Source organism: Lynx rufus, unplaced genomic scaffold (genome assembly GCF_022079265.1).
Source record: "Lynx rufus isolate CCGP_SWC_20201006 ecotype Redwood Valley unplaced genomic scaffold, mLynRuf1.p SCAF_5, whole genome shotgun sequence".
Classification (NCBI taxonomy): domain Eukaryota; kingdom Metazoa; phylum Chordata; class Mammalia; order Carnivora; family Felidae; genus Lynx; species Lynx rufus.
The window spans coordinates 78,108,698-78,397,055 of record NW_025814867.1 but is presented as its reverse complement, the minus strand read 5'-3'; the positions used below and the strand labels follow the sequence as shown (position 1 = coordinate 78,397,055).

General features: G+C 45.1%; 2 protein-coding genes and 1 long non-coding RNA gene across 8 annotated transcripts; 1 reads left to right on the top strand and 2 right to left on the bottom strand.

The window, feature by feature from the left end:
* The first annotated feature begins 83,752 nt into the window (after positions 1-83,752).
* LOC124526520 (uncharacterized) lies at positions 83,753-85,341 on the top strand. The gene is made up of 2 exons (XR_006965686.1): positions 83,753-84,253; positions 84,771-85,341. It is a non-coding gene; the product is annotated as an uncharacterized LOC124526520 (long non-coding RNA).
* On the bottom strand, positions 85,030-205,946 carry ST6GAL1 (ST6 beta-galactoside alpha-2,6-sialyltransferase 1). Of its 6 annotated transcripts, XM_047099531.1 has the most exons (10): positions 205,871-205,944; positions 177,559-177,689; positions 174,931-175,135; positions 136,547-136,704; positions 119,470-119,605; positions 113,496-114,131; positions 105,690-105,787; positions 91,659-91,757; positions 90,199-90,373; positions 85,030-87,932 (listed from the first exon to the last, which is right to left on the bottom strand). In XM_047099531.1, the coding sequence occupies exons 6-10, from the start codon at positions 114,079-114,081 to the stop codon at positions 87,691-87,693; spliced, it is 1,200 nt and encodes a 399-aa protein (XP_046955487.1). In that variant the 5' UTR covers positions 114,082-114,131; positions 119,470-119,605; positions 136,547-136,704; positions 174,931-175,135; positions 177,559-177,689; positions 205,871-205,944; the 3' UTR covers positions 85,030-87,690. The 6 variants fall into 6 exon arrangements, with proteins under 6 accessions (XP_046955487.1, XP_046955488.1, XP_046955489.1 ...); XM_047099532.1 differs by lacking the exon at positions 174,931-175,135; XM_047099533.1 differs by lacking the exons at positions 174,931-175,135; positions 177,559-177,689 and having other exon boundaries at positions 205,871-205,946.
* Positions 205,947-261,695: 55,749 nt separating this feature from the next.
* ADIPOQ (adiponectin, C1Q and collagen domain containing) lies at positions 261,696-263,598 on the bottom strand. The gene is made up of 2 exons (XM_047100203.1): positions 263,370-263,598; positions 261,696-262,487 (listed from the first exon to the last, which is right to left on the bottom strand). Exons 1-2 carry the CDS (start codon positions 263,581-263,583, stop codon positions 261,967-261,969), a joined length of 735 nt encoding a protein of 244 aa, XP_046956159.1. The 5' UTR covers positions 263,584-263,598; the 3' UTR covers positions 261,696-261,966.
* Between the last annotated feature and the right edge of the window lie 24,760 nt (positions 263,599-288,358).

The window sequence follows — 288,358 nt, the reverse complement described above, 5'->3', positions numbered from 1 at the left end:
AGATCATGATCTCGGGGTTCGTAAGTTCGAGCCCCGCATCAGGTTCTGTGCCAACAGCTTGGAGCCTGGAGCCTGCTTCGGATTCTGTGTCTCCCTCTCTCTCTGCCCCTACCCCACTTGCGCTCCCTCTGTCTCTCTCTCAAAAGTAAATAAAACGTTAAAAAAAATTAGAAAAAAACGGAGACACAATAAAAAGAAGCACAGTCCAAAAAGGCATTGAAAATTAATTTACATTTTTATTGACATCTTTCCGAGAGATGCCAGATGGGGAATTACATAGTGTAACACAAAACAGAGTAGCCTAAACTTCCTTGCCACCATCCACTTCTGACTTACCGTAGCAGATATTCCTCTAAAACTTTTTCTTTTTCTCTCTGCAAAACCACACAGAAACCCATCTCCTGCAGGCTTTCCTAAGTATCTCCCCAATAAAACCTATTGACTTACTAGTTCCCCCTATCTTTTACTTCTGTTGGCACAACGAAGGTAAATGGTAAGAGGGAGGGGCTGGGCAGAGCTGTCTCAGGAAACCAAGCCCTTGCGTGCACTGTCCCCAGGCTCTGATTTTCTGCCTGGCTGATTTTATATCTTGCACCAGGAAGAAACTAACACAGACTCTTCCTCTATTTTCCTCCCCCACAAGGAATTGCATAGCCATGGCTGTGGTGACTTGGAGATGGGGAGTTTGCATGGCCTGGAGAAAGGAATTGGGGTGAGGAGTGTCAAATTTGCTCTCTGGTATCACTATGACTGCCTCACTACTGTGTCACAGGTCAAAGTGAAAAGTTTGTCATGTTAAGCCCCTCCACATCTCACTTAGTGGGAAATTTCCCAGACATTGGCAAATGGTGCATCACCATCCTGAATTCCCGGTGCTATGGCAGTTGTGTCCTTTGTATGTCTCTGCACATTTCGGTAGGAAGTAGGGAGATGGCATATATCAGGGATGGTCAGACTGATGCTCTTAGACAGCCATATTTTGCGAGGGGCAGTCAGCTGGCAGCATGAAGGGCAGACTGAAATGCAAAACAGCCAAGTGGCCATCTCAAGGCCATGGCCATAGTCCACTCCAGTTAGGACACAACAGGAAGCACAGTGGTTAAGAACATGCACTTTGGAATCAAAGATTCAAGGCTGAACTCAAGGCTTGAGTAACTTTGGAGAACTTTGTATTCTTGAAAGCCTTGTTTCCTCATTTGGCTGATCTGGGGTGGGGGCAAGGGGAATAATGGTTCCTACCTCATAGGGTATCGGTGAGGGTAAATGAGATGAGTGCATCTGACTCTTGAACAATGTGGGGGTTAGAAGCACCAAGGCCTATGCAGTCAAAAATCCACACATACAACGTTTGACTCTGCAAAGGCTTAACTACTAATAGCCTACTATCAATTGAAAGTCTTAGTGATAACATAAACAGTCAATTAACACATAGTTGATATGTTACTGTATTATATACTGTATCCTGACAATAAAGTAAGGTAGAAAAAAGAAAATCATAAGGTAGAGAAAATACATCTACAGTACTATACTGTATTTTTTAAAAATCTGTGTATAAGTGGACCGACCATGCAGTTCAAATCCATGTTACTCAAGGGTCCACTGTATATGGAAGTTTTACATTTACTTTGAAAATGTTGAGCTGAGGGGCATCCGGGTGTCTCAGTCTGTTAAGCGTCTGACTCTTAAATTTGGCTTAGGTCATGATTCCAGGATCATGGGATCAAGTCCTGAGTCAGGAGGGAAGGAAGGGTGGAAGGGAGGAAGGAAAAGAAATAAAGTGTTGAGCCGAAACCAGTAGTGGATAGAAAAAGGGAGAGTTGTCTTCAGGGTAAATGTCAAAATCAGTACAATAATAATCCGGTTCTAAACTTTGGGCAGAGAGAAAGCAGAATCGACCCAGATTCCCAGATTAAGGCTGAGCAAACAACTGTGTGTCTGTTACTTCCCCCAGACTCCTGCAAATGGAAGTCTCGATCCTCTCTGGAAGAAAGAACCGTGAATTCAAGCCCCAGTTTTCCACAGATGGAGATGGACTGAAGAGAGGATTGCCAAGCACTGCCCTCAGGGAACGGGTTCCCAGTTTAGCCCTCAAGGCCATCAGGGACCAGGCCAGAAGGCTGCTCTCCTACGAAAGAATCCTGTGAAGGGCATATGTAGCTGCTCCCCGGGCTCTGATCATGGGCAACTGACCTCAGTTTCTCCTTAGATGGCAGCCACACCCACCAACATTTTGACAACCTGGCCTATTCTGTGCAGCTAATGCATTGGCAGTGCTTGGAGTCACGGTTTATTTTCTGTTGCCGTGTTTTTTCTTCTCTTTTGGAGATGTTGCCAGTGATTCATATAGTTTCATTTCAGAAGATCTGGATTCAAGCATTAGGATGTAAGCGGACGTCTGGGATGACTCAGCCTTGCCTTTAGGTCTGCTTATAATTAGAAAAAGATATACCTACATGGTGGGTACGTGGATGGGCTTCCAATGCTACCTAGGTTGGTTCACATATATTAATCCTCACATAAGGGATTTCACACTGACAGCCAACTTAAATCTCAACCCAGTATTCTCTGCAAACGCATTAGGCGTTTGTATCACGAAGACTCAACGCTATGGTCCACACAGGTCCATCTCTACACGGCATTATGTTCAAGATGCATGCTGCAAGAGCCAAATAAGTAACTATAGAAGAATCGTATTCACTTACTTTTCCAAAAGGAGACAAAAGTGATCAAGGTCACAAGCTACAGCAGATTTCTTACATTCCTATGTTTCTTCCCCCCACTTCCCCCCTTCCAAGTCCCCTGGCACCCCTCACTTGCTACCTCTACCTTCCCACCACATTGCCCACCTCCAGCCTCTGTGGCCTCAGCTTGCTCACCTCCCATCCCTCTACCTTTCTCCCTGGGTAGCTTCTTCACTGCCCTAAAATCCTTCTTGACCCATTCTCACAAAAGGCTAGACACTGGCCCAGCAGTGACAAGTTTAGAGTGTGAAGGGTGGAAAAAGCATGGGGGGAGAGGAGGGAAAGGTTGATCTGGCAATGACAGCGTTTGCTGTCATGGGGCAAGAGGGAAGTATATGGATAATCCCTGATTAATATTCATTTTCACAATAGAGACTCATGCCTGTAAATGATAGATATACAATCAAATGTATTTTATTCAGTGCTTCTAAAGCATTATTATAATAATGAAAATAACAATTAATTCATGCCCAACTTTCTTGAAAAAGAGTTCAGAGTAGCTTTCAGATATACACAAAATACAGTATGTTCTACATTTTAACATAACCAAAAATACGTGACAAAATAATATATGCATTTCTCTTTGACTCAGCAATTCCATGTTTAGAAATCTATGCCTTACATATACTGGCAAAATTCAAAAATGATGTGCACAAAAACCATTTATTGCAATGTCATTTGTAGCAGCCAAAGACTGAAAACAACCTAAATCCTTATTCATACGATAGATGAATAAAATATGGAACATTACCCAATGGTAGATGTTGAACAAAGGAAGGAAGATTATCTCCATACGTTTTGCAATCATCTCCAGTATATACTCTTATCTTTAAAAGCAGCAAGGAGGGGCACCTAGGTGGCTCAGTTGTTAAGTGTCCAACTTTGGCTCGGACAGTGGCTCATGGTTCATGGGTTCGAGCCCCATGTCGGGCTCTGTGCTGACAGCTCAGAGCCTGGAACCTGCTTCAGATTCTGTGTCTCCCTCTCTCTCGCTGCCCCTCCCCTGCCATGCTTGCCCTCTCTTTCTCTCTCTCTCTCTCTCTCTCTCAAAAGAAAAATTTTTTTAATTAAGAAAAAAACAGGAAGAAATTAAAAACAAGGTCAGGTGCATATAGAGATTGCTGTTTTTGACCTAAGTGTGAGAAGTAAATATTTGCATATATTAAAATAAATGGAAGGATAAATAAAAAACCAAAGAGATTTCCTGCCTATCAGAGAAGGAGGGAACAGGATGGATCAATCATGAAAAGAAAAGCAACAGGACACTACATGCCTCCTGATGGAACGTTACAGGAATTGCACAACACTAACCATAGAATATTCATGTCAAAAAAATTAATCTGAGGGGCGCCTGGGTGGCGCAGTCGGTTGAGCGTCCGACTTCAGCCAGGTCACGATCTCGCGGTCCGTGAGTTCGAGCCCCGCGTCGGGCTCTGGGCTGATGGCTCGGAGCCTGGAGCCTGTTTCCGATTCTGTGTCTCCCTCTCTCTCTCTGCCCCTCCCCCATTCATGCTCTGTCTCTCTCTGTCCCAAAAATAAATAAACGTTGAAAAAAAAATTAAAAAAAAAAATTAATCTGAATCTGCTCAGGCTTCAAGATCGTCTAGAGGAAACACAGGATAAGGAGGGGATATCACGAACGGCACCTCAAGAATGCTATCAGCAAAGTCCAAAACATGGACATTTTGAAAATGCAAACCACAAGACACATGGTTTTGTGGCACGGCACAAATAATAAATAAATGGCAAAGGAAAAATAAGAGAGGGGGGAACTATTATAAATTAAAAGAGAATTGAGATCTACAACCAAATGTGATAGATGGACCTTCTTTGGATACTGAATGAATCAAACAGAAAGACATATTTAGGATGACTTGAGAAATCTGATTACAGACTGAGTTAGCTAATTCTGAGGAATTGTTAATAATTTCATTGGGTGTGACAATGTCATTATGGATTTTTAAGAATTTGTCCAACCAGAGGGGAGGTGGGTGGGAGGATGGGTAAAATAGGCGATGGGGATTAAAGAGCACACTTATCACGACGAGCACTGGGTAATGTATAGAATTGCTGAATCACTGTATTGTGTGCCTGAAACTAATTTAACTGGTGACTATCCCGGAATTAAAATTAAAAATGCAATAAATAAATAAATAAATAAATAACCTGTCCAAACTTTTTACACATGCTGAATGAAGTACATAAGGATAAAATGGCATTGGTATTTAAGACTTGTTTCAAAATTCCCCAGCCATGAGCAAAAACATAAAAGGAATCAATCAATGATGCCAATGTGGCACATCTCGATAACTTTAGTCCGGAGGCTAGATCCACGGAGGCTAATTGTACTATTCTCTCTGCTTTTAAGTATGTTAGAAATTTCATCCAAAACATTGTAAATCAGTAAAAACAAAAGCAGAGGGTAAACAAGAATAGAACTGTAAATAAGATGGATCCAGAACCGGAGTCCGTGCACAAATGAGTTCCAGGGACTCCTATACACGTGTTACAGGAATGGCCACAAAATTGGTAGCTGCCAATGTGAAAAAGGAAACAGGAGTCGTGAGAAGGCATTCAGCGTCTATACGGCAGAAGCAAACAAGACTTTCAGGTACAGCACTGTTCCCAATGCTGAGTCCTAAGCAAAACCTCTCCTATGGGTCTTCATTAGAGAGCCACTGAGAGGTGCCCTGAAAGGCACCGTCCTCAACAACACATTCAAAACAAACCCGGGAAGGCTTCCCTGGGGTTGTGACTGACCTCCCGGGCCTGAACTTCACCATCTAGCTCTCTTAGTTGTGTGAGACTATGACCCTCAGAAATGCAGATAGGTCAGAGGAGGGAAGCAGTGTAGACATGTCACCCGCTCAGTGTAGACATAACACCCCCTCATTTCCTTCCATTTTCTCTGAAATGCTCTGGACCGAGGACTGCTCTCTGCTCTTTCCCACTGGGGAGTCTTTGCCGAGCCTGTGGTTGGTCCTCTGCGATACTCTCTGAAAGAATGTCTGAGGATTGCATTGCTAAGGAGCCTCTATAAGGCAGAACTGGGATTCAGACCCCGGTCCCCCCACCTCTAAGCACAACACTCTGCGTGTAGCCAAGACAGAGCTGGAAAGAGAGGGCGTGAGAAGAAATAAAAGTCAGGAGGGGAAGAAACGCTATATAAGGCAGAAGAGGCTGAAGGGCATCCCATACTTTGCCAAGTCCCAAGCTATGAAAAAGCCTCAGCAGCATTCCCTGTGGATCAGGGTCAGGGATGCTTCCTGAGGGGGTCAGAAAAGGACCGGAGAGAAGAGTAGCACAAGGCTACTCCAACTCCCTAAGTTAGATCTAATGATGTCACCTACTTTGTCCACTTTTTCCCATATCAGTCCCTGAGTCCACCTGTCACTGGCATTCTGCTGGAATAGGCTGATGCAGCTGAGGGTTTGACACTTGGGTGTATCTGCCACCATAGAATCCATCCACAGCATTCCCATCCTCTATAGTAGACTGAAGATTCCAGATGGTGTATATTAGGAGGGAGAGTGTCAGGGGATAATCAGCAGTCTCTGCCAGAGTCCCTGCATGAGATCCCAGGCCATCCTCACTCTGATCAGATTTTAGATGCTATTTCACAGGTGTAATTCAAGCATGCACTTAGAAATCCCTACCTGTTGTATTTACTTAGGGAACTGGATACCATTAGAGTCAAAAGACTCCAATATTACAAGGAGCTACTCATATATTATGACCTTACGTCAATTAAATACTGTTTGGTCATCCTCAACCTCAACACCTAAAAATAAAACAGTATCTATTTATGTGACAATTAATTTTTTGTTAATTACTTGAGTGAAAATTACCTTACCCCAATGGTTAACTGAATATCCCAGTATTTGTTCAAACATTATTCTGGTGGTTTCTGTGAAGGTGCTTTTGGATGAGACCGACATTTAAATCAGTAGACTGAGTAAAGCAAATTGCTCTCCCTAATGTTGGTGGGCCTCGTCCAACTAGTTGAAGGTCTGAAAGAAACAAAAGGACTGACCCTCCCCTGAGTAACAGAAAATTCTTCCTGCCAAATAGCCTTCTAAGGCAGGCCAAACTAAGATAGGCCTTTTCATGCCTCCAGACTCCAGTGGAAACATCAACCCTTCCTGAATCTTGGGCCTACTGGCCTCCAGGCTAGAACTAAACCAGCGGCTTTCCTGGGTCTCCAGCTTTCTGACTCACCCTAAAGATCTTGGGATTTGCTGGCCTCCATAACTATATGATCCAATTCATTGTAATTAATTAATTAATATTTCTATATGTAGATATAGATATATAGTTTCTGTTCCTCTGGAGTATTTGACTAACATAGTCTATAACTAAAGAATATGTATTCATAGCTTTATAATATGAAGCTATAAGCATCCATATAAGTATGAAGCTTATGTATAATGCTGGAATCCATAAGGATGTGGAATAACATTTTATATATATCAGGTATCTATGAAAGGCCATTTGGATGAAAACCTACAAATATTTAAATAACTACACTGGTCAGCTAAGATATTATTACTTGTCTTATTCCAAAAAAACATTAAAGCTGTGTTTAAGAATAAATAATTCAATGATCAAATGGTAAAAAATTTACATCAAATAGGTGAGAAAATGTGGTCAAAGAGAAATCAAGAATAAAAAAAAGTAAGGTGAAACAGATCTGTAAGGTTATTCAATTTGTACTTAAAAAAGGAGATCATTTGGGTGCTGGGTGGCTCAGTTGGTTGGGTGTCCGACTTGGGCTCAGGTCATGATCCCGTGGTTCATGAGTTTGAGCCCCTCAGCGGGTTCTGTGCTGACAGCTCAGAGCCTGGAGCCTGCTTTGGATTCTGTGTCTCCCTCTCTCTCTCTCTACCCCTTCCCCACTGGTGCTCTGTTTCTCTCTCTCTCTCAAAAATAAATAAACATAAAAAAATTTTTTTAAGAGGAAATTGTCCACACAATTGCAGCCATCTGACTCTCCTGAGCCAAGCCAGCACTTTGGATGCAATTGCAAAAGCTTGGTTAGTACTCTGCCTTCTAATGGTGCATAACCGGGGGCGGGGGAGTGGGGGGGTTCTCCTTAAGTTTTAAGCCATTTAGATGCAAAAATAAGTTTCTTTAAAATTTTTCAATGATTTTCTTCCCAGCACACCAGAGAGGCATTTTTTAAACTTTTTCTTTTTTGGCCTGCCTTTCATGTTGGCAGATATAAATTCAAAAGCCACAGAAGCCATCTGAAATATTGATCAATCTTTAATGAGCTCAATTACCTGTGAGTGTGGATTACATTTCTTGAAAACTTCCTGATTGTCTTTAGTCATGATTTCTGCATCTCCCTGTAGAGAATGAATTTAAAATTTTGTATGTCTTGCCTATTGTTCCATGTGAGCACCGTTAAATTTTTCTAGACTTGTTTGCTATACCCTAAGATTACGGAAATACTTACTAACCAGCATTTTCTCGCTTCTGTAATCTTGCTTGCTTAACACATTCTTCCCCTTCCCCCTTCCCCCTTTTTCTCCCACCACAAGTAACGGACAAAGCCTTCCTGCCAAAGGACAGACAAAGGACGCCCAATCAGAGAACAACAAATGTCCTTACTTTAAAATCAACCAATCAGGCCCCTCATAACCTGAAACCTCCCCTATGCTATTTGTCTCTGTCTATAAAAACGCTGTACCAACCCTGATCCGGGCCTCTTAGCGTCACTGGCAACGAGTACGCGGAGGTCCAGGTTCGAACCTGCAATAAACGACCCTTGCCTCTTGGCTTTGACTTACGACTCTGGTGGTCTCTTGTGGGGGGTTTCGCGACCTCAGGCATTACATCCCCTCCCTGGTCTTAAGGCAATCTTTCCCAACCAAACTTCCAGCCCATCCTCTCCTACTAAGATCAGTCTTGCCAAGGTCATCAATGACTTCCATCCTGGAAAAATGCAGTGGTCAATTCTCAATTCTCATCTTACTTGACTTCTCAATAGCATTTTTTTGGCAGTTTATTGCTTTCCTTCTTTAACTATTTTTAAAAATAGTCTTCTGAGGGGTGCCTGGGTGGCTCAGTCGGTTAAGCATCTGACTCTTGATTTCGGCTCAGGTCATGATCTCACAGTTCATGGAATTGAGCCCGGCAGCAGGCTCCATGCTTAGGATTCTCTCTCTCTCTCTCTCTCTCTCTCTCTCTCTCTGCCCCCTGTCCTTCCTGACTTGCAAGCATGTGCACACACATGCTCTCTCAATCAATCAATCAATAAATAAATAAATAAATAAACAAACAAACATTAAAAAATAAAAGTATTCTGAGATGCTAAACTCTCTTGGCTTGCCTTCCATCACACAGGCCATTCCTGCTGCTTCCTTTGCTGGCCCCACCTCCTCTTCCGGCTGTCTAAATGTTGAGTGTCCCAGAATCCAGTCCTCAGCCCTCTCTTCTCCTACTCACTCCTTAGGCAATCTCATTCAGTTCCATTTCTTCCATGATGACTCCTACATGGATACCTACAGCCCCAATCTCACTCCCAGACTTACATACCACTGTCCACTGGATGTGTCCACTTGGATGTGCAATAAGCATCTCAAGGTCAATGCACCCCAGTAGAACTTGAGATGGGCCCCTTCCCTGCCTACTCTGACCTCCACCCCTCCACTACCAGCTAAGCCCAAACCGGGTGTCGTCCAGGACTCCTGTTTCCCCCATTCCCCATCTGCCTGTCCTGGAGGCTCTGTCATCAAAATACAGCCTGAATATGACCACTTCCTACAATCTCCACCATTTCATCCAGTCCAAAGCTACCCCATTCCGAGGAAAGTGTGATTTTCTTACCACAGCTACAGTGTCCTCCCTTATCTCTCCATCCCTCTTCCTGCTGCTCTGTCTCTTCTGCTCTTAACCACACCCACCTCCTCACTGTGCTTCAAACACACCAAGATCTTTCCCACCTCAACAATTCTTCCCTTACTGTTTCTTTTACCTGTGCTCTTCCCAGGGACCTTCACATGGCTTGCTCCATTATTTCATGCATATTTTTGCCTGTCGCCAGCTCTGAGTGGCTTTCCGTGGACCAGCCCATTACCCTCTATTTCCTTACCATCTTCTTTTTAGTACTTATCATGAACTGGCAGATGATTATAATAGTTCTTTCACTCTTTGTGTATTAGATTTGCTTAGTTGTGTCATCTAGTGCCTCGAACAATCTCGGACTCAGTAAACATCAGGTGGATAAAAGAAATACGCACTGAAATGAATTACTCCAGCCTGCTTTTACAGGAGGACTTGATGTCTGAATAATAATATTGTAAAAGATATTCTTTTTAAAAACAGTCTTTTAGGCTTCTGAGACCCTCCCAACTCTATCCTGACGAATCTATTCACACAGAATTCCTTTCTGTCCTGGTGACTCAAACCTCAAGTCAGAGCTCACCCTGGTGCAGGTAAGAAAACCCTCTCCCTCTTCAGAGCCCTTTGCAGCTGAGAGGTGTGGTCTCCTCGGCCGCCAGGTGTAATTTGAGCAAACTGGACTGATGAAACTCCAGCTGGTTTTTGGAGCCCTTCTTTGGCTTGTAAGGAGTAAGAAAAGATACACCCAGTGATGTTGTTATGGTGACAGTAAGACACCAGGGGGCAGCAAAACCAGCTATTTTTAAAGGTGGAACAGGTGTTCTGAAAACCGCAACTTGTTTAACTGATAGGATAAATGGTTAAGTACGTCCATGGTTAAGTACGTCCGTATGATGAGTACTACGAAGCATTGGCAATGAATGAACTATAACTACAAGTAGTAACACGGGGGAATCTGACACACGTGATACTCAGTGAAAGAAGCAAGACTCAGAGAAATATATATGGTGTGATTCCATGTACTTAACGTTCAAAAATAGGCAAAACTACACTATGTTGTTTCAGAAGAGTACATGGGTGGTCCAGCTATAAATAAAACAAGGAAATGATAGTCACAAAAGTGAGACTCCAAGGACATGCGTGCCTGTGGTCAGAACAGCACATAACAGAGGCCATGGATCCTAGAGATGATCTATTTTCACCTTTGCAGGAGTTACATGGTGTCCAGTTCATAATTATTTGCTAAGCTTTATATTCATGTTTTGTGCCTTCCTCATATGTATGCTTATATTTTACATTAAAGGTATTTTCAGGGGCGCCTGGGTGGCTCAGTCGGTTGGGCGTCCGACTTTGGCTCAGGTCATGATCTCAGGGTCTGTGAGTTCGAGCCCTGTGTCGGGCTCTGTGCTGACAGCTTGGAGCCTGGAGCCTGCTTCAGATTCTGCCTCTCTCTCTCTCTCTCTCTCTCTCTCTCTCTCTCTCACCTTTCCCTGTTCATGCTCTGTCTCTCTCTGTCTCAAAAATAAAATAAAACATTAAAAAAAATTTTTTTAAAAAGGTATTTTCAGGAAAAGGAAAGGGAAGGAAAGTGAGGGAGAACAGACAGATGCACAGAGATGGGTCAGGGATATAAAGAGATAAAGTAGCAAAGAGTTACTTGGTTAGATAAGAAGAGAAGAGATATGCTGAGAAGGGAGTAAAAGAGAGAGAGGGGGACAGGTGAGAAAAAAGAGAAAGGACCAAGAGAGCCCAGAAAGAAATGTTTAAAGGAAAACAGTGTGAGGGAGAGTAACAAAAATCAGGAGGAGAGAGAAAAATAAAGAAAAAGAAGAGATCAAAGATGAGAGAACAACAGAGATGGTGAAGAGGGTTACAGACAGAAAAAAAAAGGGAAAGATGCAGAAACAGCTATCGGGAGGATAATTCAAACAGAAAATCCAGAAGGATAGGGGACACGCAATATGGCAAGGTCAGGGCTTGGCAGTCAACCCAGGACCTCAGGGAGGCTCCATCTTGCAGTAGACAGCAACTAGGATAGGATGAAGGCCAAGAAAGATGCCAGGAGACCCTAACACGGAGGGTCTCAGGAAGGGTTTTCATCTGTCCGATACAGGGCTGTGAAAGGTGGGACCGGGGCCCAAGCAGGGATGATGATCCCCAACAGCCATCAAAAGTACAGACTCAAGACTTCACAAGTGCCCTTCTTGCCGGGGACTTTCTGCTGGTACTCTAACATGTTGAAGATATTCTGGATACCCTAGAGACACCCATGGCCTCCATGTTGGGGAAACAGGTGGGACAGGTCAGGCCACATTCCATCCTACGGCTCAGAGAAAGATGTGCACTCAAAATTATACCATGAGTAGGTAAATCGATGAGTTATACAGGAGCTTCAGCTCCCCTGCTCAGCACCTTATCACGACTTGCTTTCTCAGCAACAAAGACGTCTATGGTTTGAAAAAAATTCCAAGTGTTTTCAGGAATTGGAGTCTAAAAATGCCACTTGTACTTGTTATCTAGCCCTGCCTCCTCCTCTTAGCCAAACCGTGCCTTCCCCACACAGGGAATTTGTCTAGAGGCACAACTCTGGGGACCCAAATCCCAACTCTGACTTGTGCTGAGAGGCCTTTCTCCTGGAGGAATCTAGTCATAAATTTAGCTTAAATTCAAACCCTGGCTTCAGTCATGAAAGAACAGATTGGCCAAGGAGTGAGAGCCTAAGTGCTCCCAGAAGGAGACAGCCGACGTGCTCTCCGGGGCCATCTGAAGCTTTGTGAGGTGCCACAGGAGGATGTGCTGTCCTGAGCACGAAGTGGGGCTTCTGCTGGGAACAGGATTGTGAGAAACTTGAACCCTACTTGAACCCGCTGGGGGCTGCACCTGGCTGAGATGCTCCTTGGAGTCCACACTTGTAGCACCCTTTCCAATCAGACTTCATAGAAACACAGAAAGGTGTGTGTGTGTGTGTGTGTGTGTACACACAGAGAGAGTGAGAGAGAGAGAGAGAGAGAGAGAGAGAGAGAGAGTCTTCATCTGTAACAGCCCTGGGCCACAAGGAATGGTGTCATTAGTGGAGCAGAAATTTGAAGACAGTTTTTCAGGGAATGACATGGATAGGATGAAGTTGAAAAACATCCTGACCAACTAGTCATTTGTGAAAAGAGGGCTTGTATGTAAACACCAGAGACAAGTGAGTGAGTAGGAGCCCTGCCTGCACCTGCAAGGCCATCAAGTGGAGCGGAACAGCTGGGGGCAAGGGCAGGCCCCGGACAGCTGGGGGTCTGGCAAGAAAAGACGAAATAGAAAGGAAGTCCGTGGCAAGCAACAAACTACTCACTGCAGATGCAGTTATTACACACTGTAAGATTCTACAATAATTCTTGAGAGACACGCTACACAATGCAAAAAAAAAAATGGGGGCACCTAAATGGCTCAGTGAGTTAAATGTCTGACTCTTGGTTTCCGCTTGCGTCACAATCTCACGGTTTCCAGAGTTGGAGTCCCGTGTCGGGCTCTGGGCTGGGAGCACGGAGCCTGCTTGGGATTCTCTCCCTCTCTCTCTCTCTGCCCCTTCCCCACTAGAGCTGTCTCTGTCTCTCTCAGCATGAATAAACTTTAAAAAAGTTTAATAACCCATATAACTTAACGGTGCTAGATGAGCTTTAGTGAGTAGCCATGTTCAGACTCTACACCAGGTGTAGTATGTGAATCATCTCATTCAATCCTGATATAATTCCAATATAGCAGATCCCATACTTCTATCCATTTAAAAGATTAAAAAAAAAAAAAACAAAAACAAAAAACAAGGCTCAAAGAGAACTTGACTAAAACTAGACGGCACCAAAATGTTACTCGGGCTGGTCTGACCCTGAAGCCCCGGCTGTAAGTAACTACAGAATGTTTCTTCTCATGCAATCCCAACAAAACTCAAGAGCACATGACATGGGCAGAGCTACATGCTGTGAAACCTGTGTTTTATAAACTGCCCTGACTCAAACGCACCGCGTGATGTTCTTGGTTTTCCCACATGAAAATGTAGTGTGGTTAGAGCACACGTTCTTTAAAATCCCTTCCAGCTCAAACGATTTGTGAAGCTGAGCCCCCTGGAGACGCTTTCAGGAGTGATATTGCGGGGTTTTGTTTTGCTTGGTTGCTTTTTTAAAAGTTCGCGTTTGATGGATGACGGCGAATGAGAAAGTGCCGTGAGGTGCTGGCCACAGATAATTCTCGCTTCAGTGTTTTCCATTCTGGGCCTTTCAGGGCACATTTACTCTCATATTTGACAGTTCCAGATAAAGGTCCAGCCCTGTGGTGTTATCTCCCTGGTGTCTCAGTCAAAGGGAAGAGGCAGGGATATGATGAGAGTCAGGTGACAAGTCAGGTGATTGGCTGCTCTCCACCCCAGGACTGGCACGGTCCTCAGAGTGCCCCAGGCCAGCCCCATCACTCACACGTCAGTCCCAGGGCTGTGTGCTCGAGGCTAGGAGGCAGCCGGCGGCTCAGAGGCTTATGGACAAGACACAGCCTCACCAGTGAGCCCCAAGCCCTACAAACTGCTCAAGCCAAGTCACAGGTAAGCCCTGAGAACCCGCTGGTACTTCATTCCCACCTCATTCTGCACACCTGCTTCATCTCAGGGATCGGGATTCTTCTACTCATGGAGACACTTGATTCCAAAGCCTAGAGTCTCCTGAGGAGCTTTAAAGTTATCTCTGAAAGAACTGCTACTTTGTCTATCTTCATCTTCCAAAACAAATCCATCTCGCAGGGCCTACCTCCAAATGCCACCTTCTCTGGAAGCTTTCCTTGATTCTCCCAGTCACAATTTCTCTCTCCTGTGACCCCAACGGTCACTTCACGCTTTTCTCCTGTAGCCCTCATTGATAGTGAGAGGCACAGCATCCCATGATACCAGCAGCATGCACAGAGCCTACTGGGGAAAGCTGGATCGAGGTACAGGCTCAGCCCTTGGTGTGTCAATTCCTCTGGCCCAGACCTCGCCGCTGTGCCCACCCTAATGGGCTCACATTAATTATCATGACACATGTTCCCTGGCTCGTTGTGTGCACCTGACCCAAGAAGCAGATATCCCAGGGAGACCTCTCAGCTGAGACATGGGCCACGTGGGACGCACAGAAGAGGACCCACCCAGCGCAGAGCCTCTGCTCAGCCTCAGCTGAGGGTGCATTCTGAATGTGGGACACCCACTGGCCACGTGCGTAGTCCATTCTCCAGATGGAGGTGCAAACAAGGGTATTCGGGGACCACTGCAGGCTGGCAGGCAGGCTCAAATCTTGTTGCCTTCATAAAACCAGACTACAGGGTGCTTAGAGGCTGCCCTATCTATGCCAGTCCCAGGTAACCCAAAGTTCCAGAGCCCTCAAAGGACACGACCAGGGCAGCTGCCCCTCAAAGGACATGCCCCAGGATGTCACTGCTCATGAGGGTCCTGAACACATGGACAGGACAAGGGGGGAGCGGTCAAGGAAAAGTGGCTTTCTGCTCCATGCTAACACTGTGAGCTCACACAGCATGCAGGCCCTACTCTAGATGCTCAAAAAAACAACTGATCTCCCCAGGGATGGCATTCTGACTTCTTTGGCCTCTCTTAGCATTGTGTATGCGGTGGCCAAGGTCACGCCTCTGCTGGCCAGGGACCTCTCAACACTGCCCAGAGGGAGCAGCAGGAATGAGAGGCTCCAGGGCAGGAAGAAGACCCAGATTCACCAACCCACAGCCAGAGAGAGGGAGGGATCAGCCACAGAGCTTCCCTCTCCTCCTGGGCTACGACGACTGGGGGAGAAAAGGGGCCATAGCAGGGGAGAGAGTAAGAAAAGAAAATGAAGAGCCAAGAGTGGACAGAGAGGAAGAAAAAATGTAGTGGGGATAAATGGGCAGCAGGGAGGAAGGAGGAGGGATGGATGAGGGAGAGCAGAGAGAGGGAGGACAAAGAAAGTAGGGGAGAAAAAAGAATCTTTGGAAAGAGTTAAGCAGAGACTAGAGGGAGAGATAGAAGATGGGATAGCAATAAACATAGAAGATGAGGAAGAGAAGCAAAGGAACAGAGTCAGACACAAGAACAACAGGAGAAATCACAGGAGGGAGAACAAAAAGAACACAGAGACGAGGCAAGAAAGACGAAGAGGCAGAACAGCAAGGAGAAGGAAACTAGGGTAGCAGAGGTAAAAAAAGCACACAGAGACAGAGACTGACAGACAGGGAGGCAAGAGGAAGGGGGAGGGCCTGAGATGCTGAGATGAGATGAAGGAAGCCTAGAGTGAGGGAGACTGCATCAGAATGGCCAGAGAGCAGACAGGGAGAAAGGGAGAAGGGCGGGAGATTAGAGCATAAACTGGGAAGAGGGGAATTGGACCAGGAAGAGAAAAGGCTGAGGAAGAGCAATAGCACAGAGAGAAAGAGTTGGGGAGGGAGGCAAAGTACAGCTAAGAGGGCGAGAAGCAGAAGAAGGAAGTGAATGGGGTAACATAAATAGAAGAAAGATGCAAAAAGAAAAGGTTGGGTCAGAAACAGGACAGAAACTGTCCCAGTTTTCTCAACTGTAAAATGGAATGCTTACTTCACTAATTTTTATGAGAATTAAATACAGTGATGTGGGTAAAGCGCCTGAAATACTGTAGTCACTTAATGATTTTCTTTTGTTTTGTGGATCACAGTTCCGATGCTGACAATGAACTAAGTGTCAGAAAAACTCGCCTTCTTTTATTCACCTTTATACCTTTGTCACCTAACACATGCCCTAGCACATAACACACTTGTCATGTGTGTTCGAATGAACTGAACAAACGGTTAGAGAAAGGAAGATATGGAATTAATTCTTTGAAGCAAAGAAGACAGACATAGGAAAACAGAAATGGAGACAAGAAAGAAACAAAAGTAAGGAAATGAAACTACAAAGAAAAAATGGAGGGGTGCCTGGGGGGCTCAGTCTGTTGAGCGTCCAACTTCGTCTCAGGCCATGATCTCACGGTTCATGAGTTCCAGCCCCGCGTCGGGCTCTGTGCTGACAGCTCAGAGCCTGGAGCCTGCTTCGGATTCTGTGTCTCCCTCTCTCTCTGCCCCTCCTCCATTCATTCTCTCTCTCTCTCTTTCTCTCTCTCTCTCTCTCTCTCTCTCTCTCAAAAATAAACATTAAATTTTTTTTTTGAAAAAATGGACGAAGAAGATCAATGTGGAGGAAGGAGAAAGAGAAAGCAAACTTACACTGGTGACAACCAGGCAGCTCAGGCCAGAAGCTGCCACTCAGCAGTGGGCCCAGCAGTTCCACGGACCTCAGAAGGCGTAAGCTGCCAGGCAGGTGCTCCTGGCTGAGACATGGCGCTACAGTGAGTGATGGGGCAGGAGCCAACTTTGTGATCTGAAGAGCTCGTGACCATCGATCACCTTTGGGGACTTAATAGAAACCCTCCAGAGCCCAGCCTAACTCCTTTGAGCTTTATCTAATTTCAGCATCTTATTCCTGGGCAATAAACTCTGCTGCCACCACCACACCATCATACTGCTAGGGCACCAGAGATCTCAGCCCCTGGTTCCCTTCAGCAGATTATGAAATACAAGGTTAGTGAAGGCTCAGTAACCATCCCACTGGATAAAGAAGTTCGCCTCAAGGTACAGTGTAAGCAGGTAGGATGGATTAATTGATATATCAACCAACCAGTCCCTTTCACACCCTGCCTGCTACACACCTGGCCACACCAAGGGAACCCTTGGGAGCCCACTGCCTTGATGAACAACTAAACATGAGGCTTGATGTCAGAACCTATACCTTGGATTAGAAGGTATTCGGGCACATGATGGATTGACTAAACTAGCCCATTAAAAGCAGTGAGCATGGAAAACAACTTGATGACCCAGTGACAGGAGATGGGGAGCGACTCAACAGTTGCTGAGTACAACTGCTCGTCATGTGTCCTGGGGTATAGGGTAGAGAGAAAGGTGGCATGAAAATAAGAACATGCCTTCACTAATCGTCATGTGCAACACTGAGGCACGGCACCACAGTCATGGTGGCAAATGACCAAATATAAGAAAGAGGGGGGGACGTTCTTCCCCATGGAACGCCACAGAGCTTTGGCACCTGAGACCTCCACTGCATCCTAATCACCAGTCCCAGTGGGAGTTATGGTACCCAGGAGAACAGCAGCAATGCCCAGTGGGTCAAAGTGGTACCTAATGGGAGATGATGGTTCCTGAGAGAAGGTAGTAGAATTCAGAAGAAAGTAAGTAGCAAAGGTATCCAGAAATGAGGATAGTGTGCAGCCAAAAAGTGGCAATGCGGAATCACAAATTTAATGAAATGAACACAACTAGAGTGAGTGTCAGCAGAGCTTGCGGTCAGCAGACAGAGCAACGTCCCGCAGTAGAAAACCAGGACGGAAGTAGGAAAACACAGCTGCCCTGACAACTCCTAGAGATGGTTGTCGGGAAGTGGTTCCTTTATTAAGACACTGCTGTGATCCCCAAAACTGCCACGGGTGGGAAGGGACTCTGCTAGTTGGGAGACATAGCAGACTCTATCTATGGTTCTCCACCCACTGTGTTGACCAGGAACTGGCAGGCAACTTGCAACCATGAGGGAAAGGCTGCTTCCCCTGACGTGACTGAGTCATGGCTTCCTTCCAGACTTACGTGAGAGAATTAACTCTGGTTTCTTTAAGCCAGTGCCGGACTAGTTAATGTCACAATTAAAAGCATGCGATTCGCACCCCTGAAAATAACTGGTTTATAGTTTGGAACATATAACTACTATATGTACCCCCTCTCAGAGCCCACACACCCCAACCCATTTCCATGCTTCTTTTTTTTTTTTAATTTATTTGTATTTATTTTGAGAGAGATAGGAAGCAAGCAAGGGAGGGGCACAGAGAGAGGGAGAGAATCCCAAGCAGGCTCCACAATGTCAGCATAGAGCCCCACGTGGGGCTCCAACTCACAAACCCTGACATCATGACCTGAGCCGAAATCAAGAGTCAGACACTTAACTCACTGAGCCACCCAGGTGGTCCCCCCATGCTTCTTTTTACTGGGTCCTCTGTCAGCTACTGAAATTATTGGTGCCAGTAGCCATCTATTACCCATTACCCCCAAAATACCTTAAGCATAAGACTCCTTAGCATTTAGACCTGTGAGAGAAAGAGCTAAAATAAAAGAAAAGTAGACCTACATTCCAGGGACCATTTGCTTGGGGTAGGAGAGGGGGATAGTAGGTTTTTAATTTACCTTATGAATTTTTTAATGTTTATTTTACATTTATTTTTGAGAGAGAGGGAGACAGAGCGTGAATGGGAGAGGGGCAGGGAAAGAGGGAAACAAAATCCGAAGCAGGCTCCAAGCTCTGAGCTGTCAGCACAGAGCCCAACACGGGGCTTGAACTCATGAACTGTGAGATCATGACCTGAGCCAAAGTCAGATGCGTAACCGATGGAGCCAGCCAGGCGCCCCAGGATTTTTTAATTTATTTGAGAGACATGCACAAATTTTCACCACCCATAGAGAGGGAGCAGTTGAAAATACAGAATTCCAAGACAGTGAATGATGGTGTAAGATAAAGGGATTTTTTTTTTTCTTTTTGAACAGGAGAACAAGTTCTTTTTCCCAGAAAAAAAGGAAGGTGATCACTAAATAGTTTCAGATATGCGGGCAGGACATTAAAGAGGTCAAGTGGAAGCGAAGGTTCTACTGGGTGGGACTTGTATACAAAAAGGTAGGACGGAGATTTGGGGTGAAGTAATGATGTTTGGAAAGACCTTTGTCGGGAAGGGAGGAGTAGCTGTTTGAAAGGGTGAGGAGGCCACCAACAGGATTTGCCCCAAGCTTACGGATAATCAAATTAGACTTCTGGTTAGAAATGGCAGCAGTCTGAATACTTGCTTTTATTTCCAGTCCCTTCCCACACCACATAAAGACAAGACAAAACAACTTTTTGAAATATGTAAATCCATAAAGACGGACGGAACGGGAAGTGAGACTGCGGATGTCAGGAGAATTTAATACAATCTTGGGAAATGGAATTAGTGGGATAAATCTTAAAAGAAATTAAATTGTCACTAGTCAGAAAACCTGAGGTAAAATGCCTGCAGGTAAAAGAATGAGTCACTCACCTGCGGCATCAATGCCACCTGGAAGTGTTCAGAAACGCAGATACTTTGGCCCCACCTAAGAGTCTCTGGAGGTGGGACCCAGATCTCTGGGATTCACCAAGTTTTTCAGGTAATTTGTATACACACTGAGTCTGAAAAGCACTGCAGTACGTCGGGCATTAAGACCCAGAGCCTGAGGAACTGTAAGCGTCTGCTCTCTCTGAGGATAAGGGTTGAGAGGCTAACCCTCAACAGAACTACCTCAAAATTTGTTTGAAGAAAGGTGAGAACCCCAGATTTCTTCTTTTCAGTTCGAGCAGCCAGATGACTGTACGAACAAGAGGTGTGCTTTCCGAAGACGATGTGGCGGGTAGACTCGAAGCAGATGGACCAGAAATGGCGGGGAGTAAGAAAGAGTCCATATACTCAAAACAGAGAGGTTGTAGCAAAACCTACTTGTGACTTCTTCAGCCTCTTGGCTTCCAAACTGTTGGGCATCAAGATTATCATGATCTCCCTGCCCACGCAGGAAATGGGAGAATTCCTATGTAGGTGGACGGAGTAGCCTACAGACAGTGACATGACGGGGTAACCCCCTCCCCTTAAAAATGGCTGTGTCTCTTGCTGCCCATCTACCCTGCAGTGAAGCCCACCACCCTACAAGCCCCACAGATGCACTTACAATTGCTATTGTAGTGCTCTCTTAAATGTGAAGAGGCAGCCAAAGACCACAGGACACCCGGAGAAAGAATATAATGATAATGTAACATTGTATGTCAACTATGCTTCAATTTAAAAAAAGGGGGGGGGGCGGGCACCTAAATCACTCAGTAGGTTAAGCGTCCAACTTCGGCTCGGGTCATGATCTCACGATTCGTGAGTTCAAGCCCCGCGTCAGGCTCTCTGCTGACAGCTCAGAGCCTGGAGCCCGCTTCGGATTCTGTGTCTCCCTCTGTCTGTCCTTGTACCGCTTGCGCTCTGTCTCTTGCATTGTCTCAAAACCAAATAAAAACATTAAAAAAAGGTGGAGGGACATAATGCAAAAGACACAAAAGCAGACCAAAAAAAAAAAAAAAAGGAACTCTAAGGAAAGAGAGATTATGCAGGAAGCAGAAAACTATAATTAATGTACAAGCCCCTTTTAGGCAACAGGCTTGAGCAATGGAAACCTGAAGAAGACAAAAGGGCCCATAGTGACCACCGACCTGAATGCCAACAGGCTCATTAGGCCACCCACCTCGAAATAGCCAGCCTTAGCTGATCAATGGGCTACTTACATCCGGGCACAGGTACCAAAAAAGGAAAATGCCATACATCCCCATACCTCCTCACTCCCTCACTTAACCATAGCAGCACCCCCCGCCCCCCCCCCACCACCTCGTGGTAGACAGTCTCTCCTTTGCTGTCCTGCCCACTGCCCCCTTGCAGTGTATTCAACAAACTTCTCTCTCCTTTGTCCTGCCTTGGGTGAATTCTTTCACCTCCCATGCCACCGGCTTCCACCCCACAGTCAATGCTCTCTGAAAGCTAAGAGCATACATGTAACAAGAAAACTGTAGAAAAGAGTACCCAGTAGAAAGAGAAGAGGTCTTAGAAATTGTAAGAGTCCTTAGGGGAAATTAAAATTGCGAGAAAAGAATTGAATGGTAAAGTTGAGGAGATTGCTATGAAATCACAACAACAACAAAAAGGCAAAGAGAACATAGAAGAGAAAAGACAAAGAAATCAGAGGACAAATCCAAAAGATTCAATTTCTTTTTTTTAATATATATTCTTTAACATTTACCAATTTTTGAGAGAGAGAGAGAGAGAGAGAACAAGTGAGGGAGGGGCAGAGAGAGAGAGAGGGAGATACAGAATCTGAAGCAGGCTCCAGGCTCTGAGCTGTCCACCCCAAGGCTGGGCTGGAACCCACAGACCACAAGATCATGACCTGAGCCAAAGCCGGATACTTAACTGACTGAGCCACCCAGGTGCCCCACAAAGATTCAATTTCTTGAGGAACCTCAACACTGCTTTTCACACTGGCTCTACCATTTTGCATTTCCACCAACAGTATGCAAGGGCTCTAATTTCTCACCAATGTTTATTGCCTTTTGTGTTTTGCTTTTAATAACAGCCATCGTGACAGGTTTAAGATGATATCACACTGTAATTTTAATTTGCATTTCCCTGGAGATTAATGATGTTAAGTTTTTTTTTAAAAAAGTGTATTTGTTGGCCAACTTATGTCTTCCTTGGCAAAATATCTGTTCAAGCCCTCAGTCTATTTTTAATCAGATTATTAGGGGCATTATGCTAACTGGGCTATAGGCGTTCCTTATATATTTTGAATATTAACCTCTTTTTTTTTTCATCGTTTATTTATTTTTTGGGGGACAGAGAGAGACAGAGCATGAACGGGGGAGGGGCAGAGAAAGAGGGAGACACAGAATCGGAAACAGGCTCCAGGCTCCGAGCCATCAGCCCAGAGCCTGACGCGGGGCTCGAACTCACGGACTGCGAGATCGTGACCTGGCTGAAGTCGGCCGCTTAACCGACTGTGCCACCCAGGTGCCCCTGAATATTAACCTCTTAACCACCATATGATCCACCAGTCCCACTGCTGAGTATTTACCCAAAAGAATTGAAATCAGGATCTCAAAGGCATATTAGCACCCCTACGTTCACTGCCACACTACTCGCAATAGCCAAGAAGTGAAAACAACCTTACGGTCCACTGATGGATGAATGAGTAAAGAAAATGTGGTATACACGCACAATGAAATACCACTTGGGCTTAAAAAGATGGAAAATATGCAATATGGGACAACATGGATGAACCTTGAGAACATTGTGCCGAGTGAAATAAACCAGTTACAGAAAAACAAATAGTGCATGGTTCTACTTACCTGAGGTATCTCAAGTAGTTAAATTCATGGAATCAAAGACTGCAATGGTGTTTACCAGGAACTGGGGAGGAGGAAGTAGGGAGTTACTAATCAACAGGCATAAAGTTTCAGTTAAGCAAGATGAATAATCTCTAGTGTTCTGATGTTAAGTGTTCTTACCACAGTAAAATAAATTCAATCTAAGATATTAAATATTCAATTAGTAGCTGTTCCAGAAAGAGAAAGCTATAAAAAGAGTTTCCCAGAACTGAAAAACATGAATTTCTTAATTTAAGCGACCCACCAAATTGTGGCTCGTTTATTTATAAAAGGAACCACAATAGACATTATTGTGAAATTTCGGAAAAGCCATAATAAATAAAAGGTAATAAAACTTCCCAGCCGTGGGGAAAGGAAGGTTATGGATGCAAGTTCGAGAATCAGATAGGCATCAAATTTCTCGAAGCTAGCACATGGAGTAAGACCGTCAATATTCTGAGATCACGTGATTTCCAACCTAGAAGTCTATACTCAGCCAATATTCTGATTAAAATGAGGGATGAACAGAGATGTTTTCAGACATAAGATGTCTCAAAATATTTTCCTCTTCTGCACACATTCTTAGCAAGCCACTAGAGGAGGTGGGGTTACCCCGAAAGAAGAGAATAAATCAAGAAGAAATAAATAAGAAATCAAAGAGGAAGGTCTGTGCATATAGTAAACAGAGGACCTGACACAGGAGAAAGAGGAAGAGAATTCTTAGTTTGATGATGCAGGGAAATCTGTTGCCCTAAAAAAGCAGCTGAGGATGGATGCTGAAGAGGAGACATCTCTTCACGACAAGCACATTGCTGGGCTTTGCTTCCCCTGCCACGATCTAAAGTGTCTTTGTGTCATTTCATTTCAGGTGTTTCAGGAGGTAGGAAATGTTGAAGTCCATTATTGGAAGGAGATTTGGGGTGCATCAAGTTCATTTCTGAAAACGAGGAATATTTAGGGGGCTCACAAAGGAGATGGGAACTAGGGAGACAACAAAGGTTGGGATAACATGTATCACACAGGAAACGGGAACCTGGGAAAACATCATCCTTTATCTATTTAGGCTACAAACTGGGACCATTTATCTGGCTAGAAGGGCTCATTACTAGGACAAAGGTCAAGGAAGAGTTACCATACTAAATATTCAAAAGGAGTGAGATAAATAAATCCACCACTGGAAATTCTCACTGGCCACATTTCTCCCACATACTCCTGTCTCTACATGCATCAAAAAGAGGCTCCAGCAAGTTCTCATGGTGGGAAGTTGGAAACTGCAATTGACAAAACTCCAGTGAGGTCAGAATTCAGTTACAGGATCTCTCGTTTGAAGATGGTGCTTGAGGGGCACCTGGGTGGTTCAGTCGGTTAAGCGCCGGACTCTTGATTTCTGCTCAGGTCATGATCTCATGGTTTCATGAGTTCGAGCCCCACATCGGGCTCTGTGCTGACAGTGCAGCAGAGCCTGCTTGGGATTCCCTCTCTCTCTCTCTCTTTTTCTCTCCCTCTCTTTCTTTCTCTGCCCCTCCCCAGCTCACGCTATCTCAGTCTCTCTAAATAAATAAATAAATAAATAAATAAATAAATAAATAAATAAATAAAATGAAGGTGAGGCTCGAGGTTTCCATTTCTTCCTTTTCTTGGCAATCATCCTAAAGCCACCAGCAGAATGAGAAGCAGAAGTGCGAAGTCTTCCTTCAAAGAAACAAGATTGCTGGGGCACCTGGGTGGCTCAGTCGTTAAGCGTCCAACTTCGGCTCAGGTCATGATCTCGCGGTCTGTGAGTTCGAGCCCCGCGTCGGGCTCTGTGCTGACAGCTCAGAGCCTGGAGCCTGCTTCAGATTCTGTGTCTCCCTCTCTCTCTGACCCTCCCCTGTTCATGCTCTGTCTCTCCCTGTCTCAAAAATAAATAAAACGTCAAAAAAAAAAAAAAAAGAAACAAGATTGCTGAAACCTCTAGGCACAAAACTGGAAGAAGCACGAAGGAGTAGGACAGGTGCTGGAAGTGCATGAAGAGTATGGAAGGAAGTGGAAAGGAGACTACAGAGCTCAGAAAGAGATCATAGAATACATTGTCTAAGGACAGGAGCACACTCTGAGTGCAATACCAAAATCTTTTGTTTGTGACTGAGGGATATAGCGGTCACAAAATGGCAGGTTCCCTGGCCTTGGCTTTGATGTGAAAAGTGGAGCAGGCAAGGTTGAATTACACAACAAGACATAATTTCAGGCAAGAGTCTACCCATGTGGTTGGGGGAGAAGAGACACTTGCAAAGCAAAAAGCACCGTAGCAGCCTTTTTCCATCACTGAGATGAATGACAGGCTGTCAAAACCCATATCTAAAACTCAGATTCAAGGGGTACCTGGCTGGCTCAGTCATTGGGGCATTCAACTCTTACAGTAGTGAGTTTGAGCTCCACATTGGGTGTATAGGTCACTTAAAACTAAAATCTTAGGGGCTCCTGGGTGGCTCAGTCAGTTAAGCGTCCAAACTCTTGATTTCGGCTAAGGTCTTGATCTCAAAGTTGTGGGATCGAGCCCCAAGTGGGGCTCTGTGCTGAGCATGGAGCCTGCCTGGGGTTCTCTCTCTTTCCCTCTCTCTCCCTCCTGCTATGCCGCTCCCCCACTCACACTCGCTCTCTTTCTATCTAAAAAGAAAATCTTTAACAAGTAATTAAAAATAAAAATAAAACTCAGATTCAAAAGAAAATTTCTGCACACTTAAAACACAGGTGTGGCCCCACCTCCATGTGAACCTTCTGCAAATATCTGACACAGGAAAAACTCCCCACTGACTCAAAAATGAGGTCACAAATAGGAACTGCAAAAGATCTGTGCAAAGTTCCCATAAAAACAAATGAGGAAAAGAAAAATAAACAGAATATAAAAAACAATTTTCAAGAAAAAAAGTTGCTTTGAACAACTTGAAAATTATGTAATTTTTAAAAATAAAAGAAGATTTGATTTGCAAAATTGGAAGGACACACAGTGACCCAGGACAAAGTAACACAAAGACATACTGTCACAAAGCTACTAAACTTCAAAGACAAAGAGTCCTTTGGGGACCCATGCAAAAATATTAATTCATTTACAGCGGAAAAAAAATAAGGCTGACCTCCGATTCCCCCAGAGCAAATTCCCATAGCAGGAAATAGTAGACCAATGTTTATAATCTCCTCAACAAGATAAGACCAAGGACTATTTTACTCACTCAAAATTTCATTCAAGTATAAAGGCAAGAAATGAACATTTTGAATATCTGATGAGCCCTTCTTGTAGAAAACACTAGAAGATGAAGTTCACTCAGCCAAGAGATAAATGAAAAAACCACAGGCTTGGCATTGAGATTGAATCTACTTTGCTGTAAAATAAAGATTAAAGCAAATGTAGGGATTATGGTAACAATGCAGAAAGAAAACATAGTAATATCGAAAGCTGACCTCTGTTCTCTGGAGCTAAAACACATAATGTAAAGACAGAGTCTGGGTATAAAAAGGAAGATCATTTATTGCTTTGCCAGGCAAAGGAGACTGCAGCAGGCCACCAAGACTGCAAGGCAACCTGGGGTAAAAACCTGTGGGGTTTTAAAGGAAAATGCAGGATCTGAGTAGTTTCCATTGGAATCTGGTACATGCTGCCAGCCGAGTCCCTCCTGTCTTCAAGGTGGTCTCATGACTAGCACTGGTGTCCCTTCACCAAGTATGCACTGAGGTCAGTGAGATCAATATCCATACCGAGTCCCTGGACAAAAGATTCTACAGAAAAACAAGTGAAGGGGAAGGGGAGACCTCAAGAATGAGGAAGATAAAAATGTATTCAGTTGGAAGTCAAGCCTTGCTGAAGCACTAATGCGTCCCTCTAAATTTCCATCCAATAATTCTTACCATATGGAACAGACATATCTAACAGATTTGAGAAAGAATTTGGAGAGTAAGTAGCTAGTAGTGAATACTGAATTCACTCATCCTCTATAATACGGGGCCAAAAGATATCATTGGAAGCTGAGAAATCAAGTGGAAATAATGGAGATTTATTTAGCAATACAAAGATAAATGCTAAGAACAATAGCAATTAAAATTGAATGGAGGGGTGAAAGGAAAGAAAAAGGAAATATATTAATTTGTGGCTGCTCACAGTGGGGAGTTAATAGATTCCGAATAAACAGCAGATTAAAGGTTTTATCCTAAATTATGTTTATAACAGTAATCTCTAGATCAAAGAAATACTTTACAAAGTATTAGAATAAATACGCAAGCTCAAAAAAAGTGCAAAACATATTGCATAATAGATACTAAAACACAAAAATGCAAGATAAAACAGTATGACAGAATTAAGCTAAACATATCACTGATAGCCAGTGGTGTGCTAGCAAATGTTTAACAACTGTCCTTGGGAAAACATAACAAAACACGTTAACTTGTAGCTTTTGCTGATTTCTGTGTTGCGCATACCCCTACTCTTACCAGTGGGAGAGTCTGGCTTGTGTGAATGGAGGTCTCCTTCCTTGGATTCCTCTCATGAGGAGACTTACTGGGGATCCACACTCAAATAAAGACAGACAGAAGGAGAGTAGCAAGCAAAGTTTATTATAGTGAAAAGTACACTCTCAAGGTGGGAGAGCAGGCAGGTTCCCAGAGGTAGAATGGTCCCTAGGTTGTTTTGGGATTGGGTATTTGTTGCTTCTCTCTGGGCTGAGAGGAGCTGTGACATTCACTGGGGTGGTCTCTAATGGAGGTTGCTTCCAATCATGTGGGGGACTCTTCCCACAGGTTCAGAGGGAGAGTTTTTGACTCTACAAGGTTTGTTACCAGAACCATCATGGCAGTCTTTCTCCATGGAGGGAGGGGGTGTACCACACCTGCAGGGCAAATACAGTGTAATGAATCTAGGGGTTACCCTGGGGCAGAGGTGGAGGAGGAAAGTGCAGGCTCAACACCTGTGGCTCTGGAGCTGTTGTCCCCAGAGTTTTGGAAGCCACAAGGTCAGGATGTTGTGCCCTGGGCTTCTATTGTGTAACCTATTTAACACTGCCCTTGCCTCCAGCTCAAGTCTCTATCATTCCCCTTCAAGGACTTGGGACTCTGCCTCAGGGCGGTCCTTCCACTGCACTGCTCACTTCTAGATTCTACCTAACTCTACCTTGGCCAATTTCAAGCTACAGATCTGATATCACTAAATGGGGGCTGAGAACTTATGAGAGGCTCCAGTACACCGTGGCTGACAGTGATAAATTTAAATCAGCTAAGGAGAAAACTTTCATTTTGGATTACAAAGCAGCACCAACTTAATACTGTATATAAGACATCTTAAAAACAAAGGGGTTTAAAACTGAAAATAAAATAATGGGAACTGTATTCTAGGCAGAGACAAAAAAAGAAATGATGAGAGAGATCCCGATCTTATATAAAATAAATTTAAAGAAAACAGTATCAGGATGCCTGGGTGGCATCCAACTCTTGATTTTAGCTCAGGCGATGATCACACAGTTTGGGAGATCCAGCCCTGCATCGAGCTCTGCACTGACAGCACGGAGCCTGTTTGGGTTTCTCTCTCTCCCTCTGTCTCTCTCTCTGCCCCTACCCCACTCAAAATAAATAAACAAACATTTTTTAAATAAAGAAAATAGTATCAAATGATGTCTCAAAGAGTGATTTATAATGACAAGGCATACAGATAACAATGAAAAGATAATAACTATAAACATTGGCACTAGCTAACATTACATCAATATCAATAAATAAAAACTACAGGAATTATGTGAAGAAACAGATTTAAAAATGCATTAGTAAAAAGACATATTATTATTCCCAGCCTAGGAATTCCAAGTGAATAAAAAGAAGGATGCAGAAGACTTATTAGCATAATAATGTATTGGTATATTTTTTATCAAATTCAAGTTCTTGGAAAAAAATACACCTCACCTTCTTTCCAAGAAACCACAAAAGGAGTCATTAAAATTGATTACATATTAGGCCACAAGAAAACATCAAGAAAAATTTTTAAATTTTTTTTTTTCAACGTTTATTTATTTTTGGGACAGAGAGAGACAGAGCATGAACGGGCGAGGGGCAGAGAGAGAGGGAGACACAGAATCGGAAACAGGCTCCAGGCTCCGAGCCATCAGCCCAGAGCCCGACGCGGGGCTCGAACTCACAGACCGCAAGATCGTGACCTGGCTGAAGTCGGACGCTTAACCGACTGCACCACCCAGGCGCCCCAAGAAAAGTTTTTAATACTGCAGACAAGTTCTTTGATGACAAAGTTTAAAACCCATATATTTATAACCAAATTTAAAAACAAAATTCTCTTATATCTGGGAATATTATTTTTATAATTTTTAAACAATTCTTGAGTCAAGCAGGAACTCAAAACTGAACTTGCAGAATGTATTAAAACAAATAATAATTATCACATTTCATATTCAGAATCCACTGTAAATAACTATGGCAGTGTTCAGAAGAAATTGTACACACTATATTATTACATTAACAAACAAAAAAGAATTAAAATAGTTGAAGTAACCATCCAACTTCAGAAGCTAGAAAAAGAACAATAAAAGTAAATAGAAGGAAGGTAGAGGAAGGAAATAATAAAAGACATAATAAATAATAAAAGAAAAGGTAAATATTTTGAATCATGAATTATAAATTCAAGATCAGAAAAAAAAAAGTCACCTGGGTGACTCAGTTGGTTAAGCATTTGACTTCGGCTCAGGTCATGATCTCACTGCTACTGAGTTCAAGCCCCACATCGGACTCCATGCTGACAGCTCAGAGCCTAGAGCCTGTTTCCGATTCTGTGTCTTCCTCTCTCTCTCTCTGCCCCACCCCCACTCGCACTCTGTCTCTGTCTCCCTCTCTTTCTCAAAAATAAACAAACATTTAAATAAATAAATAAATAAATAAATAAATAAATAAACTAACATAAAAAAAATTTTTTTTAAGTCATAATATTTTTTAAAGGTACCACCAGAGCTGGTTTCTGCAGGGCAAATAGGAAGCAATAAAATACCACATTTCATTCATATGTGGAATTAAAAAAAAAAATGAATAAGCAAAGGGAAAACAATAAAAGAGAGAGGAAGCAAGAAACAGACCTTTTTTTAAAGTTAATTTGTGTATTTTGAGAGAGAGGAGAATGCATGAGCTATGGAGGGGCAGAGACAGGTAGAGAATCCCAAGCAGGCTCTGCACTGCCAATGCAGAGCCCAATGAGGGGCTGGAACCCAGCTCATGAACCATGAGATCATGGCCTGAGCCAAAGTCGGACGCTTACCTGACTGGGTGCCCTCAGACTCTTAACTATAGAGAACACACTCATGGTTATCAGAGCGAGGGGGGGGAGGTGGGTGATGGGGATTTAGGAAGGCACCTGTTGTGATGAGCACCAGGTGATGTATGGAAGTGTTGAATTACTATATTGTACACCTGAAACTAATATAACACTGTATGTTAATTAACTGGAATTAAAATGAAAACTTTTAAAAAAGGAAAAATGCAATCATATGAGATATAAAAGAGGAAATCATTGCAGACATTGTGAACCTGACACATAAGAGACTACTTTGATAAATTGTAGGCAACTAAATTTGAAAACCTGGATGAAATCGATAATGTTCTAATAAAATTAATTTTATTAAAACATAACTCACCAAAATTGGTCTTAAATAGATCAGTTACTATATGCTTAAAATTTGTCAAAGACCTCTATTCCCAAAAACACTATGTCCAGACAGTTTCACATAGGACTCTATAACTTGAAAAAGCAGGTGATCCCAATGTTATTTGTACTGTTCTAGAGTATTAAAAAAAAAAAAAAGAGGGGGTTTCCATTTTGGAACTATTCCCCCCCCCCCAAAAAAAAACACCATAGAGAAAAAAAACTATAGAATAATCTCACGCATGAATACAGACATAAATTCTAAATAAAATGGTAGAAAACAAAGTAGCATATTAAGAGGCTAATACAACATGACCAAACGTGGTTTATTCTAAGAATAAAAGACTGGTTCATTTAAATAAATTGCCATATCAGAAAATTCGTTAAAATAAATTGCCATGTCAGATTTCAATATATAAATACATGATCATTCCCTTAGACACTAAGAAGTGTTAGATTAAATTCAATACCTGTTCTGGACAAAAATATTTAAACTGTAAGCAGAAAGTACATCCTTAATATGATAAAACGTATTTATCTGTCTCCAAACCAATATTTATGCTAAAAGAAGATAGATCAAGATCATCACCAGTAAAATCAATAATAAGATATAAATGTAAATCCCATAGTACCGGATGAAACTTCATCTTACAAACTGTACAACAGTATATTAGAATAACAATGGAAAGAAATACAGGTATTTTATTGTATTGTCTTGAGTAATTCTATTTTTTGAAAAGAACCAATGACAGGGTGAGAGATGTCCGAAAATAAACTGTAGTCAAACTAATTTTCATTACTATGCATGAATGCATCCTGAATGACAATGCACGATAATGAAGCTTTGCTGTTCACCTATTTAAGCATTTAAGGGGTTAAAAGATGATAGATTATCTGACTCATGTTGCTATAATAATTCCATATACATCCCTTTTTGATTACTGCATAAAATAGCATTCAGAGAAGATACCTAAAATGTTACACTTTGGGGATAAGAATAAGAATATATAGATTCATTAGTATAAATAATGCTATAAAGAACATTCTCCTCCTTTTGGATTATTTACATAGGATACTTTGTAAGTGGCTCAAAAGATATCTTGATTTTTATTGAAGAAAATACCTCTTTTTCTATGGTCATACTTAATGCAAAAGGAGTATTGCTTCTTCCAGAGCTAACATACTGTATTCTTAATAAAATTTAATTTCCAAATTTTCGACTAATGTTGTAGTTTTTCCAAACTTACAGTTTTTCATTTTAAACAAGTTTTTTAAAAAAGATGATAGAAGTTTAATTGCTGCTGGAGTAATCGCACATCCATAAACAAACAAACAAAAATGAATCCTGGCCTAAGTCTCACACCTTAAATAAAAAATAAAACTCAAACGGGTCAAAAACTTAAATGAAACCGTAAGACTTTTAGAAAAAAATAGGAGAAAATCTTCAAGATCTAGGCTGGGCAAAAAGTTCTTAGACTTAAGACAAAACATCACCATAAAAGGAAAAATTGATAAATTGGACATTAACAAAGTTAAAAACCTTTGCTCTCTGGAAGACTGTTAAGAAGAGGAAAAGACAAGCTACAGAATGGGAGAAAATATTTACAAAACACATACCTGGCAAAGAGCTAGTATTTAGAATGTATAAACAAACACCAACACAGTAAAACAGGGAGAGTTCGGTAAAAGGATACAAACTACAAGTACATATAAGGTCTGAGAATCTCATGTATAACATGTATCTCTAGTTGATAACACTGTGTTGTATGTTGTATCATTGACATTTGCTAAGAGAGCAGAACTTAGATGTTCTCACACACACAAAAGGTAAGTATGTGATGAATGTGCTAACTGGAGGGGGGGGGAGTCTTTCACAGTGTAAACATATATTAAATCATCACACTGTACACTTTATCTTACAATTTTATTTGTCAATTATAACACAGTAAAGCAGGGTGTGGCGGTACAAAACAGTAAAAAACCCCACACAATCCAATAGTTACCAGCTGGGAGGTAAGTAAATTGGGAGCCCGGAAAAAACGGAGCTCAATGAAGAGACATTTCACTGAAGCGGAGGATATGTAGATTGAAAATCAGCACATGAAAAGATGTTCAACATCATCAATCAACTGGGAAATGCAAATTAGAACCACAATGAGATATCAGTACATACCTATCAGAATCACTAAAATAAAAAATAGTGACAACACCAAATGCTGATGAGGATTTGGAGAGATCGGTTCACTCCTTACTTGCTGATGGGCATATAAAGTGGTACGGCCACTAGGAACCAGTTGAGCAGTTCCTGAAAAACTGAACATGCAACTGCCATGCAATCCAGCAAATTACATCTCTGGGCATTTATCCCAGCGAAATGAAGATTTGTGATCACACATGAACTTACTCACAAAAGTCTACAGCAGTTTCATTCATAAAAGCCAAAAACTGGAATCTGCCCAGATTCCTTCAGTGGGTGAATAGTTAAAAGGTGGCATATCCATCATGAAATACTACTGAGCAACAAAAAGACACAAGCTACTGATGTAGGAAACAACTGGAATGAATCTTCAGAGAATTACGCAGAGTAGAAAAATGCCAGTTTTAAAGGTTACTTACTGAGTGCTTCCACTTATGTTACAAACCTGAAATGAGACTTTCAAGATGATAGAAATAGAGAACAGATGAATAGTTATCATGGATTAAGGATGGGGTGGGGAAAGGTAGAAAGTGGGTATATACTAAGGGGCAACGTGAGGTTCTTCTGGCAATAGAATGTTCTGTAATCTTGACTGTATCAATCTCACTATCCATGTCTTAATATTGTAGTATAGTTTTGTAAAATGTTACCTTTGGGAAAAACTGGGTAAAGGGCACAGATCTCTCTGTATTATTTCTTATAAATGCTTGTGAATGTACAATTATCTCAAAATCCAAAACTTAATTTTTAAAAATCTGATAGAGTGTTTTTCCCCTTGATAACTACTGACAATGGATATAGTGGGGTTGTTCATGTTTGATGCACACATTATTTCAAGAAAACAATTTTAAAAACCCTATTCCGATACCATTATTGGAGTGTGAGCTGCTCTGGGGTAGTAATGTGTACCATCAATCGGTTGCATTATTCTTCAACAACACTAAGTAACCAAGACTTGAAAAATCATAACTAATGAGCCTCATAGAATCCAGTAATATGAATTTCCTTAAATGATATTTGTAAATCTTACATTAACAACAAGTAAAGTTTGGATGTTTTAGCCTGCACACAGAAATCATATAGGTCTATAAAGAAAAATGTTTTTTAAAATATTCACTATTTGAATATGCTCACTATTTGAAATGACTAGGGAATGCTTTGTTTCCATCAAGGAAGTAAAAAATGTAACTACTGTGAAATTGACATATATTTCAAATACCTTTGAAAGTTTAAGTCCTCCTTAAACTGCAAGAAAATAAAATCAATCTCCCTAAAATGAAGGAAATTACGATGCTATTTATCAACAAATTTATGTTGTTAACCCCATTTACCAACACCTTTCAAAATGTCCATCTTTGCATAAGTTAAATAACATAGGCTTAAAGATAGATTTGAATATATACTGACATTGATTATGATGATTATATTTAAAGATCTGTGTGATTGTGTAAAATAGCATCAGGAAAACAGGTAGGTAAGATATTCACAGGATAATGTAGGTAGGTAAGATGCACGTTTCACTGTTGCATGATTTAATCGGTGTAAATAGGAAAAGTTTTAGATCTAATTCAAACTTTTATAGCCACTTATTTGGAAAGAAGATACTTTTATAATAGTATCTCCAACTACATGCTTGTTTTGAAACAGGTTTCAATCGCAGTTACTGCAAAGGTGAACAAGAGGTAAACTGCATGGGAGATTTGACTTTCCTTTCAATTTAGAACTAATTAGCACAGATGTTGCATTAACAGGAATCTTATAGTTTGTTAATATTATTTTTAAATAAAGTAAGTTATTTGACGTTTAGTTGCGTAAGAAATCTGCGATATGAGATATGAGATCTTCACTAGGCTGGGAGGTTAAGTAAATTGGGAGCCCGGAAAAAACAGCTCAAGAGAGTTGCCAAGCTCCCGGAGAGCCCGGCGGTTGTTCGTGGAGAGGGCGCCCCCTGGAGGCCTTGGCCGTTCCTCGCTCGTTGGCCCACTGGAGCCCAAGCTATGGGTGTTGGCCCGCAAGCCGCCAGAGCTAGCAAATCTTTTTCTTGTTTATCCAAAATGAGGATGACACCACGCCGTGTGCCCAGCGCCAGATCACGCACTGCAGCAAGACGGAGAACGAAGGATGGACGGGGACCCCAAAGCGGGCCCAGGCACAAGCCACCCTGGAATCCGCCAGCCGGCCTGCCGCACCCACAGTGGCTTGGCCGGGCGCGCGGCAGGGGCGGGGCCTGTCTCCCAGGAAACCACCCTCGGGCCAAAGCGCGACGCCAGCCCCGGGTTTCGGTTGAGCGGCTGCTGTTAGACGCCCTGAACCGTTGCCACCGCCTGCCGCCAGTTGCGGGTAGAGGGGCCTCTGAGACTGGGGTACCGAGGCCCCTGCGACTCGGCGGCCGCGGCCAGACGGGGGGCAGTGGCCGCCCCTTGCGACAGTAGACAGGGTTCCGGTTCGCGATCCGCCCTGGTGGGTCTCGGGTGCGGGTGTCCGGCCGGCCGTTGCCCGCCCCAGTCTCCTGCAGCTGGAGGCGTGCGTCCCCCAGTTGGGGAGCGGCGGGAGTGCGGGCGCGGGAGGGGCCGCTGCTAGGCGAGGGTGAGCCAAGTCCGCTCCCCGAGCCGTGACCCGGTCGCCTCATGCAGGCTCAGCGGCCGCAGCTCGCACCCGCTCCCCCCGCCGGAGCTCCAGGAGGTCCCTCGCCGGCAGCGCCTGTGTGTGGCTTGGAGGAGGAAAGTTGACTATGAAGTAGCCTCGGAGTCACTCCTGCCCAGGCCTGCAAGTCACCGTTGCGGGTGTCAGTCTGTCGTTACCCAACTTGGGGCCACAGAAGCTTGACCCTATGAATACCCGGGATAATCCGTGGTCTCATCAGCAAAGGCAAGTGCCTTACCCACCTGCTTCATCCCCTCACTGCTTTCCTCCCAAATGGTTCTCACTGGCTTCAAAACCTCTTCCTCAGTGAATTCTAGTAGACTTGATTTTGGAGCGTCCTTTAAGGTTCCATTCCTCAAGGATCGTCCAGGTAATCTCACCACTTCCTTCCTCCCTTCCTTCCAGAGACCTACGCCCCACCTAGCCCCAGCTTCACGGAGGTCCAACCTGTGCAGTGGCGCAGGGCTCCACGCTCAGAAAGAGGGCCTCCTGCTTGTTTTAATGCTCTGCCATCAACAATGAAAAATTCTTAATTTCTGAACAAAGGGCTCCATATTTTCCCTTTTCCACTGGACCCAGCAAATTATGAACCTGTTACTGGTCCCAACTCTCATCTTTTCCTGAAGGCCTTCTTTGATAAAATTCAATTATATAAAAATAGTTACAAGGGAGTCTTCTCTAGACCTCTCAGTAGCTACTAAGGGCATCAAGAGACGGGGGGGGGGGGGGGATGATTCTATTGCCTGAACTCACGGTTGTTGGAATCATGAGATCTTTCTGATCCAGTGCTCACCCCCACCCCTCATTATATTTCAGGGCCTTCGGAGAATATGCAGAATGTGTAAGTGCCACACTTTTGAAGGCAACAATGTTTGGTTCCTTGCCTAAGGATAGAGGCAGGTGAGAAATCAGCTCTATTAATGGGTGTTCTGGGACTACTTTCACAGATGCCCCAGAAGTGCTGGTGCAGGTGTAGGGGGCAGGGAGGGCAGAGAGAGGAGGCTGCCTTGTTTGACACCATGTGGAAGAACTAAGAGGCTTCCAGAAGGAAGCTGAGAGGCTAGACAGCTGTGCTGTCCAATACTGTAGCCACAACCTGCAAGTGGTTATCGTGCACTCAAAATGAGGCGTCTACAGCAAGATGCGCTTTATTCATCATCAGGGAAATGCACATCAAAACTACAATGAGGTATCACCTCACACCTGTCAGAATGGCTAAAATCAACAACACACAAGAAACAACAGGTGTTGGCGAGGATGTGGGGAGGGGGAAGCAAACTGGTGCAGCCACTCTGGAAAACAGTATGGAGGTTCCTTACAAAGTTAAAAATAGAATTTCCCTATGATCCAGCAATTGCACTAGTAGGTATTTACCCAAAGAATACAAAAATATTAATTCAGAGGGATACCTGCATCCCGATGTTTACAGCAGCATTATCTACAGTAGCTAAATTATGGAAACAGCCCAGGTGTCCATCGACTGATGAATGGATAAAGAAGATATGGCATATATATATAATGGAACATTAACCATAAAAAAGAATGAAATTTTGCCATTTGCAGCAACATGGATGGAGCTAGACAGTGTTATGTTAAACCAAAGTCAGAGAAAGACAAAATCATGATTTCACTTACATGTGAAATTTAAAAAACAAAACAAATGAGCAAAGGGGGAAAAAAGAGAGGCAAAACAAGAAACAGACTCTTAACTCTAGACTTAGAGAACAAGGTGATGGTCACCAGAGGGGATGTGGGTGGGCAGATGGGTGACATAGATGAAGGAGAGTAAGGAGTGCACTTATGATGAGTACTAGGTGATGTATGGAGTGTGGAATCACGAGATTGTACACCCGAAACTAATACTACACTGTATATTAACTAACTGGAATTTAAATAAAAACTTTAAAAATAGATGTTAGTAGGCATCTTAAAAAGAAAAGAAAATAGGGGCACCAGGGTGGCTCAGTTTGTTAAGCATCCAACTCTTGATTTTGGCTCAGGTCATGATCTCACAGTTTGTGGGTTTGTGCTCCACATAGGGCTCTGCACTGACAGCATGGAGCTTGCTTGGGATTCTCTCTCTCTCTCTCTCTCTCTCTCTCTCTCTCTCTCTCTCTCCCCCTCCCTCCCTCCCTCTCCCTCTCCCTCTCCCCCTCCCCCCCTCCCTCTCCCTCCCCTGCTCACACTCTCCCTCTCAAAATAAATAAACTTAAAAAAATAAATAAAAATAAGATGTGCTATAAGTGTAAAATGCACACCAGATTTCAATGTCTCACTTTTTAATATAAAATTTTCTATTTTTATTATGACAGCATATTGAAATGATATTTTGGATATATTGGGTTAAATAAAATACATTAAAATTCACCTATTTTTACTCTTTAATATAACTACTAGAAAATTTTGAACTACATGTTCACATATTTCTTTTGGAGAGCACTGTTCTAAAGATTTCAGAGTACTGCAAACTTTATGAAACTTATGAACTTAAACTGTTCAGAAAAACTGCCTCTCCCCAAAAAACTCACATTGCCCTTCCTCTTCCAGAAAGTACCCCTGTGTGGTCTAGAACTGCAGAATTACCATCACTTGTACAGGAGAGTCTCAAACTTGTGTCAGCTCTTGCCCCTGGAACCAATTCAGATGCTGGCAGCTGTTTCTACTGATTTGGCTGTTTGCCTAGTTTTGCAAAATAAATGATAGAGTATGCAAAGAAGGGAAGGAAGAAATAAGGGAAGCTCACCTCACCAATCTTTGCTCTAAATTATTATATTGCTACAAATTATGGGATTACAGCAGCACCTGACTCCTTTTTGTCAGCCATGCTACCTTAAAAAGTAATTAGCTTTAGTGATGAAATTGCCTGATGCATTGATCTGAAATATAAAAAGGAGCAGAAAATTATCTGCATATGCAGGCTCTCACTTGGGCATCCTCCTTTAGTTACGGAAAGTACAATGGGTGGACTCCAATATCTTAATCCAGTGTTTTGAATGTCTCTTAAAAGCAATGTGGTAAGTGAAGAGGTTAGTTCTAACTCAGTGTGTGTTGGATACTAGTCCTGACCCAGTGCTCCTAGAGCCTCTAGTTTTCTGAAAAGTGGTCCTAGTGTGGGAGTTGGTGGGAGAGGGGAGGACTGGTTTCTTGGAGGGAATAACTTGGAATTCTGGACTTTCTGCAGTTTCCAGTAGGTTGAAGCGCAAGTGTTTCTCCTGACACCTAACAAGACATATGTCCAATAGATGTACACCGAGAGCTAGCTTGGTCTTGTCCCGATCTTCACTTTTGGCAGAGGGGCATCTTGGCCTGTAGGCTTCCCTGGTGGAAGTGTTTTAACTACAAATTCAATATCTTTCATAGACATAGGACTATTCAGACGATGTACTTAAGTGAGTCTTAGTCATTTGTGTCTTATAAAGAATTTGTCTATTTCAGCCAAGTTTGGGGGCATATGGTTGTTTGTGATATTGTAGTATTCTTTTAATGTTCAAGACCTGTAGTGATGGCCCCTTTTTCATTTCACGCACTGGTACTTTATGTCTTTTTATCAGTCAGGCTACAGCAATCTCTCAGTCTGGTACTGTTGACATTTTGAGGACACCTTTTAAGGATGTAGGATGTCTAGCAACATTCCTGGCCTCTATACCCCCTAGATGCCAGTAGTAGCACTACACCCCCGTCCCTACCCCCACCCCCATTGTAACAATCAAAAATGTCTTGGGCGCCTGGGTGGCTCAGTCGGTTAAGCGTCTGACTTCGGCTCAGGTCATGATCTCGCGGTCTGTGAGTTTGAGCCCCACGTCGGGCTCTGTGCCGACAGCTCAGAGCCTGGAGCCTGCTTCGGATTCTGTGTCTCCCTCTCTCTCTGGCCCTCCCCCGTTCATGCTCTGTCTCTCTCCGTCTCAAAAATAAATAAACATTAAAAAAAATTTATATAAAAAAAAATGTCTCAGCATTGCCAAATGTCTCCTGAGAGGCAAAATTGCCTGAGGTTGAGAACCACTGCTTTAGGCTGCCAATTATCTTTTGGAACAATTAAAAATATGATAAAATGTATTTTGTATATTTTACTTTAATTTTAACTATTTCTGGAGATCTTCATCTGTGTAGATGCAAGTTCTGTTTGGTATCATATTCTTTCTGTTGGAGGTTTTTTTTTTTTTGTTTTATTTTTTTTTTTAAGTTTATTTTGAGAGAGCTTAGAAGCAGGGGAGGGGTGTGGGGAAGGGACAGAGAGAGAGGAGAGAGAATCCCAAGCAGGCTCTCCACTGTGATGAGAGGCTTAAACCCATGAACTATGAGATCATGACCTGAGCCAAAATCAAGAGTTGGAGGCTTAACAGACTGAGCCATCCAGGTGCCCCTGGAGAAGGTTGTTTTGACCTTTATTTTAGTGCAGGTCTATTGATAATAAATTTTCTTGTTGTTTTTTTGTTTGTTTTGTTGTTCTGTCTGTCTTTTAAAGTCTATTTTTCCATCATATCTGAAAGATATTTTCCCTGGGCACAGTATTCTGGACTAACAGTATTTTTCATTAATGTTTTACAGGTATTAACTCCACTATATTCTGAGTTGCATACTTTCTAAGCCAGCTGTAATTCTTTGTTTCTCTGTAATGTGTCTTTTTCTCTGGCTTCCTTCAAGATTTTCTCTTGACTTTTCAGCAGTTTGAAAAAAATGTATTGGGGTGTGTATTTTTTGGTATTTATCCTACTTGGGACTCAGTGAGCTTTTTGTATCTGTGGTTTGGTGTATTTTATTATTTTTGGAAGATTCAGCCATTCTTTCTTCAAATGTTTCTTCTGCTCTCTCTCTCTCCTGGAATTCCAAATACACTTTTATTAGACTGTTTGGTATTACCCTACAACACTTGAACACTCTTTTGTGTTTTCTTCACACTTTTTTCTCTTTGTATTTTAGTTTGGGTAATTTCTATTACACAGCTTCAAGTTCATGCTTTCCAAGTTCATGTTGTATCAAGTGTACTGATGGGCTTTTGAAGGTATTTTTCATCTCTGTTACTGTGTTTTCTATTAGCATTTCCATTTGACATACATAGTTTTTATCTCTACTGAAATTTTCTGTATGATCATTCCTGTTATCTACTTTATCCACTAGACTCTTCAATATATATGATTAATTATATTAAAGTTATGTCAAATCCCTCTCATAGTTCCAACACTTAGGTTATCTCTGAGCCTCATTCTGTTGACTCTTCTCTCTTGACAATGGGTTGTTTTCCTTATGTGTCTCATAATTTTCTATCCAATGGTAGGCATCTTGTATAGAACAGTAGAAATTAAGATAGTGATGACTCAAGTAAGTATGTTTCTTCTTCTGCTCAATCAGTCATGTGGGGTGTTGAATCAGTCAGTGGTTGACCTGGGTTTGGGTTTTCTTGTTGTACCTTCAGTGCACCATTGGTTTCAATTTCCTCTAGTGTTACCTTATACTTAAGATGTGGGATGGAAGGCTAAAGGGAGTTTCTCAACATTCCTTTTCCACTCTCAGCTTCTAGCCTTCCTTTTAACCTGCAAAAAAAAAAAAAAAAAAAAAAGGCCTGCCTCCATGCTTTTGCCTTTCTGCCTTCTTGTAACCTGCTGCCTGATAGCTTGGTAGTGGGAGCCAGAGGACCAATCATCCTGGTCCAGCCTCTCTTAGGCAAGTCTTATATGTTTAGGCCTTGCAGGTGGGGCTTCCTCAACTCCTCAGTCTCCCCATGGCAGACAGAATTCTACTTTGCATCTTTGATGAGTCTTTTTTTTTTTTTTACATTTATTCATTTTTGAGAGACAGAGAGAGACAGAGCACAAGCAGGGGAGGGGCAGAGAGAGAGGGAGACACAGAATCTGAAGCAGGCTCCAGGCTCCGAGTTGTCAGCACAGAGCCCGACGCAGGGTTTGAACCCACAAACTGCGAGATCATGACCTGAGCCCAAGTCGGACGCACAACCAACTGAGCCACCCAGGCACCCCTACATCTTTTATGAGTCTTAAGATAAGAGTCTCCTGATTCCTGTAATTGTACTGGCATGAGATCTTGAGCCCAAGACCATTTCCTATCCCTCCTTATCCAGGTATAGAAGCTCTTTGTTTGTCTTCTCTTACTCTTGCCCTTACCCAATATCAAGGGTCCTCTACCTGAGCCCTGGAGACAACAGTTGGCTTCCCCTTTCCCAGCAGCTTGAAGCTATCATTCATAGGAAGGGTATGGCAGGACTTTTGTCCTTCCCATAGTGGGAGCTTACTCTGCTCCAGCAAGGCCTTCACCTCCAAGGGAGGCTGTATATGGTCTCCTGCCTTGTCCCCAGTTTTTCTCATCAGCATCCAGTGAGAAGAGGCTGTAAGTGGAAATGGAAACAAGCTCCTTTTTGTCTGAGGGGTTTCTAAACATTATTGCTTGTCCTCACTTGGCCTTTAGCAATGTGTTAACAATTTTAGCTGAATTCTTACCACCCTGTATAGTAGTTGATATCTCTTCTTCAGTGCTCACATCCTATCTCTCTTTGGTGAGGCCAGTCTTTTCTTGGCTCTCAGGCTACTTGCTCAGCCTGCAACACTTGCTAGGGTGTCAAGTCATCCCAATTTGTGTGGTACTGAGAGTTTTCCAAGAATAGGACTTACAGTACTAAAACCAGGAAAAGTCCAGTTGGTCACCCTAACTTCAGCTTCCCAACAGGTTCAAGAAAAGCTTTTCTGTAGTTCTTCTAGGTGTTTAGGTAAGAATGATGTTCTTTCTGGATTTATTTTAGAGAGAATGTGCATGCCTATGCATGAGAGTTGTGGGAAGGGCAGAGAGAGAGAGCGAGAGAATCTTAAGCAGGCTCCACACTCAGCATGGATCCCATTAATCCCATGACCCTAAGATCATGACCTGAGCCAAATTCAAGAGTTGGATGCTTAACTCACTAACCCACCCAAGCGCCCCCTTCTTTCTAGATTTCTACATCCTAGGTAGAAGACGAATTAGTGAAATGCTTATGCATGTTGAATCTGAACAAAAATGGTTCTTGAGATAGTAAAAAGCCATATGGGTAAACATCTGTTTCTTACTAAGGCAGAAGGGTTTTTGTGAAATCTTCCCTAAAATAGAGAATAAACAAAATTGGTTTAGTCTCTGTCATTATTTTGTCTGTTGACAACAAATTTATCTGATAACCTAAATAAACTCTAGCTGAAGAGGTAGATTCACACATACTATTTTTCTTTATAACTCTACTCAACATTCAGCTAGCACCAGATTTGAACTTTACTTCCAGCAGGTGAGTATCTCCCATAGATTTTTTAGTAACAGTATAAAAAAAAAAATCTTTATGCCCTTTTGTGGAGGAGCAGGAAGAAGGCTGAATAGGCTTTTATCAAGAATGTTGACCACCTCTGGGTAAATGTGTATGTATATGTATACATGTGTGTATAATCTTGCTATCAACTGTCTGGGAACATACCTGATTTACGTTGCCATTGGTGGTACATCTCGTCTTGTGGTTTTTATTTCAGATATCATGGGAGCCCAGGAGTGTGTGTGACCCCTACAGCCAGCACTAATGAGTATGGTAGGGAACCTCAAAGCCATGCTCTGTATTTTGTGTGATGGTGAAGACTCTGTCATTTGCTCCGTTACTCCTTTGAGTATCCAAGAGAAATACTTATGGCCGCTAGATAAACTTGTAGGCTGTATATAGGATATCTTAATATGTCAATAGTTTGATTAGTATAATAAAAACAGCACAGAAACCATAAGACATAATAAACACAGCACAGAACTCGTAAGACTAGGAGCATGTGTAACCTCAACAGCTGTGGGGTTTATATGGCTGTAGATATGATAATAGCTGAGATGTACAGTGTTTATCATGTGTCAAGCGTTGTCATAGAGGTTTACATCTATAAACATATTGCGTCATCACATGTAGAAACTTCATAACAATCCTATGACTTTAGGTATTATTATCCACATGTTACATATTAGGAAAAGAGGAACAAAGAGGTTTGGTAATGTGTTCAAGATCACAATGAACAAATGATGACTTAAGCCCATGTGGTCTGTTTCCAGAGTTCTTTTAACCACTGAAAATGATCAAAGACAAAGAAGAGGTAAAGATTTCAACTTTCAGGAGGGTATATAGTAGTGGGAGCTGTGTATCTGTGGGGAAAAGAAAAAGACTTTCAAATAACACTGATTTTAGGTTGTATACCAAATAGAGATGTACAGAAAGCTAGACAAAGACATGCTAAGGAAGAAGATTCAAAAAATGATCAAGTTATGTTTTGTACTCACTGCAAGTAAACAAAGTGTGAATTACACTGATGAGTATGGTCAGATATTTCATGTAAACTTCATGTAATACAGATAACCCGGTAATGGCACAAATGCTGCAAAACCAACTTGCAGGAAGACCTCCACTTCTCTACATGAAATACTTGAATACTTTCAGTTTCAAAATGGAAAATTACTTAGATACTACTTGCCACATAGAAGAAATAGAGGCTGAAAAGTTTTATCAGTTCCATTTATTATTAACCAATTGAGAATAAAACCAACGAATGGTATGTAAAAGAACTTTGGTTTAAAGGTGACAACATGAACATTATTAACTCACATGAAGCACAGTGAGATTTACAAATGACTGGAAGATTCCACAATCTTCCAGACCAATCCTTGTAATCCAGAGGACTCATAGGGGAGTAGGACAATCAATAGGTGTACCCACAACTTGGGTTGAGTGTGTTGTTGGCAGGGATTCTGGCTTTCTTGAAAGAGTGGGACGCTTTGTGGGCTTGTGATTGGTTTTTCAAGTCAAGTGGTTGTAAGAGAGTATTGTATATAACTGTAGATGGGGTGAAATCTTTAACCTAACCTGAGAGTAATCACTGAAGTCCTCTCTGCACCTACTGGATGAGCTGCATGACTTCATACAGCTCATAAGTGGCGCTCATCTGCATATGAATCTGATATTCTCACAAAGGCTACAACAAACTGTGAGCAAGGAGAGAGAGTACTCAGATTGTGCTGAAAGGTATAATAATGCAGAAGCTCTGTAGATGTTTTCTTGACGTTAATTTTGACCATGGTCTAAAATGTCCGGAGTGTTGGTAATCTAGTATAGCTTGTAGCCCATAATAAATGGATGCTATATTTGCATTACTATAATACTTATACTCAAGATAAGTGAAAGAATTTAATATAACCAGCTCAGCTACATTATGATAATCTGGAGTTTTCTACTCAAAAGAATTGAATGAGGATGTACTTTTGAAGGGCCAGTTCAGTATTTAAGGCATTGTCAACAATGAGTAGGAAAGGGAGCATTCCTCTGCTAGGATCAGCTCTACTCCGAAACTATGGCTATGCCTTTTTTTTTTTTTTTTAAGTAAGTATTACTTTCTAAATTGAAATGATCTCACAAAAGACTTGGCTTGAAGCTTGGTGAGGAATAACCTTGTACATAATGGACACAGAGGGCATTGGATTGGAGTGTTTGATGAATGTGGCTTCTCAGGTCTCTCCAACTCCTCCTAAGACAGGTGTTTAGGCTGGTGATACTCAGGTTCTGCCTGCCCAGGATGGAGGAGCTTTATAAGGCTCTTATATCCCCAACTACATTAGTCTGAAATTCCAGACAAAAACTGCCTTTCACAAGCCAGGTCGTCTGGATCTAACCTTCAGGATCCAGGAATGATCCTTGCTAAACGACCAACACTGTCTTGCTACATTGCCTATAGTTGATACAATAATGATCAGGCATCTTACACAGTCATATTGTGATGTTGTAAAGAAAGAAGAAGCTGTGAGGGGCATAAGAATTCAGGTCTGCAATGGTCAAAGGTATAGTGGGAGCTAAGCAAAGCACTCTAGTCAGTTCCTACCACATATATGGGAAGGTATGTCTGGGTGTTGAAGGTGTTTGTGACCACACTCATGGTGCTTATGGGCATAACAAAACCCAACCGCATATGTTTTTGCCAAAGATAAATTATTACGCCCAGACCTGGCTGTGGAAACCATTTGGTTGTTCAGATATCTGTCTGGGACATCACAAGGCATAGGCGGCTACTGACTAGCTGCCAGAGTCAGAACCAGTGGTAACTGTTACAATGGTTTCCTCACAGAGTAATAGCCAGCGTTTGTGTCATAGGATGTGTTGGTTTAGAAGCAGACAGGGCAAATATTAACTCTTTGTTGATGTTTACAGAAGAATGTGGCCTCCAGAAAAAGTGTTTTGTGTAAATATAAGAAACTTGTGTCCCCATCCCAGATTTCACTAACGCTGTTTGAGGGTTTATGAGTGGGAACTTAAAAGTACAATCTGCACTGATCAATTTAATATGGTGCTTTTCAGCCTTTTTTTGTTGTTCCCCTTCCCACAAAGAGACTTTCTAAATTTTCTCTTAAAGTGTTCACAGATTTATGGCCAGTTGATGAATATTGCTTTTCCCCATAGGTAAGGATTAGTGAAGAGTGTAGGATTTTACTGTTACTGCAGCCAGTACTAGGTATTTTATTTTCATTTTGCAGTTGGGAGAGAAGCAAGCAACTTTGTCTCTTTGGAGTAGAAAGTTCAGACTGGTAAAAGTTAGGATTTCCCCTCCTTTCTTTTAACTTGGGAGAAAAAATTAAAGTACCTTTTTACATTGGGAATGTTTTCTTGGTAAAATTTTAAGATAGCTGTTGCTTATTTTTGCAGGTATTTTTACGCTGGGGACAAAGAGTTAAGACTATAAACAGTATCCTATCTCTGGGTTTTAAGCAACTTTTTAACAGGGTTTTTAGAAACTTAGACTAAACTTTTCTTGTCTTGAGTTTTAAAGCTATTTTGCGAGCTAATTACATTAGGAACTAACGCAAAGGAAATTATGTCTTGGAACTTCGCAACCTTTTACACTTTCTACTTTGGTAGTTGGTTATAAATGAGTGTGGTGGATGATGGTGGGCAGGACCAGTGCAGTAATATTTGACTTATATGACCGAATGGAAAAGGGACAACCACTGATCTCATTATGCATTAAAATATAAGCATATAATTTAATGATGGCACTGTGTAACCACCACTGAGGTCAAGAAAGAAAAGACTGCCAGCCTTCCACATGTTGGTTCCAAGTTACGGCCCTTATCCCCACAGGTAACCACTATTGTGACCTGCAGAGTAATTCCTTTTTTTATACCCATGTTCCTCAAAGCATGGTCTGGCATGAGCATCATCTGGGAACTTGTTAGAAATGCAAATTCTTGGGCCCTCCCCTCGACCTAACACATGTACACATTTTTGTGTGTAGGATGCATATTTATGTGAATTAAAGTATAAAGCAGTAATTCTTAAGCTTTAGCATGTATCAGAATGACTTGGATGGCCCATTAAAACAGAGATGCTGGGGCCTACACCGACAGTTTTTGATGATCTCTTTATGGTGGTTTTATTCCCTGATTCTAATTTTCTTATGTGCTGGGTATCTTTGACTCTGTGCTAGTCATTGCACTTGACATGTTATTTTGCAGGAATAACTAACTGTGAGGCCTATAAAGAAGGTACTTTACCCCAAAGAGTATTTGCATTTGCTTCTGCCAGGCACCTGGGGGCGCCATCAGTCTGGGATCGCCTGTTGAGAGTTTGATATATCCTGGACAATGCAAGGGATTTTTACCATGTTTTAATTCTCTTTAGATTATTCCAATTTTTGCTCCCTTCATTCTGAGACCCTGGAACCCAGGTTGTTGTAGGGGAAGGCCTCCTGTCAGGTCCCCCAACTTGTATGGATCTAGAGTTAGTCCTCTTCTTTACCCTGAAAGGCCATAAAACGGGAGGTTCTAGTTTTCTGGGATTAGCTAGTGCTATCAGGACAAAAGTGGCTTCAGGCTTGTTCCCCTCTCTATATCCTTGACTTCTCTTTACTTTCAACCTGATGATTCCTTGCTATTTTATAATCTCTTTGATGCCTTTGAAAATATTATTTAAATATATTTTATCCAGCCTTTTTAGTTGTATTCAGCTGTAGGACTGAAGTGAACAACCTGAACCAAACCTTTACCAGAAGGAAAATCTGGAAAATACATTATTAATACACAGTATTTTTTCAAAATACTGTGGTTTTTTCAAAACATTAAGAATCTATGGGTACTTATATCCTTAAAAAAAAAAACTTTTATCTTTAGCTGACAACTTCACCCAGACATGGGGCACACAAGATGGTTTGGGTACAAAACTTTCAATATGAAAACTTGCATATTTACAACTTTTAACCACTCCTAAAGGCTCTGATATTTCTGGTGGGTTCCGAGGAATGCTTCCCACAAATGCAGAGCCTTCCAAAATGCAGAGATATGCCTAGTGCAGGCTCCATTTTGCAGTTTATGGCACTTTCTATGAGGTTTAATTTTACCCTTAGCTTTAACCAGTCTGGACACACCAAATTTAGGAAACATAGATGGCTTACACATTTATCCCTAGGACAGTTTCTGTCTGGGATAGCATGTGGAATGCCCCAAATTTTTATCGGCAACTTCTAAGCACTTGATGAATTTTAACCACCTCTCTCTCCCCCACAAAAAGTAGGTTATATCATCATTTTCCCCCCTGATTGACTCCAATGTCATGTTGATCCCTTAAGATAGGCAAGATTCTCATGGAGAAATTACCCCATCTCAACCCATTGCTGATGAATCAGAATACATTCTTTCTGGGTAGAGCTGAATCTTTTGTAGTTTGAAGGGGATTGGAGATGGAAATACACTAATTTGGGAAGGAAACTGGCAGGCTTTCCAGATGTCAAGAGATTGTTGGGAATTTGGTGAGATACTTTATTTTGAACACTCTCACTGGGGTTGACAATTAGGATGTGTAGCAATCTGTGTAGGCTAGGCTTGAGGTAGGAATCAACAAACTCTGAGAGCTATTTGTAGAGTCCTTGAGCTTAAGAGTCCTTAAAGCTCCTTGACGGTCATTTGATGAGCGTCAGGATCCCCTGAAGGTGGTAAGGCTTGCTTGCAGTGGAGCCCATGACCCCTGTAAGTTGTGGGTCAGGATAAATGCCAGATTTTAATCTTCATGGTAGCAAGCATTAGCTCATCTCAGATAAAGGCTATAACCCAACTAGTTAGAGCAGAGAATGCCTTAAGGCAGTAGAGCACATGCTGCTCCCCAGTGCCTTTCTTTTCCTTCCCTAAGATGTGCCCAAAATCTATGGGCTTATGGCACGAGTGCAGGATGGGCGTCCCACCAGGTCAGAGGGACACTGAGTCTCCTGAGTCTGTGTTTTTCTTTATCAGTTCTTAGAAGATGATGTTCTAGCTACCTTGTTGCTGAACCTAAAGTTCATGTTTTGAGTACAGACTTTCAAACTATACCATAGGATGCAGGAACTTTATAGTTCAGAGGTACAAATAATGGTTGGGGAAAGGGTGCTTTGTATATAACACGGGGCTTTCCAACCAGGGGATTTCTTAAGTTACAATACTTAAAAAAAGTCATGACCCGCCACAATCCACCCCTTAGCTCATGACTTTTGTGTGGACCAGCACATTGATCTCCAGACCAACATGATGCCATCATTCATTATTTTCACATAACTCGTCCCTTAAAATAGAAATATTGCTTTCACAAATAATAAACTTCCTTATTATAAATTCCTACTTTACTAAATGGTATGGAGAACTAGGACCACATGGAAGTCCGCTCAGTTTAACCATTTACTTATGGATGTATTTTATTGAATCCCAAGTGTTTGGGCAGTGGTCTGGGATGTAGGCATTTTCCCTGTTTAATAATACATGCCCCTTATCCCTCCCCAGCTAAAATATAATCTTAAGGACATGTGGGTATAGACCACCATTTCTCTACCATTTCTTCAGCATTACTGTTGCATAGCTGGTCATCTATAGCTCTATCACTGATCTCTGAAGTAGCCCTATCAATCTGAACTTTGGAAATTATATAGTAAGTTCTGTTCCTGAGCCCAGCAGGGATTTGGGGGAACCATTTAGTGGCTCCCAGTGCTGGTCTACTTAGTTCCAAATAGCATCTCCCTCTATATTCCTCAGGCAGTCATGAGTATACCTGGGGTCCTCATATCCAGTAAGTGGGAGAATTGGGAGTAGACCTACAGTTATTGACAAAACCCAGAGTCCCAATTTTTGGTACTTAATATGGATGTTATAATATAGGACTTTTATGAGCATCCTTGATGTTACAAATGCTGGTGCCTAGTCCCTTTATCTCAGACTCAGAGAAAGCATATTTATATAGGGTTGGGACTATGCCTTAGGATGGCAGGAGCCGGGAATGTCAGGGGTTGGGGAATGGATCTTCCCTCTCATGGGTCCAGTTAAATGACTAGGTACAATCAGCCCTGTTCCAGCTGATAGAGATTTGGTAAGTCTAATATGCCCTATCCCCACATATATTTTCTCTCTTAACTGCAGGAGAGCCTTCCATTTATCATCCCTTTTAAACGTAGCCTTTGTGTAGGCTATCCAGCTTCTGGACTTTGCCTGGTTTTTTATTCAGTACCATGATTTACCATCCCTCAATTGTTATAGAATAAAGTATGTATCTCCAGCAGTTGGGCTATGTATTATTCTGTATCTGCAGCCTCTAGGCTAATTAGATAACTTGGTATATAGCCAAACAAGCGATTTAGTATCTTCTTGAGGAAATTCAATTACTACAGGTGCTCTGAATCACCTGAGATGTCTAGGGCAATGACTGTGATCATTCAAGGTAAAACTCATATAATCAGTGTTTTTTTTTTAAATGTACACACACACACACACACACACACACACACACACACTAGAATGAGGACTATTGCTTGCTGGCTGTAACCTTATTTAAATTGGTATTATAGCTAGCCCTTCCATAATTAATCTTCACTGTCTTCAGTGCAGGTAGCAGAATCCTCTTTGTGTTTCTTTCAGAAAGTTTCCATGCAGAGTTAGCTCCAGCTACAGCAATATGTCATAGGCATTGAACTTTGGGGCAATGACTGGTCAGAGCTCCAAGCCAAGGAGTCCCCCAAAGAGATCACTCTACTCACCTTCCTCACTGGGAACTAATACCTGGAATAGTACCATACACATCTTTGTCGTACTGAACTTCTTTGTCTTATAAAATAAAGTTTTCTTTAAGAAGACTCTTCAGTGAGGATGACTTTAAGAACATGGCCAGGACAACCAGTGTTCTCAAGGGAGGAGATGGCAGACTCATTGGTTTGGCAGCAGCCCAGGCCAGTTTTTCCCCTGCAACTTTCCAAGCTTGTTTCTGTAGTGGTTGGAGCCAAATAACCACTCGTAGACTTTGTTATAGAAGGAATGGTGAAGTCATATACAAAGAGCAGAATGGGGTCAGCTAGATGCTTTCTATAGGTAGCTAAACTCATCATTTAGTCAAACTAGGATGAACTGTGATAGGCAGCTAAAAAGGTTCTTTTCTGTGTGGGGAGAAAAGGAGAGGATGGGGCAGAGATAGTATTGTATCTTCCCTATTTGTATTACCTATTCAGTGTTTTCAGGCCTGTTCTCTCTGTTAGCCTGTAGACTCCTGCAAGGGTACTTGTGACTTGCTGTTCCTGAAACATTTGTGTCTCAACCACACCCCACACTAGACCCCACCTTCCATAGCCGCGTGTCTGTTACTTGCACATAAAGCCTCTGTTCCCAAATGTTCCCAGTGGAGGAGGTGGCCTAATTTAGGGTCACTGGCTTCCCTCTAGGGGCAGTTGTCTTGGAACTGTCTGAAGTTTGAACACAGGGTTGAAGGGCAGACAGTATGGTTAACAATCTTATTATTTCTCTTGGTATTTCCTTACCATGACAGTAAAGGTTGCCCATCAATTTGGGCCTCTTTTGGCCTTTTAACAGCCAGACCAACCGGTCTTTCCACTGAGAACCTCTTTTTTTCTTTTTTATATCCCCCCACCCATTTTCTTTTGGTTATTTGGGGAGCTGAAATTCCCAGAAGTCTTCCTAAGCCATCTTTTCCAAAATTATGCATAGAGACTGCTAGTTACCTACCACTCTAGTCATTCTTCTTATGAACAGAAAAAAAAAAAAAAAAAAACTACATTGTCTGTCCTCCACTACCAGTAAGGATGACGCAGTGTGACACAGTCTTGTCAATGAGGGGTAACTAAATGTGCTAAGAGAAGTTTCTAGTAAAGCTCCTTAAAAAGGGGTAACTTCAGAGCACACACACTTTTGCTCTAATTTCTGCCCCTTCTTCCTGTCTGTATCTTAGGGGAGATGCTAGACATGGAACAGGCATCTTGCAACAATACAACCATGTGAGAAAAGCCAAGTGAAAAGCTTGGGTCACATCTGAAAAGACTGGGTGAACAGGACACATAGGCACTGTGTGTGAACTCAAAACTGCATAATTTTTGCACACTGCCACCATCCCTGCTGCCTTAGGTTGTAAAGAAAACAAATCCCTTTGTGTACAACAGATCTGTACTGCTCTTATATCTCTAACACTGTTTGCAGGAGGACTGTGCTGCCATAATTTACTCTTACCATCTGCGACTTAGACATTTTTTTACACCTAAACTCTTTAAAAAATAGCCATGTGTACCTCTTTGCTGTAAGTTCAAAACTTGACATTTCTTATCAATGGAAGGTCTAAGATCCTCCAGTGGAGTACAGGTATACAATTCGAAAACAATTCGGTTGACAATAATTTCGTTAATTTTGACAATTAGACTTTAAAAATTAGTACCACAGATATTTTAGAATAGTAGAATAGTAAATGTACCATGAAATGGTTTTGTAACACATTACCAATTTTAAATGTGTAGATCCATATTTTAAGTTTTGTGGAGATGAATTACTCTCTTTTTAGATCCCTATTTATTTTCAGCCAGTCATTCCAGCTTTGTATTATTTGTAATAGTGAAACACCGAAACAGGTTCAGACCTAAAAATATAAAGGGTTATTGCAACAGCTTACGGAGTTACACAAAAGTTATGTATTACTGAATTGTGGCCACAAAATAAAATCTACAACTCCCTCAGTTTACAGAAAGATCACTTCTGTATGCACATATATATTATCAAGCCGTTACTGTTATTTTCCTAGATAAATGGGCTAATAGAAACTTTTAGTGTCCTATTTAATTTTTCTGTAACGAACTGTTATTAACTTTTCATAAGAACGATTTTTAAAAATGAAAAGACTTCCTCTTGATGGACATTTAACAAGAGAAACAAAAAGTGTTGCTGAGAAATGAAGAGCATTCCGGAACAGCAGGAACCAGTGGACGCTCACTTGTGCTGCTGAGATACCATCACCGATGACCCAGACTGCTCCAGGCTCATGAACTGCTCCTGAGCTGCTTGTAGGACCTGCGTGGCCACGAGCCCTGGCTGCAATGCCAGAGATGCCCTCTCATGTCTGCCTTTACTTCCACATGTTGCCTTGTCCCATCCCATGCTCACGTGCGTCTCTGATGCTTAAAAAGTGTGCTTTCGTGTATTCAATAAACGCTAGAATTTGAGTTATATGCCAAACCCCTGACTAATGCTGAGAATATACCAGTGAGCCAAACAGACCTTCATGGAACCAGTCCATCATGTTGGGATAGATGCTAATCACCTCATACAGACGTATAGAATGGGACAGAATGAGATACGGACTATGACAGAATGGGCTGCTAGGAGGCTGAGTTACTGGGCAGGTGGGGAGACCCTCGTTACATCATGCATTCAGAAATCCATTTAAGCCGAGAACTGAAGGAAGGGAAGGAGCAAGTGTGTGACAGTTACGGTAAGGGGAACACGTATTTTGCGCAGAGGAGACAGCATGCATGAAGGCCCTGAGCTGCTCCGGCATGAAGGGAGTGAGAGGGCATTGGCTAGAGAAGAGAAGGGAGAGAGAACAGATAGGTGAGCTTGCAGAGGTAAGGAGAGGCCAAATCACACAGGGCTTTGTAAGTTATGGCAGGATTTTGTCTTTTTCCCTACACAGTTAAACCAGTGAAAAGTTTTGAGCTAAAAAAAATACCTGAATCAGGTTGGTTTTCACACTGACTCTTGGTACAAGAAAAAGAGTGGAGGAAGAGAGAAGAGAGGGATTGGAAAGAACAATGATAAGGAAAGGTCCAGTCATTTCCATAGCTACTCTATTTAAAGGAGATGGTTTCCAGAAGCAGTTGTGGACTCTGGCCCAGAATTTGTAACCATGGCTATTATACTCAGCATTCTGATTTTGACATGACTGCCCATCTTCTTCACTCTTCTCTATAAGGGGTCCCATGTTTGCCACAGAGAAACTTTTGGACCGTGGTCAGGTCTGAGTTATGAGGTAAACTCTTTGCTCTTCCCAAAGTATTGAAGACACAGTTACGAAGAGGACTGCACAGGGGTGCCTGGGTGACTCAGTCAGTTAAGCATCCAACTTTTGATCTTGGCTCAGGTCATGATCTCAGTTTGTGAGATCAAGCCCCATATTGGGCTCTGCGCTGACAGTGTGGAGCCTGCTTGGGATTCTCTCCTTCCCTCCCTCCATGTGTCTGTCTCTCTCAAATAAAACTTTAAAAGAAAAAAGAACTGAACAAATATTGAGTGCTTACTACATGCCAGGCACTGTAATAGGCACTAACATATGGTGTGAGTTTTAAAAATAGAGTCCCTACTCTCATTGGAACTTAACTGGATTGGAAGCAAATATTAAATCCTGCAAATGTGATTACACACGATGAAATGATCACATCTTCTTGTCAGCCGCTAATAATCTTTTTAAAACTTTTTAAAGAGTTTATCTGAGAAAGAGAGAGAGAGAGAAAGCATGGGTGGAGGAGGGGCAGAGAGAGAGAGGGAAAGAGAGAGAATACCAGGCAGGCCTCCACACTGTCAGCACAGAGCCCAACATGAAGCTCAAACCCATGAACCGTGAGATCATGACCTTAGCTGAAATCAAGAGTTGGACACTGACAGAGACACCCAGGCACCCTCAGCCACTAACAAGAATCTTAAGATAATGTTCTTCATGGCTCCCAGACCCAGGGCTATCTGGTATAATTGTGCAATTTGAGTGTTGCACAAAGATGCCTGGCCAAGGGAGAAAATGGAGACTAAAACTCTGCCAGAATTCCCCTTGTCAACCCCTCCCCTTGTGCAAAGCTACAACTGCCCAGAGGAAAGGTACATTTTTCTTTTGTACCAAAGTGTCCATCTACAGGTCAGCCCATCTCTTCATCTCATATTAGTAGGGAATTCCTTATTCTCAGGATGGAATGGCAGGCTCTAACTTGTAAATGTGTAGCTGCCCTAAGCACAAAAATCTGAGGTGAATGTCATAAGCATGAGTGGGTGTTCTTGTAGGCTGAGAAAGAATTGGGAGGATAAAGAAGGCCTAGGACACAGGTATCTTTTAGGACATAATTTTTCAAAACATCCTGCATCTGCAGGAATTAGAGCAACGCTATAGAGAGCTAAGATGAAGTGGAGAAAGAAAACTTAGTGGCGGCACAGTGGAGGAAATACCTGGCTGTACATTAGAAGGGTGGTTGTTTGGGGTGGTAGAACTTGTGGGGAAAGCTGTGGTGGAGGAAAGGAGATCTGTCACAGACTAGGAGTCTGGAGTTCTCACTTGTCCAGCAAGAGAGCGGACGCAGAATTGAATATGAGAGAGGCTAAGGTCTGGGAGGAGACAAGAGCCCCGAACAGGGGTTTCATCTCCGCATTTATTGAGCTCACAAGATATTACTCACGTGGTGAATGTGAAGAAAATAAGATCTTACACGCGTGAAGGTGGGGAAAACAATCAGACAGTAGTTGTGTAAGAAGCAAAGGGTCTAGGGGGCAGGTGGAGTTTGTGATCAAGGTACATTGGTGCCAAATGGAAAGTAATTTCCTACAGGTGATATAACAAGACACTCGTGATTCCATTACACTATCTTGCTACCTAGCCTCGGGCGTTTTCACCCCATGGTGGCTGCTCTTCGCCCTAAGCTTTTTTCTAACCCATTTATGTAAGTAGAACCTATTTCCCCACAGAGATCCACCTATAAAATCATGTATTGGTTTCTGTACCCTGAGCCTGGCTGATTGAACAAAGCTTTGCTCCCATAATACTAACCTTTCTGTCTCAGTTTTGAAATCATAGACTCTCGGCTTATGGGAGTGGTTCTGTTTCTGGGGAGAATCCTGCCAGAATAAAGCCAGAGACAAAAAGCAAAGGACCAGGAACCAGATAGCGTGACATCCTGGCTCTCCCCAGTAGCCGTATGATCTTGGAGTAGACCTCTCTGAGTCTTCATTGTTTCATCTGAAAATAGGAAGCTGCCTTCCTCACTGGGTTACAAGTCTCAAAAGATGTCAAGAAAAAACTTTGTAAACTGCAAGGCCATAAAAAGCATACAGTTTTTTCATGAAATGACAAGTTTCAGAGGTCTGACTCTGAGCTGGGTTAAGCTGCCTGCCTGGGTTGCCTGAAGCTCTGCTTGGAGTGGCCTGGTTCTGAGGATGTTTCTCCTACATCTTCTGTTTCTCATCTGTCTTCTGGCTGTGCCAAGGGTTTTAACTACCCTCTGGCATTGATGGTTCAAAAACTTTTAATTTGTCATACAGACACGAGACAGGTTATGTTCTGACCACAGGACATCTGTCTTCTAATGGAATCTGTGGTCAGTTAAGATCCTTTGCCCTTTAATGGGGGCCAGAAATGGAGGTAACCTTCAGGTACCAGCACCCCCCTTAACAGATGCATTAGACAGTTTCCCTCCCCTTGGCTGCTAGTTTGTTGAGCATCAGAGCCCACGCAGCTTCCTCAGGCTCAGTCCCTCACTTGCCCTCTTTCTCTGACAGATATTTTGAGCAAGTGAGGCTCACAGAACACAGTAGCAAAGATAAGTAAAAGCATCTATGTCAGCCTGTATTTTTAATGTTTATTTTTATTTTTGAGAGACAGAGAGAGAGAGACAGCATGAATGGGAGAGGGGCAGAGAAGGTGAGAGACCCAGAATATGAAGCAGGCTCCAGGCTCTGAGCTGTCAGCACAGAGCCGACGCAGGGCTCGAACTCACGAACCGCGGGATCATGACCTGAGCCGAAGTCGGACGCTCAACCGACTGAGCCACCCAGGTGCCCCATCAGCCTGTTTTAATCTCTTGTGATCATTACTGAAACAATAGCAGCCAAAGTGAAGTTTAATCCCTCTGTAGCTTCTGACTAGAGCAAGAACCCTACAAGGTGTTTCAGTGCACCTTCCCATGTGCACAGGAAGATTGCCTTCCCCTCTTTCCAAGTTGCTAAGATAGAAGTACAACATTCAATCCATACCCATCCAAAAGGATGTCGAGTTCACTTTGTGTGAGGACACCACAAAGGTCAGCCAATAGGCAAGGCGGTCCAGGTGAGAGGAAACCGGTCATCCACAATGAACAGGCACAGCGGAAGGCTAATGACACCACTGTGCATGTCAGCATTCGTGTAGCAAGGTGGTTATCACCAAGTCAAAACTGGACCAAAACTACTAAAAGATGTCTTTTTAATTTTTTTTAATGTTTATTTTTTTTGAGAGATAGAGCATGAGTGAGGGAGGGACAGAGAGAGAGGGAGACACAGAATCAGAAGCAGGATCCAGGCTCTGAGCCATCAGCCCAGAGCCCGACGTGGGGCTCGAACTCACAGACCATGAGATCATGACCTGAGCTGAAGTCGGACGCTTAACCGACTGAGCCACCCAGGCATCCCACTAAAAGATTCTTGAAAGCAAAGCCAACTGGAAGGAATATATATCTCAATGGCTTTATGAAGACCCCTAGAAGGTTGCCTTGTCTCCACACCAAAAATGATTTTGATTCCCATGAATGGCAGCTTTCTCTATTTCATGGAAACCTTGATCTTCTAACATGATCCAGTTCCTTATTTTCAGAGACTGCTGTGATGCCCAGAGCACACATATGGCAGAAAAATATGCAAAAGATGAACAGATCACACACACAAAAGTTCTAAAGATAGCCCCTAAACATAGGAAAAGATATCCAGCCTTACTCAGAAAAATGCACATTAAAATCGCAATGAAATACCACTTCTCACTTTTCAGATTGGGAAACATTGCATCGTATAATATTCCAATGCAAAGTTATAAGGAAACAGCTCATCATAGGTTGTGCGTAAAAATGCAAACCAATAAAAGCATTTCAGAGGAAACTTAATAGTATTTAACACAATGAAATAATTGTTTACCTTTTGATACAGCAACTCTATTTCTGGGAATTTACCCGCTTGGAAAAACCTGTACCTCCAGCAATATGACAGTATGTGTCATGAGAATATTCACTGTGGCATTGTTTGCAATTGCCATGCTGAAAACAGCCTCAATGTCCATTTATGGAAATATTTTCCACAGAAATAAAAAATTTAGGATAGAAGGACTTATGCACAAGAATGTAGCAGTGTTTGTAGTGAAATAAAATAAAACAAGCTAGAAACAAAGTGAATATAGGGGTTTGGTTGCATTGCCAAACCACGGCATACTGTGTGGCCATTCAAAAGCCTAAGTTAGATTATACGAGTTGACTTGGAAAATATTTTTCTTTTAACAGGCAAGCTAAGCCATTTATACTTATTTGTCTGATATATTTGGTCTCAACTCTGTCATATTATTTGATCATTATAATGTATATTATGTTTGCTATGTTTCTCTATGCAATGCACTATTTTTTTTTTAATTTTTCATTTAGGAAGGTTTGTATTTTTTCTAGTAGTTACCTTTGTACCTATGTTTCTTAATGCCCTGAGCCCCAGTTTTCTTATTTAACCTTTAACAATCCAGTTTTTCTTTTCAGTGGTTCACCTGCATTCTTATCATTGCCTGCACAACAATATGCAAATTCTGCTTCCATCTCTCCCTCTCCCTCAGGCCTCCCATTTCTAATTGCATTATTTCCAAATTATCAGAACATATAACAGTTGTGTGTTATTCTCTTTTAAAAGATGTTTTAATGTTTATTTATTTTTGAGAGAGAGACAGAGAGCAAGCAAGGGAAGGGCAGAGAGAGGGAGACACAGAATCTGAAGCAGGCTCCAGGCTCTGAGCTGTCAGCACAGAGCCCGATGCGGGGCTTGAACTCACGGACCGCGAGATCATGACCTGAGCTGAAGCTGGACACTGAGCCAACTGAGCCACCCAGGTGCCCCGAGTTGTATGTTATTCTCAACGCAAACATTGTCTAGAATAAAACATATTAACTTATAGACTTCCAGTTTTCTGTTCTGCATATAAGGAGCTTGGAAGTTAGCATTTTTGTCTTAACAATAAGTAAAACGCTGAACAGACTCAAAGATCCATAAGAGAAGGGAGGACACAGGGCAAACTGTTGCCCCCAAGACTGGAGAGAGTCACAGCTTACCTGATTAGAGACACGTAAGCAGAAAACACCATGGGAACCAGTGGCAGGGTAGGAAAACCTAAACTGTAATTGACAAATTTACTAGAGGCTTTAGTGTGGACAACTCAGAATTTAAAATTCCAGAGGGACCCAGTCATGGGGAAAGGGAATAATTTTGTGAGATTCACCTCACAAACTTGTCCAAATTCTCACAGAAATTTGGAAAAGAAGCTCCTCACACTTTCTTCAGGGCAACGGGAAAACAAACCATTTAAAAATAGAGCACCCCATTCTTCTTAACAAGGCCTGCCCTCAGGAAAACCTGGTTAGCCATAGCCTAACTGTCATGGGAGAAGGGAATTACACTATTTCAGCCCATTCTAACCTTTCTGCCTCACCTAACAGGGGAGAAGAACTGAGAAACCCTTGTGAAGTTCACAGTGCAGATAGGCCCACGAAAAGACTGAGACCCAATCATAGGACTATAGAATAGTTCCTCTCCCCCACCTCACCACATTTCTAAAGGCCCATTTACACCAGTTCCTTTTAACTGGTATAGCATGTCCAGCCATCAAAGATTTACAAGGCACGCTGAAGGAACATAATCTACAGAGACAGGACACATATCAGAACCAGTCATGGCAGGAATGTTGGAATCCCATCAGCCCAGGAAATTTAAAACAACTATCAGTAATATGCTAAGGGCTCTAAGGCATAAAATCGTAAGAAGAGATGGGCAAGGTAAGCAGAGAGATGGAAATCCTAGCAAAGAACCAAAAAGAAACACTTGCAATCAAAAACACTATAATAGAAATGAAAAAAAAAAAAATGCCATTGATGGGTTTATTGGTAGACTGCACAGACGAAGAAGAATCTCTGAGCTTGAAGATATACCAACAGAAATCTCCAGAACTGCAAAGCAAAGAGAACAAAAACTGAAAAAAGCAGAATAGAATATCCAAGGATTGTGGGATAGTACAAAAGCCATAACATTCATGTAATGGACATGCCAGAAGGAGAAAATAGAAACAGAAGGAATATATGAAACAACAGTGATGGAGAATTGCCCCCAAATTAATGTTAGGGACTAAACACAGAACCACAAAGCCTACAGAATACTAAGAAGGATAAATTTTTAACAATGCTATACCCAGGCATATCATTTTCAAATGATAGAAAATCAGGGGAGGAGCCAAGATGGCAGAACAGCATGGAAGGTTTTGTGTGTCCCACGTCTGTGAAATGCAGCCAGACCGTGGGGCGCCTGGGTGGCTCAGTCAGTTAAGCATCTGACTTTGGCTCAGGTCATGATCTCACAGTCCGTGAGTTCTAGCCCCACGTCGGGCTCTGTGCTGACAGCTTGGAGCCTGGAACCTGCTTTGGATTCTGTGTGTTTATCTCTCTGACCCTCCCCCGTTCATGCTCTGTCTCTCTCTCAAAAATAAATAAATATTTTTTAAAAAAGAAAAGAAATACAGCCAGACCAACACTAAACCATCCTGCACACCTAGAAAACTGATTGGAGGATTAACACAACAATCTGCACAACCTGAACCACAGAATTCAGCAGGTACGCGGCACAGAGAGGTGAACTTGGGGAGCAAGAAGCTGCAGAGGACAGGGAGGTGCTTTTGCGGGTGGAGAGAGGATGGAGACGGCGCCGGGGGAGAATACAAGAAAAGTACCCCTCCCCAAAAGCAGCTGGAGAGAAAGTGGAAAATCGGAAACAGCCGCAGGGACTAAACTAAAAAGGGAGAAAGGAGAAAGGAAAGGGTTTAAATTCCACTAAGACTAAGCAAGGGGCGCGCAAAGTCTGCAACTCTGCAGCTCCATACCTGGAGGTGCTCTGGTGGGAAGGGCGAATCCCCAGGAACAGAGTGGGGTCCAGGAGGTTCTCGGGCCACGCAGGGAAAAGCAGTTCCACTGCTGGAAGGACATTTGGTAGAGACTATTGAAGCCACCTGGTCCCAGCAGACCCCAGAAGGCGGCCACATTCACTGGTGCTGGAACAATGTCATTAACGGTGAAGCCTGGTGCCAGATGTGTGTTGTGATTTTCCACAGTCCCTGAAAAGCTGCTGCTACACTATCTCGCGAACTTTTTCTGGGGCGGGCTGGTACCTGGCTGCAGTCTCGGGGCACCGGCGGCAGCAGGGTCCAGCAGGCGTTCCTGGGTGCAGCCGGCATTCGGCCATTGCTCGGTGAGACCCTGCCGCAGAGGGGCGGAACGGGTCAAAGCCGCAGTCCTTCAGAAGTAAGGGGCCAGGGAAAACAGCCGCATCTGAGACAAAACTTGGGAGAGAGGTACTGCCTGGGGCTTTGTCACGGACAGTGAAGAAGCAGGGAGTGGATGAAAGCTGAAGACAGGACAGGTGCGCAATTGCTGATCAGAGAGAACAGAGTTCCCATACTAGAGACTGACGCCATTTTCACCGCTCCTGCGCATGCGCATATGCACCTACGAGATCTGCAACAATCCACCCCAGTAGGCTAGCAGCGCCATCTAGTGGAGAGCGGAGCCCTTACACTGAGCCCCACCCAACTGGGCCCACCTCGCTCTTCAAGAACACAAGTCTCACCGCCTGCTTAGTTTATGGACTATAAAGCGCTTCATAGTCTGACTTCTAGGGGAAAACGAAGTAATTTCAGTCCTATTCAATCTTTTAGCAGGTCCATCTATTCAATTTTCTTTCTTTTTTTTTTCTTTTTCACTTCTTTTCTTTTTCTTGAATACAGAAAGAGAAAAAAATTCATTTTTATTTTCAATTTTTATGAAAAATATTTAATTTTTTACTATATTTTTTACTTTTGTGTATACTTTTTCAAATTTTATTTTACTTCCATCATTTTATTTTAGTCTACTTCAGTGTATTCACTTTTTCAAATTTTCAAATTTTTCTCTTTTTCTTGAATGCAGAAAGAAAAATTCATTTTTAATTCCAATTTTTATTAAAAATATTTTTCTTTAATTTTTTTACTATATTCTTTACTTTTGTGTAAACTTTTTCAAATTCTATTTTACTCCCATCATCTCATTTTAGTCTGCTTCAGTGTATTCATTTTTTCAAATTCTCAAACGATTTCCTCCCCCCACCCCCACTTCTTTTCTCTAATCTGTCAAACTACTTTCAACACCCAGACCAAACCTACCTAGGATCTGGCATCATTTATTGGATTTTGTGTGTGTGTGTGTGTGTGTGTGTGTGTGTGTTTAATTTTTTAATTTTAATGTTTTTTTTAATTTTAATTTTTTTAATTTTAATTTTTCTACCTCAGTAATTCCTTTTCTTCCTTCAAAATGACAAAATGAAGGAATTCACACCAAAAGAAAGAGCACAAAGAAACAACAGCCAGGGATTTAACCAACACAGCAAGATGTCTGAACCAGAATTTAGAATCACAATAATAAGAATACTAGCTGGAGTCAAAAGTAGATTAGAATCCCTTTCTGCAGAGATAAAAGAAGTAAAAACTAGAATGAAATTAAAAATGCTATAACTGAGCTGCAATCATGGATGGATGCCTCAGCGGCAAGGTTGGATGAGGCAGAACAGAGAATCCGCGATATAGAGGACAAACTTATAGAGAATAATAAGGCAAAAAAGAAGAGGGAGATGAAGCCAAAAGAGCACGATTTAAGAATTCGAGAAATCAGTGACTCATTAAAAAGGAACAACATCAGAATCATAGGGGTCCCAGAAGAGGAAGAGAGAGAAATAGGGGTAAAAGGGTTATGTGAACAAATCATAGGGGAAAACTTTCCTAACTTGGGGAAAGACACAGACATCAAAATCCAGGAAGCACAGAGGACACCCATTAGATTTAACAAAAACCGACCATCAACAAGACATATCATAATCAAATTCACAAAATACTCAGGCAAGGAGAGAATCATGAAAGCAGCAAGGGAAAAAAAAAGTCCCTAACCTACAAAGGAAGACAGATCAGGTTTTCAGCAGACCTATCCACAGAAACTTGGCAGGTCAAAAAGGAGTAGCAGGATATATTCAATGTGCTGAATCAGAAAAATATGCAGCCAAGAATTCTTTATCCAGCAAGGCTGTCATTCAAAATAGAAGGAGAGATAAAAAGTTTCCCAGACAAACAAAAATTAAAGGAGTTTGTGACCACTAAACCAGCCCTGAAAGAAATTTTAAGGGGAACTCTGAGAGGAGAAAAGATGAAAATATAAATAAATACTTACATACATACATACATAAATACCAAAAGCAACAAAGATTAGAAAGGACCAGAGAACACCACCAGAAACTCCAACTCTACAAGCATCATAATGGCAATAAATTCTTATCTTTCAGTACTCACTCTAAACGCCAATGGACTCAATGTTCCATTCAAATGATAGAAAATCAAAGATAAAAAATCCTGAAAGAAACCAGAGGACAATCTACAAAATTGCAACTTTTCATGAACTCATTAGCTAGTTAAGGTTATGGATAGCTGGTTATCCTAACTCTGGTGAAATACAGGAGTCTCTAAAAAGAGACAAGACAAGAGACACTGACTCACTTGAAAATCACAGGAAGAATATGGGGTCCGATCATAAGTAGGGAAGAAGAATTCAGCTAACATTTTTGATCCAGTTGCTAAAGTCTGAGTGTGAATGTGGGATAATCTGAGAGAACAGGATCTCTGGGAGCCACAGAAATAGGGGATTTATTTCATACCCACTGGCAGGCTTTTGTCTATGGACCCCCGCAAGGTATTCATTCCCAAAGAAGTCTGGTTAACAGAGCAGGAGACTAGAAGAGAAGGCATCCCTGAGGTAGAGGCCTGGATGAGGGTATCTTTCAGAGCAGAAGCATAGCTGGTGGGCCAAGGACAGCAATCCCTATTCTTCCCAGGGCGTATGGCTGGGAGGAGCAGAAAGGAAAAAAGTCATCATGGGCTCAGAGCAACAGATGTCTCCTACTGCTGGGGAAGGACAGGATCCCTGAGAAGGTCTCACCCCCAAAATTCAGGGATGTAGGGCTTGCCTAAGATTGAGATGGGACCAAGGCATCCTGCCCCAACCAGGTAACCAAGCACTGCTAGTAACAAGCACCTGAAATCTACCTCTATGGGAGGAGTGAGAGAGTGAAGAAGAAACCTTTCTGAAATGCAAGCAAAGGCATATAGTAAAGGCCTAAAGATAAGAGTGGAGCAGGATCATTAAGAAAAAGGTAAACTGGTCCCACCGTAAGTACAAGGTGGCACTAGAATTGGAAGCCAGTGGTGAACTGACAGCAAATATAGAACAAAACTCAGACCCAGCTCAGTTCTGACTACAATCACTCAACCTCCCACATGCTTATGGCCCAGCAGAGGACTGCCCAATTCCAGATTAAATACTACATGCCTCAGTTGTTACTGTCCTAGACAATGTCTGCCTTTCAACCAAAATACAAAATACACACGCACACACGCACACACGCACACACACACACACACACACACACACACAAAGGAAGAAATAAAAATGTAATCCATTGATAGCCAAAGTAAGCAGCAGAACCAGAACCAGACTCATCCATGATTTTCATGTTGGAACTATCTTCCCTACTTATGATCGGACCCCATATTCTTCCTATGATTCTCAAGTGAATCAGTGTTTCTTGTCTCATCTCTTTTTAGAGAACTATCACTTAAATAACTATAATATGCTAAAGGCTCTAGTGGAGAAGGTGGACAACATGTGTGAACAGGGGGGAATTTTTGCAGAGAGATGGAAACTCTAAAAAAAGTGTCAAATAGAAATAATAGAAATAAACAATATGATAACAAAGTGCTACATGCATTTATGGTAAAAAAAAATATTTAGCAAACTAGGAATAGAAGAAAACTATTTCTTCTGTGATAGAGATATCTACAAAAAATCTACCTTGACTGCTTTGCTGGTAAGTCAGAAACAAAGTAAGGGGGTGTTTACTCCCGAAACGCTATTCGACATCAAACTGAGGTCACTAAGGCAAGAAAAGGAGATTTTATACATATTGGAAAGGAAGCAATGAAACTGTTTCTATTCATAGATGAAATGTTTTCTCCATAGAAAATCCTCCAAATTCTACAAAACAGAAACTGGAACTCATAAGCTATCATGCCACAGTATGCATGGTCAATGTAAAAAATCTGTTGAGTTTCTATATTGTAAAGGTGAGTGATTGGAAATTTAATTGTTTTAAATAGTACCATCTACAAAACACTAAAAACCATGAAATACTTCAGCATAAATCTAACAAAATATGTCTAGGATTGTATGCTGGAAACTACAAAACACAGATGAAAGAAGGCAAAGCCCTAAGCAAATGGAGACATACACTGTGTTTATAGATCGGAAAACTCAATGTTGCTAAAATGTCGTTTCTCTCCAAATTGATCTATATGTTCAACACAATTCTGATCAGAAACATCATAGGCTTTATAGTAGAAGTAGCCAAGTGGGTTATAAAATTTATATGGAAATGCACAACCTTGAAAAAGAACAATGATGGCGAAGGACTCATACTACCTAGTTTTGATACTTACTGTGAAACTGCAGTAATTGAGCTAGTGTGGGTTCAGTGAAAGAACAGACATGTAGAGGACAGGAAGGAGATAGCTTTATTAGCTGATTTTTTAGCTTTATTAGCTGAGTTGATTGTTTCAGATTAGTCTTTTCAGCTATGTAGTAGATCCTTTCAGTTTGTAGATTGGTATTTTATTTCTTACAGTTACTAATTATAGTTTTAAATAATTGTTCCATGTTTCATATTTCTTCAAGGACTCCAAGTTTTCCCATGTTGCTTTGTTTGTCCTCTGTGTCAACCATGTCATCCTGACCATTTTTTTCTTTTCGATCTCATTTAATTTCTTTGCCTTTAGTGCTACTTCCTGAATTTACATTTGAGCCTGTTCTCCCTTGGGTGCTACAGTGGGTCGAATGGCCACCCGCCAAAAGTTAGGTCCACTCAAAAATTTTGAATGTGGCTATTTTTGGAAAAGGAGTTTGGGCAGATGTAATTATGGTGCGGATATTGACATGAGATCGTCCCAGATTACCTGGGTGGGCCCGAATTCCAATGGCAAGTGTCCTTAGAAGAGAAGGGGAGCAGACATAGGAAAGAAGGGAAGGTGAAGACAGAGGCAAAGATTACAGTGATGCATGTACAGAACCAAAGAGCCAAGGATTGCTGGAAGCCACCAGAAGCAAGGGGAGAGCCTCAGGAGGAACCAGCCCTGGTGACTCCTTGCTGGCGGACTTCCAGCCTTTAGAACTGCCAGAGAATCCATTTCAGCCACCCGGTTTGTGGTGATTTGTTAAGGCAGCCCTATGAAACTAACACACTTAACCTCTTAAAATTTTCTCTTCAAGTCTGAATTTCTTTTGGTCTCTTTATTTCTTGCGTTTGAGCAACTCTCTTTTAATTTCTTCCTGTTCCTTTTCCAAACTCATTTATGTTGTTGATTTCTGATTCTAGGCAATTTTTCATATTTCCAAATGCTTGTTCGAGGCTATTTAGTTCAATCTAGAATGTCACCGTGCAGATTTCTTCTGCTTCACAGTTGCTTTATGTTGTTCGGATTTGTTTGTCCTGTTTTGTTTGTTTGTTATCTCCCTTGGAATGTTGGAGGATTTTATCACTTGAGATGTATTGATTCTCTCTTTTTTTACCTTTAAGTAAATTTTGCACAGAATTATTTCATTTTCTTCCATTCTTTTTGTGGATTTGGGATGGTTTACAAGATTCTTAGTTTACTGGTGCCCTCTTCTGTCAGTGTGTCCAAGTACAGATTTTTAAGTGTATTTTTGGCGGTTGGGGAGGGATTGTATGTCCTCTGTGTGAAATCCAAGCCTATAATGTGCGCTGAAGAATATAAAGTTTTACCTGAAGGCCCTCGCCTTTCCAGTTCTGTATGGGTGAAACATACTGCCTTCTCAGGAAGAACCCCCAAAAGCACACAGCATTCTCGCATTACCCCCAAGTGCTCCTTCACATTCCCTCATTTGGGATGCTGTCTTGGAGTCATCCCCACCTGTGCTCCCTGCTTCTCTCTCTCTTTCTTTGGGGCCTCTCTTTCTGGAAGTCACTGTTGGTATTTGCCAGGGAAACAAGGAAATGTAAACCAAGAAGGAACCAGTCATGTGGGGAGGGGAAGGAACAGAATTCAAAGAGGAGAGAGGGGCAAAGGGAGTTCCTCAGAGAATGGCAAAATGAAGATCCAGGACAATGTTGTTTCGTGTAGGCTTAGAGAAAGCCAATTCTGGAGGGATTGTTCCCCCACCGCCCCCCTCAAAACAGGAAGGCAATATCTAATATTTATGAGTAAATATATGAGAAAAGTTTTATAGCTCTGTCAGAATTTGGGGATCGAACAGGGATATTACACAAGAACACTAAGCAAGAACACACACGCGAAAGTAATCATTAACTCTGCGGTGGGAAGAATTTAAAAGAAAGAAAATGTAACCACGGACTATGGCTCACCTAATAACACTTATATAATAAAAAATGCAATTTTTGAATATTGATTTAACCAAACATGACACTAGTAGGATTATACTAGGAGTGGGGTATAGGAGAAGAGTGTACGGCTGAGGGGTGAGTTGGAAGACAGCTAAGTTTTCATCTTCCATTGTAGCAATTTCTAAAACTGAAAAACAAAAAAGCAATCTTAGGATCGAGCTCAGGAGGCGCTGATGTCGCATTCTCCTTCCTCTGGCCTCCATACTAGGTATCTTCACTCACATACCTCAGCTCCCTTGAAGGCAATTCCCCTCTACCCTCTCTACATTTTACCATACGCTAAGATTCAGATCAGGTCCCATACTCTTCTGAAAGTCCCCCCTGTTCGCTTGAACAAAATTGATCCCTGGGCTCTCATATTCCTAATATATTCCACTTTTCTGACATCTCACATTTTATTAGATTGCAAGGATTTGGAACTTGCAGAAAACGCTGATCCCTCCAAGGAGGCAGGGGAATAATAAACGTTCAGTAGATACAGAGGCCAAGAAAGGACACGGAGTCTTGCTTTGTGACCAGTACACATGCAGGGAGGGATGGGAAAGAAAAGGGGCTCGTGAGGGCTAGGGAGCAGGCCGAGGTGTTTGGCATTACCCCCTCAAAAGGATTCTTTCCGGGGCACCTGGGTGGCTCAGTCGGTTGAGCGTCCGACTTCGGCTCAGGTCATGATCTCGCGGTCTGTGAGTTCGAGCCCCACGTCAGGCTCTGTGATGACCACTCAGAGCCTGAAGCCTGCTTCAGATTCTGTGTCTCCCTCTCTCTCTGACCCTCCCCCGTTCATGCTCTGTCTCTCTCTGTCTCAAAAATAAACGTTAAAAAAAAATTAAAAAAAAAGATTCTTTCCTAGAAGAGGCCTTGAAGCATACACGAAGAGAGGAGTGAGCAAGAGGAGATTTTGAGACATCTGTGTGTGTGCTGTCTTGTTGTCTCCGGCCTAACAAGGGTTCTAGAGAAATTACTAAAGAATCTCCACAGCAGCTGCTGTGTTAATCTAACTCGTTACCTCAGGCCCTTCTGTGTGCCAGGGCACTGCGGACAGCCCCCCCAAATGTAGCTGTGATGCCCTGGTAAACACAATAACTGGAGTCACAAGTGTGCTTCCTCTCCATAAACCTACTCGAAGGCCGACCTTGTCCAGGGAGGCTCCTCCAGCCACTGCATCTCACTCATGATGTCCTGATCTTCTGAACTCAGAACATTTCTCTCTGGATCCCTTAGGAGTAGGGAGAGGGTGCCCTGCCCAGATCCCGTCAGTGAGAGCCCTTCTACCACAGTGTGTCTTCACCGCCCCCCCCCCCCACTTCTGCAGGCTTTGCAGGTAACGGCCAACACCTATGACCTTCACGGGCTTTCTCTCCTAGGCAATGGGCCTGTGCATTCTCACCGAGCACAGGAGGTACCTGGGTGTTTTACATCTACCTTCCACGCCCACACATAGCTCCTCGGTTGTGAAAAGAACGGGCAAAACAAACTTTGAGGAGCCAGTTACTCCCTGGAGGTCTCTACAATTCAGGCTGGACCTGCACTCCACCAGAAATTGCAGCCTTGCTTAGCCTCGTCTCTTCCCCTATCCTGCTTCTGCCGCTTCCTCACTCGCGTCTTTCTTAATAAATCACTAGCACCTGAGTCCCTGACTCAGGCTGTGATTCTGGGAGAAACCAGTTTAAGACCGTTAGTACCAGAATCGGTCCCAGGAAGCGCACTCTAAGGGTGAGATTCTGGAGCTGGATCATACACTGGCCAGATGGAAATGACTCCGTGCTAGTGTTGATAGGCCCTGACATGCTGTAGCATTGCAACTACTAAAACTCTCACCTGTGGTTAACTGGGGCACTACCCAGGTAGAAGGCAATGCATTCACTTATTCAGTATCTTCGGCATTTGGGAAATACAAAGGAAATCAAAATTATGACGACCGTAGAACTTGGTAGTACCACTGGATGTCCTTGACATATCAAAGAGAGGAAGGCCTGCCATCTGCATCATGGAATTATAGACCTTTGAAACAAAGACAAAACAAAAAGTAGCATGGTACCGAGCCCTGATAGAGACAAACCATCCGATCTTAGGAAATCAAGGAATTCTGGGAGCAGGGCTGCCCACCTTGAGCTGAGAGCTGTCAGAATTACCAAGTCATAATGTTGGGCAGGCCCAGCAACAAGCCATTCTGTGAAAAGAAGTGGTATATTCTGGACGTGGCTGGAACCGGTACGTGCACAGACAGCTCAGTTTTCACTCATTACTCACCACCAATGCACCAGTAACTTCTCTGCTAACAACCGTGGTCTCATGGGGGAGTTCCTTTGATCACCTGAGAAAGGGGGAAAATAACTAGGTCTGATTCATGGGTGGAGTATGTTGGTATAAGCCAAAAATCAACCATGAATTATATATACCTACACTCAGGGGTGGCCCTGAAAGACAGTGGTGAGAAGAAATTCCCCAACTGGGCAGAGTTTGGGCATTGCATCTGGTCATCCACCTTGTATGGACAGAGAGGTAGTCCATGACTACCTTCAGGGACAGTCATGAATGGCTTGGCTGATTGGTTAGGGGCCTAGAGGGAGAAAGATCGGAAAATCAGGACTAAAGCAGTCTACAGGCAAACCTATGAGTGTGGGCTCAAAAGGCGAGCATCTGTGTACCACATGTCTCACGCCCACCAGTGAGAATCTATCCCTGCAGAAGAGGCATACCACAAGCTGGACAGAGTGACTCTTCCAATGGATGTCAGTCTGCCTGTGTTCCTGGCCATATCAATGTTTGTATAATAGGCCCATGAACAGAGCAGCCATGAAGGCAGAGATGAAGACACACTGTTTATGGGCCCATGGATGGCTCCGTTTTGCCCAGGTGGACCTCACTGCTGGCCTTGCTGAATGTCTGACCTATCAGAAACAGAAACCCACACTGAATCCAAATACAGTGTTAGCCCTCAAGAACAATGAGTCACTCAGTGAAAAGTTGATTACATTGGATCCTGTCCACTCTGAAAAGGGAAGCATTTTTCCTGATTGGGTTCGATGTATATTCCAGGAATGGGTTTCCCTTTCTCGCTCACAGGTCTCAGTTCACTAACCAAGGGCCCCCAGAGTATCTGATTTACCAGCATGAAATACTGCATAATGATGCTTTGGATGCGTGTCCATGGGCACAAAACTGTAGGAGCCACTAGTCCTACCACATACTGCATCATCCGGAGGCTGCTGGCCTAATAGAGTGTTGAATCAGCCTCTTAAAGGCACAGCTGAAATGCCAGCTTGGAGGGGATACCCTGTGAGGGTTGGGTTCTTGTGTAATCAAATTAGGTAGAACATATGAGTCTGGCAATCAGCTGGTAGAATCAGGAAATGACCTCAATTACCACCACTCCCACTTGAAGAATTTGTACTTCTTGTTCCTGCAAACTTGGGCCCTGTGGGTCTAAAAGTCCTGGTTTCCTGGGGAGGTATGCTTCCACCAAAGGATGTATTAAGAATCCCATTAGAGGGGTGCCTGGGTGGCTCAGTCAGTGAAGTGTCTGACTCTTGATTTTGGCTCAGGTCATGATCTCATGGTTCATGTGTCCGAGCCCCATGGAGCCCGCTTGGGATTCTCTCTCTCCCACTCTGTCTGCCCCTCCCTTGTTTGTGCTCTGCCTCTCTCTCTCAAAATAAATAAACATGAAAAAATATTTTTAAAAAAATAATCCCATTAAATTTAAAGCAATGGCTCCCAACTGGTTCCTGCCAGGAGACCAAAAGATACAGAAATGAATCGCCAGACCATTGGGGGAATTGTCTCTGGGGTGACAGAACTGTGCTTTATGATGCAGGTGGAAGGAATACATTTGGTGCTCAGGTGGCTCCCTGGGATATTCCTTGGTACTCTCATGGCCAGTATTCAGTGTGAATGGGTAGTTACAGAGCCATGGCCTAATAAAGGCATGGTAACCAGGAGGTCAGAACCCTGAGGCTGAAGGTCTGGGTCATCTCACCAGGCTAGCCACCTAGACTGCCAGAAATGGTAGCCAAGGGCAAGGTGGGGGACCTAGAATAGGTAGTAGCAAAGAAAAATGACAAGTAATACTTACAGTCTCAGGACTAAGTGCAGCAGTAAGAGACGTGGCTTATCCCATTGACATACCTCTTGTAAGCTTTCCCCCAGAAACTTTGACCAAGGGTTCCTTTTTCTCCACATCCTTGCCAACACTTGTTAGCTCTTGTCTTTTTGATGATAGTCTTTCTAACAAGTGTGAGGTGATAACTTTTGTGACTTTGATTTGCATTCCCCTGATGATTAGTGATGTTGAGCACTTCTTTATGTACTTGTTGGGTCATTTGTATGTTTTCTTTGGGAAAATGCCTATTTAGTTCCTTCTCTCTGACAGTTTTTTGATTGGATTGTTTTTGCTACTGAAATTTGTTGTATGAGTTGTATGAGTTCTTTATAAATTTTGTATTTTTCTTAATTTTTAAATGTTTATTTACTTTTGAGAGAGACAGAGAGAGCACAAGCAGGGGAGGGGCAGAGAGGAAGGGAAACACAGAATCTGAAGCAGGCTCCAGGCTTTGAGCTGACAGCACAGAGCCTGACATGGGGCTCGAACCCACAAACTATGAGATCATGACCTGAGCCAAAGTCGGACGCCTAAGCAACTGAGCCACCCAGCCACCCCTATAAATTTTGAATTTTTAACTCTTTATCAGATACAGGATTTGCAAATGATTTCTCCATTCTGTAAGTTGTCTTTTCATTTTGTTGATTGTTTCTTTGCTGTGCAGAAGCTTTTTAGTTCAATGTAGTCCTGCTTGTTTATTTTTGTTTTTGTTACCTTTGTTTTTGGTGTCTATCTAAAAATCATTGCCAAGTCCAATGTTAAAACAGTTTTTTCATGTGATTTTTTTCTATGAGTTTTGTGGTCTCAGTTCTTATGTTTAATTTAAATCTGTGGTCCCTTTTGAGTTAATTTTTGTGAGTGGTGTAAGGTAGGGGTCCAATTTCATTCTTCCACATGTGGTTATCCAGTCTTCCCTGCTCCATTTATTGAAGAGACCATCTTTTCCCCATTGGATATCTTCTAGGCAGCATATATTTGGTTCTTGTTCTTTATCCATCCACCACTTGATGTCTTTGAAGAATTCAATCCATTTACCTTTAGGGTAATTATTGATAGGTAAGGACTTACTAATGTCATCATAGTCTTTTTTGGCTGTTTTATACTTCCTTTGACCCTTTCCTCATCTCTTGCTGCCTTCTTTTGTGAATTAATGATTTTCCTTAGTGGTATGCTCTGATTTTCTTCTCTTTATCTTTTGTGATTCTATTCTAGGTATTGTTTTGTGGTTCCTGTGAGGCGTTTATAAAACATTTTATATGAATAATGCTCTATTTTATGCTGATAAGGGTTTAACTTCAATTGCATACAAAAACTCTACCCATTTACTCCCCGCTTTTATGTTTTTGATGTCATAGTTTACATCTTTTTGTATCGTGTGTCCAGTAACAAATTGTTATAGCTATAGTTATTTTTAATACTTTTGTCTTTTAACCCTCATGCTCGAGTTGAATAGCGCCACATTAGTCTTTGAGTATTTGGAATCTATGTTTATATTTACCAGTGTTGTATATTTTCACGTTATTAAGTAGCATCCTTTTGTTTCAGTTTGAAAAACTTCTTTCATCATTTCTTGCAAAGAAGATTCAACAGTGATGAATTCCTTCAGCTTTTTTTTTTTTTTTTTTTTAGGGAAGGTCTTTATTTCACCTTCATTTCTGAAGGAAAGTTCTACTGGGTAGAATATTCTTGGTTGGCAGTTTCTTTCTTTCAGTACTTTGAATATGTCATCTTATTCTCTCCTGGCCTGCAAGACCTCTACTGAAAAATCCACCAATAGTGTTATGGGGTTTCCTTGTTGCAAGAATGTTTTTTCTCTTAGTTCTTTTAAAATTCCTTGTCTTTTAGACTATTTCATTATACTGTGTCTTGGATAAGACCTCCTTGGTTTAACACTTTGTGGTGACCTATTAATTTCATGAATTTGCATATTTAAATTTAAATCTCTCCTCAGATTTGGGAAATTCTCAGCCATTACCTCTTTTTAAAAATTTTTTTAACATTTATTTATTTTTGACAGAGAGAGGAAGAAAGAGAGCAGGGGAGGGTCAGAGAGATGGAGACACAGAATCTGAAGCAAGCTCCATGCTCTGAACTGTCAGCACAGAACCCGACGTGGGGCTCCAACTCACGGACTGTGAGATCATGACCTGAGCTGAAGTCGGACACTTCACTGACTGAGCCACCCAGACACCTCTTCATTACTTCTTTAAATAAGCTTTTTATCCCTTTTCCCTCTCTTCTGGGACTCCAATGATATGTACCTTATTTCTCTTGGTGTCCCATAAGTCCTGTGGGCTCTTTTCATTCTTTTTTCCTTTTGCTCCTCTGATTGATACTTTTAATTGGTCTGTCTTCTAGCACACTGATTCTTTCTTCTGCTTGGTCAAGTTTGTTGTTGAAGCTCTCTATTGAAGTCTTCAGTAGAATTCTTTAGTTATTGTATTCTTCAAATCCATGTTTGGTTCTTTTTCATGTTTTCTCTTTGTCAAACTTATTTTGTTTTTGTATTGGTTTCCTGATATCATTAATTTGTTTATCTCTGTTCTCTTTCAGCTTCTCTCTGAGTGTTTTTAGAGCAATTATTTTGAATTCTTTGTCAGACAATTCTTAGATCTCCATTCTTTGGGGCCAATTACTAGTTGGCTTACTGTATTCCTTTAGTGAAGTCATGTTTCCCTTAATCTTTTAAAAGTTTACTTATTTATTTTGAGATAGAGAGAGACAGCACAAACAGGTAAAGGGCAGAGAGAAGGAGAGAAAGATCCCAAGGAGGCTCCACACCATTGGCACAGAGCCTGATACGGGGCTCAAACCCATGAATTGCGAGATCATGACCTAAGCCAAGGTCAAGAGTTGGACACTTAACCAACTGAGCCACCCAGGCACCTTATTCTCAATGATTCCTGTAGCCCTGTGTAGGTGGCTGTGCATTGGAAGAAGCAGTCACTTCTTCTAGTTTTAGGGGCTGATTTTGGTAAGGGAAGACTTTCACTTGCAGGTGGGGGCATGCTGGAGTGTGCTGTGATCCCAGGTCTAGTGGTGCAGGGCTCCATGTGTGAGCATGTGGCAATACCAGGTCAGGGGGAGGCATATTTCTTCATCTCAAGCCACCAGAGTCCCCAGTATCAACACCTATGTGTCCTTGGGGAGGACTTGTTGGATGGGGAAATGAGTAATAGCTGCAAGAACTATTGTGATCTTCAGTGGCACCCCCATGGCCAGGGTACAGGCAGTGGTAGTGGCCAGAGCTGGTGGTATGCCACTCAGCAGTGGGAGCCAGCTGCAAGTGCCTATGTGGTGGCAGGAGCCAGTTGCAGACACACACATCCAGGACAGACAGAAAGGGCCAGGGACAACTACAGACTCCATGGCAGCTATGAATGCCCTGGATATCAGCATGATCTCCCCTTGTTGTACGATCTCCCACTACATGTGTATACTTCAGTGGAGGCTGGTGACAGGGGTCGGGGCAAGGGGTGCGACTACACAGATGGAGGGGCTGGCTACAGGTTAGTACAGTGGTGCAGGCCAGTGACAGAAGACAGGGCCTGATCTGGGCCCACAAGCAGCTGTGGGGCACCCTGGCTGGCATCATGCCTTCCCACAGCTGCACGGTAGTATCGCTGGGTGCGTGCACTGCAGTAAAGGCTGGTGATGGACGTCAGGTCAACAGCATGCGAGGGAGCAGCTGGCGGGTCTCGCCCTGAGTGCACACATGGCAGCGGGGTCAGCCGTGAAGATCCAGGCCGGTGGTTTGCTCTGATGCAGCCACAGAGGCCTGAGTTGGCTGCCAGTGTGATTCCCAGGCTCTGGCGGGGATAGGGAGGGGGTGGTGATGGAGCAGGAGGGACTCAAGTGGCTGGCATCAGTGAACACAAATACCTGTAGGGTGAAAGCTGGTAAAATATGCAGGGATCTGGGAGCTGTGCTGGCCACTGGTTCTTTCTTCAGGAGTGAAAGCTGCCTGGTTTATCTGTGAAGCAGGCCCACTGAACCACAACTGTTCCTGCTGCATGGCTGCTATTGGTAGGCCCTGCTTTCCTTTTCGTTCCTCGCCATCTGTATTACATCTCGGGTTTGCCTGTCTGGGTTGGGTGAGACTGAAGCAGGCCTTTTCTGTGATGCCATGAAAAGCTGGAGAAGCTGGCTGCTCAGCCTGTTTCTCCTTTCCTGACAAGGGGAGCTCTTTCTAGCTTGGAAATCCCTGCTTGACACTGGGCAACACCAGTTTGCGAGGTGGGGTGATTCAGGCAAAATGCAGCCGCCCTTCTTCTCGTGTGGTTACGCTCGGGTTCTGTTGTTCCACTGTGTTGCTAAAACTTCTTAGGTGGATCCCAGAGCGGTTTTTGTTCACAGCTAGCTGTCTAATGATTGATCTGTATGTGGGGACGGGAGCTGGGGTCTTCTACGCCACCGTTTCGGTGGTCATTATCATTGTCATTACAGTCTTTGTAACTTCATCTCGTGGCACCATTGCGGGGCATAATTTATATACATCAGCATTGATCAGTTGGATAAACAGGTGGATGGGTGGGTGGATGGACAAACAAATTGTATAGTTTTTAAAAGTTCTAAAATAAGAGGGTGCAAAGAGATAGCCGGCAGGATTAGTGGGCACTAGACTCAAAGAGTTCTAAGTGAACTTTGGGTCTGAACTAGAGAGTCTGTCCTAAGTGAAGATTGCTGAGTTGGGCAACAGTAGAAACTCCGGTGTAAAATTAAACTTCGAAAGTGTTCCCACGCTTGAGTAGTGGGCTGGCAGTGTTGGGGTCCTCCCAGCTGGTAAACGGGGAATACTGCAACGTGGCTTCTGATGGAATTTACCAGGGCCTGATAGGAAATAACTCCCATGAGTGAAACTGAAGGGGAAAAAGCTGAGATTACTAACTGCTGGCCAAGTATATAGCAGACAGTGAGATCAGCATGGTCCCCACCGGCCAAACCACTAACTCCCTTCTTTTGGTAAGTAAGCATGGCCTGGAGCAATAGAATCAACTGCGGTTGCATTATTTTATTATAAAAGTAGCTACTCAGGGTTTCTCTGTGTTTTCACTTTCATCTAGAACTCTCCGTTGAATACTACTTTATTACTCAGTACCCAGGGCCACACACTTCCCCTGTGCAATATGTTCCGAGAACGGGTGGTTTGCTGTTTGGAAAAGAGGTATTCGTGTAAAGACCTATCAGATATTTCTCTTTTGATCTCTTTCCATAGAGACTCACAAAGGCTCACAGCCTTTGTCTCAACCTGAGCTGCAGAGTTTAAGACTTTCAGCCATTTTCACGTCTGGGCCTAAGACTGGTTCTTTCCCTTCATCTAATCACGCCTCCAATAGACTTTTGGCGGGTGGGTTTCAGAGTGTCCTGCTCAATCTTTCTTTGGAAAGAGGTAAAAATAAATATCTGAGGAAGCACAGGGAGAGCTTTGGGGGATGCCAGGATCTGAGGCGGCAGTCCTGGCTGGGCTGGCCCAGCTAGACAGGCCCACCTGTAGGTTGCCCCAGAGCAGAGGTGTCATTAGAGACAAACACAGACCTCATTACCACAGAAGGACAGACCAGATCTCACCGGTCTTCCCACTGGGAAGAGTGGGTCACTTTCATAGCTAAAGGCAAAAAATTCAGTTGCTCAAAGCAACCACACCAGTCTGTAGCTTCCACTCTCGCTGCCCCTGCCCCCACTTCCTGGCTGACCGAGGTGCGTACATGCACCCCCTCCATAAGGGACTTCTCTGTCAGAGGTCATTCTTGCTTCCCCAAATCTTGCTTCATGCTTTGACCTTGGCCCTTTCATTGAAGCTCCAGCCCCTTCAAATCTCAACCCAAATAGTGGACCTGTCTTCATGACAGCCATCACTTTCCTCCCTTCTTTTTTCTTCTATGAACACCAGCGCCAGGCACCCGCCATTCTTGCCACCTCTCCTCACTACTATATTCCGTGTTGTTGGAGCTACAGACTGCTCGCACCACACTGAGTTTTCAATTTCCCGGATATTTCAGGGAATCTGAACTTCTAGAGTTTTTGCCTGCTTTCACCACAGTCCTCTCTTCCTAATTCCACAACAGAGCTATGGGACAATCAGCGTCCCCTTCCCCTCCTGTTGTGACCCTTTGAACCTGAGCCAAGCTTGATGAGCCTAGAAAGAGAGACTCCTCCCCCACCCCACCCCTCCACCCCCTGCCCCAGGACTGGGCTTTTGGGAGCAATCTGTATAACCACATAAAATAATTCATGATTTGCCTAGCAAGAGTCCACTTTCAAAATTATGTTGGGCTAGCAGATGTTGGGCTTTCACTGCTTTAGGGAGAGGAGAAACATCTAGAAGATCATCTTGGGCTTTTGAGTTTTCGAGGGTCCAGATCTGGGGTTAGGGCACTTGAAGGAATTTTTCGGGAGAAATTTTGACTATGTGTGCTTTTTGCCTTCTATACTAACTTTTGAACCTTACAACCAGATAGGAATATGATTCCATTGTGCAGTTTTTGAAAGAAAACATTTTTATTCCTAGGATTTTATACCCAGGCAAATTGTTTCTCATGAAAACAGAAAGAAATTTTCAGATATGTAAGTACCTGTGTATCCTTGAAACAATTTTTTGAAGATGTACACCAGAATGATAAATGGAACAAATTAAGAGCATTAAGATTGGGGATGTTACAGGGGAGCCCGGGTGGCTCAGCCAGTTGAGCGTCCGACTTCAGCTCAGGTCATGATCTCACGGCTTGTGAGTTTGAGCCCCGCGTCAGGCTGTGTGCTGACAGCTTGGAGCCTGGAGCCTGCTCCAGAGTCTGTGTGTCCCTCTCTCTCTGCCCCTCCCTTGCACATGCTCTGTCTCTCTCTGTCTCAAAAATAAACATTAAAAAAAATTTGGGGGATGTCGCAGCATATAAAATGATTGTTGCTGAGTAAGTAATCAATTTAAAATAGAAATCTTCCTTGAAATACACTGTAACTCTGGTTATAAAACTGAATGATATCATCAAAAATAATTCTCCAAACCACAGTCATATTCTGAATCTAAAATCTTAATATTAACAAAGATTAAGGATAAGGAATAGAGAATAATCTTATCTTGTTCATACAGAAATATAAGATATCATTTCATTTCTGACTCTGACAAGGAGTGAAATATGAATTAAAGTGCTTTGGTAGAACTTTAAGTTAGAATGAAATATAAGATATATAGTACACTATATAGAGTGTATATTATACAAAGCTCTGAAAATGACAAAATGAGAAGCCCATATAATAAAAGGAGAAAATAAAAGAAACAGTAAGTAACGAAGTATAAAACCAGAATGAAAGAAGGCGACAGTTAAAGATAACAATTATGGGGGTGCCTGGGTGGCTCAGTCGACTCTTGGTTTTGGCTCAGGTAATGATCCCAGGGTCGTGGGACTGAGCTCCAAAGACTCTCTGTCTTTCTCCCTCTACCCTTCTCCCTTGCTTACACTCTCTCTCAATGAAAATAAAAATAAAATTAAAATAAAAAGATAACAATTATGATGGTTCATTAAGATGAATTTAAATTAAGTTAAAATATTCCTGTTAAAGGCTAACTAACATTCTGAGTTGGAAAACAAAATCTAGTAATATGTTGTTTTTAAGAAACACACCTAAAACCAAATGAGACCCAAAAAAGCTTATAAGCAAAAGGATGGTCGTGAGTATATCAGATCTTTTTAACAAACAGCATTGGGGTAACTGAATATCTACATACCAAAAAAAAAAAAAAAAAAAAAAAAAGATGAAGTTGGACTCCTTGCCTTATAGCTAGCCCAAAACTAATTCAAAATAGATCATAGACCTAAATATGAGAGCTAAAGGCATAAAACTCTTAGAAGAAAAGAGAAATAAATCTTAATGACCTTGGGTTAGGCAAAGTTTTATTAGATACAATGCCAAAAACACAAGCAACAAAAGAAAAATAAACTTCATAGAAACATGCTTTAATGCTTTAAATGCTTTAAATGATACCATTAAGGAAGTGAAAGGTAGCCCACAGAATGGGAGAAATACTGGCAAATCATATATCTGACAACTGACTTATAAAGAACTCTAAAAAAATCCAAAAATAAAAAGACAAATTATGGGGTGCCTGGGTGGCCCAGTCACCCAGGTTAAGACTTAGGAGTCTGATCCTGGATTTCAGTTCAGGTCATAATCTCATGGTTCATGAGATGGAGCCCTGCACTGGGCTCTGTGCTGACAGCTCAGAGCCTGCTTGGGATTCTCTCTGTCTCTCCCTCTCTCTGCCTCTCCCCTGCTCACTTGTGCGGGCACATGTGCTCTCTCTTTCTCAAAATAAATAAATAAACGTTGAAAAACTCTAAAAAAATTAAAAGACAAATTAACCCATTTTTTTTTAAATGAGCAAAAGATCTGAATAGGTATGTCTCCAAAAAGATACACAAATATCTGGTAAATACTTGAAAAGATACATGGGGTGATGTCATCAAAATGGGGGCACAGGTCATTCCTTACTTCAGCTCCCCTCACAAGAAGACGAACTAGAACTATCCGTAGACAAAACACTATTGTGAAAATCCCACAACCCAGAGGGGAGGCTGAAGCACTCCCTGGGGCCACAGAGACCAAAAAGGACCACAAGAAGAGCCTTACCCTTCACTGTAAATGCATTGCCCTTTCCCCCACTTAGACAGTGCTACAGAGTGGGTGCCCCTGAGACTCTGGTTTCTCCAGTGGGAAAAGAGAGCCCAAGGTAGACATCCAGCTCCCCCAGCACTGTGGGATGCTTCCTGGGGCGGGGGGGGGGGGGGGGCGGAAGGAGGGGCATTTGGGTTTCACTTCAAGGGGATCACTGGGGGAATCTGCTGGGCTGAAGAAGGGGACAGAGCCTACCACAACCAGTGCTCAGATCTTGGTGGATCTCATTTCTGCATGCAGCAGCACTCAAACAGAGATTCCAGCCGGTGGCTCTGCCCATCTATCTGCAGAACCGAGCTGGTGGCCCTGTTTGGCCAGGGAGCTCCGTTGGCACTTCTGCCCAATTTGAGTCCCAGTCAAGGGGCCATGTAGACTGGGGAGCCTGTTCTGCTCTGCTGGAGCAGGAAAACAAATGTGCAGCCCCACCCACCTGCTGAGCACAGGCTCCAGTCCCACCTGTCCAGGAGACCTTGCCAACAAACTAGGGCAACTGTGGAGCTCATCCTTCAACCCTGATTGGGCCGGGAGCCGAGCCAGCCACCCTGTCCAACGGTTAAGCATAGCTTCTGACTCTGCATAACCAGGGAGCCTGAACAGTGACCCTAGTCAGGCTCAGAGCTCAGCCTGTGGTCCTGCCAAACCGTGGAGCCCAGCCTATAACCACGCCCAGCAGAAGACCCCAGCCTGTGGCCCTGCCTGACTGCTGAGCACAACCTGTGGCCTGGCGCAGGCAGGAAGCCCAGAGGGTGACTGGACTCAGTCGCAAAGCATAGCCTGCAGCCCAACCTGATGAAGGAACCCAGACAGGAGCTCTGCCTGACCGCAGAACAGCCTCTAGCTCCACCCAACTGCAGAATACAGCTGGAGGCCTCTTCCGACCACAGAACCTGGCCAGAAACCTTGCTTCTACACCGCTGGCAAGTTTCTGTTGGCTGTTGACAAGAAGCCTCAGTTCTCAGGACTTTTCCACAGGACTGCCGGGGTGTCCTCATGATTTGGTGGTTGGCTTCACCTAGAGCAAGTGATCCAAATGAGAGCAAGGTGGAAGCTGCAATGTCTTTGTGCCCTAACCCCAGAGGCAACACACTGTCATTTCCTCAGTATCCTATTGGTAACACAGATTGGCACTATTCAGTGGGGGAAGGTATGTCCTTACCTAAGGACATGAATACCAGGCAGTGAGGGTCATTGGGGGTCATTTTGAAGCCTGGCTACTACAGTCTGCCTTACTGACCTTAACCCTACCACATGCAAAATACACTCAAAGCTTCCAAATCCTAATTGCTCCCCACCAGCCATATTTCCTCCCTTCACAGTACCAGTGGAGCACAGCCAGCAGCCTGCCAGAGCATAAAAATCAGCCTACAGCCCTGACTGATCACAAAGCACAAGCTGAGGCCCTCTCCAGAGTCTTCCTGAACACAGAGTAAGGCCAGCGGAACCGTCTGAGAGCACAGCCTGATATGGCAACCAACCAGGAGAGATTGTGGAGTCCAGCCTATAGCCCTGCCCAATCACAGAGTCCAGTGACACCAGCCCGCCGGGGAACACGGCCTGAGACCTTACCCAACCAGAAGTGATTGCAGAGCCCAGCTAGTGGCTCCCTCTGACCACAGAGCCCAGCCAGTGGCACCACCCCGGACCTCAGAGCCATGTAAGAGAACCGTCTTGGGAGGAGACCAACCAGCTCCCAGTGAAGCCCTCAGATGCCTGCAGCCCCGGCTGCCATCTTGACCACAATCTGTGAGAGATCCCAAGCCAGAAGCACCTAGCTAACCTACTCCCCAACTGACTCACAGACGCTGTGTGAATACGTTTACTGTGGTTTGAGCGGCTGGCCATTTGTTAGGTAAACTAATGTAACTAATACGCACTCTTCCGTTTCCAGGCTTTCACTAATTTCTATGGAGAAGACAAAAAGGAATAACAAAATAATAAACCAGAAAATGTCACAAAGTTTCTGGCAATCTTAGAGTGCTTCCTTTGGTTTGTTCCCTTTTCTGATTTTCTAAGACTATTCCGGCACTTTCCTCTAAGATTCTTCCAGCCACAATTCCTGAGAGGAAAAGACTACCTATCCTACCCACCTGCCACCTCCAAATGCAGTCAGAGATGATGACATATGCTTATATGTGCAGGTATTTGGGGTGGGGGGGAACAAGTGCAAAGAAACTACATGTCCAATTCTAAAGAAAATTGTATAAATTATAACACATTTTTATAATAGCATATCATGCAACCATTACAAGGCATAATTACAAAGAGATCCTTACTGATTTGGAGACACTTTTATGATGTCTTTTTAAATTAAAAAAAAAAAGTGAGGGGTGTGTGTGTGTGTGTGTGGTATTTTGTATGTGTGTACATATATAGTATTTTAAAACACAACTGGGAATTACTAGCAGGGATTATCTTTGGATGAAAGAATGCAGATGACTTTTTCCCTTTATGGTTTTGTGCTTTTGACAGCGAATATGTACTTTTATTTATTTATTTTTTATTTTTTTGATCTTTATTATTTATTTTTGAGAGAGAGAGAGAGAGATACAGAGTATGCACGGGGAGGGGCACAGAGAGAGGGAGACACAGAATCCAAAGCAGGCTCCAGACTCTGAACCGTCAGCACAGAGCCCGACGTGGGGCTCGAACCCACGAACTGTGAGATCATGACCTGAGCCAAAATCAAGATTCAGACACTTAACTGACTAAGCCACCCAGGCACCCCTGTACTACTTTTATACTCAGAAAAAGCATTTAAAGTAAAAAGAGAATCTTGTCCATCCCTTAAGACTGTCACCCATTAAGACTACCTAAATCCGGGATGCCTGGTGGCTTAGCTGGCTAAACGTCCAACTCTTGGTTTTGGCTTGGGTCATGATCTCACAGTTCGTGAGTTCAAGCCTTGCATCAGGTTCTGTGCTGATAGCACGGAGCCTGTTTGGGATTCTCTCTCTCTCTCTCTGTCCATCCCCCCACCTCTCTCAAAATAAATAAACTTTAACATTTTTTTAGAGATAAAGACTACCCCAATTCCTGTCAAAATCAATCTTATTTTCTATAACTTCATTATTGTACTTCTCCTTGTATGATCCTACTTCCCCATTTTGGCATTTGCATGGTGTTTTCCTTCTATGCCGTCACAAATGCGTGCCGAACAACATAAGTGTACTACCTAGGTTTAGTTCTCCAGGAAATGGCACCACTCGTCTCTCACGTGACCATGACACTGCTCACAGGCGGGGCCGGCCCATTCTCCCAGGCCTCAAATTCTTGGAGGACAGGCGCTGTGACTATTCATCACTGTCTCCCAGTGCCATTCACAGTAGGTGTTTCCTGGGGACTCACTGGGCTGAACAGAATTCCTCTTCCCATTATCAGCTTGTTTCCTAGTCAATCCTGAGGAGGGACTGGATGGTGGCATAAATGCATGAGGTGGTGGGATTCTGTAGGCACCAGGAAGGTCTTTTCCTCTCTCTTGCAGCTGATGCCATGATCCCAGCTCACAGGGATGAATTTTATGGGTTGAAAAAGTGGAAAGTGACCCTGGAGCATTAGTGCACTCCCTGTCACATCACATCACAGCCAGGAAGGCTGCCCCGAGGGTCACAGGAGAAGAGGAAACCAAGGCCACACAGGAGGCCTGGGAGCTAGGAATAGGTGTGGGGGGTGAGGGAGGCAGCCTGAGGTATTGCAGAAGTTCCCTTCCAGGCCCAGATAGCGGGTCCCCGCCCTCCCAGCTCACCAGCTAAGAGGACCTTACAGAGAATGAGGGCCACTGTAAAATGCGGCAAGCACAAATCTCCGTTCCCAAACTGACTGTCACTTCTATTTTGAGCTCCCTTTCTACTGGGATCCAGACAGAAACCCAATCTTTGTTGATAGGGCATTACATCGGAGTTCCAGGGAACGTACAACACGAAGGCATTGGGTGCTGGGGTCCGAAGTACATACGGGCATCGCTTGTTTTGTTGTACTTTGCTTTACTGCACTGCGTGGACACTGCATTAAAAAACAATTTTTTTTTTTTGAAGGTCTGTGGCAACCCTGCGTCAGGCAAGTCTGTCGGTGCTATTTTTCCAACAGCATTTGCTCACTTCCTGTTTCTGTGTCACATTTTGGCAATTCTCGCAATATTTCAAACTTGTTCACTATTATTACATTTGAACTGCTGCAATCTCATGATAACACTTGAATGGATGAAGAGTTGCTTCTCATGCACGAGCAAAGAAAGCGGTTTCTTGAGATGGACTCTACTCCCGGTGAAGACGCTGGGAAGACCGTCGAAATGACAACAAAGGATTGACAACCTCATACGCTTCGGTGATAAAGCAGCGGCAAGGTTTGAGAGGACTGACCCCAAATCTGAAAGAAGTTCTACTGTGGGTAAAAGGTGTCAAACAGGATTGCATGCTACAGAGGAATCGTCTGTGAAAGGAAGAGTCAATCGGTGTGGCAAACTTCACAGCTGTCGTATTTTCAGAAACGGGCACAGCCACCCCAGCCTTTAGCCACCAGCACCCCGAGCAGGCAGAAGCCAGCAACACCCAGGCAAGACCCTCCACTTAGGACTCCCTGAAAGGTCAGAGGATGCCTCACATTTTTTAGCAATAACATATATTTTTTAATGTTTATTTTTGAGAGAGTGCAAATGGTGGTGGGGGGGGCGGTGGCAGAGGAAGGGAGACAGAGGGTCCAGTGGGGGCTCTGCGCTGACAGCAGGGAGTCTAATATGGGGCTCGAACTCAGGAACCTAGAGATCATGAGCTGAGCCAAAGTGGTACGCTCAACTGACTGAGCCACCCAGGTGTCCCACAATAAAATATTTTTTGATCAAACAGTTTTTGCAGACACAGTGCTGCTGCACCCTTAATAGACTACAGTATAGTGTCGTGTGGTTTAGGGGGGACATATTCAATCCCTAACGGGAGGGGCACAGTTCACAGAGAAAAGGAATTCTCCTCTCTCCTTATTCCTGCTTCTGAGATTTTTTGTCCAAACATTTTGGCTATCCTCTTGGGACCTCAGTCCCTTAAGGGTTTTAGGATTTTGGAAACCAAGGTAAAGACCTTCCTTCCATCCTGCTTCCTGTCCTACAGCATCCTTTCCCTGAGGTGCTGGACAAACGACTTAGTCACATGAACCCAAGCAAGAGCAAAAGGAAAACAACAACAACAATCGGTCAATATCTCAAAGATGCTGTTTGCTACGTAGGTGAGCATCCTTCTTCCCGGGGGAGTGGAGAGGAGCTAGTGGGAAAGGATTCAGGGCTCCGAGACTCCAGCTGTGTCTTCCTTGGAGATAAAAGTTGACCACCAGCAGTTCGTTCCCTTAGCAAGTAAGGAGAGAGGGATAAACTTTTTGAAAAACACGTTTATTTTAAAATTTTACATCATCTTTGGATAATTCATGATCGGATCAGGCACGGTGCAGACACTTCTGAGATCGAGGTCTCCAGACCAACGTGAACAGTTTCTGCGATTGAAGAGCCAGGGGACCTCAGGATATAAGATGGAGCGATGGCTACTGACGAAGACGCGACCCCCTCAAGACGGGGACTTTCCAAACGCAGCGTGCAGTCACCATTTCTAAATTATCTGTCGCAAACATTAAACATCTCACCAGACCAACAATAATACCCCTATCTTATCTGCAGTTTACTAGTTTCCATAGACAACACAGAATTAAATTAATTTGATCCCTTAGATGAATAATAACAATTAAAGCTAGCATCTACCCAGTGTAGTCTCATTGTCCACACCAACACCTACCTCCTGCTGATGGAATGCCACCTGCCTCTCACTGTTTGTGATTCAGAGATTGCAGCAAGCACGTCAAATCGGAACATAAAGCAATGTTTTATGGGCCTGGGCCCGGGGGCCCGGAGAGGGGAAAGACTCCCCACACAGCAAGAAGCGGCCCAAGTGCGCTGCCTATCCCCAAGCAGAGAGGTCAGAACTGCAAGCAGGGAGGAAGAGGAGGGGGAGGAGGAGAAGGAGGCGGGGGGGGGGGGCGGGGGGGGACACCCTCTGCACGTTCCACTGCCTCAGATGGTTTCCTGGGCATTCCAGGCAGATGTCCCAATAAGAGAGTTAATTCCCTGATGATAGGACCCCTCTCCGGCCTCCCTCAAAGTAAGGTCTTGCCCAGGTGTGAGCACACAGCAGGTCCTTAGAAAAGGAAGGAAGGGAGGGAGGGAGGAAGCCACCATGCGCGGGGAACCTCCTAGGACAGAACCAGGATAGGTGTTTCATGTAACCCTTAGAACAGCCCTGTGAGGTAGGCTCATCACCCCCCCATTTTAAAGACGTGGAAACAGAGTCTCAGAGAGAATTCACCAATGGTGGTATGGCTGGTAAACGGGGCGGGGGGAGCATCAATTTGAAAACCCGGGGCTTCTTCCTCTGGGGTCCTTCTACTCTTCTATCAACCAAGGGTTTGGCAGCAAGTGAGCCAGCTCCAGCTCCCAGACAGCTGATCTAGAGCTCAAGCTTGAGGGGCCCTTGAGCACATGAGGCCAGGAGTCCAAACGCCCGGGTCTAGGAACCCTGGCTCTACAGCATTACTTTGTGACCCTGAGCGAGCGCTCTGCCTTCTCCACACGGCAGGGCTGGCCTAGCCCAGTATGCTTCTCCACCAGGGAATGGGGTAGCACAACTACCCAGGAAGCCTGTTGGCAGACCAGGGTGCGAGGGCCTCTGTCTGGAGACTCTGACGCTGCACCGTTGCTGGAGGGCCAGAGGGCATGGCTGTCTGATAAACCTTGTGAGAATCGGTTATGATCTCTAAGGTTCTGACTTCCGAGAGCAACTTTAAATGCTAGGGAACCACATCCCCACTCCCTGAGAGACATCCCGCAAAAGGCCCGGGAAGGTCAAAGAAATCATCAGATCAGGATACTGTTGTAAAGCAGAAAATGTTGAAAAATAATTTGAGCGAGAGAGAAAAAAAAAAACCCACTGCTTTAAAGGGGAAAACAAGATGGCAGTCAGGGGTGGGGCGGGGTGGGCGTTAAGGAAGCAGTGGGCGCGGTGTGCAAATCCCACTGCAGGGTAGGGTCAGGCCAGGCTGAGCATGGACAAATCAGGTTTTTGGCATCTGGCTTGCCTGGTGTCTGCCAGGGGGCTGCACTCCCTGCCTCAGACGGGTTGTGGGGGGGTTCCTCAAAAAATCATCTGAGCCCCTAAGTTCAGGCAGACCTTAGAGAATAAATGTGGGCAATAAAGGCAGAAAGGAAAACGCAACTCAAATGAGTCAAGCGCCTGCTTGGCCTGTTTCTCCTCTTCCTCTAAAATCTCCTCCACAGCCCAGCTCAGAGAAGCCCTCTCCGACCGGCAGACAGAGCAAGTGTGCGGCCCCTCCCGAGCTCGCAAGCAGCTGGAGGATGGAGCCTGTGCCCTTCTGTGCCTCTCATCGCCCTGTGGAGAGGATGTGCGTTCGGCAAGACCCTTTGCCCACAAGCACCCAGGTTAAGGACCCGCCAAACCAGCTAGAGCGACAGGAATGCCACCTCTCCCGAGGGCATGGAGCTTGGCAGCAGCTTTGTTCTAGAGGAATCGAGGATGTCTCCTACGCTCCCTACCACCTACTGGTCCCCAGAGCCACCTTATTTATACCAGGGAAAATCATCATTTAGGAGAATTGCTTTAAAACACGAAATGAGTATCTAGGAGCAGATTTCAAGCAACAGAGAGTGCTGGTTTGTGAGAATAACGCCACTCCCGTGGGGAAAACAGCCCAGCTTTGGCAGCCCTGGGGAGAAAGGTGGATCCCGCATTTGCCTGTGGTGGGAAGAACGCTAGGTGTGTGTGCACATGTGTGTGGCAGGAGGCTCTGGGGGTCACACACACACCTCTGCAGCTACGGGGCAGGCTGGACCTGGATGCTTGCTCTTGGGACTCCTGCAGCCCGAGGCTCTTGCTGACAGAAGGCCCACGGTGCAGGCTGTGATTGTTCGGGAATGTGATCTGCCCACGCTCGGTGGAGAAGGGTGAGGGGACCTGACCAGGAAGACCACGCTCAGCAGCGAATTCTCCGGAAGCCAGGCAGCGTAGCTTTCCCAAGCAGGTAAATGTCCTCGTCTGTGCCCTGGTTGAGGTGTTTCACCAGATTCTTCTCAAAGAGTAGGGGGTGGTAGGCGCCCATCGTGCAGGCGCTGTCAAAGAACTTCTGGTAGTAGTAACACACATCAGTCTTGCGCTTGGACGGGAGGAACTCATAAATATCCACCTGGTCACACAGCGTCATCATGATGATGATGCCTGAAAAGGGGAGCGGAGGTAAGTCCTGCCCAGCGACCCACCCCAGCATCCTGAGCTCGTGCCCCATGAGCCCGGCAGCTCAGGGACCCAAATCTGGGGAGATGTCTATCCAGGGTTTCTGTTTATTGCTGTGATTCCCAACCTGAGCTCTGCCAGTAGGCCAATCCCGCAAGCTGTTCCTCGGGATGTTGTGTCCTGTGTGCCTTTGTATCCCTGGCACCTAGGTCAGAGGCTGGTATGTGACAGGTTCCCCCCCTAAGCATTAGAGGACTGAAGCACTCCACCGGTCACCGAACTTACCGGGGCGAATGAGCTATATGCAGAGAGAGGACAAGATGACTGAGGTGACGGGACCATCACACATAGATAGTACTTTCTAGCACTTTTACATCCCACAGGAGCCTGGTGGATGGTGCTGATTAGGAGAAGTTGCTTCTTACAGTGCTTAGGGAGACGGACCTTCCCCCGGGCCGGGAGGAGGGCAGTGGGAACAGGAGCACACACGGTCTGTATCGCTGGGCTCTGCTCCTTTGGGCAGGAGATGCAGCCGAAGCGGTGTGGCCAGGCCGGTGCTTCCAGAACACTGTGCCAACAAGAGGCTGGAGACTCCTGCTACCACCCTCCTGTCCCCACCTGGCTCAGGCATCGCCTGCAGGACACGTCCCTCGCCATCTGCCCCAAGGGGTGATCCGCCCACTCCTCCTACCACACAGGCTGTTGCTAGGATACAATAAGATGGTGGCTCTCAGACCCCTCTGTCAGCCATAAATATAGGGAGCGTTTGTGATGAAGCAGTTCTCACTGATAGCAAAACTGTAAACTGCTTAGCAGCAACTTTGTTCCAGAGGAATCAGCTATGGGGAAAGCCCTCTCTGGCTGCCTCTGGTCTAATGCGGGGGAAAAAGACAGCTCTGCAACGAACTGATGAAGGCACAACGAAAGTGCTTCCAGAAATTACGGGAGGAAGCACTTCCTATGGGAGAGGTCTTCCACAAACTTCCTGGAAGCACAGGTGTGGGGCCCGGCAGGGGCCACTAGGGATGGGCACGAAGGGGGATTGGTGGTACAGGGGACTGCGTGGGCAAAGGCAGGGCAGTGGCAACGGGAAAGTGCTTTTCCAACCATTCCTGCTCCAAAGGGCTCCTGGAAGAGCCCCAAATGCACACACACATCTAAACGTTGAAGAAAAAAGTACGAAGAAGGTGTGATACTGAAATGGCCCCCATCCCTTTCTATAAGGAGTGCCTCTGACATTCAATGCTGACTTGTTCATTAACTTAGGGTACAGTTACCACAGGGCTATCCTATGCCAGACCCAGAAGAATGCATCAAACTCAGTCCCCACCCTGAGGTGGTTTGCATTCCAGAAGGAGAGCAGGCAAATCATGCAATGGGGGGTGGCAGGGGCCAGCCATCCAACCATCCATCCATCTTTCTGTCCATCCATCCCCAGGGAAAGGGGTCCCCTGCGGGGGCTCAGAGGAGAGTTTCCCTTCCATGCATCCGAGAAGAAAGTATGAAGCCAGCATTCAGGACCGTCTGGACTCAGACCTCAGCCCACCCTCACCAGCTCCCTCAGCTCCATTCATGACGCCTAAACCCAATAAAGCTTCACAGCTCATTCCTCTTTCAGGAACATAACTGGGGCAACTCACTGGATTAAACAAATTTTTGAAATCCAGAATAAAGTATTACTGAGTCTCGATTTTTCCTCGGATGCCAATATGGCTCAGCAGAACATTATTACTGATCCTGTTTTTATTTAAAATGTTTGATATTTCACTCAGCATCAAATCTTGCATTCGTTGTGGTTTTGAAGAGAGTCTGTATTGATGTTATTTGTTACTGAAATTTTTTGGTGCTCCCTTAAACTGTATACCTGAGGCAAGTGCCTTCCTCGCCTCATCTTCCAAATCCCAGCCCTGCTCTTCTGCTTTCCTGCCCAGCCCCCACCACCAAATCTGCCCCTTGCCCAGGCCTGGGCTGACGCCACCCCTCCACAAAGCTCCCTCCTGGCACAACCGGGCAGCTGCTCCCTCCTGGCCTTGGACACCTGACTGAACTCCACCACCAAAGACCCTAATGGAGAAGGATTCTATCTTCCGATCTCTGGATCTTAGCTAGAACTTGGCACAGTATACAACTACAACAAAAACCTAGCAGTTGTTTGGTGAGCAAAGAAACGAATGAACGAATGAGATCCCAGAAGAGCGCTAACGGCTTCTAGAAACAAACATGAGAGGTCCTTCCCCAGATGCGGACTCACCAAGCATTCCAGAGGATGGGGGGTTGGGCTGAATCTCCTCCGGGGAGACTTCTTGAATGATGTCCCACAGCTCCCAAGGCATCTGGGGCCTGAGGATGTAAAAGGGCTGATCGGGATGAAGCTTGCGATAACTCTTATAGTTCTCAAAGAAGCTGTAGTCAGGGCTCTGGTACCACTGAAAGAGAAGGAAATGGTCTTCTCAAGGAGAGGGATGTGCCTTGGCTCAGAGCAGATTCCAGACTCCTCCACATCACAGCACTCACTTGATAGCACAGGGGACCCAGCACATAGACTATGCTCACAGGGGATTCTGAGCCTGGTGACCCTGGAACAGCCTCAGACTTCAGGATCATAATCTCTGGGAAAGCTGCCAGAGCTCAAAGGGGTCCTTGGCACCGTCTAACCCCACCTCTAAGGGGGCGAAAACTGGGGCACAGCTTGCCACATCTGGGGGTTCAAAGTCCCTGTCCTGACCCTGGCCAAATTCTGTTTTCAGGGAGATCAGTGCCACACTGCAGAGGCTGAGGTGGTGAGGGTACCAGGGGTCACCAGAGCCTGTCGGCAACTGCCGGGTCTGACTCCAGAATCAAGTGTCCCCAGAGGGTCCCCAAGCACCCCGTCCTTCTGCCCTAAAGCCATTCTCCTGTGGCACTGAAGCCACATCAGGGAGAGGCCAACCGACGTGCATGACAAACAGCAAGAGCGCCAATCTGGAGAGGCTGAGGAGCCAGCAGGCCCGAGACTTCTGTCGCCTTTCTGAAAGAGTGCCCCCTGCTTAGTAAACCAAGCCCTGGGACAGGCGACTTCCCCTCTCCACAGTCCAGTCTCCTCACCTGCAAAAGGGAAATAACCACGCTTCTACCTACTTCCCTGTGTTGTTACGAGAGTGAAATGGAAGAATTCTGGAGACCGGAAGTAGGTCAAGCATGGTGATTCTGTCATAGGAGTAAGAGTAACCATTGTCTATTCCTGCTGATCTGCATCAGAAATAACTGAATTAGGGGCACCTGGGTGGCTCAGTCAGTTGGGCATCCGACTTTGGCTCAGCTCAGAGCCTGCCTGCTTCGGATTCTGTGTCTCCCTCTCTCTCTGCCTCTCCCCTGCTCATGCTCTGTCTCTCTCTATCTCAAAAATAAATAAAAAACATTAAACAAATTAAAACATTTTTGAATTAGATGAACACAACCCCACTCCAGTGAGAAATTCGGGCCCTGTTACTCCTGATCCATACCATAATTAAGAGATGAAAACACGGCACCATGGGGCAGGGCACGGAGGGCACTGGTCTAGGACGGGAATACTTCTGTGCTGCTATTCTGGGTGAAGTGTGTTGTCCTCAAACTGAAAGAGCCAGTCCTCAGGGATGGCCCAGGTCAGCCATGACTCTCAAACCCAGGAACTCAGGGACATCTACAGGCAAACAGAAGACTCATCCCTACGTCCCATGGATACCCACTTACCTTTGGGATATCTGAATGGTAAACAGATGGGTCCCACACAATTAGGATTCCCTCGTTGTACAAACTGTCTTTGAGGAAGCGCCCTTCAGTGGTGACCAACTGCAAGAAGAAGCAGCAAACTGTCACCTGGATGTCGACATGTAAACATTCTGCTTGTGGTAGTAACTGACAGGTCACAAGTACCACCTGAGGCCCCAGGGCCCATGAGGCTTCTAAGTTTCGGTGCAGCACTTAAATTTCAATGACATATGAGATCAGCTGTCAACACTCACCCTTTAGGGCACATGTTGTCCAGGTGGAAACTGAGACGAACAAATGGCGGAAATCAAATCAAGAATTGTTTGACAATAAAAGCCAGAATCACAATAATCCCTCCCCACCTCGACCACTCACCATCACGAGGGGGAGACTAATCAGTGTCACTGCAGTGTCTCAAGAGTGACTATGGGAAGGTGGGTGGTCTGTGTACAACCCAGGGAACACCAACTTGTCATTGGCCTTGGAGGTCATTCAGCCATCTCGTCGCCCCCAAACCTCCCCCAAAGGTAGGAAGGCCCTGGAAGCCTGAAGAATATAACCCCACTTCCTCAACATATCTTTGAGACAAGAAATATTAGTGGTGGGGATTATGTAGTTGCACTGGGTGTCAAGGAGTCCCCAGACAGTCACAGGGGGCCAGGGTGAGTATGGCCATGAGGTGAGTGAGTGGTTAAGGGACAAATAATAGCAGGCCAAGCCAGGGAAGGGGGGTGTAGGGAGAGGGAAGGTGTCCCAGACAGAAAAAGCAATGTGTGCAAATCCCCAAATGTGAGATTATGTGAAAGAGACTGCTGGGCATCACCCAATATTCATCCCTTCTTTCTTCCTTGGAAACAAACATTTCTGCTTGCCTCAATACAGGGCTATCTAAAATAAAGACTACCTGAAATAAAAATGTCCCAGCTTCTCTTACAGCTAAGCATGGCCACGTGATAAAATTCTGGCCGAGGGTGTGGGAGCAAGTGTGACTTGCAGGAAGTGTCCTTAGAGGCAAAGGCATGCCTTTCCTTGTTCATTCCTCTTTCCTGCTGGCCCAAAGTAGATGTGATGGCTGGAGCTTCAGCAGTCATCTTGGACTGTGGAGTTGAAGCCACAGGACTGAAGGGCAAATACACAAGGTAGCAGGAGCCTGGGTTCCTGACACACTGGAACATCATAGCAGCCCTGAAATGTCTACCCTTGGACTTCTTTTACATGAGACAGAAATACATTTTTATCTTGTTAACCTAGTGTTGAGGGGTGGGAAGAGTGTTCCTGGCACTTATAGACAAACTTAGTTCTACTTGGTACAGTGAGGAGCTTGTCTGGGAATTGCAGGTTGTCCAGTGCAGCTAGGATACAAAGGGAGAGCTGGAAGGTACTAGAAAAACGTAAGCAGGGGTCCTGCCAGGGAGCTTAGGGTTTCTTCAGTAGATTATGGGACCCGTGAAGTCTTTTAAGTGAGAAGGATCTCAACAGACTAGTGTTCTGGAGTCTCTGGAGTTTCAGAGAAAGGAGACCAGGCAGAAGCTGCTGCTGTGGCCTAAGAAATGATGGAGAAGGAATGACGACAAAGAGTTACAACTGTCAGCTGTAGACCTGCAGACTCGTTGGGTGTTGAAAGTGAAGGAAAGGGGGCTAAGGGTGACTTCCAGACCTCGGGTCATTTCCTAAAATGGTAACATGGAAAGAAAAGCAATGGGCATGTGCCACTGGGGGCGAGGCAGGGATGTGAAGTTCAAGGATGAGACAACTGGCCTTGAGTTCCACAGCTGAGGACCACAGGAACTAGGAACCGAACCCACATCTTCTGACTTTAAGGGCAGTCCTCGGTCTGTGAGGAACATTGTTAAGTCCCGGCACAGATATTTAGTGCTGTGGTCCAAAGGCAGAGCAGGTGTCCCGACAAGCTGGTGGCAGGAAGGCCCAGAGAGCAGCGGCCAACCTCCCGCTGTTTTATACTTGTCTTCAGAATTCTACTGCTTCACTCCCTATTCCCATCCTTCTCCACCTCAAAGCAGCAGGTATATTGAGAGCATAAGTCTTTTCCTGAGCCATGCTTCTTTCTATGCAGAGTACTGACACCAGGTGATGTATGGGTACTCAGGAGGATTAGAGAGAACTGGAATTTTTAAGATGTCTCCAGCCCCTCTCCAGTAATCTTCTTAGTATATGAAGCAGGATGCAGGTGGAGCCAAGTTCTGGCACCCTAAGACTTTGCCACCATCTGTGACTTCACTGTCCTCAGAAATCCCAAGCGAGCTGCTCAAAAGTCTTCTCCTTTACGATAAAGGAGAACAACAACGATAGCAGCGGATGCCCTTTAATGATGTTTTACTACAAGCCAGGTACTTTTCATACAGTATCTCAGTTCATCTTCGCAAGAACCCCAGGAGGTAATTATTAATATGCTCATCTTATAAATAAGGAAATAGACACAGAGATGCTAAGAAACTCACCCAAGCCATCTTGCTAGTAAGCAAGGGGTCTGAACTAGAGCCCTTTTGTCTGGCTCCAGAGCCCATACTTCTGACCTACATACTACACTGCCTCCCACAAAGAGGGCAGGGGTGGGTCACCCTTGGGTCTTGGGAGGAGATGTCAAAGAAAGCATTTGATGAGGGACATAGACATGTCAATGGGAATGTTGCTTCTTGTGTGAGTTGTAGCAAGTCACAGCGGGAAGATCCTTGAGGGACGAGATCCAAATCTGTCATTTTCAGAGGGGTAAACTGAGTTCCGTAGAGAAAAGAGACTTGTCCAAGGCTACCAAGTGAGCTTGGGACAGAGCCAGAACCAGAGTCTAGAGGCTGGCTCCTCCCCGAGTGTCTGTTTTTCCCCCCACAAGGCTATATTCATAAACCACGAGGCCCTGAAATAAGTGAGCACACCAACAGGGGCCAGGCCACCCTCAGTTCTCACCACACATGGTAGGGAAATGGCCATTCACCCAAGCCACTTGATGAGGCAAATGACAAAGCAGGACAGTAAATGCTAGTTTATCCAGAGGAGGAACAGAAAGTGAACACAGCCAGGATCCATGCAGGGAGAGGGAAGAAACTAGCAAAGCACTCCTCAACCTTACATGGACCGGGCTCTGTACTTACCACACTAATTCTGCTGTGAGATTTAAAGATGTCCTCAAAGACAAGAGAGCCTCAAAACTGCTTGGGCAAGTGGGGCAATGCTTCATGTCTAACCCACTCTGTGGTCTTAGGAGGGCAGCTGCCCCTCTCCAGGCTAAGGTAGCTTATTTATAGGACATTATCACCCTGTAAGGCCCTGCATGACCAGCCATGCCTGGACAGCATCTCAGTCTGTCATGTTTTCAGCTGCAGCAGAAGGCACACGGGAGAGAATCAAAGTCTTTCCAAATGCTCCTGTACTTAACCTTGTGCAGAGTCTGACCTGAGTTCAAGGGATCCCAGGAGCCTCATGATGAGGAAAATAAGTCACTGCCATAGCAACGGAGCCCCAAGGAACACCTGCCAGGAAAAGGTTACACCAGGGAGATGGAAACCTGTTTAAAATACCCTCTCCAGTCACAGAGTAAGAAATGGTCACTGCGGAAAGTTAGAAAAGACAAGAATATACACATATATCTATATATGGAAGAATAAAAAAAATAACCCCAATCATTGCATTCTGCAGATCTTACCTGAATGGTTTTTATTCTTCCCAAATCTTTCTTCCCTCAGTTATGGACTGAACTTTGTATGTTGAAACCCTGACCCCCAACTGGACTATATTGGAGATAGGGCCTTCAGGGCAGTAATTAAGGTTAAATGAGGTCACAAGGATAGATCCCTAATCTGAGAAGATTGATATTCTTTTTTTTTTTAATTTTTTTTAACGTTTATTTATTTTTGAGACAGAGAGAGACAGAGCATGAACGGGGGAGGGTCAGAGAGAGGGAGACACAGAATCCGAAACAGGCTCCAGGCTCTGAGCTGTCAGCACAGAGCCCAACGCGGGGCTTGAACTCACGGACCGTGAGATCATGACCTGAGCCGAAGTCGGCCGCTCAACCGACTGAGCCACCCAGGCGCCCCGAAGATTGATATTCTTACAAGAAAAGGAAAAGATGCCAAAGATCTCTTTCTCTCCACATGCGCATAGGGGAAAGACCACATGAAGACATAGAGAGATGGTGGCCATTCACAGACCAGGAAGAGAGCCTTCATCAGAAACCAACCTTGATGGCACCTTGATCTTGTAGCTCTGGCCTCCAGAATTGTGAAAAAACAAATCTCTGTAGTTTAAGCCACCCTACCTGGTGGCTTGTTACCTGGTACTTTGTTATGCAGGCCTAGGAAACTAATATACTCTGTGTGTGTGTGTGTGTGTGTGTGTGTGTAGATACTGATATCTTAACTATAGAGTCTAGACTTAGTCGTTTTGTTAAACTCACACAGCAATTAAAGTCAATGTCTTCTTATTTATCCCTCACAGTATTTCCCAGACCCAGAGTATGAAAAGGAAGCTCTAAGGTTCCATAACTAGCCCAAGACCACACAGCCAGGAATGGATGGAGCTTGGATGCAAATCAAGGCCTGTCTGATCTTTTCCCACTGCACTAAACAACCTTCATTCAAAATAATAAGGGATAACAGAAGAAAGAGTGTGTTCTAGCTGATTTGCGAATTTGCCAGAGTCACAAAGGGGGTTAGTGCTATAGGGAGACAAACAAAGGGTGGTCAGAGTCTTGAGTAGATATGAGAAATGAAGTCTTGACCATGGTAAACTGGACCTGGACAGGAGGTGCCCAGGGCACCTCAAATGGAAAGCCACCAAGTCAGAGGGGCCTGAATTCTACCAGGCATCCCAGGAAGTCATCAAAAGAACCATAAGTATGGGGCGCCTGGGTGGCTCAGTCAGTTAAGTGGCCAAATCTTGATTTCAGCTCAGGTCATGATCTCAGGGTCATGAGATTGAGCTTCAAGTCGGGCTCTGCATTGGGCATGGAGCCTGTGTAAGAGTCTCTCTCTCTTCCTCTGTCCCTCTTCCCTGCTCGCTCTGTCTCTATGGAAAAAAAAAAAAAGCCCCTTTCTGGAAGGGTAGATGACAACCACTTCCTGCGTTTTATAAGTGGAGTATGAGGGGATCACTTATTTTTTGTCCTTTGCCTATGGGGTATCTGGCTAGTCACGCAAGAAAATTGATCTGGCTCTCGCTGCACTGCCCCAGAAGTAGGAGCTTGGGCAAAGATGGATCAATGCATTCATTATGTACTATGAAGTATTTAAATAAGAAAGCTGTCTCTAATCCAGAACACCGTGTATGCATATATTCAGGATAAAACGAATAATGATCAAACATTTAAAATGCAACAGATAAGTCTAGAATGAACTGGAATATCTTGTTATGCCAGAAGATACAGAGTGATAAGAAAAATGATAAGAGCATGTATGTCATGGGGAAACAAGAGCTAGCTTGAAGGAACTCCCACTGGCCAAATCTGAAACCATGTGAATGCGAAGGTAATTCGGAACACTGATGAATTACAAACCATTGAAAAAAAAAAATAAGGAATCCATGAGTTCTTACCAATAAAACATAGAGAAAGAAAGGAGAGGCGGGAGGGAGGAAATAAATGCGAGGAGGAGAAGTGAGGGTTACACTTACAGTAGAATTCTGAGTGCCAACCCAGTGATGCGGGGCAGGGAGAGCTATAGTTAGGAAGTACCATTTTGCAACCATCACAGTAAAGACTGGTTCAGGCAAAAGTGAGCCATGAATGTGAAATATAGGAGGAAATTTTGATGAGGAGTGGGACAGTGGCACAATATTCAAGTGTTCATCCACAGACCATAAAGGAAAAAGAATAAATGTTATGTGTATGTGTATCCCGATCCTGGACTGGCTCTTGTACTAAAAGAAAAAAAAAATGCCATAAAAGACATTATTAGGTCAATTAGGAAACAGATCTGTCTGAAATGCAGACAGATTAAAGTATGTTATCAGTGTAAATGTATGAAGTTCATAACTGTACTTTGGTTGAGTAAGACAATATTCTCATTCTTAGGAAATACAGACTGAAGTGTGTATTAACTTAGTCTGCTCAGGCTACTATAGCAAAATACCAGAAACTGGATGCCTTGAACAGCAGACATTTATTTCTCACAGTTCTGGAGGCTGGGTAGCCCAAGATTGAGGTACCAGCACATTTGGTTTCGCAGTGAGAACCCACATTGTGGCTTGCAAATGGCTGCTTTTCTCCATGTCCTCACCTGGTGGAATGAAAGTGAGCTCTGGTCTCTCTCTCTCTCCCTCCCTCTCTTTGTTCTTATCAGGACACTAATCCCATCATAGAGCCCCTACCCTCAAGACTTCATCTACATCCAGTCATCTCCCAAAAGCCCCACTGCCAAACACCATTGCACTGGAAGTCAGGGCTTCGACATATGAATTCAGGAGACACACATTCAGTTCATAACATTCTGTCCCTGGATCCTCCAAAATCACATCCTTCCAACATGCAAAATACATTAATTCCACCCAACATCCCGGATGCCTCAACTCACGCCAACATCAACTCTAAAGTCTAAAGTCCTGCGTCTCATGTAAATATCTAAATCACATAAGGGTGAGGTAGTTCATCCTGAAGCAAAACTCTTCCAGCTGTGAACCCATGAAAAGTTATGTCCTTCCAAAATACAATGGTGGGACAGCATAGGATGGACATTCCCATTCCCAAAGGGGGAAATCCGAAGGAAGGAAGAAAGAGGTAACAGGTCCCAAGGAAGGCCAAAACCTAGCAAAGTAAATCCCACTAGATGCAGAGGTTTGAGAAGAATCTTCTTTGGGGCTGGGCCTGGGTGGTTCAGTGGGTTAAGTGTCCGTATCTTGGTTTCAGCTCAGGTCATGATCTCACAGTTCATGGGTTTGAGTCCTGCATTGGGCTCTGTGCTCACAGTGCAGAGCCTGCTTGGTATTCTGTCTCCCCCTCTATCTCTGCCCCTCCCTGCTCTCTCTCTCAAAAATAATTAAATAAACATTTTAAAAAATCCTCTTTGGTTCAATGTCATGCCTCATGGACCCACTGGGGCCAGTCAGCAGTCATACCCCCAAGGCTCTGAGTAGCTGCCATCTGGCCTAATAAAACCACAGCAATGCCCCCCTCCCACCTTTGAAACCAAGGACGCAGCCCTGATGATTTCTGAATCACATTTGGGATCATACTTTTCCTGCTGCGAGGCACAATGACAGTTTGCAGCCAAAGAGCTCTGTGGTCTGGTCCTGTAGTATCTAAGAAGCCCAGGAGCCTTCCTCCACTTAGTCCTGTATCCGTTTCCTTCAGCTCAAGCTGGCAGTGTTTCTGCTGAGGTGGCTGATTAGGTCTGTGGTTCACACCCTTGCTGATCTCTTTATCAAATGGTCTTGGGCCACCCCTTAGTTTCCTCTTCAGAACAAGCTTTCTCATTTTTTTGCAGTATAGATAAGCCAAGAATTTTCCAAATCTTTAAGCTCTGTTTCCTTTTTGCTAAACAATTCCTTTTTAAATTCATTTTTCTCTACTCCTATCTCACTGAAAGCAGTCAGGAGAAACCAAGCTACTCCTTCAACATTTTGCTTAGAAATTACCTTAGATAAATATCCAATTTCTTTGCTCAAAAGTTCTACCTTCCACAAAACATTAGTACTCAGTCAAAATCTCTGCCACTTTATAATAAGGATCACTTTTTCTCCACTGTTCAATAACATGTTCCTCATTTCCACCCGAGATCTCACCAGAATGGCCTTTATCATACATATACCTGCCAGCATTCTGTTCACGATTATTTCCATATTCTCTAGAAAGATAGAAGCTATCTCTCCAGCTCCCATCTTTTTTAACTTTTAATGTTTATTTTTGAGAGAGAGAGAGAGAGAGAGAGAGCGCGCACATGTGCACAAGCAGGGGAGGGGCAGAGAGCGAAGGAGACAGAGGATCCGAAGCAGGCTCTTCACTGACGGCAGTGAGCCTGATGTGAGTCTCAAACTCAGGAACCATGAGATCACAACCTGAGCCAAAATCAGATGCTCAACCAACTGAGCCACCCAGGCACCCTGGCTCTCCTCTTTTCGAGTCCTCACCAGAATGTCCCTTAGCATCTTTAGTTCTAGCATGCCCTCCAGATCTCCTCCAGCTTCTGTCAATTGCCCAGTTCTAAAGCCACTACACATTGTTAGGTTTTTCTTATAGCTGCACCCCACTTCTCAGTACCAACAAATCTTAGCTCAGGCTGCTACGACACAATACCATAGACTGGATGGCTTAAGCGACAGGCATTTACTTCTCATGGTTCTAGAGGCTGGGGAAGTCCAAGGTCAAGGCGCCAGAAGATTTGGTTCCTGGTAGAGCTGCCCATCCTGGCTTGTAGACAGCCACCTTCCTCACATGGCAGATATATCACGGGGACCCACACTCAAGACCTCATCGAAATAAATTTATCTCTGAAAGACCCCATCCCAAATACAATCACATTGAAGGTTAGAGCTTCAACAAATGAGTTGATATAGTGGGGGGGAGGGGCATAAACTTTCTGTCCTTAGGGATTAATGTCTATAATATATACAACTTACTCTCAAATGAAAACCTATTCTGAAGAATGAAAAGAGCAGATGATACAGCAATGGGGTAAAATGAAAAAGTAATAGGGTCTGGATAAAGGCTATACAGGCAATCTTGGTTTTGGTCATATTATTGCAACTTTGCTGAAAGTTTCAAGTATTTGCAAATACAAAGCTCAAAAAAAATTTTTAAAGGAATTTGGAGAAGTTTGGAGGCAGTCCACTGAAGGAGCAGAAGGTTCTCTGGACTATACTTTACCCAACAAATATTTATTGCACACTGACTATATAATGGGCACTGGTCCAGGCATTTGGGTTTAAGAGTGAACCAAACAGACAAACAAACACGCCTCCTCTTGGAGCCCATACGCCATGGTGGGAGAGCCAGGCAATAAATGAGATGGATAACCAGGATGATGGTAGAGATAGGCGTGGACTGGGAAGGTACCAGCAGGGAGCCAGGGAAGAGCCTGACCCAGCTGTGACGAGGCCTTCATCCTGCACGGGTCTGCCATTACCCTATGTGGGTTGTGTGGACCACCTTTTCTTCCTGGGCCTCAGTCATCCTGTTTGGAAAATGAAATGACCCCACAAGATCGTGGGCTCCACAAACACAGGGAACACGTCTGTCTCTGTTTTACTGCTGTTGCGGGCTGCTGAATTCCAGCTCCCTTCACAGAGGCTGGCACAGAGCAGGTAATCAATGAGAATTTGTGGCATGAATTCATGGCTAGTTGATCTCCAAAGTCCTTTTACGCCCTGTGAATTCCAATATGAAGGATGTCCTATCACATCAGACATCACACCGGATTCTGTAGACATTAAAAGGATAATGAGGGAATATTATGAACAACTTTAGGCCAATAAATTCAATAACTCAGAAGAAATGAACAAATGCCTTGAAAGACACAAACTACCAAAGCTCAGTCAAGAAGGAACAAGTAACACGATTAGCCCTAAGTCTATTAAAGAAATTGAATTTGTAGCTAAAAAAAACTTCCCACATGGTAAATTATAGGTCCAGATGGCTTTATTGGCAAAACCTACCAAAATTCAAAAAGAAAAAAAAAAAGAAAAAGAAGAATACTAGTTCTACACAAACTCTTCCAGAAAATTGGCAAACGAACCTCGATCCAAATCCCACCTGTAACGTTTCCTTTCTGCTCTCCCCTGAGCAACTCACTGAGACTCTTTGAGCCTTGGTGTCCCCACTGAAATGGCCTCACTGAAATGGTGCTCATACCAACCTGGGCCTGAAACAAGTATTGAACAAGTGGCCCAGGCTATGGTCTCAGGATAAGCCCCTGTATGTGATCAGAGAATGTCCCAGTTGAAATCCAATCAGCACACATTCTGGCCATGCACGTGATGTCGCCTTTCTCTCCCCAGCCTGGAAGAACTTCGTAGGCAAACCTACCATAGCCTTAAATTAAAATATTTCCAGGATGGGGTTTACCTCTTCACTAATCATCTGGAAGAGATGCCTAAGAAGGGGGCAGCCTCCCAGATCCAAGAGACTTTGCAGGGCTCCTCCGTGTTCTCTCTTCTCGATCGCTGCCGCCTACCAGTCTGGAGATCATACTTATTCTCTCCGAGGTCATACTCTCCAACCCCAAAGTGGCCAGCATGGCCTGGAAATCCTGCTCTGTTCCTCTAGCTGGCCCCTTCCTCTGCTCTCCTCTTTGCTTTCTTTGCTTAAACCTCCTCTACGGAAATCCCTCTTCCCCTCAGCCTCCCTACAAAAAGCCTCCTTTTCTTTACATCCTCCTTTGCAGAGAAAAAAGAAGCCCTTTCGTCCTTCCACTATAAACCACCTCCAGCTACACTTTTCCTAGGCTTCTTCCCTTCTGACTCCGTCCTATGGGGCTTGATCCTCAACTGGGCTTTGGATCAACTCCCTCCTCCCCATGATTTACTTACTATCGCCTCTTTTTACTATATTCACTTCCTCCATTAACTGGTTTCTCCTCACTGACTTCAAAACACTTTTTATTGTGGTAAAATACAACATAAAATGATCCATTTTAACCATTTTTAAGCGTACAGCACAGTGACATGAAGTCAATTCATGCTGTTACACAACCATCGCCACCCTCCATCTACACAACTTCCCAAACTGAAACTCTACACCCATTAAACAATAATTCCTCCTCCCCGCCCCAGGATCCAGAAACCACTGTTCTACTTTCTGTCTCTATGAATTTGACTCCTCTAGGAACCTCATGTAAGCGTAACCACATAGCATGTGCCCTCTTGTGACCCTCTTCCCACTGTCTTTTAAACGTACTCCATTCTCTCCACTCTAAAGAATGAGAAGAACAGAAACTGGTCCTGGAGCCTTCGACCCTCTACAGCTATCGTCCTACTTCACTTCTGCCCTTCAGAGCCAGCCTTCTTGAAAGAACTATCCACATTTGCCTTTCCCACTCACCCTTGACCCTATGCTCCAATGTGGTTTCTGGCTTCACCACTCTCCCCGACAGCTGCTGTTGAAGGTGCTGGGTGGCCTCGCTTTTGCCAACGAGAGAAGAGGGCTTTTCAATCTTTACCTCTGTTGGCCTCAGCAGAGACAGTGCTGATTACCTCCTCTTTCTATTTTTGTTACCCAAAGCCCTGCGTAGAACTTCTGCCTACACCCTGTCCCTCATGCTCTCATCCGGCCCCGCTGTTGCATCGCCTCACAGATAAAGATGACTCGCAAATTCCCACGTCCGGCCCAGAGCCCTCCACTGAACTCCAGCCCCCTCTGTACAGCTGCCTGCTTGACATCTCTTCACAGGTATCTACCAGGCAGCTCCGATCAACCCTATCCAGAGCCACGGTTTCTATCCTACCCTCCTCTCTGACCCTAGCCCTCACAACCCAAAACATCTTCAAGTTACTTACAATCCCTGTGACTTCTGGCCGGCCAGCCACACAAGCCCGGTACCACCTGCTGCCCCTCTCCCTTCACCCCTCACTAACACCTGTGGACCACAGATGCCAAATAGCTCTTGAACCTGTTCTGTTCCCACCCTCCCCCTCATTTCTATTCTGCGGCAACTACCGGCATTTCATTAACTGTGGCGAACTGTGCCTCCTAACTGTGCCTCTCTCCACGCGCTGCAGGGCCTCTGCTCAGATGGATGCCGGCGACATTTGCCAAGTGCAAGTCTGGTCATGCCGCCGAGGATACTCCTGACCACAGCGCCTTGGCTCGGAGCACCCTTACCTTCAGCCTCAGCGCCCACCATACCCCCATGCGCATTACTCCCTCCCCGGGCCCTCGCCTTCCCCTGCCCCCTTCCACACATGGCCTTACCCAGGCTGTTGCCTCTTCGTGAGAGGCCCCAGCCCTTCTCATCCTCTACACCTACACAGCTGTGTCACCTCCTCGCAACTCCTGATATCCCTGATCAGGGAAAATTTCCCTGTGTGAGCCCTGGTAGCACTTTGATCCTGTCCTCTGCAGTTCTCTGTAGCAACTTTCTATGTCCCTGCATGACGATTGTATCTGTAGGCAGCACATGAAAGGGCCCACTGTATCCCCCAAGCCCATCTCAGTGTCTGCCCACGTAAACGTAAGAGTGGCCATCATCCATCGATGTATGTGCCGGGTACGAGGCGCTCGGTATGGTCTTCTGGCTTATTCCCCATAACGACCTTGTGCTGTGAGGAAGGTACTATTATCCTCCCCTCTCCACAGAGGAACAGACGGAGGAGGCTTAAGTAACTTCCACATGATCATTTAGTCACTACGAAGCAGAGCGGGTTTCAACCCTAGGCAGCTCTACATACCGCCTCCTACCTTCCACTCAGTACTGCCCATAGTTGTGAAAGGGGACGATGGGAGGGAGAGAAGGAAGCAGAATAAACATCTCTCCTGGATATTCAGGAACCATCTTACATAGAAGAACAGGTTAAGCCTTAGCACTTCCTGAGGTGCCCTCCAGCTCCAGGATTTCTTGGACAGGGTTACAAGAAGGAAAAGGAGAAAGAAGGAAAATCTCGTCCCAACTCCTCTGCCTGATTTCCTAGATTTGGCAGGGTCCAAGCAGCCAGGAAGTTATAGCCTCATCTCCCTCTACAGGGCAACACAAATCCATACCCCACCCCCACGATAGCCAGATCTGTCTGAATGTCTCCTTCATTTCCTATCGGCATCTCTGTCCTGCCGATACCACTTTTTAGAATGCCTCCTTATCACTATTTCTCCAAATCCTGCCCATCTTTCAAAGTCTAGCTCTGATGCCATGTGCTTCAGGAAGCCCCTGCTGACCATTCTATTTTTTTTTAATCTGCCCTCTTATAGTTTATAACAAAAGTAGACTCGAACCCAAAGTATAAGGTTAAATAATAAATAGGAACTGAAAGCACTTAGAGTCTACTGAGGATAGAACAGTGACAGAAAGTGACATCATCATCAAGGGATTTGAGTAAGAATGGAAAACAAGATGGCACCCACTTGCAAAGAAGTTCAGTTCATCAATCCTAGTTCCCTCATAAAAAGGTTCCTAGGAGTGTGGGCCTCAAATGGAAAGTGGGCCGTGTAGGAGGCAGCTTCTGCCCAGCTGGGGAGTTCCTCAAGGGCAGGCAGTGAAGAGATCACTGTCTGAGAAAAACAGAAGTGGAGCCCTGGCAGAGGAGTGGAGAAATGCAGACCTCCTGCAACACTGCAGAAAGGGCATGATGATCACCCCAGAATGCACTCCATGCCCACGGAGTCCCAGGCAACGGACAGAGTCTAAACACTGACGTAAAACAGCCAAAGTCTTTGTGTTTACTCAGAGAACAGAAAACACTGACGGTCATGAGTGAGGTGAATGGGTGTCCAGATGTCTCATGCTAGTTTTGATACTCATGTCTTCCAGTTTTTTGGGGTTTTTTGAAACCACTAATTAAAATCTATTAACAGAACTCTGTGGCAAGAGTATGTCTCCAGTTTCTATTCGTTTTGAGAAATCAGCATATGCTACCTGGAAATACTTCAGGAAGCCAATTATCTAGGGGAATGCATGAGGTAATACATGAATTCTAACGCCATATAACACATAATCATGTGGTGATGGTGTCTTTCAATATTTGGAGACTATTTCACAGCTTACGAAACACGTCCACATTCTTGCTTCACTTACTTTTCACAGCAGCCCTCACTGTCTGATATTCTCTGCTACGTTGTCCCTCATGCAATACTCCGGATATAACCTGGCAGCTACGGGGACTGCATAACTCTGTTTTCTCTGGGCACTGGACACCTCCGTTAATACAAACTAATGCCCCGGGAGCTTTTCACGAACACATCACCAGGTTGGGTCTTGGGATCACTGTCTTCTCCTTCTCCAGTGAGGAATCCAGGACTCAGGAAGGTCATGGGACTTAATTCATTTGGCATCTTGGATGTGCTCGTAGCAGATGGGTTCTACGTTAGAGCCCATCCTGTGGTCCTTCCCTCACTCCAGAGCCGCACAGAAGAAATTTTACCTGAGAATTCATCAGGCGAATAGTGGTTTTCGTGCCCACATCTTGTTGGAAATTGGCTGTGGGCGCCCCATTAAATCTCAGGACTGCGTCATGATCATCTATAAACCACAAGGAAACAGAAAAGAGGCGATGAGCACCAGCAACATGAAGAAACAGAGAATGGTCTGGAGGGAGAGAGGGCAGGAGGAAGGGGAGGGGTGAGAGAATAACACTTCCCAATCTTTATCCCATCAGGACACACAGGTGGAAAGGGTCACATGCGTATGGGGCAATCAGGTACAGTTTGCAGACGGAGAGGACCACCTGTCCGCCCGGCCACGGAGAAAGCTAAGGAGGCTCATATTGCGGCATCCCTGAAATCCACTCAATGGTTCCAGTGTGCCTGGGCGCAACAGAAAAGTGAACGGGGCCAGTGTGCTACCGAAAGCGCAATCACTGTTCCAGCTACCAAAGGAGCAAACCAAATAATCTTTTGGTATTACCAGTAGGTCATACTTCTCAATCCCTGTCAGAAAAACAAAGACTCTACCGTAATCTCAGGGTAACCCACGAGTGCAAAGTCCCCGTAGCACTCTGAAAAGCTTGCAGTGCTCAGGGAATTGGAAGCATTTATTATGGCACCCAAGACACCTCCCTAAGTGTTCCATTAGGAACCTGAGGCCCAAAGAAGGGTCACAAACCTGGGTGGTGGCAGAGACGGAACAGCAGGTCGTAGATCTAAACTGAACCCCACATTTCTTATTTAAAAAGAAAACCTCTTTGGGGTACCTGGGTGGCTCAGTCGGTTGAGCATCCAACTCTTAGTTTCGACACAGGTCATGATCTCACGGTTCATGAGATCAAGCCTCGTGTCTGAGATCGAGCTCTGTGTCATCGGGCTCTGTGCGAACAGCACAGAACCTGTTTGGGATTCTCTCTCTCCCTCTCTCTGCCCCTCCCCCATGCTCGCACATGCATTTGCTGTCTGTCTCTCTCAAAATAAACAAATAAACTTTAAAAATACTAAAATAAATGAAAAAAAAAAGCCTCTTTGTCAGAAGCAATGTCTTAAACCCAGGCAAGATCAAACAGGACATGTTTTTAAAAATCCATTCACTCCCTGTCTCTAGTTCCCCGTCCTTGTAGCTGTTTCAGCAGAGCTTGGAAGACCTGGAGAAGTTTCTCTATGTGGCACTGACCAATCTCATGGAGGAGAGAACTAATGACGTTTAAGATCTATCCCAACCCTGAGCCAACCTCCTATGAGCTCATCCCATTTTACTTGATCAAGCAAGTTTGGGGTTCACCCGTAAAATCTGCACAGGGTTTGGAGGTCAGCCCGATTCTCTGCTGTTGTATTTCCCTCCTTGTGGGAAATTTATTTGGGGTGGTTCGTCATCCACAGAGGTGGCATCAAAAGGTGGAGGGGGCGGGACAATACAAGACGATCCGAAAGAAGAATACCCATAGAGTAAAGGGATGAAATCCTCCCTCTTTATTTCAATTCTAATTTAGGTCTTAAGCCTCAGGAGTCTAGACATCTCAGCCACAAAAACAACCTGATCTTAATCCTAGGACAAATTTTATCCAAATGGGCTTGGAAGTTACATGACATGTCCATAGTCCGCACTTTATCAGCTTACAGGGCAGTCATACTGAACTGCAAATAGGGCAGAAGGCGTATCTTTACACAACTCAGATTGCAACACATTTGGCAGAACTGGTCACTGGCTTCAAAAGTGACTGGCGGTAATCACACCAGAAACGTAGATGCATCAGGAACTTGACTTAGTCAGCTCCCCCATTTCACAGGCGAGCAAACGACTAATCTGAGCACCCCAGTACCAAAAAAATGACAAACTCAGATGGAGTAACTGAGAATTGAATAAAAGGACTATTTCCAAAGTTCTGGGTAGAATTTACTTTTTTTTTTAAGTTTCGTTATTTATTTTTGAGAGAGACAGAGACAGCACGAGTGGGGGAGGAGCAGAGAAAGAGAGGGAGACTGAGAATTCCGAGCAGGCTCCGCGCTGTCCGCACAGAGTCCGACAGGGGGCTCGAACTCACCAACCCGTGAGATCATGACCGGAGCCAAAACCAAGAGTCAGATGCTTAACTGACTGAGCCACCCAGGCACCCGGCAGGTAGAAGTTAAAGAAATCAACAAGGAATGGGCGAAACCCCAGGGATGGCCACAGTGGGAGCCATTCCTACCCTTGCACCTAACGTGGCAAGCAGAGCAGAGGCCCTGAACTGAAGAAGGCCACCTGTCGGGACTGGTGGCTGTTAGGAGAATACAGCTACTGCTAATGTCTAGGCAGTGAGAAGGGAATCGATTCCTCAACCTCTCTCTCCTCCTTGCCTCTGATTTCTCGGCCTGAGGGTAAAGAGAGAGAGCAGGGCTCAGAGACAGAGAGGGCTGCTTGAAAGGAGCTGAACTTTTAGTCGGGGAGAGAAGCAGTCTGTGGTTATTCTGCACGGATAGAGCTGGGGGCGGGGGGGCAGGGGGGACAGGCACTCCGACTTCACTCTCTCCCTTCTCAGTTTTACAGCAGCACTTGTATTGTCCAGTCCCAAATAAAAGCCAGAGGAGAAGGAAGCCCAGCTGACACGGTCCCAAATGTAAATTCCCAGGGCACAGAGTCAGACAGGAAAAGGAAGAGAGTGGGTCTGGAGGGCTAAATGGAGAACACCCAGCACCAGAGGCTTAGGATACATCCTTGGTATTGACCATCAGGAAACAACATGTTTTTGTTCATTCAACAAATACTGACTAAGCACCTACTTCTGTCGGGCACAGTTCTAGGTGTTAGAGACAATGGCCGTGAGCAAGAAAGATAATAAGGTCCTTGCCCTTAGACCTTAGATCTTGTAATCTACTGCAAGGAGGAAACCAATAAATGAGCCCAGCAACCTCTACTCAAGATAATTACAGACTGTGATTAATACTATGGCACAGATAAAGTGAGCTGTGTAACAGGGGCCCTGAAGGGATCTCCTTTGTATGGTGTGATGATTTGGGACATGCTGCTGCCATCCAAAGGGAGGCCAGGCACAAGAAGGGTTTAGGGGAGTATATTTCAGCCAGAGGGTGCAGCACTGTGGGGACCCTAAGGAGAGTAAGGACTTGTCTGGAGACGAGTGAGGTGAGAGAAAGAAAAGATGCGTTAAAGAAGCTGGCAGGAACCCGGCCACACAGGCTGTGGAGGCCACAGGTATGAAGTCTGGATTTTATTCTAAGGAAGAAAAAAAAAAAATCAATCAAAGAAGAAAACTTTAAAACAGGCCACTAAATTGGGCTCATAAAGAAAGAGGACAGCATCCTCATTTGCCAAAACAGTGCTTTGCTGGTGAAGGCGAAGAAGTTCTGAAATCAAATAGGCCTCCAGGAAGTCGCCAGGAAAAATCCACAGCTACTGGGAGCCCAGCAAATGAGCCCTGCAAGGGGAAGGCTGCAGAAAACAGGGGCCACCACTTCTGTTTAACTTAGAATGAGAGAAAGAGAGGGACCCAAATTAGAAAATGAAGAAATAAATGCACCACCATATGCTCAGGATATAACTGCATGCCAAGAATATTCAACAGAATCAGCTCATTAGTAAATTCATCAATACACCAAAATCTACTGCCTCCAGGTATAGTAACTCTAAATAGCTGGAAATAATAATGAAAGAAATTTTATCATAGTTTAGACCAACCTCTTTGTGTATTTTCAAATGAACTTAATAAATCATGTAAGCATATTTGGAAGGCTGAATTCTGGTTCTGGTCAGGAAAACTAGATATAATACACATCAGGGCGAGGAAATTATGGCCTGAAGGCCAAAACTGGCCCATTCTCTGTTTTGCAAATAAAGTTTTATTGGAACATAATGAGGTTCATTCATTTACTACTGTCTAGTTTGCTTTTCCACTACAACCGCAGAGTTGAGTAGCTGTGAGAGACACTCTATGGCCTCAAAACCAAAAATATTTGCTGTCCAGCCCTTCATGGGAAATGTCTGCCGATCCCCGATACAAACAATCATACCTTCTGAGCTACACAATCCAGGGATGTCTTCTCAGTCCTCACTCTGCACAAGAACTCCATCTGCCCAGAATCTGCCCAAACTCCACTCCCCTCGCCTTGCATATGACACACACCCAGTTCTCCCTGTTCCTTCTCACTGGCCTTCTGAATGTCTCTGCCTTCCCTGTTCTTTCTCCACCTCTTAATGTTTATTTATTTTTGAGAGCGAGAGAGACAGAGTGTGAGCAGGGGAGGGGCAGAGAGAGAGGGAGACACAGAATCTGAAGCGGGCTCCAGGCTCTGAGCTGTCAGCACAGAGCCCGATGCAGGGCTCGAACTCACAAACCACGAGATCATGACCTGAGCTGAAGTCGGACGCTCAACCGACTGAGCCACCCAGGCGCCCCTCTCCATCTCTTGAATGTATACTTTCTCTAGGTTTTCTCCTCAGCCCTCTCCTGGACTAAACTATCACCTCAGCACAAAGGACTCCTCAATCTGATCTCCCACCCTGACCCTTCCCCCGAATCAAATACCGAATCACATAGGTATCTACCCAGGGAATTGACAAACACATCAGACTCAGCATTTCCAAGACAGTACCTGTCTTCCTCTAGAAGCAGGCTCCCCTGTGATAGGAGACAGCCCGCTCCCAGGCTAGAAACTCTGGCTCCTGCTGATCACTCAAGGTCATTTCTAGTTAGACACCAGTTTCTGCCTCTTCTCAAGTCAGACCCACCACCACGATCACCACTCAGACAATCCTGGCACTTCTCCCCCGGAAGTTCTCAACTAGAATGCCCTTCTATGGGAGAGCAAGTAAGTGAGAATATGAAGGGATTTTTTTTTAAGCTGATAAGGGATTCATCACATCAAAATTTTTATTTTATGTTTTATTTGAGAGAGAGAGAGAGAGAGTGAGTGAGCGGGAGAGGGGCAGAGAGAGAGAATCTCAAGCAGGTTCCATGTTGAGCATGGAGCCCGAGGTGGGGCTCAATCCCACGACCCTGGAACCTGAGAGTTGGACACTCAACCGACTGAGCTATCCAGGCACCCTGTTGTCTCTGTTTTAAATATTGCTATTCTGCAGAAGATCTTGTTAGAAAAGTGAGTCCTGTCACTACCAATAAGCACAACACTATAATGGAGATTTAAAAATAATAGAAGCACTGATTCCTACTGTATCTTCAGGTCCTGAGATTCTGTAATTTTACTGATTACATGAGGACTAATTGTCTCTTTTGGCCTCACCTACCTGAATAATTTTCAGCCTTTCTGTTTGAAAACCATTACTGGAGTAGGAATTCTTAACCTGGGGACTATGGACCAACTTCAGGGGATTCATGAATCCCTAAAATCATGTGCAAAATACCTGTGGGTTAGGTGTGTGTGTGTGTGTGTGTGTGTGTGTGTGTGTGTGTGTATTAAATCAGTCTACGCGTTTTTTCAGAGAGAAAGTCCATAGCTTCCAGCCAATTATTCTTAGAGGTCTCTGTGACCCCACAAGGTTAAAAGTCAGAATCTATCAATTTGCTTTTTTAAGAAATCCTTCACAGTTAATAAAGATGGAAAGCATGTCCATATTTATAAACATGTGTGCAACACAAAGAAATGCAGTTGCTTTAGGCTCCTTAGTTCCCTTATTTGGAGAGAATGTGTTTTCCATCCTTGTGAAATGAATCAGGCTAAAGAAAGCAAAGCACAGGAAGCCTTCCTCTTCTGTCAGGCTCTGGAAGGTCCTGGAGCAGGTGAGGTCATATGTCTCCTTTTTTATTCCCTGCACATAACTGCCAGGAAAAATGGTCTGAAAGGCTCTCAAAGGAAGAAAAGTATACCCAAATGGGATTCTCTGCAGCAGAAAGAAGTGGTGAGATCACATTTTGTGCTTCCCCAAATAGTCAGTACTTCCTAATAAAAGCTGCCAAGGTGACTGGCCCCACCCCCACTTCTGCTTTTGCCTTTCTGGTTTCTTTGGGGCTGTGTTTTCTAAAAACTTGGTGTGGAGGTTTTTTGTTCATCCATAATGGATCCTTTCCTTCATCCTTTCTTTCTTCCTGATTTTTGCTCTGTAGTGGTCATGTTTAGAATATCCCAGGTGCTAGCTGATGCTCTTTTTCACGTGAAATCATCACTGTCTGCCGGGGCAGAATTGTGTTGCGGTTTCAGGGAGAGCCCGATACTTCTATGAACTGGAACTGCCTGTATTTTTATGTACTCCATACAAGTTTGGAGTGATTTGCATAAACGTGAGAATAACCTTTTTCTATAGACTAGAGTTATAGTTTCAAGTGTGTATTTCCCTGGAAAAACTTTGATCTTGAGACGTAACAAAAATTGCACGTTGGACTTCAAATGTTCTGCTTTTTAATAGGGCATCTCCTCTGGGCATTTAGCCTAACAAATGTTTTAAGGAATTCATTCATTCTTTACAAACTTTTTTTTAAGTTTATTTTTTTTATCTTGAGAGAGAGAGCAGGAAGGCTGACAGGGAGAGAGAGAGAATCCCAGGCAGGCTCAGCACTGTCAGCACCGACCCCGATGCGGGGCTCGATCTCAAGAACTGTGAGATCATGACCTGAGCCGAAATCAAGAGTCAGACGCTTGACTGAGCCACCCGGGCGTCCCTCATTCATTCTTTTATTCCTTCACGGATCTATCAACAACACAGAGCAGGAGCTTAGAATACAGAGGGGAAAGAGAGGGGGTAGGCCTTTTGCTGAAGGCCTGGGAGCATCAGGCAGCATGCCTCGCCCATAGCCTTCCCACTCTACCTGGAATCTGTCCAGCTATTTCTCCACTATTGAACATATTGGATGGTTTCAAATGGTTTGCTCTTACACACTGCACCACTAACAGGGGTTTTGAGCGGATAACTTAAGTGACTAGAGGGGAAATATCCACAGCAGTGGGTCCAGAAGACCAAACAAAGTAAGGTAAGTTTCATGGCTCCTTTTGCGTCCTTGTAAAACTGTTTGCCCGAGGGATTGTGATAATGTGCCGTGTCTCCAGCCTCAAACCTCAAACCAGCCAATGGTGGGCACAGTAATTCTCAAATAATTTTGATACACATATATGTAAGGTCTCTTAGAGTTGTTTGCATTTTCATTTGAAGCAATAGCATACTTCTAAAACATCATAACCAACAGGGATAACGCTTACTGGGCACCTGCTGTGTGCCCAGCGTGCCTTGCTTTTTAATCCTCCCAGTAATCCCGTGACATCGGGACAATTACTGTTCCCATTCAACTGATGAGCTAAGTATTGGGGCTCAGAGATTACACAACTGATAAACAAACCGGGTCCTTTGACTCAAAGGCCTGGAAACTCATCCTCTCTGCTCTTGCACCTATAGTGGTCATAGCTTTATAATAAAATTTGGCAGGGGCACCTGGGTGCCTCAGTAGGTTGCGTGTTCAGCTCAGGTCATGATCCCAGGGTTGTGGGAGCGAGCCCTGCGTTGGGCTCAGCACTGAGCGCAGAGACTGGCAGAGACTGCTTAAGATTTTCTCTCTTTCCCTCAGCCCCTCCCTCCCCCCTGCTCATGCTCTCTCTCTAAAATGAAATTAATCCATTAATCAGTAAAAAAGAGACAAGCAAAGCTGCTCTCGTTGATAAAGATGCTGGCAGCCTGGATCCCCACCCTTTCAGCTGCCCTGCGGTACCTCTGACTCATACAAGAAGGCCGAAAAAACACTGTTGTGGGCCCACTCTGCCAGTCCACGGAGCCACACGTGGGCCCCTCCTCTCCAGTCCCGCCCACATGCCCAGCTCCACGGGGGCACTGGCTGCTCAGCTCACCTTAACACCCCAGAACCCACCTATTTCTCGGCCGAGCTGGGAGGACTTCAGAGATCCTGCCGATGAGACCACAGCGCACGTGCCCCATGGCCCAGCCTTGGTCCTAATGTTCTCCTTGGGCAGGAAGCCTTCCCACTCGGAGGTGTTGAAGGGAAAATCTGTGACCTCTACCATGGAGACGTTCACACGTTCCCGGAGGTGGCAGTGCAGGGCCTCGGCACTCAACTTGACCCCCGGCCCTGGCCCCTTATAGGACACTTTATACTTGTTCATATTCAGGTAGTTCCTCCAGATCTTCTGCAGCCTGGGGATGAGGTTTTTGGAAGAGCTGTCCTTGTTCCACACCTGGAAGGAGGCCTCCGGCTTGGCCTTGGCTGGGCCCCGGGGGCTGCTGAGGGCCTGGCTGCCCCTGTGGGGGTCCTGGGTGCTGCTTGAAGTCTCAGCCTGTTTCTCCAGACCTCTCAACACCTGGAAATCCTTGCTTTGCAACTTAAGGGCATCATAGTAAGTCCCTTTCTTCTTCTCCTTCCACACACAGATGATTGCAAACAGCAGAAAGGCCAGCACACAGCAGCTGAACTTTTTCTTCAAGTTGGCGTGAATCATAATGAAAGATGTGCTCAAGGTAGCCACTCTGTTCTGAGCAGGAAACAGGCCTAAAAGAGGTAAGACGAGGCAAAAATTTTGTTTAGGTACACAAACCTTTGTTTAGGTAAAACGAAACCTAAAAGTAGTGACAGGTAAGAGGTGGGACGATGAGCCAGGCAGCGGATTCAGGGTGAGGAGATTCACTTCCAACCTTGGTCCACTTCCCACCAGGCCTGCGGCCCACAGCAGCTTGAAGTCTGCATTCGGCCTCGGTTTGGGCTCTGAACGTAGACAAGCAGTCCTCAGACACCGCTTGTTGTTCTCTGAACCATAAACACGTCCTGTATTCTCCGACCACTCCTTCGTACGCCCTAAGTCTTGGTCTTGCGTTGTCTTAGTCTAGCTCCCTGACTATACTCTTGAGCTAGGTGAGGTCAGGAACCATATCTTACACATCGTTGGGTTCCTAGGGACTTACGTGGTCTGTCAGGGGGAGGCACGCATGCTTGAAAAACTAGCAGAAAGAAGGAAGAGCAGGATAACTGGTCTACATCACAAGAGTCCGAACTCCCTGAAATCCTAAGGGGCCCAGCATCCTTTTTAAAATTGCCAGAAAGAGGGGTGCCTGGGTGGCTCAGTCAGTTAAGTGTCTGACTCCTCATTCGGGCTTAGGTCATGATCTCACGGTTTGTGAGTTCGAGCCCCAGGGCGGGCTCTGCACTGATGGTGCGGAGCCTGCTTGGGATTCTCCCTCTCTTTCTCTTTCTCCCTCTGCCTCTCTCTCTCTCAAAATAAATAAATAAACTTTAAAAACCAATTGCCAGAAAGAGACCTCGGTCCACAGACAGGGGCTGTGACAGACAGACCTGGGTGTGGCGCATCTCTCTAAGGGCTTGGGTGTTGGACTCCTACATGAGAAGACCACCGACGGTTAGCTTGCAACATGACATCCAGTTTCGTGGCGTGCCCCGCAAGAGTACTATCAGGTGGCAGGATGCTGACCCCCCTCATGGTAAAGCAGAGGAAATCTTGGTAAGACAGCACACACGTGACCAACTCGGGAGATAAAAACAAAGACGCAGGAAGCACCTAAGACGGTATTTCATCTAATTTCACCATAAACCAGGGCCCCTGTGATGCACAACCCTAGCCAGTACCACGTGCACAAGTGTCCAATGGGAAAGGCGTCCCCTGAGCCGTGCAGAGACGCCCTGACCATCATTAGCCATGAAGGTGTTAGAGTCTCCATATTCATAGGTTAGCAACCCGAAGCTCTGAGAGGTTAAGAGAAGTGCCTAGGGTCACAAAGCTGAGTGAATGGTAGCATCGAAGTTCAAATCCAAGTGCACCGGGGTCCATAATCCACTTCTCTTTCACTATAAACCTGCACTAAACTGTTGCAAGTTCTGGAACGTGGATTTTATTACACGCATAGAGCCTAATATGCCCCCTTACATCTGGGTAAAGACCTACTTGGCTTTCCCGGAATTAATTGTGTAACTAGATGGCAAATGGAAGTACTTTGAACTCAAACAATGATCTGTATATTTTGGAAAACATTAAATTCTCTCCTAAACAACTGGGTTTATTTACCATAATGAGTCTAAGCAATCACCTCTGGGGTTCTGCTAACCCACTAGAGATCCATAGTTCCTTCCCATGGAACCCACAGCTAAGGATATCTGGCCCAAGACATAGGAGTACTGGACTAGGTATTCACAAAACCTGGCTTCTCTCTCCGTTCTTGATGACTTTGGGCAAGTCACTAAACCTGTCGGCACCTAGATTTACGTTGAGTAATCCCTCTCTCATGCACAGACTACTAGGAGGACCAGAAAAAAAATGGTGTTTGAACCAAGTCATTGTAAAGGCATAGGAAGTGTTCTGAACAGACCAGAGAGCAGCCCCTTGGCTCAGGGCCATGCGGACGCCATGTGTGACAGGGAGAAATGGCAGAGTGGAACACCTGACTTTCAGGTCCTCATCTGAGACTCTTCAATGTTAAGTGGCTTCCAGACCGTTCCTGGAACCCATGGGAAGTACCGTAGGAATCAGTGGCTCTGGGGAGAATGGGCTCTCGCCTTGGGCTGCAGAAGTTTTGGAAGTAACGAAATGTACAAAGGGAGAAAAATTCAAACCTACGATCGTGAAATCGGGGAGGGGCCTTGTTACATGTCAGAAAATTAAGGAATTCAATTTCCTCAGACACTCAGCCCAGCTAATCGCATGACTACAATAGCTAAAGAACTCAGAAGAAGGGAAAAGAGCATTCAAAAAGCACCTCCAGTATGGTATGGTAGGCACTTTAGCTGCAATGACTAATTTATTTCTTTTAATGTTTATTTATTTTTGAGAGAGAGAGAAAGAGAGAGAGAAAGAGAGAGAGAGAGAGAAAGCGGGGAAGGGGCAGAGAGAGAGGGGGACAGAGGATCCGACATGGGTTCTGCACTGACAGCAGTGAGCCCAATGCGGGGCTCAAACTCAAGAACCTTAAGATCATTACCTGAGCCAAAGTCAGACACTTAACTGATGGAGCCACCCAGGCACCCCTGCAATGTCTAATTTTATCTTTACTATAACACCATGAGATAGATATTCACAGCCCCATCTGAGAAAATGAAAACACTGATGCTTAGCAAAGTTACGGGGCTTCTCCAAAGTCAACCAGTAGTCAGTGCCTGAACCAGGATTCCAACCTAGGTCTATCTGACTCTAAAAGTTTATGGTCTTTGCACTAAAAGACAGACATCTGTGTTGAAAAACAATGAAATGTCAGTGTTGACCAAACTCAGAAATCAGGGTCTCAGAAATCAGAACTCAGAAATCAGGGTCCCTACAGGGACAACTTAACCCATAGACAATCACAGGAAAAAACCACCTTTGCCATCTGCAATGTCCCAGCCCTGACCAGTGTGCACTGTTTTACCCTCAGGCAGCCCCTTCACAAAAATTAGGCTTATAAGATCCACAATAACCCTGTCAGGTAAGCACAGGAAATCATATTAGCTCCATTTATAATTGAAAGAACTGATGTTATAGGAAGGAAGGGAGGGAGGGAGGGAAAAGGAAGGAAAGGGAAAGGGAAAGGGAAGGGGAAGGGGAAGGGGAAGGGAAGGAGGAAGGAAGGAAGGAAGGAAGGAAGGAAGGAAGGAAGGAAGAAGGGAGGGAGGGAAAGGGGAGGGAGGCAAAGGGAAGGGAAAGGGAAAGGGAAAGGGAAAGGGAAAGGGAAAGGAAAAGGGAAAGGGAAAAGGGAAGGGGAAGGGGAAGGGGAAAGAAGGGAAGGGGAAGGGGAAAGAAGGGAACGGAAGGAGGAAGGAAGGAAGGAAGGAAGGAAGGAAGGAAGGAAGGAAGGAAAGGGGAGGGAGGCAAAGGGAAGGGAAAGGGAAAAGGAAAGGGAAAGGGAAAGGGAAAGGGAAGGGGAAAGGGGAAGGGGAAGGGGAAGGGAAAGGGGAAGGGAAGGGAAGGGAAGGGAAGGGAAGGGAAGGGAAGGGAAGGGAAGGGAAGGGAAGGAAGGAGGGAAAGAGGAGGGAGGCAAAGGAAAGGGAAAGGGAAAGGGAAAAAAGGGGAAGGGGAAGAGGAAGGGGAGACAAGGGAAGGGAAGAAGGAAGGAAGGAAGGAAGGAAGGAAGGAAGGAAGGAAGGAAGGAAGAAGGGAGGGAGGGAAAGGGGAGGGAGGCAAAGGGAAGGGAAAGGGAAAAGTAAAAGGAAAGGGAAAGGGAAGGGGAAAGGGAAAGGGGAAGGGAAGGGAAGGAGGAAGGAAGGAAGCAAGGAGGGAGGGAGGGAATGGGAAGGGAAAGGGGAAGGAAGGAAGGAAGGAAGGAAGGAAGGAAGGAAGGAAGGAAGGAAGGAGGGAGGGAGGGGAAGGGGAGGGGAGGGCAGGGGAGGGAAGGAAGAATTTCCAAAGTTGCATGTGTGACTAGAAAGCAGTGCAGTAAGTTGGGACTTAACTCTTCTATGTATGAGTGAAATGAAACAGGAGGTAGGGAGGTAGGACCCGATTCACTATCTAGGAGCTGAGGCTTGGAAGGAGCTGGTGGTCACCTTCTGGCCATCACCTACTGTCCCAAGGTTGAGGGTCTCAAGGGTCTCAAAAAAGAAGACCTCCTCCAAAAAGCCCAGCACAACAGTCCTGCCACTTTAAGACAGCCTCAGCCTTTAGGGTCATGGCCCCAGTGCACTCATCGGAAAGCTTACCTCAGGGCTCCCCAGGTCTCCTAACACCACCCTCTGTTCAGGCTCCAAGTCCAAAAACTGGCTGGAGTTTCTGGTCATGAACACAGAGTATTTCAAGACCCTTTTTCCTCTCTCCTGCTGTTCTGAACAGACAGGGACTAAAGCAGTTCCATCTAAGCAGCCCAAACTGAAGGAAAGGAGTAGTAAAATTTTCTCCCCTGTTTCTCTGGGGAAACACACCAAGCTTTGGATTTTCCAGAGGTCTTAGCCCCTGGGCCTTTGCACTGCCATAGTCTCTCGCTTGTCCACTTGCCTGTCAACCAGACAGAGTTACCTTTCTGCTTCTGCCCTCCCATGGAACCCCCTCAGGTTTATATCAGGTGCTAAGCAATGCTTGCTTTTCCTGCTGACCCCCTGCTAGAGGGGAACCCCTCCTGGCTCATTCCTGAAACCCCAGTGTCCCGCACAGGACCTGAAACTGACTGGGTACTCAATAAAGGCTTACTGAACTGATGGGACTAGGTCAATAAATCTTTTCTACCCCCACCAGGCTTCTAGAAGAACAAGAACAACCCACATTATCACCTACAAAGAACAAGCCAGGGGCCTCTGGGTGGCTCAGTTAGTTAAGCAGCCGACTTCTGCTCAGGTCATGATCTCGTGGTTCATGAGTTCGAGCCCCGCGTCGGGCTCTGTGCTGACAGCTCAGAACCTGGAGCCTGTTTCGGATTCTGTGTCTACCTCTCTCTGCCTCTCCTCCACTTGTTCTCTCGTTCTCTCTCTCTCTCTCTCTCTCTCTCTCTCTCTCTCATACACACACACACACACACACATAAATACATAAAACATTAAAAATTATTTTTCAATAATAAATAAAAAGAACAAGCCAACACTAAACCAACAGTAAGAAAACCCCAAAGTAAGGTTCCTGCCCTGGTTTGCTCATCACTATATGCCCGGTACCAAAGGCAGGACTTGGCACAAAGAAGGTGCTCAAAAAAGGTGGACTGAATCACAGAATAACTTCAAGTCTCCCACTTCCTATTTATAAAAACAGGCAAACCACCTATTCTCACCACTCAACGAATCGTAACACATAATACATGAGGAAAACAGCGAAGCCTGTGAGACATCGAGACCCTGTGACTCCCGGCCCCATATTCTACCACCCCATTTCTTAATTAGGAATGTACCCCTTTGCTGCTCCATAGTCCAAGCTTCCAGGTCTCCTTACCTGCTCCCGGCTAATCCCCCTGGGGCTGCAGGCCCAGCAGGTCCTCAGGAACCAGCACTATTCTCCATAGGAGGAAGGTTGGCTTTATGGGGTCTGGAGGCCAAGGCTCATTTTTCTCAGGATGATCAAAACACATCTGCAAAGGCCAAAAAAGAAAAAGAAGCAAAAAAAAAAAAAAAAAAAGAGGAGGTTCAGAGCTGGTTTCCAGGAGGGGCAGGGTTAAAGATTAACAAGGTGGTCAAGCACCTCTGAGAGTCTTTTGGCTCAATCCAGGAAGCCCGGAGGGCTCAAAAAAAGAAACACAAAGAGACAAGAGCCCATTACAGGTGCTGAGCTCAGGGTTGGGAACAGCAGAGAAGTCCTGGAAACAGACCTATATTAGATAAGAACATGCTAGAAGGATAAAGCAGGCACCACAGAGCAACCTGGGAAAGAAAAGGATTGTTTAGTCACTGGTTTAGGGGTAAATAGCAATTTGGGGAGAGAAGATTCAGCTCATCCCTAAAGACACTCTAGACAGATTTTTCAAAGTTATTTCTTATCGGGGCACCTGGGTGGCTCAGTCGGTTAAGTGTCAGACTTCAGCTCCGGTCATGATCTTACAGTTTGTGAGTTCGAGCCCCACATCAGGTTCTGTGCTAACAATTCGGAGCCTGGAGCCTGCTTCAGATTCTGTGTCTCCCTCTCTCTCTGCCCCTCCCCTGCTCATGCCCTGTCTCTCTCTGTCTCAAAAATAAATAAAAACATTAAAAAAATATTTTTAAGTTATTTCTTATCAAAGAACACTTAGTGATATGTGAAATTTCTACCAGTATAATGCTAACTGGAAAAAATAGGTTGTAAAACTATATATAATATTCTAGTCAAATCCAAAAAAATAAAAATTTTAATGTACATGTGAGAGAAAGGACTAGAAAAAAACAAAACAACACTGGATGGTAGAATAATGTTTTCAGCTTTTACAATTTTTTGTATATTCCAAAATTTCTAAAATGTATATGCATTACTCTTAGAGTTGGAACAATATTACAAAAATAAATAAAATTTTAAAAAGCTACAAACAGAATTCGATATTCGAGCGTCTGACTCTTGACTTCAGCTCAGGTCATGATCTCACGGCTCATGAGTTTTTGAGCCCTGCAGCCCCACGTCAGGTTCTGTGCTGACCGGGCAGAGCCTGCTTGGGATTCTCTCTCCCACTCCCCTCTGCCCCTTCCTCGCTCACTCTCTCTCTCTCTCTCTCTCTCTCTCTCCCAAAATAAATATATAAACTTTAAAAAAAAAAAGGAAATATACATATATAACACAATATTAATTAACTTAAAATATACAAGGTAATACGTAATAATATACAAAATGTATAGATAATTGTGTATGAATTTATGTAGCAACAGGGGGAAAATTCTTCAAACACTGTAACAAAAAAAAAAGTGAAACAGAGAATGTTATCTGTGCATCCATCGTTGTGACTAAAAGTTACTCGCGTCCAAATATCTAGGAAAAAATGTACCTGACTGAGACCTGGTGAGCAACTGGTGAGCAGAGAGAAGTTCTCATCTTTCAGTCTGACTTCCTTTATTACGCTTCTTATGTTACTGGCAAAACTGTTAGGGACAACACTTGAAAATACATTTCAACCTTGTGTATCAACCCCACGCACACTATTGGGCTGGCCTTGAAGCCTGTCCTGGAAGATGCAGCGTTAACAGAACTCAGAGGAAGCCAGAGTGGCCATAACTCCCTCCCTCCCTTGACCCAGGAGGAGACACCCGCCCGCCTTGCAGGCCTGGGGTTCATACCGGCAGGAGGGCAGCTGTGGGCGGGCCCTGGGTTATGTCACACAGGGCAAAAGCGAGAGGTGCCTTGTGGTGTTCCTTGTCAAAAACTCAGGGGGCTCCTTATCAGATCAAAGAACTGGCGCCCAGGCACTCCTGGTCAAGTCCTAAAATAGCTCTGAGACCTCTTCCTCTTTTCATGTCATGTATGCTTCCTTTGTGGCATAAGAGTTTGTAATTACGCATGCGTTCGTATGATTATCTGATTACCAGCTGCCTCCTCTGCTAACAATGTAAACTCCTTAAGTAGGAGCCTTCTCAGACTTCTTCACTACGATCTTCAGTGCCTGGATGAGTGTCTGGCACCTGGTAAGCACTCGATAATTATTTGTTGAATGAGTGAAAGATTACCAGGCCTTCGGAGGCCTATGCTTCCCTCAGGCCACACTGATGGAAAAGGTTCTTTCTCAGCACCCTCATGAGGAACACTGAGGGTAGCCCCCTGCCCTCTAGGTGATGCCTCTTGCCTATGAGTGCTGATTCGCTGCCAACCCCCCCCCCAAGCTGCTAGACCATGTGACTTGTTTGAATTCAGGGCGCAAATAGTTAATGCAAATCTTCCTGTCCCTATCAATTGCACCTGTTCAGAACAACTCGCCCTCCTAGGATGTAACAACCACTCCCTGCCCGATTTCCAAAAACCAAGTAGCTGAAACAAAAGTGGCCCAATTGTTGATGTCCATCTACCATAGGCGAGGAGAGTCTTCCGGAAGTAGTCACTGCTGCTCGTAAGGCTGCAGTGGTGGTGAACTTCACCCAGCTGCAGGAATTAGAATCCTCAATTCTCTGGGTGAGAAACTTTGGCCATCAGCTACCATTTATTTGGTACTAGCTGTGTGCTCAGCACGCAGGGGTTGAGGTTAAGAGCTCTGGGATTACACAGATTGGGGGCAAGAGTCCAAACTCTCTCACCAGTTACATGACCTCTGGCAAGCTACTCAACCCTCTAAGACTCAGCTTCTTTATCTGTAAAATGGGAGTAATAATAAAAGACCCTATCTCATAGGATTGTTTAAATAATCAAGTAAGGTGATACACCCATAGGGATTACGATAGGCTTGTGACAAAGACCATAGGCATCACTTCATTTACTCCTCACCATCCCCTCCGGTGCACCCCATGGTTGTCCCAGATTACACATGGGTAAGCTGAAATAGGGAAGAGGAGTAATTTTCTCAGAGTAACCCAATTATTGCATTCCAAATGCCCTATGTTCTTGCACCCTTTGTTGCCCTGCAAGTAAATTTCCTTCTGATGAAATGTCTTTTCCTCCCCTGTTCACACGGGGCCACACCCACTCAGTCCCCCACCATCCCCTGCACCAGTTTATGTGTCCCTGGACTCTGAAGACCTTTTTGACTTCCCCCCCCCCCCCCCAGAGATCCATACAACTCCACTGTGCCTGTTCTGGCTCTCATCAGACTACGTGACATTTAGCTGTTTGCAGGTCTGTCCCACCCAGACGGAGAATTCCTTCATCTAGCCAGGTTCGGAACCGTAAGTGGGACGTGCTCAGTTGTGTCTGAATGAAAGAGCGAAGCTAGCTCTGACACCACCCTTCCCCATTCCCCATGCCCTTCAACAATCAGATCCACATTCATCCTCGCACCCGTCCGTCACCTTCAGTTGCTAGAACCCCCTTTGCAGCACTGTCGCTGCAGAAGCTTATTTTGTCTGTGGGATACACAGAGTGAGAGGGAATTTACCACCTCTCAAAGTATATAGCTTTGTGAACAGCTCTGCCCCTTAGAAGGTCTTAAAATGAAGAGAAATCAGCTCCCCCATAAAAATAAACTAGGGGGTTAAGCTCTGCTTTTTGGAACCACATAGATTCAGAATGAGAACCACGATGACATGTGGAGCCTGTGCTCAGTGCTGAGAACTTCACGTGCACCAGCTCATTTCATCCTCACACAACTCCATGCAGACCACACCACCTGCTACCAGCATCGGTGAAGTCATTTCCCCTCCACCGGGACACTCTTCTTCACCCCTTGAATATTTTTGCAGCTGGCTCACTGTAATTCTCCCCACGCTGTTTCTGTCCTGACTCGTGGTGATATCAACATCCACCTACAGAACGGTTCTAGTCCCTGGTCTCTCAGTGAATCTCTTCTATTCCAGTGATTGTGCCTTTAGCCACTCACCCCCAAGGTCATATCTCCGATCTTATCATTTTCATAAAAGACTCCACAGTCTTGATTTTCAGGACCACCACCCCCACACACCATTCCTATCTTCGTAGCTTTGTCCAACCAGTTCTGACCTCCAACTGTCTTCTGTGGTTCCTCCTACGACCTTCTCATGGTCTCACACTTCCTTCACAGTCCCACTTCCCTTCCTTCCCAGATTAAACTCCACAGTCACTCATTAAATTGAGCTCCCCCATCACACAATATTGGATAAACCCCAATCCTGGTTAAAGCCAACTCTCTGTGCCCCTCCACACCTGCGAGCATACAGCTGCATACGTAAAGAAAATCAAAAAACGATACTTAGTGGAGTTTGCCTCAAGTTCATGATCATAAACTGCCGGTAGCTGCTTTATGCTTCCTAGTAATCACATGCTACTTTTCTAGTCAATTCACCTGCCACTCGCCTAGAGGACTATGTGACTTCATCCCCATGAAAAGTCCCCTCATCTTCCCCTTTCCTTGGTGAACGTGCTACTTACTCATAGAGAGAAAGGAAGCTACCAGAATCGAATCACCACATGTGCACCTCTGTACCACAGCTATTCACCTTACCTGCATTTATGTCCAAATGATGTCTTGTTACTATGGATGCACCCAACACTTGCCGTACCCAACATTTGCTCCACTAGAACTCATATTTATTTTTTAAAATATTTTTTAACGTTGATTCATTTTTGAGAGAGAGAGACAGAGCACAAGGGGTGGGCGGGAGGGGTGGGGGAGTGGCGAGAGCAGAGAGAGAGGGTGACATAGAATCCAAAGCAGGCTCTGGGCTCTGAGCCATCAGCATAGAGCCCGATGCGGGGCTCGAACCCATGAACCACGAGATCATGACCTGAGCCAAAGTCAGACACTTAACCAACTGAGCCACCCAGGCGCCCCAATGTGCCACTAGAACTTACATACTCTTCTCTGCTTAAGGATATTCTTCTATAAAATCTCCCCTTTTTCTTCTGCGTCATATGTATCCCTCTCTCAAAGATGATGCTTATCAGCACATAGACAGGCTATTGTTTCTCCTATCTTAAACAAACATACAAACCCCTTTTGGTTGATGTGAGGCGACATGAAACACACAGCACCACCTACGAAAAACTCTCATCCAAAATGTTTCACCTGTATATAATCAAGCCTTTACATGTAATTCCAGTTTTGAGAAAACACGGGCGAAAGAACAAGTTAAATGACACCACAGACAGAAGCCAGAAAGCAGGGCATTCTACAGAACTGAACTAGTTCCATCAACAGGTCAATGGGCATGAAAAGCAAACGCCTTAAAAGGCAAAAATGTCATATGCAATATGCAGACTTTGCTTGAATTTTGATTTGAACAAAATACCACCAGGGACAAATGGGATCCCACTATCAAATGGGGATATCTGAATATAGATCTGGTATTAAATGATATTAAGAAATCATTGTTGGGGTGCCTGGGTGGCTGAGCCAGTTAAGCGTCTGACTTCAGCTCAGGTCGTGATCTCATGGTTCGGTTCATGAGTTTGCGCCCTGCATCGGGCTCCCTGCTGTCCATGCAGAACCTACCTCAGATCCTCTGTCTCCCTCTCTCTCTGTCCCTTCCCCCCTCGTACTCTTACACTGTCTCTCTCAAAAATAAATTTAAAAAATTTTTTTTAAAAAAAGAAATCATTGTTAATTCTGTTAGGTATGATTATATATGTGGTTTTTTTAAAACAGTCAGTCCTATGCATGTGAAGTAGAGATGAAATCTACAACACTTCAGCCACAAAACAGATGAAGCAAATATGAAAAACACGTAATGTCATTTTTTCAAGTGTGTTCAAACTAGGCTAGGTCATAAATAAGAGAGACTTGCAGACTCTTCTTGGACAATATCGTTGGGTGGGAGTGGGCAGAGTTTAAGCTCGAACAAAAAAAAGGACGGGAGACAATTTTTTTCTGTTTTACTGAAGGAATTCACTGAAAAAGACACATGACTTTACAACGGTCACACATTTCGCCGTGGCGTACGTTCTACATTATAATCGCCATTTCCCTGTCCCTCCTGCGTAACTTCTTGACCTCATTTCACCTTCCAGCTGCTGCCCTCTTTCCTTCGCAGTAAAATTCCTTGAAAGAACATTGTACAGTCACGGTTTCTAATTTTCCTCTTCCCATCCTCACTTGAACCCACCCCAGCAGGCCTCCGCCATCTCCAGGAAACGGCTCTTGTCTACGTCACCAAAGACCTCCGTGACCTCCATGCTGCTAAGTCAATGGCCAGTGCTCAGTTTGCACCGTGTCTGGCTCCTCAGCGGTATTTTGAGAAGTTGGTCATTTCCTGCTTCTGGCTTCCAAAACCTACACGCTCTCCTGGTTTTTCTCCACCTTACTGGTCATTCCTCCGTAAATCTCCATTGCTAGTTCCTCCTCATCTCCCCCATCTCTGCACACGGAAGTGCCCCTGGGTTCTGCACTTGGCGTTGGCAACACTCGTTGTCTGCTTGTTGTGAGCACCTTGTGGTTGGGTCTATCCCTCCTCTACCCATTTTGCACTCAATCCATGCTTGCTGACATTCACCAGAATGAGATCAGAAAACAGGTTATGTCAGTGAGTTTCTGTGAAAAGGAAGTCCTTAAGAATTGAAAAAACACCAACAAAACAGCAGGGTCAGGATGGGGGTGTAGAATAAAATACTATACTCACTTGACCACTTCCCTATCACCTATTACCAGTGAGGGGAGGCAGCAATGCCCAGAGCACTGATGGTCAGACTTTGAGCATATCAGAATTATCAATAACTGGGGCGCCTGGGTGGCTCAGTCAGTTAAGCGTCTGACTTCAGCTCAGGTCATGATCTCACATCCCGTGAGTTCGAGCCCCGCATCAGGCTCTGTGCTGACAGCGCAGAGCCTGGAGCCTGCTTCGGATTCTGTGTCTCCCTCTTTCTCTGCCCCTTCCCTGCTCACGCTCTATCTCTGTCTCTCTGTTTCTCTGTCACTCAAAAATGAATAAACATTAAAAAAAAAAAAGAACTATCAAATTACTTATTGAAATGCAGATTCCTGAGTTCTCCCTCAGTCATTCTGATCCAAGTGGTCTGGGATGGGGCTCAGAGATGGGCATTTAGCAAGCACCCGTGTGATTCTGACACAAGTGGTCCCACCCACACATCATGCTCTGAGAAAAGGGCAGCTGAGGGCACCATGACTCAAAGTGAGATCCGCAGTTAAGGCTAGTCTGAGAACGCTTTCTCAAGATCCGGGATGGATTCTAGGATAGGAATCTAATGTAATCAACTTTTATACTAATTCGAAGGAGTAATTTTATGCCTATTGATCCTAACAATAACTTTAAGAGTATTCCAAAAATTCCTCTTCATTGCATTTTAGAAGCTATTGATGTGGGAGAGGTTGGCGGGAAAGAAAAGGAGTCTTCACAGATGGTGCGAGAAGCCCTGGCTTGGGAGAAAGGGTTCACGCTCTGTCATCTCAAAAGCCCAGATTCAAATCCTGACCTTTCTACCTGTCAGTTATATGAGGTTAGACCAGTCCATCAGCTTCTAATAAGCCTGTGTCTTCATCTGTAGAGGATGGATAATAATACTTTAAAAATTCACCCCTGCAGGGTTATAGCGACAACTTAATGATAGACTTCATCGCTTTGTTCCAGCTAATAATTGTTGAGCTTTTTTACCACGTGCTGAGTACTCTACACAAGGGCCAAGCTCCTGTAATTCAGCAAGCTCATTTAATTCCTGAAGAACAGTCCCTGAGGCAGGTACCGCTCTCAGCAGCTTCCACAGTCCCCGGAGAGGTGGTCCAGGCTGCTGACTCATTCCCAGCCCCTGGCCACCAAGCTCTATTAGTGGGAGCCAGCAGAGGTCAACAAGTTAATAGTTGTGTCAAAATATTTCTGACAAGTCACAAATCTGCTCAAGCTAGAAACATATTAAGCCACAGGAAACCAACTTGCAGTTAGTAAATCTGCGAAGCGAGTGAAAGGAAGCCTCCAGAAAGATTCACAGGGGGGTCTGAGTAGCTGTGCTTTTGCAAGTGTTTACCTGAGGGCCAGAGCAGCTGCGGAGGAGGAGGGTGGAGGAGGAGGGTGGAGGAGGAGGGTGGTGGGGAGGGGGAAATCCTGCCCGGATCAAAGCCCCGGAGATAAAGGGGCTTTCACTCCTGCTTGCCCCAAATGTTCCAGACCCAGGCTGCAAAAAGTGTGTCTTCATGGAGATAAGATCTTTTCCCAGCCAGGCAGGCACTAATGGAGAAGGAACACCTGAGGACATTTCCCTGAGGTTTTTCCAAAAGCATGAGAACAGAGCTTTGTGGGCGGGTATTGAGTCCCCACCACAGACAGGTTGCCCTGTGGTTTCTGACCAGAGCCAGTCACCCTGAACGGATAAGGAGAGCTCTGAACTCAGGAATCATGGAGCCACGGCAAAGGGAAATCACTGGCCTTTTGCTACTGTCTTCGACCTTGCGCCTTTCAACGGTGGATGTATATTTGTAGAAATGTTTGCGTTCCTATTTGACAGGTGCCAGGCTGAAAGGGGGCACGTCACACCCCTTCAGCTCCCTCTCCCTATGATGCCCACTGCCCAAGACAAGCAATCAAAGCCCCAACCCCAGCAGGCATCTTGCCCCACCTTACCACACTGAGAACCACCGTGCACTCCACTCCATCCGAACTGAGCCAAGGAAGGAGCAAAAGGGCCTATAAGGAGGGTTAAATAAATACTGCACGCCTCCTAAGCGACAGGTCCACCCCTTTTTCCTCCACACTTCAACCCACACCCAACAGAGAAGCAGAGAGAAAAGAAAATGGGCCTACCTCCTCCTCAGGAAATGGAACTGTTTCATCTCCCCTTAATAGTTAAAAAAGAAGTAAGTTTATATCACAGAAGTCTCTACACCTACAAAAAAGTATAGGGAGTAACACAATGAACCTGTTTTCAGAGCCCAGCTCCAAGGATTACCAACATTTTGCCAACTTCGTGTTCTCTCTTTCCCCCTTTTTTTCCTCTGGAGAAATTTAAAGCAAATGCCAGCTCCCCTATCTTCTCCACTGGGGTTCCATAAGAAAATTAAGCCCTGATGTCCTACATATGACATCCATTTACGTAATGAGTTAACTTACCTCCCTGGCATCCAGGATGGTGTCAGCTATGTGCCATCCTTGGGAGAAGTGGGACCACAGGCCCTCGAATAATTTTCCATGGAGCTTAATTCTCTATAACTCACACACACACACACACATCCACGCACACACACACACTGGGTCTGTGAGAGGATATGTGAGGATATATATATAAAACCCCGATACCATTATCACTTAATATCCAATCCACTTTCAAATGTTTCCCAGTTCTCTCAAAAGTGTCTTTTACACTAAATTCCTTAAATGAGGATCCGGGGGCGCCTGGGTGGCTCAGTCGGTTGGGCATCCGGCTCCGGCTCAGGTCACGATCTGACGGTCCGTGAGTTCGAGCCCCGCGTCAGGCTCTGGGCTGATGGCTCAGAGCCTGGAGCCTGCTTCCGATTCTGTGTCTCCCTCTCTCTCTGCCCCTCCCCCGTTCATGCTCTGTCTCTCTCTGTCTCAAAAATAAATGAAAACGTTAAAAAATAATAATAATAAATGAGGATCCAAAGGAGGTGGGCACATTTTGTTTGGATGATCTACCACTCTCAACTCCTTTTAATGTGAAATCGCTCCCCACTCCCTGATTTTTCCTTTTCAGGACATATATTTGTGGAAGAAACTAAGTCATTTGTCCCAGGAATGTGCCTAGAACGGAATCCTGCGGAGGACCTCCTTGCGGTATTGTTTAACTTACTCCTCTTTGTTCTGTGTTTCCTTCCTGTAAGCGGAGTGTTGGATTTCAAGGCCTGTTGGAATTCAGTGGTTTCAAGTTGAATGGTTCTCCCAAGTTGTTTACATGTAGGAGGGCCTAAGTCCTGGTTGCCTGGGGGAGTGCAGGGTGAGGGACACGGGGAGAGGCCTGAGCTCCCCCACTTTGCAGAAGTTCCAGAGTTAGTGAGAACATCATACACAAATGTTTACAGTTATACTGTGATCCAGCCAGCGACACGGCAACGCAGACACCAGCCAGAAACCCCCCGCTCCCCAGAATGTGCCTTCCAGTGAGGGGATAAGTGAAGAGTAAAACAAAACAAATACGTATGTCATGTTTTGGAAGTGGATAACCACTGTGCAGAAAGTTAACGCAGGGGAGACGGATAGGGACCACAGGGTGTATGGGAGAAGGATGGAGATCACTGTTCAACTGGATTGGTCCAGTGTTCAACTGGATGGTGAGAAAGCCTCACTGAGAACACGGCACTGGTGCAGACAGACTGGAGGGAGGTGAAAGGAGGGGGTCATGCAGATGTCTGAAGGAAGGGGATTTCAGGTGGACGGAACAGCAAAAATCCCTGGGCAGGGGCAGGCCTGACCTGTTTCAAGAACAACACGGAGGCCAGAAACAGAGCAGAGCGAGAAGGGGAGCAGAAGATGAGGTCGGGAGCATAGGAGCCAGATCACCTAGGGCCTTAGACAGGTGTAGGATTCCAGCTTACATTCTGAGTAAGACGTGACCGACCTATGTTTGCAAGGGATCATTTGGGCTGCTGAACTGAGAAGCAAATGTGGTAGGCAGCAGCCTGAAGGAGGTTAAAAAAAAAAAGAAGAAGAAGAAGAAGAAGAAGAAGAAGAAGAAGAAGAAGAAGACTTTTCAAGAGTCCATTGCAACAACCCAGGTGCAAACGGCCCATGAACCACTTACTCTTTACTGGGTGCTAGCAATTTAGAGATATAACCAAATGTGATCCTCTTTTAGAAACCAAAAGGAAGTTCTGAGAGAGTTTAAGCCCTTTGCTCAAGATGCCATTGTCAGTGGTCAAACTAGATTATTCTAACTGCCCAAACTGCTCTGCTGTCCAACAGATGTCTCTCAGGACCCTTTAAAGAGCTCCTAAGAGCCTGGCTGCTTTACCAGGTCAACTACTGGTGCTGGTCACCATCCTGGACCCTCTGGTGACACCTCTTTACTCTGCCCTGATCTCCACTCCTTAACCCCTCAGTGTGCAAACCTCACCCTCATCTGTACCTTAGAACCTGAACTTTCTGTCCCTAGAGACCTTGACCCCCTACAACCCCCAGAGGGTACTTCAGCCAGCCACAATACCTCCAAGAAGCAGTCCATGTGTCCCGGCTTCCAGAAACCTTCACCACAATGGGTGCCCCCACACCACTTTTTTTTTTTTTTTGAGAGAGAGAGAGAGAGAGAACGAGTTGGGGAGGGGCAGAGAGAGTGGGAGAAAGGGGATCCAAAGCAAGCTCCGTGCTGACAGCAGTGAAGCAGGCTCCGTGCTGAGGGCAGAGAGCCCGATGCGGGGCTCAAACTCACAACCATGAGTTCATTACCTGAGCCGGAGTCGGACGTTCAACCAACTGAGCCACCCAGGCGCCCCGAGGGCTCTCCTTTCTTGCTTTGTGCCAACTGTGCTGCCACTTAATCCTGTAATGACTCCTCTCCCTGCTTCTCATGTCAGGGATGGCTGGCTGCCCCACCGACATCGGGATCCTGCTGCCATTCAGAGTTGTTGAAAGTGGCGGCCCACCCAGGGGTTCCATTTTCCAGCAAGCGCACACGCACACACATACACACTCTGTCCCGAGGTGGGACAGGTGGCCTACGAAATGGGATCAAAAATAACAGGTGCCTCTGCTAGGCCAAGATGACTAGGAAGTGTAGCTAGCATCACCCTAACCGAGCTTCTTGGTAGAGACCTCCCGCATCCTTATTCCTACTCCTCTGGGAGCATCAGCAGATTCTCTGCAGTAGATTCTTCCATCATCCTAGGACTTCCCCGAGCACAGTGGATTAACAGAAGCTCTCCTCAATGTATTAAAAGCCAGAGGTTCCTGAGTCCTCCATACCAAGTACCTTTCCGATTTGTTTCCCCCTGCTGTGATTCCCTGATGTGAAGGACAAAGGCAAAAGAAATGCAGACACAATTAAATTTCCTTATAACCTGCAGCCCACTGACAACTACTTGAGGCAGGCAGAGGATGCTTTCCTCCAGGAACTCCCGACTGTTTTAATGTTAATGCTCTCGTAGAGGCAAAAAACAACCTTAGCGACAGTACCTAGGCCCCCAGGATCCTATAAGTCTTCTGTAACATAGGAAAATCCTTCTGGAAACTTCCTTGGTTTCTACTGGCCCCCAACTTAAAAGTACATAATCACTTGCTCCTCAAAATCCCACTGCAGCTCTTTCTACCCAAGGGTCCTATCCCCATGCTTTAATTAAACCACCAAAAAAAACGTCTCAAGATTTCTTTCTTGACCGTCCGCTCCCGGTCATCAAATCACATCAATCCCCAGGTTTTAAAAGGTGCTATCAGCCACATTTAATTAAGAATGTGAGCTCTTACTTGTCAAATGAACAAAGATATTGGTGCCGGTAAGAGGTTCTGTTCAGCATGAGATTACCATTGTCATCACAATCAGTTGGTAAAATTTCAGCGTGATACAAAGAAATGGATGATGTCTTTGCCCTGGACAGGTTTGTTTTGTTTTGTTTTGTTTTGAATAAATGTGCTTCTGCCATCTGGCTTTTTGAAATCCTCCAAGAGTCTCATGGGCAAGGAATGCTGGTTTGTGTGGCCTGAAACTTACCCCAATAAACTCATGACTTTCTGATCCCAGCTGGCCTCCTGAAAAACAGGTTTTATTGGTTGGCTAGATATGTAGGGTACTTAAAAAAAACTACCCACAACTGCCCTCAACTAGGCAGAATCAAGTCATTCTATGCTTATCTGGAAGAATCTGGCCCCCAAGTGCTTAAAAGTCAGGAGCCCAGCAATGTAAAACCAGATTCTTATTGACTGCCAGATCAGATACAGGTCTCTCACCCATCATCTCAGTGCTCAGCAGCTGAAGGCAGGCAGCCATTACATCAGAAAGACACCCTGCTCTGGGACAGAACAGAACCGTCACAGCTGAGCACAGTAACTAGGTGGCCCAGAACTCTCACTGAAGAGCAAAGGGGGACCAGATGGCAACAACGCACGAGGGAAAGAGTTCTACTGAAAGACCAAAGATGAAGAATTTTCTCTCAAATCCTGATACCGAGGGTCTGATGACCCACATCTGTCTCTTCGAGCCCCAGTTTAAATGTCTTTAGTGAGGGGCGCCTGGGTGGCGCAGTCGGTTGGGCGTCCAACTTCAGCCAGATCACGATCTCGCGGTCCGTGAGTTCGAGCCCCGCGTCGGGCTCTGGGCTGATGGCTCAGAGCCTGGAGCCTGTTTCCGATTCTGTGTCTCCCTCTCTCTCTGCCCCTCGCCCGTTCATGCTCTGTCTCTCTCTGTCCCAAAAATAAATAAACGTTGAAAAAAAAAAAATTAAAAAAAAAATAAATGTCTTTAGTGAGAACAACGATGTCTGCTAATGTTGTCTTAAACATGACGGTCACCAGGAACTCCTCGGCTGGAGATCGTGCCAGGGGCTGTTTATTCTTCCCTTCCATTTTGGCTTTACCCAACCAGACAGGAGAATGGCAGGGCCAGAGTTGCTGACATTCCCCGGAGCCCAGAGTCACTGAAGGGAGCTGCTGTTCTTAGAGGCGGCCACCAAGGTGATGAAATGTTTACCTCTCTCACCTTGGCAAATTGATCTCTTTCCTAGGACCAGCCCAAGGCCAACTGGGCCACCATACAAAGAGAAAAGGGAAGAGAATGTAGAGGAACGAGGGTTTGATCAAGTCTGTCCTCAGGGTATACCCTACCCCTAGTCCCACAGCCATAAGGGTCAGTGTAGGTGAAAGGAACCACTCAGGTACTACTTTTCCATATCACCTGGGCATTAACATCACCTAGGATGCATCTAAAAATATGGATGGCAGGGGTGCCTGGGTGGCTCAGTCGGTTGAGCATCCAACTTCAGCTCAGGTCATGATCTCATGGCTCGTGAGTTTGAGCCCCACATCAGGGTCTGTGCTGACAGCTCAGAGCCTGGAGCCTACTTTGGATTCTGTGTCTCCTTCCCTCCCTGCCCCTCCCCCGCTCACACACTTGCGCATGCATGGGCACGTGCTCTCTCTCTCTCAAAAATAAATAAACAAAAAAATTAATAAAAATACAGATGTCCAATACTGTCCTCAGTAGATTCTGATCTAATTGGTCTAGACCAATAGAGGCCTGGAAGAATATGAACGTTCACAGGAGGGTGGGCTCAGGCAGAGTGGGAGGAAGCCATGCTAGTTCCGGCTAAGCGTGAAGGTGGGGGATGAGCCAAAACCATGGCCTCAAGTGTGTGCAGTCCCTGCTTAGCAGAGGCTCCTCCACAACCCGAGGAGTCTGCTGTCCCTTCATGGCCCAGAGTTACTGAGAAGGGGGCGGGGCTTCAGTCCAGAGTTTTGGGAATCTCGGGCCAATCTGTTGTCACTTCTGGGCTCCCCACCCCAACGGGAAATGTGAACAATTCAGGTCTGTCCTGAGGTCAGAGGCGGGGAGTCACGACTACCAGAGAGAGTGCTAATTGCCCTGGCATCAAGGTGTGTGTTTTTTTCACCTTCTCTCCTCCCAGCTGTGAACCTGACTTAGGTTACCAGATCACACAGGTAGCAATGTGGCTAAAGTATAATCTAATGGGCAAAGGAGTGTGCTCCATTCTGGGCAATCACAGACAAGGGCTCACACTCAACTTCTACTCCTCGTGAATGGTCATTTTCTCCTAGAGGGGAAGGGCTGGTATTCTGGAGTTTTCTACATTCACTTCCCTCCCCACCACACATACACAGAGACCACTTTATAGCTGCACCTATTTGGTGCTTAATGGAGCAAGCAGACGGTGGACAGTTTGGATATTTTTCTTTCGGAGCCAGATCCACAAATCTCAGCCCTAATTAATCTCACCCCCAAACCTCCCTACTTGGTCATTCCCTCCCCTTCATTTCCGGGATCCAAGAGCATGCCCATAACCAGCCCATCTCCATAGAGGAAGCTTCCCAGACTCTCCAGGCTGGAGCCCTCGCCGTGTAGACTCCCACCACACTCCCGACCTAGGTGAATGCTCTCTTACAGGCATTCCAGGTGCTGAGAGTGAGGGGTGGGTGGGGGGGAGCTGCTAATCTTATTCTCCTTCCAATCAGAGATAGGGCTCTATAGGGATTCTGCTGCTTCAGTACCGCTAAGCACAAGGCATACAAACAGTACTCAGTACCCGGACCAGGGCTCACCGCCCAGGCTTGTAAATGTGTTATGTTGAGGGTGGAAGGTGGTTAATTTTTACATAAGAAAATGATTTCAGACTTGAACCAAAATCACCAGTGAACACGAAGCAACTACTGGGCGTGCATCCCTATACAGAGAGAGAGGAAGACAGAGAAGTCACCATGACTGCTTTTGGTGGCTCCCTATGTGCCAGGCACTGTGCTAAACCTGCACGTAGAACCGTTCATTCAGCCCCAACGGCCACCCTCCGAGGTTGGCGCGGTTATCGTTTCCATTTCGCAGAGAAGGAAGCTGATTTTTCAAGAAGCGGAAAGGCTTTGACTGATAAATGGCACTGCCAAAACGACAATCCAGGACTGTCTGAATGCAAAGGCTATGCTCTCAGTACCTCTTCGCCAGTGACCATCTCCTTGGACCTGTGATTCTCTCAGCCACAGCCGTGCCCGCCTAACCCCAGAAGCAAATGGTTTCAGTTAATAAGGAAACCAGCAGTATTGAGTTCTAAGCCCAGGGCACGCTTAGGATGCTACACACTTTATCTGTCGAACTGGGTCTTTCAGCAGCCCTGGATGGCTGCTGTTCTCACAGTTGACCTTTGGCATTTACAGGGTCAACATTTGAAATTTTGACTATTAGAGAACAACCCCATGGTCCTAGACATAAAGCAGGCTGATTTTGCTCATGAACGAATATGAAGTATGTGCAGCAGAAAGTTGGCAGGGGCCAGTCCCTTAGTATGTGAAAGGGCTCATCCTCGGGCCATGACCCAGTGCACAGGGGGCTCTCTGCCCTCCATGCACTAGGAAGTGATGCAGATAACTGCCTGTGAACTACAGATCCCACAGAAATAAGATTGCTAGTCCGTGTTAAGCAAAGTTTATACTCGATGATGAATTTCTGCTAACAGATTTATAAATGCCCACAGCTCTATATTCACGAAATCAATCAGAGACAAAAATCACTTAAATGGTTCAGTTATGCACGACCGCATGTATGGGGGAGCCTCTGTGCCCTGGTAGCACGTGCACGAGTCCTTATCTTAAAATTCTCAAAGATCAAGGGTACCTGGGTGGCTCACTCAGTCAGTTAAGCGTCCAACTTCAGCTCAGGTCATGATTTCGCAGTTTGTGAGTTCAAGCCCCGCGTCGGGCTCTGTGCTGACAGCTCAGAGCCTGGATCCTACTTCAGATTCAGTGTCTCCCTCTCTCTCTGCCCCTCCCCTGCTCATACTCTGTCTCTCTCTCTCCCTCAAAAATAAATAAATATTAAAAAAAAAAAAAAGAATTCTCAAAGGTCTCAAGAGAACACTCTCATGAATGTTGAGCCTCCTGATCCAACTTTTTATAGACAAGGAACATGAGACTTGGGGGAGTCCTGTAACCTGCCTGGGAAAGTCTGGCCCTGAAGCCAGTGAGCTTTCCCCCCTAAAGCCCAATAGCAACTCAGCAAAAGGTTGTCAAATCCTGCATGCTGACCCAACCAAGGAATGTGACTTAAGAGGATGGAAAAGAAAGAAGCACCATGGAAGGAAGACAGCTGCCCCCCCCCGGGGCCACCACAGTCCCTCCCGCCCCCAACCAGTGCTGGCCTAGGAATGGCTGTGAACTTACCTTGTGACCACATCCATTCGGACCAATCAGTTCAACCAAGATGGAGGTAACTCTGGGCTCAGGCCCGATAACAGTAGGCCCAGAGGTAACGGCCATGCCGCTGCTCTCAAGATGCTAACAGTCTCAAGTACCGTGAGAAATCAGACAAGCACCCAAATACCTAATGCACTATTTACTCTGTCTGTTTCCACACCCCTCCCCAGCCCAGAACGTGAGCACCTGAAACAGCGAGTTACCTCGATGCTCCCAGAGACAAGGTCAGGGCCTGTGGCTCGGCTTCATGTGCCAAATAAGTGAGCGTTTTCTTCTTGCAAACAAGGTGTTCAAGAATCTTAGCCCAGGAGTAGGAGCCCACATCCAGCCCGGGATCAAAACCTTCATGGACGGGGAAGACCTGGAGGACAGGAGAGAAACAGCACGGAGGTGGGCAAAGGGCAGGGCACCAGGGCACAGAGAGAGGTTCAGGTCAGCCCAAGCAGGGGCCCAAAGCTGAGCAGCGGCAGGTGACACTGAAAGGGAGTCTCGGGCCTCACCCCGCGGCACCATGAGTAGCCTGGGTCTGGAGATGATCGGACATGTAGTGGAGAGCAGATAAAAAGCTTCAGAGGAAAGCAAAGAGCCAGCGGGAACTGCGCAAGGTCAGCAGGAGTGGGGGGTGGCGGGGTGGGTGCCATGGCTTACAACACCCCCTCCACTCCCTGAAGGTAAGCAGCCAACAAACGAGTACCAGCAGCTGCTCCTCCACCATCTACTTCGTGCCACGTGTGGGGCCAAGCAGCTGCCGAATCTTCACCATAACCCCACCATCAGGCAAGTAATTGCTGAACCCGTGAACTGAGGCTCAGAGAGGTTACAGGACTTGCCCACAATCAACCTACTGTTAAGAGGCACAGCCAGGATCTCAACGAAGATTTGACTCAAGGCCCAGAGGCCAGGAAAACCCTGGGTGCAGCTTCCTGCGTGGGGCAGAACGAGGAGCAAGCCTGAGGCAAGGAAGACGTTCAGACTAGGCCCAGTCTGCAAGGGTGGTGCGAAACTTCACGGGAACCCAGCTTTGCAGCCAGACGAATCCAGACTTGGATCCCCGCTTCATTACTCATCCCTGTGATCCCAGGCAAATGAGATACAAGTACTCAGGGTCTCAGTTTCCTCCTTTGCAAAATGTGTGCAGAACCACCTACGTGACGGGACTGCTGTGAGGGTTAGAAGTAAGGAGACTGCAGTGCCTGGCATGGGGCAGGTGCTTACGACACGGTGACTGGTAAACTTGGACCTGGCTTAGCTGTTATGGGTGGGGGAAGTCCTCATTTCTGAGAGGAGATGAATTTTCTGGGAGTGTCATGAGTCAATATTTCTCTTTGGCTACGTACAGGACCTTGATGTTCATCTCAACAAAACTGATGTCTGCTGCTTTCGGTGTTAACCCTTTCAGACACTGCTCCCCAGTCAAGAGAATCAGAATTTGGGACCCTCGATGAAGTGAGAGCCCAGGGGATGGGAGAGGGAAGGCTGGACTCCTGGAAAAGTCTGAAACCGGGTCCCAGTCGAGAGGTCCCTAGCTGTCCACCCAAATCACCGTGTGTCCTTGCAAGTCACTTATCCCCTGGGGCCTCTGTTTCCTCACAAGAAAAGGAGCTTCCAAGCTATGCAAAGTGACACTATTGTCATTTTCAATTTCTCCAAGACAGTGGTGTAACTTCATCACCTCTGCAACGCCATGGAAGTACAGCTCGTGGGTAGAGGACCTTCCCATTTCAGAGAGAAAAAAAGAAACACTGTTGAAGGAACACCTACTTAAGACACTGAAGATTTCTTCTATTCAAGGGTCATTCTTATGAATTGAGGTGACTTGTGTTAGAAGAATCATGTCTCTGTGATTATCAGCATGAAAGCGTAAACCTGTTCAATTCCCTCAAGAGCTGGTACCCCCAGAGCCCCTGCAGACGCAGGGGCAGGGGAGGGCTCTCTTCTCACCTCCAAGGAGCGGAGGGAGGGCTCACAGCCTGCACAGAAAAGTCCGGTACACCCAAATTCTCACAAGAAAGCCTACTACTGCCTTTTCTCTGGATTTTCCCTCAATTTAGAGAATAGTCCAAACTCACTCCCCTTCCCAGTCTCACCCTTAGGTCTCTTGCCGCTACAACGTGACCTGAGAAGAAAACAGGAAGTCAGTGAAGTGGTCCCGGGACAAAAAAACAGGGTAGGCAGAGAGCTCTGAGGTCCAGGCACCCGATGTTGATTTCTTTGCTCAGTCAACTGCACCTGTGCTCTGAGCTACATGTTGTAGGGTTTTCTGGCCTTCTTGCTTGGTGTTGAAATAACCTCAAGGGTACTCGTCACCCCCATCTCCCACCAATCAAAAGCAGTAAAAAGAGAAAAAATACTTTGGGTTCTCTCTTGGTCTGTGAACAAACAGGTTATTTAGGGCCACAGCCCTCTTTTTAAAAAAATATTTATTTTGAGAGAGAGAGAGAGAGAGCATGCACATGCATGGGCACAAGCAGGGGAGGGGCAGAGAGAGAGGGAGAGAAAATCCCAAGCAGGCTCCACACTCAGTGTGGAGCCCAACGCAGGGTTCAATCCCATGAACCGTGAGACCGTGACCTGAGCCAAAATCAAGAGTTGGACGCTCAACCAACTGAGCCACCCGGGCACTCCCTGTCCCTTTTTATATTGAGTAAATTTGGAGTGTATCCTGGACTTTTGAATAATATATTATGAGACGCTGAATCCTGCTAAAATTCTCTGGGGAAGAAAAAACGTTGATATTTTTCTTTATTTATTTAACAGACAACTAACCCACTTAGGTTCAGATTGAAAGTTCTGTCTCATCTCTTGCGACTGATCACTTCAATGCCAGTTTGGTTTTCAAAGCCTTCACTGGGCTAATTGGGTCTGCCTGTCACGTAGGCAACTCTGGGTTTATCTGGGACCTGGTTGGTGTTACTGTTATAGTTAAGCTCTCAAAACCTTTGCTGTGCCTCTTTGGGTCTATTCCATGCACACACACCTTGCAGCATGCCCATGACTTAGATCAGTCCATGCGCAGAGTGAGTGGGGGCCCTTTTTCCAGTTCTCTCCTCTCAGGGATTTCCTCACACCCTCTGGTGGCTCCATTGCTGGGATCCTCTGGCTGGAAAGATGGGGCTATCCCAGAGTGGTAGCTTCCCACACCATCATGCAATTCCATGTGACAAAGGCCATGATGGGTCATCATCCAAGTTTCAGGTCCAGTATCCTACACCTGTCTCTCAGGGCTCCCATGTTGTTTTTGCATTCTGTCCAGTTTTTTAGTTGTAAACAGAGGGAGGTTATAGTTGGATTCCTTCATCTTGGCTGCCTTTTCTTCTCAGCAATTTTTACTTCTTAAAATTCCACTCATTTCTCAAAGCTCCATTAAAATACCACTTCCTGGGACACCTAGGTTGCTCAGTTGGTTAAGTGTCTGACTACCTGATTTCAGGTCAGTTCATGATCTCGTGGTCATAAGATCAAGCCCTGTGTCAGGCTCCACACTGAGCAGGGAGTCTGTTTACGATTCTCTCTCTCCTTCTGTCCCTCCTGCATTGCACACACATTCTCTCCCTGTCTCTCTCGCTCTCTCTCTCTCTCTCTCTCACGCACTCTATCTCTCTTAAAAAAAAAAAAAAAAAAAGCACTTCCTTCCAAGAAGCCATCCTTCTTCTCCCAGCTAGAAAAACTTTCTTCTTCCTCCGTATTAGGGAAGATTCAGATTTGGCAATATCGAGAGTCAAAGTCAAATCTTTTCATGATTATCTTTGTTCAAAGATCTAGGTTCAAGGACATGGCTGGAATGAAATCAAATGCAACCAAGAATCATCACGGTGGTTAGGAGAACAGATTTTGCCTAAACCCCAGCTTTGCTAATTGCTGGATGGGTGACTTTAGGTGAGCCGCTTACATCCATGTACCTCAGTTTCCTCATCTATAAAATGGAAATAATAATACTACAGACAATTGTGAAGATGAAACGAGTTAATAGTTATAAAGCGCCTAGAATAATGCCATGTTGTTGGTGTTAAGAGATTCGCCATCTCTCACTGGTTACCTCAACTCTGCTCTACAGATGAGGAAACCCCACAGAGAGAAGAAGAAAGAACAGACAGAATGAACTCTATCTCCGCCTTTTACTAAGCGCTAAAAGGGACTATAATTTTTATTTTGACAAACACTTAAAAGAGCACAATTTGGGTGTCTGCGGGGACCCTCTGAGAAGCCACGTGGCAGATGGAAGGCTCATGGTATAAGGTGGGTTAGATCTGCCTTCCACAACTGGGTCTCCTCTGCGTCTGGCTTTCCTGTTCTAAATCATGACTCGACGTGGTAGACTGGTCTACCTGCACATTGCTCACAGAGTGAACCTCTGTGGAAAGCAAACGGAATTGGGCCCTTTCTCAGTTTACCCTCCAATGCCTTCCTGATACACACATAATAAAATCCAAATTTTTTTAGGCTATTACATCAGAGTTCTTGTGATTTTTTTTTCCTGCTGTCATTGCTATCCGTAACCTCATCTTCTGCCACTCCCTCACAGCCCTCACATTCCAGCTGGACTGAGCTAACTGAAGTTCACCCATCCCACCTCATCATTTCCCAAGAGCACCACTGCCCTCGTCCTTGAGCTCAAATACCCCTCCCTGCCCTCCTGTCAAATGTGTAAATGCCTCCTCTCCTATGCCAACTCTTCAAGGACTTCCGAGAGGCTTTCCCAGACTCCCCGGGACCCATTTGGTTTGGCCCTCACTCCCTCCCTTGTTCCCAGAGCTCTCTGCATTAGACACCCTGGTAGCACTTTCTGGTAGATGGTCATCACTTATTTTATAGGTTCCTCTCTCCTTCACTGCACCGGTGTTTTTCAAAATATGTATCTTATGTTAGTTGGTCTCCAAATCAATGCAGAGCAACACTACCAGCTTTTCAAAAACAGAATAAACTCTGTGTGAGGGAGGGGAAAGGAAGGGAGAGAGGGAAAGAGAAAATAAGTTATGTTTCTCTGGAGAACTCTAACACATGGATGCATTCTTAGCCAAAATCCCCAGTGTGATGCTGGAGACATTGACAAGCTAACTCTAAAATTTATAAGGAAATACAAAGGACCTAGAATAGCAAAAGCAACCTTAAAAGAACAAAGGTAAAGGACTTGCATTCACAAACGTGCTATAAAACCTCAGTAATGAAGACAATTTGTTGTTGGTGTTAGTTAGGACAGACAACTAGATCGGGGGGGGGGGGGGACCAAAATCCCTAAAGAGGCCCACACATACACAGTAACAATTCTTTACAGTGGTACCAATGAAATTCAACGGAGAAAGGAAAGTCTTCTTAATGAATTATTTTGAAATAGCTAGAGATCCATGCAGGGAAGAAATACGACTTTTGACCTCTACTTCACTTTATCCATACAATTAATTTCAGATGGATCTTAGAGCTGTATGTGAAAGTGGAAACAATAACACTTCTGAAGTAAATACAGAAGAGTTTCTTCGTGAACTTGGAGCAGACAAAGATGTCTTAGGACACAAAAGGTACTAATCACAAAAGGGAAAAAATAAACGGTTTAAGTAGAAGTTCATCACATTTAAAGTCCGATTTATGTGAAAGTGGCCCTGATAATCTCAGTTCTTAATGTGAGAAAGACTGAAGATCGAGGCCCAGAAACAACCATCTCAGGACAACTTGTACCCAAGATGTTTCAGGGCCCCACACCAGGGTAACTGACTCATATTTCACCAACGTGTAGGCCCGGAGTTAAGAAGCGTTTAAGAGAACAAGATAAGGTCTTTGTCACTGGAAGATCAGAGAATTGCTGGGAGATAAGACTCACTCAGAACTTACAGTGCTACTAAACTATGTAATTCTGACCTGCGGTCCAAAATAACTCAGGCAAAGAAGAGAGCAGGTTGCGTTGGAGTGAACACATTGAGGATATGAAACAGAAGGGAAGTGAGAAAGCATCTAAGTGTACCCCCCCTCCCCCATCCCATTTGTATAGATGAGAAAACAGGCCCAGTGGCATAGAGAAGGCCACGTCACTGGTTTGCGACAGAGCCAGACTGGAACCCTGATTTCTTGGCTCCCTGTCAAATTTTCCTTCCAACCCTGTCATGCTGCTGACTTTACAGTAGATGTAGGGGATTCGCGTTGGTCCTTAAACGTATTGGAGACGATACTTGTGAGGTTCCCAGTATACTGTCCAGCATACAACAGGTGTTTGGCAGAGAATATGACTGTTACGCTAGACTGGACTTCCCAGATGAGCAGCGACAAAGCAGAAGGCCCCAACGCCAGCATTTCTATGGCAAAGCTCATGCCACACCAGGATTATTCCTACACCTGTCCGGCGCCCCATTCTACCAGCTACTACCGTTCAAGGAAAGCCACAGAAGCTCACTGTGGCTCTTCCCTAACTCACAAGGCATGAGGATTGAAGAAGGAAATGCCCATCCTTTCCGTGATGGGCCCAGAGTTCAGATTTTGCCCCGGAAACAGGAAGGCTCGCAAGTTGGACGTGAACACACCACAGAACTCTCCTCACCCGAAATCCTTGGCTGTGCTGTCCAGGCCCAGCGGTAGGTAATAAGGATACGGGGGTGCCTAAGGCAGGTCTCTGCCTCGGGAGGAAGACAGGTAAGAGAGAATCACAGCCGCCCAGTACGCCACCATGAGGAGGGTCCAGTCAACCAGTCTGGATGGTTCAGGGAGGCGAGCTGGAGGAGACATCTCAAATAGGAAGATGAGAAGGAGTTGGACAGATAGAAGTAGGGGATGGGCGGGCTGTGTTCAACTGCGTCTCCAATCATTTCTTTGCATTTCCTAAGGAATGCGCCTTATACCTTTCCATTCAGACAAATTTCATCTGTGTCACTGGGCACCATCAAACACTCGATACCTTCCATTCCTTGTGACACCAACTGTAGGGGGAAAGCCGCTGAATTAATGAGCATACGAAGTATCACCCTCTCTCTGCGAAATTGTACACTTGCTAACCTTAAAACCAAGATTTCGTTAAAACCCGTTCAAAGCTTCAGGGACACGAGAATGTCGCTTTGCTCCCCCTTTGTTTCAGGATGGCCCCAAACCTACAACGTAGACATAGAAATGCACCGTAACAACAAATACAGTCAAAATCTGGGAGCTCATTACAACAGAAGTTAGACCAATGCAAGAGGGCAAAGCTCTCCCTTCTGCAGGGTACAGAATAAAAATTAAAACACAGTGCTTTTCTTTTGGCTCCATTTACACAGGGGCTTTGATGTGTAAGGCTCTGTGCTATATATCACCTCACTAACACCCCCTAACACATCTGTGAGGCAGGTGCCATATTCCCGCTTTACAGATGAGGAGACTCAAGAACAGAAGGGTTAAGTGAATTGACCAAAGAAGGCATCTAAACTCAAACCCACATTTACAAGCTTCGTTGAGTCCTAATTACGTGCCAGGCACCACTTAGTACTTTGCAAGAGTTAATACACTTCACCCTCCTGGCAACCTTATAGGGATAATGCCACTGTCCCCATTTTAGATGAAAAACGAGTCAACAAGAGATTAAATAACATGCCCAACACCACACATCTCTCGGACTCCAAAGCCTGTGACAGATCCATGTGCAATAGTAGGTGTGGAAGGAAACAGGAAGGTCATTCCTCTTCCTCAGGCCACAGCCAGTTCTGGAGGAAGCTCCATTGTGCTTTTGTGCTGCTGTGGGGAACAGAGGCTGAATGTGGGGGAGTGCCATGTCCTGACTTGGAGGCTGTGGGTATTTGGGCTTGGCCCTCCCCATCAGTCTGCAAAGGAAACTGTTTAACCAACCCGCCTCGAGGAAGGCGTCCCAACACTGATGGTGGCCTCACCTGTCCCTCAGTGACATCAGTGGTGCGCTAAAAGCGAAGTACAGGGGCGCCTGGGTGGCGCAGTCGGTTAAGCGTCCGACTTCAGCCAGGTCACGATCTTGCGGTCCGTGGGTTCAAGCCCCGCGTCAGGCTCTGGGCTGATGGCTCAGAGCCTGGAGTCTGTTTCCGATTCTGTGTGTCTCTCTCTCTCTGCCCCTCCCCCGTTCATGCTCTGTCTCTCTCTGTCCCAAAAAATAAATAAACATTGAAAAAAAAAATTAAAAAAAAATAAATAAATAAAATAAAAGCGAAGTACAAACAAACACTTGGCATATTTTTACCTTTGTTAATTTAGCAAAACTCTGAGTATCACACCCAGTATCACACCTAAATCTGGTGATTTAGGGGCAAGAATGGTGAACTTACATAATCCCTTGTTACTGGGAGACTAGAATCGTATGCTGTCCACCTTAAACTTACACCAGGCTGTTATGTCAATTCTATCTCAGTAAAACTGGCAGAGAAAGAAAACCCAGAAGCAACACCTCGAGAAAACAGAAGCAATAATCTCAAACCACCAACACATTTTAAAATGTTTGTCGCCTTCCGGCCTAGAATTCAAAGGCTGGGGTGTTTATTATAAAGAAATCGCTTTAAATTTATAATTATATATTATTTATAAATACAATTATATTTAATTATATTACATTTAAATGTAATTAAATTATGCTTAAACATAATTAATTTATATATGTATAAATCTCAGTGGTCTAATTTTATCATCTAATTATAAAAGATAGAAAAGAGACGTACGCATGAGGCTACAGGCTGGAGCATTAAATATGTCAATTTTGAAACAATCTAAATACCCAGCCATAGAAACAAGCAAATTTTATATAGAATTCAGTGTTATCCTCTGAGGCCATTAACACACCACATGCACTATAAAGATAGAAAAATGTTTATGGTACAGGAAGAAACAAACTCCATCCACACTAAAATTATAATTATAGTAAAAACCTTTTTTTTTTCCCGCAAATGGATGATGATTGTACGAGAACACTGTACGATGAACACTAATGTGTCGGAACGCCAGGAGTTAAAAAGCGTATCTTTCCTACTACTGCAATGTTTGTGAATGAAACAGACTTAGAACTCGCTCGGTTGCCCACAGGCAGGCACGTGGCCCTCCTAATCCCGTTTCCCCTCCATCAGGATATCTTCGTCTTCCAGGAAAGGGATAAAACTCAGATGAAACACAGGACCTCCAGCCTTAGCACAGGGAGGGCAAACACATCTAACTTGGCGCTTCACAAGCCGGCCTTGGCCAAGCACTCTCTGCGTGTTAGAACCTGAATCTTCACACAACTTCTAAAAGGAAAGTATTGTCCGTGTGTGACAGGCTCACCCCATAGTGAAAGGGCTCCCTTAACTTCCACTCTTGCATTTGAAGACAACGGTTCCCCTTTACTCGCCTGTGACCCCTCAGCTACCTCCTTATTAGAAGCAGGTCTAACAATGGTTTGGAAATTACCTACACCTACTCTGCCCCCGGCCCCCCTTGCCCACTGCACACAACACTGTCAACACCAGCAGCAAATCAAACACTCAGAGGTAATACCACCACATCAGGGCCACTGCTCCTTTCCACCTATTCAATTCCACCATCCTTCCAGGCCCAGATCAAGCCCCCGGGAAGAGGAAGGACAGACTTGGGTCACAACCCAGCTCTTACGTTCCAGCTTCACGACCCCCGGCAAGTTATATGACCCCCCTGGGCTCCGTTTCCTCAGCTATTAGGCGGTACTGTAATAAATGCTTCATGTGACTGTGGCAATACATGAAATACGTAAAACACACCTTCGCCCAATACAGGAGTCACTAGCCACATGTGGCTATGGAGCCTTAGCAGTGTGGCTAATCCATATGGAGATGTGTTGCAAATGGAAAATATACACTGGAGTTGGAAAATTTCATATGGAAGAAAAGAATGTAAGAATGTTGGATTCATAACTTTTATGCTGATGACGTGATAAAGTACATACTATTTACATGTGTTGGGCTAAATTAAATATATTAAAGTTAATTTCATCTTTTATTTTTACTTGTTTAATGTGACTATTATAAAATTTAGAATTCCATATGTGGCCCACATTTGCGGCTTGCTTTCTATTTCCACTGAACATGGTCACCGTTCGACGTTCGTCCTTTCTCTGTTTTGCCCTCCCCATTCACTGGCCGCATAGAAGCTCATGCTCAGTATTGTCTGAAGTCTTTAATCGCATCTGTGGTTCCTTCCAGGTGCGTCCTTTCTCCGTCCCAGGCCCCAGGTTACCAACCTGAGCCAGGTGACAAAAAGTAGAAAGGAAACTAGCTTCTTAGAATCAGGAAACCGAGCTGCCGTCCTGGCTCTACCATTACTAATCAAGTAGCCCCTTAGCATGCCGTTTCACTCCCCTGAGACACGGTTTTGTCACTTACAAAACAGGGTTAATGATATCATGTCCATGGCGTGAGAGAAGGCAGGTGAAGGTGCTTGGTAAACTGTCAAGGACTGCAGAGGTCAGGATTAAGTAGTATAATTTGCACGGCGAGGAGGTGGGGCACTCTTGCCTGCCTCCTCTGAGACACTCTGCCTTCCATTTTGTACCGTTACAACTACTTTCCACGTCTCGTGTCTCTAAAACCAAGTCTCCCAGAGAACACGCCTCCTCCCTCTCACAAGCCCCCAACGAAAGCAGAGTGCTACGGGCAGACCCCCTCAAACCACCACACAAACGCAGTGTGTCCTGTGCCCCAGGCATTAGGCTCGGTGATGGGGATGGCTTTGCAGGAAACCTGGCAACACAACATAGAACACAGTTGTAAGGGAGGAATCAAGTGAGTGTAAGCGCGCCAGGGACCAAGAGTAAGGTGCTCCTCACCTGGGAGAAGCAGAGAAGCATGGTGGTGGGGAGATGTAGGAAATGGCCAACGGGAAGGACCCGTTTTGATACGTGCAGAACAGAAGGGTATAAAAGCATGAATGAGCCAGAAATGCTATACCAGTCCATCGAAAGTAAACATCGGCATTATGATGCCCAATGGGCCGCCTAACAATAAATATGTATCTTATCATGAGAGGCCCCTGATTAAGAGGTCCTTCCTGCGGACGGAGCACTACTGCCTTTCTGCCTTGGCTTCTTCGCGGTCCACTCAGGGATGTGTGCAATACGCTGTTAGGAGCTGAAATAACACCTGTGGCGACAGCATCAACTTCAGCTTTGTGCACGGAGCCTTATGAAAGCAAAAGCCCCTGTCTCAAAACATCCTGTTCCTATTTTTAGCCAGCATATACCTCCTTACCATCTACATTCTACCGCCTCCCAAGCCAACAGGCATGCAAAGCACAAACCTACACCACCATGTGGGTGGCAGGGTGGGCTTCACCACGTCATAATGTTTCTTCCTAGTTCCTGAATAAGAGCCAGATTATTTCTAGTACAGCTGAGCTGCAACCTCTACCAAAACCACAATGTTCTAACTGCATGGCCCAGTTAAAGCAAACACATAAAGCTTCCGGGTTGAAGATCCGGGGCTGAAATTTCTGAAGCTGAACTTGTCCTTCAGACTGGTGTTCAAATACTTAAAGGAGTAAAGAATCTCAAAAGATCGTATTTTCATTTAAGAACAAAAAGACAAAAAATCAGGAAGTGGGTGATTCTAAGAGGGACAGCTGAGCAATAAAAGTAGATAAGCATCATGCGGAGGTGGCCTCGGTGGCATCAGTGTCCATCCCTGTGGACAGTGGGACCATGAGCCACACCTTACCGATGGCCAGATACAAAATCTGTGCCTGGACCCCAAATCCCCCTCTTTGGGGAAACTACTGATTACAAGCATTTTAAGAATGTTAAGTCCTATCAACCTATTGCAATGTAAGGACTGTATTTAGATCCTGATCTGAATGTTAAAAATGCTTTAAGCATTTACTAAGTAAGCTTTACTCCCAACATGGGGCTCAAACTCGTGATCCTGAGATCAAGAGTCGCATGTTCCACAAACTGGGCCAGCCAGGAGCCCCAAACAAACTGCTTTTAAAATTACATACACACAGGGGTGCCTGGGTGGCTCAGTCGGTTAAGTGTCTGACTTTGGCTCCTGTCACGATCTCACGGTTTGTGAGTTCGAGCCCCGCGTCGGGCTCCGTGCTGACAGCTCAGAGCCTGGATCCTGCTTCGGATTCTGTGTCTCCTCCTCTCTCTGCCCCTCCCCTGCTCATGCTTGTCTCTCTCTGTCTCTCAATAATAAATAAACGTTAAAATTTAAATAAAATAAAATAAAATAAAATAAAATAAAATAAAATAAAATAAAATAAAATAAAATAAAATTACATACACACATAGCCACATGCACATAACAATTGGTGATATTTGACTATTAACTCCCTATCTGATGGTATGAAGGAACTGTTCATTATTTAAACATAGTGGTATATTGTGGTTTTATTTTTAAAGGGTCCCCATCTTTTACTTTTTTAAAGATTTTATAATTGTGTTGGCGGCCACTGCCGCACGGCCTCTAGCTCGCCAAGCTCGGCAGAAGGAGAAGGGGGGTAAGTGAGGAGGTCTCAGTACCATGGCTCGTACAAAGCAGGCTGCCCGCGAATCGACGGCGCCGGGCGGGGTAAAGCACCGAGGAAGCAACTGGCTACCAAAAGCCACTCGCGAGAGTGCGCCCTCTACTGGAGGGGTGAAGAAACCTCATCGTTACAGGCCTGGTACCGCGGCACTCGGCGAAATTAGACAAACTTCTGATCCGCAAACTTCCTTTCCAGCGTCTGGCGTGAGAAATTGCTCAGGACTTCAAAACAGACCTGCGTTTCCAGAGCGTGGCTATCGGTGCTTGGCAGGAGACAAGCGAGGCCTACCTGGTGGGCCTCATTGGAGACACCAACCTATGCGCTATCCATGCCAAACGTGTAACAATTATGCCAAAAGACGTCCAGCTAGCGTGCCGCATACGTGGAGAATGTGCTTCAGAATCCGCTCTGATGGAAAACATTTCATTCTATTAAAAAAAAAAAATTTTTTTTTCTCTTCTTTCTGTTATTGGTAGTTCTGAACGTCACATATTTTTTTCCCAGGGGGGTCAAAAGGTACCGAAGTATATGATTGCAAACGGAAAACTCGGGGACAGAAATCAGGTATTGGCAGTTTTTCCATTTTCATTTGTGTGTGAATGTTTACTATAAATGAGGGGACATACAGCATTAATGCAAGTCAAAATGTTTCAGTGAACACGTTTCAGCAGTTCACCTTTATAACAATTATAAATAAATTTGTTAAATTTTTCTGGACAATGCCAGCATTTGGATTTTTTTAAAACAAGTAAACTTCTTATTGACTGCAACAATGGTGTTTGTAGCATTTTAATTATACAGTAGATTCCATCCATTCACTATACTTTTCTAACTGAGTTGTCCTACATGCAAGTACGTTTTTAATGTTGTCTGTCTTCTGTGCTGTTCCCGTAAGTTTGCTATTAAAACACATTAAACTATAAAAATAAAGAAATAAAGATTTTCGTTTTTTAAGTAATCTCTGCATGCAATGTGGGGCTTGAACTCACAACCCAAGATTAAGAGTCACATGCTCTACTGACTAAGCTAGCCAGGCACCCCTAAACAGTCCCTGTCTTTTAAACATACACCAAAATATTTATTTATACAGACAAAATGAAAAAATAAAGAGCTGAATTAGAAGTCAGTTAAAATAAGATCTTATTTTGTATAGATAATCACATGCAGTAAACGAAAGCTAAATGAAAAGTCCTCCTACCTTAAATCACCCATAAAATAGAACACACAGTCTGTTTATACAACCCTGAATGCTCGCACAGAAGTTCATCCAGTGAACCTAACACAGCTGGGTTATCATCCTACCCTGGAGCAAATTACAACTTTTTTCTCTGGGTAACAGAAGAAGTAATTAATTATATTGAGTTTAGTTCCACGTAGCACGAAAAAGACAAACATTGGGATCACACCCTGCACAAAAATGTTCATCCTACTGAGAGTGAGGGAAACTCAGATTCATTGCTCCCAACCTGCTCTTGTGCAGGCCTTTGATTAATTTGGCTGAGTGGCTATCAGAACAGTGGACACTATCTCAATTATTCTTTCTTTTTGAATCTCTCCCCTTTTAAAAATGTGCTGAGTGGATACAGTTACATTGACATGCCAGTCTGTATGCTCATATGTTGCTTCTAGCGTTAGAGTTGCTATTTAAGAAAAAAGATAACCACATCTGAACCCGTAGAAATACATGGACAATAAGGAGCATGCAGTGTTCAGGTGACAAAGATAATCCTTGGTAAGGAAGCATCGCCGTGTTTTCCCATATTGCAGCAACACGGCAAGCACAGGACCTCGCGTTCAATGATTATCATTCTCGTGTCAATATCATCATTGTAAGTATCACTGAAGCCTTATTCTGTGCTAGATGCTTTCTATTTTATCTTAAATCTTCCGAATAACTCTGTGGGTTGATTATTTTACAGGTGAGGAAGCTGAAGATCAGAGTCAGTGAGCGATTTCCCGAAGGCCATACAGTTAGAGGGGGACACAACCAAGATTCAAGTCCTGCTCCCAAGCCTAGCCCTTTCTAGCACAGTGCTACCCTGCACACACATGAGGCCTGAGCACAGTTACTTAACCAGACCCCTTTATTTTCTAAAACATTCTAAAACATTTCTAAAAGAACAAAAACAAAAACAAAACCCTATTGAGTTGTCAACTGAAAAGCAGAGAAAACCCCACTCTGTGATCCATGGGAGGACTTCTACATGTTTACGGCCCTGTTTAGTCTCACTTCCAGTTTCTCTGGCCGCCATTATGTCTGCCCTTACATCCATCTGACACACTTAAGAGAACAAGAAATGATTCTTTGGTTTGGAATGATAGAAACTCAGATGATCCCAGGATACCCCGACCCCAAAAAAGAGGTCCCTTATAACATTTTTTTCTTTAAACTTCAAATCCATTGGGTTGTCATGGCAACTTAATAATTGGGTCAGAGTGGCCATTTATGAAAGTGAACTGACAAAGGACACGCTCTGTCCAAAGGCCAGCCAAGCAGTGACTCAGGCACCCCACAGGAAGTTTGACCCTGAAATAGATCCCTTCATGAACTTGCTACTGCAATTCCTCATGCAGGGGATTATCGAGTGCTTGCAAAGGGAGGTGCCCATCCCAGGCTAAGGATTGTGGGGTAAAAGTGAAGTCAGAGTCTCAGCCCATAGGTAGCTCGAGGCATCATGGGGAGTGGGTGTGGGGTAAAACAGCCATCTGCTGTCACAGGAAACTATCCTTTGCCATCTCCAGGAGATTAGAGGAGATGGACAGTTTTGGAGGGATTAGCAAAGGATTTGTCTCACAAGTGCTGACCAGCAGTGGAACCATCTGACAGAGAAAAATAGTGGACTGCGGGTTGTGGACAAGGACCATGTCTAATTTGCCTTTGAATACTGAAACTGTTCTCAGGTGCCACAACAGAAATCTGAAGGGCTCAGCTTGAGGAACTAGGTGTCTGCCCTCAGAATCGATTTGGCCATATCAGGGATTGACTGGAGATGAGGGAGATGATAGGATGATACCCACAAGGCCTCTCAAAGGCTGGGAACCACTGATATCCTAAAAGATCATGGGCAGACTACCCTCTGTCCTCAGAAAGGAGGGGAGGTGGCCGGGAATGGAAGCCCCCTCTGGCTTCTGTTGTGAGCAGTGGCCAAACTCGGTGACTCGGGAGAATTCATTTCTGCCCATAAGCTCAATGCCCCCCAACCGTGGAAGCAGTGGAATCATGGGAGCAAAGGCAGCAAGATGAATATGGGTCATCTCAGAAGGCACCAGGGCAGCTCATACACCTTCCCAGTAGGGATGAGGCATTCAGGCAAGTGACCCATGGTTCCAAAGGACCCAGGTCACAAGAACACACGTCTTCAGAGGTGAGACCTGGGGAGGCCAGAGGAGGTAATCCTCGGTCTCTAGCAGGCCACCCAGGGAGGAGTCACAAGTGTTCTTTGACTTAATGTGTGGGAAAAAAACCAGTGCGTCTGATGTAAAGAACATATTGAGTATGAGGCAATTTAGTACAGGAACCAAAGTCTCTCTGACCCCAAGTCTGAGTTAGGAGTCCTCCCCTTCTGTCCCACAGCATCCCTCTTACAGTTTCCGTGTCCATCTCCTCTGCTAGGGTGTGACCTTCCAGAACACAGGAACCATTCGAGACCTTTCTGAGGCCCAGGCACCTACCACACCACTAGGTCCAGACCGGATCCTAGGCAATGACTCCTGCATACCCCGAATGCACACACCGTGAATGAGGTACTATTCCACATTCCACACTCTACCCAAGAGAAAATAAAGGCCTGGCCCAATTGAAAAGCCAAATCAAAGCAAGTCCAGGAGAGGGCAACTGACTAGATCCTACCTGCGTCTCCCATATTATAAACTGTAAGTTTCAATGGAAAGGTCTAAAGTCACCTGAGAAAAAAAAGAGAATTAGTCAGTTACCAACAGGTGCACAGGGTAGAAGCCTGGGGTGGAGATTCTTGCCAACACTGTGCAACCCTGACCAGCTATTTGTAGATGACCTAAAAGCAGGGGCGGAAAAGGTGGGAAGTCAGGCAACCATGACAGGTAGTGATGGAGAACTCACTGTGTCAAGTACATGAGCCAGCTGGTTCCAGATAAAGCCAGGACCTGGTTTGTATTCTTAATTGGAATTTTTACAGGAAATCAAGAAAGACCGAGCCGTGGGAAAGGACAGCAATGGTTTAAGAGAGAGGGACTTGGTTCTTCATTCCAGGTAGCCACTCACAGGGTAGTTAAATACAGTGGTCAGTCCTGATGGCTATCAATACATCATCTTAAATGTCAATACCCCTGACTGAACATGAACTATGTATGTATCAAGTGCTGTGCTAGGCAGTTTCTCTCTCGCCAATTATCATAACGACCCTGCAAGGTAAATGCACGTCACCTGCATTTTATAGATGAGCATCTTTTTTTTTTTAATTTTGTTTTTTTTTTTAATTTTTTTTTCCAACGTTTTTTATTTATTTTTGGGACAGAGAGAGACAGAGCATGAACGGGGGAGGGGCAGAGAGAGAGGGAGACACAGAATCGGAAACAGGCTCCAGGCTCCGAGCCATCAGCCCAGAGCCTGACGCGGGGCTCGAACTCATGGACCGTGAGATCGTGACCTGGCTGAAGTCGGACGCTTAACCGACTGCGCCACCCAGGCGCCCCTAGATGAGCATCTTTATGGGAAGAGCTAAGCCCCTTGCCCAAGGTCACGCATGCAGGTAGAACAAGGCTAGAATTCAAACCCAACTCCAAAGCCCATGTTTATAGCACACAGAGGAAAGACTACCCCTACAAGTAAGGGCAGGGAAGGGAAGGCTTCCTGTGAAGAAATAAGGTCAGAGCTGGAAGGATGTGTAGGATGTGGACAGCTGTTCCAGCTAGAAAGATATCCAGGAGGTCCTGATGGTCCCTGAGATCCTGTGACAGAAGACACTCAAATTCAAGTGCCTTGCAGTTATACCATTTTTCAAATAGTAAATGCCACCTGATGGGCATTTTAGGATTCTAATTTTTTATTCATCTCCTCCCCACACCTCTTAGTGTCCACCTGCTGGTTCTAATTCTACTCTCTAGAGGAAAACACATGTCTCTTCTTTTGCCCAGAGGGCAATCCTCCAGGACTATTACACTCCCCTGAACCTTCTCTTCTTCAGGCTAAAGATTCTCCTTCTTTGAACCATTCCTTCAATGGCATGGCCTCTGAACCCCTAACAGTTCTCCTCACTCAACTCTGGGCCCGCTCTCATTTGTTCACATCACCCTGAATAGAACTAAACAGTTTCCAGATGTGGCCCAACTAGTATGGAACAGGAAACTGACTACACCTCTACAATGCAAATATAAAGAGTTTCTAGGTAGTTTTTAGCAGTCTCATGTGAGTGACTCTCTCAGTTGAGCGACCACTGAAGTAGAGTTCATTAGCCTTTTTTCCAAGTCCTCCTCTATCTAGTCCCATCCCCAGGTGGGCTGCCTTACTTATGCCACTGGTATTCGGACCTCACATTTCATCTTCCACTTAGCCCGGTGCATTCTTTCTTTCTACACTTAGCCCCTCTCCTAGCCTGTGAAGCTTATACCGAACCTTGACCCTGGCACATACCACATTTGCTAGCACAAATGATAGTTGTGCATCATCCATAAATCAGCAAGTCCTCCCGATGTATTCCTCTAAATCACGGACGGACAGGCACTAGCCTCCCGACACAAAAGCATTCTTCGGTGACAGCCACAGAAACAGTATGTGTGAGCCAATGGAAACACCATCCATGCCACATTTTCCACAGTGTTCCCGAGAATAGAAACCCCCAGTTATTGAGGAGACAAAGATGCTCAGTGTCTGACACGAGAGTTTTAAGTTACTCTATCATCATAACCGACACGTATTTTGATGCGACATCACATGTCTGCCCTCAAGGGAACACCTGGGATGGTCTTTAAAATATAGGTTATGGGACCATACACAAGTCTCACGGTGCAGACACCACAAAGAGCAACTCAACTAGGCTACAAGGGGCTGGGCTGGACTGCCAACTCGGAGAGAGATTATCTTTCGTAAAAAAATATTATGGATAGAGAGAGGCTATGGTGCTTTCCCATATGAGCCCCAAATTGAAAAGTCTCAAGTCATGGAATTCTATGCCTCACGTCCCAGGGTGAGGAGAAGCAATAGGATGGACTTATATAATATATATAATAAATAGTTCCCTTAGTATCATAGTTATCACTTACTAAATATTGCCACATGCTATGCATTTTACACAGGACATTTCAGTTATTGCCTCATACTCATGGTTTGTAATTATGCCTCTTGAAAATTTAAATTATATTTCTCCCTCCCTTGGGTTTCCCCATTCTCTAGAAGACAATGAAGACCTCCCAACAGCATTTCAACAAAAATATTTACAAGTTTTCTCCGGACCCTGGCAATTCATTTGGCCAACTAACCACCTCTTTCGTAAGTATTTCTCAAGATTTTCCTGAGAATAAGACACTGGGCTGGGCACTAGGGATATTTCTTTTTTTTATGTTTATTTATTTGAGAGAGAGAGAGAGAGAGAGAGAGAGAGCGTGAGAAGGAGAGAAGCAGAGACAGAGGGAGACACAGAATCGGAAGCAGGCTCCAGGCTCCGAGCTGTCAGCACAGAGCTCGACACGGGGCTCGAACTCACAAGCCATGAAATCATGACCTAAGCCGAAGTTGGACGCTTAACCGACTGAGCCGTCCAGGTGCTCCCAGGCAGCTACATTTCTTACATTGATCTCTCTTTAGCCACAGTCTTCAATTTTCTCTCCCCAGGGCTTGTTCTAGGCTCTCTCCCCTTTGTCGGCTGTGAGCCCGCAGGTAGGTTATGGAAAATACTGATACAATGCCCTTCACCTAAAGAGGACGGATGTAACATGCACACAGGAGCTAGCTTATCTCCAGGCACATAGGATACTTAATAAATATTAGGGATTTTTCTTTCTTTCATTTTTTCCTATGCAGCCAGCCAATCTGTGTCTTTTCAGAGAAGATGGGAGTAAAAAAGGAGTCAAATGATTCTGTTCTCTCCCAGGACATCTCTAAACTTTATGTCATTTGCCAGCACCAGAGAATTAAGCCTGCCTGCTCTGCATATCACATTTAAAAAAATGTTTTTAATGTTTATTTACTTGAGAGAGAGAGAGAGAGAGAGAGAGAGAGAGAGAGAGAGAATGCAAGTGGGGGAGGGGCAGAGAGAGAGGGAGACAGAATCCAAATCAGGGTCCAGGCTCTGAGCTGTCAGCACAGAGCCCGATGTGGGGCTCAAACCCATGAACCGTGAGTTCATGACCTGAGCCGAAGTCAGACACTCAACCGACCGAGACACCCAGGCGCCCCTGCATATCACATTTTTAAAAAGGGGGAAAAAAAAAAGACTTTAGTTCTGGATATATTTCAAATCATGGTTCCTTTTATATTTTTCCTTTCCCAACACTATTCTTTTTATAAAATCCAAAGAAAGCAAACTGAGATCATTGAAATCCAACTCCCAGAAAGTCGGGGTGAGATGAAGCTGGTTCAATGCCAGGCTCTGACCAACAGTTCAGAGATCTGTCTGCCACCCTTGGCCAACTCTTTTCTTCCTCTGGTTTCCTGGGACTTATCATCAGCTTGGGTCTGGAAGTTTGTGTCCACCTCCCCCCAGCACTCAAATTCATATGTTGAAATCCTAACCCCCAGAGGTGAAAGTATTGGGACATGATTAGGTCATGAGGGTGGAACCTTCATGAATGGGATTAGTGCTCTTAGAAAAGAGGCCCCACTGCCCGTTCAACTCTATGAGGGTACAGTGAGAAGGCACCAGCTATGAACCAGGAAACGAGGTCTGATTTCAGACTTCCAGCCTCCAGAACTGTGAAAAATAATTTCTCCTGTTTAAGCCACCCAAACTGGTCTTTTGTTATAGCAGCCTGAATGGACGAAGACACCAATCACATCCTTTACATCCATGTGGAACTGTTTACTAACTTGTCACTGAAATGAGTCATCTGAAGATATACCTCTTAAACACATAACCACTGTGCAGTAAAGAAAGCCAAAGTGTAACCACATACAGCTGCTCAAAGTGCTAAGAAATATATAGCTTAGGGGAGAGAAATGCCACTAACCAACAGTCAGTGCGTCGAAGAGCAATCTCTCTACATTAGACATTCTTGTCGTCTTGTTGTTGCTGCTGATACAATGACTGATCACTAAGGTCCACAGGATTTTATTGGATTCAGTAAATGCTAACTGTGGACCCACTATGTGCCAGGCATGGTGCTAGGGGGCTGGACTGGGCAAGGACAAGATATACTTTGCACTAGGTTCCGTCTGTCAATCTGGATGTTATTAGCTTACTGTCGGTCACTTCCCCGCTCACTCACCCACCCACACCCAAAAGACGGTTTTTCAATAGCTAAAAACAAATCCTTCAAACAAATCACTTCCTCAAGCCACCGCCTGATCTCTCCTTCCTCATAGCAGAGCTTCTCGAGTCACTTCCCCACTTTCCACTTGTTCCTCAAATAATTGAAGTCAGCCCCCATCATTCCACTGAAATTGCATTTCTAATTGCAAAATCTGAAGAGCCCTCTCCAGTACTTTCTTTGTGAGTCCTCCCCAGGTCTCTGTCTTCAAACTCCCTCCTTCTAAAGTCTGACAGGCATACTTTGGGGTTTCCCTCCTCCCTCCCCATTTTAGCCTCCTCTGGGGACCAGCTTCCAGAGCAGCCCAGAAATGCCCACGTCCCCAGGGGCCCAGCCTCAGCAGGACCTCTGTTAACACACAGACAACACCTGCCTCCGTGTGGCCAGCCCCCTCTGGCATCTCCCTCAGACTCTACACCACATCTTTTAAGAAACATTTTTAAACTCAACATCTGTACAGAAACTTTGCACTCCACATTTACTCGTTTTCTTAAGTGCATGAGCCACCACATGCTCGACAAGAATCTTAGTGCTTGGGATGCAACAGGGAATAAACCAGATGAAGATCACTGCCCTTAAAAAGGGCAGAGTGAAACACAAAAGCCCTATAAATGTAATAAATTATGCAGGATCTTAGAGGATACTAAGTGCTATGGGAAACAGAGCAGAGCGGAATGTGGAAAGGGAAGGATCAGAAGTGCCGGGGTGAGGCAAGTTTCCATTTTAAAAAGGTCAGAGAAGGGCTTATTGGGAAGGGAACATTCGAGCAAAGAAGTACAGGTAGTGAAGAGTGAGCCCCAGCGATATCTCAGGAAGAGCGCGGGCAGGAGTACACAGGTGAGCACTGGCCCGGATGCAAGGCACAAAGGGAAGGGGACAGAGGGAGGGGATCCCCGAGGAACAGAGACAGCCAGGTGGGAGGTGGAAGAGATCAGGTAGCACCTTACAGGTCATGGTGAGGACTCTGGCTGTCGTTCTAACTAAAAGTGAGAGCCACTCCAAGGGTTTGGCAAAAAAGATCAACTTTGACCTGACTCAGAGTTGCCAGGACAGCTCAGGCTGCAGTGTGTGGGGAGAGGGGTCAAGGGTAAAAGCAAGCAGACCACTGGAGAGATCCGAGTGTGAAAGCAGGAGGCTGCAGTGGAGGTGGTGAGAAGGAATATATTTCAGGGTGCTTTGAAACTCAAGTTTGATGGATTTGATTTGGGTGTGAGAGAAAGGTCAAGGGTGATTCCAAGGCTTGGGTCCCAAGCAGCTGGAAGGATGGTGCTGCTCTGAGTGGAAAAGGGGAGATGAGAGGGAAGAGCAGAAGTCCAGTGTGGGGCAGTCCTGAGTTTGAGGTCAGACTGTCAAGTGGAGTGTAATAGGCCAGCCGACAGGAAACCAGAGGTCAGGAGAAAGGTCCAGGCTGGAGGTATAAATGCATCCTGTGGTCGAGTTGTTCTAGTGCAGCTGCATGGGTGTTTGCTCGCCAGCAAGAGTTCCTGGGTTTAAGCCGGCCTCTGGCACTGTTCAGCTGCGTGATCTCAAACAAGCTACCCAACTGCTCTGAGCGTGCCTCCTCACCTGTACAGTGGAGGAAACCAAAGTACCTACCCCTTTGGGGTTCATGGGGCGGGGAGGGGGGTCGGAGAAGAGGCAATTCACGTTAACTACCCTGCACACAGAAATCAGCCTTCAGTGTATGTTAGCAATTATAACCCTCTCCCTCCCTCTCTCCCTTTCTTACTATCTTGCTAAGCCTGGTATCTTTGACTTTTCCTTCTTTCTTACCCCAAATTCAACGCATTCCACTCCCCAAGTGCTCCTGGATCACTTGTTCGTCCTGGTACCTCACTGTCCCCATGACAAGCCAATCAAACTAAATAGGAAACAAAGTTCCATTTCTACTCTCAAAACATGTCCTAAATCTGTCGCCATCTCTCTTTTCTCATTATTTCTCCTCTGAGCTCCCAATAAATGTTATGAACCCTCAACCTCAATGACTGCTCAAAGCAAATTAAAATACAATTTTAATTTGCTTGCATGTCCCTCTTCCCTTAAAACCGCAGGAATTTCAACCACCAAGTAATAATTAGCTCCATAGCCCTGGAGCCTTGTGTTCAGTGCCCAGACCATGATAGGTATCCAACCAACATGTTGACCAAAAGAAAAAACAATTTTATTGGCTACTGTTACCCGCTAGACACTGAAATTAAGACACAATCACCACTACCTCCACATAAACTACAGTCCCTGCCTTTCAGGAGTTTTGAGAAACAAACTAAGTACACCCAAGGCAGAAAATAAGCCAGCTGAATAAATGTAATGAGACCATTATAATGAAAGGGCAAGCTGTAGAATATTGACTTGATTTACATAAGGAACGCCAAGAAAAAGATACCATCTGGGCTAGATTAGAAATGAAGACAGATGGGCCGCCTGGGTGGCTCAGTCGGGTGAGCGTCCAACTTCGGCTCAGGTCACGATCTCACAGTTTGTGGGTTCGAGCCCCCCATCCAGCTCTGTGCTGACAGCTCGGAGCCTGAGAGCCTGCTTCAGATTCTGTGTCTTCCTCTCTCTCCACCCCTCCCTCGCTCACACCCTGTCTCTGTCTCTCAAAAAGGAAACAAAGAAAAAAGAAACGAAGACAGAGACTATTATTGGAATGGCTGGCTATAACCAGAAGCCTTCAGGACAGAAAGATGGGATCAGGGCTTTCAAATAGAAGGTGGGGAAGTGAGACAGGCCACTGGGGCCTTCGCCAGTGGTCAGGGAGAGACAGGACAGTAAAGTGGAGAGTGCCCACTTCTAGACGGAGGCCAAAAAAGCTGCTGCAGGGAAAGATGGCTGATAGGTAGTCAAAAAGGGGAGTGTGACAGAGGACCCTCCATCTTGCCATGAGTGTGCGCATAACGTAGAGCCAAAAAGTAAAATCTGTTCAAGGAAAACAGGGCTTGAGCTGGAGAAAGCCCCCAGGTTCCTTCACCTCTCCTGGGGGATTTTTATTTCTCTAACATGGCAGATCTATCCACTAGAAGATGCGATCTCCTTGTGTTCGGCACACAGAGGTGGGGGCTCAGACAGTCTCCTTATCCAAGTGAATACACACAGGTATCCCGTGGTCTCAAGCCCCAGGTTGATGAAATGACGCACAGCTCACACTCCCTTCTTCTCATTTCATCTTCCCAGCTGTCATCACTCAAGGACAGTCAGATTCCTAGACCTCAACATCCTTGCCCCAGAGCCCAGCAGTGTGCACACATTTTTCAACATTCTTAGCCAGGATAGAGCCTCCCCGAGAGTCATGAGTGACAGGAAATCTCTCTCTGCTGCAATCACCAAGACATGACTTGAGGAAGGTCATGGTTATCCACATTCATAAACGTTAGGGATGACTTCAAACATGAATACAGGGATCAGCCATCCCTTTGAAGCACTCTGAACAAAGCTTTGCGCTCTGTCACCAGTCAGGGTAACCAATCCCTAACTTTCCTCCTCATCGAGAGAAGCAAAACTTCATATTATCCCAATGAGACACAGTAGCGTAGGCATAAGTTCTAATGTGTGATTCACAGACACAGGTCTGAAGTCCAAGTCCGTTGCTTACTAGCTCTGTCACCAAGGGCAACTTAGCTGAATTCCCTGAGCCTCAGTTTATTCATCTGTAAAACAAGGATAGTGTTCCCTATATCGCACGGCTGCTGAAAGGATTAAATGAGAAAGACACATAAAGCACCAACACACAATCAGTGTTCAGAGTGGCAGCTATTATCATGGATCTTAGAAATCAAAGTATCCAAGGCAGTTATTCGGTAGGCTTCCATCAGTTTTAGCAGGGTCTTAGAGATGCTCTTGGTCTCTAGGAAAGCCGGTGCTGAGTTTTGTCATCAATGCTGCGGTTAAGAACAGGACAGGGGTCAAGCTTTCCTCCAGGCTCTGATGAGACAACGTTCCCTATGGTCTATGATTTATATGCCCCCAAGATGGGCCTTAAGAACTTCAAAACAAAGGCACGACCCAGACATATAGAGAAGAGACAGACAACTGCCCACCATCAGTCCCCAAGGAAAATGAAGTATTCTGTGCCCTCATGGTAGGACCGAGAGTCTGGAGACTCAGCTACAGAGGAAACTGCAGAAGTTTCCCAGGGCCCAAAGCAGGGAGTGATGGCCCAGAGACAGCTTCTCACTTTGGCCTCTGCCATCCCTTCCTTCCTGCGTTCCCTCCCAGAGTCGGGATCCTTCCTGACTTTTGCACAGCTGCTCCACTCCACCTCCGCTGGTATATTAACATGAAGGACTCCTGGTGCGTGCATGCCCGGGGCAGATGCTGAGCGGCCACCGGGTCCTCGAGGAACTGACCAGCCCACCCGACACATGGTGTCACCGACCACTGGATCACAAACAACAGGGACCTCTGAAGGCAGCTCATTCCGTGTGCAGATCGTTCTCCAAGTCTAGAGTTTTAGAATGTAGACTCACTGATCCAGAATCTACTTCCCTTAACTTCTATCTTCAAGAGCTAGCTGTAGGACTAATGAGCTTTTAAAAGATGAAAACCTTTTCACGGTAAGCTACCCTCTGAGTCAGTTCATGTCACAATACTCACAGCCACCATTTATAGGGGGCCAATTTCTAGGGGGCCAACCGTGAGCCACACCTAACAGGCAGGAGAGCACAACACCGTTTCCTAAACTTGCCAGATCCTGGGTACCTGTTTCATCCTCTGCTCCTGGTATCATCCTGGGTACCTGTTTCATCCTCTGCTCCCGGAGCCCCACGCTAAGCAAGCTCAATCAACAGCTGACACAGAGCCTGGGAACTGCTCCTTCACCAAGAGCCCCAGGTGGTTCTTAGGATCACGCAGATTGGAGACGGGTGACCTAGTGGACCCAGCTGTGCCACCACTATCGTTGACTCGCTACGGGAGCTTGGGCAGCTTGTAGAACCTCTCTGAACCCCAGTTAAGGATCTGTGATTTCAGAATGATAACAGCACGTGCATGCAGGGTATTCCGAGGAATAAACTAGATGTCTCAGTCCACAGCCTCTCAGCAGTGATGCCATTCCTGGTCCTAATGACCCTATGAAATTGCAACCCTAATGGAGCTTGAGTGTATTACGCTAAGCCAAAGAAGTCGGTCAGAGAAAGACAAATACCATACGACTTCACCCATATGCACATGAAACAAAACAAATGAACGAGGGAAAAAGAGACAAACCAAGAAACGGGCTCTTTACGGTAGAGAACTGATGGTTACCAGAGGGAGGTGGGTGGGGGGATTGGGTGAAATAGGTGAAGGGGGGGGGACGCCTGGGTGGCTCAGTCGGTTGAGCGTCCGACTTCGGCCCAGGTCATGATCTTGCGGTCCGTGGGTTCGAGCCCCGCATCGGGCTGGGTGCTGACAGCCCGGAGCCTGTTTCAGATTCTGTGTCTCCCTCTCTCTCTGACCCTTCCCTGTTCATGCTTTGTCTCTCTCTGTCTCAAAAATAAATAAACATTAAAAAAAATTTAAAAAAAAATAGGCGAAGGGGATTAAGAGGGGGCACCTGGGTGTCTCAGTCAGTTAAGCAGCGGACTTCAGCTCAGGTCATGATCTCACGGTCTGTGGGTTCGAGCCCCACGTCGGGCTCTGTGCTGACAGAACCTGGAGCCTGCTTGCGATTCTGTGTCTCCCTCTCTCTCTGCCCCTCCCCTGATTGCTCTCTCTCTCTCTCTCTCTCTCTCTCCCTCTCAAAAATAATAAACACTGAAGGGGATTAAGAGTACACCTGTCATGATGAGCACCAGGTAATGTACGGAATTGTTAATTCACTATACTGTACACCCGAAACTAATATAACCCTGTTAACGATACCTAAAGTAAAATTTTTAAAAAGGGAAAAGTAAAAAATTAAATAAATACAAAAAAATAGCCACCCTAGTAGTTTTACTCAGTGCTACACAAGTCGCAGTTCAAGTGTCTGAGACCAGGATCTGAACTCAGATCTTACTGTCTTTAAAGCCTACGTGCCTACACCCAGCAGTAGGGGGAGGAGGAATTAAACAGGCAGGGGCACAAAAGGACCTGCATATCCAGGTCTGGCTCCAAATTCTTGCCTGGCCCCAGCTCATATTTCAGCCTCCGCAGCGGCCGGCAGGAGCTCTGGCCAGCAAGATGCCCCCAGTATCACAGTAAGGAAAGAAAAGTTTGCCTCGTACTTCCTGCTGCCCCGGCTTCTACTCCTCTTCTGAGTACCACCCCGTCCCCTTCCTTTTGGGACCATCCAGAATCTGTACTCTTTCTCCAGGTCTGCACCCAGCCTTAAGGAGCTCCCCTCTTGGGAGGCAGGCTGGGTGGAGAGTTTGAGAAGCTGGCCTGGGGACCAGGGCACGCTGTGCCTCACGCTACAATTTCGAAGCTTTTGCAATGTTACTTCACCCCCGTGCCACCCCCTCTCGGCTGCAGGCCTCGCCTGCACTAATGTCCTTGGCACAGTACCTGGCTCAATTAATCAATAGCACCACAGACTCGGCCTATCACCTCTCACTGAAGTCCTTGGACTTTGTACTTAATTAAAGTGGAGCCCACCTATGACTCACACATTAGCAAATAATTCATTCATGAGCCCCCATTCATTTTGTTCAAGTACAGGTGATACAGAAATAAACAGGGCCCAGCCCCTGCCCCTGAGGCCTCAGAGGAAGAGAAAGACCCATAAAATGATGGGTGTAAGCGCATGGAAGGCATTCAGAACTAAAGGCTGGGGTACCACCAACTCCACTAGAAGAAGTCAGGAATGGTAATGTTCCTCCTGGGCTCTGAAGGATGAATAGGAGTTTGCCAGGCAGAAAAAGGCATATCCAGAGAGAATGGCAGTCCAAAGGCTTAGCTATGAAAGAAGGCCCGTAGTAGTCACAGAATGGTGAGAAGCTATGAGGGGTGAGGGTATGAGGGCTGCAGTGATGGAAATGGGGTTCAGAATTATCTGCTCCAGACAGAAGTGTTTCTCGTCCCAATTTACCCAAGAAACTGGGACTGGCAGAGGTTTTCTAAGCAAGCAAGTGACATTATTATTTTCTCTAAGCTCAGTGTTGAGTTCCTGACACCAAAAAGGGGCTCTGATGGGGCAGGAGAGGTGAAGAGAAGCCATTTCAGTTGATAGAGGAGAAGGTGCCAGAGACTACCTTTCCTCACCCCTGGTCTGACCTGCAGCCCCACCAACCACCGACCTGGCAGATCCTGAACTTGAGTCAAGTCCCCACCGGAATAAGAAGCTCCAGAAATGGGATATCCGTGTTCACAGAGTGATGGCAAGAGAGGAAGGTGAGAGCCACAGCTGGCACCGGCTGCAGAGGTAACCTACAGGCGAGTTGGGAAAATGTCCTTTTGTGTCTGGTGGCTCACGGCATCCCGAAAGGAGGAGGACAGACCTCGGGTACTTCGCTGTTCTCTCCAAGGCTACTTTCTCATCCATTAAATGGAGATAAACCCCACATCAAAAACTCATTCCAAGGGTCTGTTTGTTTCTAGTGGCTAAGGGTCCATTTGTTTAATCTTGTGGAGGAGGGAGACGTCAGACTAAAAGACCTCAAATATGATGGGGCCCCTGGGGCACATGGGTGGCTCAGTTGGTTGAGCGTCCGACTCTTGATTTCGGCTCAGGCCATGATCCCAGGGTTGTGGGATCAAGCCCTGAGTCGGGTTCCACACAGAGCGTGGAGCCTGCTTAAGATTCTTTCTCTCCCTTTCCACCTCCGCTCCCCTTCCCCACTCGTGTGCACTCTCTGTCTCTAAAACAAAGAAAATAAAACTGTCAAATACGATGGGCTCCACTAAAGCACAGGATGGAATCAGCCCCACCGAGACACACGCTGGGCTGTGGTCGATTCCTAGGAGAGGAATCTGATCAGTCCCTTCCAAGTTGCTTTCTGCCCTGCTGGGCTGTTTGCAGTTTCTGTCAGATCGGATCACATTTCCCACCTGAGCCAGGGGGCCCAGGAGAGCTGTGGGCCTTGCAGCCGGGAGTCTCAGAGGGCTCACATGACAGGCTGGCAGGGCGCAGCTGTTCCTGGCAAGGGCATCAATAATACAGGCCTTTTTCCGCAAACTCTGGCAAACAGTCTAACGTGACAAGTGAAAACACTGTGTCCAAATTCTCACTGGGGCTGAGGGCAGCAGAGGCCAAAATAACTCGCCTTTATCAGGGCTAAATCACCAAGTGAATCAGAGCTCTGCTGGGCTGGGGTGGCAGCCGGAGGAAGCTGCTGGTGATAAGTGCCAAGAAATGTAGGGGGAACGGTAGAGGAGGGAGCAGCAGGCAAGGTCCTTGCAGAGAACAAAATGCCTGTATTGCATGAGTGCCTGCCCATGGAATGTTGCAGAAACCCAGGGGCACCCAGAAAGGAACCCGTGTGACTTGTTGGCTGGGGAGTGAACTGGGCCATGGATTGCATCTCAGCAACAGCCAAAAATCACTGCGACCACCACAGGCAGCCCAGAGACGACTGCAACAGGAGGCCTTATGAAGAGCGGGCCAACCGCCCTTCGTGAGCAGAGGGACTAGTGGGGTAGGGTTCAGCAGGATTTTGTCTCCTTTGTGCTGTATCAGCACCAAAAACGGGGCCTGGCATCAGCGCACTCCGTATGAATGACTGAGGAAAGGCGTGGTGTGGAGAAAGAACACGGGCTTTGGGCACAGGAGCACCGTCAGTAACCGAAAATTTAAGCAAGCCACTTGTTCTCTCTGAGCCTCAGTCTCCTCATCCGGTAAATGGGATAATGCGCCTGGAAAGATGCCTATAAGAATTAAAATAATGAATGTAAAAGCCCCTAAAATGATGCCTGGTAGGTAGCAGGCACTCAATAAACGGACTTCTCAGAATTAGACCGCAGCCTTCAAATACTTGGAGACCTGCAGTATCAGCTGTTTCCAATCCTTTTGGGGGGCGGGGGAGATTAGAAGAGATAATAAAAAGAATATAAAACAACAGAAGATGATGAATCAAAGGGAAGTACAGGGAGACCTCTAAGGTCACGCCGCCTGGGTGGCCTTGGTAAGTCAAATTTTCCGTGGGTCTCAGGACTCCCTATGGTTAGATGGGGATTGGGGTTGATCGGTATTCTTCAAACCATGCTCCAGGAACCACAGAGTCCGTGGAGACCCTGAGGGGCCATCTTGGGGTAAGGAGGTGGGAGACAGTGGGCCCTAACACAGCTTCAGGAAGCTCCCCACTGAAGGCTTCCTTCTGAAGAAACTTCCACACTCTGTCCTGAGTCCTTTAAAAGTCAGTGCTTTGGGGGTTCCTGGGTGGCTCAGTTGGTTAAGCGTCCAGCTCTTGGCGTTGGCTCAGGTCATGATCTCATGATTCGTGGGATCGGGGCCCCTCTTCCGGCTCTGTGCTGGCAGTGTGGAGCCTGCTTGAGAGTCTCTCTCTCTCTGCCCCTGCCCACCCTCCCCCGACTGTCTCTCTCTCTCTCTCTAAGTGAACTTAAAAAAAAAAAAATTAAAAGTCAGTGCTTTGTCCAAAGTCACCAGGGTCCTCCCAAAGACCAGTTCTCTCTAGGAACCTAGTCCAGCACTAGAGGAAGGCGAGGAAGGCACCTGGAGTGCAAAATCTCAGGGGCATGTGAGTCCAGGGTTGGCATCTGAGCATGAGTGCCTCTTTAAATCTTGCACCTGAAGCATCTGGCTTGCCTGGCTACTACCAGCCCTAAGTCCCCAGCCCTTCTTCAGCTCCCCTGTTCGGCATTGGGCATTTCCCACTCTGGAAATCTCTCACCACTACCTTCCACGGCACTGCCTTCCGTGGTAGCGTTTTGCTTTCTGGCTCCCCTCCTTCCTCCTGGGCGAGAAGAGTGGAGTAGAGAACTGGAGGGGAGGAGAGCATGGCAGGCGAGGGGAGGGCATGCTGTGGGGAGGGGCCGGTGAAGCTGGTATTGAACACGCGGAGCGTGAGGGATTGGCTGAAGTGCATGAGGCAGGTCTGGACCCCAGGAGAAGAAGCTGGAACGGGGAGATTTTCTCCCCGCACTTGAGAGAATCTTCTCTCGCATCCACTTCTTCCTTCCTCGCCCTACTGGCGCAGCTAAAGTCAGGTCCACATCACCTAATATCAGGGCCCTCGCAATAGCCTCCCAAACCATGCCTGCCTCCCACCTCTCTCCACATACAAGACTGTGCTCCACATCCGGCTCTGGACAATTACGCCCCTCCTTAGAGACAAAATGGCGTCTTCCAAGTTTGCTCCACTAAGTCCAAATTCCTCACCCCCACCTCACCCGCAAGCCTCCGAGCCACACCCCACCACATGCAAATGCGCCCCTAAGCTGTAGGTGACCCAAGGCACCACTACTCCCTGAACTCCCCCAAGCCCCCTGCTCTGACTGCTCGTGCTTTCTTCCCCCAGCGCATCCTCACCGCGCACCCCGATCCCACCCTATGGAATCTTTGCACTGTGAACAACACACCCACTCTCCTCTCTTCCCAGAGCCTGCATCCAGGCCTGTGAAAGTCTAGAGCCGTTTGCAGATGTTGGAGAGTACGCTTCCCTCTCTCTGCTCGGCCAGTATTTTCAGTACGTCACTATTGCACAAGCAAGGCCCTTGCCTTGTCCTCAGCAAAGAGCTACAGGGTGAAAAGCAAGCACCTTGCCCTGTAACCGCCATGAGACCCACACCTGCAGACAGGAGACACTGAACAGTGAAGCTTCAGTGGGAACATTGTGAGCCACAGAGAAACTGCCCTCTCCACAGTTTCTCTCTTTATTCCCCTTTGCACCTAGCCCAGCTGTGGCTCCAGCGGGCACTCGATAAATGCTAATTGAATTCATTAATTAGATCCTCCTGCTGGGAGAACGGAACTAACCCCAGAATGATTATGGAACATTTCCATAAAAAATAATTTTCTTGGGGCACCTGGGTGGCTCAGTCGGTTGAGTGTCTGACTTCGGCTCAGGTCATGATCTCACAGTTTGTGAGTTCAAGCCCCACATCGGGCTCTGTGCTGACAGCTCAGAGCCTGGAGCCTGCTTCGGATTCTGTGTCTCCCTCTCTCTCTGCTCCTCCCCTGTTCACACTCTGTCTCTCTCTCAAAAATAAGTAAAGATTAAAAAAACATTTAAAAAAATAATAATTTTCTTGGGGCGCCTGGGTGGCTCAGTCAGTTGGGCATCCGACTTCGGCTCAGGTCATATTCTCATGGCACACGGGTTCGAGCCCTGCATCAGGCTCTGTGCTGACAGCTCAGAGCCTGGAGCCTGCTTCAGATTCTGGGTCTCCCTCGCTCTCTCTCTGCCCCTGCCCCACTTGTGCTCTGTCTCTCGAAAATAAATACACATTAAAAATAATAATAATTTTCTTGCCTTTTCCATGTAAAGATGAACGACCCCTCCAATGATGAACATGTTCTAAAACTGGATGGTTGCACAACTCGGTACATTTACTAGAAGTCATCGAATTTACACTTAAAGGAAGTTAATTTCATGGAACATAAATTACACCTCAGTAAAAGTGTTTTTAAAATATCTGTGTGATGATCAAAACCACTGCATTCAGATAAGTAATAAGCTGAGTAATGAGCACACTTAAAAACAAACAACAACAAAAACATAACCAGGCCCTCCCTGTAAGGTGTGGCTCTGAGCTCAGCCTTGGCCCCCGTGGGCCAGCAGCAGCTGTCAGTGGTTGGGTCCGGGGAACCTCCCAGGACAGTGTGGCTTGTTGGGGTGGGGAGAACACCAGGACGGCCAGGCATCAGGTCAGCCTACAGTCAGGACAAGTGAACTGATCCTACAGAACATTCCACATGGGCCTCTTCGGTGGATCAAGGCTAAAGAATCAGACCCAGGTCAGAAGCAGCGCCCTGAGGAAGTGTCTTCCGGCCTCAGACCGTGGCTCACTTACACGGCACCAGTGAACTTCCTCCAGAGCAATTCCACAATCCACGATGTCACGCTCAGTTGTGTTATTATCTAATTAATATCTGTCTCTCTCTGTAGACCCTACGCTACGTGAGGTCAAGGATGTGGCTCTTGTGCTCACAGGGCCTATTAGAGAAGCAGGCACATGGTAGAGGGTCATTAAAAAGTTGCTTGAGTGCTAAGTAAGCGAATGGACACTCTTCACTGATGGAATCAGGACAAGGTACACACACACACACACACACACACACACACACACACACCCATTTTCTTTCAGCACAGCCCTGCCATTCAGCTGGATGGTTGGAAAGGGCCCCACGAAGAGGAGAGAGAACCAACGTGCTCTAGGGTAATTCACTACACCTGCCCCCACTGAGCCTCACAACGATCTAGATACTAGATATCGTTATTGCCTTATTGATAGCAGAAACTGGGGTTTTGCAATCAAAACCCAGATCTGTCAGGCCAGAAAGCCCCAGCTCTTTCCCAGTCATCTCTGAGGAGGGAGTGGGGGCAGGCAAGCTCAAGGTTATGACTGCACAGGCAGGTGGTTGAGAGTCTGAAGACCAGTGAGGACGGGTGTTTTCCCCAGGGTCAGGGCCTCCCACATCCTACCCGCCAGCCTCTTCCCACAGTGTGTGTGAGCCAGTCCTGAGTGCACAGCAGGCTCGTAGAACAGACTCATGTCTCCACAAGACTGTGGCTCCAAGCCTGAGCCTCACTCACACCCGGACAGCAGCCCATGGCCAGTGCAGGCCTCCAAGAAACTCTCCTTTCCGCCTAGGAAAGCACTTCCCCCGCTATTCCATTTCCCACCGCAGCATCACAAAGTGCTGACGCCCCAGAGAACACCCACAGCATGCCCCCCTCCTCCCAAATGCTCCCAAAAGCACGGCCTGAGGTACACAGTTTCACACAGTAAGGTGTGCATCACACAAGGTGCCGCCCACCCTTACTCCCAGATAGCAGAGCGCGAGGACTAGAAGGACGGACTTGTGCACTGTACGTTCACGAACTATAATTGAAATAAACATTTGAAAACAAGAAGACTTGGGTGTCAGGCCATCTGGGTTCAAGTCCCAACTGAGTCACCACTTACTAGCTATGAGACCTCCCATGCCTTCGTTTCCTCATGTGTCAAATACGGTATTAACAGCACCAAACTCTTAGGGTTGTTGGGATGAATGAGGTAATGCATAGAAAGCACTTAGAACCTGGTACATAATAAATGCTATAGGATTGTTAGCTGCCATTATTATTTTTCCCAGCATAGTAACGCTGCCTGTCCGTCTAGAAGTGAAAGAACAACATCAGGAGATGCTGAGCACAGGGAAGGCCTGAGGCCATGCAAGATTCCCTTGGCATTTCAGACCTCCAAACACTGAGAAAATAGCCATGCTGGCCTAACTCCAGACGCTTCTTTATCTCAGCTGCCAGTAAGTACAGATGTTGGCATACCAGCACCGGGGAGGAACAGGGTGGAGGGAGAGAGCTTACCCCACAGCACAGTAAAAAAAATCAACACTTACAGGCTGTCTGCTCATCTGCGGAAGGGGGCGGGGGGAACTTCCCTGGAAAAATATGCAGCTCTAGAAAATACCACTTTCCTGGAGCCACCCAGAATGATGAAGAAGGATCTCCGATAACTGGCTAACTAGGTCAAAAGACAAAGAAGTCAGGCTTCGGGGCAACTCCAGAAATGTGGGAGGGGGCTTATCAGCACTAGGTCCTCTTGCTTCTCACATTTAAAGTTTATTTATTTATTTTGAAGGGAGTGGCAGAGAGAGAGAGAGAGAGAGAGAGAGAGAGAGAGAGAGAATCCCAAGCAGGCACCATGCTGTCAGCACAGAGCCCAGTGCGGGCTCGATCTCACTAACCATGAGACCATGACCTAGGTGGAAATCAAGAGTCCGACACTTAACTGACTGAGCCACCCAGGCGCCCCTCCTTCCTACATTTAAAAACTATAGCCTGGGGTCTAAATTCACACAGCCAGACCTAAGGAGCAGAAAGGGTAAGAGACACACAACTAGCCATCAGAGAAATGCAAATTAAGACCATAATGAGACACGGTCCCCCATCTATCAGAAGAGCTAAAATAAAAATATGACCAAACACCGGCAAGGAGGTGGAGAAAGTGGAATCCTCCCACACTGCTGGTGGGAATGTTAAATGGTACAGTCACAGTTTGGCAGTTTCTTAAATAAATAAATAAATAAATAAATAAATAAATAAATAAATAAATACACTTACCATACAACTCAGCAATTGCACTGCTGGGCACTTATCCCAGAAAAACAAAAATTTATGTCTACATGAAAACCTACACAAAATTGTTCACAGCAGCTTTATTTGTAATAGTCAAAAACTGGGAACAACCAAACAAAGGTCGATAGTGAAACTGGTACATCCATACCATGGAATACCAGTCAGAAAAAAAAAAAAAAAAAAGAGCAAATTACTGATACATTCGACTACCTGGATGGGCCTGAAATGTATTATGATGACTGAAAACAAGCCAGTCTCAGAAGTTTGCATACTGTCCATCTCTGTTTACAGAACATTCTCAGAATGACAAAATTATAGAGAGGAAACACAGAGGGGAGGGGGCCACGGGAGTGGGACAGTGAAAGGGTGGCATGAGGGAGATCTTTCTGGTGAGAGAACAGCCCATCTCTTGATCGTAATAGTGGCTCTGCTAATCCACCCATGCGAGAAAATGACACACATTGTCCCAATCTCACGTTCCTGGTTTTGATATCGTGCTATAAGCATGTAAGATGAAGCCACTGGAATAAACTAAATGAAGGATGCACTGGGCCTCTCTGTACTATCTTTGCAACTCCTAGTGAATCTACAATTGTTTCAAAACAAAACATTAAAAAAAAAAAAATAGAAGCGCGCAGGCCATAAGCCCCGGCAACTGGGAGTCCAGCCCACATCCTTCTCCAAAATCCCAGTCGTCCAATCAAATTACTTACAATTTTGCATGCAGCATGACATTCAATACGGCCATGCCTTTGCATGTACAAACTTCCACCCAGACTGCCCTCCCTCCACCTAACTTTTAATTTCCTTTACAAACCAATTCACATACATTCACCTTCTAGAAGCTTCCCTGACTTCCTGTCCTAAGATTGCTCATCTTCCTTTGCACTTCCCTGTATGTACTCAACTGAATTGTAATTATTAGTTTACGTGTCATAGTCTCTCACGACATGCAAGCTTGGGAATTGGAAAATACATTTCCAAACATCTCCAATAAAGGATTTGTTTGTAGAGCGGACAAAGGGCTCGATTCAATCGTAAGAAGACAAAGAAACAAATTCTATTTTTTTTAAGTGAACAAAAGATTCTGCACAGACATTGCACCAAAGGAAACAGGCAGATGGCAAATAAGCACACGACAAGATGATCAGCAGCATTGATCTTTAAGGAAATGCGAATAAAATGACAAGATATCACCGCAAACCTAGCAGGATAGCTAAAATTAAAAAGGCTGCCCATACCAAGTGTTGGCAAGGAAATGGAGCACCTTGCCAAAGATAGTACAGAGAGGGTCCAGTGCCTCCTTCATTTAGTTTATTCCAGGTATTCTCAGGTAGTGCTGGGGGGGGGAGGCAATGTAAGATGGCACTGCCACTCTAGGAAACAATTTGGCAGCTTCTTAAAAAGCTCAACATACACCCGCCATCTGGCCCAGCCATTGCACTCTTAGGTACTGATGAAAGAAAAAGAATCCATAGGTCCCTACAACATTTTTTCACAAATGCTTATAGGGGCTTTATTTTAATGGCCCCAAATTGGCAACAACCCAAATGTCTGTTAATAGATAAAAGGATAAACCGAGAGTGGTATTTCCGTACAGCAGGACCCTATTCGGCAATAAAGGCATGAACCACTTCCGCACACGACGCGGACAAATGTCAGAATGATTAAGGAGGGCACTGACTGTGATGAGCACCGGGTGGCGTATGGAGGTCAGGAATCACTATATTGTACACCTGAAACTAACATTACACTGTATGTTTACTAACTGGAGTTGAGATAAAACTTAAATTAAAACTTAAAAGCGATCATGCTGAGTGTAAGAAGAACACGTGCTGTATGATGCTATTTACTTAAAGTTCTAGAAAACGCACGCGAATCTGCAGTGATAGAATGCAGATTAGGGGCTGCGTGGGGCTGGGAGACAGGACAGAGAGAGGGGGAAGAGGGAAGGATAAGGTCAAGGAGGAAACTTTGAGTGCTAATGATTATGCTCATTAACTTGACTGTGCAGAGAATTTCATGAGTGTAAACATGCGTCAAAACTCATCAAGTTGTGCAGTTTATTTTTTTTTAATTTTTTTTTTATGTTTTATTTATTTTTGAGAGAGAGACAGAGCACGAACGGGGGAGGGTCAGAGAGAGAGGGAGACACAGAATCTGAAACAGGCTCCAGGCTCTGAGCTGTCAGCACAGAGCCCGATGCGGGGCTCGAACTCACAGACTGCGAGATCACGACCTGAGCCGAAGTCGGTCGCCCAACCGACTGAGCCACCCAGGTGCCCCCAAGTTGTGCAGTTTAAATAAGTGCAGGTTGTTGTTAGGATTCAATAGAGCTGCAGGGAGAAAATCACAGGTACCATTTAACAGGCATCTACTTTGTGGGAAGAGCAGGACATAAATAATTATTAATCTTCACTCGTTTTACAGATGAGGAAACTGAGTCAGAAAAGCCAGGTAGTCGTGCAGCTATGGTCAAGCGAGGTTTACACCCAGTTCAAATGGCCTCAAAGCTGGGGCACTTTTCTGCGTATGGTGAGTTGTTCCGACAGTGGGGGAGCTTCCAGCAAGAAGCTAGAAATGATACACCTCGGCCTCAACAAGACCTCTAGGAAGGTTGACAACAGAGGAGGATGAAGAGCTGGCATCACAGAGATGCCAGGGGATCTTTGACATCATTGAGAGGACACCCTCTGCCTTCTGGGTGGCCACTGCCACAAATTCCTCCACTAGCCAAACCCCGCCCATCACAGGTTTGGGGCCAGACAAGCCAAGGCAGGAAATGGGCTGTACCTGCCTCTGGGAACATTCTTCCCCGTGCAGCCAGAGTGGTTTGGTGTGAAAGACCCTGGCCAGACATTCAGCACAGACTCCAGCTCCACCTGTGTCACCGACAAGGCTCTTCCCCTTTCTGGGCCTCCGTTTCCTCAAATGGAAGATGTGAAGGCCCACCGACCAGCTTTCCAAGGACCTCTTTCAGCCCTGACTCGTGTTCTGAGCGCCCTGCTGAAGTGAGTTTTTCCTGCCTCTGGAACTGATCAGGTGCCACAAAGGAAAAGGATTCCTGATTATCTACAGAACTGTACACGCCACACCTCCCTCAACCCCAGTCCCACAAAGACGCCTGTCCCACTCAGCAGTGCCTTCCCAGATCTCCCCCTCTGGCCACTCTGCCTCCTCCCCTCAGCGCTACCCTTCTGCAGGAATCTTCCCAAGACTCTGGCCCACCATTTGCTGCTTTGCTCCGCAGTTAGCAGGGGGAGCACCGAAGACTCAATTTTGGGGGGGGTCTGGGAGCCCTGGGACACACAGACCCTTGAGACAATTTCTCCCTTTAGAATTCTTGGAAATGGTGTATGGCTGTGGGCTAACAGACGTCGGGTACCGTGTCGATGTAGGAGGGCTCCTCCCCCAGTCCCCTGCCATACCAGTGCGCTCAAGGCCCAGCCAGGATCTCCCGACCGAACGGGCCACGAGATGTGGCTAGGCACCCAATCGGCTTTCGGTAACTACCTATGACACTGAAGTAAATCCCTCTTGCCAGAGGAATAATCACTTACCCAAACATGGAGGAAAACCGAGCACATCCACCTCAGTATGTTCGCCTGGCAAAAGCGCATGGAGCCCAGAGGCTGAGAGGGCCTCTGCTTCCAAATGACTCAGAGACCTGGGGCCACCACATGAGTGAGGGGACGATGCTAAAGAATTCTATGGATGCTCCCAGCTCTGATGCTATCTTGCTGTAGAATGAAGAGTCCATGGTATCTGAAAGGAACAGTGTGGCCTTTTGTCAAGCCCCAAGCATGCAGCTGCAGCTGCTCACATAGCCTCAGAGATGGAATGATGTACCCCGAGGGAAGGGACCCTGCCTGTTGGAACCGCATCAGCATCATCCGGAAACGCCCTCTCCTGGAGGCGAGCACTTGCCGTGAAAAGCATCCGCTAGAGCTGTGGAGTCACAGCAGGCTGAGTTTACATCTCTGTTGCCTGTGGGCTGTGAAATCTTGGGCAAGTCTCTTTACCTCCACGAGAGACTCCATTTCCACATCTGCCTCGTGGGGATGGAAAACCCTATTATCCTGTTAGGCCACTGCAGAACTAAATGAGATTCCGCAGACAAGAGTACAAGCACAGTGCCTAGAGCCGTCACCGACCCTCTCCTGCCCTCCCTCGTACACACAGGTAAGTCCCCAGACTAGCATCTGCCCAGGTGGTTTCAGTGGAAAACCAAACCCCTGATGAGGAAGGGGACTTAACTGCAAGCACACCGGAGAAGCCCCACATGCACGAAGGCTATGGCAGCAGACGCACGGGAAGGGGTCTGAGAAAGGTGGAGGCAGGGACGGCCCCTGAGACCATCCACCACGTCCCCTTAGCCATGGCACACAAGGGCTCAGTGATCAGGAGGTCTCCAGAGCCGTGCCCCATCCCACCAGCCTGGTTCCCTGCCTCCCCAGGAGGAGCACGTACCTTCCCATCGGCCACCCACCGCCAGTCACCAGCTGTGCGACCTGGCTTCTTAAAATGAGGGCTTTGGACCAAATGGCCTCTCCAGTCCTTCCCACCTTTCTAATTCTCTGAACTACGATTCTACAAAGTGAACTGGTGCCTAATTGATGCCCCACCTTCTCCCTATCCCCTTCCCCGGAATACATGGGGCACGGGTGGGGAGGCAGGGAGCCCAAAGGTTCCAGGAAAGTAGAGGGAGAAGGGCAGAGGCTGGGGCTCCATTATGCTAATTTAATTAGCTCTAATCTGCCCACAGCAGGGCCTTGAAGAAAGAGGCTTTTGTTTCAATTTTTACATTTGGCAGGAAGTGCTCCTCCTCCTCCTCCTCCCCCCTCATACCCTCCTGTAGAATTTAAGAGTCAAAAGCTCTAATTTCAGTCCTGGCTCTCACATGTAGCCGTGCTGGGCCTTCCTTTTCACACTTCTTTGACCGACTCCTTGATTTTTCCAGGAAGGAAATATGCCCCAGATGTCCATGAGTAAATGGAGAGTTTTTATCTGCCCTTACAAAAGGGTGTCAGTAATTCACAGATTTCCCAAGAAGCGAGAGCCAAGGCGTGGGGAAAGGCCAGCAGACTTCTCTCCACTGAGAAACCAAAGGTTTACCAATCACCTAAGCCCCCTCTCACGGGCAGGGAGCCTCACGACCGCCTCATGGGATGATTAGAACAGAAATCTCATCCGTTCATCCATTCTGCTAATGCTCATTGAGCAGTACTCTCCACAGGAGAGGAAGGACAAGGAAGATGCACAGGACAGTGACTTGCTTCATGCCTCCCAGCCTGTCGGTGGTAGAACGAGCAAGTAAGCTGAATCTCCAAAACCAAAAAGCCCTGGCTTATAAAACTGGCTAACTTCGGCAGTGTAAACTTCCCCACCGTGGCCAATCTCTAGCTGTCAACAGTTTTTAACAAGCAGTTTGCAAAACTCCTGAATATTTAAAAATCGGCTCTCTGAGAGTGCCCAGACTAGCAGCAAATTCTCCGGGCTCCTAATTAAGGGTTCTTTCGGCCTCACCTCTCTACTTCTGCGCAGGGGGCGGCAACATGCCGTGGGGGCTGAAGGACTGAAGGAGTAACCTTAATGAAAATTATCTGAAGGACTGTCAGCAGGGGTAGGATTTCAGGCCTGTTTTATTCTCTTCCATGTCAGTATTTCTCCAGGTGTCCTATGAGCACATATTACCTTTACAATCAGAACATATTTAGGTAATTAGTCATTTTTTAGTGAGCTTAGCGGAATGCTTTGTAATAACCTCCTCACATCATTTTGGTCATTCTGTCTCCCTTGGGTGTGAGACAGAGAGAAAGAGAAAGTATCCTAAGAGCTCAAGCTCCCTCGCAGAACAGAGCAGGTGCCCCCTAAGTTAAGCCATTCACGTGAATCCCATGCAGTCTTACCTGGAGGATAAATTCATCCCCTCTGGAGTTCAAATTTCACCAGCAACTGAGAAAAACACAACTCCCCGTTAAGATTCCAAAAGCCCTGCTCGGAAAAATCAAAGCCTCTGCAGCCACCAAGTGACCTTGCCCCTCAACGGGCTGAGGTAGAAGCAGGTGGTTTATACTAGAAACAACTGCTCCTTCTCCCTTGAGCTTTAGAGGGAGAGGTTTCCAGCACCTCCAAAGAGGAGGCGTTCTGCCCTCTCTGTCCCCAAGCTGGGATTCAAGGGGTCTTACCTCACTGCTGGGACAGAGGTTGGGCACCAGGGCGTGGGCACGCTCAAGGAGGCCAATTCATTTCAGCTGGGGCTCACTGCTTCTCTGTGGGCTGCTGGCCGCAGAGCTCTGCACAATCGGCTCTACCTCACCTACAGAGGAAACACACACACACACGCACACACGCACACACAGAAAAGTTGCTGACAAAGCACCAGAAGCACATTATGTTAACACATGCAGGAGGGCTAGCCCCCTTCCTCCTCCCACTCCTGGCCCTGGTCACTCGTGACACCTCAGAGCCCCTTCCAGAACTACAGCCCCACCTGAAACAGCCAGGCACCTTTCCAGGACCCAAACTGCCCATCTATTCACCCAGACCTACCCCTTCGGGGGCTGTGCAATTTCACTGAGCTCTAGATGAAGCAAAGCAAATTCTACCACAGTCACTTAATCCTGTGCTACTTGCTATTATTAGTAAGAAAAGCAAGAAAAAGAAAAGTACAGTTCTGGCCCCAAGTCTCGTGTTTAGATAAGGCTTATGGATACCTGATTTCAATCAACGAACACATCCAACTTGCTCACAGTCTCCCTTTGACCCACAGTATGTTGTTTGGAATGTTACGAATGTGAATTCAATTCCCGATTTATTTTGAGAGCATTTTTAACGGAAACTAAATTTTCAGTCCATATATTATTGTAGCTGTCTGGGTGAACAGCATGTTTTTCAAGCAATTGTTTTTTTTCCCAGGATCAAAGAAATTTGTGTTTAATCTAGAGACTTCAGAAAATATAATTAAGTCAACAGAAGGAAAAAAATTACCTATTCCTCTCCACCCAAGATAACTACAGATAACACACTCTTCCTGGTTTTATTTGGTTATCCAGATCTTTCACAAAGCTGCAATAAAGCTAGGCATGACTTGGTTCTGTGTCATCAGCGTTCTCCTGCAGCCCCATTGTAACAGTGATATAACTTGCACCTACGTGGCTATAAATGTTACCCCACCCCCAAAGGCTGGCCATCTCCAATGTTTTTATGGTAATTACAAAGAGTGCTTAAAAGTAAATCTTTGGGGAAATCCAAGGTTATTTCCTTAAGGCCCGGTCAAAGAGTTTCCAAATGTCTCATCTTGGAATGCTGCCTCCAGGACTTCTGTGCCATATAAGCCGCTCTCAGCCATGGAGAAGGGTGCCCATTCCTCCCCTGCTCCTTCCCCAGGGCCGCCTGGCCCCTCCCTCACCCACATCCTGGCTCACCACGGGTAACACTGGCAGTGGAAATGAGAGTGGAGTGCCAGCCGTGTGGATTCTCACTTTTCATGTTCACATTCAGCTTAGCCCAAATAGAAGATAAGACCTACTGATTAAATGCACTCCCCTAATCAAGCCTGGGGAGGGGGTACCTGAGTGAGAACGGTAAGGAGCAAAAGGTGGGAAACCCCCTGAGGGACAGAGACGAGTGGTAACACACAAGCATGGTGTCCAGGGGGAAGAGACCCTGAGATGCCATGAGAAACAACAGTCATCCCCATGAGACTTCAGACACTGATAGAAGTTTCATCATCAGATGAAAGTGAAGATGAAATGAGCCATTGAGGGGGTGGAAATGTCAAGGTCCCACAAAGGCTCAGGGCAGAGCAGAGCAAAGGACAAAGGCATCAGCTGACATGGAAAAATAAAAAGTCACTTGCAGCATATGGGCACTTCGCTGCTGTCTGTAATTAATGCTGACAAAACAGCAGGAGCCAAAGTCTCCGTGGGGAGACTGGGTCAGGCTGGGACGAGATCTCTACCTGCAAACCGCAGCTGAGCTGGTGGCCACCTGGGAGCCTGCTGGTAATGAGCCTTCCCCAGGGAACAAAAGCAAGGGGCTCCCAGGGCTGGTGGACTCTGGGGCTGCTGACTCACCTGCCCTCTTCCCAGGAGGGAGGCCCCCCCTCCCCATCTCTAGCTAGACTCTCTTACCCCGCCTTTTGCTCCAGGCCAAACCTTCACCGAGACAGGGATAGTTCGCCCCATCATCTGTCCAAACAGACTTCCTGGATTTCTGCGGCCCTGTGACCTAGGCAAAGACCCTGAGAAGCCTAGTCTCGTGCCCCTTCCCAGCTGATCAGCACCCCCTGCCTCTCCACCCCATGCACCTGCACCCCAGTCACGGCAATCTGCCGACTGATGAGGGAATGTGGGGGCTCCACTAATGCTACTTAAATCCTTTGTCAGATGGCTTGCAGATCTCCAGTACTGTTCAAATGCTCAAGTCATTCTGCCAGGTCTTCCTGCTACCCAACCCACACTCATACCTGGGCAGTCCCCGGATGGACACAGGGTAGAACTTTGACTCAAAAGCAACTCACCCAAAAGGGTGCTGGACCAATCAGTACTTTCAAAGTTGCAACGGTGACCAAAGACTACAGTCAGCTCACGGGGAATCGTAGGGCTAGAAGAAGTGAATGCCATGCACAAGACCAAGTGATGGGGCCGTGGGGCCCTGCAGAAGGAGAGGAAGCTGGCCCACAAAGAGAGGGCAGAGGCCCAGAGAGAGGCAGACAGGAAACTGTGCAGGTCCAGAGAGAGCAGACGCTTGGTGACGTTCAAGAGACTGCAAAGCTCATCTATACTTCCTACTTTTTCTTCCTATAAGCATCCCCCCGAATCCCCTCCATAAAGAGCTAGGTTTAGATAGGCTCTGGGGTCCCAGCTGACTCCGGCTCACTGAAGTCTTTCAGGGCCATGACTGAGAGCAGAGGGGCACTCCCAGCATCACCCAGTGCATGGCTTTGTAGTCGGGCTTTGGCCATCCATTGTGGCTACTCAAAGCCTTTTTTTTCCCCAGCTTCCTTCCCAAGTTTACGACTAGGTTTCTGATAGATGAGGCAACTAGATGGACCAGTCTTAGACTGCAAGTACAACTTGTTCTTAGCAGAAACATGAGAAATAAACAATTACAACAGTAATAACAAGAGCTTTTTCTATTTGAAGGCTTTTCTATTAAGTGGCTCATACTAACTCTTATCACCCTACCAGTGTGATCCATTCAGCTGGCCACAGAGTCCCCATGTCCCTCGAGCCACCTGTATACGCCTGTGCTTCCTCACAGTGTTAATACATTGAATTCATGCCCCACTGTAATCTGTGTGTCTTCCGCTCCCTGCTCCCTGCTCAAATCCCACATGAATCACTGGCTTAATATCTGGATTTGGTTTCACTGCTTTTGTCCCTCGGCCTAACCAGCCAAAGTTTGCCTCCAAAACTTCCTCGTGCTAGAGGCCTCTACTCTGCTCTATCGCTCCCTGCCCTCACTCCTGCCTGCACTGTTCCCCGACCTTACAGCCCCTGGCACCTCCTCAGCCAAGGCCCTCGGTCAGCCCGGAAGCCTCAGAAGATGATTCTAAGGAAGAAAGCAGAGAAATGAGACGCTGCTTTGGCCTCACTGACTCCCTCATGCTGCACGCAGGTGTTTCCTTTCAGACGTACAACGTGTGGGCGCTGACCACAGACCATAAACCAGGATTTAGAGAGCCCACCAAGAACCAAAGAAGTTCATAAAATGAGCCAAGAACATACACCTTAAGAATTTCATGGCCCAGCATCCTCCAGGCAAGGATCGTTACTAATGGGCTTGGTTCTGAGTCAGAGAATGGGTCAGCCTATCCCAGGGGTAGGCTGGGCCCAAGTCCCTGGCTTAAATGCATGATCATCATAAGGCACACAGGAGCCCTGGAGTAAAAGATAACCCTGTGAACCCTCCATCCATTATTCCACATTATCTGGAAAGCGAGCGACCGAGCGACCGTTCCAATTGTTTGGATATAGAAGCTAAATTAGCTAAGAGCTTTGATTGATCCACACACATAAAACTTTCCAGGATCTGGGTCTCGACCCATTTGCTGAGCTCTGCGGTCAGATCAGAAGACACAGCACCCAAAACGCAAGAAGAATTTCTGCTAAAATCAAAAGACTTCCTGGTGTATTTCTGCCTTCTCCTTCCCTCCCGAGCTCTTGTTTCTTCTGGATGGTTCATCTGTGGGGCCCGGACCTGACATTACAGGGCTCCTGTACTAGACCAAGGGTTAACCACAATAGTCCTCTATTTTTTTTTTTTTTACTTAAATGTTTTTAGCAACTACTACGTGCCAAGCACTTAATATACTAATTTATTCATTTATTCCTCGCACAACCCTATGAGGCAAGGAGTGTTTTCTCCATTTTATTTTTTTTTAATGTTCTTATTTATTTTGGAGAGAGAGAAGGAGAGAGAGAGACAGAGGGTGAGTGGGGGAGGGGCAGAGAGAGAGGGAGACAGAGAAACCGAAGCAGGCTCCAGGCTACGAGCTGTCAGCACAGAGCCCGACTCGGGGGCTTGAACTCGTGAGCCACGAGATCATGACCTGAACTGAAGTCGGATGCTCAACCGACGGAGTGCCCCAGATGCCCGTTTTTTCCATTTTGAGAGGAGGAAAAGGGCTGAAGGAACTAGGCCGGGCCCAAAGCTGGTAAGTGACCAAGACAGAATTCCACACGCCGGCCTGCCTCCCCAAGCTCTCTCATCAAAAGCTGAAATTAAACATGAGTTGAGCACTGAATACACGGGTTCTGACAAGAAAAGAAAATGCGTAAAGAATTCCTTTTCAAAGAATCAGAAAAAGGAAGGTCCTCTGCCACTGCCACGTGCAAAACACCCATTCATTCTTGTTGTTAACACGTCGACAGCAAACAATCCTTCAGTTCTGACTGTGCCTATTTGAGCTGCCGGTGTGGATATACATGGAGAGGCTTGAGCCTATTTTAGTGTCAGAGCGATACCCATACATGATTTCAGGCCCTCCCCCAGCCCCCCAGCCCCGTAATCTTTGCCACCCAAACGCTATGACTTTCAGCTCTTTTACCTAATTCTAGAGTGAGCTCAGTATATATCTAAATAGCATGCTTATATGGCATTTTCTGTCAATGCTAGATATTATTCATTACTTCCGACTACAAAAAATGAGAATTTAGCTCACTTTTATCCCATGTACCTCGTCTACTTCTTCTAATACAGTTATACCATTTTTTATTAAGTCAACACTAGAAGATATATTATCATGACCAGATAAATGACTGTTCACAGCCAGGCTCTGTGGTGTGTTATGATTCATTTCTTTCGTGTACATTCCTCAGCTGTCATTTCTGGAGGCCATTATTGTCTGTTTATTTGTTTAATCTTCTGTGTACCTATCACTAATTCAATCCTCAACTTTCCAACTTCTTTGTTTTTTTTTCTTGATGCTCTCCGTTCTGGAATCTTCTGTCCTCCTACTCCAACTTGAACCGGTTGCTCTCTGAGCTTAAAGGAAGACTCCATTTCTCCTGTCTTAAATACCCCCTAATCTTGAAGGAACACATCTAGAGGAGCTTCCTCAGAAAGGATGTATGGGAGGTAAAAGAATTGAGTTTTCTCACATCTGAAATGCCATTATTCCTCCCTCACGTTTGATTAATAATTTGCCTGACTATAAATGCTCAGTAGGATATAAATCCCTCTCAGAACCTTAAAGGTACAGCTCCATTCATTGCCTTCCAGCTTCTAGTGTTGCCGTAGAATCTATTTCTTATATGTATTCTTATTCTTATTTTTATTCTATTTCTTATTCTTATTTGTAAGATTTCTATTCTTATATGTAATTACTTTGGGATTTTTTTTTTTTGCTTGTGTCTTCAAGCTTTGCTTCTGGTTTATGTGGGTTTTTTTTTTCCACAATGACGTGCTTTGATGCATGTCTTTTTTCATTCACAGCACTAGGCTCTCAAGCGAGTTTTTTCATCTAGAAGCCTATGTTCCTCAGTTCTCAGAGTTTTCCTTGTATTATTTCTTCGATAACTCTTTCTCTCTGTTGTCTCTATTCTTCTTTTGTATGTCCTCCTATTCAGATGTTGAACTTCTCCGAATGATCCTTTATTTTTCATTCCATAGCCCTTTTTAATTTTTTTTTTTGGTTTCTAGCCTTTCTCCAAGATCTCTTCAACTTTGTATTCCAAATAGTCTACTGACTCATTGATTTCTGTCATACTTTTAATTTCCAAGAGTTCTTTGTTAGTCTCTGAATATTCCTTTTGTTGCACACCCATCTTTATGTTATCACTGTGCTATCTTCACGGACACCAGTACTTAACGGTTTTGGTAAAATCTGCTTCTCTCCCTGCTCTGTCTCTATGTCTTGCGAGTTTCTTTTTATGTGGTCGTTGTTCGTCTCTTTTGGTTTCTGTGATTTAGGTTTTGAGCTTTTCTCAACGTCTGGTGATCCTCAGTGGTCTTTTTAAATTTACAAGTGAGACACTAAAGGGACCGGAAGCTCCACTTACATAGACAGAACTCTTACCACCGGAGGGCTGAGAGTAAGAATGCTAAATATCAATATCTATAGGCCTTTTCTCTTGGGCTGTTAAGTTTACGCAGAGAGGTCTCGTGACCAAGGAAAAGGAGGTCTACTCCTAGCTTGCCAGCACTGTGAGAACCAGCAACAACAAAAATGTTGGGGAGGGGTGGTCTCACTCTTCAGTAGGTAGACTTTTATTCATTCCCTCTGTTTCAGGAAGGCATCTCATGCATGCCCAACTCGGCTTGGCCTGCTGTGCCTGATCTTAATTAGGTCTTAAAACTGAGCTTGTTCTTGGAAAGATCCTTAAAAGAAATTTTAGTTACCAGGGAAAGAAAGAAAAAAACAACAACAAACTTGTTTTCCACAGAGTTTCCAAGGCCAGACATTTAGGAAAGCATTAACTACGGTTCACAATCACTTATCAGGAATCTTTGGAGGCCAGATAAGTGTTGGAATTCGGAATGCTTCATATTTTGGAAAAGTGCTGCGTTCCCTAAACTATATACTGCGTAACACCCACAGCAAGGGCAGGGCAGCTCCTCATAATAATGCGGATTCATGTTTCTGCAGCAAAACAAATGGATGCTTATTCTAAGTAGGTTAAATAAAGATTTATAAATAGCTGCACATTAGTCCAGACAGGTTTCACCACCAAATGGGTTAAAAATAAAACTTGGTTTTCCCAGACGTTTGGATTTGGAAATCGCAGATAAGAGACTGTATGTGCATTTCCTATGCACCTCCCACACCTCCAGTCACACATAGGGTATTTTCACAGGGATTTTGTCAGGCTGTGGGGCTGCCCTCTTGCAATGAGATATGAAAAAAATGAGGCAAGGTGGAATGTGAGGTGGGGGGAGGCCAGGTTCAACAGGGAGAGCATCTAAGGGCACAGTCACTTAGAAAGCATGAGTCCCAGTTCTGTGCTAGCAAGCTCTGTTACTTTAAAAATGTTACTTAACCGCTCTGAGCCTCAATTTCCTCATCTCTAAATTGTGGGTTATTCCAACTAATTTTGAAGTGGTGTTGTGAAGATGAAGTTAAATTCACCTAACACCTATGTATTGTGCCCATTATTCCTGAGGCATTGCTCTGGGTTCTAGAAAAATAATTATGAACAAAAGAGACAAAGTCCCTGCCCTCGTAGAAACAACTTCTTAGTGAGAAGAGACACGGTAAACAAATCATATGGCCATATGTGCCACTACAGAACAGCAAGGCAGGATAAAGGGGAGGGAACCAGGGGGGGAGGAGAGAGGAGGCTGGTACCAGATTAATTTATATACGGTGGTCAGAGTGGCCTTTCAAATAAGGTGACATCTAATTAGAAACCTGAAGGAAAAGAAGGGGAACTCAATGACAGTGTATGAAGGAAGGGTGTTCCAACTGAGCAGAAGAGCAGTGCAAAGGCTCTGAGGAAAAAAAGGGGCTTTCTGTTTAAGGGACATGAAGTAAGACAGAATGGAGGGGCAGAAAATTATAGGAGCTGAAGTCTGTGAGGACCTGAGGACCAGATCATGCAGAACCCTGTTGACCCTTCTAAGAACTCTGGCTCTGAGTGAAACGAGAAGCCCTTGTTGGTTTCTGAGCAGAAAATGACATGATGCCTTTTAACATCATCACTCTAGTTGATGTTTGGAGGAGACCACAGAAGCAAAAATGGAAGAAAGAGGCCCAGTTGGGAAGCTCTTTGAATAATTAGAGATTGATGGGGCGCCTGGGTGGCTCAGTCGGTGGAGCGTCCGACTTCGGCTCAGGTCATGATCTCACAGTTTGTGGGTTCAAGCCCCGCGTCGGGCTCTGTGCTGACTGCTTGCTCAGAGCCTGGAGCCTGCTTCAGATTCTGTGTCTCCTTCTCTCTCTGTCCCTCCCCCACTCACACTTTGTCTCACTGTTTCTCAAAAATAAATAAAATGTAAACAAAAAAAAATTTTTTTTTAAATTAGAGATTGATCGGTCTTGGACCAGGGTGAATTTAGTGGCTCAAGCAAGGAGTTGGTTTCTTGATTTACTTTGCAAGGGCAGCTGACGTGGTTTGCTGATAGCCTGGATCCAGCATGAGAAAATCAGAATCAAGAGTGACTCCACAGTTTGAAACCCTAGCAACTGGAAGATGAAGCTGTCACCCCCTGAAGTGGGGATGGCTGCGTTGGAGGGAAAAGTTCAGTCTTGAACTTGTCATCATTGAGATGTCTATTAGACATCCCAGGAAATGTGGTGAATAGGTGACTGAAGACAGGAGTACAGTGTTTGGGGGTCAAGGTCTGAGATGGAGCTACAAAGAGGGTCGCTGACATATGGATGGTAGGAGAGCACCAGGGAGTAAGGAGACAGAGAAGAAGTCAAGTCCAAGGGCTGCTCCCTGACACGCTCCAAAGCGAACAAGTGAAGATGAGCCAACAAAAGAGACTGAGCAGAAGCCAGTGACAGAAGAGGAGAACCAAAGGGTGTGGTGTTCCAGAAGCCCAGAGAAAGTACTTTTTTAAGGGAAATGGAATAACCAACTGTACCAAATGCTGCTGATAAATCAAGGTAAGGGCTGAGACTTGACCACTGGAATGGACAATGTGGAGGTCACCGGTGAACCTGACAGGTGTGGTTTTTGTGGAGTGATGGAGGCAAAACATGGATTTGACTGGGCTTAAATCATGAGAGCAGAGGAACTACAGGGAGCAAGCGCAGATGATTCCTTCAAGGAACAAAAAACGAGACAGCAACGGGAGGAGTAGATGAGGTTAAGGGAAGAAGCACGTGCGCAATATGCACGTGAGTGGGTTTCAGTGGGAGGAACAACAGCCAGGGATAGACAGATGGGGTGGGCAGATGGGAATGGTCCAGCAGAAAGAGAGAAAAACATTGGGAAGAGAAGGGAATATTGCTGGAGTCATGTCCTTAATTAAGTAAAGGGAACAGGATGCAGCACACAAGTGGAGGGGTTGGTCTTATGTAGGAGCAGAAACAAGTCATTCTCCAAGGTAACGGGCAGAAAGAAGAATTTGGTGGTGGGAAGGTGTGAAAGTTCTCTGATTGCCATTAGTTTCTCAGGTAAGTGGAAACCGAGGTTCTGACTAAGAGTAAGGATGGGAGAAGAGGTGTTAAAGGTTTGAAGACAGAGAAAAAGCTGTGAACAGTCACCTAGAGAATCGCAGTGGTTCTCAGCCAAGGCTGCCCATTGGAATCAACAACAGAGCTTTTAAAAAAAAATTTTAATGTTTATTTATTTCTGAGACAGAGCACGAGTGGGGAAGGGGCAGAGAAAGAGAGGGAGACACAGAATCTGAAACAGATTCCAGGCTCTGAGCTGTCAGCCCAGAGCCCGACACAGGGCTCGAACTCACAAACTGTGAGATCATGACCTGAGCCGAAGTCGGTCGCTCCACCGACTGAGCCATCCAGGGACCCCAACCACAGAGCTTTTAAAAAGGATACTGATGCCCAGGTCATCTCCATAAAGACTTGGATTTCATTCTTTCTGGGTGGAATTACCCAGGAAAATAAAAGCAATACCTTTTATGATCTCCCCCAGGTAATGCTAATGGAAGCCAGAGTTGAGAATCACTCGACGAAGGGAACGGAGAAAGATGACCTGACAACGCCCAAGTCCACTGAAGGATCATGGTCACGAATGAGAGAGGGACCAGTCAGGACAGTGGTCTGCTTCTCCAGTGTCATATTCAGCTGGGGGGGGGGGGAGGGGGCGCAGGCATGCTGGGGAGAATGAGCTGGAGTTAACGAGGGTTCCATGTGATACCTGTTAAGTATTGCATACCTGTAAAAGTACACGTGGGAAGAGTCCAGTGAATGAAAGCTGCTGTGTTTATTTTATCACCAGCTAGGTGGCATATACTATCCTTGTAGCAAATATAATTTTCCTTTTATGTCATCCTATGATTCACCCAATTTGTATGTGTCATAGCGTTTTCAAGTCATTTGCAAAAAAACTAAAATCACAAATGTGTATCCTTAAATACTAAGGAGGTGTCCTGTGGTTCTTTTTTTGTCACATTTAGCACTACACATGGGATCACTGGAATTCACAGGTCACCTCTCCCACCCAACCTCCCTGGGTTCCGATTTGATAACAACAGTTCTCTGCCAAAGTTTTGTGAAGCCCCCTCCAGCCCACACCCCCTCGGAGCCTGCATGTTAGGGGTTCCATATTTGCAATTCCCGTCTGGTGATCCGTCCTTCTCCCTCTGGGAAGGTCCCCCCTTGATCCTGGCCCTGAGTCTGGAGAGATCTCTGTAGCGATAAGAGCCATCTCAACACTCCCTCCCTGAGCCAAGCCTGGCTAGGTCCCCGTCCATGTCCACCAACTGCTGGAGAAAGACTGCAGACTTCATCCTGAGCCTCAACTGTGTGCACTTGAATGCCAGCGGAAGGCAGAAGCCCTGTGAGCTCCCCTGCTCATCCCCCAGTGTCCCTTACTATCAGCTCCTGACCTCCCTTATCAATGGATACCATGCCAATTCTTGGTTGTGAACTTCCTTCTACTCCACCCTAAGTGCCCAGGCAAACCGCTCCCCGGGGGTCTCACCTCTTCTTCTCTGACCCCGCCCCTCCCTGTCTCTTGCTCCCGTTCATCTGTGCCCTGAATCCACATGCCTGCCTCTTCTCCTAGACAGAAGCTCCTCCAGGGAGACGCTGGAACACACGTAGCCTCATATCCACAGTGCCTAGCAGAGTGTCAGGCCGTCGGGTGGCCAATAACTGAAAATAACTATCACATTAAATAGCTACCAATTTTTTTTTTATCACTAATCGTGAGCCAGCGCTAGGTTAAGCACTACACAGGACTCGCACCCATGCTACGAGGTAGCACTGATTAATACCCACTGCAGATAAGGGGCACCTGGGTGGCTCAGCCGGTTGAGCACCTGGCTTTGGCTCAGGTCATGATCTTGTGGTTTGTGAGTTCAAGCCCTGCGTCGGGCTCTGTGCTGACAGTTCAGAGCCTGGAACCCGTTTTGAATTGTGTCTCTCTTCTCCTCCCCCGCTCGTGCGTGCTCTCTCTCTCTGTCTCTCTCTCTCTCTCTCAAAAATAAGTAAACATTAAAAAAAAATTTTTTTTAAATACCCACTGCAGATGAGAAACTGAGGGTCAGAGGGGCACCTGGGTGGCTCAGTCGGTTAAACAGGTCATGATCTCGAGGTCTGTGAGTTCGAGCCCCACATCGGATTCCGTGCTGACAGCTCGGAGCCTGGAGCCTGCTTCGGATTCTGTGTCTCCCTCTCTCTCTGCCCCTCTCCTGCTTGCACTGTCTCTCTCTCTCACTCTCTCTCTCAAAACAAAAAAAAATTTTTTTAATTTAAAAACAAAACAAAACAAAACTGAGGGTCAGAGAAGTTGAGTTCTCAAGTTTGCGCAACGAAGACGTGGCACATCTGGAATTAAACCCGTGTCCATCTGCCTGCAAAACATGCGGGTTTTTTTTCTCCCCGCAGTATGATAAGGGCTTTCTGAGAAAGGTGACACTGCAGATGGTAGTGGGGAAGCCAGTGAGTTGCCTTCCAGCACGCCCCCATCCCCCACCCCGGGGCGTTACCTGGACTGTCTGGGAGACAAGGGTAGGACTTTCCCAAGTGCAGAAGCATGTCCCTGGGAGGTGCCTTTCATCTGTCTCCTGCCTACCTGATCTTTCCTCTCCTCTTGATTTATAAGCCAGAATAAAATGTTCATTGTCTAGAGCAAAAAAGGAACCGCCACAAGCCCTCTGGCAGGAAGCATCTTCTGGGGATTTATTCCCAACGCTGTCATTAACCACCCCCAGCTCAGGCCCGGGGCCAGCATCCTCCCATTGACAAAGGCTGTGTGGACAGTCTGTTTGGATAAATGGAGGTCCGGCCCAGCTGCTTTTGTCAGAGCTCCCTCACTGCCTGCTCTCCCTCTCACCTGGGACAAACTCCTGGGACCCTGGTTCTCCGAGAGATAAGAGAAGAGCGAGGTCCTAAACCTGACTCCCCTCCCCACCGCCAGGGCTCGGCTCCCACAGGTCAGCCCAGAGAACATTCCCTGTTTCATCTTGCGGCTTGTGTCTCACGTCTAAGGCCAGAAGTGAGGGGGAAAGGACCGTCCAGTGGAGCAGGAGGGTCCACCAGAGCCCGGAGTGCTCCCCACCCTGGGCTCCTGAATCTCCCACTGTGCTCCACACTGTGACCTGACCTAGGGGCCACCTGCTCACGCTCACTGGTGGCTGAGCGCATCTGTATCCTGGTCTCGGAGGGCAGACGGTGAGCGTGGGGAGGGGCTGGGTGCTGGGCTGGGCCCGGGGCTGTGCCACGAAGCCAGTCAGCCTGCTGCCATCCAGGGGTCCACTGTCTAACCCAGCTAACTCCACAGAACACAGGACAGCATACGAGATGAAATGTGGGTGCCAGCAGTCTGAGGGGCCCATCCTGAGCTAATGCTGAGCTCAAAGGCCTGTCTCGGCTCAGCAGAGAGACCAGCAGGAAAAGGAAGGAACTGGTTTCTTCAACAGTAAGAAGCTTAGCTCTCTCTAAAACCACCCATCACCCCCACACACAACACACAAGACGGGGCTTTCAGATGCCCGGTGAGTGGCAAGCCAGGCCCCACCCCAGACCCCGGAACAACCGCAACACTTCCTGGGGCAGATGTAAGTCACCTCAGGCCACCCTAGGTCGGTGCTCAGGCACTTCCTCCTGGGTAGTGTGACAGACCAATTTCCCCAAGGCCTTGTCCTCATCAGCACTCCCGAAAAGAAAAGACTGCTCCCTCCAGAGGCCCCTGATGTCTCTGTCCCTCCGGTCCATTTTCCAGACCACAAGCCTCTACCAGACGGACATGGCAGCGGCCTGCTCGCCTGGCCACTCCAACACTCCTTCCGGTAGCCTGGCGCGCCTGGAACACCCTCCTGGGCCCTGTGTAACTCACCAAGCTGTTCGCAGCTGTCCCGACTCCACTCTGGCCCAGACTTTGCCAGCAAGCAGGAAGGCAGGCAGGAGCCTCCCCTCACCCGGCAGTGGGAGAGACCCAGACAGAGGACCGGCCTGCCCCCCTCTCCACTACCTCCCATCAGAGTCCCCAGCCGGTAGTCTGAGTCAGGAGAGCACAGCTTCTCGCCTGTTGACCAAGTTGTTGCAAGTCTGCAGGGAGGCACGGCCATGACTGGGGGAGTTTTTATGAACACCTGTGGGTGCCCTAACAGACGTCTGTACGTTCTCACAGGGGCAAGGGGTGTGCCAGCAGTAACAAACCCTTCTGTGTGGCTCTTTCACACTTTGTCGTCTTTTCACATCTATGATCTAATCTGAACATAAAGACCAATCTGGGGACAGGCAGCCCCACAATTTTATTACCCCCTTTTATGGATTAGGTAGCCTGAGGCTACACAGCTGCCAGATGGCAGAGTCTGGACCACAGTTTAGGCTTTTATCGTTACCTGTTTTACCTGTGAGATAGATTTGTATTTCATAAGTCTAGATGTATGCAAATACATGAAGTATAGTCACCTGGCGAGTCTTGACCTATCAAAATATTGTTCCCATTTGCTTGTCTTTTTCTAATTTATGTCTCACAACGGTGGCCACTCGGGTCTTCTGTGCACTACAAATCCCAGCACAGTGGAAAAATCGTGGGCTCTGGAGCCCAGGCAGCACGGGGGTGGTCCAAGCCACCGTCTCGCTCTGTGCAACTTTCGGCCAATAAATCTCTCAACCTCAGTTTCCTCATCCATACGGTAGGGGTAATTGTAACCATCCTATAGGGTTGCTGGGAAACCGGGAGATGCTGTGTGTCGCACATGGCACGCCGTGCACGCTTCATGAACAGCGGCTACTCTTCCGTCCATCCTTTGTTCCCCAACCACCACAAATGCCTCACAGCTACCCAGACATGGCCTGCCTTCACTCCTCCAAGCCTGTGCCCCCGCCCCTGCTAGGCATGCCCTTCGCCCATCCTTGACCCATCAGAACGCTTGTCATTCTTCCACCGTCCAGTTCAAACTCCGTCTCCTTCGTGAAACCTTCCCCTTCGTCCTCTGGGCCCCACCGCCCCGTGGGCCATCCGGTTTACAGTGTCTCATTCTGCTCAGAGTTCAGCATTCATGCAACTGACTCACCAGCTTCCCCATGAAAAGACAATGTCTGATTCACCTATTGTGTCTCCCACCTGCTCTCCACACCCTGAGCATCAGCATCTAACAATACCTTTTTGAGGGGTACCTGGGTGGCTTAGTTGGTTAGACATCTGACTCTCGATTTCGGCTCAGGTCATGATCTCATGGTTCATGACATAAAGCCCTGCACCTGGCTCTGCACTGACAAAAATAAATAAATAAACTTAAGGGGCGCCTGGGTGGCTCAACTGGTTGAGTGTCCGACTTTGGCTCAGGTCATGATCTGACAGCTGACAGCTCAGAGCCTGAAGCCTGCTTCGGATTCTGTGTCTCCCTCTCTCTCTGTCCCTACCCGCTCTCACTCTGTCTCTCTCTCTCTCTTAAAAATAAACATTAAAGGGGTGCCTGGGTGGCTTGGTCGGTTGAGTGTCTGACTTCGGCTCAGGTCATGATCTCACGGTCCGTGGGTTCGAGCCCCGCGTCAGGCTCTGTGCTGACAGCTCAGAGCCTGGAGCCTGTTTCCGATTCTGTGTCTCCCTCTCTCTCTGCCCCTCCCCTGTTCATGCTCTGTTTCTCTCTGTCTCAAAAATAAACGTTAAAAAAAAAATTTTTTTAAATAAATAAACATTAAAAAAAATTTTTAAGAAACTTAAAAAAAATACCTTTTAATAGCCTAACACAAAATTATAAAGAGCTAAAAGTCACCCAAGATCTCTCCATCCAGAAAAAAAAAAAAAAAAAGATTAATATCATTCTTCACCTGTCTCTACCTTTACATGTAGATGGACGTGTGGAGGATGAAAGAAGGCATGAAACAAGGATGGGTGGAACTACTTAATAAAGTAGCTGTTTTTTATTTTTAAATTTTCTTTTCTTTCCATTCCACGGAAAAGTAAAATTTCCTAAATGCCAGACTTTTAATAAATGTTTCTCCCCCCCAAATAGATATTATTTCCCCCAAAGATTCCTCCAAGTTTGGGGCGCCTGGGTGGCTCTGTCGGTTGCGTGTCTGACCCCTGATTTCAGCTCAGGTCACGATCTCAGGGTCAGGGGTTGGAGTGCTCTGTCCGGCTCTGTGCTGACAGCAAGAAGCCTGCTTGGGATTCTCTCTCCATCACCCTCGCAAAGTGGCCTCCCTCACTCGCTTGCTGTCCCTTCTCTCTCTCTCTCTCTCAGAATAAATAAATAAACAAACAAAAAAAAGATCCCTCCAAGTTTAAGAAAACAATGAGTTGACTGGTTAGAGCCATGACTTTTTTTATTATTATTATTATTTTAGAGAGAGAGAGAGAGAGAGCGGGGAGGGGCAGAGAGGGAGAGAGGTGGGGGCGGGAGAATTGCAACCTTCTCAGCCTGGAGCCTGACAAGGGGCTCAATCCCACAACCCTGGGATCATGACCTGAGCCAAAATCAAGAGTCAGCCGCTCAACTGGCTAAGCCATCCAGGCATCCCACCCATGACTTTTTCTCTTTAGACAGTATGAGAGCGGGAAAGCTAGCACATACACTTTCCTCTTCACTTACATTCTTGTTACTTCTCACATTCTTGCTTAGCTTCTATTTGAGTAGGTTAAGAGTTCACCAAATGACCCTTAACCATGCCTACCTAAGCCCACTTTTGATTCATCCTTCTCATGATCAGGTAGGTTTTCCCGAGAAGGCCCTATTCCCTTTGTTCTAGCATGCATGAAAATGGCTACCTGCCTTATCCTTGTAGAGTGATATACGTCAGTGCAAAAGTCTTCAGTCATGCTGCCTTTCCCTCAGAACCCTGTAAATATTTCTTCTTCTCCATGTTCTCTTCTTCCGCTGCTGATCGAGCCTGAGGCCAACAGGACTTTTGCTCTGTGTCATAGGCGAATTGCTCCCAATATCCATTTTCCTCCTCTTCCTGAGTTTTTGGGTTTTTTCTTTTTTTTTTTTTTAAGTAGGCTCTATGTCCAACATGGGGCTTGAACACAGCCCTGAGATCAAGAGTCACATGCTCTACTGACTGAGCCAGCCAAGCACCCCCCCGACCTGGGTTTTAAGAGGGTGCCCAGCTCCCCCACTGGAGATGTTCTTCCAGCCTCCTTTGCAGCCAGGCATGTCCACGTTTTGGTCAATGGAACGTGAACAGAAGTGACGTGTATCTCTCAGATGCCTCAGTCACCATTCTGAGGGATCGCCTCTGTGTGACCTTTAGAGCTCTGACTTTTGTCTGATTAATTTCCTTATCGTTTTTCTCGGCATGTACTGTGATCCTCCTTCAGCCTTCCCTCTCTAACAATTCAGTTTTCCATGTATACTACTTTGTTCCTTTATTAACTTTCCCACAATGATGTCTGCATCCTCGTGTTTCCTTAGCTCTGGAACAGCCCCCTTTTAATTCATTCTTGTCTCTGAGCTCTCCGTTGATTACTTTTCAATGAACTTTATTTGAATGCTTGAATGGATACTGCCTTCAACCCAAGAGCCAAGCCCAAGCCAGAAACTAATTAGCTTGGGAGATGGGAAGAATAGGACAAAGGTGTCCCTTTTTTCATGGGGAGAGACAGAATAATCTTAGAGGTCATCTATGAGTCATCCACCTTCCTGATCATACTCATTCTTAAAGGAACAGCTCAAGACTCACCTGTTCCAGATTCTTCCAGCCCAGATTGATTTTGCTCCCTCTCCAGTACCCAAGGGTTTCTCCAGACTAAACATTCACAGGTAATGCTTAGGCTGCTAAGTGAACCTGGAACTTGTGAGAAAGGGCATGAAGGTTCTTCACCTCCCTTGCCACAAAGTTCGGCACATAAAGGTTTCCTTTGAAGATTTCTGGACTACTGAGTCTCTGAATGAAAAGAAGGGCAAAAACCAGAACAACCCTTAGAAGAGGCCTTCAACACAGACCTACATGATGCAGGTAGAAGGAAGAAGATTCAACAGGGTATTACCCTTGAAAGATCAATGGAGAAGGAACAAGCCCCTTAGCCAGCAAGCCAGGCCTTCCCAACCTGCCCCTGCAGGCACCGTTGTGGGAGCTGATTAGGCCTACATTCAAGTACAAAAGCACCTTAAGTCACTCTCTGGCTGACTGTGAGCAAGTCACCCAACCTTCTTCAGCCTCTGTTTCCTCACCTACTAAACAGAGATAACAGAATATGCCACAGAGGGAAGTTGTGAAAATTATAGACAATGCATGCGACGGTTCCAGCCTCATCCCCACTCCTGCCTTGTCGTGCTCCCCTGCAGGAACACCAATCTCCTAGTGGCTCTCCCGTACATGCAAACGGGCCATTCTTCACCCCACACCTTTCCTCCTGCAGCCCCTTCTCCTGCAAATACCTTTTCCCTGGAGGGCTAACTGCCCTCTAAAACCCAGCTTAGGCATCACCTGCTCCAGAAAGCTTTCCCAAACTCGCTACACCTTCTTCCCGGCTTCATAAGGTTTATCACACAAGATCGTAATTAACATCTAAGTGTCTACCTCCAACTAAGAACAAAACTATGGGAGTATCTGGGTGTCTAGTCTAAAATGCACACTGTGCATCGGCTATAACGGGCATTCGATGTTTGTTGAATGAATGAACAAAGCAAGGACTCTGAAAAGAAGAGGGTGACACAAGAAGTCTGTCTGCCACTAACTCCCAAGGCCTTGCTAGTTACACTGAATATGTGTATATATTACCTACAACATGTGTAAATATTCCCAATGCCTAGCGCAATGACTAGCACATAATAGGTCCTCAATAAATACTTGATGAATCAATTAACGTTGAATAAACTTTACAAGAGAAGAAACTGTTTAAGAGCCTAAAACCACAGGTGCAAGATAAGCCCATAACAATGCCTATATTGAGTTCTATTTACAAGCCAAAGGCATTTAAGGTAGCCAAGCAGCGGTACCTACTAATCTGTGGCCATACTCACCACTGGTATGTGTGTTCCTAGTCATAACCAGATAATGAGTCAGGTGGATATCCTAGCGTTAAAGGGCAAGCAAAAAAACAAAAACCAGGGGCGCCTGGGTGGCTCAGTCGGTTAAGCATCCGACTTCGGCTCAGGTCATGATCTCGCGGTCCGTGAGTTCGAGCCCCGCGTGGGGCTCTGTCCTGGCAGCTCAGAGCCTGGAGCCTGTTTCGGATTCTGTATCTCCCTCTCTCTCTGCCCCTCCCCCGTTCATGCTCTGTCTCTCTCTGTCTCAAAGATAAATAAACGTTAAAAAAAAAAAATTAAAAAACAAAAACCAAAAAACCCAAACCAGGCTTGATGCAAACAACTCGTAACCAAAACGAATGACAGCAAATGCTATCCACACATGAATGTCCCATGAATTCTTCCTTTCATATGTTCTCAGGGGAATGACAGAAAATTTCCATCAGCCCCTGTACGGAGAAATTGAGCCAAGGCCCCTGTGAAACTAAGGACAAAGCCCTTCTCAGACTCAAAGGACTTGGAATGATTAGCAGTGGATAAACCTGTAACATAACATAGAGAAAGAGCTTTGCCCCCAGGCCAGCTTCAGTAGTCAGCAGCAGTGAATCTTCGGGGGAGTCTCTACCCCTCTCTGAAGCTCAGTTTTCTCATCTGCAAAACGGAGCTAATGACTCCAAGACACAGTGTCGCTATGAGGACTGAATGAGAGAACATACATAGTGCTTCATCAGGGCCAACATACATAGTGCTTCATCAGGGCCAGGGGCACAGCAAAAGCCCAGAACCTGGTAAGCTTGCCATGCTGCCCTCACCAAGACGCAACTAACCCTTAGGTCCAAGAGGCTCCTCTTAAACCACAGAAAAGAAAGGCACAAGCATTAAATATGGTGGGTGCTATCGGAGGACATTCAAGAGGTTGCAAAGGGTACAGTGTTGCTAAAATTAAAGTTGACTGACATCTCAGCACTGGGCTAGGGAAACCAGGAGATGGATGCAAATTTAGAAAGACCGTAATCAAAAAAAAATTTAGAATCATCCTCCTGGGACACGTAGTTCTTTTCTGGTTGCCAGATTTCCTGGTCATCTAAAGTGTATGTGATATATTTATTACTATGGAAATAATTTATGAATAAAAAGTCAAGTAGAGCTGAAGCCAAGGACAGAACAGGAGGAAGGTTGCCAAGATCCAGGGGAAACAATGTTTCAGCCTCCTTTGAAGGCTTCCATTTTATTCCACCTTTACAAAGCTCCAGTTACGCCCTCCATAACCTGTCCTGACCCTGCAGTCCTAGTTTGCCTCTTTCTACTTCTGGTCCCACAGGCTCTTGTCCCATAGGCTCCCAAGGCCGGAAGGGGCCTTAGCAGGCACTTCGGTCAACCACTCCACAACCAAACTGCAAAGTTCACACGCAACGTCGGCTTGAATACTCCCCCCAGGGAGTTCGCGGCCCCGTGACACAGTTTGTTCCACAGTCGGGAAGTTCTGCTGAATAAGTTCTTCCTTATCTCCCATCCTCCTGTGCTTTTCTTCCAACCTGTGCTGGTTCTCCCCTCCACAGCAGCCACTCAGTGCTCCTCCCATCCTTCTTCCACATGAAGCAGGTGCCACTTATGATCCCCTGCAGGCTGGAAAGTCCAATGCCCACACTTATCCCACCTCCAACACGGTGTCCTAAACTTCTGTCTTCCAAGGAGCCCATCTCTGGATTCGCTTCCTTTTCCCATGATCTGTATCAGAGCCAGGGAAACAAAACACTCCAGATGGGTCTGATCAACCAGACAGAGCAGAGTGGCACGGGTGCACTCCCTCCTCCAAGCCTGAGATCAAATACTCCTCTTCTTCCCTCTCTCCCTTCCGTCCCTGTTCCAGGCCTCCCACTGGGTCCCCTCAGGTCCTGGGAACAGAAACAAACCTGACGGTGCCAGGGAACGTGCGAGGAGGAGGAGAAGAAGGTGATGACGCAGCTCAGTGCCTTGCACTTGCAGCCAAGGGCACCCAAGCCGGCAGGCTATCTCCAAAAATAACCCTGTCCAAACAGTCAGCCTCTTAGTAATTCCCCAGGAGCCCTTCGTTCCAGCTTTCCAGGGTGTGGTCCTCAGCGTCCCTGTGCCTGGTCCCTCGCCACCCTTTCCAGAGCCTAATGGACTGGCTCCAGTTAACCACTGACATTTACAGCCATTGTTCCTTATGTCCAAGGTCTAAATATACTTAGAAATATATTTTTATGGAAAATTTTTACAGTTAAGCAAACATCATAATATAGACTGTAATGCAACTACAAAAAAAGCATCTGCATGCACGGAGAGGGAAAGATCTCTAACACATATAGTCAGGTGGAAAAGGCAGTCTTGTAAAGTGGCAGTTGTTATGGGATCCATTTACTGAGTTCTAAAAATGTATCTGTGAAGGGGCACCTGGGTGGCTCAGTCGGTTAAGTGTCCGACTTCAGCTTAGGTCATGACCTCACAATCTGTGGTTCAAGCCCCACATCAGGCTCTGAGCTGACAGCTCGGAGCCTGGAGTCTGCTTCGGATTCTGTGTCTCTCTCTCTCTCTCTCTGCTCCTCCCCTGCTCATGCTGTCTCTCAAAAATAAATGAACTTAAAAAAAAATTTTTTTAACATATCTGTGTAGAACCATGAATACACAAGTCAATGTATACAAAAGGGGCAGAAAGACCCACAAAAGTGCAAACAGTAGTCACTTTGGAGAGAAGTGGGATTGGGGAAAATGGCAAAAGGTGAGGGGGTTAATTTTTTACTCTGAATATCATAAAGGGAAACAGATTTCACTTACTACTTGTATGAAGAAGCCACCTGGCCTTAGGTGTACCTTTCCCCCTTTGTCATCGATCATCTCAGAGCTGGAAGGGGCCCGGGGGACTAAGACACAGGTCCTTGAGGTAGGGTACCCATGGTGGCATGCCTTTTGCCTAAGGTCACACAGCCAGCTAGCAAAAGCCAGAGACCACAAGTCATAGTACAGGCCCTGACATCGTGGAACCCCCAGAGGATTAAAAAGAAGGCTTTGACTTAATTACTAAATCAAATCAACTTTATTCTTTGAGTCAGAAATACCTACTTTGGTGAACAGCCAGATGGAAGAGACCAAGGTCATCAAACCTGGAGGGAAAGGGGTCTCAGGCAGGACCTAACACTCAGGCATGGCTGGCAGGCCCTACCTTCTCTGGGCTTCCTGGCCCTCATCCATAAATCAGAGGGACGGGCTAAAGGACAAGGACAGATTGGCGGGCACGGAGTGCTGTGGGTGCCAGGTGTTCGTCTGAGCGACCTCCGTATCCTCAGAATGAGACTGGCAGGAGCACTCCCTGAGAGCATCCTGGGCCGAGGGGCCGGCAGTCCGTGACCTTAATTCCATATGGAAGCCCTGCCTCTCAGGAGGGGAAGGCTGGGTTCAAGTCTGACTCAGCTCCCCACCCCCACCCCAGCACCAAGCTGCTTGGGCTGCTGCATGGATTACCTCATTCGATATTCGCCAAACTTTCAAATGCGCTCAAAGAAATTCAGAAGTCACTTGCCAAAAGCATACAACTGGGAAAGGGTGGGGACCTTCTGCAAAATTAGGTCTCCTGACTCTACATTCAGTGCTCCTTCTATCCTGCCAGTTTGGCATGCAGTGGGGCCTCCTCACTTGAGCGATAAAACTTAAGTTCTTGGGTTGGCTCCCCACCAACCCCTGTCTCTCTCTCTCTCTCTCTCTCTCTCTCTCTCTCTCTCTCTCACACACACACACACACACACACACACACACACACATGCACGCACAGTCCCCTAACAGTGACAGCAGAGACAGGCTCCAGGAGCAGCACGACTCAGATATGCATCATGCTGATAAGATGTCTGGGATGTGCTTCAAAGTCATCTGGGGTGGCCTGTGGGGATATACGTCAGCTATGAGTTGTGATAATTGTTAAAGATAAGTGATTGTTTACAGGGGTTCATTACACCATTCTTTCTACTTTTGTACATTTGAAATTGCCCAAGATCAGACTTTTTTTATACTGCATCACGCAAGTGATCAATTTGTCACCTGGTAGGTGGTTCCATTGTGATCAACTTGCTGCTTCCCTCGGCACACAAAGCCACACGATGGCCTGCTGTCATGTTAAGAAAAAATATCAGGGCCAAAGTTTCTGCAGGGTGTGAAAATCCCAATTATAGCAATAATAGCCATCGCTTACTGAGTGCTTCCTGTTTACCTGTCACTGCAGTGGACCGTTTAGCTATGATTTCATTTAATCCTCACAGTGGCCCGGTAAAGTTGGAGCTGTTAAGCCCATTTTATAGAGAAGGAAATTGAAGTTCAGAGAGCTTAACTAGCTTGTCCAGGTCTCCACCTGTGATGAATGATGAGCAAGAATTCAAATCCTTCATCATAAGAAAAAAAAAAGTCTGTAACTACACGTGGTGATGGATTTTAACTAGATCTATCGTGGTGATCATTTCACAGTACATACAAATATCAAATCACTAAGTTCTACACCTAAAACTAACGCAATGTTGCATGTCAATTATACCTCAGTAAAAAAAAAAAAATCAAATACTGAATTACATGTGCTTTTAACTCCTACTGCTCCCACAATATGTAATACTTTGGTACGTTAGGACTTTCTATGTAATTGGGACTAAATCTATGAAATTTTTCAAATGATCATATCCTTCACAGTGTAACCCAGTCATTTTAACCTTAGGATTCTACACGATGCAAACTATCTTGGAATGTAGACGGGGATTAATTCACAAACACACTATTCACAGTGTCAATTACCATAGGGCAAATGAGAAGCGCCTGGGCTATCCCACAGTGGCCTTCATCCCAGAAGCCTTACTCATGGATGCTCCAGTCTTGGGTGCTTGCCCCTCCTCTGTGGTCCCACAGCACCCTGTACCAGTCTCTTGTTTCCTGGTCCCCTCCACCGGACCATGAGCTTCTTTAAAGCTAAGCTCTTCTCACACATCTTTGGTTTAGAGTGGGCACTCGAATACGTGAGGACTGAATTAGTAAATGACGGTTGAGTTGATGATTTAACATCTACAGAAACTGCTTAAGCTGCTGGAGGACAAAGGATAGTACCAGAACCCAAGGTCACATGCAGTGCCCTTCCCCCTCCACCTTAGACTTTAAACTTTTTCTGAAATAAAAAGTAACAAAAATGACTGGAGTTTGAATGCTTGAGGCAGGGTGGGAGAGGGGGAGGAAGCTGGAGGCGCCTTCCTCTCTAGGCCCTCATTGAAATACCACTGAAGTGACCAGATCCCATGGGCCATGTGACCTTGGAGGTGCTGAGCAGCTGATATGGGTCATGAATGAAAGACGCAGCTTTAATGTGGACTTAAACTATGTCAAGTACATCTGAGAAGGTTAAGCAAGAAAGGCAAGAGATGACTGCACATACAGCATGTTCTCAACCATTTAAAGAAAATACATCCATTTGGAAAAAAAAAAAAAAAAAGACCAGAGGGAAAACTGCCAAATGTTAATAGTGGTTACCTTTGAATAACGTAATCTTTTTCTGTGTCTCTATACTTTTTTATACTTTCCAAATTGTTCCCAGTGGGCATACTTGATTTTTATAATCAGAACAATAAATAAAATTTAAATCACGAAATTGATTCTGAAGGCTAGTAATGATTTCGAAAACCTCTCCAGTATTTTAATGCGGTGAAACTGCATTGCTTACTATGTTACTGTTACAGAAGAGACTATAAAAAGTACATCTACTGGAATCAGAATGCCATCATGTAGTTTCAGTACACACGCACACAAGCAAGAAAATGTATTTGTCCCCAATTCAGTTTTTAGTGAATAAATCACTGATACCAGGTCTGAGCAAATTCTCAGTATTCTAATGTTCCATAAGGTACTGTGAATTTCATTAATGAACTATTCCTGTCATTTTTTAACGTTTATTTATTTTTGAGAAATAGAGACACAGAGCAGGAGCAGGGGAGGGGCAGAGAGAGAGAGAGAGACAGAATCTGAAGCAGGCTCCAGGCTCTGAGCTGTCAGCACAGAGCCCAACACGGGGCTTGAACCACAAACCGCAAGATCATGACCTGAGCCAAAGTTGGATGCTTAACTGACTGAGCCACCCAGGCGCCCCTCCTGTCATTTTTTTAATGCAACCACATCCTCACAACTTTAGAGAGCTACATTCTCTTTGAAGCCTTCCTCTTCCACTCACTCGTTTACCATCATTGGTTTGATTCCCGGAGAAAAAGGGAATACCCCTCTCCATGCCCCCTCCCCAGTCAATATTGAGATAAATTAGATCTACTTTCTGTGGGTTCCTGAGGACAATTTCTTATTGCAGTGATTTTTTAAGTGTATTTATTTATTTTTGAGAGAGAGAGAGAGAGAACAAGAGCATGTGCCTGGGAGCATGACCAGGGCAAGGGGAGAGAGAGAGGGAGAGAGAGAATCCCAAGCAGGCTCAGCACTGTCAGCACACAGAGCACAACACAGGGCTTGATCCCAGGAACCCTGAGATCATGACCTGAGCCGAAATCAAGAGTCGGACGCTTAACCAACTGAGCCACCCAGGTGCCCCTCTGAAGACAGCTTCTGAGGGGAGATCCAAATGTGTTCTGCATCCATTTAAAAAAAAGGGTGGGAGGGCTTCTCTGTAACTCCAGGTCAACACCAAACCCCAGCCCTAGCCTGCCTGTTTGTCAGTAACACAGAATGAATGAATGCCATCACTTTAGACTGCACAGCTTTGTTTTTTATTTGTTTCTTACTAGGTTTAATTACCTTAGAATCACACAAACTTTACAACTCTCCAAAGGCCCCCTTTACAATGTGGCAGGCATTCACCCCTCTTTGTTAACTAGGTAGGGTCTCCTAATTTGAGTAGAGGGCTTACTCTATGGGGTTATTCTCCCACCAACATCCTCTGCCACTTAAAAAGCCGGTGAGCACCGGAGCCTGCCAAGAGGTCTGAGCAGGCATAAGCATGTGTCACATCGCTGGATACCCACAACAACGCCAGGATATACATACCCATCCTTCCCTTCACATTAAACAATCATATTCTCAAGGAACACAGGACACACAGAAGAGCTGACCCAAACTCCTCTGATCCTAAGGCCTAAGCATCTTCCACTCCCCTGGAACAGCCTGTGCAGAGACTGGGCAGGAAGGACTTTCACTGTCCAAGGAAGTGAGGAACTGGAGCCCAGGAGGTTAACAGCTCAGAAAGCTAAGTGGGGTCTCTGTCTTCTGGCTTCTTGCTGCCTTGTGCTTTACGATTAAGTTCAAAGCAGGTCCCCACTGGGGAAGCAAGCAATAGCAGGGGAACATGTAGGAGGCCAGGGCAAGGGTGGAGTGAACCACTTAGTAAACACTACAGAAAAGTGATCCCCAATGATAACTGCAATACTCCTCACCATATCTACCATAGGGATCCATGGCTCTGTACCATAACCAACACCTATTTAATTCCTTAAGGAATTCATTCTCAGACTTAAAGAGTGTCGTTATAACAACCATCATAACTTTGACTTTACTCTGGGGTACCAACAACAACTCATTTGATGCAACGGTTTTCCTTTTACGCACAAAGAGAAATTAAAAGCAGACACCTTGCTGCATGTCCTTAGGCAAGTGACTTCTCCTCTCTGGGCCTCAGTTTTCCCATCTGGAAAATAAAAGGGTCTGGCCGGATGATTCCTAAGGTTCCTTATAAGGCAAGCATCCCGATAAGAAAGCTATACTCAAATGCCCAGTGGAATTACCACAAAAATGAAACACTCTAGAAACCCTAAGAAAAGAAACAAGTGTAGCTAGGAGATAACAGGGACAGGACAAAACAGCACATTAGCTTTGGGGAAACCTGGACTCCAAGTATTTGTTGTTGGGTTTTTAAATTTTTATTTTTTTGGTTTTTTGTTTGTTTTGGTTTTTTGGTTTGGGTTTTTTTTTTTTTTTTTTTTTGCTTTTTTGGGTTTTTTTTGTTTTTTTGTTTTGTTTTTTTTTTTTTTTTGGTTTTCCAACTTTTCCTCTGCCAAATACAAAAATAGGCAGCTACTTCCGTGGAACTCTCAAAAAGAATTTAATTAAATAAAATCAATGAAAACAATGCCTTGTTCTCCCACAAGTGGCTCAGGAGTAGCTTGCTAAGAGACACTTTCTTCCCTGTGGGTCTGATGTCAACAGCCTAATGCTTAGGCCCAAACAAAGGCTTCCTGGCACAGAGATGAGAGGCAAATATCTAAGTCCCCATATCTGGCCCTATTCCAAATTGAGGGGAAAGGGACAGTGAGAAGAGAAAAATACCAAAGTTTATGAAAGGCTAGCAGAAGAGTAAAGAATTACTAAATCTATCTTTTCCCAAATGAATAAGAACTCTTAAAAGAGATAATGGAAGGGTGCAGCTTTCCATCTGAATTACTTTCTTTGTTTAACTCTGTTCTAAGGCCACTGATTTTTAGACTAACCTGGTTGTGCCTTTGGGGGCTGTCAAGGCCAGGGGCAGTGTGGGAATTGGGAGACCCATACTCAAATTCTCTTTCCCATTTCACTGGTTTAAACTCCCGCAAGGCATTTTCCAGGCCAACATTACCCGCTTGTAAAATAAGAGGGTTCCCTAGATCCCCTTTAGATCCTCAGTAACAGTGGCTTGGAGCTGAAGGCCCTCCAGTTCTCCCCAGGGACAGGTTTAACCTCCAGAGGGACTAGCGGCCAGTGAGCTCAGCAAGAGCACTCTAGCAGCGGTGCCTCCATGCCTGCACACCCCAACCCCCACCCCTCACTCCCGCAACCTTAGGGTCTTACTTCTGCACCAGCACCATTCCCTAACAGGCCAATGCACCCACCCACCCACTTCACGGCTGCCGAACAGGTCTGATGAACCAAAACCTGCCAAGGTGAGCAGAGCACATGTAAGCAAAGCAAAAACAAAACAAACAAGAGCCCTCTTATCTGGACCTCGGAATTTCTCTCAAACTGATCTAACTGAAGATAAGAGCGTCCCTACCCAGAACAAGAGGCCTCGGCTGGCCTCGCCAGTAAAAACTAAAAACGCAAAGCGAGTCTCAAGCCAAAGGGGGCCAGTGCCAGACGCAAGGACCTACAAGGCAAAGCTCAAGCAAAGGGCTGAGAAGACCAAGACCGCGCTGGGCGCTGTTTAAATTGGACTATTGTTTCTGCAGGCTGGGGAGGCGCTCGCCATCTCCCAGCAGGGGCAGTCGCCTGAGTGCAGGGACAATGGTGCACTAGGCACGGTCTTTTTTTGGAGAGGGACCCAAGGGCCCTTAATTCAACCCCGGTGCGCTGGAAGTGAGGGGCTGCCCTGGTCACATCCAGTAATGCACCACGGCCGGGGACAGGCTCTCGGCCTGGGGCAAAGCTTTTTGTAGCCGCTTTCGTGTTTTGTTTTCCCCTTTCGGCAGACTGGCAGTTTGGCCTGAGGGCCAAGTGGTACCTTTTCAATGTGTCTGTCGTCCTCCTCTGGCCAGCGGCGCCCCTAGCGCCTCTCCCTCCCCCGCGGCTTGAGACAATGGCCCGGTTCCGCAGGGCTGCCGTTCCGCGGCCAGCCGGGCGCCGGGATCCCCGCGCAGAGCGCACGTGCGTTTGTTATGGTGCCTGAGCCCCCACCCCCGCCGCAGGCCTCAGTTTCCCGGTCCTTAAATCTAGCGGCGAGAATGCGCAGGAACCCGGAGCGCGCGGGGCGTCCCGCACCTGACCCGTGGCGCGGTGCGGGAAGCGGGGCTCCCGGGGGCCGAGCGCACGTGGGTTTGTTGTGGGTCCGCAGACTCGCGGAGCCCCGGGGGAAAGCCAAGGCGGTCCCCGGGCCGGGAGAAAGCCAGAGACACCCCGGCCCCACGGTGGCCAGCCGGCCGGCGAGACTGCCGAGGCGGCGCTGGGCACCGGCTCCGCGCGCCCCGCCGCCCCGCTCCCCTCCCGTGCCCCTTCGCACACGCCTCCGCCCGGGCCCCGGGCCGCGCCGCCGCCCTGCGCACCCCTACTCACTCGCTGCGCGCTCGGCCGCCGGGGCTGCGGCCCCTCCGCCCGCTCCGCGCCCTCGCCGGCCCGCAGCCGCTCCCTTTGTTAGCGCCCGGCAGTGCCCCAGATGTCTTCCCCGGCCCGGCCCGGCCCCGCACTCCCCTCCCCCAGGTGCCGCCCGTCTCCGCGCGCCGCGGCCGCAGGGGAGCCCGGCAGCTGGGAGCCCGGCGCCAGGTCCCGGCAGGAGGGTCTGCTGGGGAGGAGCGGGGGACTGGGGCTGAGGGGTGGAGGGGACGGCGAAGGAGGGAAGAAGAGCGCGGCGGAGGGGCGGGGGAAGCGAAGGTCTCCGTTATGCAAATAGTCGGGCCGACGGGGTGGGTCCCCGGTCGCACGGCGCCCCAGACACCCTGGCCTGGCTCTCCGGGGGTCGCCCGCGGGCGGGCCTCCGGGTTAGGGGTGCCGGGTTAGGGCACCTCGTGATGCGGGGACCCCGCTTCCACCACCCCCCACCGCCACCGCCACCGAGGAAGGCGGAAGGAGGAACGAGGGGAGGGGCGACGCGGAGGGCCGGGATCCCCAAATGCCGGCTCTCCGCACTACGCCCCAGGTCCCGGAGGGTTGAATGCTACACTCACTGGCTTTCCGTCCTCACGAGCGGGAACTGTAAATCCTGGCTCCGCTACCGACTGCCTGTGTGACTGAGCAAGTCACTTAACGTCTCTGAACGCTTCTTATGTAGGATATAAAACGGCAAAATCTCTTTCACGGGGTTTGACCCGATCCTGCCCAACACCGGGCGTCGCATGTGCTAGGTGCTCACAAACACTGCAGATACAAGAGGAGTGTGGCCCCCAAGCTGCCTGCAGGCTGGCGGGACGGTAGGCCTCAGGTGCGGTGTTGAAGGGAGCGAAGTTTCTTCCTTTCACTGGGGCTGAACTGGGGCTGCTAGGGGAAGGCGTGCACCGCCTGTGGAGCAGGTGTCACCGCTGTATACCGACCATCCCCGGTGCCCCGGGGGGCGCTGAGACAGAAAACCGCCCCACAGGAGGGCCAGAAGCAGCCTTGGGCCACCACTCCAGTTCCCATAGAGAGAATGGAACCACCGGTGGCGACAATCATCACCCAACTGAGTTTTGAGCACCCACTTGGCACGAGGCTATGTACTTGGAGGGAAAGGGGGAGTGGAAGTCATTTGGGCCCTCTGGGAACACACAGTGTGGGGAACACTCCCAGCGCCTGAAGCCCTGACACAGAACTCTGTCTCCAAATTGAGGTGACCACTCCCCACCACCAACTCAACTTGGGAAAGGGGAGGTCACATCCTCCTCTCATCCCTCAACACCCTTCTTCCAGGTATTGCTACCTCCCTTCCCCTCCTGCTAGGCTGCTGGCTGGCCGGCTGCTGAGGAAGCGTGGCTGCTGGGTCCACGGAGCTCCAGTTTCAGGAGGTGCCGCACAGAGTGAATTCAGATCTCTACCACCAACCAGCTGAGTATGGGTTTGGGTCCCTCAGCCTCTCTGAGCCTCTTTTTTTTTTTTAATGTTTATTTATTTTTGAGAGAGTAGGGGAGGGGCAGAGAGAGAAGGGGACAGAGGGTCCAAAGCAGGCTCCCCACCGTCATTGCAGAGTGCCATGCCATGCTCGGTTGGAACCCGGGAACAGTGAGATGATAACCTGAGCCAAAGTCTGACGCTTAACCAACTGAGCCACCCAGGCGCTCCTCTCCGAGCCTCTTTTGAGCCTCTTTCCTCTTCTGTATCATGGAGATATTAATGATGGTGTTGTCTTCAGGATTATGTGAAATGACCTGTATGAAGCCTTTGGTTTAGTATCTGGCATTTGAAAGGTGCTCCTAACAGTAACCGTAACGTGAGTGAGTGAAAGAAGACAAACTCATGAGACTACTTCTGGGAGGATGCCATATTGGAGATTTCAGACTATTCCGAGAAAATTGGAAGCTCTTGAAAGATTTCATCCAGGGGCATGGCATGCATCCTTGTGTTTTACACTGATTTTTCTGCCAGCTTCCTGGAAAGTGGATGGCAGGAGCAGAGACTGCGAGCGTGGGGCACAGAGACCAGTTTGCAAGCTGCCATCAGCGGAGATATAATAGGAGCTGGGGCAATGACAGCAGGAATGAAAAAAGAGGACATGCAAATAATACCTACCATTTGGGGAGCAAAAGCAATTTGTTTATTATATTGCCTCTCCTTTTCATACCATATGTGGGGGCCTTAACCTATCGTATGAATAAGAAAATTGAAGTCACCAAGGAAATGAAAGAGCTGGAATTTGAACCCTTTTCCACATGCGTGGAGAGCCTTAATCATTTCCTTCCTCAGTACCACTTTTATGTCAACACTGCTTAAGACTCAAGAACAAGGAGACGCCGGGCTGGCTCCATCAGAAGAGTATGCCACTCTTGATCTAGAGGTGGTAAGTTCGAGCCCCACAGGTATAGAGTAGAGAGATTAGTATGAATAAATAAATAAGTAAATAAGTAAGTAAATAAATAAATAACAAACAAACTTTAAGAAAAGAGAAGAATGGGGCACCTGGGTGGCTCAGTCGGTTAAGTGGCCGACTTCGGCTCAGGTCATGATCTCACGGTCCGTGAGTTCGAGCCCTGCGTCAGTCTCTGTGCTGACAGCTCAGAGCCTGGAGCCTGTTTCAGATTCTGTGTCTCCCTCTCTCTCTGACCCTCCCCCATTCATGCTCTGTCTCTCCCTGTCTCAAAAATAAATAAAACGTTAAAAAAAGAGAGAGAGAGAAGAATGAAGAACAAGAAACAGAGGAGAGACTTTTTTAGCTCCCTTCCCACTCCATATGACTCTTTATAAGAAGAACTACAGCCAGATTACAGAGAAAACAAAGCAAGAGGCTCACTCCGTATTCTTGGCTTACAGGACCAAAGTGACCACAGATGACATGAAAAGCCCAAGAAGTTTCTTTTTTTTTTTTTTTTTTTGACTTTATTTTGAGAGACAGAGAGAGCACAAGCAGGGGAGGGTCAGAGAGAGAGGGAGAGAGAGAATCTCAAGCAGGATCTGAGCTGTCATCACAGAGCCCAACACGGGGCTCCATCTCAGGAACCATGAGACCATGACCTGAACTAAAACCAAGAGTCAGACCCTTAACCAACTGAGCCACCCAGGTGCCCCCAAGAAGTTTCCGGGGCTGTGAGGCAGATGCGTGGAAGGGTAGGGAAGATCTCCCTGGAAGATGTCCAGGGAAGGAGCAGCTATGGAGTTATTCCCTTTGGGGGCCCCTCCCCCAAGGTTGCAGTTGGGGTCCTCTGACCTATAGATGAGAGGCAGGAGAGGGATGGACCTGTCCTCTCCAGCCTATGAGGCTTCCTCATGTATTGTCTCTAGGGCCCCTGACTTGACAGGTTATTTTTCTTAGAAGTATAAATACCTAATTTCCCTCTGGACACTACCTCAGCTCCCCACCCCCATGACCTCAGTCTTTGCCCATGAATAATATTTTAAGTAATGCCTTTCTTAGTCATCATTTTAGGCGGTTTACTGGCTAATACAACTAATGCCCTACTTTATAATGTTCACTTACAGTGAGCCGCTCACAGACATGCTGTTTCTAGCACTCTTAAATTGGAGATGGTGGTGTTGCACAGTCTTATAAGGAATAAGGAAAGCACCGGAGGCTGAAAATATCTTCCCAAACCCTTCTGCCTCATCTCTCTCCAGATGCTCATGTCGAACCTTCGATGGCATCCACAGTTCTCTGCACGCTTTCAACACCCACAGTCCAGTATAAGGGCGGACTGAGGGCTAAAGGAACTGCCGTGTGGTCTACCTGCGCCCCCTACCTTAGACTTCAGTGCTCTCAGCTTCAAGGCTAAAGATACCTATGCACAGCGAAGTCTAAGGAACCCAAGTCACAAAACAGAAATAGAGGAACAGCATGTCTGGGAGAACAACACTAGGGGCAGAGGCTGGACACTAGAGATGGGCCCCTTGGAAGAACTACAGCCACAAGACAGGGAAATGGCTGGGCCGACCGTGCCTCGTACAGCAGGCAGTGGCCTTGCAGCCTCAAGACCTCAGCGTTAGATATGGGCATTGGGTAAGCAGGTGTGGGCTTGGAAATGGGCATGTCATGGTGGACAAGCTTTCATTGGACTGCACTTCACCCAGTCAGCTTCAGTGTCCAGCATTGTCCCAGGAGATACGAGGAGAAACCAAGTCCCAATTCTCAAATTACTTGTGTTTTAGCAAAATATCTTTTGGTCCAAATAATTAACACAAATTGCTATGGATTGAACATCTACTGGGTGCAAGGCAGCCTATGTGCATGTTCTCACTTAATCCTCACCTGGGGGAGGGGTATCATTCTAGAACCCTGGTGTACCTAAGTCTTCTTAGGTGACTCTTCCTGTTGTCGCCTGAAGGCCAATCTTAGCATGAAATTAATGTATAGGAGGCAAGGGTATGGTTATAAATCTCACGCTAGGAACATTAAAAAGCGAGAGAGGTCTTTCCTGCAGGTTTCTTAAGGAGACAAAGTGGTGTCACAACAAACATCAAGATGCAAGGCTTCCTAGATATCCACTTACAACATCCCTTTTTCTGAATTCCACTCCTGACATCACCTTCACACATTTCTACAGAGGCCTCCTCAGCATCCCTCTCCCTCCTATGATACTCCTCCAGCTCCCCCACCCCCACCTCCCAAGTCCTTCCCTCTAGGGGTCTCCCTTAATTTTAACTAGCCTCTCTTAGTGACCCCAAAAGATGTGAGAAAAAGAGTAGGAAGCTGCAACAACAAAAAAAGACAGTGCCCATGAATATAGATCTTTACATTTACAAATGGCTTGCATATACATTATCCCACCTGAGCCCTTTTCAGACTCAGAATAACCTGAGAAAACTGAGGCTCAGAGATAAAGTGAGTTGCTTAAAGTCCACTAGTGAGTGTTGAGCTGCACCTTGAAACCTAGGCCTCTTTCCTTCAGACCACATCTGGCCCAGGGCTGCAAATGCCTGGACAAGCCCATCAAACTGTCAGTAACACTTCCCCAGCTACAGCTGCCAAAACTGTCGCCCTGGTGCCCCAGGGCAAGACTCAAGCCATGCCCAGGAGACCGAGTCACCAGCAATGGAAGGAAGTGCAGGGACGAAAGGACTCAGAAATCAAAGATACTTGTAATAAATTCCTTCAAAAAGATCCAGGAAATTGGCTTCTTTCAAGTGACTTCTATCATAACAGAAGTGCAAAGTCCTGTGTATTTATTACCTGAGGATGACCTTCTGAATAACCCACAAATAATGGTCAGGCTTCTTGCAAGAGAGTGCGTGGGTCAAGGAAATGTCTTTGAAATTAACAAATGTTTTGAGGGGGAAAAAGAAACTATCCCATGCCTGTTGGTGATTTCTCCCAAAGCTGTCTCTGTTGTTTGTTTTTGGGTTATTTTTCCCTAATTTTATAGATCAAATTTGCTTTAGGAAATTTAGAAAAGTCAGACAAGTACAAAGAAGCAAGGGGGAGGACGATATTGTCAGCCCATCAGCCACAGGCAGAATTAACCTTTTGGCCTATTTTCTTCCAGTTATTTGCCATGCATTTTTCTACAACTTTTCATAGTTGAGATCATGATATATAAAAATGATATCCAGCTTTTGTCCCCATTTAAAGCATAACAAACATTTCCTGTATGTATATAATAGTACATGTATTCATTCCCTTTAGCCCTTATTAGATGCAAGGCAGACATTCTTAGGCAAGTTGTTAGTGGTTTAGGGGCTAAACAGTTAGGGGCTAAACTGACTCACTGACTCTGGAGTCGGGCTGCCTGGGTTTGAATCCTGACTCTGCCACCTCCTGGTTACATGACCTTGGGCAAGTTAATTTACCCCTCTGGCTCCATTTGCCTACATATAAAATGAGGATCGTAGTATCTGCCTCACAGAGTAGTTCTAAAGATTAAATGAGTTAATTACATGAAAAGTGCTTAGAATAATAAATGGCATGGTAAGCGCTAAGTAGTAGCTATTAGCAATCTATGGTATATGTGGTCACATCATAAATTATTCAGCTATTCTCTTGCAGCTGGACAGTAAGATTGTTTTCAATTTTTCCACTATTATAGATAGTCCTATAAACCATTTACTGCATGCATTAGTGGAGGAAAGGCAGATTGAAACGCTGCTGTGGAAAAATTCGAATGCCAAGATAAGGTATTGAGAAATTCAGGATAAATGACCCAGGAGAAAAACTCTCCTTGGAAGGAAGTATCCAGTCACCTTGAAGAGATGACATTTAATTCTATGGCAAACATTTGTGAGCTCTGTGCACCAGGAAAGGGTCTTGGCTAGATCAGGGAACACAGAGACGAAAAGGGGACACCAAGACGAACAAGAGACAAGACTGAATCTCAAGGAGCTTTATTCAGTTACAAAAATATCACATTTGTTATGTCCAGGAGTGAATTTTCACCATGACATATCTCTATGGTTCACTTATGTGGACAGGGATTACAAAACGCCTGATTTCAAAGGACCAATGCAGTAGGAAATACAGAGACGGCCAGTCTTCCTTCACGTCCTTATGGAGAGGACTTGATCAAGAACGCCTATTTCACAGATGAGAGGCGCCTGGGTGGCTCAGTCGGTTGAGTGTCCAACTTCAGCTCAGGTCATGATCTCACAGTTTGTGAGTTCGAGCCCAGTGTCGGGCTCTGTGCTGACAGCTCAGAGCCTGGAGCCTGCTTCAGATTCTGTGACTCCCTCTCTCTCTCTGCACCTCCCCAGCTCCTGCTCGCACTCTGTCTCTGTGAAAAATAAATAAACTTAAAAAAAATTTTTTTCAAAAGCCACCAACCATGCCTAAGTATAGCAGTGCTACATGGCCAGGGGAGCCCTCTCTCCCGGTATTGTCCTGAGTGAGGGACCCTTTGCCAAGGAATTGTGAGGTTCAGATGGCTCAGACAGGGCTGCAGCCTCAGCCGCATTCTTGCTGACTCTCATCACCTATAGTAATGGGCTACAAACAGCTGGACAATAACCTTTTGAGAAAGGCCACATTTCCCATCACTGAGATAGTTCCTAAAGTTCAAATGTCTCCTGCAAAGCTGCATCAACTTTCCAGCCCCTCTTTGTATAGGGTACAACGCAAAACCTTTTATACCATGAGAAACCTGGGTATACAGTTGCAGCCTTACCCTGCCAGGAGTGGGTGTGGGGATTGGTGATTTGAATTAATCCATAACCAGCCCTGCTAAGGCCTAAACGTGTGGACAATCAGATAGGCATTTGAGGAAGCACCGATGAGGTTCGGTGCAGGAAGTAGCCTCTGAACAATGTCACATTATCCATTACAGTCCTTCTTCAATGACATCATAAAGCACTCAACTGTCAAGTTCAATTAGCAAGTAGGTGGTCTATAATGATAATTACAGCCTGTACCTCTCAACCTAAATGGCTCAGAGCACCACAAGTTATGACTTGAAGGCCTTAGAAAGACTCCATCCAGGAGGCAGGGACACCAGGGTAGGCCCACTTACGTGGAAAATGTGTGTGTGTTTCTAGAGTTTGGAGGAGGTGAGGTACAGACACTTGTACTAAATATATACCATTGTGTTTAAAGTGTTGTATCACATTGGCTTGGGGTCCTATCAAACGAGCTGTAATTGCAGGGAGCACGAGATACCTTCTATCACACCTCTTTGGCCAATTCCTCTGTGAGGCCTTTCTCGAACTCACAGGAAGGATGGATAGTTAGGAAACTCATTTCCTTGCCCAAAATAGACACAAAGTTCCTAAGTTCACATTCAGAGTGAACTACACAGGAGAGATTTTTATTTGTAGAATCTGGGACTCATGGTTGGGTTAAGAAGAAAGGGGCACAGTGCACCTGCTTGATTTTAATCTACTCCCTTTAAAATGTGTTCCTCACATAGAGGACTCCCAAGGCACTTTCCTATACACCTTTCAATTGAGGTCTAATTTACAGATAAATCAACTGAGGCTTAGAGACTCAAATGGCCGGCCAAAAATGAGCCAGCTAATAAGTGGCAAAGTTTGGACTAGCGCTGACATCTTCTGCCTCTGTTATAGATGCTAATAAGAGGCCACAGGCAGCCCAGAAAATAGAGAGAGAGAACCAAAGACTTAAAAAGCAGAAACTTCTATGGTCCAGCCTCCCATAACGAGGCGCCTGAGAGAAACCAGGCCTTGCTCATTATTTTCTGACTTTTCATAGTGGTCAGGGATCATTAGGCTGGGTTTTCAGCCTGTCTCTTCAAAGGGCTAAGAAAAACATATCAGGTGATAAATGGAGGTGGTAAAGAATGGCCAGAAGCCTTGTGGAATGTTCTTGTTTCTGCTGGGAAGAAGGAAGTCACTCATCTGAGGTAGCTTTGTGTGACTATAGACCCCTGACGATACATTTCCTTCACTTCAGCGTTTTTGGCACAGAGGGTAAGGAGGCATTGCTGCTTCCGAGATCTCATGAGCTAAAAGAAATGATAGTTCTCAGTTATTGATTACTGAGGTGAAATGGAACATGTTAAGATTAGGATCTGGATATTCCCAGATGATCTGAGAGATAATAACGACCTCCTCAAACCACAGAACCGGGAACCGAGCTCTGCCACAGCTAATCCGCACAAAGACCCTGTGCGTGCACGTCATTAGCAGCATTTGGAAACGAGATAACTGAGGCTTAAGGAGTTTGAATAATTGGCCAAAGGCCACATATCTTGTAAGTGGCAGAGCTGGGGACTGAACCAACACGTACATGACTTCAAAGCCACTCTTTAACCACTGTGCACATCAGTTTTTCCTTGGAAGTGGAGTGATGTGAGGTTGGTCTGACTCATCTCTCCATTATCTCTGACTTGTTTATACTTTTTCGTTTCTCTGAAATGTCCTCTTCATCTCGCTGTGCCTGAATGAACACGACCCCTCCCCTAAGGTCGAACTCCAGCCTGAGCTTCTGCAGGAAGGCTTGAGTCCCAAACCATCTCTTTCTTCTCTAAAGTCTTAGAAACACTTGTAGAATTTCCCAGGACTGTGGTTTTTTGTTGTTGTTGTTGTTCATTAAATATACAACTATATGAGGTCATTTTTAAGTCTATTTATTTATTTTGAGAAAGAGAATGGGAGAGGGGCAGAGAGAGAGGGAGGGAGAATTCCAAGCAGGCCCCACACTGTTAGCACAAAGCTCGACACAGGACCCGAACCATGAGATCATGACCTGAGCTGAAACTGAGAGTTGGACGTTTAATCGACTGAGCCACCCAGGCACCCCAACATTTGTTTTTCTTTTTTTAAGTTTATTTATTTATTTTGAGAGAGACAGAGACAGTGTGAGTAGTGGAGGGGCAGAGAGAGAGGGAGAGAGAGAATCCCAAGCAGGCCCTACACTGTCAGCACAGAGCCCACTGCAGGGCTGGAACTCATGAAACTTTGAGATCATGCCCTGAGCTAAAACTGAGAGTCAGACTTGACCGACCGAGCCACCCAGGCGCCCCAAGATTTGTTTTTTCTTAATATGCTTTCAAATAAATAAACATTTGATATCTCATAGAAACACTGTTTTATATCAACAAATCCACAAATCAGGACACATCATCCTTTAACAGATTCAGAGGTGTGAGTTGATTCAGTCCAGGATCTTCTTTCTCCGCCATTCCCCAAATGTGGACCCAGAATCACAGGGGTATGGAAGTGGGGGTCCCTCCTGGCTTTATCTATGGAAACAGGAAACAGGAAACAGACCATGTGGCAGTGGCTCTTCAGCAGGCTTTGGGACCAAGCAAAATGGAGAATGATCTCTACAGTGCTTTTTACTAGCCAGGTGGCTTCAAGAAAGACCCTTAACCCCTCCGAGCCTATGAAGTATAGCGTGTGAAAGATTGCAGGAAGGATCAGCAATAATGCTGTTATGTGCACCAAATAGCTACTCAAAATACGGTAGCTATTACGTTTATTAGACATGACCCCAATCAAAAGGAGGTAAACAACTAACTTCCCTAGGGTCGATTCAGAAAAGAACATGAAACGCTTTTGGTCTTACTTAAAATGCCTCCTTCTTCTCTCTTCTTCTAATCCCTTGTAAAAATTCAACATTGTAACTGCAATTACCTACTGTTAGTGTCCCTCCAAAATCCACATGTTGAAAACCTAATGACCAAGGTGATGGTATTCCAGTGGAGGTGGGCCTTTGGGAGGTGATTAGGTTGTGAGACTGAAGCTGTCATGAATGGGATTTGTGTCCTTATAAAAGCTCCCTGAGAAAGCTCCATGCCCCTTCTGCCTCACGAGGACACAGCAAAAAAGAGGACCATCTATCAACCAGGAAGCTGGCCCTTGCTAGATACTGAATCTGCTGGTGCCTTGAGTGTGGACTTCTCAGCCTCCAGAACTGTGACAAATAAATTTCTGTTCCTTACAAGCCACCCAGCCTATGGTATTTTAGTTATAGTGGCCTGAACAGATTAAGACACTACTTTATGAAATAAACTCATGTCCATGAGAAAAGTAGCACTGCTCCTTAGTTTTCGAAAGATTCCTGCTCATACCTGACATACTGAAGAAGAAGCAACAGAGAGAAAACTTTCTTCAGCCTTGGACTGAATCAGAAGGCTAGAGGCAACGGGAAGGTCTTGTACGAGGGGTTGCTCATCACCGTGTGAGAGAAACGTAAGGTATTACTGGGAGATTTTACCACATTCACGGAATGTCAAAGGTTATCTCATTTCCCTCATGAGGAAACACAGTGGTAGAGAAACCTCCCCTGTGGTGCACAATGACAGCGCCCAAAGCAGAATCTGGTCTCTCGGTGCTCAGATTTCTTTCACCCTTCCAACCATCGGTTTAGAAGCATTACCGAGTACTCCCAGCACACTGGCTCTCAGGGGTGCAAGGCAGGGGGGTGAGGGCCCCAGCCCTGTAGGACTTCACAGGATGGAGAAGCCATGCCTCACAGGAGGCACAGCCATGTGGGAACAGCTCAAGACTTTCATGATCCAGAGCTAAGTGGGGCACCCAGGCCTAGGCAGCCCCCGCCATACAGGAAGTATACTTGCTTCATTCATTGTTCCATCTCTGGTCCCTAGAAGAGTTCAACTAAGGCAACGCCTGTAACTGTGAATGCAGTTCATGGACTCCAGAGCCAAAGGGACTGGGATTGAATCCCAGGTCACTCAAGGAATAGCTGAGCAATCTTGGGAAGTGACCTAATCTCTCTGTGCCTCAACTTTCCCATAGTAAAGCATGAATAGTACTATAGAGAGGAAATGAGCTAATCCATGTAACGTACTTTAAGAAGTGCCAGCACAGGGTAAATACTCAAAGGACATGACCATAACTATTATTCTTAGCAACCACATTATTAGAGAAGAAATTAGTATTTGATGAGTGTGTGTGTGTATATGTGTGTATATATATATATGTACATATATATATATATATATATATATCCTTAATATGCCATCAAGTGATATTTAATGAATAAATGAATGAATGATGGAACGAAATTGAATGAATGCAGTCAGAATCAGAGAAGGAAGGGATTTTTGCAGGCTGAAGTGCTCAGGGAAGGTGTCCTAGCAGGGGCCAGACCTGAGCCAGGCATGTAAGGAAGTGTGAGATAGGGGCCACCGGGGTGGGTCAGTCGGTTAAACGTCTGATTCTTGGTTTCAGCCCAGGTCATGATCTCACAGTTCATGGGTTAGAGCCCCAAGTCAGGGTCCACAGCTAGTAGCACGGAGGCTGCTTGAGATTCTCTCTTTCCCTCTCTCTCTCTGCTCCTCCGTGCTTGCACTCTCTCTCAAAATAAATAAATAAACATTTTAAAAAAAGGCGGGGGCGGGGGGGAGTGTGAGATCTACGCAAGATGAAACAGGAAGAGGAGAAAAATATTTACACTTTCAGAAGCTCTCTTAGACAAAGACTTAATATCTAAAGATGTTTATTGAAGTGTTTTTTTTTTCTTTAAAATATTGAAAAAAGCCCACACGGCCAGTGAGACAGTCAAACACAATTTGATAAATCTATAAAATAAATTACTTGTAATCCATTAAAGTATTTTCAAACAAGAGTGAATAACAAATATGCTCAGATTATAAGAGTCCAGGAACACCTGGGTGGCTCAGACGGTTAAGCGTCTGACTTCGGCTCAGGTTTGTGAGTTCGAGCCCCGTTTCGGGCTCTGGGCTGACAGCTCAGAGCCTGGAGCCTGCTTCAGATTCTGTGTCTCCCCCTCTCTCTGCCCCTCCCCCACTTGTGCTCTGTCTCTCTCTATCAAAAATAAAGCAATGTTAAAAAAAAATTTATAAGAGTCCAAAAGAACCACCACACATTATACACAGTACAGTCTCAGCTGAGTAAAAATGCCATTTGCATATAAAAAGAAAGGAAATTACCAAAATGTTGGAAGGAAGGAACGTGGATACTTTTGTTCCTTTAAATCTTTCTTAGTTTTTCAAATTGTCTACAGTAGGTATGTATTATTTTAATAATTGTGTTTGTTTTTAGTTATGGTAAAATATAAAATTTGCCATTTTAACTGTTAGGGTGGCCGGTGATGCGGACAGCAAAGAAGTGCACAGAGTAGACTAACAAGCGTGACAGAGTTTATTCACTCTCGAAGGAAGGAGAGGGGCCAGACATCAAGAGAGATGTTGGCTCCCAGTCTCTGTTAGGCTGGGCCTCTTAAGTGGTTTGTAGGATGTGGGAGGGTTGTAGCTGTGGTCTTGGGGGAGGCTGTGTGGGAAGGGGGTTGACACTTGGTCAGATAGAGAAGGAGGTGACAAGTTATGGGGGCAGGAGGGGGCCGGCGGTGAATCTGTCTGGGGCTCATCCAGGATGTGAGTTGTGGTCGGGCCAGAGAAGAATATGTTCTGGAGTGGTAGCTTATTTTCTGAGAATGAGTGGCACCATGACCTAGAAAAACAAAGAGTTAGGGCCAAGTACAGACACCTGTGAGTGTTGTCTGTAAGCTTGGCTGGGGAAAGGGCTTTGAATAGAACCCTTTTATGAACCGTGTTTACGTGTCCAGTACAACTAATAGTATTATTTTTTAAGTCTTGTATATTTCTCAGGGGAACAAGGTGCCCAGGCCCGGGGCCTTGTTCACACTGCTGTCCTGTTACGATGGTCCCACAGAAGCTGAGGGGAAGCATGGCCGCTGCCCGTGCCCGAACACCCTGACCGACCCCTTTGCCCTGGGAAGCACCATTATGATTTTGGAGCATGTTCCTGCCTGCTGAGGGCTGGCACTTCGGCCCTCCAGTGTGGAGAATCACTCCTCCCTAAAGTCAGGGTGTTAACAGGCTTGTCATGTCTGGACAACGAGCGGCCTCCCCCGTCCCCAGGCCTCTTCATTTTGTCTCTGGTATTGCTCCACACAAATGCAACATTCAGCCATTTCTTCCAATGCTCACAAACCGGGGGAGGGCAGGGGATTCCCTCAGGCTCCAGAATCCCAAAAAAGTCCCTTGTGCCTCCTGGAAAGTACAAAAAGTGGGGATACGGAGACTCTTCGCCTACTTCTGAAGGCTTGGCCTCGTGCTGCGGCTTGTACAGTGAATCACCACAGAGTTAGAGAGAACACCTTGTGAAATAGAAGCCTGGCCAGAGGGAAGAGCTACCTGGCCACAGGCCTGTGTGTCTGCTACATGCCCACATTCAAGGAGAAAATGCCCGTCTTGGGGCTTATCCTCAGTTTCCCTCTAATTCCACCATGTCTTATATCCATTCTCTTCCATTTTCATGAGTCTCATTCATTTACTCAGCAATCATTATTTACCCCTTTCATGTGCCAGGGACTAAGTTAGGGATGAGATACTGACACCTAAGATAATGGCAATAATCTTTTTCTTTTAATTCTTTTTAGTGTTTATTTATTTTTGAGAGAGACAGAGTGCGAGCGGACGAGGGGCAGAGGGAGAGGGAGACACAGAATCTGAAGCAGGCTCTGGGCTCTGAGCCATCAGCACAGAGCCCGACGCGGGGCTCAAACCCACAAACTGTGAGATCATGACCTGAGCCAAAGTCGGATGCGTAACCGACTGAAACACTCAGCCACCCTGATAATGACAATAATCTTATACACTGCCAAGCACTGGGCTGCAAAGCTTTATCTGCCCTACCCCATTTCACCCTTACAAAAACTTCACAAAGAAGGGACTGTTCCCCCATTTTACAGATAACAGACCTGAGGCTCAGGAAAGATAAGACATTTGCGCAGAAGAACTTCTGGGTAAAGATGGTAAAATACCTCGAGCTTAGAACATCTCTCTCTCCCCACATTTAACACAATGAACAGCAAAAGTGAAAACCACAAAACAGTGAAAGAAATTATCAGTAAATTCTAACAAGCACCTACCAGACCATGCTTTTCCCACAGATAATGGCTATACACTCAGGATCAAATACAATTAGCGACAATCTGAAGGCACAAGAGACTAAACAGAAGCAAACAGAACCTGGAGGGGAGTCAAATCTTGCTAGAAAGACACGGAAGGAGTTACCTATGCTTGTAGTTTTCAGCCTGTGAACAGGCTGAAGTCGCTGCCATGAGGGTTGCCTCAAGCTTTAATTTCAAAAAAATCCAGAGGCCTAAATTTCAAAAAAACATTTCAAAAAAATCTTTTGGCCTAAAGAACCAGAGGACAGAATATGCTGGAGAACAAGGAGAAAGGGGAAATATTGGGAAGGAATGGTCCAAAGAGAGAAAGCTCCAAATTCTGTGTGTAAACTCTGACCAGATCCCAAACCACTTGAGGATAAAGCAGACTCCAAGTAACCAAGCCAAAGACAGGGGAAATGAGCTGAGTTCGGTTGCTCCCAAAGGGCAGTTTTGCAGTTTGGATCTGCCTAAGTTAATTTGCTTCCTAAACCAAAAATCTCAACATTCTCAGAGCACTCCAACAGGATCTAGAATGTCCATAATGTGAAATTCATATGCCTGTGATATAATGCAAAATGAGTCAATATACAAAGAACCTGAGAATATAATTTCAGGCTTAAAAGAAAAGACAATCAACTGACATCAACCCCAATATAATCCAGATGTTAGGATTAGAAAAGGATTGTCAAGCAGCTATTATAATTCTGCTCCGTGAAGTCAAGGAAAATATACTTTCAATGGATGAAAGGCAGGAAATCACCGATGAGAAAAAGAAACTATACCTTAAAAGAACCCATGAAAATTCTAGAACTGAAAAACACAATATGTGAAATCATAAGTTTCTGGAAGAACTTAACGAAAAGAGTTAAAGAAGCTGAAACTAGATCAATAGAAACTTTCTAATCTGAAGAACGGAAAGAAAAAACATGGGAAAATATGAACAGAGTGCCAGGGACCTGTAGAATAATGTAAAAAATGTCTGCATATGTGTAATTTGATTTCTAAAAGTGGAAGAAAGAGAGAATGGGTCCAGAAAAACATATTTGAAGAAATAATGGCTTCAACATTTCCCAATTTATAGAAAGACATACATTTATAGATTCAAGAAGTTCAGTGAATCCCAAGCAGCATTAAGTGTAAACAAAGACACACATGGGCAAACCCGGTCAAACTGCTGGAAACAAAAGTAAGGAGAAGCTTTTGAAAGCAGCCGGGTGCGGGGGGTGGGGTGGGGTGGGGGGCGGGGGGGTGTTGGGGAAGATACATCACATAGTGGGAGAGTCATATGAGTCACTGCTGAATTCTTATTAGAAATAATGGGCCCCAGAAGACAGTGGAACATCTAGGGGAAGGGTAGAAGAGGCCCTTAGCAACCAAGAATTCTATATTCCTTGAAATTATCCTTTCAAAAGGAAGGCAAAGTAAAAACATCTTTAAAAATCCACCAGCAGTAACAAGGAAAGAAGTTCAACTTTATGCCAGGAAGGTTGAAAAGAAAAAACAAAGGAAGACAGGAGCAAAGAATTCTGAGGCAGTGCCAGAGCATCATAAGTAATCTCATCATTCCTTCCCTAGAAGTGGTATGGAGGAAACCGGGTGAAATGGCAAAATCCTGATAACATTCAGGAACTGGCCCGCCCCATTCCCATTTGGAGAATATATGACCGAGTAAATGAAAAGGCATCTTGGAAAAAAGTCACAAAAAAAACACTTGGGAGCAGAAGCCCCTATACACACCGCAGAACCATGACCATGACCATGACCTTGACCATGACCATGACCATGACCTTGACCATGACCATGACCATGACCATGACCATGACCATGACGGAGTGAAGAAGGGCACCAGCACTTGACAGTTTCCACATCACTGTGCTAGGTTGGGGGCACGCCCATGGGAGTGGTATACACACCCAGCTGGGTGGCATGGGTACTGAAACTGGATGTTTTCATGGTTCTCAGGAAAAGCACAGTTGCACACAGTCCCACCCACCCCTCTCCCATGTCCTGAAACTACGGAGAAGTAGACAGCAGGCACCCCACCGCAGCCCTCCAGCTACGGTTCTGATGGGAAGGTAACTGAGTTTTAAATAACATAGGAAGCTTTTCAAAAAGAAGTCACCCATATTTTATATCAAGCCAAATAATCCATGTTAGGCACAGGCTAAATAAAAAAGAAATAGGACAGAAACTCTTAAAACATTCCACATAGAGAAAAAAAAAAATCAATCCAGTCTGGAAGAACACCTAGCCCAAACCAAGCAATAGAGGTACACTGTGTGAATTCATCACTTTTCAGACATACATATTTTAATAAAGAATATGACTTTATGGGGCGCCTGGGTGGTTCAGTTGGTTGAGCATCCAACTCTTGCTCTCAGTTCAGGTAATGATCTCTCTCTCTCAAATAAATATTTTTAAAAAAGAATGTGACTTTAATAAAATAAGAACACAAAGACAAAAGTACTAAATTACAGCATGAGATTAAAAGGGAGATTAAAGTGTTAAAGACAAAGTGTCAGGCAAAATCTTCATTCAGATCTAGCAAATCACTTTCGAAAATAAACATGTAACATAAGAGATGTGGCTAAACATCAAATTATTTTAATGGATGGAAAACTTTATATAGTCATAATGAATATTGAAGGAAAGAACATTAAATTTAAAGCAATTAAAGAATAGATGACGAAGACAATCTAACATGAAAATTATTGATGTCCTAGGAGTGAAGAGTTGCAATAATTAAGGAAAGAAACTGTAATACAGGAAAATATGATAGAGAAAAATTTCTCCAAAGTGTGAGAATTCAACCTTTTAATCAAAAAGATGTACTGTTTTCCAACAACATTGATAGAAAAAGATATTTAGATTTATGCTTGCTAACTTGAGTGGAAGGATTAAAAAAATAGAGTTCTGGGGCGCCTGGGTGGCTCAGTCGGTTGAGCGGCCAACTTCGGCTCAGGTCATGATCTCACGGTCCGTGAGTTCGAGCCCTGCGTCGGGCTCTGTGCTGACAGCTCAGAGCCTGGAGCCTGTTTCGGATTCTGTGTCTCCCTCTCTCTGACCCTCCCCCGTTCATGCTCTGTCTCTCTCTGTCTCAATAATAAATAAACGTTAAAAAAAAAATAGAGTTCTTTGGCTATCCAGGAAAAAAATCCAATCATCTATAAGGATGAGAAATCAGATTTTCCACTGCAATGATCAATGGAAGAGGACAGTAGAGTAATATCTGCAAAGTTCCAAGGGAAAGAAAGAAGTGACCTCAAAACATTACATCCCATCAAAATGTCATTCAAAGGCAGACATTCTCAAATATGCAAGAACTCAAGGACTATAGCATGCGTGCACTAGCCCGTCTTGAAAACACAAACTCAACTTGCTCAAGAGTTAAATCAGAATAAAGCAAGTCAGAAACAAAAACGCTGGCCAAAACCCTGGTGGTGAGCATCCAATCCATTTAAATATAAAAGCAAAGTTAAATAATAGAAAAGTGACGACATGGAATGGAACGGAACAGAATGGTCATAACCTTTACTAAGAAATGACACTGACCAGCAAAGACTGGTAAGAGGGGAGAAAGAGGCAGAGAGAAGTGCATGGCATTAGTCTCATATCTTCTAGCAGGCCATCAGTTGCTGGTATTTAAACTTAAGATGTGATGGTCCAACTTTTCATGGTTTTTATCAGCCTTTTTTCCCCCCTTAATCTTAGCACAGGAGGCAGATACCAAGGAATAGTTGCAAACATTTATAGATGTTTACCATATGCTTACTGCTCTAGACTCTTTACGGATTAATTTATTTAATCCCATCCATAACCCCATAAAGTATAGTCTATTACCAGCCTCATTTTACAGAAGAGGAAATAAAACACAGAGAAGTTAACTAACCAACCCACAGCTAACAAGTCATGGAATCAGAATTGAAACCCCGATAATCTGACTCCCCAGTCCATGTACTTGTTGCTCAGTGAGCATGTGAAGTGGCCAGAGTGAGACATTCAGCTTCTGTTTGTCTAAATAAACTGTGTGTATCCAAGCACGGCATCCATGTAGGTCAGTACACAGCCTGCTGGGCCCAGGTGAGGGTCCTGCTCTAAGAGAGGTTTAGGGAGGCCTGGGTGGCTCAGTCGGTTAAGCGTCCGACTTCGGCTCAGGTCATGATCTCACAGTCCGTGAGTTCAAGTCCCACATCCGGCTCTGTGTTGACAGCTCCGAGCCTGGAGCCTGCTTTCGATTCTGTCTCCCTGTCTCTCTGCTCTTCCCCTACTCACGCTCTTTCTCTCTCTCTCAAAAGTAAATAAACACTAAAAAATATATAATAATAAAAAAATAAAAGCTTTCAAAATAATTAGACTTTTGGAAAAATTTTGCTCACCAATGTACTTACCAATTCTTTTTTTTTTTAAAGCTCTGTACCCAATATGGGACTTGAACTTACAGCCCTGAGATCAAGAGTCACATGCCCTACTGACTGAGCAAGCCAGACACCCCTGTGTTTACCAGTTCTTAAAGATTTTCCAGATGAGGTGGTAGCTATGGGTTGAATTGTAGCTCCCCAAAAGATATATTTATGTCCTGACCCCCCGTATCTATAAATGTGACCTTATTTGAAAATAGGCTCTTTGCAAATGTGATCAATTTTAAAAGAGACCGTACGGGATCAGGGTGGCCCTATAAGTAAAAAGAGATTTGTAAACATAAACACAAGCACACACAGGGAATGAGGCTGTGTAAAGATGAGGTAGAGACTGAGGTCAAGTCAAATCAAGCCAAGAAATGTTAAGGATTTCCAGCAATGACCAAAGCTGGGAGATGGACGTGAAACAGATTCTCCCTCGGTGCCTTGAGAAAAATCCAACGCTGCCAACACCTTAACTTCAGACTTCTACCCTCCAGAGATGTGAGAGAACAAGTTTCTGTCATTTTAAGCCACCCAGTGTGTGGTACTTTGTTATACCAGCCCTAGGAAACGAATACAAGGATGATAACACCAAATGTGACTATTTGATAGTGTGAAGTGTGGCATGTGAAAGATGTGCATGACTCATTGAACTGGTATTTCCAAAAACCCAGTGTATAATGTCACAAAATCATGCATGTAAAGGAGCCATTCAAAGTGTAAAATGGCCTGATACATTGCAGTATAACAGGGTACAAAAAGTTCTCTGTAAGGTTTCAGAATTCACATTGCAACTATAACCTTTAAGAAACTATCACTCATCCTTTGATCAAAGGAAACTATCCACAATTAGCTGAAAAGGCTGCTAAAACCCCCTTCCCTTGTCCAACTATTTATCAGTCTAAGGCTGGGTTTTCTCCGTATATTTCAACCCAAATAATGTATTGCAACAGATTGAATGCAGAAGCAGATATGATAACCCATCTGTCTTCTATTAACCTAGCCATTAAAGAGATTTGCAAAAAGATGTAAAATGATGCAACTCGCCCCAAGAATTTTTTTTTTTTTTTTTTTTTTTTTGCTTTGAAAATGGAGTTACTTTCATGAACGGAGTTACTCATGTTAATGTGTGATGGGTCTATGATTATTTTAAATCACTATCTCAAAATTTCTCATTTAATTTCTAATACAATAAACATCTTTTTTTTTTAATTTTTTTTAGTGTTTATTTATTTTTGAGAGAGGGAGAGAGACAGAGTGTGAGCAAGGGAGGAGCAGAGAGAGAGGGAGACATAGGATCCAGAGCAGGCTCCAGGCTCTGAGCTGTCAGCACAGAGCCCAATGCGCGGCTCGAACCCACAAACCGTGAGATCATGACCTGAGCCGAAGTCAGATGCTCAAGCAACTGAGCCACTCAGGCGCCCCTCTAGTACGATAAACATTTTTAAATATGGCTCATTGCCAAAGCATAAGAGACTCTTAAAAACTGAGAACAAACTGAGGGTTGATGGGGGGTGGGAGGGAGGGGAGGGTGGGTGATGGGTATTGAGGAGGGCACCTTTTGGGATGAGCACTGGGTGTTGTATGGAAACCAATTTGACAATAAACTTCATATATTAAAAAAAAAAACAATAAATAAATAAATAAATAAATAAATAAATAAGGCTCATATATATAGGAGCTTTGGGGGGATCCTTGATGATTTTTAAGCCTAAAAGAATCCAGAGACCCAAAATTTTACTAGGTTACAAGATAAAAACAATAAGATTTGGCAAATGTTTGGTGGAGATGGAGAGAGAGAGAGCAGTCTTGTTCTACTCTCCTGATGGGGATTATGTCAAGAACAGGCTTTCAAGGAGAGATGATGTTTCACTGGGAAAGCAGGTTAGAAACCAGTCTATGAATCAGAAAAAGATTATGGGGGTTGGGGGGAGAACCTTTGCAGGAAAGAATGTCACAGAAACCAAGCAAGGTAGAATTTTCACGAAGGGAAGTGTTCAATAGAAGCAAAAACTCTAAAGATATTCAACGGGGTCATTACTGACCAGCTGGCAGCGGTTCTAGAGGAGGAGAAGTCAAAGAGGCAGCTGGTCTGGTCTGCTCTTAAGTAACTAGCTGGAGGTCAGGCAGAAGTGAGAAGAGTCATGTTTAATGGTGGGTGAGAACAAGGCCAGAGGAGAAGCAGAAATTCAAAATTCAGAAAAGGGAAGCATAAACAACAGCACAAGGTTCCCCAAGAAGCCCAGAGGATAGGATTTTCTAGAGCTCAGAAGACTATGGGGCATAGAAGGCAAGCCCTGAAGGGCTTTTGAACCCAACTATGTGATTCAAGTCTTGCTGGTGTCATTTGCTTTAAGTGCTAGGGACTGAATATTTATGTCCTCCCAAAAGTCGTACCTGGAAACTCCAACCTCCTCCAAATCCCCAGAGTGATGGTATTTAGGGATGAGACTTGGGGAGATAATTAGGTCAGATCAAGAGTGAGCCCTCTTGAATGGGATTAGTGCCTTTTTTTTTAAGTTTATTTATTTATTTATTTTGAGAGAGAGAGAGAGAGAGAGAGAGAGATTGAGAGAGAGAGAGCATGAACAGGGGAGGGCAGAGAGAGAGGGAGACAGAGAGGATACCCAGCAGGCTCTGCACTGCCAGCCTGGAGCCCAATGCTGGGCTCAAATTAACGAATTGCGAGATCATGACCTGAGCTGAAATCAAGAGTTGGAAGCTTAACTGACTGAGCCAGCCAGGTGCCCCTGCCTTTGAAAAAAGAGACCGGGGAGTTTGCTTCTCTCTCTCCTTATCCCTGTCCCCCCTTCCACCATGTGAAGATACAACGAGAAGACAGTTGTCTGCACACCAAGAAGCAGGTTCTCACCAGATACCAAATCTTCCAACACCTTCATCCTGGACCTCCTAGCCTTGGAACTAGGAGGAATAAATATTGTTGTTTCGGCCACCCAGTGTATGGCATTTTGTTCTAGCAGCGGGAGCTGAGACACTAAATAAGGGATTGACAAGCTACCTAAGCTCTCTGCGCCTTAATTTCCCCTGCTAGGAACAGAGAGAGCGATAGTATACACCTTCAAGAGGTTTCATAAAGGCCGCATGAGTTAACACGCATCAAGAATTTAAAATTCTGCCTGCCAGTTGGAACATACGTGACCAATTGCTGTCACTGCTAAGATGGAAAGGAAGGGAAAATGGTGGCGTCCACCATTGGTCGTCAAAGTCGGTAGGTGGGAGAGACGGAGCAGAGATGGCTCCTGCCTGATATCCCTACTCTTTTCTGGAGTACTTAGGAGGAAGCAGGTGGTCTAGTCGGAGTTTAAGGAAGGTGACATGATTCTAAAATACGACTCAGTGGGACGGAAACAAAATTGTTCTCTTTTTCGACTACTGTCTTCAACCACACTCTCAAATCCTCCTTTCTGGTTTATAAAAAGGCAGGTTAAAACTTCAAACTCACCCCCCCCACCCCACCCCCACCCCCCACCCCCCCCCCTCCTGCCAGGCTGGAGCTGGGATTCCGATGATGGACAACACTTCCAGTTGAGGGGCGGGCAGGAGGGAGAGGGGGAAGAGCAAACGTAGCGCTCCCTAACCCCGCCTTGTCCTACCCCTCTCCGTGGCGGCAGCTGCCTCTCTGGCTAACGCTGGCCGGGCCGCTTGTCCTCTGTGTGGCAGGTGTCCAAGAGCTGAGTCACCCTCTGGTGAGGGACCCCAGGTGGGAGCTTGCTCCACTCCTCCACCCCCCAGTGCTCACACCCAGCAACCTGCCCCAACCTTATTAGGGATCGACACCTATAAAAGGAAGACTGAGGAGGTCGGATCCGGCCCGAAACAAGGTGAACCCTGACGCAAAAGCTCCAAGAACCTGGTGGGTGGCTCTGCAGTGAGGACGTCTGTCGTGCCTCCGATGGGGCACAGAGGTCCAGGCCTTTGTACCCGCACTTCACTCGGTCACTAGTCACGGGCTCCCCAGGAAGGGTGTGACCACCCAGCAGGCCGCCTGCCTGCTGACCAGTCCCTGCAGCTGGTCAGCAAGGCTTCCCTTGGAGGGAGTCTAGACAGCCCATCTCTGTGACAGCCACCCCACACTCCCCTCCGGCTTTGAGGCTTGCCTGCCTCTCCCACCTCTACAGAATCTGAGAGCCCAGGAAGTTTGCCAGCAAGTCTTTGGAGAAGGAAGCAGGAAGAAGTGTAAATTTTGGAAATGCTCTTTATCTGTAATTGTAGCCCCGAGCACCCATAATTAGAAAGGCAAATTTACTTCTAAAGAAATCGCACAGCAATTCCCTGGTAAGAGACATTTTGGGGATTTTTCTGCTGTGCTGAGTCTTAACTGACTCCCACCCCACTTGAAATCATCTAAAATCAGGAGTGCTGACCATCAAGATAAGCCTTGGACACGCCCTTCCCATCTCGATTTGGGGCTAACACTGACCGGCTGGGCCCTTGCCCAGGAAAACGTGAATTGGACGAGAGGTAGGGTTTGAGGAATAATTTGTATGATTACCTGCAAGTCTCTCTGAGGGTCATTTTAAGAATCCAGAGACTGGCACATTGCCAAGGACCCCAAAAATGTTTGTGGAAGGAAACTTCTTCGCGAATCTGGTCCTATCACGAAATGTATCTGGGATGAGCACAACTCTCAGTTAACCACTCTGCCCTCACTCATTAAGTTCCTGTTAAAGGGAAAGCGGATTTTATTTTTAGGAAGATGGATAGGCAGGCAGTGACTAGGAGAGGGCGAGAGACGAGCGGAGGCATTTCCAGAAAGATAGCTTCTCATCCCCGTATATGACAGAAAGGCTTGCGTAAAAGCTCTCGGGCTCTTGTTTCATTGTCGATAACCCTGAGTTAGCTACTTATCATTTGTAAGTGTGCAAACTGAGCATATTCTTATCACATAAATTACGAGGCGCTCTATAAGGATCGAGATAGTAGGTAAAGTGCTTAGCCAGCATGACACTAGACGTGGGATGACTAGAGTTGTTCATAGGAACAGAGGGCCATGTTTCACCACAGGGGAAGAATGGCAGGAGAGAAGAGGCAACGAAATCCGGAACAGAGAGGTCCTTTCCTCAGGCAGAAAACAAAGGTACGTGGTTACCAGTCATTTATTTGTGCAGTCATTCATTCAAGATATTCACTGAGTGGCTGCTGTGTGCCAGACTGACTCTAGGTGCTTGGGATTTATTTGTGAACAAGACAGGTGAAGAGTCTTGCCCTCAGGGAGCTTACGTTCTAGAGGAGAAAGCAGACAATAAAAGCATACAGTGATGAGGAGAGGAGGGCTGCTGGCTGCAGAGGAAAAAAGAAACCCAAAAGGAGAACATGAAGGGAAATCAGAACTGAAGGAGTGAAGTGGAACAGAGGGAAGGAGGCTGTGAAGGTAAATACATTAGCAAGGTAGGTGGGGTGCTTGAGGAAGTGAGCCAGAGCAAAATTGTACAGGTGAGGACCACTGGGAATCGTGGGGAGAGCAGCCCCAAAGCTACAGCAGAGCTTGGAGGCGGGAGCCTTCCAGAACAGGCTCTCCGGGGACAGCAGGGGAGCCAGGGTGGCGGGGCCACTGAGCAAGGGGCAGAGAGCACAGAGGAGCCACTTTGAAGGATGACAGACAGATGGCACTGGCTTTGTAGCCGCTCTGACTTTGCTTTTGCTCTGAGTGAAACAGGAACCTTTGCAGGATTCTGAACAGAGGAGTGACAGTATCTGACTTTAAAGTATCTGGCTGTGACGGGAGACCCATAAGAGGAACTTCTACCACTGTTCTATAATGGTTGATTCAAAGGAATCTGTTCCCAGATAGATTACTTAGCTTATATGGGACAAGTCCCAGCAGGTAGTGGCTGGGATTGCACAAAGCAAATGCTTTCTTAGGTGAGAGAAACGCAAAAGGATGCAGATCCAGACTTTTCAGGCTTATTTTAATGCATAAACCACCCATCTTCAGCAAAGAAAAGAAGACATGTTTAACACGCAGACAAAAAAAGAAAGATTGAGAGACAAACTTCGTCCTTTATTTTTACCCAATTAGGATTTTAAATAGGCATTACCTGCATAGGATACTTCAAAGTTACAAAGGGTGGAAGGGTGTCTTTTCCTTTGTTGCCTGTGCAACGCTTCCCTTCCATGGAAGCAAACCATTGGCTGTGTAGCCTCCGAGGGCCACATACAAGAGTAAATGTGTACCTTATTGTTAGGGACTGAATTGTGTCATCCCGTCCCCCAAGTTCATATGTCAAAGTCCCAACCCCCAGTATTCAGAACATGATTGTATTTGGAGATAGGATCTTTAAGAGGTAATTAAGGTTAAATGAGGTCATTGGCATGGGCCCTAATCCAATATAATTGGTGTCCTTATAAGAACACAAGATCAGGACACAGACATGAGGAGAGACCAGGAAAAGACACAGGAGGAAGATGGCCATCAGCAAACCAAGGAGAGAGGCCTCAGGAGAAACCGACCCTGTGGCATCCTGATCTCAAACCTCCAGCCCCCAGAACTGTGAAAAATAAAGGCAATAACTCTCTGTTGTTTAAGGCAGTCTGTAGTACTTTGTAACCATGGTCCTAGCAAACTGATACACTTCTGTATACCTTAGGGAGCAGTATATATATATATATATATATATATATATATTGCATATATATATATATATTGCATATATATATATATATATATACACACACACTGTATATGTGTGTATATATATATACACACTGTATGTGTGTGTGTGTGTGTGTGTGTGTGTGTGTGTATATATATATATATATATATATATATATATAGTGAACTGAATCTTGTTTCTCCCCAAAATCCATATGTGGAAATCTAACCCCCAAGATGATGGTATTAGGAGGTAGGGCCTTTGGGAGGTGATTAGGTCAGAAATGAGGTTGGAGCCCTCATGAATGGGATTAGTGTCCTTATAAGAGACGAGAGAGCTAGCTCACTCTTCAGACACAATGAGAGGTCAGCAGTCTGCAGCCTGGAACAGGGTTCTTGGCAGATTCTGACCATGCTGACTCCTTGATCTGACTGCCAGCCTCCAGAACTGTGAGGAATACATTTCTGTTTCTTACAAGCCACCCCATCTATGGTGCTTTGTTATAGCAGCCCGAATTGATTAAACTGTGCATTTTTTCCCACAATTTGAACAGATTATATATACTATTATGCACTTTGCTTTCTTCATTTAAAACTGCATCTTAGGGGCGCCTGGGTGGCGCAGTCGGTTAAGCGTCCGACTTCAGCCAGGTCACGATCTCGCGGTCCGTGAGTTCGAGCCCTGCGTCGGGCTCTGGGCTGATGGCTCGGAGCCTGGAGCCTGTTTCCGATTCTGTGTCTCCCTCTCTCTCTGCCCCTCCCCCGTTCATGCTCTGTCTCTCTCTGTCCCAAAAAAATAAATAAAATAAAAAAAAAATTGAAAAAAAAAAATAAAACTGCATCTTAGAGATCACTCCAGGCCAGTATATGGAGTTGCTTTATTCTTTTTAAAGACTGCAGAGTTTTCCACAACATGGATTTCAGTAGGCTCTATGCCCAACGTGGGGTTCGAACTCACAACCCTGAGAGCAAGAGTTGCATGCTCTACCAACTGAACCAGCCAGGTGCCCCAGCATGGATATTTAGTAATTAAATTATTTAACCCTTTATTAATGGGTATTCAATTGTTTCAAAACTTTTGCTATTACCCAAAACATGTCACAAGGAATAACTTTGTATACACGGTCATTTCATACATGTGTTTGATGTAAGTAGGTGAGATTCTTAGAAGTAGAACCACTTCTCTGAAAATAAATTTTTTCATTTTTTTTATGTTTTTATTTTATTTTTGAGAAAGAGAGAGACAGAGCAAGAGCAGGAGAGGGGCAGAGAGAGAGGGAGACACAGAATCTGAAGCAGGCTCCAGGCTCCGAGTTGTCGGCACAGAGCCTGATGTGGGGCTCAAACCCACGGATGGTGAGATCGTGACCTGAGCTGAAGTTGGATGCTGAACCAACTGAGCCACCCAGGTACCCCTGAAAATAAATGGATTTAAAATTTTGGCAGATATTGCCAAATTACCTTCCAAAATGACCAACGTACCCTCCAATCAGCAAAACTTTCTGTTTCCCCATAACATCACCAATATGTGGTATCATAAAACGATTTGATTGTTGCCAATATACTGGTGAAAAATAGTATGTTGTACTTATCATAAAGTTAAGTGACTTTTTACAATTTTCAGTATTTTATTTAACTTAAGAATTGAAATTTTCAGCCCTTTTCTCCTCCCACCCTGCATGGAAGTCTGGGCACCATAACCACTAATCTGGCCCCAGGAGTTTGTCACCCTGTGGTATTTCAAATCCTGTTTTCCTATAGTATATGCCATTCTTTATGCCACAGGGGGCATCACAAAGGATGATCACCATCACTGTAGTTGTCTCAAGACACCCACAGTCTAGCTCAGTCAGATGACGTATAAACAAATATTTACAATTCCGAACCTACCTGGAGGAATCCAGTACAATTTCAAAGTGGAGGTGATACTCGAGGTACTTACAGAATTCGGCCAAGTCAGAAGCCATTCTAGACAGATAAAAAGGCCTAAAATTTAAAACACCGCATGCTTGGAACATCAAGTAGTCCGGTAGGACATCTAACACAATGCAGGAAAGACTGTGGTTGGACGGCCTCCCCTTCCTCGTACGGGTTTGTAAATGGGGACACTCACACTCGCCGTGGTTTATAGCTGAGGCTGCTTTCTGGCATCCACAGGTGCCTCTAATTCCACTCCATCCTATTCCAATTTCCTCTCCTGGGTTTCCTCGTTCCAACCAACCAGCTCTCAAAAAGAGTTAGAAACGAAAAAAATTTTTTTCAATACCTGTATCATTTTTTTCTGATTAGAGTAGAAAACCTCATGCAGGCAACTGAAGGTATATAGAACACTATGAAAAAAATTTAAAGAACAAAAATACTAACTCCCAGAAGTTTTGCTGGAAATCTTTGTAGAGGTCTCCCTGAACACACACACACACACACACACACACACACACACGATGTTAAATATATATTTCATGTAAATTATATATTTTTCACTAAATGATTATAGAAATTTTCCATGCCAGTGAATAGAGCACTGCATTATCCTAATTACTCCCTACATAATATTTTATTCTATTAGAGCTACCAGAATTCATTGACTAATTCTCTTTTATGGACATTTAGGCTCTTATACAAACATTGCTATATTGAACAGGCTTGTATATTTATGCACATCAAGATTATTGTATTTTTGGTGTAATGATATTTTTTTGATCAGTTGGCTGTTGAACTGACCTCAAGCTATCCAGGTCTTCCCGAAAAAGGACAATTTCTAGTCATTGCCTTAAACTCGTTTGCCTCCCTCCTTCCTGGCACAATTTTCAATTTAAGAAACGTATTCCTCCTATCATTCTCCTCCCCAAACCTCCCAGGTCTGCCTTGTGCTGGCTGGACAGCACCTCCCTCTCAGTAGGTAAAAATAGAGATATTGCTGAGATGATCATTGGTAACATTTTCTTCCCTCTCTGAGTTTTTGTGAAGTTAGAATCTGAAAGGTTCCCCCTGTGCTCTTTCTTTGAAATGTAGACATTTCGTCTTGAGCCCCCCAAAGCCTTAAGGCTTCTCTCTAGGTTTGGTGTACATTATCAAATAGCCCCTTTCACCTGCTACTCCACATAACAGACTGCGCTGTGTATATGACGTTATTCTGCTGCTCTGTAGATTCTGGTCATTGGAAAAAATCGCACTGAATGTTTCATCTAGTCGTGAAGGATACTGAGTCTACTCAATGTCATTAGTAATTACGTTTTGCTCAGTACCAAGAACTGCCCCTGTAGATCCTACTGTAAGTCACTATAAATCACTCCACCAATTTGAGCCTCAACTTCCTCATTTGTAAACTAAGAAGGCCGTGCAAGAGGACCTCTGGAGTCCTTACTGCTCTTAAGGCTAGAGTGATGAACAGACTAAGCCAAAGGAATGAATGAACATATTACTCGACGGCAATCTTCTTAGGATTTTATTACCTCAACAACAGCGCAGGACCACAGTGACAGGAGTGTTCCGAGGACATCTTGAGTAGTTATGACAATAGGCACAGTAGAAAGGAGCTTTAAGGAGATAAATATTGAAGAGGTCAGAGGTGGCAAGGGAAGGGAAGCCTCAGCCTATTTACAAGGAAGAAATTTTACCCTGAATCCTGTCTCCGGTTACATCTGCAAGGTTTCAGGTTCCCCAGACTCTTCTCTTCAGTAGCCTGTCCTCAGATCACCCTGTGCATATCTGAACTGTCTCTTTTCACCCTTCCCCCAACTCAGTGGACCTCCCCACCTGGATTGGGCTACAATTCACATCCGTATACAGTGAATGAGCAAAAAGAAGTATTAGCAGTTCCAGAAAGGAATCCAGCAATGTCAGTGCCTGACTGGAAGTGGCACCATCACCGTCCTGTGGGGAGTCAGCATGACAGTGGATGTTTATACTGATGTTACCATACCTCATACTATAGCCATTGACAGCCCTACAAAGATTTCAGGAAAGAGAGCTTAGGAAGAAATGATGAATTGCCAAAGGGTATGGAATTTTGATTCTCACAACATCAGATTCTCAAAAATTCTGATTCTCCAGCTTTCATATATGGCCACCCTTCTCAAAGTGTCAGTCGTTTCAGCAAATCTCCTAAGAGCCGGTTCTCAACTACAAGGAACCAAAGGTAGCTTCTGCCATGGCTTGATTTCCCTGCAGCAGTCGCTGATGTGATGTCTATCATTATGTAGTAGTTCTGTCTGATCTACACCTCCATGTAACTGGAATCATACAGTATTGACAATTCTGGGTCAACATAATGCTCACTCAACATAACATTTCTTAGATCAAGCTATGCTGTTGGAAGTATCAGAAGTTTGTTCCTTTTAATTGCCGAGTGGTAGTCCGCTCAGCCTATACAACAATGTGTTTATCCATTTATCTGTAGCTGAAGATTTGGGTTATTTTCAGCTTGGCTATTATGAATTACGGATAAACCAGAGACGAACATTTGTTGTGTTGGCCTCAGCCTATGGCTAGTGATGCTCTTAGCTAGGATACCTGAAGTCCTCTCCTGGGCCCATATTACTTGTAGCAGGCCCCCACAGATACTTCCCCAGCTAGAGTCAATGTTGTGGCTGGATCAGCCCCTGTGGTTCTTATTATAATTACAGGATGCACTTTAGCAGAAACCACCAGGGGACTTTGAGCAACAAAACTTATTCCCCACAGGTCTTGGAGAGCACACGGAACAACCAAGGTCCACCCACACAGCAAGGGCATGCGTTGGTGGGTGGGGAGAGATTGAGAGAGAGAGAGAGAGAGAGAGAGACCTGGAGCTCTGCCTTTATTAGGGTCCCAGGGTTGGGATATCTAGAATTCCAAAGACTCACTCTTTAGTGGCTAATTTGAAGCCAAAGAGGGGGACTGGGGTATAGAAAGGGAGAAGAGGGTTCACACAAATGGGCAGTTATTTAGGTTACCCAGGGCTTTCTGAAAGAAAGAACTTCATGGGTGAGGGCAGCCCAATTTCTTATCTGGTTGTTTTGCTAGCACTTGTGACATACAGCTGGTGATGTTTATTCAAGATGGATGATTTTGAAATGGATGCCATGGCAATCAAAAGCTTAATGTCAGGCACATAAACTAAAATTAAAAAGCTTAATGTCAGAGACTTACATGACAATATTCATATACAGCTCTTTTGGTAGCAGATGTTTTCTCTTCTCTGGGTGGTATGGTAAGTTTATGTTTACTTTATAAGAGACTCCTGAACTGCTTTTCTGCAGTGGTCATATCATTTTACATTCCCAGCAACAAAGTAGGAGTGTTCCCATTGCTGTATATTCTCACAACAGTTGGCATTGTCAGCCTGTTTAATTTTAGCCATTCTGGTCCTTATGAAATGCCATTCTTCATGATTTTAGTTTATATTCCCCTGATGTTAATGACTATATTTTCATGAGCTTAGTGAACATTCATATGTCTTTGTGAAGTATCTGTTTATATTTTTACCCCATTAAACACATTGGAGTGTTTGTCTTATTATTGAATTGTTAGGGTTCCAATATCTACGTCTGATTCTGGATAGTCTATTCTGATCTATTGATCTATTTGACTATCCTTCCACCGATACCACCCTGTCTTGACTTCTATAGCCAAATAATACATCTTGAAATCAGGTAGTATAAATCTCCAACTTTGTTCTATTTTACCAACATTGTTTTGGCTATTCTAGGTCTTTGCATTTACAAATAAATTTTTGAATTAGCTTGTCAAATTCTACAAAAAGGCCCGGTGATATTTTGGTGGGGGTTGAATTGAATCTATAGATCAGTTTGGGGAGGATTGCCACCTTAAGTATATTGCAACTCCCAATCCGTGAGCATATTATACCTCTCCATTTACTTCCTTATTTTTTAACTTTTTCAACATGTTCTGTAATTTTAAACATAGAGGCTTTAAATAGTTTGATGTTATTACAAATTGTATTTTTAAAATGGCATCTCACTGTGGTTTTAGTTTTAATTTCCTAGATTACTAATAAGAATAATTTTTTTCCATATAGTAACAAATTATATATTCTTCCATACTTTTGTTCAATTTTTATAGGACTATTTTTTAGTTCTTTATATCTTCTGAATACTAATTGTTTGTCACCAGGGATATGTGGTGCAAATATTTTCTTCCATTTTGTGGTTTGTCCCTTTCACTTTCTTTGGGGGTATTTTCCAATTAATAGTAGACTTTAATAGTACCATAAAAAGATTTAAAAATCTTTTGCTTTATTTTTTATGCCCTTTGAGTCTTATTTATAAAATTCTTTCTTATCTTTATATTTTTTCTAAAAATTTAAAGTTTTCTCTTTCATATTTAAGTCTTTAACTTAGAATAAACTTATGCGCATGATCCAAGGAAGAGATTCAATTTCATGGTTTTTAAAATCTATATAACCATTTATCCCAGCATCATTTATTGAATTATCCATTATTTTCCCACTGATCTGAGAAACAGCCTTCATTATGAATAAAATTTTCATACATGCATGGGTTCATATCTGATTCTATTTCTTTGTCTGTTCCTGAATTAAGCCACACTGTCTTCATTGCTATAGCTTCATAATAAGTCTCATTATGTGGCAGGACAAAAATCTCCAACCATGTTCCTTTTTCAGGGAATCTTGTCTCTTCTCAGCTCTTTGCTGTTCAATAGAAATGTTAGAATCAGCCTGTCAAGTTCCATGAAAACCTTATTGGAATTTGACTGGAATAGCATTGACTCTATAGATCAATTTGAGATTTTCTTATAAATTCTTAAATTATTATCTTTTTTATAATACTGTCTTTCCATGCATGAACCATGTCTTATTTTCAATCTCATCTTTTGATTTCCATCAAGCTACCCAATGTCAGGCCCAGAGGAGAAACTCAACATATTTTGTTGAATGTATTGATTATTTTTTAAATGTTTATTTATTTTTGAGAGAGAAAGACGGAGAGGGAGAGGGAGAGGCAGAGGCAGAGGCAGAGGCAGAGTGAGGGAGACAGAGGATACAAAGCAGGCTCAGTGCTCTCAGCACAGAGGGGCTCAAACTCACCACCTGTGAGATCATGACCTGAGCTGAAGTTGGACGCTTAACCAACTGAGTCACCCAGGCACCCCTGAATGGATTGATTATTGAAGAGTGGGGGTAAATTTACCTAAAATCTCTGGGACGTCTTCACCATTACATTGTTAGCGGGTAGTCTTGTTTGCAGTGAAATATGTCCAGGAGTCCTGAAAAAGGGTATACTAGCTTGGAGAACAGATAGAGAGCATGAAGAAAGGGTAAGGGCTTCCAGATGATGCCTACAGAAGTTTCTTGCAACACAGCACTTATCTTGCCTACCCCCAGCCAGCCTCTGTGCGTTACCTGTGTAGCACAACCTGGCTTGGCAAGCATAACCAGTTCAGTCACGGTGTGTTTAGGATGAATTGAGGAAAGGATGATTTGGGGGCTGTCAAAACCAATGTAAACAAAGCAAAGGTTTTCCTTGTGTTTAATATTCCGGAGAACTACTGGAATCACTTTTATTTCTACTGTTAGAAGAAGGTAACTAAGTATAGTTACTTGGCTTGAACCCCATGGCAAGTTGAATTTTTATAAGTTTTAATACAAGGCAACTTTAAGAAAGAATTAGTAAAGTGGGGCGCCTGGGTGGCTCAGTTGGTTGAGCGTCCGACTTGGGCTCAGATCATGATCTCACAGCTCGTGGGTTCAAGTCCTACGTCGGGCTCTGTGCTGACAGCTCAGAGCCTGGAGCCTGCTTCGGATTCTGTGTCTCCCTCTCTCTCTCTCTCTCTCTGCCCATCCCCCACTTGCTCTCTGTCTCTGTTTCCCAAAAATAAATACACATTTAAAAAAAAGAATTAGGGGGCGCCTGGGTGGCGCAGTCGGTTAAGCGTCCGACTTCAGCCAGGTCACGATCTCGCGGTCCGTGAGTTCGAGCCCCGCGTCAGGCTCTGGGCTGATGGCTCAGAGCCTGGAGCCTGTTTCCGATTCTGTGTCTCCCTCTCTCTCTGCCCCTCCCCCGTTCATGCTCTGTCTCTCTCTGTCCCAAAAATAAATAAATGTTGAAAAAAAATTAAAAAAAAAAAAGAATTAGTAGTTATTAGGTAGCATTTTTCTCCCATGAATACAGTGTGATTTCATCATCAGTTTTCCTACTAGACACTGATTGGTGACAATAATATAAGCAATGTAACAGAAGCATTCAAAACAAACAAAAAAGATTTATTTTGCATATCAGAAAAATAATCTATCAAGTGTATGATCACTTCGGAGAAGGTTCTTACCTTATAAAATTGTTAGTAGCTCAGGAAAAATTACCGCAGCATAAAGGAGGCAACAAATGTGTTCCCTTCCAAGCATTTGTAGCCTTCAATCTGAGAGATAAACATTACACTAATTAGAAGCTGCCTGCCATTCTTCAATGAAAAACATTTATTTCTCACTTAATCCTTTTTTCCATTTAAGAAGAGGGGCTTAAATGCTGTTTTTCCACAGAGCTGTATAAAGAAACTTCCAGGAAGCTTTGGGTACCTCAGTGCCTTCTATGAAGTCCTGCGGGAAGGGAATGGATAGCAGGCTGAGGACTCCAGACTCTCCACCTTCTAATTCCTGAACTTGCCATAACCCAGACAAGTTCTAGGACTTCAGATTCTCTGGCCACGGCAGCCTTACCCATTTCTCCCACTTGATTTCATGTTTGATCTCAGGAAGATCTTGCTCAGAAACAGGAAATCATTAAGCAAGTGCTGACTTCGAGGGAAAACAGGGATCTAAAAAGGATGTTTACCCAAAAGAGAAGGAAACCAGGCTCAGTGACAAACTGACGAAAGGAAGTGGTGCCTCTGGTTTAATCTGGACAACTGACTACCATAAACACTTCCTGCTACTTTCTGCAAAACTGTAAGTGGCCTGAAAACGTACTTGGATGGGCCAAAAAGCTAATCAGAAAGTCACCATAATTGAAGAAGCAGGCTCCTATCAACTGTGATCAGCTCCTAGAAGCTCTATCACAAACAGACACCCATCCACCTTAGAATACATTTTCATAAGGCTCATACGTCCATAAACTCCGAATACCTCACCCCTGCTATCCATAACATCATCCCTCAATATATAAGTAGCCCGGTGTTAAAATACCTCAAAGTACATTATGGAGATGTACGATGAGAAAACAAATTCATTAAAAGGCAATAATTCTCAATACAGAAATAACATCCCAAGAGTGCCTTGCATGAAACAGGTATCGTAGGAGAAAGTGGGCTTCTGATAGCTTCGGGTGTCCAAATGGTAAGAAGGTCACAAACGATTTTCCCTATTGGACTGATACACCCACCACTTTCTCAAGAACGCAGCCTTCGTGTGGTAGGATAGAGTCGTGTGTAAACCCTATATCTGTTTATATTCTGTGAGTAGAGGCTGAGACATCTGGGTAACTCACACTCATACTTCTTTTACCTGACTCATACAAACACTCCAACTGAATTGAACAGCAAAAAGTAGGCTATGGTTATATCCTAAATTTATCATTCTAATGTAGAAATATCTCTAGAATTGAGTCTTTCCTCCCAACTCAATCACTACTGCGTTTGTCTTCTCTTGCTGGGATTCATAACAAATAGCTTCTAATCTGGTCTTTCAACAGTAATAATGTCAGCAAGTGACCTTCATACGATACCAGTCTGATCATATTATGCTCCTGCTTAGTTTGTTGTTGGCTTCCCATCACCAAAGATGAAGTCCAAACACTTTACCCCACCAGTCTCTTTCCCTGAGCTTGCCACGTGGAACGTCATCTCTGGTCTTTTCTCTTACTATGTTTCTTTCCAGTCACATTGAATTTCTCACCTTCCTTATCAGCCCATTTATGCTTTTTTGACTTTGACTCTTCACTCTTTTTGGAATGTCTTCCTTTGCTCCTCGGTTTAGTAAATTTCTTCTCCTTTTTTTAAGACCTAGCTCAAATTGTATTCCCAGTGCACTTTCTGATCCTCTCTTAACTTCTAACCACATTTTATTAATTCATATGGAAACAATTATTAAGATAAAGGGAAACTATGAGTTTATATGTCTCTCTTCCTTCTAGATAAGTGTTGTCCAGTGGAACTTTCTGGATGATGGCAATGGTCTTCTGTGCTTGTCCAATAAAGTAGTTACTAACTATATATAACTATCGGGTACTCGACGTGTGGTTAGTGTGACTGAAGAACTGAATTATTTTATTTTATTTACATTAATTTGAATTTGAATTTAAAAAGCCACATGTTTTAGTGGTTGCAAAATTGGACAACACAGTTCTACTCTGTGCCCAGCACAGATCCTGCCTAATATTAGATGATCAATATTGTTGAATGGCTAAATGGATGGATGGAAACAATATCAATATTTTACATTTCAAGATCCTCCCGTTATTATACATGCTTTCTAGCCCTGAGAAGAATATAAGGTTTCCCAAATGTATCTAGGAGGCCTGGAGGTCATAGTACTCATTTCAGAACACAATGAAATTGATATATTTAATTCAATTAGAAAACTCAAGAGTCAGAAAATGTTATCATATTATATCCCCAAAATCATACATGAGGTATTTTAAAGATCACTTTTCAGCAGGACAAATTCTCTTATCCAATTTATGAAAAACTTTAAACAAAGTTTCTTTGTTTGTTAATGTTTAGTTATTTTAAGAGAGAGAGTGAGCAGGGGAGGGGCACAGAGAGAGTGAGAGAGAGAATTCCAAGCAGGGTCCGCACTGTCAGCACAGAGCCTCACGAACCGTGAGATGTGGGGCTTGAACTCACGAACGGTGAGATGATGACCTGAACCAAACTCAGATGCTTAACCAACTGACCCACCAGGAGCCCCTCAGATGTATTCTTTAACAATTAACTGTTTATTTCCAGAACTACATCCAGAAGCTTGTTGTGCTTTGTCCTGAGAAAACATGGATGGAGAACTGAGTTTATTTGATAGCTGACAGTGAAGGTGGGAAGTTGGTTTCTAAAGGATAAGAAATGCTAGAAGCAATAATAAATGGCCCCAGACATTTCATAACACAATCCATCTTAACAGAATAAAGGTTTATTTCTTGTATGTGCCATTGTCTGATGTACGTTGAGGAGCTCTCTAAGGAGGCTCTCCTCCAAAGGTGCCTCAGGGATACAGGGTCCTTTCACTCCATGACGCCCATTATCCATCATTAACATATGACCTCCACTCTCACTATGAAAGGAGATGACAGTGTGTGGGAAGGCACATCAGACTCTTCATTACTTCAACCTGGAAGTGATACCCATCTCCGCTCCTTTGGCCAGACCTAGTTATGGGACCAACAAGGGAGCCTGGGAAATACAAAGGAGCATGCAGACATCAGGGAGTTCCAGAAGAATCTGTCACGATGCTTAAGGCAATAGCCAAATCTATTAGAATTTCCCTTAACAGTCCTTTTTAAGAATTTTGGGAATACACAAAGTAGTTGCCATCAGTAGCTATATTGAATGAAAAATATCTATCTTTATAGAATGGATAACACTCAACCTCGGTATTAGCTCATGTGCAAGAAAGATAAGTCAAGAACAGCAAAGGAAACACACGCTCACATCTCAGTTCTCATGTTCACTGCAAAGACTAATTCCCTACACATTTTGAATATCTCTCTCTCAATAAATGAAGATTTTTTTTTTATGAGACTGCTCTATAGTAGGGAAAGATGGGGTGTCACAATAGCTTCTTTTGTTAAATATGGGAAGTCATGGCATATCTTTATCTTCTCTTTGATCAGATTACTACTTATAAATATCCTACATCTCTGTTACACCTGAGTTACACTCAGGGCTCCTTCTCTTTATTATTGAAGACAGGGAGTATGCTATTGCCTGGGCTGGGCTGGAAACAATTTCCAGTTTCCAGAGAAAACACTCACTCGTTGAAAGCAGTTTGGCATGCAGACATTTACAACATTGTATCATTCTTCATAGAAGTATCCGTCCTGAAATTATTCTGTGAGAGAAAGTTTTCCAGGGTGGGAAAGCAACTCAATAGAACTTTTCATTTGAATACCAGAATTCGTACTTCCTTTTTTGTGGCTGTGATTTTGTTATGAGTAAGGAAGACAGTAAGATCTTTGTCTTTGGGATTCAGTGTAATGTACTCATATTTACTAAAATAAATGTGCCTGCCAAGTAAACAAGACTGTGAACTAGATAATATCTTGCTGCCAATAAGTCAAAAGGAATGTGTGAGTTGGAGAAAGACTTGCTACTTCAACCGTTTTTGTTTTGTTTTGTTTTGTTTTGTTTGCCACTTCACCTCCTATCTGAGCCCTGACTCACCCTTTGCTAGACTTCAGCTAGTCAACACCTATACATGCACAGGACTGGAATAGTAAGGAAGTTTTCTACAAACTCAAATTATAGAAAACAGTTACACTTTCATAAGCCTGGGTTTTATAGTTTACTCCGTTAACACCATCGTTCAAATTCATCTGAGTCTATGAGGTATTCCCCTCATCTCCACTTTCCAGTCGTAATTAATACTCCGCCAACCAGCCCAGAGTGAAGATTTCCAAGTTTTTCTGGGCTCTGACACCATTCCCCAAAATAGTCAATAGTCAGGCATTTTGTCCCGTCTGCCTACACATCTGCCAACATGTTTCATTTCTAGGTATAAACATTATCCTAATCAATCACTGTGACACCCTGCTGTAGACTAAATATTTGTGTCCCCTCCCCAAATTTATTTACTATTGAAGCCTAAACACTAATGTGTTGGTATCTGGAGGCCATTGGAAGGTGATTAGGTAGAGCCCTCGTGAATGGGATCAGTGCCCTTGTAAGAAGAGACATGAGAGAGATGATCGCTCTCTGTCCACTGAGTGAAGACCCAGCCAGAAGACGGCCATCTGCAAACCAGGATAAGGGTCCTTCCCAGAAGCCAACCATGCGGGCATCCTGATCTCAAACTTGCCCACCTCCAGAACTAGGAAATAAATTTCTATTGTTTTAGTCATGCAGCCTAAGATGTCCTATTTATAGCAGCCCAGACTGACTGAGGAACATGTATATAATGGAACACTATACATCCATATAAAAATCACATTTACAAACTATATTTTATGACATTCAACTTATCTGAGAAAGGGCGAACACTGGCTATTCACTACAATCCCAATTTTTTAACAAACGTGCTGCACACTCCAACTTTCCTATTCCTCCTATCCCTTTGAGCAGGTCTATTTCTTCCAGGAAAAATACTGGAAAAGCAAAGGTTCTGTCTTAGGTCACTCCAGGTGGAGTCGCTCTGCACTTTCTCCCAGCTTTGCCACAGACCACCTGTTTCCTGCTACATTCTCCTGAAAGCTAGGCCCACAATTCATTGTTTCCTCTCCACGAACACTAGAGGTTAATGTGGGCCAAGCCTCACCTTATTTGACTGTCCTGCTCCTTTCTTGTCCCCAACCCCACCACAAAAGACTTTAATAACAGGCTCAGGAAACTTGAGGAGACTACAACACTGTAGGAAAAGCAATCCCAAGGAAATGTTCAGAATATGGCTTTTGCCAAAGTCCAAAAGAAAGTCCCCAAAGTTAATCCCAGCACAGGGAGCCCTTGCAAAATAACTCCATTCTTGACCTGACTCCCCGGTCCTAAAGCTCTTCCTTCCTTCAAACACCTCTTTCTCTGCTGTAAAAATTATGCAGTTTAGAAAATACATTAAACGAAGATTCATTCCACCTTCAGATCCATTTACTGGAAACTATATATGATAGCACAGTCATGAGACTCAGAGTTCTCAAATTGTGAAACAGTGTGGAAGGTAACCAAATAACTATGCGATAGGTAAGGGCACTTGCATCACACCATGAGGCACTATTACCATAGTGGTGATTACTGACTTGTTTAGCAAGCCCTTCATGGGTGTTGCCAAAATTCCTAGAATTCAATGCATGCAATAAATTCAAAAATGTTGAGAACCCAAACCTAGGGTGGGTTTTTTTTTTCCATTTTAAGGTGGATTCCTTTTATTATTAGAGATGCTGACCTTCTATTCATAGGGATGAAGATTACGATAAAAGGAATCAGCTATCTTTCAACACACTTGGTTAAATTTCTTAAGAACAAAGAAAGCCCACAGTTCCTTCAGTTTTTGAGTGAGTGACCTCTAGGAAAACTCAACTGGTCCTTAGGAAAGATTAGCAACCCTTGTGCCAGAGTAAAATGAACATCCATGCCTCTAGTGCGGTGTTTTATTTTAGTTGAAATGTAACTGACGTGTGACATTATATTAGTTTCAGGTGTACAACATGATTTGATATAGAGAGATACATGGATAGATAGATAGATGGCATGGGTTGTTTAAATGTTAAATATACTCTAAACCAACTTATTTTACCTCCAAACTATATTCTAAAATATTCTGACAATTTTTGTTTAAATTATACTTTGGGGGTTATCCGTGACACCCTACCACGTCCTCCAATACCGGAACTTAAGAGATCACTATCAACTTGTACATATACACCAAAGAACTGATAGAGTCAAATGTTTATTCTAACAGTCTCTGGGAACTAGAATTAGGAACGTTTTTCTGTAAACTGTTTTGCACTTTCCAATTGTTTTGCGATGAAAATTCATTATCTTTGTAATCAGAAAAATATATATATTAGGGGCACCTGGGTGGCTCAGTCAGTTTAGCATCTGACTCTTGGTTTTGGCTCAGGTCATGATCTCACGGTTTGTGAGAATGAGGGATTCTCTTTCTCCCTCTCTCTCTGCCTTTCTCCCTGCTCATGCATGTGCTTTCTCTCTCTCTCGCTCTCTCTCTCTCTCTCTCTCTCTCTCTCAAAATAAATAAATAAACTTTAAAAAAAAGAAAAATATATATTATTAAATGTTTTGGCCACTGATAAATGACCAGCAACTTACATAAAACCAAGTGCCTTTATACTTCAATAACAAAGAAATACCAAATACCCTTTAAAGTCTGCTTATTCATTGAACTGAAAGCCAAAAGAGCCAGAAATTTATAGGCTAAGCAACTGATAATTCTCCAGTATCATGAAACTCTGGGGTTGCATTTCCAGCCACGGTAGAGCAATGGAGTCTGGAAATATCCCTCCCACCACAAGCAACTAGAAAACTGGAGGAAACAGAGGAAACACAGAGTTCAGATATTGGACAACAGGTAGTGCAGGCTTATGATCCCTGGCAGAAGGGAAACAAATGAGGTAAGCCCTACACTCGCCCAACCTTTCCGCCTGGAGGCAATATCCAAATTGTGGCACAACTAGAGGGGGACCCAAACTGAGCTGAGGAAATAAAGATTGGAGCTCGGGAAGGCTGCAGAGACTAAATTTATAGGGCATAATTCCTAAAAAGGAGAACAATACAAAGAAAAAATCCCAGAAATAGGGATTTGTATAAAGTGTACAAACTAAAGTATAATTTAAACAAAAATTGTCTTTTCATATTTGACTAAAAACCTGTCCGTACATGATAGGGTGAAACCCCATGACATCAAAGAACGATTTGTTTAAAGAATTACTTCCAGAGAAAGACAGCTAAAAAATTCACAGAGCTTATAGAGCACCCGGAATTGTTCAAATCCCCACTAATTAGAGCAGAGAGGCCATATGGAATACACCAGGCCTTTAGTAGAGACTCCAGGAGATGCAGGCTAAAACAGTGGGGATAAATTAGCTTTACAATACAGGCTATTGTATGCCTGTATTGTATGAATGCACAAATAATTTAACTGCACAGCAAAACAAACAAACAAAAAACTAACATTCTTTAAAGACATACAACAAAAGCCAAATTTCAGTGATCTAAAATTTACAATGTCCAGAGCTCAACCAAGCCTTACTAGATCTATGAAGAAGGAAAATGTGACTCATAACCAGAAGGAAAACTAGTCAATATAAGCAGATGCAGAAAGGCCAGGGATGATGGAACAAAATGAAAGGACATGAAGACAGCTATTATAAATATGCCTCATATTCTCAATGATATAAAGGAAAACAACATAATGAGATAAGAGATGCAAATACAAAAAACAAATGAAGGGGCGCCTGGGTGGCTCAGTCAGTTGAGCGTCCGACTTCGGCTCAGGTCACGATCTCACAGTCCGTGGGTTTGAGCCCCGTGTTGGGCTCTGTGCTGACAGCTCAGAGCCTGCAGCCTGCTTCCGATCCTGTGTCTCCCTCTCTCTCTGCCCCTCCCCCACTCTCACTTTGTCTTACTCTGTCTCTCAAAAATAAATAAATATTTTTAAAAATTAAAAAAAAACAAATGAACATTTAGATACTGGAAAGTACTATATCTGAAATGAAAATTTGGTTGCAGGTACTTTTGCCATAACTATCTTTGCCATAGGCATTTTTGCTGCAAGCATTTTTTCACCACATAACTAATTGGTCATAAGACAATTTTCTAGTAAAAGATTAAAAAAAAAAAACTGGTTTGTGTATTGTCCAGTGAGAGGAGCCAATCTGAGAAGGCTACCTACTGTATGATTCCAACTATATGGAATAATTCCAACTAATGGAAAAGGTAAAACTGGAGGCAGTAGAAAAATCCATGATTGTCAGGATTTGGAGTCAGGGCTTGAACAGGTGGAACACAAAGAATTTGGGGGCAGTGAAAATACTCCATAGGATCATATAATAAAGAATATATGACAAATATTATGTTTTTTAAAAGGATAATATTATTATACAATAATACAAGTATTGGGGCGCCTGGGTGGCGCAGTCGGTTGGGCGTCCGACTTCAGCCAGGTCACGATCTCACGGTCCGTGAGTTGGAGCCCCGCGTCGGGCTCTGGGCTGATGGCTCAGAGCCTGGAGCCTGTTTCCGATTCTGTGTCTCCCTCTCTCTCTGCCCCTCCCCCGTTCATGCTCTGTCTCTCTCTGTCCCAAAAATAAATAAACGTTGAAAAAAAATTTTTTTAAAAAAACAATAATACAAGTATTATTTTTTAGTTTTTTTAATGTTTATTTATTTTTGAGAGAGAGAGAGTGGGGGGAAGGGGCAGAGAGAGGGAGACACAGAATCCGAAGCAGGCTCCAGGCTCTGAGCTGTCAGCACAGAGCCTGATGCTGGGCTTGAATTCACGAACAGTGAGATCATGACCCGAGCTGAAGTTGGACGCTTAACTGACAGAGCCACCCACGTGCTCAAATAATATGAGTATTATTATACTTTTGTCCAAACTCACTGAATGTGAAACACCAAAGTTGAGCCCTAATGTAAACCGTGAACTCTACATAATAATGATGTCAATGTAGGAACATCATTTGTAACAAATGTACCATTCTGGTGGGGGATGTTGATAATGAGGGAGGCTGTTTAAGTGCCATGGCCTCTCAATTTTTTTTTTCATGAGCAGAAGATTTGAGCAGGAACTTCACAGAGGAATATATAGAAATACTCATTATGCACATTTAAAAAATTTTAACCTCATTTGTCATGAGGGAAATATAAACCAAAACTAAGATGAAATCTCACTTCACAGACACTAAAATAGCTAAAAGGAAGAAAGACTGAAAATAATAAGTGTTGGCAAGGATGTGAAGCATCTGGAAGTCTCATATGCTGCCAGTGGAAATATAAAATGGTACAGTTACTTTGGAAAAGATTTGACAGCTTTTTTAAAAGTTAATTTTTCCCCTACCATTTGGCCCATAAATTCTACTTCTAGGTATTTACTGAAGAAAAGTAGCAACATATGCCCACAAAAAGAGCTGCCCAAAATGCTCACAGCAGATTTATTCGTAGTGGCCAAATACTGGAAAAGCCCCAAATGCCCATCAATGGCTAAACAGATTGTGTTCCATTCATACGATGGAATATTACCGAGCAATGAAAACGAACAAACTGCCATTGAATCGAGAAACGTGAATGATTGGATTGGGTAAGACTGTCCTGAGTCTTAATCTCAGCACTGCTTATTTACCTAAAAGCCTTCAGCTCTTATCCCCATCAGAACAGTTCCCTTTGCAAGAAAATGTTCTGGGGAAAGCCTTACGAGTGGGATGGTCACCAAATTCTCATTGGAGCCCCTAACACTTTGCCTATATAGAGAAAGCCCCTTCTCATGTCCTTACTTGAGTTTGTTTCTCGGTTTTGGTTTTTTTGGTTCTTTTGATCGATGGATTAGCCTTTTTTTTTTTTTTAACGTTTATTTAGTTTTGAGAGACAGAGAGAGAACGTGAGTTGGGGAGAGGCAGAGAGACAGGGAGACACAGAATCCAAAGCAGGCTCCAGGCTCCGAGCTGTCAGCACAGATGCGGGGCGCGAACCCACAAACCGCGAGATCATGACCTGAGCCAAAGTCTGATGCCTAACTCACTGAGCCCCCAGGCGCCCCGGGATGGATCAGGCTTTTAACTCAATGTTTGCTTTTGTATATCATAACTCAGGACTTAATATATTTTGCCAGTAGTATGAGCTTTACCTCAAAATAGCTTTTCGCTTTACTGCTAAGCTTGACGCTCCCACTATTTTATAACTGTGTATCACCTTCAATTGTAAGAATTATTTCTTTTTGGTTATTTAATTCATTGGTTTAGTTTCTTGAGCTTAGGTGTGAGAAATGACACGCTCTTACCAGTCAAATCTGAATAATGCTGGGTTTTTTCCTTTCTTGGTGAAGGGTGGGTGAGTGATCATAGTTTGCTCTAAAGGTGAGGTTTCTTTTTTCAGTTTATATGTGATGCTTGTTTGGTATGGAAGATTGCTGTATTCCCCCTCTTTCCCCACATTCTGGAAGCACTCCTTCCTGCAGATCTCGCATCAAAAATGATTCAGGTGGGACTAACTCCCTGTACATATTCCCCGCCCCCACCGCCACTGCTGTCCTCCATTACTAGTAATAGAAGTGGGTGTGTGCCCGTTAGATCAAGGCAGCCATGTGACCTAACACGGTTAATCACAGACTGCAGGGTTTTGGGGTCTTAAGCGAAATATAGCTTGTACACAATGTGACATTAGTTTCAGGTGTGTGCCTAGTGATTCCCCAGCTCTGTATGCTATGCTGAGCTCACCATCTGTCCACCCTACAACAGTATTACAGTATCATGACTATATTCCCTCCGCTGTGCCTTTCATCCCCATGACTTATTCATTCCATAACTAGAAGCCTGTGCCTCCCACTCCCTTCTTCTCATTTTGCCCAGCCCCCCCCCCCCAGCCCCCTTCTCTCTGGCCAGTTTGTCCTCAGGAGGGTTTGACATACAGACATCAGAAGAGCGAAAAGTTCTTCAGTTCGGGGATGCGGAGCTAGAAGAATGACAGAAATAGACATCTTTTCCTGCCGTCTTCTCTGGTCTCACAAAAGAAGCCATCTGTATCAAGGAAAAATGTTATCGATCCACTAACAGAGGCAGAGACCAGATGAAGTGAGAGGACAGTTAGACTCATCACCATGTCGCTAGAGCCCCTGGATCTAGACTGAAGTATGCTCTATCCCTGTGATTTTTGGTTACTTGACTGATAGATTTTGATTTTTGCTTACACTGGTCGGAGTTGTGTTTCTGCTACTTGTAGCCCAGAGTCGACGATAAAACAGGAAGTATGAAAGGGAAAAACAAGTACTATTAATTCCACCATCAAAGATACCTGGATTTTTGTAGTATTTTTGTGAGTTTTTATTCCAATTATTTTCTATGCGTGCTACTAACTATACCCACAATTCTGTATTTTTTTTTTTTTTGTAAACTTAACATAAGTATAGGGGCGCCAGGGTGGCTCAGTCGGTTGAGCGTCCGACTTCGGTTCAGGTCATGATCTCGCAGTCTGTGAGTTCGAGCCCTGCGTGGGGCTCTGTGCTGACAGCTCGGAGCCTGGCGCCTGCTTCAGATTCTGTGTCTCCCTCTCTCTCTCTGCCCCTCCCCCACTCATGCTCGCTCGCGGTCTCTCTCTCTCTGTCAAAAATAAATAAACATAAAAAAAATTTTTGAACTTAACATAATTATATAAGCATTTCTTGGGTAATTCAGAATTATTTGCAAATATCATTGTTCATGGGTATCTCATCATGCAACCATGCCATGATTATAACCACCCCTCCATTACTGGGTACTTAACTTGTTTCCAATTTTTCTCCATTATGAATTCTACTACAATAAATATGTTTGTACCCAGAGATTTTTTTCCTGCCTTTAGGGTTATTTCCTTCATATATAATCTCAGGAATTTAATTATTGGGCAAAACATATGAACATTTTAAATGTCCATGATAAAATGTTAGTAATTTATACCCAAAGAGTTGTTGTATTGTTAATAACCTCAACAAAAGTGCCTAAAGATACCAAATTCATGACTACATTAAATATTACTACTTAAAACGATCTTTCATTAGTTATATAGTTGAAAATAACATGGCATAACTTTGTTTTAATTTGTATTTATTAGAAACGTATTTGCATAAACTTATAAGTCATTTCTTTTCTTCCTTTTTGTGGCTTGTCTCTTCATGTCCCTACCCATGTGTTTACTGGGGACATTGTGTTTTATCAATTTGACTTTTTTTTCTTAATTTTTTTAATGTGTATTTGTTTTTGAGAGACAGAGCATGAGCATGGGAGGGGCAGAGAGAGGAGGAGACACAGAACCGGAAGCAGGCTCCAGACTCCGAGCTGTCAACACAGAGCCCGACGCAGGGCTCGAAGCCACAAACTGTGAGACCATGACCTGAGCCAAAGTCAGATGCTTAATCGATTGAGCCACCCAGGCGCCCTGAGCCTGCAATCCGTTGCAAGCTCATATGAGCTTGTTTTCCTTTGTTCTAAACAAATGGAATGCATAGTTTCTTTGACCACATATTCAACTTTTGCATATTTTAAGGTCTAGTTCTGGGCAATCTGATCTTCCATTATTCTGTCTCTTCTTACACCAGGAATATTCTGCTTTAATTGCCATGATTTTGTAATGTGCTTCAACATCTAGGTAAGGCTAGCTGCCATGCCCACTTGTACATTATTATTTTTTTTAATTTTGTTGTTATATTGTCTCACTTGTTTGCTCTCAGGTGATGACCACAAAAGGAGAAAACGAACACCTCTGAAAATTCACCAGCAGGAGCAAAATAAGAAAAGGAGCATGGCTACAAGTTATCGTCTTCAAAATGTGGCTATTGAGGAAAGAAAGAAAAAGATTCTGTCAGAACAAGACCTGGCTTCTAATCCCGCTACAGCCCCACCGTGTCGGCACTGAGGAGAGAAGAACACTGGACAAATTCCTGAGTTCTCACTGATACCACCCGAGGGGAAAACAGACAGAGGAAGTAAGCAGCCCAGGAAACACTCATCAGAGTATAGGTCCCAACTTCAGATCTTGGTGGACACAGGAAAAGCCCCAGGAAACCATCAGGAACTCAGAGGTATTCTACCATGAGGACAGGAAGCATGGCCAACACGACAGCTTAATTCTTGGGACCAGATATTTAACATCAGTGCAGAAGGCAGACTGAAACCCAGGGTACTCAACAAAGGCTGCATACAGCCCCCAGCAGAGGTCTTTTCCTAATCTTTCTGCCCTCAGTCTCAGACTAGGGGACAGAGCGCAAGATTTTAGCTCCACCCTGTAGCCTGGAGGTGAGACTTGCAAGTGTCAGGGATGCAAGTCCCGGAGAACTCATCCTCACTGTCGCAGGGAGAGGTGAGGGTCTGGAAACAGCTGCCCACGTGCAACACCAGCAAGCTAGAATTAATCAGATATACTGCAGAAGAACAAGGAGAGAAGCAAGCACAGTGTGCCAGAGAGGAACCAAGAACCAGGTGGGGAGAAAAAATATATAAGCCAAGCAAAAAAATTAAAAAAAAAAAAAACCAAAACGCCTAAGAGTGTGTGTTCTGTGGAAGACTGTGATGAACGCATGAGTAAAATAATGTGTTCAGAGGGAGCCCAACAACAAGAGGGTAAAGCAACAGAACTTCCAGAATATTGTTAAGTAGGAATGGAAACAGTAGTTGTCTTGTCCCCAGTTTTGATAAGGACATATTTGGTGTCCATTATTTATTATAATGCTAGTCACTATTTTAGAATTTGTTATGCTTTGGGGCGCCTGGGTGGCTCAGTCAGTTAAGCGTCCGACTTCAGCTCAGGTCATGATCTCACAGTAGGTGAGCTCAAACCCCACGTCGGGCTCTGTGCTGACAGCTCAGAGCCTGGAGCCTGCTTCGGATTCTGTGTCTCCTCCTCTCCCTGCCTCTCCCCTGCTCACGCTCTGTCTCTCTCTGACTCTGAATAATAAATAAACATTAAGAAAAATTAGAATCTGGTACGCTTTATCATGGGAAGGATTCAGCATTCTATCTCCAATCCATAATGTGTTGGCAACAAATGGTTGAACACTGACTCAACCTATTTCAGCTGGCGCAGACAAGTTATTTTGCAAGGTCCTGTTTTCTCCTCGCACCACACTCACAAAGACCTTCAGTCCAGTCCTCAGAACTTGTCCACCTGAATGAGGAGCGAGACATTTCATCGTATTTCCATTTAGCAACCAGACTTCCTGTCAGACAGCAACCTTAATGACTCATTTTACAAAGGCAAGTTTTTCCACTACCAGTATTTACAAGATTGCTGACACTGGAGCTACAGGTTGTATTAATGCCCTGTCCCCCCCAAATGTCTTGAAACTAGAAAGAAGGACAGGCTAGAGGGACTGGGATTTATTTTTTCTACGCACATGAGCTTTGGAGCCAGGTAGCTCTGAGTACAAATCCTTGCTCTACAATTTACCCATCGTGATTTTGAACCACAACTTAGTTTCTCCGAGCACCCGTGTTCTCACGTCACAGGTGGGTCTATGGATATTTAATTTACAAGGGGTTGTAAGAATTAAATACAATAATGCATTTTAAACAGGTACCTTAAAATGGTTCTTTATATCATTTTCAATTTTTTTTAACGTTTATTTATTTTTGAGACAGAGACAGAGCATGAACGGGGGAGGGTCAGAGACAGAGAGGGAGACACAGAATCTGAAACAGGCTCCAGGCTCTGAGCGGTCAGCACAGAGCCTGACGCGGGGCTCGAACTCACGAACTGCGAGATCATGACCTGAGCTGAAGTCGGACACTTAACCGACTGAGCCACCCAGGCGCCACCTTTATATCATTTTCAATGCTATTATTTAAAAAAAAAATTATTATGTGCCTGGAACATCATAGAAACTCAATAAATATTTACTGAATGAATAAATGATCTCTATAAAAAATTCAGAGATGAAATAGAAAGTCTAAGCCCACAAGAGATTTACCAGCTAGGAAATTAATTGCAAATAAAATAAATCTAGATGCAACTGGAGTTCTAGGTTTGATTTCATGGGGCTTAGCAACTTAATTCTTTTTTTTTTTTTCTGAAAAAAAAATTATTTTAAATTCCAGTCTAATGACGGAATTCTATTACCTTTTTTTTTTAATTTTTTTTTTAACGTTTATTCATTTTTGAGACAGAGAGAGACAGAGCATGAATGGGGGAAGGTCAGAGAGAGAGGGAGACACAGAATCTGAGGGAGACACAGAATCTGAAACAGGCTCCAGGCTCTGAGCTGTCAGCACAGAGCCCGATGCGGGGCTCGAACTCACGGACCGCGAGATCATGACCTGAGCTGAAGTCGGCCGCCTAACCTACTGAGCCACCCAGGCGCCCCATGTTACCTTTTTTTTTTTTTAATTTTTTTTAACATTTATTTATTTTTGAGACAGAGAGAGACACAGCATGAACGGGGGAGGGGCAGAGAGAGAGGGAGACACAGAATCGGAAGCAAGCTCCAGGCTCTGAGCTGTCAGCCCAGAGCCTGACGCGGGGCTCGAACTCACGGACCGCGAGATCGTGACCTGAGCTGGTCGGATGCTTAACCGACTGAGCCACCCAGGCGCTCCAGCCATGTTACCTTTTTTACTAAGTATTCTTCCTAACTAGATCTCAGCCTGGTTCCTGAGTCACAAACTAATTTCTGACCCCTTGTATTCTTTGGATGCAAATACAGTAGAACCTTAGTTTGCAAGCATAATTATTTCCGGAAACATGCTTGCAATCCAAAGTACTGCATATCAAAGCGAATTTCCCCACAAGAACTAGTGGAAAGTCAGATGATTTGTTCCACAACCCCAAAAAATTCATATAAAAATGATTACAATACTGTAAAACAAAATCACAAAGAAAATACAAAACATAAAGAAAAACAAACAAATTAACCTGCCCTTATCTTTGAAAATCTTCATGGCCTGTGTGAGGAAGACGAGAGAAAGGAGGGTTATTGTGTAGGACGACTTTCACTGTCGCTAACGGAATCACTGCTATCTATTGGCTCAATGGAATCTTTTTCTTTTGTTCAACTTTAACAAGAAACCTACCTAATGACCTAGAATGAAGCAAAGCATTCCTAAGCTTACTTTTGTATGGAAAAGCAAAGGTCTGTCCGTAGGCGCTTTGAAGTGACAAAAAATACACTAGGGCCAGTTGTGGGCACCTTCCAACCTTCTGAAAAATCACTGATTTCTGCCAAACACCATGGCCTGAGACTAAGCATCTGAGCATGGGAGACAATCACCCACAATCCCACAGAGAGAGAGAGACAGAGACAGAGAGAGAGGAACCATTGTGATCATGTTGTGATCATGCGACATTCAGCGTCACGTACTATTCTTATTGCAAGACATCGCTCATTTATCAAGTTAAAATTTATTAGCAACGTTTGCTCGTCTTGCAGAACACTCATAGAACAAGTTACTCGCAATGCAAGGTTTTACTGTAACAGAAATCAACTCAACCTGGCTTAAGTTAAAAGGAGAAATTGGGGGCGCCTGGGTGGCGCAGTCGGTTAAGCGTCCGACTTCAGCCAGGTCACGATCTCGCGGTCCGGGAGTTCAAGCCCCGCGTCAGGCTCTGGGCTGATGGCTCAGAGCCTGGAGCCTGTTTCCGATTCTGTGTCTCCCTCTCTCTCTGCCCCTCCCCCGTTCATGCTCTGTCTCTCTCTGTCCCAAAAATAAATAAATGTTGAAAAAAAAATTTAAAAAAAAAAAAGGAGAAATTGTACAAAAATCTAGGAACTGGTTCTCGGGGGACCCACGGGCAGCGATACAGCTGTGTCAAGAAGGAATGGAAACAAAAAGGGGAAAGCTTCTGGGAACTAGAATGCTCTCACTCTCCCTCCAACTTTCAGTTCTATTTCTTTCTTTCTTTTTTTTTTTTTAAGTTGATTTATTTACTTTGAGAGAAAGTGAGTATAAGGGGGGGAGGAGTAAAGAGAAGGAGAGAGAGAATCTCAAGCAGGCTCTGCGTCATCCACGCACAGCCTGATGCGGAGCTCAAACTCACAAACCGTGAGGTGATGATGACCTGATCTGAAAGCAAGGGTCAGACGCTTAACTGACTGTGTCACCCAGGCATCCCTTCAGTTCTGTTCCTAAGACTGGTTCTTTCACCAAGATGAGCCTCTTCTCTCTAGACCATCTGGCAGAAGGTAGCCACCCATGAGCCTTGAATCTTCATGTTTGGCATGTATCCTCATTCATATTCCTGAGGGAAATTGGGTTGGCCTGGCTTAGATCAAGCACCTGCCCTGGTTCATTCAACAGCCTCTAGGAGAAAGGGATCAGAATGGACCACCTTCACTGCTTGAACTGAAGGACCGGGGGGGGGGGGGGTGTGGTGGGGAAGGGGCACCAGGGAGAAATGGCAGGACATCCAGTAGATGTCCACCACACGTAGCCCTTATCACACACTGACCCTGAGCCTGTTCACAGCCCTGACTCTAACCACAGACTGAACTGCCCACTAAGATTTCATCTTGGCCCAGGGACTCCACTTACACTGACCTTGTGAAACACACATAACTGATAAAGTGAAGAGATCTCACTTTGCTTCCTTTTGGGAAAATGTGGTTTTTGTTCAAAGGCATGTGAATTTTTTTCTCTTTTTTTTTCTTTATTAGAGAGAGACAGAGAGAGAGAAAGAGAGAGAGAGCAGGGCAGGGGCAGAGAGAGAGGGAGAGGGAGAATCCTAAGCAGGCTCTGTGCTGTCAGCACAGAGCCTGACATGGGGCTTGAACTCATGAGCCATGAGATCCTGACCTGAGCTGAAATCCGGAGTCAGACACTTAACTGACAGAGCCACCCAGGTGCCCCAGACATGTGAATTTTGTTCAAACTCATGTTTACTTACTATAAAATACCCGAGTGAGAACTAAAAGGTTAAAGGGAAAAAAAATCTAATTCTTTCAAAACATTCTTCAAAACCTGGATATTTCTAGAAATTCCTGAGTAAAACACTAGATGAACAAAATTTCTGAATTTGGAGGTTACTATTTCCAGTTTGGTCCCTGTGGGTGGGGTCACGCTGACTTTTTTAGTCTCTGCACAGGGTGTAATATATTCTCATCAACCAGTCCAGGCACAGTAAAATTCAGAGGCTGGGGTAAGTCAAGACCTTACTTGGCTCCAGACTCCCTTAGTGGAGGAGGACTTTTAATAGCAAAAGTTTTAACATTGTAATGTTTCAATGTATATAGACGTAATATACATAGAGACCACAATGTAAAGAGATCCGGACAAAGAACGCTATTTGATTATAAACATCTATATTTTATTTGAAGTGCTAAAATATTAATTCTAACTATACTGTGAAAAGTTAGGCATATACATTGTATTCCTAGAGCAACTACTAAAAAATACCACCAACACATAGACAAAAATCCAATAAATAAATTAAGATGAAATACTATGAAATATTCAACCAATCCAAAAGAAGTCAGGAAAGAGAATAAAATGGGAGGCAAAACGAAAACAAAATGGTAGCCTTAAATCCAACCATAACAACTCTTGTATTCAATATGAATTGTCTAAAACACCAATTAAAAGAGAAGGTTTTCAGATGGAATAAAAAAACAAGACCCAATCACAAGCAGTCTATAAGAAAATACATCTTAAGTATAATAATACAATTGACCCTTGAACAACATGGGTTTTATTTTTACTATTTTAAAGCTTATTTATTTATTTTGAGAGAGAGTGTGTCGGGGGTGTGGGGGAGGGAAGGGCAGAGAGAGAAGGAGAGAGGGAGAATCCCAAGCAGGCTCTGCACTGACAGGGCAGAGCCCAACGCAGGACTTGAACCTGTGAACCTTGAGATCATGACGTGAGCCAAAAACAAGAGTTTGATGCTTAACCGACTGAGCCACCCAGGCACCCCAGAACAACATGGGTTTTAGTTGCATGGGTCCACTAACACACAGATTCCTTTTCAATAAATACACATACAATAATATAAATGTATTTTCTCTTCCTTATAATTTTCTTAATAACATGTTCTTTTTTCTAGCTCACTTTATTGTAAGAATACAGCATATCATACCTATAATATACAGAACACATGTTAGTCGACTATTTACGTTGTCATTAAGGCTTCTGGTCAATAGTAGACAAGTTTTTGGAGGGTCAAGTTTACACACAGATTTTTTTACTGTGTGGAGGGTTGGTACCCCTAAACCCCACACTGTTCAAGAGTCAACCGCATAGATTTAAAGCAACATGATGGAAGAAGATATACCATGCAAACAACAATCAAAAGAAAGCTAGAGTGCCTATATAAATTCCAGACAAAATAGACCTCAGAATAGGGAAAATCACCGGAGATAAATAAAGGCATTATATAATGATAAAAAGTAAACTCACCGAGAAGACATAATATTAAAAGAGTATGTACTTAATAGGAGAACTCCGAAATACATAAAGCAAAAGCTGGCAGAACTGAAGAGAAATAAACAAACCCATAAGTATTATTTGAAGATATGATGGGGCCATGAAGATAACACAGGACCACTAATCCTAAAATATTGGCCACAACTTCTCTCAGGAGGTATTGGGCAGATTGGCTCTCTCTGTTTCCACAAAGAACTAACCCTGCTCCAGGGAGCTTACGGTGAGTGTGGCACTATGTCCAGTGCTGTGAAGAAGCCACCTTACCCAGATGTGGGACTGTGAGCATGGCCAGACGTTAGCTACTTGTTGAAATTTTAGGGAAAACCGATAGTAATTTTCGAGCAATATCTCCCTGAGAAACCTAAGAAAATTCAAACATACCACTGAGAGTTTATTGTGGGCAGGTGTTTTTGCAATTCATCATCCACTCTCCCACTTCGGGTAACCGTCTCCTGTTTTGCTTTAGAGAAAATACCCTTTCTTCAGCTTGAGCCATAATCAACTTACGCCAATAAATATAGTCCATCCTCCTGAGTGAAATAATTGGTCAGAGATGGGCATACAATGTAGCCAGAGCCAATGGCGTGCAAAGACATGGTTGCTGGGGCTTCTGGAAAAGAGAACTTGCACTCTCCTCCTTGGGAACCACCAGAAAAGAGGATATCCCTTTAGCCAGATGGTGGGATGGGAGGGTGCCAGAGCTGGCACGCTACTAGTCAGTCTTTTGGTTTTTTTTAAGTCTCTCTTTCTCTCTGTCTCTCTCTTGAGAGTGAGAGACAGAGCATGTGCAAGCAGGGGAAGGGCAGAGGGAGAGGGAGAGAGAGAATCCCAAGCAGGCTCTACACTCAGCACAGAGACCAAAGCGGGGCTCAACCCCATGACCCTGGGATCATGACCTGAGCCAAAATCAAGAGTCAGACGCTCATCCCACTGAGACACCCAGGCAACCCTACCAGTCAGTCTTTTGATATCCTGAGGAAAAGTCTAGAAGTATACTGTGTAGAGCCTGGGTGTTAAGCCTACACTGCTGAAGGCAGAGTAGACGAACAGATAGAAAAAGGTCTTTGATTTCACTTGAGCCTCTGGTTTAAGCCTTGCCTCATGACAGAGCAGCTGCTCTGGTATTTTCCATCATGCAAGGGAATCTTTTTTTTTTCCCTCTCAAGTTACAGTTGGGTTTTCTGTCATTCATAACATGGAGTCCTCACACACAGTTTACTCCTTCCTCTCTAAACCCCATGTCTTTCGTGGGACTCAAGTGCTTCTACTTTTAATGCTGGAGAGTACCTTTACTTGTAGAAAATGATGGTATGCAAACATTTTAAAAGACAGGGCTTTGTATGTAGAAATAATAGTGGCTTAATGATTAGCAATACACATGCAAAAGGGAATCATTCAGAATTTAAAACTGTAAGCAACACAAACCGTTTCCCCTTTCTGTTTATAAAGAACGCTGCTATTGACTCTACTTTTGCTAAAAACTCTGAAAAGCTTTATTCAAGCTATTGTCTCCTGGGAAGATATTTACCACTATCAATCACCTGTTTTCTTTTTTTGGAATATTTTTGACAATTAAAATTGTGTATATTTAGATGTATAATGTGATGATTTGTTATAGATAAAAATTGTGAAATGATCACCACAATCAAGTTAATTACCATGCCCATCACCTCAGATAGTTCTTTTTTGTTCTTTTTTTTTTCTCCTTTTCTTCTTTAACACTTAAAGAACAAGAATAGACTCAGAAGGTCCAGGCCTTGCCAGACCCTGTTGGTGCTGAAGGAAAGAATGGTTTCCAAATTCCTTTGTGTGTTTTGCATTGTGGACAGAAGCTACTTCCTTGAGGGAAAATTCTTTAAGTATTCTGGAAAGCACAGTCATCCCAAACCTCAGTAGAAAAGAGTCAAACTCTCCAGTGGAACAAGGATTAGGTGCTTAAATTCAGGGAGTTCCTAAAATGAAAATGTTTTCATAGATCAGGTTTAGTTATATGGGGAGACTGAACTGGAGATAATTGTGCATAGGGATGAGATTCCAAAGGTTGGTCTTCATGAGGCATTTATCAAGGACCTGCAAAGGGACTCGGTGGTGAGGGAAGCTCAGTTCTTTCCCATCAGTCATCCCTGGCCTGGAGGAAGGATGTCTTTCACATTCAGGACTCTCATCTAGCATAACATATAGCGGGGCATATGGGCACAACGTGTGCGGAAGGTTTGCAGGAAAGAGCGAGCCCATCAGAGAAGTTTCCTGACTAGGTGGCTCTGAGGAACAGGGAGGATTTCAGCCTGTGGAGATCGAAGTCGCTTTCTGAGCTAGAGAGAAGAGCATGAGGAAAGACACAGAGAAGCCAAAGCACAGTCATTCAGGGGCCATTAGTAGTCCAGTTGGGATGGGACATAGCCATAGAATCACCTTCTCTGACGCAGCTCTACCGGGGAAAGGCGTAACTCACCATGAAGGCCAACTCGGAGGCCCTCAGATGAGCTGGGTGATTGACTCCCTACCAACACTCCCAAGAGGCCGTGTACTCCTAAACAAGGGCAGGGTCTAGAGGAGAAGGTCTCTAGACCTGGGTTTGATTTCTAACTCTGCCACTTAATACCTGTGTCACCTTAGGCAGTCACTCTCAGGCTCAGAACCCAAGTGCAAAAAGAGGAGAATAATACGTTTCCTGTGTACCTCGCAGGATTGGCATGAATATGAGGAAAAACAATAGACACAGAATAACACTGTGAAATACTTTATGGTAGTCAGGTATCTTGCCATGTGTGCAAAGCACCCCAGGAAATGTTATTAACCTTTCATTGCTACTACATAGCAGATCCTTGAGGCCAGGGACCATGTCTTCTTCAGGAACATAGTATATAATTTTTTTAAAGGACTTGATGAATGAATGAGTAAATGAATGAATAATGTTCAGAGCCCTCCAACTAGGTAGTAAAATTAATCTCCTAACTACACTGAGAACCTGTAGACTGTTCTTTCACTTTTGGTTGTCTGGCCCAGTGGAGGTTCTAAGTTAGTTGTGATCAAACGGTGTCATAGTAGAGAAGGAAGCCTGTAAAGGTGGAGTCATTGACGTTATCTGCATAGAGCCCGTTAGAGTCGCCATCCCCATACACCTGGAGCCAGACTTCATCGCCCATCTCCAGATGGAGGAGCACAGAGCCAGAGGCCTGGTCCACATTCTTCTCCTGGTACTGGTCGTAGGTGAAGAGCATCGCCTTGTCTCTCTTGTAGAGACTGACCTTGACGTCCTTCAAGTAGACTGTGATGTGGTAGGAGAAGTGGTATAGCCCGGGAATGTTGCAGTGGAATTTTCCAGTGGTAACATCATAGTGGTTTTGCTGATTGTAGAAGATTTTGGTAAAGCGAATGGGAACATTGGGGACTGTGACCCGGCTCTCCAATCCCACACTGAACGCTGAGCGGTATACGTAGGCACTTTCTCCAGGTTCTCCTTTCCTGCCTGGGATTCCTGGAAAACCTCGGGGACCTTCAATCCCAGTTACTCCAGTTTCACCAGTGTCACCCTTAGGACCAACAAGACCTAGAGAACGAGAAGACTTCAGTGACCACAGAAACAGAACTCCTGCCTAGGTTAGTTCTAACCTAAAACACCGTCCTTATCTCCCTTACCCACAACTTGCCCAACTTGCAGAGCAGGGAAACGATGGGGGCTCCCAAAGAGGTGAGTTATACCTTCTCCTTCTACATCCCACAGCAGGCTCCCGTTAATTCATCTCCAACCTCATTCCCTGTAAGTCTCCATCAAAGACCCTCCACCCTGCCAGCCCTTCACATGTTGGCTCAACCAACCATACTTCTAACCCCTCTGTCTGGAATGCCCTCTCTCTATTCTGTCTACCCATCCTTTAAGGCCTGGCTCCAGTCCCACCTCCTTCTTAAAGCCTTCATTGTTAATAATCCGGATCTGCATTGAGAGCATTTTGTCTCGGTTCCGTACTTCGGGCATTAGTCCACATTCAACTTGGCATATTTGGAATAGGCTTTCTCGTAGTAATCCTTAACAGCTTTGTGCATTAGACTTATGTCCTTAATCAGACCAAGAGTTCCCCAGGAGCAGGACCGTGAGCTGTAAGAGTGTGCATTATGTGTGAATGCCCCTGGGTGGAATGGGAAGTTAGCGGAAATGAAGGGTAACATGAATGTGAACAGACTGGGCATAGTGATGGATGAGGTGGAGATGGGGAAAGGTACAGAGAACGTGATGTGGCTAGAGCAGAGCTGAGTGTACTAGTTTTACAGGTACCACCTATTCTCAGAGGCGAACCCAAATCCATTTCGGGTTGCTTGTGGGTCACAGAAAACAAATTTGCTTCCTCCCTGTGTCTAGGCCTTAGTCAATAGCTAATGCCTCTTCCACCCCACAGAAGTCTATGACAATGGAAGCCGAAAACCTTGTTCTTACCTGGATCTCCTTTCTCGCCCTTTTCACCCGAGGCGCCATCTCTACCATCCCGGCCTGGGGTCCCATTGTGGCCGGGATGCCCTGGAATGCCTGCCATCCAACCTGTGCAGGCCCCTTTTGGCAGGGGAACCACGACTCCAGGCCCTTCTGTCTCGGAGTCCTGGCCGCGAATGGGCAGGACCAGTAGCAATAGAACAGCTCGTAGCAACAGCATCCTGAGCCCTGGAACCCAGATCCGCACCGGCAGCCCTGCGAGCAGACCCCACACAGCACACCCCGTCAGGACCTATGCAAGACCAGGGCCATCTCAGCAGCACCCACTTCTGAGACCTGCTCTCTGCACACTCACCTCTTCCGGAAGACTGTTCTAACAATTTCCACCCACCTTGATCTCTTTCTGCCCTGAAATTTGTAGTACTTAGCATTATTCTTTGTGTACGATCTCCTTTCCTCAACAGATCGTGAGTTCAGTGAGGGCAGAACAACACTTTTCCAATTACCTCATGTCTGAGCACAGGACCAGCCTCCTTGGATTGAATTCCAAGAGTCCATTTGTCAAGAATCTATCCCTTGAGTTTTCCAAGGATGATGGCTCAGATCCTCTCCTTCAACTCTAACCAATATCTCTCTCTCTGCCTCCTTTTATCTTCTCTACTTCCCTCTCCTTCATTTCTATGTCTGTTCTTCCTTCTTTCTCTTTCATTCTTTCTTCCTCTCCCCATTTCCTAGATCACATGATAGACCATTTGGGTTATTGCACACACACACACGCATACATACACATGAGTGCACACACGTATACACACACTCGCACAAGGCACACACACACAGCCTTTCCCTGAGTCAGACAACCAGAGACACACTGTCCCATGAGGATATGCACTGACTCTGCCTGGGTCACACTTAGCAGCACTTCCTTACCTCCCTGATCCCTATACAGCTTTCAGGACACAGTAGGGATGTCTTCTTTTTCAGGAAATCCTCCCTCCCCAATCTGGGTTGTTTGTTCCTCCTTTGCACACCCCCAGTGCCCTCACTTACCTCTAGCATTGCATTTCCTGCACTACACTGTAATTGCTGATTTGCTCATTCATTTCTCCCATTAAACCACAGGTACCAGGGATGAAGACTGACATACTACCAGCACAGAGTAGGGACTAAAGAAATACTTTCTGAGGAAGAAAAGAAAGGGCAAGAGAGCCAGAGAGGGGAGGGAAGGAGGTAGGAAGAGGGAAAGAAGGATGGAGAGGGGAGTGGATTTTAAATGTGTCTTCTGGGAGCCCTAGCAAAAAGTTCAAGTGGTACAGGTGGCCGGGGACACCTTCCCAGAACCGTTCCTTCATATCCCCCTCCTAGAAGATGATACTCGTCCCCTCCCAGTTTCTGCCTCTGATATCAGGGTGATCTTAGTCCCCTGCCTCTGATAGCCAGCTTCTTGGTCTTCTCAACCTTCTCTCACCAAAGAGTCGAGAGAAAGCACCACAGAAAGGAAAAAGGATCCTGGATCACAGTCATTACTAAAACCCTCTGTGGAGTGTGAAAGGTGCCTAATCCCAAGAACATGCTTCTAAGTTAAACACCGCCTGTGTGTATTTTTCTACTCTGAGCACTCACTATTTTTCATCAATGTGCTTATCTCTCAAGGGTTATACAAAGTCTCCAGAATTGGGTTTGGTTTTAGGAGACAGTTCCTCCATGAGGGATGCAGGAAAGACCCTGATTGGCAATTTTACCCCCCAAAGATGTGCATGGCGTCTAGAATCCCATTTCTATGTCCCACCACCTGGGGTCTATAGTGCCCTCTTAATGAGGTACAACCAACCCATCATTCATTCATATATATTCATTTTGCATAGATAGAGAGAGAGAGAGATGGATGTAGATATAGACACACACATGAATTCACTAAAACTAATAACATAACCATCTTGGAAACCACAGAAAACAAAAGGATCCCCAGTCCCAAGACTTTCTCTGTTTATTTTTAAACATAATGAAAAATGTACTTTGCGCAGAAATTCATTCCCAATTTTTGCCTTGTCATTTTCTAGTTCACATAATCATCATTTTAACGGTGTATGTGCTCCTTCCTCAAGTGGATATAGCCAACTATACGGAACCATTTCTATTGAGTTCAACTTTTAGCTTACTTCCATTTTAAAGTATTATTTTAAAATCCATAACTAATATCCTTGGTCATGGAGCTTATCCGCAACTCATATTCTGTCATGACATATTCTCAGAAGTAATATTAGCGGACTAAAAGGTATGAACATTTTTAAGGCTCTTGATGCATATTTCCAAATTGCAGTTTGTTATACTGTTACTAGGTCGTGTGTTAGTGTGTGTATGAGAGAGCCTATTAACTACTCTCACCAGCAAAATTTTTAAAAACCTATTTTTGTTGTTGTTAGTTTAGGGAACAAAAGAAATGGTACCTGGCTACTTCGATCATTAGTGAGTTGTACATTTTATCAAAGTCCTGTTTTCTGACTTAATTTCCTATCCCAATTTAATTTCCTCATTCATTATACAATCTGTTAGTGGTTTTTGTCACTTAATTTATTAGGGACACAATGTGCTTTTTAAAAAAAATTTTTTAATGCTTATTTATTTTTGAGAGAGAGAGAGAGAGAGAGAGACAGACAGAGAGTGAGCAGGAGAGGGGCAGACAGAGAGGGAGATACAGAATCTGAAGCAGGCTCCAGGCTCCGAGCTGTCAGCACAGAGCCCGATGCGGGCCTCGAACTCACAAACCACAAGACCATGACCTGAGTCAAAGTCAGACACACAACTGAGTCACCCAGGCACCCCATGTGCTTTTGAATCAATTTGTGTGAGCTCTTCACGCCAACACTTTATCATACATGCCATGATTATTTTCTTAAGTGATTATTCTGTAGATTATTCTTCTGTTTATCCTGATTTTTAAGTGGCAGAAGTCTTAGCTTTTAGAGTCAACTCTGCTGATATTTTTCTTTGCCTCTAAGTTTTAAACAGTTCTCAGCCATTCTATGTTTTGGTAAATATTCTATTTTTTTATCCTCTGGTGTTTGATATATTTTAAATTTCACTCTTTAATTCATCTTTGATATTTTGTTTTGGTGTAAGCTGTGATCTAAAATACTCAAATGATTTCTCCCTATTTGAAGACTGGCTGTTTAAAGACGCTTTCAGTTCATCTTTTCCCTCTCCATTGAGCTGATAGATCATTTAGCAAAGAACAAATATGATCTTATAAATAACGTGAGAATTGAGAATGAGGTAGACTGATAGAAGGAGGGGTAGAAACTGAAGAAACACGGCAGCTGAGACAGAAAGGACTGGACAGACTCTGTCCCCTCCGCAGTGGTGGTGAATCTCTAGCCAAGGCTCACTCTTTCCATCTGCATGTACCGTTGTCGCCCTCTACTGATTTCAAGGGCTCAGGAGGGCGTAGTCCATAGCTCCTGGAAATAAAATGAGACACAGCATGGGCTTGGCTTGCCCCACAATAAGAAGAAAGAGGTGAGTGAGATTAGAAGCCAAGGAGGAGAGGCCAGCCAAGCCCCTTTTGTGTTTAGGAAGAATGCTTGTTGTGAGGCTTTGAAGACTTCATATGCATTTGAAATTCCTCACTATTTGTCACCTTCATTCTTTCTCCTTCTGGGCTTAGCATTACAAGTCCCAAGAAGACCTCTGAGAGGTTCTGTGCTTGCTTTCTCCAGAAATGAGGAGGGCGGACTCTATGAGGCTGTGTCCTTTTCCACAGGGAGATGGGAAGAGAGAATCCAGAATGCAAGAACTGGTGGGGGCAGCTATGGAAAGACCCAAAGATAAAAGGAGATTGGGGGCTGTCTCCAAACTGTTGGGGGGAGTGTGATGTAAGAAGGTCTCTGGGTTCTCTGGTTCCTCCTCCTCTTTGAAAAATCAAGATTCTATTCTCCCAGCCTTAGAGAAGCCCTGAAAAGCCCTCAACACTTTGGCGTTATGGACAGATTTTTCCACTAACAGGGACAATCAGTCTGGGTTCCATGACAGTGGCATGGGGTGGAGGAGGTACTGAAAAAAGGGGTGGAGTGGGGCTCCTGGGTAGCTCAGTTGGTTGGGCCTCCGACTTCAACTCAGGTCATGATCTCGCGGTTTGTGAGTTTGAGCCCCGCGTCGGGCTCTGTGCTGACAGCTCAGAGCCTGGAGCCTGCTTTGGATTCTGCGTCTCCTCCTCTCTCTGCCCCTCCCATGCTCATGCTCTGTCTCTCAATAATAAATAAACATTAAAAAAAATTTAAAAAGGGGGGTTGGGGTGAAGATGGGTACACGATTCTAGGAATTTTCTCATTCTAAGAACAGATTCTGGTTGCAGAAGAAAGTTGTCTTCTAACCTAGTTCTGAGTGGAAAAAGCGGCAATTGATAACAATTGAAGGCCAGTGCAGAAGTGTCTCTAAAAAAAATGTATTCCAAAATTATCTGTGTTCTTTGCTTAGATATGGCAATTGTTACACTTTGATTTTGAGAGATTTCTATTTCTACAGCGGAGAACACTATTAAACGAAACTGTAATCTAAGACTCAATGGTGCCTGCAGAGACAACTCTTATATGGATCATGAAGCTAACTCCCAAGCTACACTTATAATTCTGTTTCTGTAGAACTCCATTTGTAAAGTTCTTGCTTAAAATGTCTCATGTAATCTTCACAACCATTTTGAGAGATGGTGTGAAAGACAAGGACATCACATGCTCTATGATCTTGGTGCTCGGGTGGGAATAATTTGTTCTTACCTATAATATGTTTCAGTCATGTATTTGTTGGAGGATTAAGAGGCGTAATCCATATAATGTACTTAGAACAGGGCATGGCACATGTCAGTGTTTAATAAATGTTAGCTATGACTGTACCCATTTTAGAGATGAGGGAAGCGGATTCAGGAAAGTTAAGTGACTCATCCAAGAGCCTAGAGCTCTTAAACGAGGAGGAGCTGGAAATCAAATTCTGGTCTTCCAAAGCCCAAAAATAGAGTCTTAGGCATAGTTCACAGGAGGAAAAAAAAATGCATCAGGATTACACATCTGCCTTTTCATATTCCACTCCATGGGATGGGGGACATAAGAAAAAATAGAATGAAAAGCCCTCCAGGTTATGATGCAAGTGCCCTGGCTTCTCGTCTAGGCTCCACCGTTAACTCGCTGGGTGACTTACTTATCTCCACCCCACCCCCAAATCTCATGTTCTTTGCCTCCAAATTATTAATGATATTATTAATGATTATTAATGATATTAATCCTTATGCAACCTATTTCACAATCTTATTGTGAGAACCAGTTGATTAAAAGTCTGAAGCATTTTATAAACTTCCACACATATAAGTCAAGAGAAGGGAAACTAACAAGTATTTATGGACCACCTGTATTGGACCACTGTACATCCACCTGCCCTTTAATCTTATTTCAGCCCTACTACTCCAGGAAGTAGGACTCAGTTCCCACATGACAAATCCCAGGACCAGAGAGGATTAATAACTTCTGCCCATGCATAACAAGGAAGAGTGTGGAGGTGCACTTTAAAATCCAAAGGCCGAGTTCTTTCTACTGCACTGGCTCTCATGGTACACAGTGTATAGGCATGGATCCATTCATTCTTAGAATTATATGAAACCGTAAGAGACTCTTAAAAACTGAGAATAGGGGCACCTGGGTGGCTCAGTCGGTTAAGCGTCCGACTTCAGCTCAGGTCACGATCTCGCGGTCTGTGGGTTCGAGCCCCGCATCCGTCTCTGGGCTGATGGCTCAGAGCCTGGACCCTGCTTCTGATTCTGTGTCTCCCTCTCTCTCTCTGCCCCTCCCCCGTTCATGCTCTGTCTCTCTCTGTGTCAAAAATAAATAAACGTTAAAAAAATTAATAAAAAAAACTGAGAATAAACTGAGGGTTGATGGGGGGTGGGAGGGAGGGGAAGGTGGGTGATGGACATTGAGGAGGGGACCTGTTGGGATGAGCACTGGGTGTTGTATGGAAACCAATTTGACAATAAATTTAATATCAAAAAAAATAATAATAATAATAATAATAAAATTAAATTAAAAAAAAAGAATTATATGAGGGATGGCCATGATGTTCTCTGGATCCTAAAGGGCCATATTATGATCTCTCATTTTCAGTGCTAAAATTTATAAGAAATTCCAGGACACCTGGGTGACTCAGTCAGTTAAGCATCTGATTTCAACTCAGGTTATGATCTCACGATGTGTGAGTTCGAGCCTTGCATCGAGCTCTGTGCTGACAGCTCAGAGCCTGGAGCCTGCTTCGGATTCTGTGTCTCCCTCTCTCTCTCTGCCTCTCCCCCGCTCACACTCTGTCTCTCTCTCTTAAAGGTGAATACATGTTAAAAAAAATTGTTTAATATATAAGAAATTCCACTTTGACCTGCTGGAATTTCAGTAACAACAGCAGAATCCTACGAAATACAGGACAGAGTCTCCTTTAGGGCTGGCAGGAAACAGAGCAGTACGGCGGGGGGGGGGGGGGGAAGGTCAGCAAATCTGTGCCAACTCTTGCAGCAGGAAAGGGCATTAAAGCACAGATCACTCAGTCCCTGAGAGCCAAATGAATCCCAGAAATCATCTCACCCCTGCCCTGCTTCTACAAACAGGAGGTTAAGGAGAAGGCACTTATTAGATCCTCATAGAGGCCAGCTCCCACACTAGCAGCTTTCACGCATTATTTTATTTATTACTTATTTTAATTTTTACAAGAACTCCATGAAGTAAGGAAAATAATCCCAACTTTAGAGATGGGGAAATTGAGACATTAAGGACATGACCCCTGAGAGATTCCTGTTCTGACTTCCAAACCGGTAAGCTTCCCATCACATTACACTGCCTCTAAAAAGCCTCTCAGACTCAGCTTCAGATCTACTGAACGCGATCAGGTAAGAGGAGGGACGTGAGAACACTTTGAAATTGGTCAAGGATACTTTGGAGTAGAAATTACATAAGGCACTTTCAAACTTGATGTCTTGTAACCTTCCCCACGGCGCTGCTCTTGATTCTACTATAGAGAAGAATCTGAGACTTGAAGAGACCAAGATATTGGCTTAAGATCACGCAATTCTTAGTATCCAGGGCGGGGCGGCTGGGGAGGAAAAAAAGTCATACAACTCTTGTGGGTTATATGCATTCGCCATTTTTAAAGGTTAAAGTGGTAGAATATTGGGAGTACCATTTCACATGGTACAACCTAATGATGAATGACAGAATCAGGAATCGACTCAGTTTGGTCTAGCTCCCAGGAGGATTACCTGAAAGCTTTCTTTCTTTTTTTTTTTTTTTTCTTTTATTTGAGAGAGAGTATGAGCAGGAGAGAGAGAGAATCTTATCCTTTTAAAAATTTTTATTTATTTCTAAGAGATAGAGAGAAGGGGAGGGTCAGAGAGGGGGACAGAGAATCTAAAGTGAGTTCTGTGCTGACAGGAGACAGCTCAATGAGGAGCCTGAATTCACAAACGATGAGACCATGACCTGAGCCAAAGTCAGATGCTTAGCTGACTGAGCCACCAAGGCACCCCTTACCTGAAAGCTTTCACTCAACCCTAGGAGAGCTGTCAGCATTCCTATGCCCAACACACACACACACACACACACACACACACACACACGCGCACACACACGTACACACATATTCTCAAGAACTAGTAAAGCCGAACATCCCTCCAATGCATTTTTAGAATCAGTCGTTCTCCACATGAAAAAAATCCTGACTGAAAATTTCTGCTCTCCAAAGCTTCTACCTTCTGACTTCAGCCAAGTCGGGCCACTAATCTCTTGGCTTGACAAGGAGTAGGTGGAAAGTCTGTCCCTGCAGCCACCTTAGAAAGGACAAGAAGCAAGTCCTGTGTCTCTCTCTACAACTCCTCAAGAGTTAAGGGAGGAAGGCAACGAGGACTGCCAATTGAGCTGCAGGGCTCCATTTCTATTTCTCTGCTTCAAGAGCAAAGCTGACACCTTCATGCTCCTTTGGGCATGTTCTACCAGCATAAAGGGCTCCCCTGCTCCACTACCTTGTCTGGAGGAGCTGGCCTTACCCCTAATGGAGGGAGTCACCAGGAGTGAGGTGGCTGCATTCCCTGTGAGGACTGGTCTGAAAACCAGAACCTCTCCAGACCAGGGATCCACATCCACTGACACAAGAGGGATGGCCTGATCTCTAAAATCCTTCCTGCTCTGACGTCTGCCTCCTATACTGAAAACAACCAGATGCCTCAGGCATAGCACTTGCTGGGGCGAGCAGGATTGGGCGTGGCAAAGGCCAGGCAGACCCATTGGTTTCGGCCAGAAAATGTCTTCTAAAAATAAGATTTTCCTAAGTTTTCAGTATATGCCAAGCTTGCATTACTTCATTTGAATGTCTCAATCGTCCTGTGAGATATCCCCACATCCCCATATTTACAGATTCCCTCAAATCCAGACAATGATTATGTCTCACTCATCTTCGCAAGTCTACCCAATGTCTGGCCTATGGAACTTTCTCAATCAATATTTGCTGAGAAGAGTCAAGTAGCAGAGCTGGGTTCCAGACTCAACCTGAGGTCAGAGCTCAGGCTATCCCCAAGCTGCCTTTCCTTGCCTACCTGGTCAAGCTGAGGAGTGATTTATTTCCTTCTCTTCTTACTTAATTGAACTCTATCACTGGACCATCCCTCCTTCCTCACGGATCCCAACCTTTTCTCTGGGTAGGCATCTTGCCACAGAGTGAATTGGGCAAAATTCAAGATTTTCACCAGAGGAACAGCTCCTTTACTCTTGGAGCTGTGGGAGAATCAAGAAAGAAGCCCAAGGTCTGTCTGCCTCCACCAGTGCTGCCCTCACCAGAGTTTTGCCTGTACAAGAGAGCCTGGGCATACCCCAGCCAGAGGCTCCATTGCAAGGCAGCCATCCCCACCCCCGGCCTGGAACTGTGATCAACTTGATCTTACCCTCAGGTGTAGAATCAGACCCACAGACTGCAGTCAGGATGGAAGTGAGGAGATGGTCCAGCCTCTGCAGCCTGGTACTCATGGGGGCAGGCAGTCCCCACCCCACAGTTGTCTCTTCCCATTGGCTAACCCTGTAAGGGCCAGAGGCCAGTGGGAGGGCACCTTGCCCCTGGCAGCTGCCTCAGGTCTCCACTCTGGGGAACCTGCTGCAACCCCCCTTGGGCTTGGGAAGCCAAGTGGATCCACAGTCACAACATTCACATTCTCAGGTCTTGGCTCCTTTTTTTTTTTTTTTTTTTTTTTTTTGGCTTCCTACAATAGCAGTAGAAGATGGGACAAGGGTCAAGACCGGAGAAAGGAAAGGAAAGCAAGCTACAAGCTATCTCTCCATCTGTGGCAGAAACTTCCTCCTGTAAAATGAATTGCCCGGTGGTCCAGGGGACCTCCCTCTCCCCATAGCTTTGCCCTAATAAGTCAGGGACCCCGATTACCACCACCACACTCCTGCTCACTGTGCATGATGAAGTGTGACATTTTGTGGTTCAGACACACCACTTCAGAAGGGAGAATGCTGCAATAAAGTAAGACATAGAACATATCCTCCACTCTCTGGCCTGGACCTCAGATGTGGGGAAGACTTTGTGTGTTCATTCTGAGAACTGAGGTAAAGGGAAGTTTCTGAAGCGGTGGGTGGCAGGGCCAGATTAAGATCTTTAGAGACCCTGCCTTCCAAAAGATTATGGAGCCCCCAACCCTATTCAAATTCAACACAACAGAGAGCTTACATAAGACCTAATATTAGAATGTCTTTCAAGATTTTCTGGTTCCAAAATTCCAGATAACGTTTTGAAAACTAACTTTTTATGGGTATGTGAGTCCTCATTTTGCCAGTGCCTTAGGCATATTGCTTAATCTACCTACTGGTGAACCCCGCTCTGGGATGGGATTGGCCTGGAAGACCAGAGGTTGCCACCTACATAGGTGTTGCTAGAAGGCTTAGGTTTGAAATGGCAACATTCATCACGTTAGACTCTTTCTTGGCAAACCCATGTTTTGTTTTTAAATGCAGGATCAGAGCTGGCCCCTGCAAGCCATGAATTCTCAGGCATTAAATCATGACCCCAGCTAGGACTCAGGATCCCAGCAGCAACTTCTACAAGACATTCAGAAACAGAATGTTCTTAGGCAGAGGTAGGCAAGTGTCTGCCTGTCCCCAAACACCACCTCTGCTGGCCACACAGAGCCTAAAAGTCCACAGCAAAGTGAAGTAAAAGTCTGACCTAAGTCCTCCTGCTAATATGCAAATTTTCTAGAGAAGTCACATGATGAGGCACCTGGGTGGTTAAGCATCTGACTCCATTCTGACTCAGGTCATGATCTCACAGTCATGGGGTCAAGCCCCACGTCAGGCTCCTTGTTGTCAGCACAGAGACTGCTTGAGATTCTCTCTCTCCCTTTCTCTCTCTTTTTCTCTGCCCCTCCCCAGCTCGTGCATGCAAGCACATGCACTCTCTTTCTGTCTCTCTCAAGATAAATAAACATTTAAAAAAAAAAGTCACATTAGGCCATTGAGATTGGAGTCATGAGTCCCTTTCCAAGGGCCCACTGGCTTAGATAAGGGGCCAGGGAAAACAAGGTTTAATATAGTTTGCCAGGTAGGTTGGACCAAAGAGAAAACAGAAACGGTAGCTACTCTCAGTTACATCACTTTTGGTTTGTGTTACTATCTGTCTCTCCTCACTACAGGAGGAACCTCATGAGAACAGGAGCTTTGCCTTTTCAGTGTTGTCTCCCTGGCCCCTAGAATATGATCTGGTACAAGGTAGGCAATAAAAAATGTTGAATAAATGAATAGGGAAGTGATCATATTTAATCTTCCCGGGAGATAGCTACGGCTGTCTCATCTTTTACAAATAAAGCATCTGGAGTTCTTCGAGATAAAGTGACTTGGCCAAGGCACAGATCTAAGATTTGAGCCAGATCAGTCTGACTACAAAACTCGTATGCTTTCTAATACCTCATGTCCCTCATTTTTCCTGATGGACTATGAAACCCTAAGATTTACTCTTGTACTTTAGTGTAGCTTTCGGGTTGCCCCCGCCCCCCCCCCCAAAAAAAACACCATTTTCTCCTGGCTTTCTGGGAATGCAGCTGTTTACAGCAGGCTTTAACTGTTGCACAAGGTGGAATGACTTTAGCCCCAAAAGCACAGCAGGACTGCACTGGGTCTGGCTGTCAGCCAGTGACATTGTGAAAGCCTGTCATTTTGAGACCTCAGAGAAATCTGCCATCCACTACAAAGGTCACCATGTGGAAAGAGGCAATTCTGTGGCATAGGGGCTCAGAGACTGTAACTGAAGAGCGTTCAGCCAGGAGTGCCTTGAGGCTAGTCTTCTTTCCCAGGACGGAACTGTCACACCCTAGAGGAAATGATCACATTAATGTGATCATTTCACTCTAGGTAGTGATGATGGCTACAGTTCAATCCCCTGTCAGCTTGTGAGTTGCAATATTAAAACAGCAGGCTGCATGACTAAGTTTCCTGTAAGTATGGCTAAATATTGCCATATATTTTTCGCTTAATTGTGATTTCAAAAAATAATCTTAATCGAAATAATTAAGCATAATTACTATGTTTTGAAAAATAATCCAGAACACTGGAGCAAGGCAGCAGACAGCATACCCTGCAGCCTTCTGCTCCTTCCCCAAATACTTATAAATGGCAAGAAAGGAAAAAATTCTTGGCTATAAAAGGAAAAAGTCTGGCTCTAACTGCACTTCATCCAAGTGCAACTTCAGATACTAATTTAAGCACCTATTTTCCCACTCATGCTTTGGACTAACAGTAATGCACTTCCATTGGCAAAAAGGCCAGATAAGCAACCCTAGATTCATAGCTTTGAGAACCTGTGTCCTGGGGCCCCTCCTGATACCAAAGTACTGTTTGAGTCCAAGAGTTTTCCACAATCATTTTGGAACTGCTGGAGAAGCAAAGGAAAGGAGAGGGTGTTGCCCAGAGATCAGGAAGCGGCCCCTGCCCCTGGGCCATAGCCTGTAAGCCTACACTCACCGTACTCCTAGAGGCTCCCCCACTGCAGTGAAGAGCAGCTAGGGCCACTGACACCACCGGGGGCACCACCAGAAACACAAAGCTTCTCTGTTTTGCTCCTTTCAATCTTACACAGCTGTCTCTCCTTCGCAGAACCTAACAGGAGCTCATCTGGCAAGGGAGTCTGGGATATGTCCTTTCAGACACCCAGCTTCAGGAGTGAAAGGGAATATAGAAAAATAGACATAGGGCTGAGTACCAACAGACATAATCTGACAGAGGCCACAACTTCAACAAATAGAAGAATTTACACCCAAGGAAACAAAGCTAATAGCCAAAAACGGGTGGGGGAGGGGACTTAAGAATAATTGTTATATTTAGAAAGGTGACAGGAAATGGCATACAGAAAAAATAATTAGTGAATATTCGGCCATAGTAGGAGGTGAAAATAGTTTACTCTTCTTTAAATCACCAAGTTTGTGGTGATTTGTTTTGGCGACCCTAGGAAACTAATACAGGGAAGTAGAGCTAGGGAAAGTTTTTATGTATAATACCAAAGGCATGATCCATAAAGGAAACAATGATAACTGAGATTCCAGCAAAATTAAAACTTTTGCAGGGAGCCTGGGTGACTCAGTTGGTTAAGCATCCGATTCTTGATTTTCGCTCAGATCATGATCTTGTGTTTTGTGGGTATAAGCCCTACATCCGACTCTGTGCAGACAGTGCAGGGTCTGCTTGGGATTCTCTTTCTCTCTCCTTCTCTCAGCCCCTCCCGCACTTGCTTTCTCTCTCTCTTCTGTCTCTCAAAATAAATAAATAAACTTTAAAAAGGAAAAAATGTAAAAAAGTGAAAGTAAAAAATAAAAATAAGTAAAATAAAAATTTTGCTCTGTGAAAGACCCTGTTCAGAGGATAAAAAAGCAAGCTACAGACTGGGAGAAAATATTTGCAAACCATAGATCTGACAAAGGATTTGTATCTAGATTGCATAAAGAACTCTTAAAATTAAAGAGAAAAAAAATCCAGTTAGAAAATGGTCAACAGACATGAAAAGCATTTCATAAAGTAAGATATATGGATGGCAAATAAGCACATGTAAAGATGTTCAACATTATTAGCCACTAGGGAAAAGCAAATTAAAACCACCAATGAGATATCACTATGCACCAACTAGGATGGCTAAAATTTTAAATGGTAAGAAATACTATAATGGAGGGTAGATATTATGCATTTGTCAAAACCCATAGAATGTATGGCACAAAGAGTGAACTCTAATATAAACTATGGACTGTGGATAATTCGTTTAAAGGTGGGGAACATAGGAGCACCTGGGTCAAGTGTTCAACTTCGGCTCAGGTCATGATTTTGCAGTTTGTGAGTTCAAACCCTACATGGTGCTCTGTGCGGACAGCTCAGAGCCTGGATTCGGATTCCGCGTCTCCCTCTCTCTCTTCCCCTCCCCACTCATGCTCTGTCTCTGTCTGTCAAAAATAAATAAACATTAAAAAAATTAAAAACAAAATTTTAAGGTGTGAAAAATAAAGATCACATTTTTTTAAAGATCGTAAAATGGTGAGAATACTAAATTTGGAAAAGGAAATGATGAAAATAGAGCACTCATAATCTGCCAGTAGAAATGGAAAATGGTAAAAAAAAAAATTAAAAAAAAAAAAGGGGCGCCTGGGTGGCTCGGTCGGTTGAGCGTCCGACTTCCGCTCAGGTCACGATCTCACGGTCCGTGAGTTCGAGCCCCGCGTGGGGCTCTGGGCTGATGGCTCAGAGCCTGGAGCCTGCTTCCGATTCTGTGTCTCCCTCTCTCTCTGCCCCTCTCCCGTTCATGCTCAGTCTCTCTCTGTCTCAAAAATAAATAAAAACGTTAAAAAAAAAAAAACTTAAAAAAAAAAAAGAAATGGAAAATGGTATAGCCACTCTGGAAAATAGTTTAGCAGTTTCTTAAAATATTAAATAGCCGTCACACTCCTGTGCATTCATCCCCCCAAAATACCTGTCCATAAAATCTTGAGTGTCCCTGTGCCTGTATATCTTTGCTCATTTGTGTGAGTAAATACTTAGGATAAGTGGAATTTCAGGATCAAGATGTATGCACATCTTAACTTCTGAAAGTTGTTGTAAATTGACTTACAAGAATTCCATAGCGATTTCTACTCCCAACATGGTAGAAGAGTACCTGTTTCCTTATACCCTCACCGATATCAGATACTGTCAAACATGTAAATATTTGACATTCTAATAAGGTTTTTTTAAAGTATCTCGTTTTAATTTGTATCTCTTTGATTCTGTGTGAGGATATATTTTTATATAGTTATGGGTTATTTGTATTTCTTTTCCTGTGTGTTGTGTTCTATTCGTGTGTTTATTTCCTTTGTCCATTTTTCCTATTGAGTTATTTTTTATCAATTTTTAAACGTTGTTTGTATACAAAGGAAATGAGTCCTTTGTTATATATTTTTTAAAATATATTTATCTTTTGCCTTTACAAAATAGGTTACGCAAAAATTTTTTGCTTCCTGTTTAGCTTCATTCTTTAGGTTTTGTTTTGTTTTGTTTGAGAGAGAGAGAGAGAGCACGAGAAGGAGAGGGGTAGAGAGAAAGGGGGAGAGAGAATCCCAAGCAGGCTCCACACCCAGTGCAGAGCCCAAGGCGAGGCTAAATCTCACGGCTGCAAGATCATGACCTGAGCTGATATCAAGAGTCGATGCCTAACCCACTGAACCACGCAGGTGCCCCTAGGAGACCATTTTATAAAACACTCCACCACTGTACTCTAACATGAAGCCTGGCATACAGAAATGCTGATCTGGCAACGAGAAGTGTGGACTAAGAGTAGAAAACCTACATCATAGAGCATGTTTTCCTGCAGGCTGGTTGGGGGACCATGATACATATTAAAGGACTGGTAGCCATAGAAAGGGTCTTCATCATCAGGAACTCTAATTCCTACCCCTCCTTGAAGCTAGGAGTTACCACATGACATAAGTTACCATAGTCTCATATTCACCTAGAGAATAGGAGAGAAAGTGATGTGTGCCTACTTCCAGGCTGAGTCTTAAAATGTTGCATATGTGATGATTCAATTTCTTCTCTACTTATGCACTGCAATGCCTGTGACCCGGTTTTTTGAGGGGAGGGTTTGAGGATTGCTTTTTGTCACAGAACTACATGTTTCCTTTCTATTCCGAGCTTATTGAGAAGTGACTGATAAATGTAATTGTATATATTCAAAGCGTGTTGGGCGCCCGGGTGGCTCAGCCAGTTGAGCGTCCAACATTTAATTTCGGCTCAGGTCATGATCTCATGGTTGGTGAATTCAATCCCTGCATCGGGCTCTGCATTGACAGTGCGGAGCCTGACTGGGATTCTCTGCCTCCCTCTTTCTCTGCTCCTCCCAATCTCTCTCTAAAAAAATAAACAAACATTAAATAAATAAATAAGTAAATAAGTAAGTAAATAAATAAATAAATAATAAATACAGAAATAAATCAAATTAATTAATACCTTCATTACCTGACACAGGTAACTTTTTTCTTTCTTTCTTTCTTTCTTTCTTTCTTTCTTCCTTTCTTTCCTTCTTTCTTTCTTTCCTTCTTTCTTTGGGACATGGGGGGTTGATGAGAATGCTTAAGATCTATTCTCAGCAACTTCCAAGTATACAACACCTATTATTAACTGTAGGCCTGTGACCCAGTTTCGACCATACAGACAAAAATGATGTTGTAGGGGATGACGGGAAACTCACACGGAAGAAGCCTGGGAACCCTGAGGTACTGTGGAGCAGAACAGGCTTCCTAGCTGTCCTGGACTATTCCATGAGACAGAAATTAACTCATCGTTTGCCTCACTGTATTGGTGGAGCTCTTTTGCAGCCGCTTACTAACCCACGTGGCATGTGGTATTCCATAAAGACAATAGTACCGCAGTCAAATAGTTTGGGAAATGAAGGGGAATAAAAGTATGCAGGTTCCCTTCCTAGAGGGAGTGTCTGAATCTGGCTACATGCTTTCTTTGCTCCTCTATTGCAACTTGAAGGAGAAAATGGCTGACATCTTGCATTCTCTTACTGGTTCTGAAAAAACACATCTGAAAGATGCTGATTTCGATGATTTCTATTTGCCCTAAATATTGCATAACGCACAGCAAAGTGTTTAGTGTGCATTCAGAACACCACCAAATTTCACAGAATCAAGGCTGCCTTTAGTCCACCCACTTCAGTCAGAGCATGTTATCTCTAGGGGACAACAGGCAATATTACAAAACCATCCAGAATAATTCTTCCAAAAGGTTCAGGAGGGTTTTTGTTTGTTTGTTTGTTTGTTTGTTTGTTTGTTTGTTTGCTTGCTTGTTTTTATCTCATTGTGCTGTATTCTTTCTCATCTAAACAAATGGAAAGGTGACACAAATGTTACCCAGAGAAGAGTCATCCTTTTTTGTGTCTTTTAAAAGGTCTTAAAAATGTACTTCAATCACAAGTCATTCAGCAACTATTTCCTGAGTGACTACTGGGTGCACCACCACAGAGAAGAAAATGTGATGTCCAGATTGGAAGGCCAGGCCCTCCAGAAGCATCAGCAATGATGTCCAGTGCTGAAATGGCTCCTCTGTCGCCCACCTGTGATGCAGGATTTGTGGAGAGGCTCCTCACGTGAGGCCTGGGAGGTCTGGGCATTTTGACCTCTGCCAGCACCAGCGAGGGTGGCTGATTTTGTAGATACAGAAAACGATCAGGGCCCAAAGGATTAGGAGAGCTTTGGCCTGTCTCTGCAGTGGGCTCGTCAACGGTCAAAGTGTTTAAGAGGATCCAGGTGATGCATTTTCTGACTATTCTAATAGTCAGAATCCAGAAGATTCTTCCGTCCAGCCCCAGTACTTACATGTTCTCACGGAGAAACGGATATGGTGATGGGTAAGACAACCGGAGAGAGCGAAGCAGAGAAGTATGCTGAGAAACATATTCAAGACTGACTGAATGAATGTGTTCTATAAAAAGTGTGAAAATACGCCATCATAGATCATGAAGGACTATACTTTCTTTTGACCTGTTAGACATGTCCAGTGCTGTTAATGCAGCAAAGGGCTCTGTGTGCTTAAAAGCTCTCTATTGATTCACAAGCTTGGGCTGGATCTGAAGCAGTTCCCCATTTGGGGAAGGCATCCCCACAAACTTTCAAGGGGTGCTGAATGCAGTTACAGGCTACGATTGGTTCGACAAGAGCTCAGTTCCCACGGTGCTGGTCTGTAGAACTCCCCTAAGAGACCCCGCGGGGGCTCTGCTCTGCTCTGCCTCCTCTGCCGGTGGAGTCACCTGCGCTTCACAGCTGGCTGGTCTCAACCCTCCTCCCTCCCCACGGATGTTTAAGAAGCAGGAATCAAACGATAGAAGAGGGAGGCACTCACCTCCAAGAGTGAGTGGGAAGGAGTGAATGGACCAAGGATAAAGCCAGGAATGAGATGAAGAATCCCAGGAATGACAAGTCAGAGGATCTTGTAAGCTGTGGTTGGAACCCTGAGATCAGGAAGAGCACTGACTCCTGATGTCGCTCCCTACTCTCTTGCAGACTGGCTGTGAGGACCAAATGAGGTCCTACCTGTCAAGCACCAGGGACTTTCTGAACCCTGTGGCCCAGTGGCCTCTGTCAATGCATTCTCTCTGCCATGCATCCCTCCTCCGTGCCTCCGTGCCTATGCATGACCAGGATATCCTTCTCCTTCTCCACTTGGAGAAAACGCTTGCTCCAGGAGACCAGCTCAGATGTCAGCCCATCCCTGACTACATCAGGAAGTCAGTGGCAGGGTTCCGTGCCCCATAGTATTTGTCACACTGTGTTGTGATGATCTGTTTCCACATCTGTCTCCCTCAACTGCACTGAGAGTTTCTCACTCACCTTCATGCCTCCGTGGTCTCTTCTGATGCCAACACCTTCTTGAGGACAGGGGTGCTCAGGAAATAGGTGTTGATTGAAATGAACAAATACATACATAAATAAAGAAATGTTCTTATGGTCCATATGGAACAATGGGGGTTGGAAGACAATGCAGGGAGAAGGAAATAAGACTCCCTGTGGATTTGGAAAGATCTTTATTTTGTTGTGCAGATAAAAATCATTGTAGTCTACCAATTTGAAACATACTCTGTCTCCCAAGAAAGAGATTTTGTCATTTGGACAGGGAATGGACAAGGATAAGGTAGCCCCACAACACAGCTTAACCTTAACAGAGAGAGAGTCTGGCTCCATTTTTAATGTTTGACTACTGACAACTTTCAAACTCCACCTTTCTCTTTCCCTTTTGTTCCACATCTGAACAAGCTGATAAAGTGTGTACATCCCCTCCCTTGGTACCAGAAGGGACGTTCAAACCACACAAAACCCAGCCTGTGCCTGGTAACCTTTCTCTTGGCCCCACCCCACCCCAACCACAGTAAAAATCAAAGCTGTGGGACACCTGGCTGGCTCAGTCAGTTGAACATCCAACTCTTGATTTTGGCTCAGGTCATGATCCCATCATGGGATCAAGCCCCATGTCAGGCTCCACACTGAGAGTGGAGCCTGCTTGAGATTCTTTCTCTCCCTCTGCCCCTCTCCCCTGCTCACACACTGTCTAAAAATAAAGTTAAATAAGTAAATAAAACTAAAGCCACTCACTTCTCCCTTCACTCAAGTCATTTCAGACTAGCTTGGATATTTGCCTCTGCTCTGCCCACGAAGGCTTATCATTTGAGTAACAAACCTTTTCATGTGTGGCATCATCACCAGCCTGGACATCAGAGCCATTTTTTTTTTTTTTTTTTGCAGGGGGTGGGGGGAAAACCTCGATCCTGCTCTCCACAGGGCAACCACAGACAGTAACTTTCTGAAAATTTCTGAAATATACTCTGTATCTAAGAATAGAGCTATGTTGTCATTAGGGAAGGGGCTAGGAGAATGTGGCCCCCTAACACAGTATAAATCTCTGAAACAGTTTGCTGGACAATTGTGCCAAAGGACCCCTTCCTGTCTGTTTTCTTAATTTCTGCCCCATTTTGGCCATGCAGTCAAAGGGCTTCTTTATGAACAAAGTGAGACATTCATTTTTGTTTTCTTGATTCTAAAGCGATTTTCTTTAGTTTTACGGGAGACACTCCTCAGGTGTTTGTTGACCCATTCCATTCCAGAAACAAATCAGAGGACTGAAGATTCAGCCAGATTCATCAGGTAAAAAGTTAAAACCAAGGAGCCCTAACAATTCCAAAATTAAATTCAGAACTAAAACTAAGTAACTCCAGAGCTCAATGTGCTGGTTATTAGCCATGATTTCTCAGCTTTCAGCCCACCCTTCTAATCTCTGCTTTGTGGCCCCGGGGCCACTCACCTCCTTTGCCAGCTGCTCCCTATGAGGCTTGGCCAATAGGGCAGACTGATGGGAGGAGGGGAGAGGGACCCCCGTGTGCCTGACTTCCTCCCAGCCTCCCCGGCAACTGCTCTTCACACTGAGAGCAACAGCTCGTTCCAGTAGCTGCCCTTTGCCATTTTCCCAACACTTCCACAACCATCCTCATCACGCCCCCCCCCCCCCCCCCCGCCTTTCAGAGTTTCGCATCCAGCTCTCAACCAACTTCCCCCTCCTGGGACACCTGTCTCATGGGCCACCTCCAACCTCTCCCCTTTGCTCCCTCAGCCAGTGGGCTGGTAGCTGCTCCTTGTGGTTAACATCTCCATGATCTCATATTATCACATTTTTTTTTCTATTTTAGTTCTCTGCTAGCTGAGTAACAATTCTTTATGTTGAATTCTTTCCATTATAATCCGTATGGTGTCTCCATCAGTGATTGGCCCCTGACAGAGATCTAAGACTAAGCAATTTTGTAAAGTTTATTTATTTTGAGAGAGAAGGAGAGAGAGAGAGAGAGAGAGAGAGAGCGAGCACATGGACACACGCAAGCAGGGGAGGGACAGAGAGAGGAGAGAATCCCAAGCAGACTCCACACTGTCAGTGCAGAACCCAAAGCCAGCTGAATCCCACAAACCCTGACATCATGACCTAAGTCTAAATCAGGAGTCAGCTGCTTACCAGACTGAACCACCCAGGAGCCCTTCCAAAACTAAGCAATATTTATTTATTTATTTATTTATTTATTTATACGTTTATTTATTTCTGAGACAGAGAGAGAGACAGAGCATGAGCAGGGGAGGGGCAGAGAGAGAGAGAGAGAGACAGAATCTGAAACAGGCTCCAGGCTCTGAGCTGTCTGCACAGAGCCCGACGCGGGGCTCAAACTCACAGACCGCAAGATCATGACCTGAGCCGAAGTCGGACACCTAACCGACTGAGCCACCCAGGTGCCCCAAGCAATTTTTAAAATAAATAAACTTTAAACAAGTAAAAATAAGGAACAGAAATGCTTTTTTATTAAAAAAGGAAAGAAAACAATTGGCAATAGATAGCTCCGAAGATAATTCAAAACTACATAAGGTGAAAATTTATGACAAAAATTTCAGGAAAAAAAAAAAAAACCTAAAAATTAAATAGGTCTGAAAATAATTCAAAAAAAGTAACTAAAAACTAATTCAAAAACTAAATAAATGTAAAAATATAGAGCTAAAAACTACAAAAAAGTTACACTGAAAAAACTAAAAAAGCTCACAATTACAATAACTGAAAAGAGAAACTATGAAGAACTAAACATTGAGTCTAAAACTAAATATTAAGTAAATAATTCTAAAAGCTAATTCAAAAATACCTGAAGATAAGTAACTGGAAGCAAGCTTCGAAAACAAACTGAAAACTACAAAATTAAATAACTGGAAAACTAGCTCAACATAAATGAAAATTACAGTAACTGCTAAAACGAAGAAGCAAATAACTCTAAAATTAATTCTAAACTAAAAAGTCTACACGTAAATCTCCGTCTACACGTAAGTCAACATGGATCAAACCCTCCCTGAAAGTAAACGGCCTCGGCGATCAGGGACCAGCGCAGCACCAGGCACTGGCACGGACTCCAGTAGAGACCCCGCGCACACGCGGGTGCACGAAGTTGGCTCGGATTCCTGCCGGGCCCCGCGGGCGTCAGTATCGAGTCCGGCGCAGCCCCGAGATTCGCGGGCGTCTGCAGCGAGTCCCGGCGCCCGCGCAGGCGCGTGTGAATCAGCACCGAGGTTCGCGGGTGTCTGCACGGAGTCCCGCAGCTCGCGCAGGCGCCTGAACAGCCCGAAGGCTACTGCACCGAGTCCCGGCGCTCGCGCAGGCGCGTGTGGGGCAGCCCCGAGGTTCGCCGGCGTCTGAGCCGAGTCCCCAGGGCTAACGCTGACGCGTGTGGAGCAGCTCTCAGGTTCTCAGCGGCCCTCGCCGGGAGGGTGGCCTCCGCGGGCAGGCCGTGGGCCCTTCCTCAGGCTTCTGGAAGGCGGTCCTATCTCACCCCACCCCCAACCCCCAGCTGCAGATCCGCAGGGTCCGAGGCGGCCCCTTGGCTGCTTTCCCGCTGACGGGTGGGCCGGGCCCTCGGCGTCCGCAGCAGGCCGGGCCCGGAATGGAGGCGGCGTGGGGCGGCCCGGCCGAGCGGGGGAGCCGCGGTGTTCTAGAACCGGTGTCAGTTCTCGGGGGAGGGGGTGCGCAGGCATCCTTCCCTCGCCCGCTCTGCTTTCGCCCGGAAACTAGTCGCGTCCCCCGCAGGGCCGAGCAAGGCAGCGGGCACCGCAGCGCTCTCCTTAGTTGTGTTTGTTGGCCTAAAATTCCAAGAAGAAAGTCAGAGGAGCAACGGCTGACAGATTCGCTGTTCTCTTTCACACCCAAACGTTGTCACTGCCGCCTGTGAACGAAAGGGCTGCGTCTCCAGGGGCCGTGGCCTCAATGCCCCAGACAAAGCCGGGCTGGCGGTGATGGGAGGTTGGGGGAGTTGGTTAGGGGTTGTGGCCAGGGACCGCAGAGCCACCCTTTGGGAGGTCGGGGGTGAGGCCGGGCTCTGAGGCCTCCGGCAGCCATGGAGCACCCAGGGCCTGGGGCTGGCAGGGCTGGGGGACAACGCAGGAACTGGGAGACCAGCCAGTTCCAGCCGCTCCACAGGTAAGTGGCACCTGGGGTAAAATGATGACCAGGCACTGGTGCCTGCTTTCCTCTCCCTCCTGGGGGCCCTGGGCCGGGGGGAAAGGGACGCTCAGACTGGCACGGAAGATCTCTCACACACTTGGCCACATGTTGACTGCATTATTTCAGGGCCACCTGGGCCATTCCCTGCCTCCAGGAAGGATCTGCCGGAGCCTGGAAGGAGAAAGGATCTTCCCAGCGCTTCAGGACCCAGGTAGCACCTCCCTGCTGGGGACTGTCCATGTGGCCTTCTTGCTGGCAATTCCACAGGTAAGGGATGGGGTCCCCACTCTAGGGCAGTGTTTTCCTAATGTCTTAAGATACAAAGTTTACATCTTGACAGTGTATTCACAAACACAGATACACCTATTAAAACAAGTTTTACATCAGACATTACCTTCAGATTAGGAGTATGCTTGTCTTGATGAGCACTGAATAATGTATGGAACTGTTGGATCACTATATTGTACACCTTAAACTAATAAAGCACTGTATGTCGACTACACTGGCATTAAAATTAAAAAATGAATAATTAAATTTAAATGAAAAAACACATTACCCTCAGCATGAGTGATGCCCTTTAATAGTTTGAATTGTGTAATTTCATTTTTTTTTTAAGGCTGGTCTACACCCACTGAACGGATATTTTTACCTACTAATGGATTAAAACCCACAGTTAGAAAAGCACCATTATAGGGCATGGCAGAGGAAGAAAGAAAAGAATAAGCAGAAGGAGAACGGTAGGGGCATGGGAAAGGTAGAACAGAGAAAGAAGGCAAGGACAGAGTGCAAAAAGGTGTTTTGTGGGAGGTCACACAGGTGCCTGCCATCATGTCCCTTCCAGGGCATCTGTGCTAAGATACACTACCACCCCACCCTGTGCGTGCCCTTAGGCATCCTTTTCCATGAGACCCCGGCCTACTTGGTGGCAAGGACAAAATCTTTTTCACTTTGGAAGCCCCACACCTCCCAGCAGAGGGAGGCACAGTCTTAGAAAACAGGCCATAGTCAAAGCTTTCCATTTTCCGGGGGAGGAAAATGCCTTGGAGGGTCAGCCAGTCAGTGATTATATAGCACAGTCAAGATTTGCCCAGTGGGTCACAAGTATCAGTTTGTCATCTAAACTGAAGATAATACCCATTTTGGAGAGTTAGAGGATTAGCACTATGTGCATCAGGAACATATACGTGTCTGGTACATCATGGAAGCTCAAATAGCACCTGCTATTATTATTTTTTAAATGTTCATCTTGAGAGAGAGAGAAAGAGCGAGTGGGGGAGGCGCAGAGAAAGAGGAAGACAGAGAATCCCAAGCAGGCTCTGCAGCTGTCAGTGCAGAGCCTGACTCAGGGCTCAAACTCACAACCATGAGTAGGGCGCTTAACTGACTGAGCCACCCAGGCGCCCCAGCACCTGCTGTTATTATCGTTCGTAGTGACAAGAGTAAAGAAACGCCACCTCAGGTATGCTCTGTCACTATCGTTTTGGGGCAGGTTGGCTGCCAATGTCTTCATCCTAGATAAAAATGGAAATCCTCATAGACACATAAGGAAATGACCTTAGAAATAAAACCAGACGAAATATGTGCATGCATAAATTAGCAAAAGACTAATTTAAGCATGTAGACTTTAACAGATGTTCAGCTTGGCTATATAAGCATTTTAAGTTGCTGTACATTCTTGAAAAATTAATGGAATGACTTATTTCCCCACTGATTTCAGTCAGTATTGGGGGGAAGACAACCCTCACAGGCTCTAGCTACTCCTAGTCTGTGTGACAAAATAAATACAAAGAGTACTGTATAGAAATGGATAATATAAATGGGAAAGATGGACCAGAAAAAAATCGTGGTAGGAACTCAAGATCATTCTCCCAGTCTTCACAACTTAGTTTGTAAATAAAAATGCTTTAGCGAACTTAGTTTTAGTGTTTAATGTTTAAAATACTGAGTTGTTTTACTTTAAAAAAAGTTAAGTTCATCTATTAATAAGCAAATTCAGTACAGAGTTTATACTAATTAGAAAACACTTTTTTGGTTAAGTACAGACATTGACAAAATCCTCGGTTCAATTATTTTGCTCTAAATTTCTCCTTTCCCTTCTTGTCCACTAGATGGCGGATCGGAACCACTCTGGATCCTGCCAATGCCCTGGCAGCTCTTTTCTGCACCGATTTTAAGTGGCCAAACTCTATTTTTGTTTTGTTCCTTCCAGATTTTGCTCTCATCCCAATCGAAAGAAACACAAACTTTGTGAACATTTTAGGACAGTCTGTGGCATGCAAACAGAGTTATTTTAACTGGGGAGCTGGAGCTGCCTTAAAAAAGCTTCTTGTTCCTTGCCTGAAGGCCTGAGCCAAGGGGATTTGTCCTGTTCCTTTGGAGGAACATTGGATAGTACCGTTGTGGTAACATGAGTGAAAGTATCCAAGCCAGGCACTGGGCTAGGAGTTCCATCTCATTCATTCTTCACAGAGAGACTGTAAGGTGTCACCTCTGTGTTATAAAAGACAACATTAAGAACTTAAGCCATGTTGAGGGTAAGTAACTTTGTCCAGAGCTGCGTTTGAGTCTGGAACTCTGGGACGTCAAATATTTTCGCTTAACCACAGTGCTATGCCACCTTCCTGGTGCTGTTACCTGGTGGGTGTTTAACCACGGGCTGATTTCTGCCTCATCTGCCCCACTAGCCACCTAGGTCTCAAAAGAGTCGTCTCAGGATTAGTCTAGGTTGTCAGGCTGAATCAGGACCTTTTGCAAAGTTTTTCTCTGTGAACTAGAGTTTAAACTTGCACACTTAGACTAGTATATCTCTGAAGTGTGTATTTCCTTCCCAAACCAATCTAAGACCAAGAGGAATCAGAGTTACTAATAAGCACCAAGAGAGAACTGGTATCTTTCTTGTAAAAACTAAAA

Coding starts and splice junctions, on each gene's coding strand:
- ADIPOQ (XM_047100203.1), bottom strand. CDS start 263,583: ATGCTGTTGCTACGAGCTGTTCTATTGCTACTGGTCCTGCCCATTCGC. Junction 262,488..263,369: donor GGGCGAGAAAGGAGATCCAG/GTAAGAACAAGG, acceptor CTCGTTCTCTAG/GTCTTGTTGGTCCTAAGGGT.
- ST6GAL1 (XM_047099533.1), bottom strand. CDS start 114,081: ATGATTCACGCCAACTTGAAGAAAAAGTTCAGCTGCTGTGTGCTGGCC. Junction 105,788..113,495: donor CCAGCTCGGCCGAGAAATAG/GTGGGTTCTGGG, acceptor TGTGGTTTATAG/ATGATCATGACGCAGTCCTG. Junction 90,374..91,658: donor ACCATTCAGATATCCCAAAG/GTAAGTGGGTAT, acceptor CTTCTCTTTCAG/TGGTACCAGAGCCCTGACTA.